Source organism: Periplaneta americana, chromosome 2 (genome assembly GCF_040183065.1).
Source record: "Periplaneta americana isolate PAMFEO1 chromosome 2, P.americana_PAMFEO1_priV1, whole genome shotgun sequence".
Classification (NCBI taxonomy): Eukaryota; Metazoa; Arthropoda; class Insecta; order Blattodea; family Blattidae; genus Periplaneta; species Periplaneta americana.
Genome location: NC_091118.1, coordinates 134411552 through 134684240, shown reverse-complemented (window position 1 = coordinate 134684240; position 272689 = coordinate 134411552). Strand labels below are relative to the sequence as shown.

Sequence of the window (272689 nt, the reverse complement as noted above, 5' to 3'; positions counted from 1 at the left end):
ATTCTATCGTGGGCTGTCATGCCCTTAGTAGATTTGGACAAGGTAGGGTATCCATGGGCCACTGAACGAATATTCCACACTTTTATCACTGCCAATGTGGCGCTATAAACCAGTTTTCAATACTTTTATCACAGCCGCAACACATTTCAATTCTTATTGTACTATATGTATATGTAGAATTATCACTACATTAACATATTTTTAATATATCACAAAACATACACTGAACGAACTAAATGTAACTATTATGAAAGTCGCCATATTTTCTGTCTGGAATTATGATCCACTTCCAGTAGATGCTAATGACACTAGTAGCAAGGTCGGAATACATGTAAGCGAAATGATGTTAAACGTGAAGAATGTTACTACAGTTGTGTAGAATTATATGACAGGTTAGGTTAGGTGTGTATTATGTGACAGGTTAGGTTAGGTTTGATTACGTGTGTAGTATTATGAGAGGGATTGGGTTAGGTTTGATTAGGTGTGTAGTATAATTACTATGTTGCTAACACTGAAACCCACTGTTACATTAACGAAATATGGCCGTATTCATTCACGCACGACGATTTTCGTATATAAGTAAGGTACGTACTTAGGGCAGATTTGGTGGGCATATAGCTCTCCCAGCAATCACATCAATTTCTACTGATCAATACTATAAATCCAAGTTCCTATAGTGGCTGGGACATAAGTAACCTTCACCATAGGTTTTATCGCAAGTCAGTATTTGGACTTTTTTTTATTTATTTTATTTTATTTTATTTTAAACATTTCATTCCAAAGACTGTACAATGCAGCATAGGAAAATGTCATGATTTACAAGTAAGCAATAAGTTCATAAGTTACATACAATGGAATAATTACATTATATAATATCATATGGACAATTCTTCCTAAAAGTTATACAACTATATAGAGTTAAAATATTCACCAATATTATATAATGACAAGTCTGTTAATTTGTTTTTAATTTCTTTCTTAAAAAGCCTCAAGCTTAAATGTCTAATATTGCCGGGTAAAACATGATATAACTTTTTACAAATCTCTACAAAGCTGCTATTAGTAGTAGTGTAGTTACATTGTCCTTTTCTTAAATCATTTTTATGCCTTGTAGAATAGCTATGTACTGAGCTATTTGTAGTAAAATTATTAATATTTGTTTGTACATACATTAAACAACTTAAAATGTACAAAGACGGTACAGTTAAAATTTCAAGTCTGCGAAATAAAGGTTTACAACGTGTACGGTTATCAACATTACAAATTATTCTTACTGCCCTCTTTTGTAGTTTCAATAACTTTATTATTTTTGGATCATTACCCCAAACTATTATTCCATACGTCAGATGGCTATGGATATAAGCATAGTATATGGATTTTAGCACTTCAACACTAACATGTGTTTTTAATTTCCTTAACATAAAAATACCTTTGTTGAGTTTCTTAGATAGTATGTCAATATGACAGTCCCATTTAAGTGTAGATTGTATATGCACTCCTAAAAATTTGACAGATTCTTTACAATTGATTCTATTGTTTAAGGAAAACTCTAAGTTCTGTATCTTCTCTTTGTTTAAGCAAAGAGAATTAGTTGAACACCAATCTTCTATTTTTCGGTTAACATTAGATGAAACCATGAGGGGACTCGAGAGACATGGAATCAGTAGGACACCGGACCTTCACCTAAGATAACATAGCACATCATATGACAACAGACAAGTAGCCTATTCATATCATAGGCGGACTTGAACCCATGACTATAGCCCCTACGCAACATAAAAGCCGCTCATCCACATGCACTACAGTCAGAAACGTATGATCAAGTGGCCAGTCTTGACCCTCAATGGAATGTCATGCTACGAATGTACACAAATGATAATTAGTATAACTGTCTGTATAACTGATACTGGTACCTTCTTTTTGGAACATTACTTGACAAAGTAAATCTGACCATTGATTTTTTTCAAAATCCTTTTAAAGTTTTAGTTCTTAAATATTTTGCAAGAAAATACCTCAAATGTAATATTTGAGGAGAAAAAAATAATTTTGGATAAACTTATTATTGTCTGTAATCATTAAAGAATTCATGCTGGTAGCTGCCTGATGAAGAGATTTGTTTTCAAAGTTGACACCATTACATAAAGCTTCAATTGTTTACCTATATTTAGGACGTTCTAAGTTAATCGTCCTTAAACTGTGGTTCGTGGATACCTTAGGATCCAAGACCTAATAGTCAGGAGTCCATAAGTGAGTTTTTAAACTAAAATTACTTTTGAATAATTTCGCGGGAAAAATTGTTCCGGAGCCGGGTATCGAACCCGGGACCTTTGGTTTAACGTACCAACGCTCTACCACTGTGCTACCCAGGAACTCTAACCGACACCGATCCAATTTTTCCCTCTATATCCACAGACCTCAAAGTGGGCTGACAACAGTCAAGCAACCAACTTCGAGTGCACTTCGATACCCGGCTCCGGAACAATTTTTCCCTCGAAATTATTCAAATCAACTTTAGAGGGAGTTATACCTGAAATCTTGATTTGCATAATACACGTCACTGTTCGTTAACAGAAAACCACAATTTAAGTCACACGCAGTTAGTGTGCACTCGAAGTTGGTTGCTTGACTGTTGTCAGCCCACTTTGAGGTCTGTGGATATAGAGGGAAAAATTGGATCGGTGTCTGTTAGAGTTCCCGGGTAGCTCAGTGGTAGAGCGTTGGTACGTTAAACCAAAGGTCCCGGGTTCGATACCCGGCTCCGGAACAATTTTTCCCTCGAAATTATTCAAATCAACTTTACAGGGAGTTATACCTGAAATCTTGATTTGTGTAAAATTACTTTTTTTTATTTCATTATGAAAAATATAATAACATTACCATTCAACCCCAACAATAAATACATGGTGGAAGTGATATAACTGTATGTATTGAAGGAGGCAATAAATTACATTAAAATAATAAAAAAAACTATTGTGCGTTTTGTAATCAAGTGTATGATTAATTAGAAATATAGGCTGAAAGTCTGCGTAGTTTGGCAACAGTGCATTTCTGGCTCACCTACAAATACACACAAACTCATATCTGAATAGCAGCATTCCGTCCCTTAGTCACTGCAGTAGCAGTAGGGTTGCCAGACTTCCTAATGGCAGGAAATAATGATACATGTTAATCTTTTTATTCAATTTGAAAGAAAACAGTCTATTTTATTCAAAAGTGCAAAGGGATAAATCATTTATCAGTTTCCGTAATGATAAGAATAAAAATCAGAATCATATGGATAGTACCAGTATTTAAGTTTTCCTTATTTATGAGTACGGATAGTTGTGGTGTAAATTTAGTGCTTGCAATGTGGACAGATCCATGCCATCAGAGGACCCGAAGAAAGTTTGCAAAAATTATTTCCTAGTTTTTCTAAGGGGGACTTGATTAGTTCTTTAGAGATATAATTATATTTTGTTACGTCACTGACAGAAAGGGAGCATTATGATATATGCACTCTTAAATTCCTCTCGGTTATAGAAGTCTTCATTAAGTTCACAAAGCAAGAAAGCCTACCCATATAATATTGAATACACAACGTCCTCCCTGTTATACTTTTATTTCTATCATTGTATCTGAGAAACTCAAAGACAATTCATAATCTACATATCCTACTTTCGAAATAAAGTGTTTTCTAAAATTACTTAACTTGTGTGCAGGCTTACTGCCTAGTATACCTAGAATATTCATCACTGCTTAGTAATAATGACTTATATCGTGGAATGTGATTGTAAGATATCTTACCTGTATCAGAAATGGTATTTCTCCTAATATGTTTGTCATTCTTTAAACGTCCATTTGAAAGAAATGAATTTCCATTCTTTTCTGGTAGAGCCGATATTATCTCATTGAATACCATAGGATTGTAGAACTGTTCACAATATCCTGGAAGTGTCAACTAAAGATATTAGTAAATTCTATGTTCTTATGGTACACACTACATACTAAGTTATATATTACAAGACACTTTAAACCAAGAAATAAAAATGACATTGATATTTAGTACAATTTGGTTTGAACTCGCAATGAAAAAAAATTTTAATTAGAATAATTCGTTTAGATTCTTAAGTCTTAAGCTTTAAATTATATGTAACCCAGTAATACTAGCACTTTTATATACTAGTAATTTCCCCTTATCTTCAGGATCTGTATCAGCAGTTAACCTCAGCAAGGTTATTTTTAATAATATATTTCAGCTCCTACTGCAGTAGGTTTTGGAACATATCCCTCACTGTGGATACAGGGGGGATTTCAGTATCAATATCACTTAAATAATGAAGCAAATGCTATTACAACAAATTCTTATTTATTTAAAAGGATTTTTGTTGGCACATAACAAGAAATGAAATAGGGTTGTCTGTAGTCCCCAATTTCGTTAAGAATTTTTATTGACGAGAGTACTAGACAATGCAAACAACCTTAGTTAAGTATTTTAGTATATAGATACAATAAAATATGAAGGGCTATTTTATTCGCAAATGATAAATATAGCTACATTTAGCAACTCTGAAGACGATCTTCAAAAATTGTTAATAGGTACCAGTATTATTACCATTAAGTACGAGAAAAATTCGTACCGGCACCGGGAATCGAACCCAGGACCTCTCAGCTGTGCGCGCTGAGTGCTCTTAACCAACTGAGCCATGCCGGGACACGATCCACGATGCCGGCTGAACTCCTCTCGTAGTATTATGTTACGGCCTTACTACCTGCATTTAAGACGATACATGTCATATATATACAGGATCGCATATTAAATGACTTTATGGCCATATTCAACAACAGTTTCTGAAAACTGTTAACATTATATATGTATCGAATATGAATGAGGTCTCGCCCACCTCATTGCATATTACATGACTAGTGTGAACTAGTCAGTTTGTTTTATTACCATTAAGTACGAGAAAAATTACCGGTGCCGATACGAATTTTTCTCGTACTTAATGGTAATAAAACAAACTGACTAATTCACATTAGTCATGTAATATGCAATGAGGTGGGCGAGACCTCATTCATATTCGATACATATAGGTACCAGTATGTTTGAAAATATAATATCGATTTTAACATGGAAATTATATTGTCTGAAGTTAAAACGATTGCATTTTAAAACATATAAGATATAACATAATTTTATTTGAAACATCACTTTAACAGATCAAGTATTATATTTCAGTGAACACATTTTAATATATTATGCTACTTAAAGGAAGATACAAATATAACAGTAAAAAGAATGTGGTCAAAATCAATTAAGAATACTACTTACCGCTTCCTTGACACATTGGACATTTAGCATATACTTTCATTCTTCGATTACCAGTAATTGAAGGAAATTTGTCATCTGGTGACAGAACCTGGAGAAAAACAACACAAAAAGATAAATTGCAAAAGTCAGGACAAGTTAATTTTTTTTATACATTGCAAGATAAATAATTTTGAATATACTGTCATCATTCATCGTCTAAACTGTCTAAAGCAGTGGTTCTCAAACTTTTCGAAGGCGCAACCCACTTTTGGGTGAGACTTTCGTTGCGACCCCCACAATCGTACTGGTACTTAAGTCCATTCGAAAAATACAAATCAGCGTAAAATCAAAAACAACGATAATTTTACTCAATACCAGTGGACAACATCCAAATAAAGACCAAAATGGAAATACATGATGCAACAATAACATGAAATATTACGTAAACAACACTTCTGGTACTTCCAACTATTAACGTCTTGGAGTAATACAGTTTTTCAGATAAAAGCAGAACTTCGGACAGATACCTGCAAGGCCAGAAATCGGAATATGCAAACCTATTTTTGTCTTTGACTTTTAGACTGACCTTCCTTCCAAATACTTTCCGAACACTTAATTTTTAGCAGTTTGCAAAATCGAGATGTTAACAACAAACAGTAAGGGATAACATCAACGGATTTATAAAGGAACTTGACTTCTGGCTGACGCATGCGTAATCCTAATGGGCGACTGGAACGCTGTTGTAGGAGACAGTCAAGAGGGAAGAACAGTTGAAATTATGGATTGGGAAGAGAAATGACAGAGGAGATTCTTTGGTAAATTTCTGTAAAAGAAATGCAATGATTGTTGGAAATACATTATTCCAACAACATAAACGAAGAAGATACACGTGGACATGCCCAAGGGATGAAAGAAGATAGGCCTACTAGATAGATTATATACTGGTACGGGAAAGATTCCGAAATTGTTTAAAAAATGCGAAGACTTTACCAGGAGCAGATATTAACTCAGATCATCTCCTCCTGATAGGCGAAGTAGATATTCGTCTGAAGAAGATAAGAGGAAGACAAGTCATCAATCAATCAATCTTCTTCATGTATCCAGCTGTTTGCTGGCAACATAAAGTCCACTGTTTATGTAGAATTTTTCGGACAAGTCATCAATCAATCAATCAATCAATCTTCATGTATCCAGCTGTTTGCTGGCAACATAAAGTCCACTGTTTATGTAGAATTTTTCGGACCAGTCATCAATCAATCAATCAATCAATCAATCAATCTTCATGTATCCAGCTGTTTGCTGACAACATAAAGTCCGCTGTTTATGTAGAATTTTTCGGAAGAAATTAAAAACAATTACGACAGTCACAGAATTCGTTTCTAAATATAATGTAGAATGTAGGCTTTCACGGCCGGCATCATAGGGATTGATGTTATCCGGGCTAAAGGGCCATGGTCTGTTGGAGCTGTTGCTACCATATGGGCTACCTTTATCCCAGATAACATAGATTCCTATGATGCCGGCTGTGAAAGCCTACATTTAAGATTAGTCACCTCTATTGGGAGGATATCTACCGACTGATTCAACGACTGAAAGTTCTACGGAAGAAGAAGGCCCAATTACTGAGCTCCCTGACCTTCCTACTACACTGTCAAGACGCGGGAATCATCCCATGATTCCTAAGAATGAAACGCCAGCAGCATATGGCACAATCACATTGCATTTACAACCGCACTGAAATGGCTCTTCTCAGGAAATGGATACACCAAACGTGATGAGCCTTTTGCTATAAACGACAGGAACCTGTACGCACTCCATCTACATCTAAGCAGCAGACTCAGTGATAAAGACTGGACAGATATCGACAAGATTACGTACAATGTCATCCAGTCGAGGCTACTTCAAATTTCCAACCATCAGAAGAAGAAGTTTTCCAACTATGGAGTGAACATGAAACTGCCCCAGACCTTGGACACCAGACGGACAGTCGTGAACCTCTCAGATGACCAACTTTGATCGGACGAAACAGCAGTCTTGGCAAAGGAAGGAAATTTTGTCATTACCCCTGGCCATCTACCAATTGAGGGAATTATTGCCAATGTAGAATCAGGGATAAGGGGACTAGCAGTAGACGTGGCAGAAGAACTCCATTGGGAAAGGGCTAGAATTATTCAACACACCAATTCTCCGAAGAACAATCTAACCAACAAGGAAAGAGAGGCCTTAAAATAACAACGCCAACAAGAACATCATAGTTCTAGCTGCAGATAAAAACATTGCAACAGTAATTCTCAACACCACGGATTATGAGAAGAATGTCAGAGATCTTCTGGACCCAGGCACATACAGGGAACAACAGCAGTTATCCTGTAGAAAACTAACACCCTCATCAAGAATTCGTCTATCCCGACTGACATACTATGCTCAATCAAGAAATCTGAAGCACTGCCACCAAGGTTATGTGGCCTACCGAAAATCCACAAACCGGAAGTTTCACTCTGGCCAATCGTTAGCGCGACTGGTTTCCCGACTTACGAACTGGAAAAATATCTCACCAACCTATTGAAACAATACATAGGTAAGACGAGCTCCTAGATCAAAAACCCTGCCCATTTCATCGAGAAACTCAAGACCTTAGTTATACAACCGCAGGACATGCTAGTCAGTCTCGATGTAGTTTCTCTGTTCACTATACTAAAAGCCAGGTTATGTACCGACTAAACAGGAAGTAGTTGGTTGGGCGAGAGGAAAATGCGGGTTAGAGGGGTAGCCTGTGCAGTGATGACACGTTGAGTGTAGGGGGTGGAGGGGAGAACGAGAACTGAGCTTTTCATTGGACCTCGCGTGAAAATATCGTCTGCTAACGAAAATCTGGCAACGGAATCACGGAGACAGTGTAGCCAGTTCATTTGCAGTACCACGTGCATTATGAGTCGCATTTCGTACCAGCGTCATTAGCTCGTGCTTTCTTAAAAACAGTAATTTTATTTACTAATATTGTGGATAGTGTTATCGAGAACTATATAGGCCTACAGTAGTTATTTTAAACATATCGGTGACAAACGCTGAACACGTTTTGAATCTCGCGCCACTATGTGGCAACAGAGCTCAGAAAGAGAGTAACAACGTTGCTTCCGGTTTAGTCGGTTCATAACTTGGCTTTTAGTATAGAGTGTCAGTCGGCGACACTGTGGAACTACTCAGTAACATCTTTTCTGAAAACATTGTGGCTCTATTCCGCCACGTGTTGACAACCACGTATTTCCAATGGAATCAGGTTTTCTACGAGTAGGCAGACGGAGTGGCTATGGGGATCCCGCTCAGCCCTATAATCGCCAATTTCTTTATGGAATTCTTTGAAGAGGCGACCCTGAAGTCTGCGGTACTTAAACCTGCCTGCTGGTTTAGATACGTGGACGACACGTTTGTGATCTGGAACCATGGAAGACATGTCTTGGAGGACTTCTTAATCCACCTTAACAGCCATCATAAACAGATCCAGTTCACTATGGAAACAGAGAATGATGGTCAGTTGCCTTTCTTGAATGTATTGGTCTGCAGAAAGGAGAATGGTTTCCTCGGTCACAAAGTTTACAGGAAACCCACGCACATAGATCTCTATTTACATAAAGACTATAACCATCACCTCAGACAGAAGCAGGTGATGATGAAAGCAGATTTCCGACCAACAACACCTTGATCAAGAAATCGGCCATCTTATGTCAACACTGGAAGCCAATAGTTATTCTGTGAGAGAGATCAGAAGAGCCTTGAAACCTAGAAGGCAAACACGGGCTAGTCCGAGTCAAGGCTGCACCCTAGATCATATATGTAACAGATAACTCCTCGCTATGTTAAAATCGGCAGCACTTTGAAGAGAACAACCGCCAGGATCGCCACCCGTCCGCCGTAAACGAACACGAGATGGCAGCACAGTCGCTAATGCAATTCAAATGTGTATTATGACGTGACTCCTTATGTAACAACTAGATGGCAGCGTAGTAAACCTGACAAAAGTTGTTAACCTCAAAGCCTATAACCCCGACATATCTGTTACATATATGATCTAGGGCTGCACCAAGAGAGGCACGGTGTTCCTTCCTTACTTTAAACAGGTTACAGATCGCATTGGTAAACTACTAAAACAACACGACGTAGAGACAGTCGTCCTTCCAACGAAACAGACCCACAGTGTTACGTTCGCTCAAGGACAAACGTGACCAATTATCGACTATTGGAGTATACAGGATCCCGTGCTCCTGTGGCTCAGTATACATAGGGACGACTCAACGTAGTTTCAAGACCTGGATTACTGAACATACAAGAAACTACCGCCTAGGCCACATAGATATGTCAGCAGTAGCCGAACACTCGTATCGAGGGGGAGCACAACATCAGGTTCGAGGACACTGACATCCTAAGCGGCACGCTACACTTCTATGCCAGATTACATCGAGAGGCCATTGAAATCTACAAGCACAAGAACAACTTCAATCAAAGGAAAGAAGGCCTTAAAGTCAATCAAGCATGGTACCTGGCCCTGAGAAACACACGCATTAAACCATTCATTCAACAGCCGAACATGACGGTAGCCAATCACAACACGTTGACCACCGGTGCAGACTGCAGCAACAACGGTGAGCCATATTCCATCCTTAAATACCATAAGGCAACCAGTCACAGTTCTAGTCATTCCCAGCATGCTAAGGAGATCTTTGCGCTCCTATGTGCCACAGCAATGATGATGTCTGCCGGCGTAGCAGATGAAACATATGGTAGCAACAGCTCCAACAGACCACCGCCCTTTAGTCCCGATAACATCGATCATTTCAAAACAGTTGTTGAAAATCCAAAAAATTTGAAGTACTCACTGAAATGTGTGTCTATTAGTAGGATGTTTAAACTAGGATTTTTCTGGATCAAAAGACTGCAAGAATATGTCGTGCTTGCAAAAGAAGCTCTTTTATAACATTAACAACGTCATATTCATCCAATATAAGTTTATTGTCTGTGATTGCTATCGAAACAAAAGTGAGAAACATCTTGAACTTGAAAATATCACTGTGTGTATCGAATACAGAGTTCAGATTTGAGAAGCTAGCTACTTTCTGAAAAAACAGGCACATTTATGACATTAATTATTTCTTGCTTTACAATTACTGAAACATTTTTTATTTCTATTTTCAATGTGTTTATGTTTCTAAATACAAAATAAATATATGCTAATAAAGCGTATTTTGTTTTATTTTTTTAAATCATCTCGTGACCCCCCTCAGCTCTTTACACGATCCCCTAAGAAGTTGCGACCCACACTTTGGGAACCCCTGGTCTAAAGAAATAAAGTAGAGAAAGAACTTTTCCCTTTTTCACTCATTCCAAAAATGATCCTCCATACATTCTTAAGTTAGATGCCATGGAATTACTCTGCAACACATATAAGGAACACCTTCAAATTTATACAGATGGATCTGTAAACCCTGATAGTGGGGCATCAGGAGCAGGGTATTATATTCCAAAATATCAACTTCATACCATGTTCATTCTCCTCCAGTCTTGACACTGAATTGCTAGCTATTGATGCTGCTCTTCAGTGTGTTACTCAAATTTAAAAAAAAATCTATTTGCATACTTACTGTCTCCAAGGGGGCTAAGTTTAATATAATCAAATATGTACCGAACCTGTATGCACATACAATTATTTCCATTCAGAAACAACTAAGTAAACTAAAAAAACTCCAAAAGGAAATAACATTCCAATGGATACCTAGTCATTGTGGTATACCTGGAAAGGAGAAAGTTGATAAAATTGCAAAACAGACAACATATTTGCAACCAAGACCTCTTCAAGTGATATCTCTAGCCAATGCCTTTGCTTCAGTAAACTCTCATTTTACAAACCTATGGATCAACAGTTGGCTCTCTTCTGACAAAGGAAAAATTTTACAGTCCATACAAAAGAAACAAAATGACCTGAAAATGTACAAAAACTTGCCCAGACACGTTCAAACATTTTTAGCAAGATCCAGAACAGGTCACGTTGTCACACAATTATACCTACACCGATTTCATCTTTCTGATATCCCTACTTGTCTGTGGTGTAATAATCATGATGAAGATCTGAAACACATTCTTCTATATTGCCCATCCATAAATCACAAAAGAAATGAAATAAAATACACAGCCCTGCAGTATATATTGACTACACCCCAACTCTGGCTACTAGCAACAGGCATCTATAATGAACACCGATCAAAATATCCTTCATTTTTCATGAAAAACAAGAACTGAAAAGACTACATTGGATTATAGTGGACCTTACGTTGTCAGCAAACAGCTGGATACATTAAGAAGATTGATTCATTTTTTTCTTCAGGTTTTGCACAATTTTTTCCCTTCTGTTAATATTTCTACAGTTACCACTGGACCAGGTTTTCAGACCTTATAAAGAGGTTTTCCAGGAAACACTTGAATAATAACCCAAGCCATTCATTCCACTAGCATACCAGGATACTCAAGAGCAAGTGTAATCTCCAAATTCCCATTCAGAGCCAGTGAGCTCGTAGTGTTGGAGAATTTGAGAAGCCAAAACAAAATAAGTGGTTCCTATGCCACCTTTGCTCATTCTTTCGAATCCAGTGAAAGTTTTTTCAATGTAGGCGTGTCTACTTTTATACGTGTAAATTAAAGTTTTGAAAGGTGTTTCAACTATCAACTTTGTTGTCCACTTAATTTCTGTTCTTTTTGCAAATGATTGGGTTTCTAAGATTACAAAACAGTATTAACTGACAGGTATAATCTAATGCCAGAAAATAAATGAAAGTTACTTGTGTTGCTTGTAACCAGTCTTCAGTTCAAGCAATGTAAGAACTTTGTTTTTTATAATTTTCTCTGTTAGTATAAAAAATTGAGTTATTTAGCTCTTGCATTCAGGTAAGGATTTGATGATGCTGACAAACTATTTAATTATGCAAGTATGTGTTTTATTTGGCAGCATATTAAATATAGACAAACTATTAATCTCTAAAGGCTTATTTTATAAATAATAATCTAAAACTGTTCAAAGTGGTTTATAAACGAAGATATTTTACCACTGAATTATTTCATCTTTTCATATTTTGACAAAATTAATGTATTTTTGGCAAAATTTTCTTCATATTGTGCCAGTCTCTAGTAATCAGTACACAACCTATTTGTCTTTCTGTCAGAATTAATTTATGTCCAGCTATTTTATGGCTGTCAACTCTAGATATACCGGTAGCTACAGCTTTAATGTTGCTCTATAACACGGATTATAAATAGCCGCCCCCCCAAACTATATTTATGGGTGCGCCCCTGTATGAATGTGTTAGTTTGATTGTATGCCTAAATATGTCGCATGCATATTTTATTAATTTTATTAGGAAACGTCCTTTGTAAACGTCAGATTTATGAACAAGAATCCTGATTCACCATAACTGCATTTAGAAGAAAAATTGCAAACATTTTAATTATTTTTACTAACACAAATTTGCCAATCCTACTGTTTTCCGTTCCTAGAAAGTGTGATACGCAGAAGAAACTAGTATTTGATACAGAACATTACCAGTACTATATTCAGCGACAAACATCAAGAAATTCATTTAATATAGTCTCAAAATGACTTTCATTATACACAAGATCATCAAATAAACAAATCTATTGTCAGTACCGTGTACGGTACTGGTACCTATTCTATTATAGGAACGAATTCAGAATATCACTTAAGTGCATATATGTCGTTATTGCATTATTGAATTATTTATTTTTGGGGCAAGGGACATCTCTTTTTTATGTACGGTACTTATTTATCTATCTACTCTTGTACCATTAATAAAAACATTTTTTAAATTATTTTTAATTTGCACAGTCTTTGTACATAAGTACTTACGCGATATTCTGAAGTACCATATAACACTATTATAATAAATTCACAAAAATATTTCAGTATTTTTGCGTGTACATGTCCCGACTCCAGCAACAAATTGATTTTTGGCATCAGATAAGTCTTTCAGTCTAGTCAAAATAATTCCATTTAATATCCAGGTGAACATGAAGCAAACACTTCTCAAGTAAGTTATTATCTATTTCAGTACGTACTCACCATGTTGAGATAATGCCTTTATTGAACACATGTGGCAAATGAGCAAAACACACATCTAAAGAAACCATTCTTGATGTGGGGTGATTTATTTTTCATTCAGGAATGAATAATTAACGATCAACAGTACTAGAAACCATAGCAACCAATGTAAACAGAATGGACATTAGAGAGTATCATGCATGTAGTGAGTAGATGTGTCGTGACTTCTAAATTACTATGATCTGCGTGTTTGTGATGCAAGGTTCTTTTTTTTTTATTGAAAGAATAATATAGGGTGTGGATGCAACCAAGGCACCAGCTTTTGTGCACGCTAAAATATCCCATTACTTAAATAGAATGGGATATGTTGTTTCTATCTTTTCAATATAATTATTACATTACCCAAGTAAACAAATTTTTCTTATTCTTCTTCTTCTCCTCCTCCTCCTCTTCTGCAGTTTTGGGTAACATGTCCATTCTGCAACTACACAAATTGGTCCTTCCATCTGCGGTAGGGTCTTAATAAATTCCTACTTCCTTGTGGTTGGTAATGTAATGCCTTTAAAGATAACAGATCCTCTGTCATTTTTAGAATATATTGGGACTTAGATCCATTTACCGCCAGTCTATTTGGTAATATACATACTTATTGTTTGAATAATTTAGAACCAAAGTTTGTTTGTTTACATGTCACCATGGCGGGTATTTAAACACTACAAGGTACAAATCAACAGTATTTTTCACAAGTTGTTTCTTCCATTAATTGTTTAATCCTTCTTTTAAAATAGCTGAATATAGCTTGGAGGCTATTACTAAGAGTAAAATACCTCTGTTTTTTGGAGCATATATTTTGTCTCCTTTTTATGTATGAGTATCATTAATGATGTTCTCCAATACTTGGGTATTGTTCCAAATGTCCAGATATCGTTAAAAAAGTTGCATCAATCTTATGTGAAGTTGCTGTCCACTGTATTTCCATAGTTCCATTGGAATTCTGTCTATACCACTGCTCTCTTATTCATATTTGAGCCCCATCGGCTAAGGGGGCATCTCCTACAGAAAAGCATGCAAGTCCAGAGGCATAGAGGTGACAATCCCACCATTGGACTTACCCATGTATTGGCTGGTAACCAGTAATGGGGATATGTAATTTACTCGAAAGACTATAATTTGGCAAATCAAATGATTACAAATGTTATATCTTCACATAAAATTCTTAAAGACATTGTAATTAACACATTTTCCTACATAAAATATATCTCATTTCAATTACAATCAGTTAAAATTTCTGTTAAAAACTGGATTTCTAGTTACACTAATGAAATATTAAGCCAGTGACAAAGCTAAGGTGTAAATACTGGATAGGCTGAAAAAAACTGCTTAGGCCTACCTTATATCTTTTTATACAGCAGATGTTTCTGGGCTTTTCTATCAACATTTTTTTTTTTTTGTGACACATACCGGTACCCCACAAGAAGATATCACTCATTTTCACCCCCAAACAGAATACTGGTATAACAATATCACTTATTTGTCATCACTTATTTGTCCCAGAGCACCCTGTTAGCCAAGAATATCTCTGATAACCATGAAAAGTGAAAATTTATATTTTGTCTTCTTCCATCAGCTATTTTAATATGTAAATGACGTGGTGTCAACCTCGTATTTTTGTAAGCACATTTTGTTTCATACATCCAACTTTAAAATGCTATCTCTTTTGATTCTACAAATAATTACTTCAATGTTCTCCATTTTACACAAAATTAATATGTAACACACACACACACACGCATGCATTTCTGATTAAACTAACATTCAACAACGAAGCACATTCACAGAACAATATAGCGCGATGTATTATTGTGACAGACAGGCTAGCCAGAGCTGTAGCAAATCAGTACCCAATGCCTGCGAATCAAGGTCGTAGTCATTGTCGCAGAGGCTTCTGCCACAAGTCTCGCACTGAACTATCCATGCTGGAATGTCTGCCAACAGTGAACTTAATACATGGAAGGATTGGAGTGAAACCAAGTGTTACAATACATCGTTATTACTAACTAATAGGTATAACTAAATTTTTTTGGTTAGACTAAGCCTCTTAAGAGCTTTGTCACTGCAGTAAGCAAAAAAAAAATTAAACATTTTGCTGTGTGCATTCATATTAAGTGTTACATGAAATCATCATTGTTTAAATGAAAAAGTTATTAGTTTATGCTTAAAAATTTATTGTAGACTAACAAGAATAAAATTTCAAATTAAAGGTTTCATCTTATTTTGTTAACCAATTACACAGAGATATACAGTATGCGGAACCATACATTTTCTCATGGAATCCTGAGACAGAGGTATTTCCTGGAGGAATTTCCGTATTACTTCTGCTTTCAGGTAATTCAGTACAGTGAAGTTATCAACTGACGTGCTATTTTAAATCTGAAAGTTGGAACTGTAGACGAATAATACAATAAACATTTCGAGAATTTTGCTTACAAAATTATTAAATCTTAATTGCTTAAGATTTTTTATATGTCACAAATTTAGTATGATACAGGTCTTTCAATTTCATTTCTCTCCAAGAGGAAGCCGTAGTATTTTCTCATGTGAAAAGCCATCGCTGTCATCCAGATTTGGATCCATGATACTTCGATCCATAGATGATTTTATTTAAATAAAACAGAAATACACCATATACGGTAATTGGCATAGTTTTAACTGGTTCTCTACAAATATCATGAAATCTTATGGACATAAAAAATAGCTTCAATGCTCACCAACTGTGCCCATGCAACTTACTTAGGTACTTACAAATGGCTTTTAGAGAACCCAAAGGTTTATTATTGCCCTCACATAAGTTCGTTGTCGGTTCCTATCCTGAGCAAGATTAATCCAATCTCTAGCATCATATCCCAACTCCCTCAAAACCATATTTTTAATATTATCCTCTCATTTACGTCTCGGGCTCCCCAAAGGTCTTTTTTCCTCAGGTCTCCCAACATTTAACATGTTTATTTAAAAAGAGAGATGCTACAAAATAGGATGTAAGAGAGAACTTTTATATATATCTGAGACTTAACCAACTTTTAAAAGTAGGCTATGCTGATATTGATAAAGTACGTAATTATTACATATATATTGTTCAATGTTACTGAAGTCCACTAAATCAATTAATGAATTAAGATCACTCCACAATATGCGCATCTCTTGAATATCAAGACACCAGCTATAAAAAATATTAATGTGCAAGAGGATCAATAGCTTCATTACCAGTACCAAATATCGTACATTAAAAGAAACACTTGAATACTAAATGGAAACAGTGGCCTGAAAGTGACAAGCCCTGTATTTTAAATTGTGACCTTCAAAGACGACTGTGATTGATTTATTAAAGGGATCGGGTATATTGTGAGATACCTTTGCTTTCAGAGCTTTAAGCTTGAAAACGATTCATGAATTAATATTATACATACTGTATCTCAATTTTTATGTCACAACAAGAATAATAAACCACAATTGCGTTGATAGTTCTCAACTATATTAATAAAAAATGGTTAAGATGACTTGATCTCAATAGAACGATGATGATGATGATGATGATGATGATGATGATGATGATGATGATGAAAATATAATAATTATTATCTATCTAAAACTGGTTTAACAATGTGTACACATCTTCCAGTGAATAATAATAATAATAATAATAATAATAATAATAATAATAATAATAATAATAATAATGGAAAATATAGATAAAAAACCCAATCCAATCCATGGCGCCAACAGACTATAAAGGCCTAAGGCCGACCAACCAACTGCTGGCCTCAAGTCCACTTGTCTCAGCAGAGGTAAACGATCATCCAACCAGAATGGAGGTATCATTGATCTGCATGTTGATCTCTCCAGCAATTATAACAGGGTTTCAAAATAGGATTCTGCTACCTATACTAGCCCCCTTCCACATGAGGACACGAATCGACACTCATTCCATAACACGAGTACTAAGCAAAGCATGATCCCTCAGACAGTGTGGCTATGGTGCATGGCAAATAAAATGATAAAAAAAGACAGACCTACTTAGAAAAAACTTTTTCAGTCTGCATTCTGTACCGGTAGTTATTCTGTGAAATTCTATTTTAATTGATTTATTATTATTATTATTATTATTACTGTTACTGTTATAACAACTATTGCTGCCACCACCATCGATAATCACTAGTTGTGTAAGTCAAAAGTCAAGAGGGATATTTATACTTTTATTAAGATTACTACTGTTTTAAGAATCAAGATGCAGTCTAACAAGATGTAAAAATGAAATTTTTGAGTTGGCTAAGAAAAAAAAAGGTTACATTAGAAATGATTACTGTATATAAGGGAAATTCCATGTCTAAGGATAAATTCCATTTTTTTTTAACTTCATATCTTTCACATATGCACGAGCATATCATCATAAATATATCTGGCACAACTATGTGCATGTGAGCTATACATACTAGGTTCAAAAAGTTCCCGGAATTTGCTAGTATCATAGAAACAACGTACCTTAAACACTATTCTACAGCATTCCCTTCAAAATAGTTGCCTTCCGCAACAACACGCTTTTGCCAACACGTGTAGAGTTCCTGGAAGCAGGCCTGGAAGCCATTTTGTGAAACCCGTCTTAGTGCTCTCGTCGCGTTTGCGATAACCTCTTCAGCATTGAATCTCCGTCCTTTCAGATGACTTTTCAGACGGGGAAACAGAAAGTAATCAGGTGGTGAGAGATCAGGAGAGTATGGTGGATGATCCAAAGCAGTTATGTTGTGCCTGGCAAGAAAATTCTTTACAATAATTGCGCGATGAGCAGGTGCATTGTCATGCATAAGGAACCAGTTGTTTTCTACCCACTTTTCTGGACGTTTCCTTCTCACTGCATCCCGGAGGCGACGGAGGATTTCTACGTACAATTCTTTCGTTACAGTACGACCTTCTGGAATGAACTCATGGTGGATGAGATCCTGAGAGTCGAACATAACTTTGCCTTTGGAAGTGTCCCTAGGAAATTTTTGCTTCCGAGGAGATGTTTTCGATTTCCACTCAGATGACTGTCGTTTAGGGACTGGGTCGTACAAGTAGCACCAAGTTTCATCACCAGCAATAATTTTGTTTAAGAAATCACCATCTTCATCAGCCATACTGATCATGTCCCCAGCAAGAGTCATTCTTGTTTCTTTCTGTTCTGACGACAACATTTTCGGAACTAACTTCTGAGACACGTAATGCATGTTGAGATGCTTGTGAAAAACATTGTGTACACTTCCGACTGATATTCCGACATCTGCTGCTATCTCTTTTATGGTTTTACGTCGGTCGTCCCTCACAACATTACGCACACGCTGAGTGATTGCTTCATTTGTTGCAGTTGTTGGTCGGCCGCTGCGTACGTATCGCGGCCACCAGAAAAGCGTTTATGCCAGGCATATACTTGAGTTTTTTTCATTGCTGCTTCGCCATATGCTTCTTCCAACAATCTTAATGTCTCTGCAGGAGTTTTGTGTAACAAAACACAGAACGTGATGTTTGTACGTTGCTCTGTGGACATACAAAATGCGACGAACAAACAAAACACTATGATAAACAATTGCCTACAACTCAAAACCAACAATCGCCATTATCAACAAACTTTAGGGAAATGACATCATGAATGTTACCAACAAAACAAATGTATAATATCCCTTGTTATATATTAATACGAAAAATGGTAGTAAAATTCCGGGAACTTTTTGAACCCAGTAGTATATTGGTATATAAATAGACCATCATGATAGTATTAGTTTCAGTATACTGTATGCATAATTTCGCCATAAAAATATGGAAATTCCCTCAGAAGTAATTCGACTTTTCCCCTAGCATGCATGGTTTTACACATACATATTGGTTTATGTAGTATAATTTGAAACTAATTATTCCCGTAATCTTTGTTCAATTGAACTCTGTATCTAACTCATGAAAAGGGTCTGTGAGTATTCTTTTACCGAATAATCTTAACATATTTTCGGAAATGTTCTCTCTTTTCATTTTATCATTCTGTAGGAGAATATACAACAAATTTTGAAGGAAATGTTACAGCTATTTATATATCTTTACAAAACCTCTTCTATAGAACAAATAAATTCCAAAATGCTGGCATATTATCAAATTCAAAGGCAACCATACAAGCTATAATGTCGCAACAGTCTACAAAAGGGGCTAAAATCCAGGATTGTAAGAAAATGATCTATTACCTAACTAAATTACAGAAAAAATTAGTTTACAGTGGATTGCTTCCCACTGTGATATAAAGGGAAATGAAACAGCATTTTCTTTGGCTAAAAAGGGCACTGAAATTTTTCAAACCATCTAATAATGGACTTCCATTTTATTCTGTAAAGCTACTAATTAAAAGTAAATTCACATGTGCTTTGCAACAAATTTCGGATGGAGCAAAGGATAAAACTTCAGAAATTTTATCGACTAATTCCGAGATAATCCTCCAAGGGCCACATAAATCTGGCGTTGTGATGTTCAGGTGATAACAAGTCATGATTGTTTGGCAAGCCACCTGCACAGGACAGGAATTTCCCATATATCCGCCTATGTATTGTGTGATGCAAATGAAGAATAGATGAACATGAATACATAAAAAAATGCATACCATTGCTACAAGATGACATCGTACAAAAATACTGGAGTGCAAGAAGGCGAATGACTTCATCGTCAAGTGCCTAAACCATAAGCATTGGATCAACAACAACACACTTTGGGAAATATTTAAAACAACTGCCTGTGGTATTTATGGCACTTATGCTCCATTTTATAAACTTCAGTATTAGTGCTACATTTATCTTTATTCTAAGAAATTCATACAGATCTTTTTAAGCCTAGGTAGCTCAGTTAGCAGATCACTGGCTTATTATGACTGTGGACCTGGGTTCAAATTCCAGTGAAGGTAGATGCAAATGAAGAACAAGTTAAGGTTTCTTAGGGGTTTTTTTTTGGGAGTCTATCGTTTTCATCCATCATTGCACTGCCATTCTCTAACTCGATATTCATCATTATCATTTCAACAACAAACATCTACGTGCAGCTGGATGTAGTATTGGGACTGATATATAGATGGCATCAGTCTGAGGGGGTGTAATATGCTACTCGGGGAGTGAAAGGGTGCTCTAACACAGAGGTTCTCAACCTTTCAGAGACAGCAACCCGGTAAATTCTTTTTCTATAAGTCGAGGGCCTGATTCCAACAAATTTACTCGTAAATATGGTGTGTGGATAAGCTTCAGGGCTTCTACCGCGTTGTCTTGGTGTTGGTGGCTGACATTTTGACCGCTGTGTTGTGGTCATCTTCAGAGCAGTTGTTGGATAAGGAAATAGTCTGCGAGCTCATATATATATATATATATATAGTAGTCTCGATGGGGGGAGTACTTGCGGTGATAGGTCGTAGGTTCTCCTTCTGGCATCTGATTGGTCCTACGTTGTCCAATCCGGTTGAGGTCTGTATGAAGGGGAGTATTCATATTAAATACTGGCCCTCATAAGGTCCGAAAGAGTGACCTTGATACCGTGCCCGATGTCCAGATGAAGGGGGGTGCCGCGTACATGTGGAGACCTGGTTTCTCGTTCCTAAGTATGATCTTGGAATAGACTTCCCCATGAGTTGCTGAGTTGTAACCCCTCGTCCTTGTTGATGAAGATGACCACAACACAGCGGTCGAAACGTCAGCCACCAACACCAAGACAACGCGGTAGAAGCCCTGAAGCTTATCCACACACCATGTACACCAGGCGCGGAAGCCTATGCAAACACTTACTCGTAAATATTTTTCCAATTTTTTTTAAGTTTATACGTTTAACTAACAGAAGTATTCATAATTAAGTATGGCATAAGCAATCTTTAGACTTAGAGTACGTACCAGTGGTTGAAACTTGGGAAATAATTTTCTTTCCTATTTTAAGTATCTTTTTTTATGCATAAAGAATTCAATGGGTTTGTTGGCTAAATCGGAATGTTTTGTGTTGAGATCTCGAGAAAGTTGCGATGGTTTCATAGCTTCATTTCCCAGAAAAATAGCACAAATGACTCATTGAGGTCATGGCAATTCGTCATGTCAAGGGATTGTATGAAACGTAATTTTAAGTAGTTGTTCACGTACTTACGAGTGAATGCAGACTTTATCTTTTGTGTGCTGGTAGTTTTTCCCTCCTTTTGCTTATCTTGAGATCGGTCAGTGGACTTCAGTTGGATGCATCACTAGTTGTTGCACCACAAACACCTTCAGTACGAAATATCTCAATTAAGCAAAGCCTCTTGTCTTTTATTCATATTAATATTTAAATCTGTATGCCTACTGCTTTTAAAAATCATGACATTAGGGTTTTGAAACAAGCACTTACACGCTGAAATGCGAATTTGCGAAGAGACAGTATTCACTATGACTATCCAGTATCGAGAACCAGATACAGACTGCCTTAATCTTCAATTTAAGTGAACAAATTTTGTTCCCAGCTAATTGGTCACTGACATCTACAACGCAGTTTCGAGAACAGAGGATTTGTCACTTTGTTGTAATCGGCTTGGAGATTTTTGTGACCGATCATAGATGTTGAAAGGTTTCTAAGTCTGAAAAATTCCCGATCATTAAAAAATGTGACTTCGTCACTGGAATTTGCTACACAGATATTTAATTAGATTTTAGAATTTAGAGTTTTGAGACGATCTGGATCTGGGCTTTTCGACACTATCACGAAAATTATTCTCCCAAGAATATTTCCACTATAAAGTATTTATTCGTGACAAATTCCAAGAGAATATCTTGCGGCCCGGTGTAACTGACGCCAGGGCCCAGTACGAGGAGGCTGGGGTCCAGTGGTTGAGAAACACTGCTCTAATAAGACTTTACTGGATGACTAAACTCGACAGCACCACATAGCTGAGTCATGATATATACAGGAAAGCAACTATTCGGACTTCAACAGCCATTCCCACAAAAAGGAGTGGTAAACACAATAAGCCTCAGGCTCCTCATAAAGGTTTAAAAAAAATCCCCAAAGAAATAAGTCAAGTATTTTTTCCATTCAACTCGTAATTTAGTAGTCGTCTTCAGTGGTCTAGTAGTTACCATTTCAACCACTAGACCTGAGGTTCTTGGGTTCAAACCCGGCTGAGGGCAATGGCTTCCTCTGGCACAAAAATAAAGTTGTGAATCCCGTGTCTTAGATTTGCAGCACGTGAAAGAACTCTGCCCCTAACAGAGGAAGTAAAATTGAATCTCAATGCTGAAAAACCTCTGCAGTTGAAAGCATCATTAAGTGAAATATTCCACTACTAGGCCTGCATATAATTTTCTAGTTGAGTACGTCAGACAAAAAAATTAGATACACAGTCTACACTATACTATTTGGCACTATTTTAATACAGATATCACCAAGAAAATCATCTGAGCTATTTAGAGTGAAATCTATTTTGTGTGATTTTCTAAATAAAATGGTACCGTATTATTTTAATAATTATATTTTAAGTTCATAATTCCAGGCTGAATTGATATCATAGATATTGAGTATGTTGAACACACATCATACTAAAAGATACCTTTTCGATATCATCATCATTATTTTTCTTTCCCATTTTTGGCCTCATGGCTTGCGTTTTATGTTGGTAGTGTATGAGCTGTTTTGGATATTCTGCCATTCTTACATTACAGTCATTAAAACAAATGAGTTTTATGATAAATTAAAAATTAAAGTTCGGAAACTTGTTGCAAGTAATTTTTTTCACAAATAAACACATCAAATGCTATTATTTTGTGTTTAGCACACCCAATGTTTTTTAACTTGTGTACTGACTTGGGGAACAAAACTTCATTTGAACACCTTTTACCCGAACACCATCGAAATAGTTTTCGATTCAGTCTTTCCAAAACCAATTGCTGGACCCAGACTCTTCTTCTATTTTTACGTCTATTCTTTCTCCGTATGAGCAAATTTGCTAAAAGTATCTCTCTTTCTATGTCCAAGTCCACTGGAAGACTGGAATATTCTCTAGTGTAAATCAAGGTTTCAAAAATGCATTCGAAGCACCACCAATGCGCATTTTCAGTGCCACTAACGAGCCACTAATGGCGCTGCTAAGTGGCTTCGTCTGAAGGGGCCCTTAATGTACTATTTCCCATAGCCCACCTTGTATTTCGATGTCAGGAATTCTAAAAACTTATATTTCTGCGAAAATTATGAAATTAACCAACCAAATACTTCCCCTGTACGTACTTTGTACAAGAAAGTAAAAGTAAAGTAAAGTATTTTCTGTGAAATTAGGATTTAAATCTTTGTTTCTTCCTACCAATTAGTACATTATAGTACGTGGGCAAGATAAATGTGAATGACATAAAGAAAAATAATGCATGAGTATGTCAATATAGACTTCCGAATAAATGTGTAACTTCATCAGTTTCTTAAAACAAAATTCTATACTACATGAAATGAGTAACAACCAGGTACATATGACGTCTGCTATTTATTGAATTATGTAACAGTAACAATTGAGAAGGCAGTTGGCATATTGTTTTTGTGTAATGAGATGAAGACGAATGAATGATTTCATAGAAAATAACAATTAATAAGAATTATGCTCCCTATTTAGTTTGGAAAATCCATGTCCATAAATCAGTTTGCGAATTGTCCAAGAAACATAACAAATTAACTTGCTTGATATTTAAATTGTTTTTAAGAATATACATTTATCCTTGTTTTGCTGTTCTGATAAAACTAGAACAGTGTTGAATTGCTCATATGTTACTGGTATGTAGCAAACTAGATCTATGGAACTGAATTGCCGTATCATAGGTACTTGCATATTAATCATTCCATATTTTAAGGAAATTCTCAACCTGTACATATTATTCACTTTTATAAAAGATGTCTGTGACAGAAATTGTTAGGAACAAGGAACATATTTCATGAAACTCATATTTTACATTCTTATCAAATGGGTTTTACATTTTCTACTTTTAATGGTGTTAACTCAATGCTTATTGATATCTGACTGAAAAAATTATTTTGCGAGAACGAAATTAAAATTAAATTTGTACTATAATAAATATCTCAATAATTACTTTAAAAACATTATTTTTAAAATACATGTGTTAAAAGTAGATTTAGTTGAAGTTTGGGAAAAGAACATTTTTAAATAAATATTTATATTTATGACAACGTATATATTAATGCAGCTTTTTCTGACAGATTTAGATTATTTTGATTTTTGCCATGTATATTTTTCATAACGCTTCTTTAAGAAGCAAGATACATGTTTAATAAATTTCATAAGAAACAAGGAAAACCTAATTAATAAAACATCTTATTAAAAAGGTAATAAATATTACACAATAGCTTTTTTTCTCTCTCTTTCCAAGGAGTTGAATTTTAAATGAAGATAGCTCACGTTTAGATGCCAAAGTATGCTACGGAAACACACAATGTTCTATCATTTTTAGGAATAAAATTTCACGGTTTTCGACTTACTACAAATAAACATGGTGCGCAATTTTACTGTTTTGTTTTATTTTGTTTTTACCATTTTCACAAATGGTCTTCGTTAATAATCTTACAAATACTATTGGCACTATGCATTTCATCACGTATCTTACTGCCAAATAAATTTTGATGTTCATCTCAGTCCATAATTAAAGTAGACTGTAATTTTTTAGAAAATATCTGTAGGTAATTTAACAAATGCACAATCTCTTAATGATCATAAATTTAGTAAAAGTCTTTCCTGCACACTTTATTTCAGTAATAGCTACACATACGTATCTTTATTATAACACAACATGATCATGACTTGCAGTCAGACGACATTTAGATGCATGAACCGAAATACACGTTAATAGCTAAGAAAAAGTAGGTATCATTAAATGATATACACTTTTTTATTACAAATTAAGCAATAATTAAAGTATCCGCTATTTCAAGTGAAGGTTTCTCAAATTATTAACGTATCCAGATACCTTCATTTTCGAAGTCACGATGTTCCTACTGCCAAAAATGTTTACATGCACCAACCTCTATCACAGAGCTCTACAACACACAAGGACAATGAAGAGAGCCATCGTCTTCATCATTATATTTCCCTCATTCTGGTAACTGATCAAGGAGCTTAAGTTCAATATCAGTAACTTTATCTGCTAAGCTTCATTCATATAGCTGCTATAAAATTTTGTATGTAACAATTAATACTCTAAATCGAATATATTTTGAGGACCTACAGTCAACACTAATGCATTTGGCACTATGATATTATGTAATAATATAATTATAGGAGAAATTCGTTAAACCTATTTTTAATTAAATCACTGTTCGTGCAGTTTTTGTATAACAGCTATAAATAGTTTTATGCTCGACCATGCCGAAATGTAGTAATTATACACCTGGTAGCAGTCCTTTAATGCATGTCATTAAAGTACACCTATTCATTAAAGTTCAGGTTTTCGATTATTCTCGGATATGCAATCGAAAGACAACGAGGGAAACGTCAAGGAGGCTGGAAATCCAATACTGTCGCAGAAGGTTATGTTCTGTTACTATAATAATTAGCGTTAATTGTAAATAATATTCAAATAAATTCAATTTGTCATCTCGTTTTTCAATTCTAAATCAATTTCCAGGTTATATCAAAATTTATTTCATGTTATTCTCTAAATTATATCAAGGTCAATGACATTATTGTTCCTCGGAAAAAATCAATACTTTCGCGTCTGCGCACATCTCACAATTTACGAGCTATGCACAAGGTCACTTCCGATCTTCAGTCAGATGCGAATAAAGTGAATACTTCTGAATAATTTCAAGTTAGAAATATGGTCGAGCATAAAAAGTCGTATGAAACTTGCCTATAATGGTAATTAAGACGCTTGCGCGCGTTTCATAAACAAACATACTCGCGTCTTAATTACTATCATTATAGGCTCGTTGCATAATGTACTATTATGTTACTTCTAAAGTGTGTTCGTGTGTCTAATGTCTATCCACTTCACTTAACATAAAGTAAAAATTATTATATTTCATGTGAATACTTCCATTGACTATGAAAAAACTCCTCAATTGTTCGTGAGAGAAATCTATAGAGCTAGATAGAGAGATGACATACGGTACAAAAATCAATTTTCTTTCGGTTTGAGAGATACGAGTACTAAAAACGTGTATTTGGGCTATACAGAAATGTCAAAAGATTTGTTTGCAGTACCGCAATACTTTTTCTACAGTTCCTATAATGAGGAAGTAAATACATTTGGCACGTTTTCAACAACCATATTTCGGTTACTTTGTTGATGTTCCTTAGTAAATCAGACTTGGTGTGACTTGACTGATGCAATTATCACATAAAATAATATATTATTTAAGAAAAATTTTTTCATAATTAGACTGGGGTACCATTTCAAATTGGTCATGGATTTATTTTATTTTTAATTTAATATTTAATTTTCATACATGTTAAGTTGCAACATTCTCACATTCCAAACCACTTTAACTTTCGATTTCTCATAGGTATTAAAAATAATTACTCTACTTTAGAAAAGAGGTGAAAGTGAAGTTGATACAATTTTTGTTCCTAGTTATTAAACTTTAACAATCTTAATTGTAAAATATAGCGAAGTACTATAGTATTCAAGAATTCTGAAGTGAATGGATCAGGTACTTATTTCACTATAAGAAAAGGAATGTAGTGCAATTTAAATGTGTTTGCTGTAGACATGCTCAAAACTATTTTTTTTTTTTTTTTTGTACATCAGCATTATAAACAGTCTTTATCGTTGGTCAAAATCGTGCACAATATTCCATGTCATTGTTCCAGTGCCATGAAATTAATATTGTCATGTCAGCTAATATGTAATGACTTTATCGTGATGGCATAATTTGTGGCATAATAGTATATTATGAAACAAGTTTATAATATAATAATTGTATAACATTATAAACGTGTTTCATACGCTATTCTTTTGTATGACAGCATTATAAAATAATTAATAAAGAAATATCAAATTTGTAATCTTGGGAAGTTTTGATGCTATTCATAGTAGACATTTTGCTAGCCCGCACTAAGAGCATGCTAAACTAGTCCCGGCTATTGACTGGTTACTTGTACAGGATTCATATCATATAATATCATATCATATCACTAACACTGGTTTATGAATACGAAAAACGTTAGTTTGCTGATCATCCACATCCTGTGCTAAGAATGTCTATGAATACGATTTGACTTCATTGTCTATGAAGAAAGAGATTGCTATGGCAACAATGATATTGTAGCATTGGCAAATCGTTTCATAATGTTAACTTAATGATACAAATATATATTATTATTTTTTTATTATTTTTTATTTATTTTATTATTATTTTATATATATATATATATATATATCTCATTTTAATGTACCGAAGTACATATGAAGTTTCCATGCAGATATTCTGCATCATCGTACGATGAAAGAGTAGTAGAAGAACGGAGAAAAATTCTCTCCAGCACCGGGATTTTAACCCAGGTTTTCAGCTCTACATGCTGATGCTTTATCCAAGCCACACCGGATTCCCATCCCAGTGTCGGATCGAATCGTCTCAGTTTATGTTCCACTTCTTGGGTTCCCTCTAATGATACAAGTTATGCCTTCTATTAGAAGTCATGACATTTTAGTTATGGTAATATATTATGGCACTTATGCGATAATGTGGCATATTATGCACGATTTTCAGTAATGATAAAGACTGTTTATAATGCTGATATACAAAAAATTAATATTATGAAAAGATTTTCCGTGTAATAATATTTTAATACATCACTACTGTCATAGCAACCCATTCTTCATAGATCATGATAATATGAAACTACCCATCATTACAAAATAATTTGATATGTTATTTCTTTATTAATTGTTTTATAATGCTGTTATACAAAAAAAATTGTATATGAAACACATTTATAATGTTATACAGTTATTGCATTCGTCAAAATTACATTGACTCGTACAAAAAGTGTAGCATTATAAACTAGTTTCATAATATACTATTTTTGTTCAACAGCATCATAAACAGTCTTCACCATTAGTGAAAATCGTTTATAATATGCTACATTATTGTACCAAGCCGATTAAAACGCCATAACTTCTATTATGACGACATAACTTGTGCCATAAATTTAATATTATGAAATGATTTGCCATTGCATAATATTTAATACATCAATGATGTCATAGCAACCACTTTCTTCATAGACTATGATTTCAAAATACGCATCATTACAAATTTAATGTTATTTCTTTCTTAATTGTTTTATAATGCTGGTGTAAAAAAAAAGGTATGGAACACGTTTATAATGTTATACCATTATTTCACTTGTCAAAATTAGGAAACTCGCCTCAATCGTTCCCTAAACATTGACTCGTACAATAAAGAATAACATCATAAACATGTTTCGTAATATACAGTATTATTCTTCTATGCAACCTTTTTAAAAATGGCAGGCCTAGTCAATGTAACGAATTTTCTTACAAATGTTAACTATGGCTGAAGGAATCCAATATATTATGTACCGGTATTATTATTATTATTATTATTATTATTATTATTATTATTAAAGAAACATTATAATAAATATACGCGACTTCATTAACTTGACAGGAAAAATTGATATTTTTAATTTTATAGTCAACAGAACTTACCTTTGTTAACTGTAAATTCAACATACCGGTACAGTATCTGATGTAACACTCCATAACATGTGGAAGGAGATAGTTTTTCATTATTTCCAACTAACAAAACGAGCTCTTATATGCAAGAGAGAGTCTTATGAAGGCATGAGAGATGGAGCCTGAAGAGGCCTATGACAAGAAATGCTATTTGGAGGATAGGAACAGAAAGGCAGCATTGAAGCAAAAGAACCTGATAGTTTATATAGAAGAATTAAAATCTGCCCCTCTAGTAACCGATCTGTGGATTATCCTTCGCAAAAAAAAAAAAAAAAAAAAAAAAAAAAAAAAAAGGGGGGGGGGTACAGTAATGACTTACACGCCTCTATTCTATGTTATGAATAGTCTCTGCCACAATTGCTAACTTTCGCAGTTCTCTGTCATGGCTAAATGAACACTTCCACCCCTTTGGACTATCGTAAAAATTCTACTTTGCATCCCTCGTTCAAATATATTTTATTAATTGATAATTTTAGAATGGACATAAAGAAAAAAATTAATTATAAGAAAGAGGGGGGGAAAAAATACTATTTTTTAAAATACTGGAATCTTAAATGACACCAGACAGATTTTAAGTCCATTAAAATTGATAATATGAATTAGCCATTTTTTTAAATTAACCATTTACTATGTTCCATCCATCAAAATGGATAATCGAGATTTTATTCTGTATAAGTGAAACTTTTCTTAAGATATAAATATAATATTTATGCCACCCTACCCTATTATCTCCTGGCTTAGTTGTCTCATGAGTGATGTCTTATTGGTGTCACGAGGTTCCAACCAGTCTTCGGATTGTTGACTAAACACATACATACATCGGAGAGGGGGAACAGAATAGTGTTCTTCCTAATGCAACACATTAAACTTCTCACCTCTGTTTTCTTTTAAGCACTGGTAACACTACATACTTGAATATCACACTTTCAAAAGCATTTCTGTTTTACTAAGGAACTGGAAATAAATCAGACGAAGAAAATTAAATAAATTTACTATTCTGAATAATTTCTCACAGGAAGGACTTTCATGATGACAGTCAAAAGGGGATAATTATTTACAGAAAGTTCTTACCACAGTTGTTGCAGTGGGCACAACCCCAATACAATACGAAATAAAAGAAAATGAAATAAAACAGTTTTTCTTTTTAAATACACAAGCTTCAGCGACGAGTTCAATAGTAACACTATTCAATTCACTATTCATTAGCATTGATGGTGGGTTTAGTATGTTTTCTCTCTTATCACATCTTCCTTCATTCTTTCACTGCCTGGTCTTCCTCTCGGAGAAGGTCCGTCCATTGTCATTGAATGATCGTGCTGTTCACAGTGAATCACACACTGATGATACGACACTGCAGATGCATGTCCAGAGCGACCACTTGTAAGTGGCTGACCTTCTTCCCAGACGTCACGTTCTGGGTCGTACACTTCCACGATGTTTAGGAATGTTTGTCCATCGTAACCCCCTAAAAGTGAAATTAAGAAACGTTGCAAGAAATTAATACAGAGTAACATTACTCTAAAAATTGAGGTAATTCAGCCTATAAATTAGATTTCATATGTTAAGACATAGAAAGTATTTATTTTTATTCTGAAGGCCTGTCCATACTCCAGCTCTACAGAGGGTGACTAGATTCACATCGATAGAAAAGAGGACACAAAGCTTTAAAAAGGAGGACAACTGTTCGAAAAAAGAGGACAGAAAATATGTACTTATATTTAGGCTTAGCCATATATTATACTATAAATTACAACAATATCTATTTTCTTACAAAATATTTACAGTACAGATTTAGGCTTATATCATGCTTAAAAGTATGTTAATATTACAAAAATAATTATGATACAACTTAATAATAATACTTTTACAGTTAGCTACAGAGGGAAAGTCAAGGGAACTAAGAGGACAGAAAATATCTACCCTATTTAGATTTAGGCTCAGGCCTATATTATAATTAAAATTATGTCAATACCTATCTATTTTATTGCAGTACACTTATGATAAAACTTAATAATATAAAATGATTTTACAGTTAACTACATATGAAAGCCAAAGGAATTATAATTATTATCAAAATACATAAAAAGACCGCACAAAATGTGAATTTAATGTTACTTTGTATGCAAAGAGAGTTATGATCGTTGGCAAAGAGTATATTCTGTCGATGCTGCTGCCACCTACAGGAAAATTACTTGAAAAAGACATCAAATCAGATAATTTCAAAATATCAGACATACAAGTTACGAAAAGGGGGACATTTCTTGATTTTTTTAAAAATCCACCTGAACTCTGGACAAAGGCCTAAAAAAGGACGACATGTCTGGATAAAAGGTGACGTCTGGTCACCCTAGTTCTATATACACTGCAATTTATTAACTTATGCATTTACAGCACAGTACGATATTTAAGTCATTCCACTGCAGCGAAAGGAAAAAAAAAAAGTCACATTGTGTATCATGATGGCAGCCTCGTCATTGCTTGTTTGTATTGGGACATCGTGGGACTAGTTGGAATGAAATTATATATAAAAAAAAAAAACAGAAAATAAGAGTAAATCAAATAATTATATATATATATAGCAGGCAAATTTATCCATTAAAGAATAATGCTGAAGGCATAAAAGTCATTTCTTCTGTTTTATTACAAAATATTTTAACAAGTCTCTTTTCTCTCTGGATTGAGTACTTTGTTATCGACAATTTTAGATTGTCAACTCTAACAGGTTGTCGATTTAGGAGCACCCCAAAAGAGATCTCGAAAGCCGAAGTCCTTACCTAATTATTCTCACGCCAAAAATATCTACAAACAATATTTCATTGATCCATGGGATATATGTATATGAATAGTGATTTGTTAAATTTATTATATAAATAGCTTTTTAACTTTCTTGTGTTAACTGACATGCATTTTATTTTAGTTAATGACAAGTGTTGGCTTAATGTCGGCCATCTTCAGATTTATAATCGTCAATAGTTTCTCAATTAACATAAGAAAGTTAAAAAGTTATTTATATAACAATTCATCACTGATACAAGTGTTAAAAGTTGTTGTTGTTGTTTTCTAATGCCAGGCGTTTGACAATAAAGTCATTTTACCTCTTGCACTCCAATATTTTTCAAAGATATTATCATGGTCAGCCAGTGAAGCACAGATTTTGAGGTGTTTCGAATCCATTTCATGGTTTGAGTTGCACAATGGGCAACAAGTGTTAAAAGTACGGTATGTAATCAAGATGTACACTGAAGAGGATATAATTACAAGCCTTGGCATTATCCTGTTAAAAACAACGCAGTATGCAGCACTTTTTTATTTTTGATTTAAGTGTCCAATTAAAGAACACAATATCTCAAAGTAAACATCAGATTTACGAATCACGTTAAATATGGTCTAATAATTCGTGATCGAAGTACAGCACACTACACATATTAGTATCTGTTTTCTCTTCGTGTAGTTTGATTTCTTTCAAAGCATGCATAATTTCAGGTGACCAAATTCGGATAGCCTAATCAATCTCTGAAACCATTCACATTAACGAATATTCCTCTCGTTATCAGCAGGTTTCAATTTATGCACAACCAACACTTTATAAGGACAAAAACTAACAAGCAAACATTCTCATGGGGGCAGATAAAAAAAGTTAAATTTTTTTCTTCCACCATGTTAATAATGTCAAAAGAAGTGCTTATGCAAATTTTGGCCACTCAATCGCAATTACGAGGCCGTCCAGAAAGTGATTTTCCCTGGGGCCGTTTATAGAAAAAAAAAAGCACAATTGCATGGAAATATTTATTGAAACAGATACAGGAACCATTGCGCTACTTGTCAACATATCCCCCACTGGAATTGAGACATTTGTCATACCATGGGATCAATTATGTGTCATAGAAGTCAGCCGCCTCAGATCGGAACCAGCATTTGATTGCATCTGCACCTCTCTCTTTCGATCCAATGATATGAGAAATGCCTCAATTCCAATGGAAAATATGTTTAAAAATAGCTCAACAATTGCAAAAAAGTCAAATTTTTTTTCTTCCACCATGTTAATTATGTCAAAAGAAGTGCTTATACAAATTTTGGTCACTCGACCGCAATTACGAGGGCCGTAAAAAAATAAGTTTGCCAGGGGTGGCCAACAAAAAGAAAACACAATTTCACTGAAAAAATTGATTGGAAAAGACACAGCAGTTGTTGAGATATTTTTCAACATATTCCCCACCGGAATTGAGACTTCTGTCATATCATGTGATCGATGGCTAGATGCAGATGGCTGGTTCCGATTCCAGGCGGCTGACTTCTACGTCACAAGGATACAAAAATTGATCCCATGGTATGACAACTGTCTCAATTTCGTGGGTGATATGTTTGTAAATAGCGCAATAATTGCTATATCTGTTTCAGTAAATCCTTTCCATGCAATTGTGCTTTGTTTTCTATAAACAGCCCTAGGGAAAATTACTTTCTGAACGACCTCGTAATTGCGGTCAAGTGGCCAAAATTTGTATAAGCATTTCTTTTGACATTATTAATATGGTGGAAGAAAAAAATTTAACTTTTTTATCTGCCCCCATCAGAATGTTTGCTTGTTAGTTCTAGAGTGCACCACAGCTGGTGCATCTACTTTACACTTGCAATGAATTGCAGTGAGCATGGAGAATTGTTGAGACGTCAGAGCAGGGGCGGCCCGTACCTATGTGCTACAGTGCTACAGCACAGTGATAATTTTTGCTCAAATAATGTATTTGTAATACCATAGTATCTGATCTGCCATTTAAGAATTTCCCGTAGTTATATTGTTGACGCATTATCGAGTTTTTAGTCTTCACTCTTTGGTGCCTCAGGGGGTTCGTTGTGCTACTCTGAACTTCATATGAGAATGTAGACATTTATGCGCATGTGCGAAGCTGAAATCACTGCTCTGATTGGCTATTTTTACGCGGGAAAGTGCTGTAGTCAGCTTCAGCACAATACAGCTTGGAGATTGCAAAAGTAAAGCGTAACGAAAGAATGCTTGTTTGTGGAAGAACTCGGAACTATTTACAATGTATTTGGTAATTCAAATATCAGACTGCTGCTGCCATCTACCTGTAGGCCTATGAGGTTGCTCCTGAATCAGCTAGCAAGCGACGGAAAATGGAATCCTAGAAAATTGAAGCCAAGGAAGTATGTGACTGTGTAATTCAGGAAACTACTCACCGTTTCCAGTCTTTAAGCTACCTAGACGCAACAAAATTGTTAACAGCAACATTTTTGAGAATTTTTCGTATAATTTTCGTGAATGCGAACTTGAAGTTGCTGTCAACAGCTATACTATACTAAAGAAAAGTGTTAAAGACACAACTTGGAGTTCTACATGGAAAACCCGACTTCCAAAATATAGATGTCTGTTAAATTGTTACAATACATAGTCTCCAACAATTTACAGGATCCATTCCGTGAAGTAACGAAGTTGTTAAATATTTTGGTTACAACACCAATGGCCACTGCTGAGCCAGAAAGATGTTTTTCTTGCTTGAAACGCATAAAAACGGTTTTTAAGGAACACTATGTCCCAGGATCGTCTCACTGCTCTTGCAATACTGTCAATAGAAAAGGGTATGATGTCCAAGATGGAGGGGTTTAACACCAGGGTAATTGACAAATTCTGTAGTAGGAAGGAACGTTGTATGGACTTCATATTTCGTCACTAGGCGAGTCTCAAATTAAGATAAATACATATAAGTGTATATAGTAGGTAGATATAGAGATTGTAGCACACTCATTATTTTGACCACCAGCCGCTACTGCGTCAGAGTACTTTGAGAAAACCTATATTGTCTGGACCACAGGCTTGCCCAACACAAATTAAAGTTCAGAGGCGGACTAAATATAAAGTAGTGTCATAATTCAATTTATTTTATGTAGGTTATCTTAGTTTATTATCTAAAACTTACCCATAGCATAAAGTTTCCTGTCCAACACCGTCACACTTAATGCACTCCTTGCTATTCTTATACTAGCCACTGAGTCCCAGCTATCTCTTTCTGTATCGTATCTTTCTACAGAGTTCAGCTGCCTGCTTCCATCGTAACCTCCAACTACGTAGATGTACTGGTTTAATGCTGCTACTCCTATAAACAACATACAATAAAGGAATAAGTCTTGTTTCAATGTTCTTTGAGATCCTTCTCAAAGTAGAACATTTTGTTAATTTCAGGTTATTAATTTGTAATTTGACAATGTTAGCATAAAGTGGTGTTATTTTGCTTTGAAAGAACATGAATGGTTAAGCCACTTACAAGCAGAAGCTCTAATTCTGTGACGCATGTGCGACAATAGAGTGTTGACAGGATATTATAATCAATTCTCAGAAAATAGTGCAGAGCACCATGACTACGAAGGATAATAATTTACATGTTTAATAGAGTGTTGGAATGAGATACAAGTAGGCTACAAAGATTTGACTCGATCATTTATTTTTCCCATCTATAAAAAAAGAGACCAAGAAACTAACTTGGTATTTATGTACTAGTAATCATAAGTAGAGTATTTGGAAAAATAATTACAATAAGACTGGAAACTGCAATTAGAGACAAACTAGCCAAAGAAAAAGATAATTACAGTGGCATGTGCATTAACAACAGATGGCAGAAAAAAAGAATTACAAAATTAACTTTTGATTAGCTCCCACAAGGAAGAAGAAAATGTGGGTGGCTCCAAGTAACATAACAAAGATGAATAATCTAGGCAATCTGGACAAGACAACTTCATGAAGATCTCTACAGAGACAGAGATAAGTGAAGGAAGGGAATACAAGGCAACTGTTCAAAAGTGAAAAAGACATAGGTATAATTAATTTTGCACAAATTTATGTAAAAAAAAAAAGCTGTATGCAGTGCTTCTCTTCTGGAGAAGAAGATGGTGAAACTCTGTGTAGAATATATTATAGCAGATGGGGAGATGATTACTGACCAATGCACGGAAATTTTGTCGTTTTTAAACTCCTTTTCGTCCAACTTCAAGACTTTCAAGGCCTAAGTGGAATTCATGTTAAAAACAATCATTAACATATTTTTCTGTTCCATGGTGAAATATACAACAAAAAGGTGCCGGACGTTCTGGCTCATTACAGCAGAAAAAAATCACTGGCTGTATGTATTTTACGTCATCTAATAGGTATTATTTGTCTATTTATAAAACTCTGCATTCAAAAATGGTTCGCTCAACAAGGGACCTAGGCCTCTATGTGGTGTGGGGATCCTAACGTACTGTAACAGAATTCGCATGGAAAAGTAGAAATAATTCAGCATTTAATGATAAAATTAATTTCTCAGAAATTTAGGGATCTGCAAACGTACTATTTAGCTCCTTACATTATCTCTTCATCTTACGCAAGAAACAAAATTAAGAATACTCACTAGGATAGCTTTAGAGTTCATTATCAAATTGTGTTTTTATTTTCAAATACAGAACTACTATTAAAATTTATTGTATTTCATGCACATCATTTACAGATAAACTACCTTGTAGATACTGCATATAAACAAAATCTATTTAATTGTTTGAGAGTAATCTCATATACACTACTGGTCAAAAGTTTTTGATCAGCTATGAAAACAACTATTTACTTCGTTTCAAGTACAAACACATCGGAATAACTAAACAAAACAACAAAATAAATATTTTCTCTCCCTAGCATTATGATATGATAGAATATTCAAAACGAAATCCCTGTTTTAACCACAAATCCATAGCTGTGATAGGTGATCGAAAACTTTTGACCGATACCAGTAGTGTAATAAACATATAAACAAAATCCATTTAACAATTCACGAGTAATCACTGTAACAGATGTGCTGATATCATGCCCAAAACCACTTTTGTGGTATCAATAACGCTAAAAAAACGCGTACTATTTTCACAAAAAACTCGAAATTGATTTATGCAGCATCACAATAATTTTTTTTCTTGTGATACCGGTACTGTAAAGTGGGGTGACTTTGAACGCTGAGGTGACTTTGAACAGTAATTTAGCTCCTTTCTAAATTAAATGCTGTACCCAATTGCGAAAAAACTGTTTAAGTTGTCAATAAATTAGTTCAGTTTTTTCGAAATAGGGTACAGCATTTAATTTAGAAGGGCACTAAATTACTGTTCAAAGTCACTTTGGCGTTCAAAGTCACCCCACTTTACGGTACTTCACATAATGAGAACATAAGACAGTCCTATATAAATGAATGGACAAATAGAGAGACCTACTTCCTCTGTGTCAGAGATGCTGAGAAAATAGCAGTGGCTCACTAGTGAAATGAACTGTAGAGTTTATGGACAAAGAAGTATGTTTATCAGTGAGGGAGGTTATGAAAGAATGGTTTACAGAGTATGGTATATGCTTACAGACTAAAGATGAACATATGATTTACAAAGTATGCTTACTGCCTAGGTTTATGACTAATACAATGTTTTACTGTTTATGCTCTGGTTGATGTACGTGATCTCTGCGCAGTCTCAGGCAGGCTAGTGGAAATGGTGTTCACGTGCTGTTCAGTCTTCATGAGCACCATTGGGAACTAATGATCACCTTGTCCCATCTGGTGTTGTACAGTACTGGATTCACTGTTCGAATCGATATAGATGGATGCATGACATGTCTCACTGTTATACAGCCACAGAGTCCATGGAATTCACGTACGCAGCTGCTCTCTCTACCGTCTCGTGTTCTTGGGCTTGTTTGGTTCGTTTGGATGTCTTTTTCTCCTGTTATGCTAGTCTCCACTTTCGCATTCTCCCAACATCTCAGGTTCAAGATATTTTGAAAGTTCACAAATTTTCACGACTTTATATCTCTCTCTCTCTCTATATATATATATATATATATATATATCTCTCTCTATATATATATATATATATATATATATATATATACAGTGCTATTTTTCTGGCGGAACGTGCCAGAACGGTGTTTCGGCACCTTTTCGTTATATTTGTCATCATGAAACCGAGAAATGTGTTAATAAAATACCTATCATATATTAAAATAATTTTTCTTTGAAATCCGCTTAGACCTTGAAAGTCTTGAGATTGGACGAAATGGAGATTACAAGTGACAAATTTTCCGTGCATTGGACAGTAATCATCTCTCCGTATGCTACAAAGAGTTCCACCACCTTTTTCTCAAGAAGAAAAGCACTGTGTGTGTGTGTGTGTGTGTGTGTGTGTGTGTGTGTGTGTGTGTGTGTGTGTGTGTGTGTGTGTGTGTGTATATATATATATATATATCTCACCATCATCATCCTTGCATGTATTGGACCTAGTGGCCCGTTACGGTCTCTTGCCAATGCTTGAACGGTCTGCCCAAGGATCTCTTGCTCACAGGATGGTAATTTAAAATTTGGCGTGGAATTCTAGAACGAGGCATTCTGATGACATGTGATCTCCAGTTTTGTCTGTATTTCTGTAGGTATTTCGTAATCGGTTCAATCTGCAGTTCTTTCATAATGTCAAAATTTTTAATGTGATCCATTCTTGTGTAACCTGCTGTATGACGCAAAAATCTCATTTCTGCCGCCGTTAATCTTTGTGAATCAATATTACGAATCGTCCAAGCTTGACTACCAAAACAGAGTATAGGTCTGGCCAATGTTTTATAATGTTTTATAAATTCTGGTGCACGTGTGTTTTTGTACTAAGGTTGGTTTGAATATCTGATTAATTATCCCCATTGCTCTGTTGAATTTAATAATTTTCTCATTCAGATCCTTTTCTTCTTCATATGAAATTTGGTAACCAAGATAACTAAAATTTTTGACTCGTTTGATGATCTTATTGATGCATATTTTGCTACGGACCGGTTCATATATATATAATATTCGATCGGATCGTTCGACACTTCAAACGTCCGGGTCAGTTCAGACCTCGTGGAGTTACGTACAAAGAATTGCCACTGCAATGTAGTTTCTGAGGCATGTTTTGTTCTACCCATCTCGCTGACCTTCAGGGTCTGACCAGTTTCGTGGAACTCGTTTGTCGTAACTCGTTTGGTATACTTTTCGTTTCACTGTGTTCATTTGTTCAAAAGTTGTGTAAGTAATTCTAATGCAATACTTTTTTGGACAAGCAGTTGGCGACGTTACTGTACTGTTCTACATCAATGGTATTTGTGTGCAAATATCCAAATAGCCTATCTGCAGCATTATAATATTATACGTTATATTCTGTATGAGAAAATAAAAATCTTAAAATGGTGGCAAATCACCACCTTACATGCACTGCAAGTTTGAAATGTTTCAGTCGTAACTTTGAGTTAGATATCTGTTTGGTGAAATCATAAATTAGAAATTGTTAAAAATTACCTGCTCCACTCCTGTGCTTTGTCATGGGTGCTATCATACTCCATTCATTGTTCTCTGGGTGGTAGCATTCACCTGTGTTCAGTCTCTCAGAGCCGTCATAGCCACCTATTGCGTAGAGTAACCTGTTGACAACGGCAACACCTACTCCAAGACGTTTCGTATGCATTGGTTTTATATTCGACCAACGATCTTCTTCTGGATCATACCTTAAATTAATAATACATAACGAAGATTCAGTCTTTGAAATATAACAGTTTTCTCTCGGTTTAATCCTTGATTTTAAGCTTCAACATTTACTTTGTAGGATGTATGAGATGCTGTCGGGTTTTGTATGTTCCTATTACATACCACAGTAATTTACAAACAGATGGGTGTACCTAGTGAAACAGGGAGTAAGAAATGCACAAAGAAACTTTTTAAAAATAGAAATAGCTTCTTTAAATGATTAGTTAATATTTAAATTAAGGTTTCTATGTTACTTTAAATTATTTATAAATATTGAGATTTGTTAGCCAACTGTACGAAAACAGGTTGGAACCTCATAAGTGACGCCAATAAGGAATGACTCATGAGGCAACTAAGCCATGAAATAGTAGGGTACAGTGGCCAGTTCCTTTCCCCCCTCCATATTGAGTTTTATACTATATTTAATTATACATATTATACTCATTCCTATTATATGATCTACTGTATCTTTGTCCCTCTGTATGAATCAATATTAGATATTCACATGTAGAAGGACTCCTAAGTCATGAGGCCAGCTTGAGATAATATAGGACAAACATTAAACAAGAAACTCAATGGTAAAGGGCATAACTTTTCAATGTTCTATCTCGAATCGAATTGAGATAATATATTATGTGTAGAATATTATCAGAAATGTTTTTGCTACAGTAACCTTATCAATAACTGAATAATATACGAGCAAAATAAGTGCTGTTACGAATAGTCCAGTTAGCTAATTTCCATTAATGTGTTCACATCTTATAGACGGAGAAGCCACATGAGTTGAAAATGAATTACTGACAGTACGAAGTTTTGGTATACACAAAATTACAATAATATATTTAAGGGTTCATTCTCTATGAAAAAAAAAATACTTTAAATCACTGAATTATTCTGTAATAATTAAGTAAACATACTGCACCTACTAAAGGAATTAACTAATTAATTAATTAATGCATACAGGCATACAAACAGACAAAAAATAAAAAAAGAAACAAAGGAAGAAATACAGAAAAAAGAAAAGAAATAATGGAAATCTACTAATTAGTATATTTCTAATGTTTACTTAAAACCTCAGAAGAATGAAGTCGGAATTAGTATAAAATTCAGTATTGATAGTTAGCCAACAGCATAACTCAGTTGGTTGAGGCGCTTGCCTGTCAATCCGGAGTTGTGCTCAGGCGTGGGTTCGATTCCCGCTTGGCTGATTACCTGGTTGAATTTTTTCCAAGGTTTCCCCCAATTATAAGGCGAATCTCATGTAATCTATGGAGAATTCTCGGCCACTTTTCCCCCAATACCATCTCGCTATCACCAATCTCAATGATGCTAAGTAATAGAGTAGTTGATACAGGGTCATTAAATAACCGTCTAAAACAATATTGGTAGTTGTGGTGGCAATGTGTGTTTACCTTTCTACACTACTGTGATATTCGCTGCCTGCTGAACCACCAACTGCGTACAAGAGGCCGTCCATTACAGCTACTCCTACTCTGTTACGAGGAACTGACATAGGACTACATGGTCTCCATTGATCCATCACCGGATTATATCGATCAACCCAGTCTGAATCGTAACTGCTGCCTGGAGAATTGTTACGTCCTCCTACAGCATAAAACATGCCCTAAAAAAGAAAAGACGCAATAATATATCACCATTACCACAACAAAATAAACCTGTTTAAAATATATTTGAATTAAGTTCACAAGATATGAAGAAGAAATTCCTGCAACATGCAGAACTTTATCAGATGTCATGCAGAGTTTGATTCCATTGACTACGTATAGTCATAAAAAGCTTTCTGGACTCTGCTTATATTACAGTGCTCAATCTCGGGTAGGAATGGGTATGAGTATAAAGCGGAATTCAATATGAAGAAAATCATTAACAAAGTTCAGTAATGTTAAAATATTATCCTCCTTAAAGATACCAAGTAAGAAATTTCTTGGGCTTAAGTTGAAGACAAATACTGGTGTTCTCTAAATGAATGGGACACCATTCACTGTAAGACAGAACAGACTGAACTAAAGTGTGATACATATTTTTAGGGTCAACATAATAATCAATTAAACGTTTTTAAGCTCCTAAGAGCAAAACAAATTTTGTCAAATTTCGTACATCATATGTTCTAAATATAAAGGCCAATTTAAATTATTGTTCAACACAAGGCCGAAACATTTACAGGGATTAACAGGTTTAACTGATATTTTATTACTACAGTTAAAATTAGATCAGAAGAATTCATATTCTTATTAAAAACAAATAATGAGTTTCATCAAAATTCATTATTAAATTATTTATTAATAGTACACCATTTGATGAAGCTGTAGACAACTTACTTTATCAGAAAAATAAATTATGATAAGAGATTATAATTGAAACTTAATGAAATTACGGGAGAGAAAAATGCAATAACCCCCTGTACTCAAAAGAAACAGACCCAAATATCTTTGTCTACCAAAAATTTCATCTGGGATTAACTGGAACTTGATCCAAAGTGTCTGCCACAACAGTCTGTATCTTATAATATTATAATGTTTTGACTTGATAGTGTTCTATTATACCTATAAAAAGTAAAAACAATATAGAAATCCCTCAAGTGATAGCTGATATTATGAATTTCATGTATAATCACAGTCCTACAATGTCAATGCGAATGTCGTGTAATAAAGTAACAGTAACGTATACCAAAAAGAAAGTAAAAATGTGATTAGGTTGTATCATAGGCAATGGACATACCTTTAAAAATGCTCCACCTAGTCCTGATCTAGGCACTGTTAACTTTGCAAGCTGCGACCACGTACGATCATCTGCATTGTAGCCTTCAAGCAGATCTAGTGAATTCCTGAGGTAACCACCAGCTATGTAAATTATTCTTGGAGTATTGGGTGTACGTTCTTTCACACATGGCTTTTTGTGCAGAGTCAGATCCTGCATATAAAATTGCATTGCCCTTATTCTGTCCTTTACTGGTAACATATGCTACTTATTAATTGAAATTCTGGTTTTACTATTTACGTGTGAGAAGGCACTGCATGCGTAAGAACTATGATACTGTGTGACTATATACTGTATAAGTGATTAAATTAGAGTCCGGATTTGTATGTAATATTAATCTCTAAATATGAACTGTACTGACCAGCTGCCATATGCTAAATTCCCTTTGGAAGACATCGGTTGATTCCATAAGAGCTAAGGTTTACACATTAACGAATTTCTTATAAAAGACTCACTCCGTTTTTCCTTTGTTTTGTTTGTTTATTGCTTTTTCTGTCTGTTTATAGGTCAATAAATATGTAGTACTGGGCAAAATGTGTAAAAATATGTACGGTACCTAACCTAAAATTTGAGTATATGGTTCCTATTTATGTAAATAGTCAACATTTTCGGTTATTATGAAAGTACATATGAACAAAAAAAAAAGTAATTACGTAAGAATCCGGACTCTACTGATTAAAAGTGTTTGGCTAGAACTTTGGGAGCGAATAGAGGAATTCAATTACGCAGAACTACTCAAAAAGCAACCTATGTCCATTAAAGCAAATCTGCAGTATTAGATTAATTAAAATTGGCATTTCTGTTCCAATAACAGCACTAAAATGCTCTCGCTTGTCAGAATGCACATATGCATATAAGTTTCTTAGTGATTGCGTGATCTTGTTATAAATTAATATGAATTACCGGTAACTAAAATTTTAATTAATTGAGCACTGCAGATTGGCACTAACAGAAGTGAATTCCTTTTTTAAAATTTTGTTTTACTAGGAGTCCTCTTCTAGAGGCTTCCAAAACCTTCAGAATCATCCTTAATTGTCCTTCCTATTTCACTGATGCTAGTAAAGTTTTTATAGCTGTATTAAATAAAATTACTCTAGTATTAACAGCTTACTGAGTTTGTGCAAAGTATAATGTGATTGCATTGCCAGCAATAGTCATTCAAATATACCAATTATAACTGTGCATTAGTTCTGGAGAATGTCACGTGCTGCTTGGTAGAATATAAACTATAACGCCCACCACCATCTCCAAAATCAGCAAACATACAATTTTGTTTTATAGCGTTGTGTGTTGGGGAAGGTCAGACATTGTTTTATATGCCTGACATTATACTATTTACCTTATCACCCCATGTCCCTCTCCTCTAGAAGAAAAATCAATACCAAAGCAATTTGAAAACCAGCACTAGGAAGTACAATTCATGTAGTAATGGTTGGTTGCAACACCTACAGACATGGTCGATAAAGACTTTAATAGACTTTGCCAGTCTAGCAGCATGAAGAATTCCATTTCTGAGATGGAGGCACTGGCAAGATAGTATTCATTATCCTCTGATAATGCATTGACAGGCAAGGATAATTATGACTAGCAGTGCTTGATATAGCCTTTGGGTTTTCTCTTCCAAAGGAAGCCATGCTAAACATTTATATCAACCTTAAAAATCCACCACCTCAGTTAAGATACCCTTGAACCTCGAATGTAACAATAACCACACGACAATAGAGGATGATTCAATAGCAATAGTTGGAAATATTTTTGAACTGTAAAAATTATAATGTAAATGTTATACCTTAAATATTTGAGCTAGATATTCTCTGCATGCTGGCAGTTTCTTGAGTACGTCACAATTCTTCATTTGGTCACGAAGAAAGTTTGGTGTGAGATACTGACATCGCACAGCATGCAATATGTGTTCCATTTTAGGATACCTCTTTTCTTCGTCGTATTTAACCCACTTGAGTACAGCATTATACACTTCTCGTTCCTCTTGCACATTTAACTCGTCCTTCTTTATAAGTGCTACCAGTTGAATTGCTTGAAGCTGTAGAAACTCCTCCTCTTGACAGATCTGAAAATTTGAATAGGACTAATTGGTACCTGTACTCATTTACAAGACAATTGGACTGTGCTTTATGTCACCTTAATAAATTACTTATTTTACAAGTACTAAAATGTACCTACAACGTAAATTACAAACTGTTTTATGTCAAATAAAAATTTGTAGTACCTTCAAAATTATAAATGAATTAAAGTATTGATATTGTACCCCAAAAAATTCTGCAAATGCATATATTTTCAGAATGATACCTGATTAGTTAAGATTTGATTCCAAAGTAAGTACTACACGTTTCATTTATCCAACATTTTGTACTTATACAGTCTTGAAAGTCCATAAAAGAATCACATATGTATGCAAAAACAATAACCGGAATATGTATGAAAATAATAGAAAAGTGTATTATTAAAATAAACATCATACATATACAATAATTATAAATAATATATTATAATATGATAGACGTTATGTTACATAGAGTACTTTATTTTGTGCTGTTGATATAATGAGAGGCATTCTGAGAAATTATCCTTGTTGAAATTTTTGTCAGTTTGTGGAATTTCTATGCAGTGAAAATATGCTCCTTACTTCATAGTACGTCACTAGTACCAACACAAAAAAAAAAACAGGAAAATAACTGGTATTTCAAATTTACGTAGCATCAAATATGGTTGGTTGGTCTCAAATGCACTAGAATTGACTTTATGATCGTTTTCCTCGCATCAAATATTAAAATTATCATAATTTCTCCCACAGCAATCATGTAAAAGAAAATATCTCCTCCTTAATAAATCTCAACAAATATCAGAGAAAATATTAACTTTGGTATAAATCAGAAAATATACAAAATATTTCTCATTGAAATGCGCATTTATATGCACATTCATAAGCATGTAAAACAGTTGACCAAGGTATTCCATATATGAGAGAGTGTTACAAGTGACATGTACTTTGTCTATAGATCTGAATTGTAGCTTACAAATTTCATCACTAAATTAAGTTTAACAATATTATGTCTAATGGTTTTATTAGAATCACTAGCAAAAATCAAACTGCCTGCCATTTTGAAACTGGAGTTTAAAGGTACCGGTAACGTCAGTAGGATGAATGACTACCGCAAACTGGAAAAGAGGCAATTCGATCCTAGGGAGAAAAAAGGGTTTATTATTTTCGTCATAACTTCTATATTGGCTTCGTGGCTATTCAGTTTTATATCAAATTAGTACCACAGATTCCTTGCTTGAAGGTAAATGCGGCCAGAGTACACTGGAATATATAAATTTTCCTACACTTTAGTTCAATGAGTGTATTATATAAACTTAAATTTTCGATTTTTATCTTTATATTCTTGTCATATAGAATGCAGTGTTCGTTAAATGTTAATGCTTATGAATTCCTGAAATAAATAACCGACTTGAAACTTGCATTTGGTCAATTTTAAATGTACCAATATGATGAAGGATGGATAGAACAGAGAAAAATTGTCTCCGGTACCGGGACTCAAATCCGGGTTTCCAGCTCTAAGTGCTGATGCTTTATCCACTAAGTCACACCGGATTTCCTGTTCCGATGCCAGATCGAACCCCCTCAGTTTAAGTTCTATCTGTCAGTTTTCCCATGGCCTATCCTCATGTACTGTGTCAGAATATGTGACAGTGGCACAATGTCCAACGCACTATGTACAGAGGTGCACTCATTACGAGTGACTTAAGTAGCCGGGATCTGACGGGATGAGCGCAGTCTTGAATTACTAAGTGATTACTTACGCATATCATATTATTATGATGTACCAAAGTATTACGTTATTTTCGTGCAGGAATTCTGCGTGATCCCGGCCACTTTGTCACTCGTAATGAGTGCACCTCTGTACATAGTGCGTTGGATATTGTGGCACTGTCACATATACACAGTGCATGAGGGTAGATCACTAAAGGGAAAACTGAGAGGTAGAACTTAAACTGAGGGGATTCGATCCGGCATCGGTACTGGAATCCAGTGTGGCTTAGTGGATAAAGTGTCAGCATGCAGAGCTGAAAACCCGGGTTCGAGTCCGGTGCCGAAGAGAATTTTTCTCTGTTCTATCCATCCTTTATCATATGACAACACAGAATTCTTGCACGGAAATATCATATGTACTTTCGTACATCATAATAATACCAATATGAGTTAAACTGTCCTATTCAGACGGATGTTCCAATGACAGTACATGTTTTCATCATGTAAATAGAATGTGAATAATTCTTACTGTTTACAACAGAGTAGTATGAAGTCAGGAGAATATTTTTGAGTTCTGTTCTTACTCTTCTAAAGTATAATACCAGTAATTGTTTTTCTTCTTACCTACCTGAGTAAAATGCTGTTCAATAAACTGAGTGGCTTTGTGATTCAGATCTTTACACCCATGTTGTTCCGCGAAGTTTGCAATGCCAATAGCATTCGTAGGATCCAGCTGACGTTCTAAGAACACACAGCAGGCATCTATGACATTAGCAACCTGAAACAAATTTATCCAGATACTAAGGATCAGATAATGTTTTCAATATAAACAAGTTGTTCACAGTGCTGATCCCATGACTTACGCATCCCAACATAAATTACAAATAGATAATATTAAAAGCACAATTTAGCCAGATCAATAATGCAGGATTTTGTATACCTAGGAAATCATATTTCATTGAACGATTACCAAAGAGATGGTGAAAAACATTTAGTAAAGTATAATATATATTAATGGAATTCTACGACTAAACGTCTAAAAACAAATGAAAAAGAAAATTAAAAGTCACTTCTATAACATATCAGAATCAGCTTTCCTAAATTGTAGTAAATGCTGGACACTGTGCCAGAATGATATAAACAACAAGGTTAAACACCATACGAGGTGCTCAGCGCGCAAATGGCCCAACCCACAAAATTATATTTCCACTTTATCTCTTTGTAACAGTGCACGAAATTATGCAAACACCCAACGGCATAGCTCTGTTGGCTAAGGCGCTTGCCTGTCAATCCAGAGTTGCGTTAGGGTGCACGTTCGATTCCTGCTTGGGCTAATTACCTGGTTGGGTTTTTTCCGAGGTTTTCCCCAACTGTTAGGCAAATGTCTGGTAATCTATGGCGAATCCTCGGCCTCATCTCGCCAAATACCATCTCACTATCACCAATCCCATCAACGCTAAATAACCTCGTAGTTGATACAGCGTCGTTAAATAACCAAGTAAAAAAATTATACAAACAACAAGGGTAACATCAGAGATGCTCAGCGCAAAATGGCCCAACCCACAAAATTATATTTCCACTTTATCTCTTTGTAAAAGTGCATGAAATGCGAAACACAAACAAAACTTGAAGAGAATAATATGAGGAGCTCTTTAAAGCGATAAACTCAATATGCAAATTTTGTGGGTTGGGCTATTTGTGCACTGAGCGCCTCATATTAAAAATAAAGATCTGAGAAATCAATGGAAAATACAGTACGATTTTTTCTTCGTAGCCATTTGCTATGTTTGCATAGCCTACTGGGAAGAGACCATAAGGAAATAATGTTTTAAGGATGCCAGAATACTGTTTGTCATCGTTTACAAACCACATCGACAGATGGATTTAGGAAGACCTCATTGCAGATAGACAGATCAAATTATAACAGTCGCATAAGGGGAAACTGTAGCTTACACGTACACAGAAGAAGAAGAAGAAGGAGAAGAAGAAGAGTACATGAAATTTACAGGATGAAGACTCAAATCTAAATTCCTACAAGTTCAAATGTAATTTTTAGTAAAGAAAGAGTGTGTTAACTTGTTAGTCAGTAGAAAGACATCCTTATGTGATGCATTGAAGACTTTACTGGACCCTGTTAGCCTCACAATGTAAAGAATTGCGTTTCTCGAGCTGGAAGCAGCTGTAGGATGGAATTCGTTATCTCCGATGATTGTATAACAGGTGAGAATGTTGATTAGCAGAGTTGAATTTTGATGTGGGTGAGAAACAGCTGTAAATTTTTCTGGAACCATGTTTGTAGGGTGTGTATACATGCTACAAAGCTACATACGGTGCTTGCTAGTTTTACCTCCCTTTTGAAGGAATCTGTGCTAAAATTGTTTATCGCCCTTAGCAATGCTGCCTGGCTAGGTATGAAGCAGCTAATCTCAGATCTAGTAGCAAGCATGAATAACAGCTTGACCACTGAAGGAGATCAGTCGGTTATTCCTGGTAGTTTAATGGTTACCATGTTCACCTCTGGATCCGAAGTTGGTGGGTTCAAACTCGGTCGAGGTCAATGAAGTTTCAAGGTTGATAAAATTAAAAGTATGCTCCTCTTTAGAAGGGATTTACATGGACATTATATGCATCACAAATTTATGGCATGTGAAAGGGCTTGAGAAAGCATTACCAAACCTTTTCCTCACATAAGTTTCCTTATTTCCATCCGGCTATTCCCTTCAGAGTTTTAAGATATGTTCCTTGGCCGTGTTACAAGGAGCAGGCTACTGGAGGATCGATATCGTCAAGGAACCAGAAGTTTTGGCAGACTTAAAGGAAGATGGAAGGATGATCTTCCTTGAGAGTGGAATGGGCCATAGGGCTTAATCACTGTAAGAAGAAGAAGAAGAAGAAGAAGAAGAAGAAGAAGGAGGGATGCGAAATAAATAAATAATGGAAAAAAGAGAATAGGTATAGGGTAAATTAGGGTCTGTTGGACAGTTGGGCATGTTGGACACTTTGTACTTTAACGTGTTACCTCGCCACTTGTGGGCACCAAATTCTGCTAGAAGTTAATGACAGAAGTAGCCCCACTCGTGGCTACTTCCGTCCTTGACTTATAGCAGAATGTGGTGTCCACAAGTGGCGAGGTAACACGTTAAAGTACAAAGTGTCCAACATGCCCGACTGTCCAACAGACCCTAATTTACCCTATAAACGAAAGCGTAATAAAGAGAAAAGGAAGAAAAAAAAAAAAAAGGGAGAGGGTACAGCAGGTTTGAAACAATCTTATATTTTCATAAAGCCTATTTTTTATCTTTGTATGTCCTGACTTTGTGGCCACCTTGCACCTTTTTTCATTGTATATTTCATCTATACAACTCTAGTTATTTTTAGATCAGACACAGCTCATAGCTAAAAGCTACGAGGTAGAGCACTTCTACAGAAATTTGAGGTAGTATATTTTTTGATAATGGAATTTAGAATTTAAAATAACAGGAAACGATTTGAAATTTTACTCTGTTCATTCGATAACTGTTGATATTGGTAGATGTTTTCAGATATAGAACATTGCAGGCTCATCTACGAGTACCAAACTGCAACACTCTGTCAAACAGAACTGGAAGACGTGGTTTGAATGGGGATTTATTCTTTCTTGTTTACATGAAGGCTCTTATTTCTATGCCTGAGCACAGCTTACCAATCCCTACACAATTTCACATCTAGTAGCTTATATTAAAATAAAAAGTTCAAAACGGAAACAGAGTGGCTGAACCTCAAGCATGAAGCTCTTTCTGTTTTTTTCATTCACTATGCATTAGGTCATTAACTGGCATTTTAGCACAACACCGTGACAAGATTAAGGAGCAGGTAAAGTAAAGGTACTCCCTTATATGCCATGAGTACTCAGTCTAATAGGAGGCTGAGAGAGACCTTAGGGCCATTCTGGAAGATTGGTCACGAGAAAATCCCATCACCACCCGGAATCGAATCCCGGATCTTCCAGTCCATAGCCAGCTGCTTTACCAATTGAGCCATCCAGCTAAGGAGTAGTTATTTGTTAATATAAATGTTAACCATCAGGTAAATTTATAACATTTCCGTCACATAGTACTATAAGATATGGCAGTTAATGGCAACGAAGGAAACTTTTGTTCATAATGAACTCGTGATTTTTTTTCCCTCCCAATGATCATAATATATAATAAGAACTAATTTCACTGTTCTATCTACTTACAAAAATAAATTGAACATTTTTAAAAATAATTTATTGATTTAGAGCTATACAGACCACTTATAAATTAAACAAATACAAGAAGAATAAATAAATGAATATATAAATGATGAGATGCGTAACAATTCACAGTGGTATGTACTCATATACAGCCTTCTCCAATTTTAATATCACGACTGTTATAGATATAATGTGCGATATAGTTTTGGAATTCCAAGATTTAATGTACTGTATTTCTAAATAAATTCAGGCTTAATCAAAACAACTAATAATGTAATTCAGTGTTAGAAAAAGATAAAACGAAGTGAAAACTTATAATTTAGAATTTAGTCTTAAGAATGTTATTGAATTATGATAAGATATTAGCTGGCTTATCATACAAACGATATTTTACGTTTGCATATGATGCCAACTTGTTGACTTGTCTCATTACTTTTAACAGTGTGCTTTGCTTTGGTGTTACAGTAGAGGAACTTGCCTTCAGTATTCGTTGTCTTATCAGCCCACACATAACTTGCTAGTCATTGTCAACCAACTAGCATGAAATAAAACCGCGGTTCTTCCTCCTCTCCTCTCCTCTCTCCCTAGCTACTCATTACGAAAATAAATTTTAGATAGTGCAAGAGCTGGAGTCAGCAATACCAAATACATACAATACCTACCTCCTTCATTAAATCTGTGTCAAATTAAATTATTAAATAATACAATGAGATTTAAACAGTAATAGTATAGTATAGTATAGTGTATATAGAGTATAGAGTATAGAGTATAGAGTATAGAGTATAGAGTATAGAGTATAGAGTATAGAGTATAGAGTATAGAGTATAGAGTATAGAGTATAGAGTATAGAGTATAGAGTATAGAGTATAGAGTATAGAGTATAGAGTATAGAGTATAGAGTATAGAGTATAGAGTATAGAGTATAGAGTATAGAGTATAGAGTATAGAGTATAGAGTATAGAGTATAGAGTATAGAGTAATATAGTATAGTATAGTGTATAGTATAATATAGTATAATATAGTATAGTGTGTAGTATAATATAGTATAGTGTGTAGTATAATATAGTATAGTGTATAGTATAATATAGTATAGTGTATAGTATAATATAGTATAGTGTATAGTATAATATAGTATAGTGTATAGTATAGTGTATAGTATAGTGTATAGTATAGTGTATAGTATAGTGTATAGTATAATATAGTATAGTGTATAGTATAGTGTATTGTATAATATAGTATAGTGTATAGTATAGTATAGTATTAGTTTAGTATTTATTAGCTGTCGTTATAGCAAAAGCTAATGACATTGTCAAATTACACATGTGAAATTATCGTGCAAAAATGAAAATTATTCTATTACAACACTAAACATAAAACAAAATGATCACAAATACTCCTTAGAGTTTACAATTGAGAGTCAAGATTATCAAAAATAGGCTAATATCTAGATGAAAATTGTAACATACTGATTACAAATATTATTTGATTTGCTCCGTTTATATACAATAAAACAAGAATTAACTTAACAATTTATGTGAATTTCCTAATATTTATTTTTTATTGGGTTATTTTACGACGCTGTATCAACATCTAGATTATTTAGCATCTGAATGAAATGAAGGTGATAATGCCAGTGAAATGAGTCCGGGGTCCAGCACCGAAAGTTACCCAGCATTTGCTCATATTGGGTTGAGGGAAAACCCCGGAAAAAACTAAATCAGGTAACTTGCCCCAACTGGGATTCGAACCCAGGCCACCTGGTTTCACGGCCAGACGCGCTGACCGTTACTGCACAGGTGTGGGCGAATTTCCTAATATATGTAACATAGTTCCATTCAGAAATAATTTCTTTAGTATATATGAATAATTTCTTCATTGTTCTATACATTTTTATAATCACTAATTAACTTTACAACTTCTTTACTCCGTTAACTTTTTAAGAAATTACCTGGTTTACTAGTTTCGAAGTGTTATCTTTCAAAGTCTAGGCTTTGGACAATGACACTTGGACACTTCGAAACTAGTCAGCCAGATAATTTCCTGAAAAGTCAACACAAATCAGTGAATAATTTCTTCTTCTTTCTTTATTTTTACATGCACTGTCTTCGGAAGAGGAAGGAGAAGGATAACACACTTCATATTGATAACATGACATATTATCCTTCTTTTTTTTTTAAAGAAAGTAAGACAATTCTTACATTACATACCTGGAACATGGTAGCTGCTGGAAGAAGTTGGCACACTGTAACTTCAGTTACTCTTATCTGGCCTGTATACATAAAGTGCAATATCCTTGCCATAGCAGTTGGACAAACACCTTGTAACTTCACACGTGACATTTCACATTCTTTGAGGCCGCCTGTGAACATTGCCTGAAATAATAAAAATAGCTATTAACCATGACAGTTTCAAAATGTCATTAAAACTCTAACCTATGAAAAGAAAAAGTTGTGAATGGAAAGCCTTGAGCGATAATAGGGAAACTAACTTTTTTTTTAACATGAGGGCTCTATTGTGTTTTTATGTAGTAGGCCTACTCGTTTCTCGTAAAAATTAACGAAGTAATTAGGCGACATTTTCATTACCTAAAATATGACTAATTTAAAATAAAGACATACTGAATTATTTGCGACACATTTTCCAGATTCTTTAAGTTTTAGAGTACCGGTAATAACATCTCATAGATAAAGTTCTCTCTTTTTTTTTTTCATGGTATCCAAACAATGGCCTTTTCTTAAAAACTGTTATACGAACTTGGTTCATATTCAGTACCGGTACCGTACTTGTGAATAAATTTTTCCAGAAACCATGTACATAAATGATAATAATTTATACTAAAAACAAAGTTTTTTTTTTTTTTCAGTGCACAAAGAATAACGAGAAAGTTTGTGATAAAAAAAACTATTTACATATTTTCGCTGATTTTGTGTATTTACTTTTGTATTATTATATTATTATTATTATTATTATTATTATTATTATTATTATTGTTGTTGTTGTTGTTGTTGTTGTTGTTAAACAGATATGGTTCTAGGATGAGATTTTACCAGAAGTTGTAACAAATAAAATTATTTTCCGAAATTCGGCATAACATATTATCTCGAATACAAAGCGGTCTGGGTTCCGTTGTGAGTCAACTTATCTTTATTGGTATTCACTCACAGAAAAAGAACGACTCATTTATTTAATTCAACTTGCCGCACTACAGCAAAGAATCTCCTTCTTTGGTGAACTGTTATCCGTCCTTAGTCAGCATGAGTTTTAAAAATTGTACTCTCTAAACACCGTGGGAATTCCCTATCTGTCTAAATAAATACATAAAAGGATTTGTCACTCATGAAGCTGTTACTAACAGATGTTAATTCGCATAAGAGGTCAAATGTATTAGGATGGTTACACCTACAGATTCTCAAAAGTTATGAATAATTCAAATTTTCTTGTAATTTCATCATAACAATATTATACAAGCCACAGTTTTTCTGGTGGTTCATCATACTTGTCATTAAATCTGAGATTCGCTGATTCATACCTGTGTCAGGGTAATTGATTTTAAGGCATTTGGAAAGAAAGTAAAACTGAGAAACACGCATAATAGATTTGTAGCTTGTAAAAGAAACCTGTTCCTGTGTGAAAGGGCTCCACTTTCCCTCCCCTTAAAAAATGAAATTCTCCACAATAATAGACTAGTAAAATACAAAAAAGGGTCGGCAACCAACCAAACAATCAATAGTTCTATGTAAATCCCAAGAACAATCAATGTTATTACAGCTTTGTATATCGCACAAAGACCTTACATTATATAGGCTACTCGTGTGTATATTATATATACACATGGCAAATACATAAGTGGAGAAGTTATGTCAAGTCATGACCTGACACTGATATCATTCGGAACTGGCAGAAACAGGATTTTTTTTTTGAAAGGAGAGAAAAAAAACTTTAGAATACAGAGTACAATGACTTTTTTTTTTTTAGACCATTCCATATGAAGCAGTATTGTAATAGGAAATAAAATTTCAGGCAAAGTAAATGTGTTGAATTATTTGGCATCCTGTTTATCTTATGAAAGATTTTCAGGGTTTTGCTCTGAATTCAATTTCAGCATTTAATAAGACTGTTGTTCTTGGCATGTTGTCAGTTTGTATACTGTCGTCTGTCTGTCTAGCTAGCTGGCCGTTCATCAGTCTGCATACAGCCTTTTCCCGTAAAATACAATGGATTTTATTCATGATCAATATCCAGTAATATTCGTCTGGAAAGTGTTGTACGAAAAGTAAAACTCCAGAAATAACATGAGGTTAGTGAAGCTCTTGAGGGAAAATTGTCCAAAATGAAGATTTATTTAATGAGCTTTCACGAATTCCTTTCTGATATAAAAACGAAATGGTGTCAAATGAAACAGTATAGAGAGATCTATGTAAACAAAATGTTTGGTTCTGAGTAACCAAAATTACATTTTGCTTCGGAATTGCCGAAAGGTTTCCTTCAAAGTATCGAAACATCTACATGAAGATTAGATGACAAGATTTTTCAACTTTCTAGAATTCTACACCTTCCGACGTATGATATTATGGGAGGAGACTTGATGTAGTTCACACCATTTGCGCGATATTGATACTTTTCGTTGTTTTTGTGTGTTGTAAGTTTCAGAGCGGAAAGAAAGTTCCAGCAGTGAGAAATTTTCAACTTCACGAAGGGATTATTAATGGCACAAACCTAACAGATAGGTAATTTCAATTGCTGTATAATACATACAATGAAAAAGCTTGTGTTTTTGATGATACAATTTATTCAGATTCAATAATAATAATAATAATAATAATAATAATAATAATAATAATAATAATAATAATAATAATTTATTTACTATTATTTATTGTACTGTACAACAGCCAGAGGCCATTAACAGTTCAACACAAAGCATAATTACAAAATGACAAAATTATAGGTATAAGTCAACTGTCCGAAGACAGGTTTGAACCTTATAAGTAACACCAATAAGACATCATTCATGAGGCAACTAGGCCAGGAGATAATGGGATAGGGTGGCCAGTTCCTTTCCCCCTCCTCTGACACATATCAAGTGAGATGTACTGCCTGATAATAGATATACATATCAGCTAGAACCTCAATCAGAGGTTATAGATATATAAACTTATAAATTTTATTATTAGACTATTCATCGCTGGGCAGTGTTACTTTGTTATGAGAATTGCTGAGTTAAATTTACACACAAGTCTGTGACGTGCATTAAGGAAATTAATGAAGGTATTTCGCACAACGACATTATTAAGCACGTCTTGATTGCTAAAAAGAGGGATATGATTGTAATGGGGCATTGTGGCCTCAGAAAGCACATAAAGGATATTATTATGGGAACTCCAAGTATACGTTTTGTGGTTTAGAAGAATAAACCTCTTGGCATGTAAACATTAAAATCAGCGGTCATCAGCACAGTGCACCCTCGGGCTAGCTTCTCTTACCCGCGGATATCTGGTGCACTGGCGTGCATCCATGGCTGCTGGTGGATATGCTTTCTCCCTCTCCCTTCTGCACGACGGTGCATATTCCGATACACTCCTTACCCTTTACCCATTTCAGCGAGTGCTGACGGCCGCTGATCAATGGAGCAATGAATACGTAGGCTTGTTACTTAATACATTCCTGAACTCTGCTAGTCTGACGATGCGAAGAATTCTATTTCTTCACCGAAGGCGTTTGCACATTGGCATTCATGCCTATCGATTGCAATACAGTAGGCGTGGATAGTTAAATTGACAATTTACATCGGAAAACGGCTGATAAATGTTGTATGAAGCCCTGCCGTAAATCTTCGACAAGCCTTCCAGTTTTGGTAACCATTCCACAACCGAGGAGGATGTATCATCAAAATAGATTATGAGAAAGCTTCAGACATCGAATTAAATTTTAGTTATTTCATTAAAGTGATATGCACAACAAGCCTACTAACCCTGAAATGACCAGAGTTAGCCCACTTTGTCTCGTAGTCTACTCTAATTATAATTCTGAAATTTCGGAAACTTCCAACTTTCGAGATAATAAATATTGTATTATTCGAGTAAAATAATGTCACGAATGAAAGATAAGGCAGAAACACAAATGAAAATTTTTTGCATTCATTAATATAGGATACGGAACACATGAGTTCATTACTCTGAGGGTAGGAGGATTGATACAAATTGATAAAGATTAAAATTAATGAGGAAGTGTTGGTTCGTGCATGACTCATGGGCCATCATGGAATTGAACCACGACAAACTCCTTCCTGAATTTTCTACCGTGTGAGAAATGAACTTCGTGTATAAACCTGGGATTCTATCCACCAGCCGGGTTTTTTTTTTATCTATGTATCTCATGAGTTTCTTCTTCAGAATATGCGAAACTCAATACAAGTTAAGAAACAGTGCTAATATAATTCAATTATTATTTTTCAAATAGCACTAAACATTATTCAGGAGAAATGTGGGGAATTATTTGAAATTAATATATTTCTCAACTGACGCTAAATAACATAGCAGTTGGTAGTGTCGTTAAATAATCAGTTTTAAAAAAGTTTTTTTTTTAACTAGGATTTATGTTGTTTCATTTGGTACTACTTCTATGAAATATCAAGAAGAAAATTAACTTATCTTGGCTGATTTCTTGAAAATTGTAATTTTCGTGGATATTTTTCTAAATGTAATGTTCTATTTTAGTGAAATGAGAATGTGTAATGTGCATATATCCCGGATAAATTGACAAAGAAATGCTGAATATGAACGGAATTCGTCCAGTTATGGAGGAAATTACAGAACGTTGAGAGAGAAGGTGAAAGGCTAGGTGAGAGCGAAAGAGAGGGTGAACAAACTGCATTTCATAAAGAAATTCTCTAATGCGAAAAACCTACATTTCAATGAAAATTTCGAAACTGAATTTTACTTATTACAATAATCTTTCTGCGTTTCGAATAAAATAAAACGGTAATTAATTAATTAATACGGACATAAAATGAATAAAACAAAATACGCGAACTAAATTAATTCAGATTAAGTCTTTTAAAAGATATTGCTTTCATAAATAAATATATGTGAATTAAAAAAAATTCATACAAGCGTCGTGAATTTTGTATGTGTAGACTTCGCACATGAAGAGTAAGAAATTTTAATTAGTAAATTGAAAGAGACAACAAACTGACGAATAATATTAAGAAAGAGACAATACCAGAATTAATTCGATAAGTTTTCTGTAATTGGTACGAGTTTAATGATACAAATTATGTAGACCTAGTGCACAACTTCTCTCTTCTCATCAGCCATAGTTTGCGGTCGTAATTCCACAAATTCCAATATATTTGCTAACTAGTCATAGAATCACATTACATCTAGTAACGTTTATTGTTAGTAAAGAAGAAGCTCGAAAGCGAACGTGAGGCTGCAGGAGTTTCTCAAATATCGCAATACATGCATGACAATTTTTTTTTCTAATAGAACTTCTGGGGGAAAAATGAAAATTATTACGATGAAGCTGTGTTAGAAAGAGTGAATGATGAAAGGATAATGCTGAAACTGATCAGGAAAAGAAAAAAAGAAAGAATTGGTTGGGTCACTGGCTAAGAAGAAACTGCCTACTGAAGGATGCACTGGAAGGAATGGTGAACGGAAGAAAAGTTCGGGGCAGAAGATGATGTCAGACGACAGACATCATCAAGATAATATGGATCGTATGTGGAGTCTAAATAAAAGAGGAAAGGCTAGAGAATGCTGGGTTTGCAGTGAAAGATCTGTCCTAGGGCAGAAAACTATGAATGAAATGAATTATTAGAACATACATTTTTAAATCCATACTTAAGTGAACAGTTCCATTGATACAAACTTTATCATAAATATTAGTCAGCATATAACTAAAGCTTTCATGGTTATGTTCAGAATTTGACTTCTGGGTATACATGTATGTAGTTCTGAAGCATTCTAATGTTAAGTTCCAGAAACGGTGGTATATCCAAAAGTCTACTTTTGAACTAATATTTCAGTTAAGGTTGTCAAATACATGATCATATTCTTTCAAATAACCTAACTTCCAAAGTCACAACATTTCTACAGCTCGAACTCTGCCTACTCTAGTGCCTACTCCAACAGGATAAAACACTTCAACACACGATAATGATGACTACAACACTCTACAATGTCACGCTGCCTTCTGTGGTACAAGCTTGCTGATCGAGAAATGTACTGAGTTGCGTAACCATGTCTATTAACCGGCATATAGCTGCTATGTATTAAATTCATAGACACTGATTAATGATTACTGTGAACCAAACATTTTTGGAAAAAATGTGGCCTACAGTGCTACATTTTGCATACTCTACTTTGTCGAAGAAGAAGAAGAAGAAGAAGAAGAAGAAGAAGAAGAAGAAGAATTTCGTGAGTTTTTAGTATCAGGAAATAAAAATTTAATATCTTTGAAGCAAATATTATACTAGATGTGTGTATTTCCCAGATGTATTCTACGTATATTAGAATGAATATGAACAAATTCCGTTCATTAGCTACTTTTTTGTATACGTGAAGAAACGGTGGTGCAACTGACCACGCATCGCGACCTAAGGTCTGTTGTGCAACCCTTATCTTAGTATTTTATCAAGCCAGTGACTAAGATAAAAGCAATTGCCAATTATGCTCCTCAGTGACATTTGAGAGATCTTTCTCGATTTCAGGAAGTGATAACTGGGATGTTGGAATCTGAGACAAGAGAAATCTTTAGTCACGTCAATTATGTAGGATGGTGTTTCCTTTGCATACTTACAGCCCGTGCGAATGAGGTTGTCAACAAGTCCTAAAACGTGAAGATGTCATTTCAAAAGGCAATGTCCTTATGAGAAACTGTCATTTTTGATAAGTTTTCTGGAGATCTCTGAAAGTTCCTTGTTACTACTGAGGATAGATTCTTGACAGATCTTTTTGGTTTGTCTTTCACCCTTTGCATTCTTCCACAAACACCTTTTTCTTAAGCATTTCTTTTGTTCATTTTATTACCATGCATGAAGAAACTGTTTCAGGACCAATTCATTACCAAAGACGGAAAGTGTAAGATGCGTATTTTTGTAAAAAAAAAAAAAAAATCGAATTAGAATTTTTGTAGCATCTCCATACACTCGATATACTTCATACAATGAAACAAGCAAGCAAACATTGAATTTTAGCAAGTAGGCCTATGTATCATTTTCAGTTACACAATTTATTACTTACTTTTCCATTATACGAAGTGCAGAAAAAAAATATCGTTGCGCTATAAAAGAATCTATTTCTAGATTTTCATGTGGAAACAAATATTTTCAGCATCAAAAGATTATTTCTGCTATGCAGTCTGCCTGTCCGTTTGTGTACGAATTTACCCTATAAATTATTAATTGAATTTCATTCACGTTTAATACAGTATTTAAGAGTCAATTCATTACATGACATAAACTGTAACTTTAAACAAAACATAATACGGCAGTACAAAATTTAAAAGAGTAACATGAAATGAAGGTTCACTAATAGACTATTGGATTGAACATCTGTCAAGGTGCATAGAAAGAGGAGGTAATAGAGGTTCAACAACATCAAAACGAAAGTTATAACATAATTTTTAACTATTGAACTAAACTCTAATGTTATGTTATATGAATCTATTGAATTAGAAGTCATTTCTATAGTCTGAATAGCAAACACAAGACGTAGGTGTTACTGAGGAAAAATCTTGATATGAACAATATTATTCTGCTTACAAACATGTAGAAGTGACCCAGTCACACTTACATTTAACAACTGAACCTCAAACTGTAGTGTAGATGTAATGCAACAATTACCTTGAAATATGGACTAGCTGAAGCTAAAACTACTTTATGCGCATGGAAGAGCTCCCCTCCAACCTCCAGAATCACATCAGTCAACATATGGTGACTTCGCATCATTAGCATCATCTGTAATCAGACACAATTACACAGTTAATTAATAATTCTCTTATCTTAAATGAACAATATTTAATTATAGTAACTAGCACAGTTCTTTAAATTTCAGGTGTGGTTGATTACTGTATTTCTGCTAATCACGTGTGATCTTCTATGAGTCTATGTAATGTCTCACATCTCCTACAGTTGAGATTCGTTCTTAAATATCACGGATTCAGACCCGACACAGGAAGAGGAAGATGGATTTCTCGCACTACATTCATAGTACAACCACAGCCTACTATATACAGTCACGAAGCTTAAGTTGTTGAGGGTACTAGGAACAACAGACTGTGCCGATACTATTTCGAATTGTCTGTAATGAGGCGATAGTAGCGATCCTAGTGGTTAGCAACTACCTATGGATGCATATTCCTACGTATTGAGTTTCGTGACTATATATTAGACAGTGGTACAACTTCCTCCCAAAGTGAAGTGAAGCTAAGGCTATTACAGTGAAACTTGTTCAAATCGGAACCTGAATAATCCGGAATCCTGTCTATTTCGGAACAATTTATTGGTCTCCGCGAAATTCGTATGCATTGCGTGTATTTTTTTTCGCAATGAAACGAAAACTGTCTGCTGCTGTTCAAGATGGAAATAATATTTTGAACACACTACTTTAATGTAAACTATATTTTGAAACAATAGAAGGCAAGTGTAACTTATTAGTGATTTCGTGATAAAGAAAGAAGTTGCGTAAAATGTTGCACTATTATTAAAGTGATGAAATAAAAGTTACCGAGGAAAATGAGAAATGAAGCGTACGGAAAATAATGTTGAAATTTAGGACTGGAAAACTCAGATGTAACACTTTGAAAAATAAATGCCGTATCATGAGTGAGTCAATGATGGCTTTTAGTCCAATTAAATGTACGGTGATATACAGTACAATAGTATAGTATATTATAGTATAGTGTATTAAATTTAGTGTATTTAATAAACTTTATAGTGTTTATACAATTTATACAGGAAATGAGATTTTCATCAAGATCATTCACCAATTAAATAAGCGATAGGAAGCTGATTTAATGTCAGTAGTGTTAAACGGAATATTTTCTACTTCCTACAATTTGCGGCATGCCATTTTGTTTTTCATTTATACAAATTATAAAATATTCCATTTTAACTTCATACCTGAATAACACGGAAACCTGTTCACAACGGAAAAAAAATAGGACCATGTCACTTCCGTCTTGAACAGGTTTCACTGTATGTTAAATTAAGTTTGTGGCATAGGCTAAAGAAAAGCCTTACAACATTAGACTAATTAATTATAAATAATTATATAGTCATTCCCATCACTTTTTATGGTTAGACATGGAGTCCTGTTCTGTTCCTAAACAGCAATAAATTAAGCTTCCAGTGGTCGCACGCGGACTGTCGCTTTACTGAGAACTATTAATATGGTTTTCCCGCGTACCTGTCATCCCTATTTCTTCCAAATTTTCATGGTTTTCACTCATTTTATAGACACAAATTCTAAGCTCTCAACTCACATTTGTTTGTCAGTTATTAACGGTTGAGGAGCAAGAGTCCTCAGAGATCTGTATATAACGTTAGCCGAAACTGCTTCAGTTACTATTGTTATTATTAGTCCTTGCTAATCAGTATAGGTCAGTTTACAGTAATAAGTTATATATTTATGTTATTCATCCGGCGTGTTGCTGCGATAAAGGCGAGCCTTGAGATGCGTGTTCAAAATTGTTTTGGCTACATGGCTTCGAGCAATAACATAAGGAGCTTGTTGTCTCTTATCGTGGTTTATTTAAACATAATGTTCTTTTAAACACAATTTCTTTCAACACAGTGTTGCTTTTAAAGGATTTTGGTTATACACCAGTGTGTAACATAATAATTGTTATTGTAAAATATATAACAATTTTCTGAGTGTAACCAAATTGCAGTAATAAAATTACAATACATTTTGGAAATGTTCACAATATAAGCACATTGGTTAATAATAAAATAAGATTTCACACATAATTTTTTTAACATTCATATTTTCTGACAAAAAATGTTTTCCCATAATGTCTTGATGATTATAAATAAATTTAAGCCCTTTTATTTGCTTGTGGAGTGTCAGTCCGCAGCTACTACTCGGTGACTAATTTTCAGCGACTACTGTAGGATATAACGTTCCATAAAGATACATCTAAGCTCAATCCTTGAAGTAGATGATGATGATGATGATGATGATGATTATTATTATTATTATTATTATTATTATTATTATTATTGTTATGAGGACGACGACGAAAGATATATCTCTGAATTTCGTGCCATAGGTTAATAACGGGAGGATTTGCGCTGTGGAACAGAGCGCGTATGAAATGCAAGGGGCTGATAAGTAGGTGACGGATGTTGATGAAAGTCATTTTCTTATTTTTCATATTAGGACGATGCCTATTAATATAGAAATCCTTTCTATGTTAATATCAACGTAAAAAATAATTTCTTATATTGCATTTTTTTACGTTTTTGAACTAATAGGTCATTTTACATTTTTTTTTCGGCATTTTTTGGTCATTTTTAATACTTTGAAGAACTTTTAGATCATTTGGAATGCATTTTACTTACTTCTTTACCGATAGGTCTGTTAAATCTTTTTCTAAGCAAATAGATCAGTAGTAATTACCTACTGAATAAGTTAATGACAATGAAGTTTGAGTTTTATAGTTTGAAACAAACTCTGAAGTCCATTCCTCATTCCACTGAAGGCTTCACTTCACACAACGGAAGTAATATAAAATGCTTGACAACAGCTTAGTTTAAGTAAGGGCTTTGACCGCTACTGTTCTTTTGTCGGTACGAGAGTGTCTTTAGAATTTGTTTGGAAAGGGGGGGGGAACTTTCACTGTGTCCTGGACAGGACGTTGTGTTCCCAACATGGTTCGGAAGGGATGTCTACTAAAATAGACAGTATTTTTAACACAAAGATTGCAAGAGTACACGCTGCGCTCACAATTTGTTTTGTCATTCACACACCCTCATCTGGAAGATCTAGTAACAAAAGCGAAGAGCGGAAGGAGGAGGAGACGAAGAATGAAGGCACTGACATGGACCACCTCTGATTGAAACAGATTGTAAACCCTCATTAAAATCTACAGTTTTCCCTTAAAACTTGTATTTTGTTGCATGCTATTTTCCTTCATCTTACAAGGAGAGGACACGCACTGTATATCACCGAATGAAATAAGATTGTGTGAGATGAAAGTACAAGACGTACTTTTAAAGTCATACTTGGTATGGGTGGCCAGTGACCCCTCGTTTTGGAAATATTGACTATTGTGTGTGACATACTTCTGTTAGGAGCCTAATAAGGAAGCAATAGACTGTGTAACAGCGTAGGTCATATGGTTGGGTGCTGAGTTGTTATCCAGGCAACCTGAATTCGAATCTTAACTGGTCCTATATTGTTTCTTTTAATAATGATTAATAGTGTAATCACAATTATCTATTTACATATATCATATTTCTCAATGTATTGAACGCTTCATCATGTTTTAAACAAATTACTAATTAACTAACATTGTATTGTAAAGAATAAACGATGAAATATTGCTCACGTAGGCAGGTAAGTTGTGTCACTAGTGTCTGTTGTTTCTATTCCACTTCATTTTGTACATGATACGTTATGATAAATGCCATAAAACCACACAAAACATACATATTTCCTGCACCATGCACAGCAAATGAAAGAAGGTTGTAAACAGTCACACACATTTTTCCGCACTTCTGCTGCGAAACAGACATCCTTCACATTCACAAACACTTCTCGTTCGTTTATTAATTTTGATGCATACCACGCATATTTTAACATGGTTTTGAATATAGGAGCTGACAACTGAAAGTGAATAATAATAATAATGATAATAATATTAATAATAATAATAATAATAATAATAATAATAATAATAATAATAATAATAATATCAAGCTTTAAAAAATGAGAAAGCATTAGGGTTCGAACTTAGGTTGCCTGGACGATAACTCAGCATCCAACCATATGAGCTACGCCGTTCCACAGTCTAACGCTTCCCTATTAGTTATCTAACGGAAGTATGTCACAAACAATAGCTTATATTTCCAAAACGAGGGGTCATTGGCCAGCCATACCAGGTATGACTTTAAACAGTACGTCCTATACTTTCATCTCACAAAATCTCATTTAATTCGGTGATATACAAAGCGTGTCCTCTCCTTGTTAGTCAAATTCCAGGACGTTGCCTCCTCTCCGAGATTTTCAGGTCAGTCATTGAAAGAAGGTGACTAATTTTTAAGAAGTTGTTGTGCGAGCACGGTAAATAATATTTAAATGTTATTTTCTTTTAATTCCATGTCATTTTTCCATTAGTTTAAGGGCATTTTAATTATCATTTTAAGTAGATTTTTAGGTCATCAACATCCGCCCCCTAATGATAAGCTACCGCTCGAGCCGCGGAGTGGAGTCCGCAGTACAATAATCTCCCTGTATCTGCACAAGCGTACAAAAAAGAACAAGGAAAGGCGCAGCATTATGTTGACATTATTGTTTATTGTTCTATTTAATTTTATTTTTACTTGTACAGGCTATTCTCCATGATCTTTAGTCTTTCCACTGCCCTTCTGAACCTCTTCCTACATCGCTTTGATGACGCTGCCACACCACAAATTACACGCTTCTTTCTGCCAGGAGGGGACCAACAACTAAGAAAATGTTTTGACCATATTTCTACCGACATACGTTATACATGTTTATGTCATCGAGTTCGTGCTTCTACTCTCTCAATAATCATTTTTTGTGCATCCATTTCTGATCGAATGTACGTAAGTTCTTATTCATTCCTTTATATGTTGCAATCTTGATATTCTCATAATTATTTTAAGATCATCCATTTCTATCGCAAACACTCTTCTACGTAATTGTTAATTTCATTGTCCAACCTTCACGTGCATATGTAAGAATTCGTTCCACTAATTTCAAAACATTTTGTTTTGTTTCTCTTAATTCTCTACTCCAGAGAATACCGCTCAATGATCTAATCGCCCTTCTTGTAAAATTGATTCTATTCTAAAAATCCTTTTCACACAAACTATACAGAGTGGAAGTGAAATAACCCTGCAGATTTTCTGAGCGAATAGCTCATGTTGTATGTAACAAAAAAGTGTAATGCCATATTGGTAGAAAGTTCACAGTTTTCTCAGAGAAAAAAAAATGTTCCCCCCGCCCCAATGTTTAACCAACCTCTCATTCTGTAACTATTGCGAGTAGGATCGTGACTTTTGTCCATATCGATTGAAAATCTAATAAAGAATCATTTATTCCCCTGGTGTAATTCAATAGCGTGGACAGTTTTCGTGTAAATTTAATTTAAAAGCCACTAATTTCAACCCACTGAATGATGTGAACAGATTGCAACGTCGTAGCGTAGCGAGAGAGGGAGACTCACGTAGGCTACAGAGACAGACTTGAGTTCGTTGACCTCTTACAGCTTTATTGCTAGAAGAAAGATTACTGTGTTAGAGGCGATGTTGCCGGACTGTTGAAACTTCCAACTTAATTTTCTAATTAACCGTGCATTTAATTACAAAACGTAATAAGGTTTTCTATCGCCCCTGCAGGATTATTTCACTTCCACCCTCTATTAATCAACAATTTGATCTAAGATAATATTTAAAGTGATAAACACTTCGAACTACTAACTGTTCCATTTATTTTCAAAGCTTCACAATTTCCTTCCACAATCATATATTAAATCTTGCTTAAATAAATCTTAAATCCTCCTAATGTAAATGAAATCTAACTAATAGTGGATTGTCATTTCTGTGAAGTGAGAAATACTTATAAAATAATGGTTAATATACTCCATTCATAAAACACGCACCTCAATAATTTTATTGTTTATATGGAGTTTAATGTATAAAATAGATCCCGGTGTGCTTCGCGCTAACCTTCCAACTAGATGGACCAGGTTCGACCCTTGGCCTGGTTGTGATGAAATTTGTAGTAGACAAAACAGTGTACGTAGGAATTTTCTCGGGTACTTTCGTTTCCCTCTTTTATTCTACCAACACATTCCACCTCCCTCTCATGTCATAACATCTGCAATAGTTAAAATAGGCTGGGATGAAGTCTTGAGGATGGGCTAATCTCCGATGCTGATATCAATAAGATTTATTTAAAGGTGTGGGACTCCGGCTCCTGGGGTTTATCAGGATTGAAGCAGGATGGCTTACCTGTCAACATCGGATTCACGAATGCCACCCAAACCACCTGTCGGACTTGAAACAATAATGGCATAAGTATAAAGGGCGCGCAATGGATTAATGAGTGCCAAGGTTGCATAGATTCGGCCCTCGAAAAGCCAAACCAGAGTATAAAATATTTTACATCTATATTTATTTTTTAATACGGTAACATTTTTTAGTAGGTTATTTTAGGACGCTTTATCAACAGCTTAGGTTATTTAGCGTCTGAATAAGATGAAGGTGATAATGCCGGTGAAATGAGTCCGGGGTCCAACATCGAAAGTTACCCAGCATTTACTAATATTGAGTTGAGGGAAAACCCCGGAAAAAACCTCAACCAGGTAACTTGACCCGACCGGGAATCGAACCCGGGCCACCTGGTTTCGCGGCTAGACGTGCTAACCGTTACTCCACAGGCGTGGACAGGTAATAACATTTTTTCTCCATACATAAAAAATATATATATATATATATATACATACACATATACATACAGTGTGTGTGTGTGTGTGTGTGTGTGTGTCTACTATATATAATCACATTTCCTCGAAATAAATATTTTTAGTGTATTTGATAGTAGAAAGTTTCTGACTAGCCTTTTGTTTGTTCCCTTGCTTAGTCTTTTTTCGTAAACTATTTTAAAATTTTGTTCATATTTACTATCTCTGAATCAATTTAGACGGAATGGAGTTACTCGAAAAAATATAGAATATTTCTAAAAGTATAGAAGGGTTGTGGTATGTCCAAAACTGTATCTAACGATTTTAGATACAGAAATATTAGTGGAAAAAGAGTAAGGACAATAATATGTCTATAGAATCTCTTATAACAGAACAGGCCTAATCTAAAATTTCGGGTAATCCGAACCGAAATTTCGAAATGCATAAGTTCTCAAAATTTTAAACGTAAGAGAAATAAAGAAGAAAAATATAATATTTGGCAACGAAAAATGGTTTCATTGTTTTTTTAAGAGATCAAAATTCAATAATGTCTTTTGGAAGAGGACATACACCTTTTAAGTATACTGAAAAATTGGTGAAATTCAATTTTTTTCATCAATGAATAGGCTTAAATCTAAAACCTTGAAATTTTGTATGCTCAATATACGCTGTTTCTGCAATTGTAGGCTATACTATTTTCAGATATTTTAATATAACTATTACAGTACATCAGTTATTCATAGATTTCAAAAAGGCGTATGACTCGGTTAAGAGAGAAGTTTTATATAATATTCTTATTGAATTTGGTATTCCCAAGAAACTAGTTCAATTAATTAAAATGTGCCTTAGTGAAACTTACAGCAGAGTCCGTATAGGCCAGCTTCTGTCTGATGCTTTTCCAATTCACTGCGGGCTAAAGCAGGGAGATGCACTATCACCTTTACTTTTTAACTTCGCTCTAGAATATGCCATTAGGAAAGTTCAGGATAATAGACAGGGTTTGGAGTTGAATGGGTTACATCAGCTTCTTGTCTATGCGGATGACTTGAATATGCTAGGAGAAAATCCACAAACGATTAGGGAAAACGCGGAAATTCTAGTTGAAGCAAGTAAAGCGATAGGGTTGGAAGTAAATCCCGAAAAGACTAAGTATATGATTATGTCTCGTGACCAGAATATTGTACGAAATGGAACTATAAAAATTGGAGATTTATCTTTCGAAGAGGTGGAAAAATTCAAATATCTTGGAGCAACAGTAACAAATATAAATGACACTCGGGAGGAAATTAAACGCAGAATAAATATGGGAAATACGTGTTATTATTCGGTTGAGAAGCTTTTGTCATCCAGTCTTCTTTTAAAAAATCTGAAAGTTAGAATTTATAAAACAGTTATATTACCGGTTGTTCTGTATGGTTGTGAAACTTGGACTCTCACTTTGAGAGAGGAACAGAGATTAAGGGTGTTTGAGAATAAGGTTCTTAGGAAAATATTTGGGGCTAAGAGGGATGAAGTTACAGGAGAATGGAGAAAGTTACACAACGCAGAGCTGCACGCATTGTATTCTTCACCTGACATAATTAGGAACATAGAATCCAGGCGTTTGAGATGGGCAGGACATGTAGCACGTATGGGCGAATCCAGAAATGCATATAGAGTGTTAGTTGGGAGACCGAAGGGAAAAAGACCTTTGGGGAGGCCGAGACGTAGGTGGGAAGATAATATGAAAATGGATTTGAGGGAGGTGGGATATGATGGTAGAGACTGGATTAATCTTGCTCAGGATAGAGACCAATGGCGGGCTTATGTGAGGGCGGCAATGAACCTCCGGGTTCCTTAAAAGCCAGTAAGTAAGTAAGTAATTATTACCGTTACGTGTAATTAACAATTCAAAATGGCAGCTGCATTTGTACACTGAAATGCAGTTTCCCTTATAATTTCCACAAATATCAGTATTTCTAAGTGATTCTTTTTCTTTTTCTGTTTACTTATGAATGTCATATAAACAACATGACAGAATCTTTGAAATATCTTCATTTATTCTACTATAGTTTCAAGTTGTGACAAAATCTGTCCCTGCTATTATTTTATAGTGCTAGGTCAAATCAAATGATTATTTTACAAATCGCACTTGTCGCATGTACTGAATACACATTAATATACGTAGGCCTACTTTCTATAAAAAGTTGGACATTAACTTTTTAATATCTGGGAAACGGTCTTTACGTTGCAAAGAGAAAGGACTGAATATAAAAATGGTCGTGACATTTGTAGTTCTCTATTAACGCACGTGAATGGATAAGTAAGGTCATTTCTTAAGAATGACTGATAAGTTAAATATTAGTTTATTAGTTTGAAAGTTTCACTTTGTAATTTATTATTCTCCAATGTCCAAAAAAGTCCAGTTATCTTAGCGAGTCACCTCTTTTTATGAATCCAGTGCCGTTACTTCGCCGCAGACAGAATTTAACACGAGGTAAGGGACTTAATTACCGCATAAAATTTACAATGAGAAAATGTGTCGTTTACATAGAAATGTTTACTTGACATGGGAGATAAATGAAGACTACACTTAGGCTATATGAAACATTTTGAAATCGAATTTAACACAACTATATTTCTCCTGTTTGAGAAAATGAAATTAATTAAATGTTTCGTCACTCAGCAATTTGTTATTCGCTGTCTACCGTTTATAATTTTAAATTGTCGTAGGCTGTCACAAACTAATAGATTTTAATTGTACGTCACTGAGCCTAGCTCTCGACTTACAAAGGGGTGTCACAACCTGAAAACACACAGACATTTTTGGCGTAGGCTTTCAATCATTAGAAAATACTATTTAAAAACGGTGTCGTCATTAACTTTCATTAGAAAGAGTAGTTCTGTCATATACTGTGTGTAAGAGGTCTTAGATTCTACTGTCCAACATTGGTGACAACACACAAAGTCGAAGTAGATGAACAGTCAGATAATCGTGGCTTGTTAGCCGAAACATTGTCACGCTGTTTTGGATCGTGTGGCACTGTAGATTTCTCATCGAACAGAGAACTCAGTTTTCTTCACTTAAATCCTAGTTTTGTTACAATTTTTCTTTAAAATAAAATCAACCATTGGTGTGGTCTAGGGGTAGCAAGCGGTACTCGTGCTGGGATCCTGCGCTCAAGCGTGAGTTCGAATCTATTTTGGGTTGATCACATGGCTGAATTATTTCCGAAATTTCCCCCAACTGTAACACGAATTTCAGGTAATCCCATGGTGAATTTTCGGATTTATAGTTAAAATACCATTTCGCTATTCCACCAATGCTATGTGACTGCTCACTTGGTACAGCATAATAACCTATTTAAAAAGATGAAAATGAAAATACGTTGCCCCTAACTTCAGATGTTGAAGTGTAGTATATAAAAACGTGTTTCCCATTAGGTACAGACCTAAAAACATAATTTGGGCCACCTAAAGTTTCAGAGTTCCAGTTATATGCGCAGTATGTTATAACTGGAATTTGAAAAATTCAGGTGGCCCAAATTTTGTTTCTGAGTCTGTACAAAATAAGACGTTTCCGAAACATAATTATGACTATGAAACGTTTCACTAAATTGGTTCGTTGATGTGTAGCAGAAGGTAATTTGTTATAAACAGTTAATGAATAGGGCCTGGATTGTTTCATATTACATTTAGTATGTAGGCCTATGTTACAAACTGTTAACTTGCAAATCTCGATTGCATTTGGTTGCAAAAATACGGTCATTTTTCATGTTATTTTTTTACTATTAGGTAGTTCTCTCAATTTTGACAGATGCCATTTTCTTCAGTTATTCACAACTATCTTTTTTATTTTTAATACGTTCCGGTTATATTATTGGAACTCAGAAATAATGCAAAAACTGAAGATAGAAAATGTAATAGAATGCACAGGAACACACACGAGGATGAACGAAAAAAGTGTTCCAAACAACTCCTGGCAAGGCAAGGTACAAATAAATGCCAGATCAACTGGTTGACTGAACGATGGATCAAGACCGTACTAGCACAGTCTAGTATAATCAGTCACGAAGCTCAATACGTAGTAAATATGCATTCATAGATAGTTGCTAACCACTAGGATCGCTACTATCGTCTCATTACAGATAATGCGAAATAGTACCTTCACAGTTTATTAATCCTAGTACCCTCACAAACTCGAGTTTTGTGACTGTATATGCTATACTGTGGTAATAGGTCATACGCCTATAATAGCAGTCTGCATGATGACGATGACGATGACGACGACGACAGTTATAGATTTAGTTCTCCCAAGTGATGTAGGCCTATCTAACTTGCAGTAAAGTAAGCATAATGTTATGCAATAGAGTAGTAAACAGTACATTCACCCACACTTCCCGCAAGCCCTAGAATTATGTGATCTGCATGTAATTCATGGCTATAGAATTGTGATGTAAACGGTACACATTATTCCAATTTTTCTTTTAAAATTCATGTCAGCGTTACGCTACAATACGAAGACACTTTGATACAAATGCATACAGGCACTACACTAAAAGAACAGTCTAGTATATACAGTCACGAAGCTTTAGTTGTTGAGGGTACTAGAAACAATAGACTGTGCAGGTACTATTTCGCATTGTCTGTGCTGAGGCGATAGTAGCGATCCTAGTGGTTAGCAACTATCTATGAATGCATATTTACTACCTATTGAGCTTCGTGACTATATATACTAGACTGTGCTAGTAGCTTATATTTCGAAAGACCAAATACCGGTACCCATCTGGTTCGATTTAGAGTTTAATATTATGCCAAATTAGAACCGGTAATAATACTAATGCGCGATGTTTCGATTTGCTTTCTACAGTCTAAAGATAGTGCTGAAAGAGTCAAGTGATCGAAGAATATGAGAATAAAGCCCAAGTGTTTAATTACTGAATATTAAAATTTAGAATATGACCACAGACACAAAAGAGATGTCGACTGATATGAAAATAAACTCATATTATGTGCCTTTTTCTGGAATGGCTAAATATTAAGTTAAGCTATAGGTAGCTTTTACAACTAGAAGATCATTTTGTTCGTATTTACGTTTTTACCCCAACAAAATCTGAACCGTGGTTATGAAATTATCGTTCTACCAGAATATTTTTTAAAGGTATTCGTAATATATTTGGCCATCTTCAAACCATGTTGGCAGGCCTGGGAACACGTAGTAAACAATACGTAATTGTAACATGTGCACGAGAACCACGCTGTACTTTAAATGTTACGCATTCCATTCTCTAAACTGTGTTTAATATAACTAGCCAGGATTGTTTAAATTGCAGCTCAATTGTCATACTTTCTGAAGGAGTGAATATTTACAAATCAACCAACTATTCTTAACTCAAAACCTAAACAAACTTGACATTGAAAGAACTAATTATAGTCACACTTATAATATTGAATGAATGTTTGAATTGAAAGTGTGGAACGGTATCGAGTAGCGATATGATTCAATGTAGCATTATGAAGCAAGTTAATGCCCATGAACTCCTGCAAATTATAGGGATTGTTTTAAAACTCTAGTGGTACCTCAGATGCGACCCGGCTTCGTGTGAATGTACGGGAATTAAAACTCGTATCTATATTTTGTGTAAGAATGAAACTCGTAAGAACAAAATGGTCAAAACTATATTCGGGGAAAGAAATAATTATAAAAAAATAACATATTTTAAAGTTTTTAGAATTAACTCAGGTATAGATCACTCGTTATCTCTTGAAATGAAATGCTATTATAGTAAGAACCTTATGGTGGGGATAAGTGAGCTCGCTAGCTCTAATATGGACACATCTCAATATTACTTAGAAAGTTCTATTCAATCATTTATTCGCAAAATGAAGTTTTATAAAAATGAAAATTCATGTTAAATTTGTCTTATTTCTAGGCTAGAACTCTTTTTTTTATATATAGGCCTATTCTAATTTTTAATTTCACAAGTAATATAGGCCTACCTGATATATAGATTTTGTAAAGTAATGTAGATTTATAAAATTATTAGGATTTATATTTACTGGGCAATTCATAATATGCCTAAGTAACATGAGACACAGTCACATCTGTAACATAGGCCTACTGACTGAAATTGATAAATATTTCGTATAAATGCCTGTATTACACGAATTGTTTGTTAAATGGTCATTTTTTGTGACAGGATTCAGTTGTTACCTTAACACAAACTGTCACAGTTATAGTATAAAATACCATGGCAAACATTTTTATTTTAAGAAACTAATGAAAACGTCAATGAAAATGAAACACGATTTGGTTTACAAAGACATTACAGCTAAAATGCCGTTACAAGAACACAGAAAGTAAGAAAAAAAATTAAAAGGAAACTGCCATGAACGACAAATTAGTCTAGCCTATAGCTTTTTAATAATAGTACGTAAAATTTAATTTCTTGGGTCAACTGAACAGAATCTAATATACTTCTTAGGCCTATCTGTACTGTTCTTTCTCATCACAATTTTTGTATACGTAGGCCCTGACTTTCTATTGTTACTCGTCAAAAATCCGTAGCTTATGTTTCTTTTTGTTATGATTTTTCATATTGGAATACATATGTTGAAAAATATTACAAAAATCTTAGTTATTCAAACTCCTACAGTTTTGTTTTATAAGTGATGAAAACTACACTCAGTTGTCTGTCACTCCTGAAAACATGTAAATAAAACGTAAATTATGCACTACGAACACGATGGAAGCTGCACTACGAATAGACCCTAACGTTACGGAATTCGAAATTATGAAAATGTACGTAGAGAGGGTAGAAAACTTATCATTCGCATATTTGGATTTTTGTAAGTTTATAATAATAATAATAATAATAATAATAATAATAATAATAAATTATTATTATTATTATTATTATTATTATTATTATTATTATTATTATTATTATTATTATTATTATGTTTAGCTTCCTGCTTTAAATCAAATGCTGTGTAGAAAAAGGTACATACAGTAGATATGGACCAACACTTGACAAGCAGCAATGCGAAGGGCCACAGCTGAGACAACACAGGACAACGGACAACACCCAGTCTCATGGATGAAAGATAAATTTCTTCCAATGCCCACGCCAGGAATCTAATCATGGAGTGAGTGCTTAGTTGAAAACGAACACGCTTTCTACATAGCCACAATGGCGGGCTAAATTGTTACTATTACTATTGTTACTGTATTACCGGTATTGATTTTTAACGCGTCTTTCAATTACGAGAAACCGTGATGTGATTTTGAGCGCAAAATTGTAGCCTTACATTACAACAGCAATGACAACAGACTAACAATATTTCTTTTAAAAAATCTACAAAAATGTTTTAATATTTTATTTATTAAATTTGTAGGATTATCACTATTTTAAAAAAGGATACCTGGGATGTTGGTATTACACATGGAATCCAGAATAAGCTAGCTTTAGCAATTTAGGGAAACAAGTGTCGCACTGTATTCAGATCAATACGGTAATAATAATACTACTATTACTACTACTACTACTACTACTACTACTACTACTACTACTACTACTAATAATAATAATAATTATTATTATTATTATTATTATTATTATTATTATTATTATTCATTGAGGGAAATTTTCTTTCCTTGGTTGGCAATGAACACAGGAATGCAAAACTTAGGATAAAAGAATCCAGAAGGGGGGGATTTTCTAGCTTTCACCCTTCAATTCAAATAATGCGCAATCAAAATTATTTTTTATAAGCTCGAAACGCGCAAGAAGTTAAACTAATGCAACAGGAATGTCTGCTTTAATGTTTGATAACGCGCCATATAAGTTGAAAATTGTTTGGAAATTTTTATTAAACACAGATGTATTTTGTTACATAAAATCGTATAGGTTATACGCAAACGCCATCTCATTTGATTTGGAAAGTTCTATCCTTCGAATCTGGCACTCGCTGTCATCTATTAGTTCAATAAATTTTCGTGACATTATATAGTAAAATCCGTATTTCCCGCGAAAGTGCACAACTAACATAAGAATTATTTAAAATGACTTACACGTCGCCTGCCCGCACGACATCGTTATTGGAACATTTCCCTTCTCTCGTTTCCTTGCCTCTTGTAATTATTTGACGCAGAATGACTAGCACATTTCTAATGGAATTTTTCAGTAGTAAACCGATGTACAATAAAAATAGACTTTCCTTTCACATTTATTAGACTTACCTGCATTGCCTCTTTGACATAATTGGCCATACAGAATGTCATGTCTCCTAAATCTCCGGCTTTATCCATTGGTCCAGAACTAGAGGCGGTTTGCGGCAAAGGAGTAAAACACCGACCCTTCGACCCGCCCGTTGTGTCCATTGTTGGAGTACCGAGATAATCCTCTTCTGCATCCATATTTATAAAAAATTAAAGTCAACACAAAATTTACATAAATCTCTTCACAGTTTGAACTTCACTAACTCGTCTCCTGGTTTAGTTTACCGTATAGTTCACTCCACTATATTTGTTTCACTGGAAGTAAGTAAATGTAAGCCATACTTTATCACAATATTTTGAGCCTCCTTCATTTAAATTAAAGCACTGTCGAATAAATATACTTATGTTTGTTATTTCAAAAAAATATTAAACGAAGTCACTTATCTCTGGGTTTGTATTTCACTTAAAACTTTCGCTGCATACTGAATTATTGTAATATCAAATAAAACACTATGTGAAAGAAAATCTCGAACAACACTTAAAATCACTTTTTGTCACATTATGATACACTAAGAACACGACATTGCGTACATTGCACTTTTAACACACCCGATCTTCTTTACTAATTCTTCCGTTGCCATCTTTCGCTCTAGAAGTAGGGGAAATCAGCAGTTGTAGAGGGGAGGGGGAAGATCAGCAGGCACTGTAGACGAGAAATAGGAGCTTGTCTCCTACGATCTTGAAAGAATGTGGTCTCCGTCGGTAACGTATGCTTTTGTTAAGAGTCATTGGAATGGAATACGTGAAGATGACGGTGTGCTTCGATAACTCCCCACTTACGTTGGCATGAGAGCTGTACATTTGAAAACAAAACAGCTGAGTCACTCTTCACCTGTGGACAACAAACAAAAGACAGAGATGAACATACCGCCGACTGTAGCACCGTGCAACCTAACCTACTGAACTGCGGCTGGCACATGAATGAACTGCAAGCGTACCGCACTACACAATATTCTAGCATCCGAAAACCTTGTTGGCCTTTGGAAATTAATGAGACTGTACAATGTGATCATGGTACATGCTAACGAATACTGCAAAGTCATCCCGCTTGCTGTTTGTGGGCTGTCTACTTTACCACAAAAGCCTTGTGCTGTGACGTCACGATAACGTTTATCTCTCTTAATGGTCTGAACTAACCATACAAACTTACACTACACTCTGGAACTACAGTTTATAGAAGCAGAGGAAGACCTCCAGTTTATTCGAAGTCCATTATTCTATCAAAGTATAATACTCTTTCGTAATTTATGTATATAGTTGTGACGCAGCGTTCTATTACGCTGGAACTAACATGTCGGTACAGCCTTCACATATAATTTACTCTATTCATTTGTTAATAGCATCTTTTCTCGACACTGTCGCTTACATAATGACATTAGTGTGTACGATTTGTACAGACGTGTGAACGTTTGCATCTTTCTGTGATGAGAGATCAGATTTGTAACTAAAACTAATGTTGCCTTGAATATTCTGTAACAAAAGCGATTTTTTTTATTTAATGTTCTTCGATATTCGCACCTTAGTTGACGATAAAAAAAGCGTTTGATTGCATGCATATTTCCGCATAACTATAAGGAAATGTAGGCCTACACTTTGTATACTTTTCTTATTTATACTAAATAGGCTACCACATTTTAATTAAGACATCGGAGTTATGTTTTACGGCAATGACTACAAAGGAAAATCGTGAACATACTCATTTACGTTTAAGTGTAACGTCTTGTGACACGGAATAATATTTTCACTGTAAAAATACTTAGTCAAGAGAGGTGGAAGTTTCACATTTGAAAATTTAGAATCCGTTAGGATCATTTTCTTTGTGCACTAAAGTAAGAGAGAAGGTAAATTTTGTTGCTGTTAGTCCAACCTCTTATAATAACATCAACTGTACTTATACTGTAGTACGTGGTTTGATATGACGTGTGTGTATGCAGAAGTAAGACATTTACATCCAGGGCTCGGATTTTGGTGACATATATTATCATCTTTTGAATGATGCATAACAGACATTGCTAACTTGTACATAAATCCTTATCATGGGCCCGATATTATAGAAATGCCTATTTATTATGTCATTTTTCTTTTAAATTTTAGGCTATTTTTAATTTTTAGGTCTCTATTTTTTCAATTTTACACCACGTCGTTGTTTTGTCATTTTCATGCGTTTATACCGAATATATTAACATATTTGAATATTGTCGGAATTATGAATAAGCATAAATAGCCTATTAAAACATCAGAAAATTCACTCAGTTATCAAATTGAGAAATAAGAGTAACCCCTTTATCTGTATTCTTGAAAAACCCGCATTCCTATAAGAGCTAATTTGGGAAGTGTTGCTTCGTGTGGAACGGGTAGCTATTTCACTGAGCAGGTTTTTTGGTACATGTAAGGGCACGTACAATGAATGGTATAGTTAAAATTCATATTCCAGTCTGGTTGTAAGTTCTTCTGAGGGAATGTAAGTTGTTGTGTGTATGTATAACATTCTCTTAGTTTAGTGTGTGTTTAGAACGCCAAAGACAGTCACCTAAAAGTACTCATTTGAGACGAATTATTTCTGAATTCGGCGAGGATATTTTTTCTACAGATGGTCACATTCTTTTCTGCAAAATAGCTTATGTGAATAGGAAGTGCAGTAGAGAAAAAAATACCGTTCAATAACATGTCGGTCGCGAAAAACATTTATGTAGTATCCAAAATGTCATTCAAAGGGAAACTTCCCAACTAGTATTCTCAAAAACGCATCCACGTCTAAAAAAATTTTACAAAGACTTGTGTGAAGTTATGCTTCCTGCTAACCTTCCTCTTTGGAAATTAGGTTTAAATTAAGATATTTCCTGGAACGACATACCGGCTATTTTATTCCTGACGAATCCACACCCATTTTCAGAAAGAACTACATACAGTAGTTAAATTCTTATTCTTTTCAGATATTTTCGAGTTACGGATTGCATAACCTTCTAATAACGATGGCATGCAGATATTCATTTTTGTTTGTTTGTATGTATTGCAAATGTAAATTATTTTCACATCATTTTATATTACAGATTACATGGATTATTTGACTCAATATATCTAAGATTTTTTTTTTTAAGTTTCAGGACATTTTATTGCGTTTTTCCTGTCATTTTAAAAACATTTTTAGATCATCAAAGTCCGGGCCTTGTTTACATCGATGTTGAATGTTAAATTAAATTAAATAATAGTACTACTATAACTGCTGTATTACTATGGCTACTACTACCATTTCAACTACAACTATTCCAACAAAAGTGAACCGCTTCCAATAAATATATAGGCTAAGCACATACAAATTAAAAAAAACTGTAATGTTAAAATTAACCGATATAGAGATCTTTTTTTTTTTTTTTTTCAGCAGATCCAAGATACAAGCGAAACAAAATATTCACTAGGCCCATATTGTGATACTGTGCAAGTATGAAATTACTGTATTAACCTCATAAAGTCTTGTCGAAATACATCGTTTTTTGGTGCATTAAACACTAATCTTTTAACACTGCCTCTGTTCGTCTTCCCAGCAATCGTTCTGAAGATCTTGTCCCGGTAAAAGAGACGCATGTAAATGTAATTCCTACTACCCATATTCTTACGTCACATGTGTACAACTTGCATACATTTACACTGAATCCTTTCACTTCACGAAGTTACGAATGTATTATATGCGTATTAGCAAAGGGGTTTCTGTGGTCTACGCTTTGTTTTTCTCCACTTCTTGCAACACTTACATATATTTTTACGTCCGTGGCGTGGCGAATAAATGTCTACATTATTCTACACGTTTATAGGTAATATTGATATAGTCTACATATTTAACAATAATTATTATGAGTACCTAATATTGATACAGTCTACATATTTAACAGTAATTATTACGAGTAATATTGATACAGTCTACATATTTAACAGTAATTATTATGAGTAATATTGATACAGTCTACATATTTAACAGTAATTATTATGAGTAATATTGATACAGTCTACATATTTAACAGTAATTATTATGAGTAATATTGATACAGTCTACATATTTAACAGTAATTATTATGAGTAATATTGATATAGTCTACATATTTAACAGTAATTATTATGAGTAATATTGATATAGTCCAAATATTTAACAATAATTCTTCAGTCACTTATGATTATTATCTGAAATTACTGTTCAATTAAATTCGATACGATCTTGTTAAGTTCATGAATGCAAAACTAACCTGAAGAGCGATAGACCGCCTCTCGTGAGGCTATATTTCAATTGTGGAACAAATTACTTTTAAACTTATCTTTAAGGAGTAGATAATCTCCACTCATTGGGTTCATGCTGAATTCCTATATAGTTCAGTCATCAGACTATTAACATTAATACAAAGCATATATGATCTTTGAGTTTGAAAACTTTTGAAAAGACTCATGGCGTTTCTTGTAGACATAGGCGGAGATAAGAGCAGTATGAGGGGGCAAGCGAAGACTAGTCACTTTATACTGCAGTACTTACTAGGTATGAAGAAAACATAATTTTATTCTGAGGAGTTGTAATAGATTTATTTTCAATGAATATGCAAAGAAACGTTTACGTAAACGTTATGTTTCTAAATATAGGCATTCATTAGGCGATTTTTTTATAGTATGGGTAAGAAAGAATTGGGACAAAGCCTGGAACATTCCTAGATAGAGTCCACTTACGTGAAAATGAGTTCGCGAGATTTCCTTTTTTGAAAGTATAGAACAAAAATGGAAGTAAGCGTATTAGCAATAATTAAGAACCTGCTAACACCAAGGATAATAGTATAAGTGTTTATACATCTGCTATTATTGCGGGTGATGATATTCAACTTGTAACAAGTGACCATACAAGTAATAACAAATGGAGAAGTGGACAAATATGAAGCTTCCTACAGAATCAGTAATGGCACAGTTATCTAATTCACACAAGGATTTTAGGATCTTGTTAACAAAATTCGACAATATTCATTTGATATACTGTAATTGACATTTTGCTGTACTTAGCTAAGCAAGGTACAGGTTTCATAATGCATGTTTATTTTTACATTGCGTGTGTATATGTATGTGTCTTCTTTATACGTGTGGAAGCATTTGTATGCTCATGATAAGAGCATGTATTTGTGAAATAGCTTATTTTATCATCCAATTGTGCCCCTCCCCCAAGGAAATCATTCTATCTCAGCCTATGCTTTTGTACATTAATTTTACTCTGGCATTTTCAGCATGTTCCATGTAGACAAATTTATGGTACGAAAAAAAGAACGTAGGTCGTAGACAACATAAATTCGGGCACAATCAGCAAGTAAAATGGAGTGTTTCAAGGGTTGACTTTGAATCAAGAAACATTAAGCAAATATTATAAAGCTGTAACTGTATAATACTCGTAATATATGAAGAATTATGCGCCGAGAATTTGTGCAGAATTATTTACATATATCTATTTAAACCGCGTAATTTATAATTAAAGAGCCTTGAGCTATTACAAATTGTTTTTTATGTAATACAGAAAATAAAGCTTTCTCTTTTTTGAGGGGAAAGTAAATGATTTCTTTTTCGTGTGTCTTGCAATTAACAATAATATAATTTGTAGCATAACGAACAGCATAATTTTGAACACTAACACGTATAATGACAAAATACATTCTTGGAATAGGAATTGCAGAACTGTGACTATGGAAATGTGAACTTCCAAATGAAAGCATGTGGAAGAATAAACAACAAATCTATTGCGCGATAGGCCATGATGGACCAAGGCTTACCAGCCAACTGATGGTCTCACATCCACATGCCTCAGTAGAGATGAACGATTATCCAACTAGTACAGGGATGAGACGAAGCGGGATAATGCTGTGAATGAATGTTGATGTCATAAGGTCACACACGTGGGTACTCGTATCTGTATTGGCTAGCTCTCACAGCACAAACAATAACATTGATACACACGCATATTGATACTACCCTAGTTACAAAATTAGATCACTGTTAATCTCCTGGTCTTTTAATCTCTCCATACAGGAAATAACATATGCAGGAGAGCGCATGGTTTTTAAACTGACGTTATAACGGTAATATTATCTATCTACTTCGTTCCAATAGATGACGCAATAGTAAGCACATTCCTTTCACGGTTGATCTCCTGGTTGGAGAACAGTAGTTTGTCGCCCTCGGTAGCGTAGTTGGTATAGCGCTGGCCTTCTATGCTCGAGGTTGTGAGTTCGATCCCGGCCAAGGTCGATGGCATTTAAGTGTGTTTAAATGCGACATGCTCATGTCAGTAGATTTACTGGCATGTAAAAGAACTCCTGCGGGACAAAATTCCGGCACACCGGCGACGCTGATATAACCTTTGCAGTTGCGAGCGTCGTTAAATAAACCATAATTATATTATATTATAATGTGTGGTTAGAACAGTGATTCCTCCCAGCCGTTACTGCTGGCTTGTGAAACCGGATTTCACTACTTACTGTCACTCTAAAAATTCATCACGATGCTGGGTGGATACCGGTCCAATACACTGACCGAAATTTCCAGAAGACCGGCAGCGCTCATTCAATAGCGCCACTTATAGACATGGCGCCTTAGGGTCTTAGACCATGCAGCTACGGCGCTGGACTTACGGAAGAATGCTATTGTGTATAAATTGATAAATCTTTACTTACGTTGGTAGTTAACTGAATTGTTCCCTTACATACATAAGAACATAGCCTATGTATCATTTAATGATACCCAATTTAAGATAACATACATCGTTCTTCAAAATTTTTATTCGTCAGTTTCACCGCATAGGTCACAGAACTTAACTGTGATGTTGCCAAAAACTGTAGGCTATCTTACGAACGAACTCTTGGCTCCTGAACTAAGATTACGGCCATAATCGTCACTGAACTATACTACTCTGAATTCCAATAATAGCGCGCGCGTTCATTACAAAACCTATTTTCACCTATGCTGCTTCAGATTGCCATGTCTTAAAATAAACTCGTTGGACTCTTCCGGTTTAAGAGCAATGAACACCTAACTATATTTGTTAGATATGAAAGTATTTTTTAAAATACATGTAGCCTACTGGTCATGCGATGAATTAAAACTTTACCTTTAGTCTACATAATCTTAGACACAAGACAAAATAATATGAAATAAACAAGCTTAATATAAAGTTATGTATAATAATAATAATAATAATAATAATAATAATAATAATAATAATAATAAAGCAGCTTACGGGGATTGGGCCATTAGCAGCGATATGATTTCACTCTATATTTAATGCATTCTCAAATCATTGTTCGATTCTCTGCAAGTCTTCGATCCTGTAGAATGATAGGATATACTTTAGGCCTATGTACCTATAGCTGACGAAGCTGTTAATGAGGCACGTTTTCCTTGAGTACTTCGGCATCTCCAGCAATTCTCGTTCCACCATTGCTTCGCTATTTCAGGTTACTGACTGTGAATAATTGATATTGTTTAATTAAAAGGACATCGATTAAAGAACAGGTTTGTCGTCATCACTACCACCACCGACAATACGTCGTAGTCGTCGTCGTCGTCGTCGTCGTCATCATCACCATATATTTTCCAATATTGGTTCAAAAGTCGTTTTTATCATGTAGGCCTATAAATTATTGGGTTTACTGATTAATGTTGAAGTCGTTTCGACATTTTTTTTTTAGACGTCTGATATCTCTGCGCCCAACATGTTTGTTCTGTACAACTTACCGACGTGTTTCTACAAGGATTCATTCCTAATTAATGTACCGGTACATGTTACTTGCTTTTGTGCTTAGAAATTTTAATTCATATCACGAACATTTCTAGATATGCTATCATATCAGAATTGCTTATTTCTTATCTCGAAATACATATACTTCAACGTTTAGGCTCTTCCGCCCAATCCGTCTTCACTTTTGTGAAGATTCTGAACTAATGCTCAACATTTACAGATAGCGATATTCCTTGATCGTGTGGCTACTTCGAAGCAAATAATGGTTTAGGACATTAGTACATGAAAAAATACAGTAACATCTCTAATATTGATCGGTAGTAGTTTTGCATTTCTTGGACGGGAAGTTCTATTAGCTATGCCTGGTAGTCATGTATTCAATAACTGATGATGAAGATCTCACGCAAATGAAAGTATGAGAATTTTCGTGCAAATCTAGCTTTCAGGTAAAGCTCCCCGTGAAGCAGAATTCAATTATATCAAGGAAAAAATTATTCCGGGATCGATACCCGACCTCGGAACAATTTTTCTCTTGAAGTTATTCGAGAATTTTCACGTTCATATATTTCTTGTCAGGATAGAAGAAGAAATGCCAGAAGGAAGTAAAATACGGAGAGTAGTACGACAAGGAAGTCCTTTATCACCTACCTTCTTTAATATCTACTTGAAGGATTTAGTGAAAAACTATTTTCAGAACATGGATGAGATGGTAGCAGGAAAAAGAATATAGTGCATAAGATTTGCTGATTATATGGCTTTATTAGCAGAAGAGATGATACTAAGGGATATGCTACTGGAGCTGAATGAAAGCTGTGAGCAGTATGGGATGAAGATAAATGCAAACAAGACGAATACCATGGTTATCGGAAGAAAAATAAAGGTAAACGTGTCAATTCCAAATGAGCAGTAGAACAAGGGGACAGCTTCAAATACTTGGGATGCACTACAAGCAGTAATATGAGCTGGTGCCAGGAAGTCAAAAGGAGGATAGCAATGGCAAAGAAAGCTTATGAACAGGAAAAGGAGTATTTTATACAAACCTTTGGAAAAATAACTAAGGAAGAGACCAGTGAAGTGTTTTGTGTGGAGTGTGGCATTTATGGCGCAGAAACATGGACATTACGATGATGTAGAGAGAAACGACTGGAAGTACTTGAAATATGGGTATGGAGAAGAATGGAGTATGTGAAAAGGACGGACAAAATAGGAAATGAAGCTGTGCTAGAAAAAATGGGTGAAGAAAGAATGATGCTGAAACTGATCAGAAAAAAAAAAACAGAAATTGGTTGGGACACGGCTAAAAAGAAACTGCCTACTGAAGGATGTACTGGAAGGGATGGTGAACAGAAGAAAGTTTTCGGGCAGAAGAAGATATCAGATGATAGACGACATTAAGATATATGGATCGTATGCGGAGACTAAGAGGAAGGCAGAAAAAAGTGAAGATTGGAGAATGCTGAGTTTGCAGTGAAAGACCTGCCATTGAGCAGAAAACTATGAATGTATTTCAGTCGGCTAAGGCGCTTGCCTGCCGATCCACAGTTGCGCTCGGGCGCGGGTTCGATTCCCGCTTGGGCTGATTATCTGATTGGTTTTTTCCGAGGTTTTCCCCAATCATAAGACGAATTTCAAGTAATCTATGGCGAATCCTCGGTCTCATCTCGCTATCACAAATTCCATCGGCGCTAAATAACCGAATAGTTGATACAACGTCGTTAAATAGCCAATTAAAAATAATAAGCACTAACCTAACTTACGTAAAACTAAGTTAAACTTACAATCCAGTATACTACTTTATACGACAGCATGTAATAAAAATCATGATCAAAATATGCGAACTAATTATGTAATAAGTCTAAGAATTACTAATTATTAAAAACTAGTCTAAGTACAATAAAAAGAAAATATACATAATCAAGTTCTCATGAAAGAACATAAATTTTCTTTGTGTTCCATTATGTATTTTTATAAATACACACACACATATACAGCACACCGAAGTTGGCCGATCATGATGGCCATAATTTCTAACTCGTGGAATTTCAGCCCTGGGATTTGAGTTTTTCTCGATAATGTATATGTGTGGTTACATAACATACCGTTTTAAATTAACACAGAGGCCCTAAGACGGGTTGACAGTTCATTTAGTTACGCCTTATCGCATGTCTACAAGGTCTACAGGCAAGGCAAAGAGGCTCACCCGAATATTTATAGTCATATATTGGTTTATCACATTTGCATCTGCCTGCCCCTGCAGATTTTAATTTGTGTCATCAGAAATGCAGAATCTTAAAACTTCTAAGGAAAGTATTCATTCAAATTCCATTCTTTAGGTCTTGAACAGTTCTATCTTATCTCAGCGCTATCTAAAATATTCTGCATTTTGTCAATGCTGTCAAATGAAGTAACAAATGTCATGCCAAATTGTGACTTCCTTGCGCACACAACCATGACGAAGGACAAAACATAGTTAACTGCTTTTGGATTTCAATGACAAGGTAAAATACTCAACCTTGTTGTGAGAGTACTGATAACCTATTATTATTGTAATTCACGTGTTGATAGGAATGTGCAATTAATCAAGCTAGAGTGTAGCGATAAATATTTCGCACGTTGAAAAGAAAAAAAAAATACAGTACAAAAACGCATTTAAGTTAAATATTATTTTCTTAGGAGTAGAAACGTTTAAACTCTGTAAAGAGAGAGAGAGATTGCGATATAAGTGCTTTAAATAATAAAATGCTGTTACTGGACTCGGTTAATTCATATGCATACTTACAACTAAATGAACTGGCTTGTAGAGATTGTGTATGAATAAAATGTGTTCAGTAGTTCAAGAAAAAATCTGTGTATGGACAGACAATATCATAATGCTTCTTCTATAATCTATAAAGAAAAACAAAAATTTTTAGAAAAAAAAAAACAATTTGAGAACTGTTGAGATGATATACAGAATATATATGAAGAACTAACCTCGCATAATTACAGCAGTTTATAATTGAATGAAGAACATTTATGAATCTACCATCCCTTATTTCCAAAACTCTTACAAAATTCATAATATTCGTACTAAAAACAACACACACACACACACACACACACACACACACACACACACACACACACACACACACTATTCCATCGATTTAGGAAAAGTCTATGTTCACCTACTTAGATATAACACATGGAACAAGTCCCTTGCAATCGGCAAGCATCATGTTTGAGTAGAGCATGAAAGTCGACGAATATTATGGACAAGAAAACATCGATCATACGGGAATGGGTATTTAAGAGTTGTTAATTAACTATAAAAAGTGAATCTAATATAACGTTAATACAAATTAATTTTATTTCTTAAAATATATCAATCTATAAAATAAATAAATAAATGACTGAATAAATAAATAAATGACTGAATAAATAAATAAATGACTGAATAAATAAATAAATGACTGAATGAATAAATAAATAAATGACTGAATGAATAAATAAATAAATAAAATAAATAAATGACTGAATGGATAAATAAATAAATAAAATAAATAAATGACTGAATGAATAAATAAATAAATAAATGACTGAATAAATAAATAAATAAATAAAATAAATAAATAAATAAATGACTGAATGAATGAATAAATAAATAAATGACTGAATAAATAAATAAATGACTCAATAAATAAATAAATGACTCAATAAATAAATAAATGACTCAATAAATAAATAAATAAATAAATAAATGACTGAATGAATAAATAAATAAATGACTGAATAAATAAATAAATAAATGACTGAATAAATAAATAAATAAATGACTGAATAAATAAATAAATAAATGACTGAATGAATAAATACTTGAATAAATAAATAAATATTACCTTAAATTCTCCAGCAATATTGTTAATATTTGCACCGTTTTCTAGGCGTTGATTAATATTCACTTTGTCAAAAATACTGAGACGTGAAAGTTTTGTGACATGATCCCTTTTCGGTATGCGAGGGCTTGGATTCTCGACACAACATACCACGCTGTACTGTTTTCTGCTTTCTTTTGACTCAAACGCATTCTACTAAATCGACGGAGCAGGGTACACTACACAGTATACCGAAATGACAGGCTCTTTTTTGGGAGCGAGAGGCACCATTTCTAAGTTCTTTCAGCTGTGGAGAGAAAAGTATAAGCTTCATAAAAAGATCCAAGATGATATAATTGCAACTAAAATTAATTACTGTCATGATACTTCGGCTAACTTATTTATACGGTAACAAGAGAATATAAAACAAGTTATGTTCTGTTTATATCAAACATATTGTGTTTCTTTAATGTTACTTGTAAAATTAATTATAAACTATTGTGTCAATTGGCAACCCCCGTATATGAGGTCAAGCTTGGAAAACAAACTGTTTTTTTATTAATTACGAGCAAAAGACTGGCTCCCTCCACATTATATGATAGTAGAAAGCATCTACCCATATTTTATTATTACAGGAGAATGGACTCCAACGTTCTAAACATATTTCAGGTGTCTAAAACAGGCCCTTCAAAGGGGCTAATTAGACTCTATAAACACAAAATATGCCCTAAGAATTAAAAACTGAAACAATGAAATAAAAAAACACAGATTTAACACTAATAAACAAACATAAGCATCTTCAGAGTATGCAGTAAACAGTAGCAGTAACACAATGTAGGCTATTGACTCCTACGGTGGCTGAGTGGTCAGATCTTCAGGCTATCATGCAGGCGGTTCGGATTCGAGTCCGGCCCTGTCAGACCTGGAATTTTTCATGAAAAATAAACAGTGACACTTGTGGAGGACAAGGTAGCAATAGTGAGTTTTCTCGGGGTTCTCCCGTTTTCCCATATTTGAAATGTACAGTCTTAGAAAAAAGTTCTGTCGCACAGATACTTTAAAAATCCCAGAAAGGAGGCATTGCGCATGATCAGACATACAACGAAACAAAACTAATTTTATTATCTCAACCAGTGTGAACCAGGTCGCTCGCCCTGTGGTCATGCGCACTGTCTCCTTTCTGGGACTTACAAAGTATCTATGCAATAAAAACGTTTTTCTAAGACTGTACATCATTCCGTCACCATCTCACCATTTTTATCATCATTCCATAGCATTCCCCGAATGCCGGCTGGCGACGCACGGAGGAGGTTGGCCTAGGGACGAGTAGGGATTGTCTGCTCGAAACCTGGGTACGCAGCGAACCCTAGTGCAGTCAGCCGGTATGGGTTTGGGAAAGCGCAATAGGTCGTAAAAGGTTGCAGTGCTGGGTCATAGTGCCCTCCTCCCGAAAATTTCATTCCATTCAAACACAATGTATTATGCGTCCAAGGGACAAGTCGCATCGCAAGCAGGTCACAGCCGTCGGCTTGTTATAATCAGTTTGTGGCTATATTACACGCCTGCCAACTTCCCTGCATAATTCACCAGTCGCTCGCAAAGTAGCTCACGACTTTCGCCCTCCTACAATGACACAATGATCTGAATTTAAAGGTGATCGATTGTATAACTTTCATTTTTAATATTGGTATTCATTCCATTACTATTATTAAACTTATTGTTATTTATATATTTATTTATTTAACTCCTTGTTTAGTATAAAACAAACAACTTCGTCATTGCTGACCTCACAGTAAATTATTGACTTTTTTTTTTTAATTCTGAATAGAGCGTTCTATTCACTAAAATCAACTCTCGCTGTTCCAGGTGAATGCAATGAGTTAAGTCTTTTTCTTCGGTCGATGTATTATTATTTATTATTATTATTATCACTATTATTATTATTATTATTATTATTATTATTATGGAAACAAAAACTTCAAGTAATACAAATTATGGACCGATAGCAGGTTTATGTGAGGGCGGTAATGAACCTCCGGGTTCCTTAAAAGTCATAAGTAATATAACTTATACATATAAATACCGACCAGTAGGAAAGACGATTTAGGTAAATTACAAGAGAAATGCAGATACCGTAAAAAGTTTTTAACCTGAACTTGAAGAAGAATTCGATGATTTCATAATTATTATTACAACAGATTTACGAATTTATGGAACGCCCTCGGTCACCGACAGATCAGCTAGAACATAATAGGCCTACGATATCATCTTTTCATTTCTTTTAATTCTGGATATTGGAGGAAGGAAGAAGAAAAATTGTGTTGCAATATAATTCCGTGGACTTATTAGAGAATTTCTGCAGTGTCTTAGGAAACACAGAGGCCATGATGCGACACATTTATAATCCTTTTCCGCCTTCTTTTCCTTCTGCTAAAAACAAAGGCTGGCCGTAGATAACATCCGTTCAATCGTTGTACTTTGGCACATGACGCATTATGTACCTTATGACTAAAAAGCTTTTGGTCAAAATTTCAAAAGCATGTACTGTGCTCCAAGTACAACTATAGTACCCTAGATCATATATGTACATATGATCTAGGATAGTACTTCGGAATACAAACCAGTGTCCGCTGGGTTCAACCTGCCGTGGCACTGCAACACCTGACTCTCAACCTCTTCGTACATCTCTGACAGCACTGCTCCCTGTCTTCTTTAACTTTTACCCATTTCCGTATTGTTTTGATGGGTACAGCGTCATGCTGACTTCGTTTCATCAGTTTATTGTTAGGTAGAAAAAAGTCCAAATATGGTCTACGGTAAATATCACGAGAAAACACACCATATTGTATTGCAATTGTATTTGGGAGGGGAACACCACGAACAAGCCCTGCGCCTTATAAGATAATATTACGTTTACCCTCGCGTATTCTCAACCCAATCCGGCTGACTACACTAAGATTCGCTGCGTATCTAGGTTTTCAGTAGGCAGCTTCCTCCGTTCGGAGAATACTATGAAATGATAACGGAATGGGAATGTCACTATGGATTTTTAAAATGTAAAATATCAAGCCTCGCCGGGGTTCGAATCCAGACCGCCTGCGTCACAGGCTGAAGGTCTAACCATTCAGCATTTCAGGAGAAGAAAATACACCTGACTTACTTTGCGTGCTACCGTAAAAATTAACAACGAAAAGTAATAATAATAATAATAATAATAATAATAATAATAATAATAATAATAATGGTTCGTATTGTCTTCATTATACATCTTGATTACACAACTTTTAATACTATATCCAACATCTACACATCCAACCAAAAAGCCAGAAACTAAACACACTAGAACAAAACGAAATATACAGACACACAAAAACACATCCAAATGAAATTCTCAACACACAATTCAATTTCAGAACACACACACTCTTTGACTACACATTACACTACACAAACACCCCCCCACAGGAAACAAAACAAAAGGCGCCAAGACCAGAAACAACCAGTTCTGACGATGGCCAATAGCAGACCGAAACATGTTAACAAGGTACCGGTAACATAAAATTTAAAACGTGAAAGACACTAATACGTTTACTGAAATAGTAAAGGATTGGGCTGCCTTATCCCAGTTTCATACTTCTACGAGGATTTTAAGTAACCGGACTCCGGTCATATGAACCGGTGCAAGAACACAGTTTGTGAAAAATAAACAAATACAAGACAAGGAACAAACACGTAGTCACTATGAGAAGAGAGGGAGTGTCCAATTTCCTGCCGGGAATGATTCTTAAATGTGAACGCTACCGCTTGTGTTTAAAACATAATTAATAAAAGAAATCATTTAATGAAGCAACGAGGATATAAGAAGACGTGAGTGAATGAGTGAGTGAGTGAGTGAATGAGTGAACGAGTAAATAAATAAATAAATAAATAAATAAATAAATAAATAAATAAATAAATAGATAAAGAAATAGCGTTACTCCTGACAAATAATATTCCACAGCATTAACAGTGACTCTCGACAAAATGTGAACATAAGACTAGGTAAAAGTCAGTTATAAACTCTGAGGATGTAATCCATGAACCGCAAGACGAATTTCTGTCGTGATGAAGCACACAGGACATGATCAGACACAATTTTAATCCTTTTCCGCCTTGCCTCCTTTTCCTTCTATTTCTGGATGCTGAAAACAAAGGCTAATGGCCAGCCGCAAACAGCGTGCGGTCAATCGCCGCACACTAGCACACAGCACGTCATAATCCGGATGATTCAAAAGCTTAGCAGTTCAGCCAAACACCACAAGTGCTCAGAGCTGAAAGTAGACCACCTTTTAAATAAGAAGCTATTTCTGGATCAATCAATCTGCAGCGCTACGGGACTCGAAGCACTACTTCACCTAAAGCACTTTGATGTAATGTTTACGCATAGCTTTCTTTATGGTTGAAAGCGACAGCGTAGTGGTTAAGGCGCTGTGCTTCAAAACCGAAAGTCGTGGGTTCGCTTTTCGGTATATTTTTCCAGTTGATCTAATCTTTCCAGTTGCACTATGACCCTGGGATTGTCTCAGCTTGTAACAGAAATACAGTAAGTACGAGGGAGTTTCCCTTGGGAGTAGACGACAAGCACGTAGGACTGACATCCACACTGCTGCTAATGCCGATTTTCTGCAAAGAAGGGAACCTTAACCCCCCCCTCCGACACCTTGCAGACCTGCATGCCCTATAATAGGAATAGCTTTTAGCTTTGCTTAGGTTTATTATTATTATTATTATTATTATTATTATTATTATTATTATTATTATTATTATGCATTCGAATAGTGTACTGAGTGAAGGCCAGTGTCATGAGGACAAAACGTAGCTCGAGTCCGACTGTGTCGGGTTAAAATAGCGCAAATATAGGCTAGTGGAAACCCCATGTAAGGTGTATAAAACCGTCGTTATATAAATTATTTAAGCAAATCTACATTTATTTACATCAGAATCATAATAGCTGCTCAAAATGATGATTTTTAAAATTCGATCATTAATTTAATACTCGTAAAAACGTTGCATCAACTACAGTCGAACTTCCTTAAGTTGAACTTCTGCAATTCGATTTTTCGATAGTACTCGTACCTCGAAGTAATTTTAATTTCCCGGCGGAATCACAATATAATTTACATGTAATACTTTTTTCTATATCGCTAAGCTCTAATAATCGATTTTTTCGATATCCCGATGAATATTTCTCTTCCCAGTAGGAAATACATATATTTTAAAACTTATTTTAAAGTGAAAATTAAAGTTACGTACACAATGTGAAAGTAAAATTGAATGAACGTGATGAAATACCAATACTTTAACAAGCATTGCACATTGGTATTTTCCTTTTTTTGAAAGCCTCCTCCTGGAATCAACCCATTAGCACCAATCCTATCCCTATTAATGACTGCAGGTATAGGTAACGTACGGGTATAGCACAATGAACACCACTGTGAGGATACAATGACATGACGTTAACATTATTCTTCTTCTCAAACTTTGTTATGAATTGCTAAAATCGTCGTCCTGAGAAGCAAAGAAAGGGCCTATGGACAACCTCGACTTCTCTTTGTTGAAAGTTGAGGTTCTCTAAGTGCATGTGCTGTAACTAAAATGTTCAGAATCTTAATAAGGTAGAATCAGCAATTCAGTCTTATTTTCTATATCTCGAATTTTCGATGACTCGGAACATTACCAGTTTCCGGAAGCACTTCGAGATACTGAAGTTCGACTGTACTATACTAACTTCCATGTCTTAAAGCGACGAAACAGGAAGTAATTCTATAGGCGAAGGGTGAGTGGGGGCTAGAGGAGTAACTTGTACAGCAGCCGTGGCGAAAATGTGACTCGCGAGCACACTGTGGCTCACAATGATAGCTATGCATTTCTCTTGCTTCCTACTTCCACCAACCCCCACCCTCTCACTCACTGGAGTCAAACTCCGTTCCATTTGTATTTGTCTCTGACTTGCGAGTGGTGTATCGTCACAATATCTCTCTCGAAACCATGTACCCCTACAAAAACGAAAGTTTCAAGTAGGATGGGAGGACGCATTTTTTTGTTGCCAATATGATGAGAATATTAAATGTATAATTTTTCACAAGTATTACGAGGAAAACGGTTGTATAACATAAAACTGCATTATACTACATGTAGCTCATGAAACATTAAAAGGTTAAGTGTTGTTGTTATTATTATTATTATTATTATTATTATTATTATTATTATTATTATCATCTCTGTACGTCGATCCTTTTTCAGCAGATGTACGAATAATGCGGTTAGATCTTCAGTTTAAACTCACAGATTTACAATGTGATGTTAAATGAAAGCTAGATGTAAGGACTTGACTAATGTTTAACTTTTCAAATCTTTGCCAAAAAATAAATATCCGAAGCTTCGTTCTTTCGCTTGCTTTGTTGAAGCCATGTTCGCTACAACTTACGTTTGTGAAAAATTATTTTCAACAATGAAAATAATAAAAACCAAATTTAGATCACGACTGACAAACAAATACCTTCGTGATCAACTACGACTGGCAGAAAGTGACATAATTCCTGATTTTGAAACTCTGTCGCAAAGACATTCTGAAGATAGTTAATTTTAGGTTGTGCTAATGTGTCCTATGTTTTCTCATTCATTTCTTTCTTTGTTACACGTACTAAACATTAGTTTGTAACCTTATACTGTATAAAATTATATTTTAGTGCTTGACGTAAGGAAAATGGAAATCCGTTAATAAGTGAGACAGTTGCTTTACTTCCCCTTCGGGTGTCCGCCTCCCTCCTTAGGTGCTATGCACGTTGCAGGTTACACAGTGGCTCGGCGCACGATCACATTTTCGCCACGGCTGTTGTACAGGGTTGTGACATTGATTGAGAACGTAACTTTTCATTTGAGTTTATAATGCAAAAATTCGTCTGCTATAGTGGCAAACTGGCAATACAATGGCAACCGAGCGCTATATATTGTTCTGTTGTTCGGCGGGACAATGTTGTTAAACTTAAGGCGCCAGACCACGTGCGTTATATGTAGTTGCTTTCGTGTGTAGTACCGTCAAGTGGGGCTACTTTGATAGATTTAACTTACATTTTTTATGGTTACAGTTTAATTTTTTAGTATTTTAACATATAAAAAATATGTAGATATCAGATTGTCTTTACCTTGTTATCCTATTTCTAAGAAAATAAATGTGTTGATTTGTACCCGTGAAAAAAATAAAGACCACACTATCAAAGCTAAACTGTGATGAGGGCTACTTTGATATACCATTATTTAAAGCCAGCTTTCCGTAGTAACCCGAAGATGACATAATAGAGTCCAACTAAAGTTGTGAGATTTGTTATTATAGAGGTAAATCAGGGCAAATTAAGCAAATGAAATTATATTTAAAGGACATTTCAAATACCACATTAGTATTTCATTTGCAAGAAGAGTACAAAGGCTCATTGTACATTATAATAGACATAGAAAATTATATAAATTGTTGAAATCAAATTTGTTCTATCAAAACATTACCAATCTCATAAATAATTAATCTAGACTACAAACTAAATCAACTTTTCATAAAAATAATGGAAGCAAAAGTAGAATTTACTTGAATTCAAGAACAATAGGGAAGACATAAATCATGGAATTGTCAGTTAGTTCTGCGACTGAAGAAGGTAAAATCATGATGATGTGTTGCATTGAAATAGTAGAAATGTCCTGTCAATTGGCTTAAATTTTGTTTCACTCTCATAAGCTCTCTTGAGACCACGAATCATTAAACCATTTGATGCCATGTCCACAATTTCAAAGACATGTGTGAAGATTTTCTTATCTTTACTATAAAGAAATTTAGCAAGGATGAAATTTCCTGTTTTTGGGTTTTCTGATTCTATTTCATATGTTAGCATCTTATGGAATTTTGGGGCCTGAAACTTTGATCTGCCTATTTACACAAATCACCTGAGGCTCTTCGTCATCATTGCTGCCTTTGTTGTTTGAAGTAGACGCAGTAACTATACTCTTCCCTGATTCAACATTGAGTCGTCTCTTTTTTCTCATCATAGAGCCAGCTGTACTAGAATTCCCAAATCAGTGTTCTTGAAGAAATGCCATGAGGCAACTCTCAACCTGTTGTTCAACAACTTCTACAGGCTCCGGAATTTTTTTAGGACTTCTTTCTTATTGCAAGGACAAATGCCCGTAGAAAAGGAACTGTTTTATCAAAATGTGTTTTATTTCAGACTGTTCTGTATCTCCGGGAAATGACTGTTTATTAGTATTTGTCTGTAACTTTGTCTTATCCATGTGGATCAATGCTTTCTTCAACAAGCTTGGAAAATTAGTCTTCGGTACAGTTGAAAATCGAGATTTTCTCTTTCCACTCCATCAAAATATGTCTCCAGGCTCCTCTGAAAAATCTGAAAAATGGTTGTACTGACGAGAACCTGGTTCCTTTTTATAATCTCGCACCATAGTAGCTCTGGACGGACAGCGATAACGTCTAAAACAATATAAATGTAATTTTCAATGTTTGACTAGATTATCAATTTAGCCCCATCCTCTCTATCAAAGTTACCCCGTGACTCATCAACGTAACTGGTGTGCAAATTGCAACATTCAAGTGAACGACAAGCAATACTTTAAATGCCAAAGAACTACTTTATTTGAAGATAGAATTGAATATTCATTTACAAGTATGCTTACCTGTGTAGCTTCAAAGTTTTGCAGGTATCAGACATCCTCATTCACTCTATAAACCACACAATATTTAATTTCTCCTCTACAACATGTAGTATTTATGTAGCACCGTCGCATCCCTTCCGAACCATGTTGAGGACACAACGTACTGTCCAGGACATGGTGAAAGTTTTCCCCCCTTCCAAAGATAAATTCTAAAGACGCCCTCCTACCGACAAAAGAACAGTAGCGGTCAAAGTCCTCACTTAAACTAAGCTGTTGTCAAGCATTTTATATTACTTCCGTTGTGTGAGGTGAAGTCTTCAGTGGAATGAGGGCTGGTCTTCACAGTTTGTTCCAAACTATAAAACTCAAACTTCACTGTTATTCACTTATTCAGTAGGTAATTACTACTGACCTATTTGGCTATAAAATGATTTAACAGACCAATCGGTAAAGAAGAAAGTAAAACGCATTCAAAATGATCTAAAAGTTCTTCGAAGTATTAAGAATGACCAAAATATGCAATATAAGAAATTACTTTTTTACGTTGATATTAACATAGAAAGGATTTCTATATTAATAGGCATCGTCCTAATGTGAAAAATAAGAAGATGACTTTTCATCAACATCTGCTCCCTACTTATTACGTATCTGGAAACATTTCACAAAATTTCTTCAAATAGAAACAATAATAAATCTTAAACAACGCTTTCAATTACAAAGGACAAATTTGAACGTATACATTACACTCTGTTTAGAAACATTTCTGAATTGCTTCGAACAAAATAAAAGACAATAATAAACATGTATTTTCTTTTTGATAGTCGAGTGGAAAACAATGTCAAGTCAAAAATGTTAAAGTAACAACTTTATATCTATAATTGAATTAAAAAGTGACTCCTAAATAAGTATAAGAACAGCATTGAGCTTGAAAGAGTTTGCCATTCCTTTCATTAGATTTTAATTAGTTTAAATTAATTATTACGACACCCTATGAAGGGTCTAGGGCAGTGGTCGTCAGCACTCGCTGAAATGGGTTACGACAGCGATCATCAGCACAGAGCACCCTGTGGCTAGCGTCTCTTACCCGCGGAGAAGATACTGCACTATGATACATTCGTAGCTGCTGGCGAGTATGCTCTCTACCTCTTCCTGCTGCACGACGGGGCACAACACATGGCTACGCTTACCCTTTACCAATTTCAGCTAGTGCTGACGACCACTGGGTTACGGGTAAGCAGTGCATAGCAATATGCACACTCGTGCGGGAGGAAGCATACCTGTCAGCAGCCACCGGGTTCACGCTGGTGCTGTAAGAGACGCTAGTCCGAGAGTGCAGTGTTCTGATGACCGCTGGTCTAGGGCGATCAGCCGACTACTGCGTCACGTCCATATGCTTCAGTAAAGGTATCCAGTACGAGGGTAACGTGTGGGCACCAGCTGTTATAGCTGGCTTGCGAAACCGGATTTCGCTACTCACTGTTGATCCCAATTCATCACTGCTGGGCGGGCAACGGTTCCATACACTAGCCAAAATTTCATGCGAAAATTCCTTCCCTCATGAAGACTCGAACCAGCGCTCATTCCGTAACGCTAGTCCAAGGTATAAGGCCCTAGACCACACAGTTATGGAAAGGGACAAGATCGTCTACAGTTAAAAAAAAAAATAAGTAAACGAGATTACAAAATAATTGATTTAATTTTTTGGAAAATATTTTCTCTCTCTTGTTGCAATAAAGAAATGTTTGCAATACACCAGCATCATTTATTTTTAATAAAAAATATGGGACTGTAATGGGGAATACTTATATACAAAATAAATTCAATAAACAGTCGCCTTTCAACTTATTTCACCTGATTCAGCTAACCACTCCCGGATATATAACTTCGGAACATGAACCGTGAGATCGGTTGTCGCTGTTAGATGATAAAATGTATTTTTCTATCTTGGTCACAAACTGATTTATAACGAAAAGGATCTCTAGTTCACTTACATCAGCACTTCATGACGGAATCGCACTTAAATATTTCTGAAACCAGCGAGCCGCGGTGAGATCATAGTACGGACTTCTTGACAACTGGCCAACCTTCATACCCGCTTGTTTTTGCAAGAGAATGTGTGCAGAGTGATTCAACAGAATAGGTCAGAACTATACTAGCATACAGAGATCTATCTCCAAATGAAACGAATTTGTAATAGAGATCCATGCACGATAGATTCAACTTGCGGCTATATCAGGCCCGAAGCACTTCCACGCTTAAACCATTGTGCAGACCGGATAATGGTCGTGCTTACTTGAATTATTTATTACCGGTAATAAGTGAACATACAATTTACAGCATTCCTAGCTATAAAGTCAGCAGAACTGAGTCAGATTTCTTATAGGAAGTGGAGATTTAACTTCCTTCCTTGAAGACTACATGTGTGTCCATTGCGCTGTGCTAACACTTGTAATTTTTTTAAGTTGGTTATTTAATGACGCTGTATCAACTAGGAGGTTATTTAGCGTCGATGAGCTTGGTGATACCGAGATGGTATTTGGCGAGTTGAGGCCGAGAATTCGCCATAGATTACCTAACATTCACATTACGGTTGGGAAAAACCTCGGAAAAAACCCAACCAGATAATCTGATCAAGAGGGGATCGAAGCCGCGCCCGAGCTCAACTTCAGACCGGCAGGCAAGCGCCTTAACCGACTGAGCTACGCCGGTGGCTAACACTTGTGAATGTAAATGTTAATTCATAATTGTTTACAAGAATATGAACGAAATGTGCCAAAGGCTACAGCTTTTTATTATTATTATTATTATTATTATTATTATTATTATTATTATTATTATTGTGTGAATGCATATGGCTGGCAAGTGAATTATTGTTATGACAAGCAGATACGGACAACATAAGACACACTGATTAGGATCATAGCTCAGTTGTTGCTAAGCTAACCATACTAGTGGATCAATCACATGTCGAGATGTTTTTTTTTATAAATGTATTTGCTAAGCCTTTCTAATGTTTCTACCCCTCTCCCCGTAATATTCGTATAGTGCAGTTAGGGTGACCAGATTCACATCGATAGAAAAGAAAACACAAAGCTTCAAAAAGGAGGACACTGTTCGAAAAGAGAGGGCAGAAAATATGCACATTGTTCGAAAAAAGAGGACAGAAAATATGTGCTTAGATTTAGGCTTAGGTCTATATTATACTATAAATTACGTCAATATCTATTTTCTTACAAAATATTTACAGTACAGATTTAGGGTTACATCATACTTAAAAGTATGTTAATATTACAAAAATAATTATGATAAAAATTAATAATAATGCTTTTACAGTTAGCTACAGAGGGAAAGTCAAGGGAACTAAGAGGACAGAAAATATCTACCCTATTTAGATTTAGGCTTAGGCCTATATTATACTTAAAATTATGTCAATACCTATCTATTTTATTGCAGTACACTTATGATAAAACTTAATAATATAAAATGATTTTACAGTTCATGAAAGCCAAGGGAACTATAATTATTATCAAAATATATAAAAGACCGCACAAAATGTGAATTTAATATTACTTTGTATACAAAGAGAGTTATGATCGTTGGCAAAGAGTATATTCTGTCAAAGCTGCTGCCACCTACAGGAAAATTACTTGAAAAAGACGTCAAATCAGATAATTTCAAAATATTAGACTTACAAGTTACGAAAAGGAGGAAATTTCTACGCTGCGCCCACAATTTGATTTGTAATTCACTCCCCCTCATTTGGAAGATCTAGTAACAAAAGTGAAGCGCGGAAGGAGGAAACGGAGAATGAAGGCACTGACATGGACCACCCCTGATTGAAACACATTGTAAACCCTCATTAAAATCTATAGTTTTCCCTTAAAACCTTCTTTTTGTTGCATGTTCTTTTCCTTTATCTTAGCTAAATTCCAGAAAGTTGCCTCCTCTCTCCGAGATTTGTAGGGTAGTCATTGAAACAAGGTGACTAATTTTTAAGAAGCTGTGGTGCGAGTATGGTGAATAATATTTAAATGCCATTTTCTTTAATTTAATGTCATTTTTCCATTAGTTTAAGGGCATTTTAATGATCATTTTAAGTAGATTTTTAGGTCATCAACTTCCGCTCTCTAGTAATAAGGCTTCCTTAAAAGTCTCGTCTCTGCAGTTCAACTCTGTGTGTAAGTTAAGTCCTATATTACACAACCGTTTAAGAAACAGTAACAGCAACTTCAAATTATGTAATTTCTACGTATGTATACATCTTGCGTTTTATCACTAATTTATCATAGGCAACAGCTACCTGTATGAGCGTGTTATCTCGAAATATAGCATGTTCATTTTTAATCAGTTATCAACACATTTATCTAGCGTCAATGGAATTTATCATGTGAGGGAAGTCCGAAGATTAGTCAAGGGCGTCATGACATTACCTGACGTTCGCCTTACACCCAGCAGGTAATAAGCGAAACCGAGTGTAATCTCGAAGGGCGAATTCTATTCGCTGTCTTAGACCATGCTTGCATGAATTGATACAACTACTGTACATAATAAAGAATTAAACCAATCATCGTGATTTATTATGAAACAAATGCTTCTTCTCTTCTAATCTCTAGAAACATTCTGGTTCCACTAGCCTGGTGATGTAAATGATTTCATTTTTTAAGAGAAAAATTTTATCGGTGGTATAGTGTTTACCACAATTGATTCGTAGTTCGCGGGTTGAATTTCGCTTACGGGCAATGTTTTCAGGACCAATAAAAAAATATCATCATAGTTTTCTTAAGAATTAAAATAAAATCGGTGTTTCCAAGTTGTACATGCAGCCAACATGTAAAAGAATACTGTCCGTGAACGGGAAGGATCCACACAAATAACCGGGTATTTCACCACTCGCATTTCCTTCTTCGCGGACAGATTTCTCTGCAGATCGTGCTAGACAATTTTCTTCAGTCTCTAGTCAGGAAAACAATCGATAGGTGTATACCTTCCCTATGCTGCATATCTTCACGTAGAATTACGTGTTCTCCTTGTATTACCTTCTTCTCCATGTCTGTATTCTCCTTGTTCAAGTAGTTCCATCCCTATCTTCCCCTTATTCTCCTTGCCTTTTCGTTGTGCTTGTATTCCCCTCATACTCTCATATTTCCGTTGTTCACAATCCGCCACTTGTAAATATCTAATGTTCATTTATAATTCTTAGAGGTGTAAAAACAGATTAGGCTCAGGACTTAATTCTTGAAGATAAATATTATGTTAGAAGAAAATTCACAAACGATTAGGGAAAAGACGGGAATTTTACTTGAAGCAAGTAAGGAGATAAGTTTGGAAGTAAACTCAGAAAAAACAAAGTATTTGATTATGTCTCGTGACCAGAACATAATACGAAATGGAAATATAAAAATTGGAAATTTATCCTTTGAAAAGGTGGAAATTCAAATATCTTGTAGCATTAGTAAACAAATATATAAATGACACTCGAGAGGAAATTAAACGCAGAATAAATATGGGAAATGTCTGTTAATATTCGGTTGAGAAGCTTTTATCAACTAGTTTGCTCTCGAAAAAGCTGAAAGAATTTATAAAACAGTTATATTACCGGTTGTTCTGTATGGTTGTAAAACTTAGACTCTCACTTTGAGAGAAGAACAGAGATTAAAGGTGTTCGAGAATAAGGTGCTTAGGAAAATATTTGGATGAAGTTGTAGGAGAATGGAGAAAGTTACACAACGTAACTCTGCACGCATTGTATTCTTCATCTAACATAATTTAATTAGGAACATTAAATCCACACGTTTGAGATGAGCACGGTATGTAGTACATATGCGTGAATCTAGGAACGCATATAGAATGTTAGTTGGAAGATCTGAGGGGAAAAGATCTTTAGGGAGGCCAAGACGTAAATGGGAGGATAATATTAAAATAGATTTGAGGGAGGTGGGATATGATGGTAGGAAATGGATTAATCTTGCTCAGGATAGGGACCAATGGCGAGTTTATATGAGGGCGGCAATGAAACTCCGGGTTCCTTAAAAGCCATTTGTAAGTAAATAAGGAGAAGTAAAATAATGATGTGGTGATAACGTACTTACGTTAATTTCGCAAAGCATTATTAGTACACAAATCTCGTCTTACCTACATATAATGATGATATCACTGACACAAGTGGCAACATAGGGCAACATCGAATGTTCCAAATGTACTTGGAATGTGAACTGTGTGTTGAGCAATTGTCAGCTGCGTGACCATTAAAATCGATAATCGAGTTCAATTAATATGGTCACACCAACAGAAAGAAAGGCGAAAAGACTATGCCCATTATTAATTGTAATTGATCACTAACGTTCTGGTAGAGATAAGATGAATCAGAAATATCTTCATAACTGTCTCAAAAGGAAAGGAAATCAATGTTATAAAACATTAACAACGGCAGTGTTAGCGTAAAAAATGGAAAAAATTAACAACTAGATCGTTAAATGTGTACACAGTACTGTAAATTGATGATGTATCCCATAAGTACGTCTATTTGTACGGAATCTTACATAAATAATTTCAACGAATAAACACATAAACGGGATAAGATTTGCGAAACAAAGGGCACAGTATAAATTACAAATCGAGGGCCGGAAGAACGTTGCATATTACCACATAAAACGGACAGACAGTTTTAAATTTTCCTGAAGTTGAAACGGATACAGTTTCGATTCCCGACATGGAGTGGAAATTAATATCCTCCTTCCATATTGATCGGACATTATTACTGTATATTCTTTGTTCTGTATTTATCATGTGTTGTCCTAAACGCTAGTCTTGTGCCATGCCGCCAATTATTATCAGAGAGTCTCGCTACTTGTAGATGTCTAATGTTGCCTACTAATCGTAACAGCTGTCCACTGTGGTCTAGTGGTTACTGTGCTAGACGCTGGATCCGACGATCGCGAGTTGAAACGCGACTGAGGATGATGGAATTAAAAAGTGCAATAATATTTTTAGCATGACTTTTTTCAAAGGGGGGGTAAAGCTATGGATCCCGTGCAGAAAATTTACAGCCACGCATGAGAACCTTCTCGCAAATTAAGGGCTCCAGGTAAATGTGTTGACCATTTCTTACCTCTCTTGCATTTCGATGCTGCATGATCTCTGTATTGAAAGTTTTGTTAAATACTAATTATTACATTATTATTATTATTATTATTATTATTATTATTATTATTATTATTATTATTAGACTATTTATCTAATGACGGCAATTGACTTAGGCCTACGTCATTCGCCCAAGTGTTCCCACTATTATCTGTGCATTTCGAACTGGCGGATCAGGGTCACGTACAAACGTACAAACAATGCACGAGTCCACGAGTCACTGAACTGAAAATTGTGAACTGAGACACTGGTAATTTCGACTGTTCCAGCTGACTTTAGTTGAGGAGAATGGTCCAGGATTGGGGTAAGCACACGTGATAAATGCAGTCCATTGCTTGACCTTGAGCCCTCAGTTCGAAATGCACAGATAATAGTGGGCGGCGCGCCGAAGTTATAGTCCTTTTAAAAGCCATTAGGCATTACCCGTGGTGTACCGTGGGAGACGAACTACATAGTATCTATCATATGATTATTGAAGTAATGGTGGAATTCCGGTGGAAAAGGGAGTACTTCGCGAAAATCTCCCACCAAGCACCGGTACTGTCCACCAAAAATTCCAGTTGTAGTACTTGCCGAGATTCGAATCTGGGTAGCCAGCGTATGAATCCTACGTTCTAGCCGTTTATCATCATCATCATCATCATCATCATCATCATCATCATCATCATTTTAGGAGAAAATAGAAGATTTTAATATCCAAAACTCTCTGGCCTCCATTGAGTAGCTTAGTACTCTGCAAGGGGATGCAGTCTTGATGAGTATAATTTTGTTTTATATAGAATAAACATTAAAACAACAAAACTTGTGCTTAAATATTACGTAATGTCGGGCAGCTCAGTTGGTAGTGCAACTGGCTACAAAGTGAAAGATTCCGGGTTCAATCCCGGAGGTAACGGGATTTTCTCGTTGTCAAAAACTTCCAGAACGGCCCAGGGGTCCACTCAACTTCCTGCCAAATTGAGTATCGGTTCTATTCTAGGAGTAAAAGATGATCGGAACGTTGTGTCGATCACACCACCTTATTCTAATACCAAGGTTATAAAAGCATGGAACTCTCTCTCTATGAGGATATCTTTTAAATATTGCATAATGTAGCGTTCCCGATTAAAATAGTGTTGAACAGCTGGAAAGCTGAAATGTCTCTTCCTTCCTATGTAGGCCTACTGTGTGTGCGATCTTTGTTGCATTTATCTCAGTTTCAAGTAGAGATCTAACGTCATACTAATCTCAAGGTCAGGGATGTCCGCTATTTATGAATGTCTAATATTGGTGTAGTAGAAAATCTGTATGAGACAGAAAGGTACTGATCAAAGAAGATAATTTTAGAATGTATATGGTGATAATGGGTGGCGGTGGAAAAAAAAAAAACAGTTACTTCATTAACTTTGGCTGCTAGTATTACTTGTAGATTTTTCTTCTGAAGAACATTATTTCAAGCTACGTTCATCTCTTTGCTGATACCAGAATTTATGCATCATTCAGTGTTGCTAATGTGTTTGTTAAAGCCAATACTTCGTTAACTACAATTAACAACAATTTATGTCATTGACAATTATTATCTGCTGCAGCTTGCATTCTATTCTACTCCACGCAAGGCCTCTGTGCGAGCTTTATAAATACTTGCTACGGAAGACACGTTTCCTTGGATCTACAGATCTTTATTACATGAGTACACGCCGGAAAGCGCTAACAAGAATAGCTGGACCTTGGGAATGACTCCGAAAGCAAGCCGCCATCCCTGTCTGCATTCACGTATCAGTGCTCGCTCATAGCAGATGGCATGACATTTGTAATTCCACGAAAGAGGCGAGTGATTACTAGAATCGGAACATGCCCCTCCCTATGTGTCATTCACTGCAGACGCATGCGGGTTAGCAATCTGTGAGTGTGCTTCTTCCTATTTGTAACTGCCACGGGTCATTATCATCAGTTCATCACCACTGTGATATGAATCATTAACGACTGGAATCTTTCGACCATCCTGTTTTCATTTTGGTGTGGTCTTTGAGTACAACTCATACCCACAAATGGTGGGGCTCCCTCGTTATGTGATCAGAATGCGCTAAGCCACCGCTTGAAAAAACGATATTCGGAAAAGTCGTCACAGGTAGCCTATAATTCGCCACATACCGTACTCGTCACATAAATTAAATTCGTCATAAATAACATTACAAACTGCAAATGAACACGTGAGTTACAAGTCACTTATTTTTCAACAGTGTTATGGTTTCTATGGTTTAAGAATTTCACTTTTTTTCAACAGTTTTAAAAATTTCAGATGGAAAGTTTCCTAAGTCTCACCTAAAAATTTACCGTGGAATATTTTAAATAGGCCTATGGACGAAGAAATAAGGTTCACTAAGAGGGGGAGGGGAACATTTATTTACAGAGAGTAGGTTTTCTTTAAGTAAATGTGTGTGTCAAATTTATTTACATTGCGTAAATACAAATTTACATTTTGTAAATATTTACAAATAATATACATGAATACAAAATACAGATAGATAACAATACAAGTAAAAAAATCCATGGAGCTACAGTCCTTTGCAGGGCCAAGATCGACCAGCCGGCTGCTGGCCTCACATCCACATGCCGAACCAGAGGTGGACGATCATCCAACCAGAATGGAAGTATCGTGTGGTTAGCAGCACAATGATCCCCCCCAGCCGTCATAGCTGGTTTGCGAAATCGGATTTTCGCTACCTATCATAGCTCCCCATGTGCATCACGATGCTGGGTGGGCACCGGTCCCATACACTGGCCGAAATTTCATGAGAAAATTTCTTCCCCCATGAGGACCAGCGCGCATTCCGTAATGCGAGTCCTAGACGGGATGCCTTAGACTGCGACGCCACGGCGCGGGACACAATATAAATAGGGTAAAATAATAATACGTAAGTAGGGCCTACTAAAAAAACTGATGATAAAGTAATGTTCAATAATTTTGGGATGTGTTAGATGTTGCCAAAATACAAAAGTGCAGTAGAACCTCCTCTCAATTAACCGATCATCGGATTATCCGATGATCTTCCCGCCATTCTCATATACTTAATCACGAAAACCCAGTTAAAATTAGATCTGCTCAGGGTTTAGCAAGGCCACTACGTAACGTTAAGCCGTATCCGAGACTTCAAAATCTAAACATACAGTATTTTATGTATTGTATGTATATTTCAGCTGTTGTGTCACATTACAAGATTACACGCTTTAACATGGATACTTTTAAGACAAATATGAACATATTATACATATTTTAACACACTTCCTTTCAGTAACATCCAGTTTGTGACATCATAAAAACATAGAATGGATATTGCGTCAAACTCTGCCATATATTGTCTGGATAAGATTAGAAACCAGCTATCAGCATGGGTGTAGGCCTTCACGGTGCCACTAATTTCAGTTGCAAAGTGCCAGCTCGGAAATACTGCCTGTATTAATTTGAATTTATATTACATAAGCTACATATTTTATTAGTTTTAAAGGTATTGCCTATGTATAATAAACACAGAATAAAAAAATTATCCTTGAACACATTTCCGGGCCGCTCCCATTTGCACGGCATATGCCTCGACATTGTGAATTTTTCCTCACTCAACTTCACTCGCGAACTGTTCCAATTTGACTTGTCTACTGCTGATTGTCGCTCAATTGAGATCGTAGCCTGGCTCATTATGAATCGTTTGACACCACTGCGAGCGTTCTATCGTATCACATTCTCGAGTTACACTGCCTCGCCTGCCGCGCGACCCGCCAATTCGTATCTCAGTTTCTCCCCTCTCGCGTATCATTAGACGACGTCGCCCGCTCCAACTCAAAGGTCACGTTGAATACACTGATCCTTCGTCTTCTTTCGAACGTTGTGTAGTTCAGAAATTATAGGCGTGATAAAACTCGCCTGGAAATGTGTCGGTCGATTTTCTGGTATGGCAGACACCCTAGTACAGCACCGAACTTACGAATGTATTCATGTCAGAAGACGGTCTGGCGTTGTGAGCTAGCTCAGAGTGTAATTCTACTATCATTATTTATCGTGGTGAAAGTTTAGTTATCAAAGAACCTTCAACTCATTTCAAACCATTCTATCGACTAGAGCAAAGATCAGGCAAAAGAGTGTATGGATGCCATGAAAGAGAGGGCTCGGACATGTAGAGAATTCATCGCTTCCATAATACAAAATTCATTGCATGCTATGACCGAAAAAAAAACAACATTAATGCCCGTGTGCACCATTCTCGATTAAAATTTGACCATGGTTAAGTCGGCACTTGACCATCTTCAACGCCAATTTGCGGAGTATCAATCTCGATCAAAGTTAAGCGAGCGAGTTGATTATGATCAAATTTGATCACGGGTGTGAGACCGATTATCTTGAATTGAACATGGCCAAGTCAAGAAAACCAAAATGGCGACGTACTTGATGGAATTGAAGATGAAATGATGTATCTTGAACACGCAAATCACTGCGGAAATAACAGAATTGGTGTTATTGTAGAAAGAGTAAGTTTGTAGATGAATAATAAAAATGTTCTTTTTTCTCAAAATAGACTAATGTTTTATATATGTTTCTGCTTTGGAAGATCGGGACTTTACTTGAGGACAAAATATTATTTAGGCCTAATTGTCCGATTTTGTTAACATAATAATAAGGTAGTTATTCTATGCTGGTAATAATATAGCAAAACTAAATGACCATTTTGTAGAATGCGAGATTATCACTTATTAGCTATAGATTTGCCGTTTGAAACTATTAGGACCTATATGACGTTTTGGACAATTAAGCTATTTACGCTTGAATTAAGAGAAATTACACGGATACCTTCCTTTCCCTCTTACTCCAAAATCTCAACCTTGTGAACACAAAATAAATGGATAAATTTCAGAACAAGGATACTTTCCTTTCCCTCTTACTCCAAAATTCCAACCTTGTGCACAAAAAATAAATTGGCACTAAAAACTTCCTTTTCGCATGCATGATGATGCGTATTAGACATACATGGACGAATTGCTTTTTTTTTTTTTATTTCAAGATAATTGTCAATGAGGTATCCGTATACTGAAATGTTCCCAAATAAATTATTGGCACTGAAATGTGTCTTTTCGTAAGCAAGATGATGAGCATTCGACAAACACATACCAATCTGCTCTTTTTAGTAGCCTATTTAAAGATAATTGTCAGTGAGGTATAAGTATATTGAAATTTTCCCAAATAAATTATTGGCACTGAAATGTGTCTTTTTGTAAGCAAGATGATGAACATTCGATAAACACATAAAAATCTGCTCTTTGTAGTAGCCTATTTCAAGATAATTGTCAATGAGGTATCCGTATACTGAAAATTTCCCAATTATTATCAATAATATGAAATAACCACTATATAAATTACGTTACAAATTATGTGGAATTATGTAAACACGTATAACCCATGTGAATTGTGAGGTTAAATCCAACCAGGTAGCCTGCTTTTCTCTTAGAGAACTTCCGTCAGTATTTTTATTCTGTAATATGGATGCATAATTGCTGACGAGTTTTAAAGGAATTCCCACTTTGAACTGTGAGAAGTTCGGTGCTCTTTTCCTTTTTCTTCCATGATTATTGAAACTTGTTATTTGAAAACTGTGAGGATGTTTGAAAGCAGTCCGACAAACAAAAACGAAGCGATAATTGATAGAGTGCGTTCGTTCGCTGTTTTATATGCGGTAACCTAGCGCTCAGATGATTCTTCTCAAGCGAGCGTACCGTCAGCTGATGGTAGTGAGTTGATCGAGGGAAAATGTCGGTGCACCGCATCTGTAACTTGATCACTGTCAAGAATTAACCATGTTTCCGTGATTGCTAATAAACGGGCTAGATGATCGAGAATGGTGCACACAGCCATAAGAGTTTTGCGGCTTACCAAGAAAACACACCACCGGACCCAAAAAATACTTAGTAACAAATCAACAAGTGTGACGAATAAACTACATATGACTAACACTTCATGACGAATTAAGCATGACAAATAGTAACTGGCCAACAGAACGTTGGTCAGTTTTCCTAGAATCGAAGGAACACAGGATAAGGAAAGAATACTTGGTCCTTATAGAAGACAGAAACCTCCATTTCCAGGCCGGCAATCTCCCCGAGCCCACTGGACTTCTAGCTTTAATAAAATATTGTTAACTAAGATATAACGTAGAGAATTTTAACGTTAAAATATTATTCAAAGTACTAAATGAAATAATCATATACCGAAAATATGTAAATTAGTAAATAAAATGGTAGGGGAATCTGAAGTTTTACAACAAAAATTTAAATACAGTTACATACCAGTATAGTAAGATTATTTAGTCCTGACAGTCGCCGGCAATGTGCGCCTTGGTCAGGTGAATCCATTAAGTTACGCCAAGGGATGTTCAGGTTAGTCTGTTGCCTGCAGTCAGAGCGATCGGACGTCACGCATGCGGTATAATGTTGTGTTTCCAGTACAGTTAAGCTGTACTGCATTCCTTTACCGACCGCTCGCCCTTTATCTCTACTCCGGAACTTTCCCCACTACTCCTATTACTTCCCCTCTTTAGCGTCGCTGAGCTGTCAGGACTAAATAATCGGTCTGTACGTCACAAGATTTGCCCCTAGTATCAAATTCTGGATCCTGTCTGTAGGGTGAGCAAACGCTGGATGCTTTATTTTTATCAAAAAAATTCTCAGGATAATGAACGTAAAGTGTAATCATGTCTAATATGTTGCAGTAATTATCACGAAGAGAGCATAGTTTATATGTGAAATTCATTTAGTTTGCATTAGATATTCTGGAATGTATAGAAAAGTATTAGTTCTTGAAAAACACGCCTTGGTTCACGACTTTAAAAGTGTTAGCATATTATATAAATACATATTTCGATGGTAAAATATTATGCTGAAAATGAACGCTTTTAATTCATTATATTCTCACTTTTTACAGTCCACATTAAGAAAAAATCAGAATTTTGTTTTAATGTAATGCTTAGGCCTACTGGAAGAATCGCAATAATTTTATTCTCTTATGCTTAGGTAAATTTGACATCATATTCTCTCCTCTTTCTATTTATATACAGTAGAGTCTCGTTAATCCGAACTAATTGGGACCAAGACCTTTTCGGATTACAAGATTTTCGGATTAACCGAAATATTTCCTGTAATGCAATGCATGCTATTCACTGCTGAGAGACGGTTGTGGAAGTACCCTGTTGCTATTTTTAGAACCACAACCAACAGGTTCACTTCATTACGACAACAGAATATTACTGATTTTATGAGCATGACAGATGTGTAAATTATTACAGAAAACACTAATTGTTCTAAGTACCCTTGAATGTGCTATTTTCATAATTTTTTGAAGTAAAAGAAATTGGGTGAATTTATACATTTTTTATTTTCGCTACTTCGTACTATTACCATAAATTTGGTTTTTTCTTAAAATAATTTTGTTCGAATTAACCAGATTTTCGGATTAGCGTATTTCAGATTAACGAATTAACGAGACTCTACTGTAATATATTATCAACATGTCTGTCCTATCGTCATTCATCAATGGAGTGTAAGAAAGAATCCGTTGAATTTAAATCAATCAGAGTCATCTATCATTGCTATATTGCCAATTTCCTATTGCTACTTTCGTCTTTTCGCTGATGATTCGCAATTGTATCCCGAGGAACACTGTAACATAATATTCAAGAAAATCAGAAATAATCTATCAACATCAATTTCCTCAGCATCAAGTACACCCAATAAATGTCCCTTCCATAATATTGTGCAATAAATTAAATTTCCATATTTTTACATTTCATTGTTATAATAAAAATGCAGTCACGTGTAGTTCATAGGAGTAACGACTAAATAGCTATATCTAGTTATATCTGTAAATAGATATTTTCATTATTTTCTTTTACGAATGCGAGTGAAATATGACACGATATAAGTAAACAGTAGGCTATTCGTTATATTTATTTTATGGATTATTTATTTATTTATCTATTCGCGAAATAAGCTTGCTAAAATATCGCTGAAGTTTTCATTATTACGTGCTATATAAATTCATACTTTAATAATTTGTGTACTTATTTGCTTATTTGTCGTCAAAAGAATGTGTGACATGTGCTAATAATTAAAACAAAAAATTGTTTTAACAGATTATATAGGCCTAACAATATAGCAGATCATACTGTATTCCTTGATCTGTCATGAAAATTTCAGGAACTTTTTACGTAAGAGCTCTGGTAATAGTAATATGCGTTACAAGAGCGGTATGTTGATGTTTTCATGTTCGGGGAAAAGATTGAAAAATCGAAACGTAGTTGAGCTTTTTTAATTTCCGAGAACATGAAAACAAACATACCGCTCGTGTATCGTACATTATTTTGTGCGAAGATCGTTTATTACATACCTGAAAGAGGAATTTCTAATTAGTTGCAATGAAATCTCCATCTTGGTTTCTGTTCAATGACGGCAACTTTATAAAAACAAAAATATCTATCTTCAAATTGTTGCTATAAAACGTTTGCTGTGTTTACTATATTTCAGCAGGCCGTGATATACGTCTGTCTTTCCCCCCCCCCCCCAGTCTATAAATGCGAACTTAAAACAAACGGTAAGGTTATGTAATGATTTATTTTTCATTTTAATATTTTAACAATATTATTTATATAACATATTGCAGTAATAACATCGGCATCTGGAATCTTGTTGATTTTTTCACGGCTTCCTTAATGTTACTTGCATTACAAATGCAGTAACTTTTGTGGTGTTGCAGAGTTTACTTAATTTTTGCAACTATTTAAAAATTATAATTAACAGTGCAATTTAGGTGAAATTGCAGTGGTAAGTTTCCAATTTATAATTATTACTATGTTAAACGTCTCTAAAAATAATATGTTAAAAGCCTAAAGCAGTAAAATGAATATGGCGCTTAAGCGGTAAGAAGAGGGGAAATTGTTATGTGTGTTACGTTGGGAATACTGAATGTGGTATTTCACACTTACCACGTATTTGTTTTGTGCGGAAAGCAAGCAAATACGCACGATCTCGCACAAAAATATATCCGAATTATTTTACCCTAGCTAAATGAGAAAGTGTAGGGAATGAAATACTTGCTTACAGTCTGCTTGAAGTATTCAATCGCTGGAAAGCAGATATTATTCATAGTAGTCTTAATGCTCGTCCTTTAGAAGATCGGGGGAAAAAAATGTTTTATTTAACGACGCTCATAACTGCCGTGGTTGTATCAGCGTCGCTGGTGTGCCGGGATTTTGTCCATCAGGAGTTCTTTTACATGCCAGTAAATCTACAGACATCAGCCTGTCACATTTAAGCACACTTAAATGCCATTGACCTGGGCCAGAATCGAACCCACAACCTCGGGCACAGAAGGCCAGCACTATACCGACTACGCCACCTAGGCTAACAGAAGATCGGATAAAGTTGAACGACATTTTATAAGATTCAGTCAGAAAACTAACTAAAAGCAATTCTATCATTTACGACACGACAAAGGAACTAAGGTGTTCGGAAACGTATGAGGAAATATGTAAATCTCCGGTTCACTTATTTTTTTAATTACCCATCATAACGGTAATTATGTTTGTTGACAAAATTAAGAAGTAAGTTTTTTGCTTATTAAATTTTACGAGTACTATTTATAGTTCTGTTATCGGGAGTTCGTATGGGTCTTATTCGTGATCTAGAAATTGTGTAGCTTGAACTCTTTCCACTCTAGTAATGAATTTAAGAATCTTACAACTTTTAGAAAGTTGGCTCTACTTTTATCCTGCTCGTTGGGATCATTACAAATGACAAAATCCACGTGCCAACGATGATGAAACCAGTCTTCAAACATTACAAGATTCTTACATTAATCAGCAGTAATGGAAAAAGTCTAACGTAAGCTATGCGCCTCCTGAATAATCCTGCATTCCTTTCTCCTTCATTTAGAACGATACTTATACATAACATTGAAAAACGTCACCTTTATGCTTGATGATGCATTTTCTCATTTCTATACATAAGTATAACAACTGTAGATTAACATGTTTGTGTTTTCCCGATTCCTCGAAAGTCCATTAACTTTAAAGCTGTTGTCTACGGCAGTGAAGTCGAAGCAAGCGCACTTTTCTGACCTTGACGTCGTGCGCGGGCATTAAGCGCTAGGTATGGAAGGAGGAAGGATTATGTATATGAATAAGTAGCCTGTTGGATTAAGAAAACAGTGGTGCACAAACTTCAAACGGAACGTGAAATTTCATGTCGTTATTTTTATATGGCTTCTTTCTGTCTTATATTTTCTATAAAACAGAAGTACTAATACCAATTTCTTAATATTGCAGTTGTGTTTTAAATGTTAATAACATAATAAAGAGTTAAGAAGAAATATTCACAAATAATTTCATAGTAATACTACTATACTGTACTTAGTGCTGGTTATCCCTGTATATAGCTCGAGCTATAGCATATACTAGCAGCATATACTAATACCTCTTTGGTCACTCTCTTTCCTTTTCGCTGTAAAGCTCTCAGGTTCTCCTGAGCTCTAAAAAATTACTACCACCGTACGGAACAAAGACTTCCTTGTTGGAGATAACATAGCGAATATATATAAAACATTTGAATTGAATAATGTTTTATTGCTTTACAAATACAGACTTTCTGCCGAGCGAGTTGGTTCAGACGGTAACGTCTGAGACTCTCATTCGAGAGGTCCCGGGTTCAGACTCCGTGGCCGGCCAATCTGACTGGGGTTTTTCATAGTTTCCTTCAGTCACAAAGGCAAATGCCGGATTGGAAACTTATATACCATAATTCATCACCGCTTCAATATCATAAATATTAATCAAAGTCTAACCTCAGTTACACGAGCACAAGCCATCTACACACATGACAATAAAAACAGGCAGCCACCGGTGTAGCTCAGTCGGCTAAGGCGCTTGCCTGCCGATCCAGAGTTACACTCGGGCGCGAGTTCGATTCCTGTTTGGGCTGATTACCTGGTTGGGTTTTTTCCGAGGTTTTCCCTAACGTAAGGCAAATGTCAGGTAATCTATGGCGAATCCTCGGCCTCGCCTCATCTCGCCAAATACCATCTCGCTACCACCAATTTCATCGACGCTAAATAACCTCGCAGTTCATACAGCGTGATTAAATAACCAAGTAAAAAAAAAGTAAATAAAAAAATAAAAACAGGAACTCAACAATAGTAAAAACGGCTTAGTAATATACCCAAAGATTCTACATACGCGATATGACCACAGATGTTAAAGCGTGTATAAAAAATTAAGTTAACAAATAAAAAACAGATTTTTTTTGTTCTTTATACACATTAATTTTAAAATCGTTTTATTATAAAATATAGTTTCCTTTTGAATAACCTTATCCCCTGAATATTCTGAAACTATACAAATATCCAATGAAGTAGCTGATTATCGGTGTTCATCGAAAAAAAAAAATAGATTTCAAAATGCCTCAACAGTGAAAAGGCCGTTGGAATAAATGTGTAATGTCACAATAATCCTGTTTTGAAAAGGATTAAGCCCTAAAACCGTAAATCATTTAGATCCCTTTTTGCGAATCTTCGGATATTTTATCAGAACTCCTATAACACCATGTCGAACTAAACTGTTAAAAAAACACCTTAGCAATAACAGATTCTGTTTAGAGCATTACGTATAGTGAGTAAGCACTTTTTTTTGTCGCATTTAACAAGTAAAAGATAAAGACATGAAAGCAATGCTTGGTGGCGTGAACTGCTCACACGTGATGTCTGAATTAACAAGTTCAGCATGAAGTTTCATGTAAGATAGGTAAGAATTCAAGGTCTTCCGTACACGAAATGATGCTTAATTCATAATACGTGACTAGACAAGTTTCATGAACGTTACAAGCATGTTCTATTTAACTGAAAAGAATTTCTAAAAATAAATTATCTGAATTATCGGACTTCAAATAAGTGCACAGATAGGCCTAGATAAAACTAAGACTTTACTGCTTAACAAGCGTATCTGCACACATAATAAAATAGGTACTTGTTTATAAATAAACATAAACTAGGCCTACGTTATTAAATGGCTGACCTTACCATTATTTTATTCTACAATAGAGGTAATTGCAATTTCTCTAATATCATTACTAAATACATACTTTCATAATCCTTTCTTCTTACCAGATCATAGGCTATATTCTTTAAATAATTCATTTTTTTAGTTGGTTATTTAACGATGCTGTATCAAGTACTCGGGTCGGCCTGCTTGGCGCAGTTAGTATAGCGCTGGCCTTCTATGCCCGTTGTTGCGAGTTCGATCCCGGGCCAGGTCGATGGCATTTAAGCGTGTTTAAATGCGACAGGCTCATGTCACTAGATTTACTTGGTTATTTGACGACGTTGTATCAACTACTAGGTTATTTAGCGTCTATGGGATTGGTGATAGTGAGATAGTATATGGAGAGGTGAAGCCGAGGATTCGACATAGATAACCTGACATTTGCTTTACAATAGGATAAAACCTCGGAAAAACCCAACCAGGTAATCAGCCCAAGGTGGAATCGAACCCACGCCCGAACGAAGTCCAGATCGGCAGACAAGCGCCTGTGGCTATTTTTTACATTATTACCTATATTTTAATGTACATTGTATTAGTATAGTATAGTATAGGCTGAATGGTTATTGTAGGAAACAGTTGAAATTGGTCCTTATTTCCATTCTATATGGCTCAGAGCGTCACTGAATTTTCGTTAAGTGCTAGAGATCGCCGGCAAACACGGTATAAAAGTGTCAGAAGAATATTTTCTTAAAATATGTACATTAAATCGCGGTCGGAATTATATACACTATTATACATTTCTATCAACTTCGACTCCTCCCAGAGTTGCTTCCGATCTATCCAAAGTTGTTTCCAACTTCAACCAGAATTGCTTGTGATTTCAACCCTACAACTCTGGGTGGTGGTAACTATATTGAGGAATCCATTACCCTGAAGATATGGTGTCCGGTTAGGATGATGAATAGTAAAGATGAATTTGATTGGGCGAAAAATAGTCAACAAATGTTGCCTGCCTAGACCATCTCCATCAGAGATAGGGTTTTTATGCATGTCTTCCAGCTTTACTTTCTTCCCGAAGGAATGTTCGTTTATAACTCTTTATATCTCTAAAAAAATTAATTGTCTTCTGCTAGCTCTGCCTCCACGGACCTCTATAACAAAATCATAATTCTCTCTACTGATGTTGCACACATGACTGGCAGCATGAAGAAGTGAAAAACTCGACTTCAATCAGTAATGAAAAGGTTAGATGTAGTTAATACACATGGAAACAGGTAGGAATAGGCTCTGTATAATCTTTTCATACCAGGTATTCGTGACTCTTCATATTTAATAGCAGTCAATGACAGCTTGCGTGGCATCGTCACTGGAAAGTTTTATTTCGAAGTAGTGGTTACGCTCTTTCCTTCTGACTTAACGGATATACATATTTAATAAATAACATCATCAAGACCTACATTTAGATTACTTCAAAGCGTGTTCTGACCTAACTGCAAAACTTTATTCTACTGTAAAAAAAAAAATAGCATAAGCATTTACAATGTGACGAAATTACAATTGTACGAAATTTCATTATGTAAAATCCAATATCCTTTACCAACACGCTAATAATATGAACTAAGAAAGTTCACCTCCTACATGTTACCTCACAGATTTCACTGATATTATCAAGTCAGACAATTTCATTTCAGAAGGTCATGTTGAAATACGTAATTTATAATCATTACATTGAGTAAAGGTTTGTCAAATTAACAACGATCATATTCTCGTGCATTTATTTCTTTCCTTTGCGAAATCGTAGTATTCCTATTGTCGGAATTCTCAGTCTTCTCTAACCACATCACAGGGATTTACAATAAACAATAATAACAAAAAGGGTCCGCCGAGTTAGCTCTGTGGTAGCGTGTCTGCCTCCAGACTAGCCGGCCCGGGTTCAATTCCCGGCGGGGTCAGAAATTTCCATGTAAAATTTCTACCTCGGGACTAGGAGAGATGGCGGTGCGCAACTTCTATCACTGGATTGTGCACCAATATGCCTGGGTTAAATCCCAAACCTCTCCGCAGTGCATATGAAGAGGAAGCATATGTCACTGTTGATAGTAATTCGTCCGTCGGGCGGGGACGTTAAGCCCGGCGGCCCCCTTGGTGCTATTCGACAGGAGTAGGCTACGTGCCGGCACCGGGTTTCCCCTTCTCCCTTCATCATCATAATCCATTCCAGACACTACACTTACACATACACTCACCCTAGTAGACGACATAACTCTCCACAGATACACATCATGTACAATGTGGCTCGCCTAAGTGGTGTACAACTAGAAAAAATGGGCCATAGTCCTGCCATCTATCCGCAATATGCGGAACCCTAATCATGTAAAGTGGGTAAGCATTGGATAGATACATACATACATACATACATACATACATACATACATACATACCGAAAAGAGTTGAACTTTTCATGCCTACCTTGAACGCCCTAATCCTTCCTATATACTACCTAATGCGGAAATCTGGTAATAATAATAATAATAATAATAATAATAATAATAATAATAATAATAATAATGATAATAATATAATAGCTTGTTTATTATCCTGTATAAGGTGTTGCGAATAACTCAATATGTAATTATCCTTAATCAGATAGTTTCAGGGACAAAGATCTACGTTTATTAGCTAATTTCATTTGGTGGCCTACTATTTATTGTGAAACAAAATAAAATCAAGAAGGAAATAGTTAAATCCAAATTTAGTAAATTTTAGAATAATAAGGCAATATTTCTGCGGTAATAGCTATTTCATAATATTGCATATGCATACTTTCCGCATTAATTGATTTGATACTGACTGAGTAGGCCTATTATCAAAATCTATCCAATATTTATGATAAAACTGTGCACAAAGATAAATGTGTACACACATAAACCTGTGTACACAGATAGGCGGACAGATGGACTAAGGACTACTTTTATGGTATCAGTAAAGATGAAAATGCGTAATTCTGTGAAAATATCTAAATCTACTTATTTCTTCATAGGACCTACTTAAAAAGAAGTCAAAAGTCGTAAGTCTACTCGTTTCACTACGAAAGAAAAATTCCGCAGGCAGTCAAAGACGTCAGTATTTTTTCACGTCACAATAGCCGACACAACCACCGATGACCGTCATAATCATTATCATCATTAACGGCACAACAGTCCACTAAAACTCCTGCCTTCCGAAAAAGCTTGTTCCAGTCGCCTTATTTTATGAGTCACTCTATCCAACTACGAGTTATAACATAACGCTTTGATATCATTATTTGTATCACCCTTACGACTGTCTATAATGTTGATATCTCCTGAGTTATTAATGACAAAACTTCAGTCTATTATTTTCTTTCAAGTTTTATAACTGACCAATGTCTGGCTTTTCAAACAAATCATAACTGTAACTTGGTAGTCATTGGTTAATTACTCTAATATGAGGACATAGGGTAAGGGTTGGTAATATTATGATACTAATAATATTACGATAGTTCTTTTAGAGAATTTTTTTAAATTTTACTGAGCGAAAGGAAGGTCGGTTTTTTGCGTTAACGTATTAAAGGAATGTTCGTGGACAAGTTTCTGCACAAAACCGGTCCTTCGGTCGCTCAGTGAAATTGCAAAAAATTCTCAAAAAGTACTGTCACATTATTATTATTATTATTATTATTATTATTATTATTATTATTATTATTTTTATCATCGTCATTACCTTTACCCTATGGTGTCTTCTTGAGACTTTGCATTAAAACAAAACAACTTTTCTTTTATCTCTCTTATCCATGCTGATGTGGATATTGAGGTAGTTCTAATGAAAGTTTTATATAGCCCAATTTTACTCCGCCATGTCAAAAATCTACACTTAATTTGCTCTAGAATTCCAAAAACTAACTATTTGCTATAATAATATTTTTCTTAATTTTACAGCATACATCAATACTATCTTGATGAGAGTCTAAGCATGTATGTTTTTAAAATGTTCGAATTTATACTTTCCTATTAATAAATAATTTAACAGACAATATATCTCGACTAAGGCAGGAGACTGTAGGATTTAGCCTTATGATTAATCTGAGCCTGGACGGGTGACTACGCGGTCCGGAAGTCCCGCCTCAAGCATAGATGGATGTCTCTCGTTGATGTTCTGTCCTGTGTGTGTCTCAGTGGAGGCCCCTACTCTGTCGCCATAGGGTAGAGCAGGCCCACAAATGTGTCGATGTCTAGTGTGTGTCCGTCCATAGAATCGTCCCATTCCCCTATAGATATTGGTATGTAAGTCTTATAACAGGGAAGATTTAAACGACCAAAGAAAAAAAGAGATGATTAATCTGTAGATTCAACTTCTACCTGCATTTTTCAGCGTATTAAGGACCGTTCTTACTACTTTTGTTGTTTCTCTCTTGTCTACTACATTGTCTATACCAATAATTGGACTAATTTACGGTAAATCGTGCCAGCTGTCTGAACTTCTGATTTGCAATAACCTACTCCAGGCGAATTTTGAAGAGAAGACACGCCAGTACATCCTTCGGCTGAACCCATTTATAGTTTTAATTGCTGTTGATGTGCTTGTCTATGCTATTACACAGCAATTATTGCTCTGTATAGTCATTTGAACCAATATGTAAGCAGTTTTGAAGGAATGTTCATCCGTGACATTGCCAAAGGGAGCTGTTTTCCACCTAATTATCTACATGTACATTTAAAATTCGTAACGAATTGTAAGTTAGAATGTGACACTCTTGCGTATTTTGTCAAATTTCCTTCTGCCGAAATCAACCGCGTCTCGTGGTATTAAAATTTGGGAAGGTCATTTCATACCAAATTGGGGACATAAAATGAGCTCTTAACGGTCATTTGAATGTTACTTATGTAGTCGTAAAAACGAAGCAACTCATTGTTTGAAAATAGGAATACTTTACACGAGTTAGGTTTTCCTTAGTGCACTTTTTTGTACCAAATAAATTCAATCTTTCTTTCGTTCTGGACTCATTGTTTGAAAATGGGAATACTTTACACGAGTTAGGTTCTCTTCACTTCTTCGTAATGCCCATGTTTCTGCTCCATAAAATGCCACACTCCACACAAAGCACTTCATTAGTCTCTTCCTTAGTTATTTTTCCAGAGGTCCGCAGAAGATACTCCATTTTCTATTAAAAGCTTTCCTTGTCATTGTTATCCTTCTTTTGACTTCCTGGCAGTAGCTCATGTTACTGCTTATAGCACATTCCAAGTATTTTTAGCTGTCCAATTGCTCTACGCTATATCATCAACAAATGTAATGCACTTTATTCTTATTCCTACTGTCATCCCTCCCATATTCTGAAAACAATTCTTCACTAAATCCTTCAAGTAGATGTTGAACAGGATAGGTGATAAAGGACATCCTTATCGTACTCCTATCGCTATTTCATTCCTTCAGACATTTCATCTCCTATCCTGATTTTGACTCATTTCATATGAAGATCACTGAAAACCGCCTCTCTTTCCAATCCACACCTATTTTCTTTAGAATTTCCATCATGGCAAGGCTCGAATATTTTTTTACACTTCATAAAAACATCTCCACATTCTGAACTCTTATCAACGATTCCAAACACATTTATCGCCATTTCCCATTGCATAGATTGAGAATTCATGAAATTTCAGGATCCGTGATAATAATACAAGAATTTTCCAAATATTTTCAGAATCAGTTCCGCCTCGGAGACTTCCTTTATGACCCACTGTTGATAGAAATCCACAGTGAAGGCTTTCAAGTCGCTTTTCTGAGGGTCTATTATACGAGATATTGCAGAGAACGTACTAAAATATCTAAAAGGCTAAGACCCTTTTAGTTCACCGCTGTCGAGTAACAGTTAGCACGTCTGACTGGAACGAGTGGGTCCGGGTTCAAGTCCTGGTTTTCTCCGGGGTTTTCCCTCAACCAAGCGAAGCAGAATTGCTAAGTAACTTTCGGCTTTGGACCTCGGACTCATTTCATCATAATTAATTCACATATCAGCATCATCATCATCCATATCATAGCCTGAGTTAAGAGCACGATGCGGCGTGCAGTATTTGTACAGTAGCGCGGACATTCGGCTATCCAATCATTCACAGAATAGAGTGGTAAGCACAATAAGCCTCAGGCTGCAGTGTAAGCCTTCGGGACCCTCCTCCGTACGAGAGAGAGAGAGAGAGAGAGAGAGAGAAGCCCCTTTTAGCTCAAAATTCTCTAGAGTTCCCCTTCTTTGCAGTGGGCACATGATGCTTGTAGTCCAGTCTTTCGGAAGATTTTCGTTCATTCGGATATGGTCAGTTAATTCATTTATTTAAGACATCCATTTCTTCCATTCTTAAAAAATTATTCTGTTGTATATTTTCAGACCAAGGAGACCGTTATATATATTTGTTTTTAATTTTCTACTTGTACCTTATGTGGGAAATGCACTGGTTCAATGTGATTTTCATTATCTCCTAGACGCAAAGATGTCTAATTTATTATTCGTTTAACCCTTTCCAGCCCAAATTAAATTGAAAATTAAAAAAAATATTTTGACATGAAGGAGAAACGCTGCCCGATAGTGTTTTGTTTCGGGATTTCAGGGGTGCCAGCTATCTTAAAAATAACTAAGAATATGGCTATGATAACATATGGAGTCATTTGGGATTTTACATGCATTCTCAGAGCAGGTAAAGTGTATGATGCCATATGGAATCATTGGGCTGGAAAGGGTTAACAGTCGATTAGAATGTTATTACCCGTGGCAGAAATTGGAACACATCTGTGTACTTTACATATTCGTCCGTCCCCCCGACAATGCTTCCTACCAATGAAAGATGATGTAGTGTATACAGACAGGGGTAAAATGGATCCGGGTGATTTGCCACAAAACCCGAACAGGTAAAGATAGTTATAAGATCGAAATATGTTAATTATCACAAAACCGCTGCGGTAAATTTCGTGGTTGGTACCTGTGTCGATCAAGTTGCTTATGTTTCGTATCAGTGTCTGTTCTACCCTGCTTAGTGATGGCAGTGCATTTGACTTACAGTTAAAAAAGTAAACAACTTTTAGTGATCAACAATTTTAAATTTTATGTTAATTATATGTCTAAAAGTAACAAACATACATGGCGGTGTGCCCAAAGAAGCTGCAGAGCGAAGGTTTACACAACAGGGATAACTGAAGAAATATGTGACATGGATAAGTGTGACTTTACTCATAATCATACGAGCACAGCCTAGGTAAAATTAAATCGACAAGAAATAAGCAATACTTGCAAAAGAAAAGCAATAGAGAACTTATCCGAAAACCTTAACAAATCATTCGTGTTGAATTGGCAAATCATGACAATGAACATGAGTTGACAACAGCGGATCTTGAACTTATTAGGCGAAATATTCATTTTCCCAGATCAGCTGTACATCCCGCATTGCCTAAAACAAGACGAGAGGTCCAAGAAGTGCTGGAAACAATGACCGTAAAGACAAATAGAGGCGAAGATTTTATTCTTGAAAACGACTTAGAAAGTGAGTTTCTGTACAGTACAAACTGGTAGGAAAAATGTACCGGAAAGTTGTATGCCTCTGTGGTATCACATATGCCTTTGTGACAATCCACATATCTCACACTGACCCAACCGCAACTTTGTGGCAATTCACTGTTCCCGGGGGTAATAACATTCTGGTCGGTTATATGTAGCTATGTACTCGTTCGTATGTTTAGTCAACAGTCCGAAGACTGTAACGTTCCAAAATACTTCCTCCACATCTTCCATACATACTTTATTTTTCTTGTCACGGATTACCCCTGCATTTCTTTCTTGAATAATTTCAGGGTAATAACAGCCATAATTATCCAGAAATATTACATTGTGCGGTAGTTTTTCACGACAGCAAATAGAGATTAATTTTTTCCTCGGTTGTCGCTAACAAGCAAATACTTCAAAAGGTACAATGTTATTATTGCATGGAGAGACGAAATACAATGTAATAATAATACTGATAATGATGATGATGATAATAATAATAATAATAATATAATAATAATAATAATAATAATAATAATAATAATAATAATCACACTGATATTTTACGTTGAAGGAAAAAGTCCGAGAAGGTTTTGAAACACAAGGATCAAATAAAAGTGATAAACTGCGACTGTAACAAGAATCATATCAAGGAGGAGAAGTGGGCTATTTTACGACGCTCTATCAACATCTTAGGTTATTTAGCGTCTGAATGAGATGAAGGTGATAATGCCGGTGAAATGAGTCCGAGGGCCAGCACCGAAAGTTACCAAGCATTTGGGGTGAGGGAAAACACCGGAAGAAACCTCAACCAGGTAATTTGTCCCGACTGGGATTCGAACCCGGGCCACCTGGTTTCGCGGCCAGACGCGCTAACCGTTACTCCACAGGTGTGGACCGAATCATATCAATACCAGTACTTACTTTAAAAATAAAAATGCGATAATCACTTCAAAACTTCCAAAAAGAGGTCGCCAGGGGACACAGCATCACAACAGCACAAAAAATCCTAAACACCGCATATATTAAAACATTACTCGTATTATTTACGTAGTATTATTTGTAAAAGTTTATTTTTAACAACTATTCAACAGAAAGATGCACATCCAGGCATTTCAAATACGCTCATGTTCTAGATCTATGGACATAATACTCCTCTTGACATGAGTGAGATCAGCGGAGTTGCTCAGGTGGCAGCCGCGTTTGCTTGCTGATCCGGAGCTGCGCTCGGGTGTGGGTTCGATTCCCGCTTGGACTGATTACTTGGCTGATTTTTTGCGAGGTTTTCCTCAACCGTAAGGCCATGTCAGGTAATGTATGGCGAATCCTCAGCCTCATCTCGCTATAACAAATTCCACCTACACTAAATAGCTTAGTAATTGACACAGCGTCGTTAGATAACGATCTAAAAGTATGAGTGAAATAATAAAAATACAAAATAATATATACTTAGATAAGTTCTTATGGATGTCAAAAGTTCTGTTATGCTGGCTGATAATTCTCATTACTTCCTCGTCATGTAACGATATTAGTTGTAACTTGTGATGTTGAGATGATTTGACGAAGATGAAAACGATGACTGTGGGTGTTGTTGGTGGTAATGAATTTAATGTTAGTTTGGTGGTATGTTTAACATGTTGTTCCGTTGCTCTCAGGTATGTCATTTGTTTCCGTTGTTTCAACACTTTGACATATCACACACTCGACCTGCCTGTAAGCTATACTTACCGCAAAAGTAGATAAGAATTTCTACTGACAAGCATTATCACGCATTTTCCGTGTATGACTAAGCACATTATTTTCTGCAGTTTTAAGTAGTTTAAGTTCTCAAGCGTGAAGAGTCTGATAAATAAATTCTAGAGTATTGATTTGCAAATTATGGTGTGAGTCAGTATCTATGAAGGCTATTGACACACTATTACGTGGTTGGTTTTAACCTAGATCTGAATACATGTTAACCCCGAGATATACGTACAACTTCCAATTGTATACAGTATTACAATGCAGAACATTTTACAGTTAGAGATTTTTAAAGAAATGCTCATTTTCAGCATCCCTTGATACCATAAAGGAGATGAACATTCCCGAAAACTTAGCTTATGTATGAAGTTTGGGTAATTTCATAGAAGACGGGCACTTGGTTGAATATAGTAAGTATTACCAACTTCTTTATTTCAGAGTTAAATGTTAGTGATCTTTTAGTGACTTTTACATGTTAGTTCTAGGTTTTTTGTACTAGGTGTCATCGTGATTTTCTTTTAATTTTATTGGTTATAGTTGTCATTTGTTCTAGAATTTTCGTTAATTTTGAATGGATAATGACGTTATCAGTTGTTCTTGGTTGTTTGGCGTGAGTGGTGTTATGTTGTGTCTGATGGCTAAAGCTATTGAAAGTTTCTCATTTTATGATTTTTGTGATTTTCTTTCGATTTGATTGGTTGTAGTTGTCATTTATTCTAGAATTTTCATTAATTTTGAATGGATAACGACGTTGTCCTGTTGTTCTTGGTTGTTTGACGTGAGTGGTGTTACATTGTAGATTTGTCTGCATTTGTCGAATGCGCATCATCATGCTTACGAAAAGGCACTTTTCAGTGCCAATAATTTATTTTGTGTGCACAAGAGGGAAAGGAAGGAAACCGTGTTCTGAAATTTATCTATTAAATTTTGTGTCGATTTTCGTTTAGTTCTTTCGCTGGTGAAGAAGGATTGTGTTGAATATTGAGAAGAAAACTGTTTTTCTGTGGTTTAAAGGAATTATTTACTGAATTTTCTGTAGAAGTTAAGGTGTAATAAGTGTTCGAAGAGAATTTCATTTAGTGTAAACACGTGGTTTATTTATGCAAAGTTGACTGTACGACAAAGTGTTGGTTTAGGTCTTTGTTGCCTGCATGGTTTAAGGTTAGTTTGCCTTAAAGCCTGTGTCATTTATACTGGAAGTGAAAAGGTTGTCGTTGAAGACGTCGATGAGAATTGAATTTTATTTGATAAGATGATAAATTATTATGTTTTGTTTTGTGTTTTAGTGATTTTTGGGGGTAAAGTGCGGACGAAAACTACCAGAAAAGTACTACCAACTATGAAGTTCGAATGCCACGAAACGCCAAAAAAAATCAAAGGCGAAAATATTATATTTTCATTTTTTGGAGGGCTTGTTCTTTAAAAATATGAATATATATTTCATTTTTCATCTTTGATTTTGCGATGTTTGGTGACATTTGAAAGTCATAGTTGGCAGAACGTTTTTGGTAGTTTTCGTCAGCCATGTTGGATTTTGCCCGTCTTCTAGGAAATTACCGAAGTTTGTATATTATTTATGTGTATATAAATATTTCACGGTAATACTCGGCGTTATTTCGCTAGCCATTAATTCCGTCGTTGTGGTCATCAACAGCACCGTGTCTACGAATATAACAGAGCGTTTCGGTTCCTGAAAACATCTATTTCGAGCCTCGGTCATAACAAAGATTACAACACCTTATAAAGATAAAAAAGATCACGAAAATTCTGCATGAAATTCTACATCTAATGTGTGGCTAAAGCATACAGAAGGTACGAAATTTTACTTGCCTTCCATTATGATGGTTATAGTTTTACTAAGTATCTCATAGACAAGGGACGCAAGATTATGATTTTTCTGCAATTAACGAAGTTATCATGCTACACCGCGACAAGAGGGATAACATGCAACAAGGGTTAAAATTCCGAGTAACAACTGTAACCACAATTCTTTCTTTAAATTTAGGGGACAACAAATAGTAGAGAACCAGAAATTAGCAAAACTACTTCCTGTACTACACATCAAAAACAGTAGCTTCTGCAAAAATTACATTACAGATAACAAAAAGCAGGAGAAATTCAAGACCCAGAACCCTGATCATTAGCACAATAACACACAATGGACTAATCAATCAACTAATCTGTTGGAAACACGTACGAAAAAAAGACGTAAACATTTAATGACGCTTTTTTCTTGGTAAGGTAATCAGTATCGATGAGATAAGATTATCTGCTAGTGAAATTATGTTAGCATCACCAAATTAAGAAAGTAATATTAAAAAAAAATCTGTGATAGCACGTCTGCCTTCAGACTAGCCGTCCCGGGTTCGATTCCCGGCGGGGTCAGATATTTTCATGTAAAATTTCTATCTCGGGACAAGGAGAGATGGCGGTGCACAACTTCTAACCACCAATATGATTTACCCAAATCTTTCCGCAGTGCATATGAAGAGAAGGTATATGTCACTGTTGACAGTGATTCGTTCGTCGGATGGGGACGTTAAGCCTGGCGACCTTTTTGGTGCTATTCGACAGGAGTAGGCTACGTGCGGGCACTGGGTTTTCCCTTCTCCCTTGTTCATCATCACCATCATCATCCCCACCCATTCCTACACTACACTTACACGAACACTTACACATACACTCACACTAGTACACGACATAACTCTTCACAGATACACATCATGTACAGCGTGGCCCGCCGAAGTGGTGTACAAATCGAAAATGGGTCATAGTCCTGCCACCTATCCGCAATTTGTGGACCCCGAATCACACAAGTGAAGTGAGCAGGCATTGGAGACACACACACACACACACATTTAAAAAAAACAAATAAACACAAACTGAATCAAATTTGGTAGAGTAATGTAATCTTTGAAGTTTCACACTTCTCAGAAAGTCTACACACCATATTGTCACTTATATGACATTGAAAAAACTAGTTTTATCTTGCAAATTCATCGGACTCTACAACCTGTGATGGTCTAGTCATATCACTCTGTGCCAGGAAAGGACAAGAGGCGAATCCAGAAGTGCATTATAGAGTGTTAGTTGAAAGGCCGGGGGAAAAAGACCTTTGGGGAGGCCGAGACGTAGATGGGAGGATAATATTAAAATGGATTTGGGGAGGTAGGATATGATGGTAGAGACTGGATTAACCGATGGAGGACTTGCATGAGGACGGCAATAAACCTTCGGGTTCCTTAAAAGCCATTTGTAAGTATAATCTTTGAAACGATGCATCGCGTTGATAGGAACAGACTTCTCTTCTTTATTGCTTTGATTAGACACTATCGTGGTTGTGGGCGGAGAAATGACCTCCAATTCAGGAACAGAGTTTCTTCATGAATATAAATCTGTGACCCGAGACTTGCGGATTCAATTTCTTCAGAAAGGGGTTTCACTAAGGATTGATAATGTTAAACAACAGTCGCCTTCGGCCTGTTAGAACTCATCAATTTCGGAACCAATGACAAATAAGGTAAGCCACTAAGTCAGGGAAGACGATTTTGTACCAAAACTTCGAAGTATAAAATATGGGCACAGTTTATTAAAATGTTAGAAGCGTTAACTTTTATTTCAACTTATTTTTTATTTCGAATACCTGCAAGCAACAAAGATTCACATAGTGTGTATGTGTCAATTCTCGTCTTATCTGCGAGTTATATCTCTGTCTCTTTTTCAGGTAATTCAGTCACTTGAAACGCTCTTACTTGAAAACTCCAGAATATGTTATATCAAAAAAGTCCTGAATAATCTCCTATCTTATTATTTTCAATTATAATTCCGATTTCAGTTAATTGACAATGGGGGATACTTCATATATGATTATATTATTATCAGTCGGATTGTTTTCTTTCTTTGATAAGCACACAAATTCATCATGTTTATTCCTTCCGAAAGCCTTACCAATCAATATACAGCAAGCATGGACGCTTTTCAACCGGTGAAAAATGTTGCGCAGTAATTTAACACACAAACGGCAGATTTACTCATACTAGTCATGGATATTCTATACTTTCATTTGGTCTCTCATTTTATCCTGAGTACTACACCGAATGAATGTATTTTATTGTTTCCAATCTCAGAAGTTTGAAATGGGCAGGGCATGTAGCACGTATGGGGGAATCCAGAAATACATATAGTGTGTTAGTTGGGAGGCCGGAGGCAAAAAGACCTTTGGGGGGGCCGAGACGTATATGGGAGGATAATATTAAAATGGATTTGAGGGAGGTGAGATATGATGATAGAGACTGGATTAATCTTGCACAGGATAGGGACCGATGGCGGGCTTATGTGAGGGCGGCAGTGAACCTGCGGGTTCCTTAAAAGCCATTTGTAAGTAAGTTAGTTTCCAATCTATCGAACAATCAAAATATTCGACACTTCTATGCGCGAAAAGTGTATATAGTATTACCATAGCTTTATTAGAGAACGATCAACTGATTCGTGAAAGTTCAGATTAGGAAGTAGGTATGAGAAACAATGAGCAATTAACATTATTGTACTTCTCTTCTTGTAAATTTTGTTATTGGTGAAACATGTTATTTCTGAAACGCTGTCATGAACGCTAAATAAAATATATATACTCTACATTGCACATACGTTAAAAAAACTAAGTATGTACCGGTACTAAAATTTATTATTATTATTATTATTATTATTATTATTATTATTATTATTATCCCAAAGTTTGAGATAGGCAGGGTATATAGTACGTATGGGTGAATTCAGAAAAGCGTATAGAGTGTTATTTGGAAGACCTTTGGGGAGGCCGAGAGGCAGATGGAAGGATAGGCCTAATATTAAAATGAATTTGAGGTAAGTGGAATATAATGATAGGAACTGAATTAATTTTGCTCAGGATAGGGACCGATGGCGTGCTTGAGGATGGCAATGAACCTTAGAGTTCCTTAAAAGTAAGTATTATTATTATTATTATTATTATTATTAACTTATTATTATTATTATTATTATTATTATTATTATTATTATTATTAAAATTAGGCGGATTTCACCCAATACTCGTGTTTTTTTTACTTCTAACACCCCCCAACCCTCAGCAAAGTAATCTGCCTTCACTTTCTTCTTCTCTCTTCAGACTTCTCTTTCGTGGTTAAAAGTTTGACCTGACCAGTGGTGGTTCCTTTTAATACTCTCTTCACCCAGCTGACACAAACTCTCCAAGCATCACTTCTCGATTGAATAATATTTTCAAATTAAAGCCTCATAAGTGGTGCCTTGCTGGTAGGCCTACCACTTGCGAGGTTCAGACCTATCTTCGGACAGTTGGCTAAACAACCATCACTCTTTCATTCTTTCAAATACTTCGTAACGTTGTAAATAATTGCCCTAACATTGCTATCGCAGTTCAATGATCTGCCAGCAACACTAGACTTCATTCTCACCCTTAATTGAGATTTAATTAAAAATAAATTAATTAGGGATAAAACATTTTCAGAACTTAGATTTCAAAGGCAGTTGAAAGGAAATTTTAAAGAAATGAAAAGAAATTAGTTTACAAAAATAATTATTTAAAATCAAGATTTCGAAAATAAATAGGCAATTGAAAATACTAAACATATACGAAGATGGATAAGAGCTAGTTTGACAGGAAATGAAAAACTCAGCTTCAACCTGTAATTTATAATTATTCAGAATCACAAAATACAGTACTGTGTAAAACCCTAGATCATATATGTAACAGATATGTCGGGGTTATAGGCTTTGAGGTTAACAACTTTTGTCAGGTTTACTACGCTGCTTACATAAGGAGTCACGTCATAATACCCATTTGAATTGCATTAGCGACTGTGCTGCCATCTCGTGTTCGTTTACAGCGGACGGGTGGCGATCCTGGCGGTTGTTCTCTTCAAAGTGCTGCCGATTTTAACGTAGCGAGGAGTTATCTGTTACATATATGATCTAGGGTAAAACGTACTTGATGCAAGACGATCTGGAACACAACTGATCCCCACCACCATATCCTGCGCAATACCTATAAGTGGTCTGTGGCGCAGGTTCTTTTTTATCTTGTATACCTATGTATAACACCAATTAATATTTTTGTATCACGGATTCTGAAAATGTATAGTTGCATAAAGATTTCGAAGTAAATATTTTGCAAGATCATAACTTCATAACATTTCATCTACAAGGCCTACTTCATATAATGAGAAAGAAAGAAGAAAAGTACTAAATCATTACTCGGAATATGTACTCGTACAATAGAGATCTTGTTATCAGCTCTTGAGATTCACATAGCCGAGTTTCACGGACACCTGGATCTGATGCATGATCTGCCGTGGCATTCCATGCGCCATACATGCAGCGTGTGAAAGGCAATGGAGAAGCGCATGATCCTGTCACCATTATGTGATGATAGAGACTGTCACGTGCCGATACAGGCGGAAAAAAAAACAGCAGCGGAACGCTATACTTGCTCTAGTCCTGGCCTTGCTTTACATGAATGTGGGGCTGCTTGTGCAGCTGAAATTTTTATTCAAAGGCGATGACTTAGCACCATTAGGCAGCTCCATCATTATTATTGGAATTTCTATACAATTCACAACATTCTCGGAATTGTTGCAACATCCTAGAAAATATGCAATTCTGCATACTTGAAGAATACTGTATCAATTAAAATTTCTTGCCGTGAAAGAAAGAAGGAACACACTAAAGGAAAGAAAGAAACGCTAAATTAAAAATCCTTGGCTTGAAGTTGACACATTCTTTCTCATACGTTTAAGCATTTCGCAAAAATAATAAATTCTTTTACTATTGCCGATTATATTGTTTGTTTATAGTGTAACTGATCTATAGTTCAAAAGACAGACATAAATTGAATAATCTACTGTTCTATACAGAGTGATTCAAAAGGTAAGATCGACCGGTGAGGAGATGATTCAGGGCGACATTTAGAGAGGGAAAGTCCTTTGTCAGTTTTATTTATTTGTATTCAGTGTTACAACAGGTCAAACAGTTAATTCACATCTTATGCTACAGTAAATACTAATTTAACGTCATTTGTTTTGATCTAGGTTTGTTTACAAAGCATGATTTCCAACATTTATGAAATGACAATGGAGCATGCGCATTAATGAAGCTGCAACAGACATCAGACTACGAAACGGACAGCGCAGTAAGAGAACGCGCCCAGGCATGTTTGCGTGCAAACGGAGGAAATTTTGAACAGCTTCTACAAAAAAAAGTATTAAAAATTAGTAATTATTGTAAGTCACCTTAATTGTGAGTAAATGGTTGATCTGTTGTAACTCTGAAACAGTTGCAAATAAATATGTTATGTTTTATTTAACGACGCTCGCAACTGCAGAGGTTATATCAGCGTCGCCGAATGTGCCGGAATTTTGTCCCGCAGGAGTTCTTTTACATGCCAGTAAATCTACTGACATGAGCCTGTCGCATTTAAGCACACTTCAATGCCATCGACCTGGCCCGGGATCGAACCCGCAACCTTGGGCATAAAAGGCCAGCGCTATACCAACTCGCCAACCAGTGCAAATAAATAAATAAAACTGACAAAGGGCTTTCCTGCTCTATATGTCGTCCTGAATAATCTCCTCACTGGTTGACCTTACTTTTTGAATCACTCGTATAAGATGATAATTTTTTTTTCTCCATTCCATACATGCATAATCCAAAACAGATAACTGACTTAATTCACAAAGATTTTCTGTTTAATTTAAGTAGATACATGTAAACGTGATCAAGGATGAGAATGGTGACTTGCTTGCAGACGCCCATTCAATCCTGAACAGATGGAAAAAATATTTTAGGTAACTACTGAATATACATAGGCCAAATAGAAATGATTGGGACGAAATTTAAATACAAACTGCTGAGCCATTTATACCCGAAACCACACTTTCTGAAGTCGAAATTGCGATAGAAAATCTGAAAAATTATTACAAGTCTCCAGGTATCGATCAAATTCCAGCAGAATTAATACAAGAGGGTGGAAGCGCATTATCTAACGAAATTTATAAGCTTGTACTTGCTATTTGGGAAAAGGAAATTGTACCAGAACAATGGAAGGAGTCCATAATCGTACCTATCTTTAAGAAGGGGGACAAGACTAACTGTAGTAACTTTCGAGGAATATCACTTTTGTTGACGTCGTACAAAATTTTCTCCAATATTCTTTTGAGAAGATGAAATTATTGGGGATCATCAGTGTGGTTTTAGGCGTAATAGATCAACTTCTGACCAGATATTTTGTATTCGACAGATAATGGAGAAAAAATGGGAGTATAAGAGTACAGTTATTCATAGATTTCAAAAAGGCATATGACTCGGTTAAGAGAGAAGTTTTATATGATATTCTTATTGAATTTGGTATTCCCAAGAAACTAGTTCGATTAATTAAAATGTGTCTCAGTGAAACGTACAGCATAGTTCGTATAGGTCAGTTTGTCAGATGCCTTTCCAATTCACTGTGGGCTAAAGCAAGGAGATGCACTATCACCTTTACTTTTTAACTTTGCTCTAGAGTATGCCATTAGGAAAGTCCAGGATAACAGAGAGGGTTTGGAATTGAACGGATTACATCAGCTGCTTGTCTATGAGGATGACGTGAATATGTTAGGAGGAAATCCACAAACGATTAGGGAAAACAAGGGAATTTTACTGGAAGCAAGTAAAGAGATAGGTTTAGAAGTAAATCCCGAAAAGACAAAGTATATGATTATGTCTCGTGACGAGAATATTGTACGAAATGGAAATATAAAAATTGGAAATTTATCTTTTGAAGAGGTGGAGATGTTCAAATATCTTGGAGCAACAGTAACAAATATAAATGATACTCGGAAGGAAATTAAACACAGAATAAATATGTGAAATGCCTGTTATTATTCAGTTGAGAATCTTTTAACATCCAGTCTGCTGTCAAAAAATCTGAAAGTTAGAATTTATAAAACAGTTATATTACCGGTTGTTCTTTATGGTTGTGAAACTTGGACTCTCATTTTGAGAGAGGAACAGACATTACGGGTGTTTCAGAATAAGGTTCTTAGAAAAGGGGCTAAGAGCGATGGAATTAGAGGAGAATGGAGGAAGTTACATAACGCAGAACTGCACGCATTGCATTCTTCACCTGACATAATTAGGAACATTAAATCCAGACGTTTGAGATGGACAGGGCATGTAGCACGTATGGACGAATTCAGATAGTCTATGCATATAGAGTGTTAGTTGGGAGGCCAGAGGAAATAAGACCTTTGGGGAGGCCGAGACGTAGATGGGAAGATAATATTAAAATGGATTTGAGGGCGGTGGGATATGATAGAGAATGGATTAATCTTGCTCAGGATAGAGACCAATGGCGGGTTTATGTGAGGGCGGCAATGAACCTTCGGGTTCCTTAAAAACCAGTAAGTTAGTTGGTTAGATACATGTAATTATTTTGCACAGATTTGTATTAAGATATTTATTGTTATCACTTTTAATATTATTTTCCTACTTCAAATTTGGATCTAGAAGTGACAAGTGTATATAGCTAGCCTACTAGTGATAAGTTATAATCATTACTTGGCAGCACGTGACAAGGAGTCATGTAAAGATGGCTAATCCTTTCAGGAGAAACTATTCCGAATGTTTCTGCCGTCTTACCTCATATACTTGAAACGTGCAGATTACATATCCAAAATCGGTGTGTGCAAATTACATGTGTGTAAATTACCTTCTTTTAGGTCAGTTTACCCCCCCCCCCCGGCGTTGGAAGTACTTGATAGGTTCATCTGCTTTAAACCTTCCCTTGTGTCTTGCTAAACTCAGACAATAGGCGCCGACTGCCTGTTTGTAGACAAACTGCTTCTGCGCACTCAAACACGGTAAAGCTCGACGATAAAGAAAATTATACATCGCACGGCTTATCGTAAGTAGCGTGCTGGCTTAGTACTGAAATGTGGGCTTCGATACGCAAAACCGACTACTTGGATTAAATTCCCCAAATAAATGACGGCACGATAATTTTGAATGGCATATTTCAGCTTCCTTCTAACGTTCTTGTCAACAAATTCATAATAATCGTGTAATCATCGACGCTGAATAATTTCTGCTGTTAAAAAGTGTCGTTAAATATAGAAAGTAAATATATTTAATATGAATTGAGAATTACATTCAGTTTATCCATTATGGTTAGCTTTCGCTTTCAGTACAAATCCACTGGCTCCTAAATATCAGACCATCCCAATATACGATACACCTACTTCCACGCCATCAAACCATTAAGCTAACAAAAGAGAAAAATGACGTAGTTTGTCTTACTTGCATGCAACCAAATGTGAATGCACAAATGTTGCGACACGTGTACTATGTGCCATGTTTACAAAACACCAACCTTTCTCGTGAGAACGATCGTTACTGAAAGTTAAAATTTAGTTTGCTGTCCTCCGATATCTATTGGTTACCATGCATTGACATTCGATCCGATGCTTACACGTTCATGCCCGGCCCCCAAGGCAATGATTTTTTTAAGAATAATTCTTAGCATCTATCTTCAGAAAGTAAGTGAAGCCATTGGATGTCGTGCCCCTAAATGAAAGAGTTTGACAAAATTATCGTCCATTTCCCTAACAAACTTTTCAATTTTCTAGACATACTCTATACAAATCCTGTAAGAATGTAATGGTCTCGGAGCAGGATAAAAAAAAAGTTTTTAGCAACGTTGCGAAAATTCGAGGGCGAAAATGGGTTAAAAACGTTAGGTACTCGACGCTATAAAAAAGATAGAATAGGTCCATCGCAACTGAAGAGTTTAGGTCTAACCTAAACTACGTCTGTCTAGAATCTAGGTCTAATTTACCAATCTAAACCATGGTTATACACCGTAATATATCAATAATTAACATTCTGTATGAGAAGTAGTCTACTTAAACTAGTTCATCATATGATGACGCAGAATATCTGCACGGAAATATCATATGTACTTCGGTACATCATAATAATATATAGTTAGATGAGACCTCACCGAATATTTCGGTCACTGGCCGCTACTGATTTGTGGTGGATGAAGCCCAGGCAGTGAGCGTTTTTCTCGGAGTTATCCCACTTCTCCATCTTCTTTCCTCCAATACACGCCACAATTTCCCTTTCATTGAAAAAATAGGGCATCTCCTGTGTTTCCGTGACGCCGAATCGATCGTTCGAATCCTCGCGGTTTGTCCAAAGATTAGTAGTGGCAATGCTGGTGGATTCTAGACTACTTCCAGATTTGCTTTAGAGGCACTAGATCCGCCAGGATCTTATTCCTGACGAAGATATAACTCGTATAGATGTATGAGATACGACAGACCATCATCAGCGGTATGCGAATTTGATGGCTAAGGAGAAATACATTGTATAACGTACAGTATAGTGGAACCGGCTTAACCGAGTAGCATAGCCTACTTGGGCTGAAGTGTTTGATCACAATATTACTACTGAGAAGACAATCGCTTGAGTAAAGTTCGAGTAATTGTCACTTTTCGTTACTTTTATAGTAAAAATCGTTACATTTTAAATGCATGCTTTCCAGATAAATTGGCTGTTACGTTGAATGGAAACACATTCCTTAAACAGTTGAGCAGAAAAGACTTAAAATAAAATGTCAGATAGTCATGAAGTCGAACACATTACAGACAGAATGCAAGTCGAAAAATACTCTTTCGATATCATACATGCTGAAAACATGTATGAAAACTCGAAATTTGTACTTTTGTAACATCGCAATACTCTTCAGAAAGTAACGAAGAGCATATACATTTATAAATCTCTTACAGTAATAAAGATATACATCAAGTACAAAGAAAAAATAACTAGTTTAAACCAGTGAGAGCTGTTCTTTATCAAATCTATTGTCAACATCATTAGCTGATCTAAATAAAGCTGACGTTGTTCGGTAGATACACCTTTGAGTACATGCTACGTTATCTAACGTCATTAGAAATAACAAACAAGTCTTAAAATCCTGTACCTAATTCAGTGTTTGTTAAAGATCTAAAGCGGCAAAAAAAAGTAAGTGAATCAATTTGAACAATGCTGTTAATAAAGGCAGATTTCACTCGTATCCTTCGTGAATTACGATGAAGATATGTGGAAGTACAGTTCATAAAATTGACGAAGAAAGTGTTTATTCGAAAGTCCTGGTAGGAGTCACGAGCATATTAATATAAAATACTTAGTAATTTTCTTCAATCGTGCCAAAAGTCACGAGCATATTAACAGAAAACAAAAATTCTCTACAGCCTTGCTAAATTTATAATTGCATAGTAAGAGAAAATATAAATTCTTGAGAATAGTGCCAAAATTCATGAGCATATTAATATAAAATGGATGAGTACATTTCTGAGAGTCTTAACAAAAGTCATAAGTATATTAACAGAAAATCGTAATTTTAGAGAGTGGTGCCAAAAGTCATTAAAAAAACAGGAATTCAAAAGAGTCGTGCCAAAAAGTCATGAGCATGTTATTAAAAAACAGAACTTCTGGAGATTCGTGGCAAAAGTCATGAGCATATTAACAGAAAAAAAAATTCTTGAGAGTCGTCTCAAAAAATCAGAAACATATTGACAGAAAATACAAATTCTCGAGAGTCGCGCCAAAAGTCGTGACCATGAGCGTATAAATAAATAGAAATTCTCGAGAGTCGTGCCACAGTAATGAACTCATGAACATAATTAACAGAAAAAAGAAATTTTGAGATTCGTGCCAAAAGTAATAAATATATTGGTAGAAAACAAAAATTCTCGAGTCGTGCCAAAAATCATAAACATATTAGGTTAAAAAACAAAAATGTTCAAGAGTCGTACCAAAATTCATAAGCATGTTAACAGAAAACAGAAATTCTCAAGAATCGTGTCAAAAGTCATGAGCACATTCAACATAAAACACAAATTCCCGAGAGTCGTCATAAAAAAAACATGAGTAGCTATATTATTAATAGGAAGTAGTAATGCCTACCAAAATTACAACCACATTAATAGAATATAGAAATTGTGCAGAGTAGTGCCAGAAGTCACGAACATACTGATATAAAATAGAATTCTCGACCGTCGCACCAAAAGTTATGAGCACATTAATAGAAAACAGATATTTTTGAAAGAGTGTAAAAATCATGAAAATACTAATCGAGTCATGTGCATATTAATAGGAAACTTAATTTTCGAATCCTGTCAAAAGTCATGAATGTAACAATAGAAAACAGGAATTCTGGAGAGTTGCCTGTGATGAATGAGCATATTAACAAAGAAAGATAAGAATTTGCTAGAGTCACGCCTAGTCATGAACGTAGGCCTATTATTAACACAGGGAACATGTGCTATACAACAAGAGAATAATGTTATCTTCCTCGTCTTATCCGTGAAATTATCATTCTGATCGACATTTTTTATTCACCTTATCAAAATTCATAAAATGCTCTTGCGGTAAAAACACATTCAGACATCAACACTCCCCAGTGGACGTACCTACTGATCTCGATAGTGACCTCACTTCTGATCATTAGGACCCGGAAGATTACGCCCTAAAATCCAACTAAACTTCTAAGATATCTTAAAAATATGCCAATAAATATGAACTTTCTTTTCAACAAAATTAAGTTCCCTCTAAAATTACAAATGCTATGTCAGTATAAACTTAATAATAATCCTTGAAGTTGAAGCAAAAATGCTCTCAAAACCTAAAATTATGGATGGTTTTGTAGGTCAACGAACACTCGTCTGAGCCTTTAAAGTTAAGGAACTGCGTTTGTTAACTCTCAAAATGGTTTTGTAGGCTATATTGAAAAATGTCATTCCATGTTACACTATGTTGTTGGGATGTATGTATGTTCCACAAAGATCAGTCTTTCGGTATAATACACAATTTATCTTCTAGAATGTCTCAAATTTATCTCTCCTTCCGCAAAGGACCCGTTGGGTGTATGTTGCCCTGTGAAGTCCCAAGTGGTGGCTATACCACATTTAGAGCACTGTTAGATTTATCGCTGCAACACAGACGTAAAATAAAAAGAAAACTTGACTACTTTTAATATCCATCATAAAGCACACTTACAAATATTTCTAACAATAATATATATTAACAAGTGGATTATCAGGGTGGGGTGTTAAAGCATGTTGGACAGCGATAAAAACACTTAGCATATTTGATTATAAAAGGAAAGTAAATGTGTACTTTTGTATAATATTTGTTAATATAAAAGAATACTAGCAATAAAAACATAATTATAAATTATGAAAATTTAGAGTTATATTGAAATTATAATTTTACTGTGACTTTCAGCTAGTCACTCACCATTTATCAGTTCCATACAATCTTCCAAGCTTCACTGGGAACAATAATAAACTACCAATTCATAGCGGATACATTTTAAAATCGTAAGTCTGTTTTCAATAAGATAAACAAATATTTGATATTTGCTATGATGAAATCCAATATCGTTAAAACTGTCTCATAGGAGTAACCTAAATAAAATTTCCTTCAAATATTGCTGCATTGTAGATTATCCTACCTGGTTGAGGGAATAAACTAGCATACCATTTGAAGTTGTTAATAACATAATGAGTAAGCACACTTAACTTGACATCCATGAAATTACGTGAACTAGAACACTCATCGTTACATGCGAAAATTGTGTAACGATAACAGTGTAAGAATTATTTCTTTAGCTGTCGTTACGTGTGAAAAGTGAGTGACGATAACAGTGCAAGAATTATTTATTTAGATTTCCATTAAAAGAACCTTAATGTTATTGTTGTGAGTCTAGGATACCCTAACTCACAAACAAAACAAACAGTGTCATTCTCATTATATTTTCCTCATTGGTATAGTATATACTCTACGTTAACAGTTCTTTTATATAAAATGCCGAATTGTCAAGATTGTATTCTTCATTGTTTTTCTTCTCTCCATTTCACAAGTCATTCTCTCTGATTCCCCTTGTCGCCCATAGTTTGAAACAGAAATCAGTCTTATCATTTATTGCTACCATCGATTCTGTGTACAGTCCTGTAGATAATGGTTTTGAAGAGTCCTCATTCGACTGGTATTTCCGCGTTTTAGAACGAACGTAATAATGAAATGGAAAAAAATTACAACTTGTGATACTTGAGCCACTTTTTGTTGTCCCTCCTAAACAGTAACTCGGTATTTATGGACTTCTTACGCTGTTTCTTAATCGGCTACGTTTACATTAATTGACTTTTGCAAGTATTCGTGTATACGAATAAGGGATTTGAATCGCAATTCTGAAGATGCCAGTTGTTACCTTGAATTAAATACATTTCCGGTCATAAGCATAAAATTGTTTCATTTTGAAGTAGGCCTACATATTACGAGGATTATTTCATAAATAATGCACACAATTTTTTTTTACTCACACGTTTTTTACAGTATCTCTTTACAATCCTTCTATATATTGTCCCTGCTTCTCAGTGACTTAATCACAACGTCTGGGGTCCACACCTGTGGAGTAACGGTTAGCACGTCTGGCCGCGAAACCAGGTGGCCCGTATTCGATTCCCGATCGGAGCAAGTTACCTGGTTGAGGTTTTTCCGGGGTTTTCCCTCAACCCAATATGAGCAAGTGCTGGGTAACTTTCGGTGCTGTACCCCGGAGTCATCTCACCGGCATTATCACCTTCATCTCATTCAGACGTTAAATAACCTGACATGTTGATAAAGCGTCGTAAAATAACCTAATAAAATAAAAAATAAACAACGTCTGGGAAACCTTAATGTTCCATCTAAGGCACCACTTCCGTCCATCTGCCGAATGGTGCGGGTAACGGTGGCAGAAAACTCTTCCAGAGAAGCAAAACGACGTCCATGCATAGGTTCTTTCAACTTTGGGATGGACTCATGTCCGGACTGTAGGGAGCATGAGGTAACACTTCCCATCCGTATTTGCGCAGATTTTGGGTTACAACATTCCCGATGTGCGGGCGAGCATTGCCATGAAGAATCAGTGGCCCAGCCTCGAGCAACTGAGGTCAGTTTTTGTGCATTCTTCTGTGGAGATTTTGCATGAAGTTACGATAATACACTGCTGTGACACTTGTTACACATGGGACTCTAGCTGTCATGATGATTCCTTGATGATCATAAACAAAGATTATCATTTGCTTCACCTTTGATTGAGGTCGTCGAAATTTTTTTGGTCTTGGGGAAACTGAACCTCTCCACTCGTTGGACTGTGATTTCAACTCCGGCTCAAAGTCTCTAGCACAAGTTTCATCAATAGCGACAATTCGACGCAAGAATGCTTGACCTTCAACGTCGAATCTTTGTTTCAGCAAGGTTGCAATGCCCAGGCGTTTCTGCTTTTGCTTAGCAGTCAAGCGGTGAGGCACCATCGCGCAGAAATGTTTCTCTTCTTTAAATCGTTTATCAGAATACGGAATACTGACGTTGGTGGAATCCCCGTGGCTTCAGAAAGTTCCCCACATGTCGCACGACGATATTCTTCGAGAGCATCTGCCACAAGTTTCACACTTCGTTCATCTGTTGATGTTTTAGGCCTTCCTGATCTCGGATCATAGTCTATGCTCATACGACCACCACGAAAACGATGAGCCCAAAAAGAAACTGTGTTACGGTCCACTGGTTTAACTCACCACAAACTTCACTTAAAGCACTGTGGATTTCTGTGGGGTTTTTGCCACGTAAAGTTTCGACCTTAATGTGCGACCTTTGATCTTCAACAGTAACAATGCCCGAGACACGTGCAGGCTCCATTTCTAGCTCTCGTTATTGAAACACAGAGTACGTTATGGATGAAACAAAACACGTGCTTCTTCATCAAGCTTTCAACTGCAACTGACGTAATTTTCACTGTTTTTGCATCACTTAATCTGCAGTACTGTCAACCTCTGCATTATTTATGAAATGACCCTGGTATGTACCTAATGAAAATCAAGAGCCGATTTTGTACATATCTAGAACATGGATCTCAATAATCTCGTAGTTAATGTCAGATAATCTATGGCGAATCCTCGGCCTCGTCTCGCCAAATACCATCTCGCTACCATCAATAGACGCTAAATAACCTCTTAGTTGATACAGCGTCGTTAAGCAATCAAGTAAAAAATAATAATCATAATAATATCGTGGTCTCTTTAGTGTAAATATAATTATATTTCAGTTTTTTGGTGTTAGGACTACAAAATTACAAAGTGTTAAGATATAACACTATACGAAGATAATGAACAGTATAACAATTCATGTAATTATTGATTCCATATTTAATATCATAACACATCCTTTTAAATTAGAACGTTTTTGAAATCTGGCAGACACAGGATCCTTAGCATGCGAAATGGTGAGGGTTGTAGGGGTAGGGGGAGGAAAGATGAAGCATGATTAGTAAGGTAGGAATGTGGGATGTTAAGAAACAATACCAAAAGAAGATAATAGTACAATTCATGTAATAAGTTATGGGTACGACATTTAATATTATAACACTGAAAAGCCTTTATGCACGTAAATATACTTGGCTTAAAATAAAAACTTTTTCGCATCAGACAGTTAAGGATTATGATTCGTAATATTATGCGACGTTAAAGAACTTCTCTATTTTGAAAGTAAAAACCTTGACATGAAACGTTAAGATAAAAATTCTAATTCAAGCTATTCTTGATAACCTAAATCTTAGGTGTATGCTGGCTAATGCTATTTTATAACTTATTAAATGTACTTCATAAATCAAACATACGATTATAATGAATTAACACTTAAGAGTTAATATTGCGGTACCATAAAGACATTTAAAAGAAAGTTTGTCACTGTAATCTCTAGGGCTAGGATTTTGATGACCTATAAAATATGAAAAAAATGTCCTAAAACAATGCATTTATGATCTAAAAATCTTTCAAAAATGCCCTTAAAAATGCCCTAAAATTGATCTTACATAATTGGCTTAGTAGGAAAAGAGGTTTTGTACTACTTAATATTTAGACTAGTAATTAAATTAAACTTTACATAATTTTTTCTAAGCAGTACACTTTAATTATTTTACCTGATATAGTTTTCATGTACGATCGTTCACCTTTGCGTCGGTATGTGGACGTGAGGTCAGCAGTCGGCTGGTCTGTCTTGGCCCTTCATGGGCTGTAGCGCCATGGATTTACTTTACTTTAGTTTCCAGTAGTCTATCACAAGGCCACTCTTATCCGGAATTAGCTGGTATAGAGGAGTCTATATTGAGGGGATGCTTGGACTGATCCATTACATGGGGTGTACTACGTTAAAGTGGCAATATTTGTGTAGAGAAACGATTAAAATATCATACAAAATAATGGGTATTAATGGACGAAATATGTAAAGAAAATATCAAAGGAAATAAACATTATTTTACATTAATAATGGGGATTTATGGCCAAAATTAAATGAAAATGCCTAAAAATGACCGAATAAACCAAAAGATGCTCTTATGAGTTGAAACAGACAAAAAATGCAAAAAAAATGCCCTAACAAATATGCCTTAAAACACTCAGTTTATCACATAACATATAAATACTAAAGCAGCAATGTTTTTGGCTTGCTAGTAAAAGATGCAATTTCATCAAAAACCTAGCCCTAGTAATCTCTTATTAAGAAAGATGTTACTGTTTCGATAACATAAAGGCATTTAAAAAAGTTTATCGTCATAAAAAATTCAAACAAGAAAGAAAAAAATATTCCTTCCATTTCAACGTTTCTTCAATTAAGTATAGCCTACAAAATTTTTTACGACAATGTAATTAATTCACGGTAAAAGCGAAATCAAAAATTGTTATCGCAAATTATTTCCTAAATAGGCTAAATGAAAAATTCTGTGGTCTCAAGCTATCATCTCGTCTGAACACACAAACTTCGGAATCAATGAAAATCTGATAACTATTCGAATACCGGAGACGACTAAAACTGAAATGTAGAAAACAGAATATATATTCAGAGGGATACACTGAATCCTTAAAAAAGTGGGAGTCAAAATGGTGGCAGTGCGCTCAGTTCATATGTCTACAATAAATAAGTCTTACTGTCTGCAAGGGAATAACGAAATTTACTTTATGTCTTAGTCGATATATTTACGAGCGGTTCGATGTTCACGTGCCAGTCATTGAATGGGCAATTACCATGATATAGGGTTAAGTGGCCAGGTCAAAACCATCAAATTCAGAGCAATGAAGATCTCACTACCATATCACATACCTATAAAACAAATTTCCTCGCGATGGAATTATAAAATGTGCTGAGCAAGAAATGTGATGATGTAACTATTCTTTCACGTATTAATATACAATCTTTAATTATACATGTGTTCATCTAACCCGTACATAACAAAATTATAAAACCGATGTAGAGAAAAAGTGTAACATGAAATTCACTTCCTCTAAGATTTATTCAGTGAATACTACATAATTCTGAAGCTGATTCAGTGATTCTGACAACTGAGGATGAGTTGTTAATTGCAATGCATCAACTAACCAACTAAACAACTTACTTCTAACTGAGTATCTGGCTGATATGTAAAGTCTTAGATAAAAAAAATGATCGGTTGCCATAAGTTAAGTCCCCTTCGGAAGACTTCGGTTGATTCCGTGACAGCATAGGTTTATACGTGAAGGAATTTCTTATACACGACTCCGCTCTGTTTTTCCTTTGTTTTGTTTGTTTGTTGCTTTTTCTGTCTGTGTTATGAATAATCTATAAGGAAGATATATTCAAGGAGTAAATTACATGCAAAGTAAACATCCTTTACCTAGTCGTGTGAACTAGGCGCTGCCCGAAGTGGACTCTGACAAATTCACGCTACAGGAGAACGGTCATTTTTGTGTCTAAGGCCGTACATCTATTATCAGACAGTACATCTCACTTGACGATATGTATCAGAGGGGAAACAACTGCATACCTCTTAAGTCTGATTAGTGAAATATATTATTAGTCAGCGGTGTATCAAATGGAGGGGGAAAGGAACTGACTATCCTACCAATTATCTCCCGGCTTAGTTGCCTCGTGAGGGATGCCTTATTGATGTTTCAAATGTCTTCGTACAGTTGACTGAACTACGGTCCAGCCAGTAGCTCTAAAACTCTTGACAGCTGGGGAAGGGAGGAGTGGGTTCTCAATCCAGTCAGCTGGGGTATGGGTGAGTGTAGTATTCGTGCGAAAAAACACTTACATGTATTTAATTTTTCTCTGTTTTATTCTTGTGTTTATTGTGACTGTGACTGATTATATAAAAAGCTTGTTATATGGAAAGAGTGTTATGTTAAAATGCGACCAAAAATAAGAATAAAGTGATCCTCAAAAATACCAGTTCCGGGATGAAGTTAAGCTAAAAATAATGCTCTTTCATTTCCGATGAATTATACAACAAGAAGGACAACATTATATTGCAATACATCGTAAGTTACAATCAAAATTAATATAGGCTATATAAAGAGAATAAATTACCAGAAGCAAATTTTCCTAATGAACTCGACGATTCCTGGAAAGAAACACGAAACTAGACCACGTCATACGACAATGCAAGTAGATGACTTCGATCAAAGCGTCACGACATCTACTTACAAGAGAAGAAGGATGCCGAAACGGTTGCCCATTATTCGACAGAAAATACACTTTCCGTGGGTTAGGTCATCTCTCCAAACTCTGACGAATAGGATGGGATTTAAATGGAAAAAGTGTCGAAGTCAACGGAAAGCGTTACTACAGAGTGTTAATATTTTGAGCTGGCGATCCAAATAGACTATTTAGTACAAATTCGGCACTGTAGCTAATTCTGTCATGAGCTGGTTTACTTGACGAAAGTAGTAATTTGACTTTTAGAAAATGTCGGCAAGGAGATAGTGATATCGGCATTCATATGGACGTAAATGTTAAAAACAGATTAATAATCGTTCATACAAAATGTCGAGTTGATCCATTAGACAGGTACAATATAACTGGTGACTATCGTAGTCAAATGAACTATGTTAATGTCGAGAAATAGGTTAAGGAAAAACTAATACCAAATCTCCCTTCCCAAGCTGCAGTGAACATGGATAATGCCCTATATCACAGTATGTAAACTGACACAATTCCATCACGGACATCATAATATAGCTGCAGAAAAAGAAATGTACACTGCGACTTATCCTTGCATAAGGAAAATCTTTACAAACCAGTTCTTGCAAATAATTCAGCGCAGAAGTTTTATAAAATAGATATCATGCTTGCTTCACATGGACACTGTATTGTCCGCTTGATTGATTTGTTGATTGATCGATTGGTTGATTTATTTATTTCATGAGGGATGGATACTTGCACTTGAGCAGTTTAGAACCACTGTACGCTCTATATGCTATAACATTCTGATGGGGGCAGATAAAAAAGTTAAATTTTTGTTTCAACCATCTTAAAAATGTCAAAAGAAGTGCTTATACAAATTTTGGCCACTCGACCGCAATTACGAGGCCGTCGATTTTTCCCTGGGGTCGTTTACAGAAAAAAAGCACAACTGCATGGAAAGATTTATCGAAACAGACACAGCAATTGTTGCGCTATTTGTCAACATATCCTCCACTGCAACTGAGACATTTGTCATACCATGGGATCAATTTCTTTTTATCCTTGTGCCATAGAAGTCAGCCGTCTGAAATCGGAACCAGCGTTTGACAGCCGTCTGCACCTCTCTGTCGATCCCATGTTATGACAAATGTTTCAATTCCGGTGGGGAATATGTTGAAAAATAGCTCAATAACTGCTGTGTCTGTTCCAATAATTTTTTTCGCAATCAAATTGTGTTTTTTTCTGTTAACGGCCCCTGGCGAATTTATTTTTTACCGTCCTCACAATTGCGGTCGAGTGGCCAGAATTTGTATAAGCACTTCTTTTGGCATTATTGACATAATGGAACAAAAAAAATTAACATTTTTTTATCTGCCCTCATCAGAATGTTTGCTTGTAAGCCCGACGGATAGCCTGGGTGGCATTCGTGAATCCGACGCTGAGAGGCGGGCCATACTTCCTGAGCTCTGCAGGTAAGGACCCATCATTTACTGACGAGCCCAAACCCAGCACCTGGAGCCCCAAGCCCTTACAATCTAAATCAGCGTCGGAAATCCGTACTACCACAGCGTATTTTTACTATTATAGATAAAAAATAAAATGAGGGGGAAGTGGAGAGTGTTGATGGAATGATAGAGGGAAATGTAAGTACCTGAGAAAAACCATCTGCAACATCTGTTTTGACCCAGACCTGACCGAGAATTGAATCCGAGAACCAGCACGCTAGAATTGTAGCTACAGACGCGGCCTATCTACCCCCTTGCATGTGTGAACTGAGTGTAATTAAACAGATTTTGACTCAATTAAAGCACCCTTTAACATACTACTTTAAATTAGGAGTGACAGAGACGTTCGCGCACACGAGCGACCTCGCGAAGCGTGCTACCTATAAGGACTGTTTACGTACCACGTACCGAGGTCGATGGAGGAACGAGTATACTGAGCAAGGGTTGAAGAATTGTAGTGGTGCGCCATACGTGTTGAAATAAATTAATATACAATATGTTTATAAGAACAAATTCCTTGTACACGTCCTACAGACTGGTTATTTCTGCTACTACGATACAGTACGATTATTTAGTCCTGACAGTCGCCGGAGATGTGCGCCTGGGTCAGGCGAGTCCATTTAGCTACGCCAAGGGTGTTTGGGTTAGTCACTCGCTTGCCTTCGGAGCGATCGGATGTCACGCATGCGGTAGAGCGGTGTGTTTCCAGTACTGTTAAGCTGTACTGCATTCCTTTACCGACCACTCGCCCTTATCTCTACTCCGGAGCTCACCCCACTACTCCTATTACTTCCCCTCTTTCGCGTCGCTGAGCTGTCAGGACTAAATAATCTGTCTGTACTTCAATCAATCAATCAATCAAGCGGACAATACAGTGTCCATGTGAAGCAGGCATGGTATCTATTTCCAAAAATATAATATAGTACTTAAGGAAAATTAATTGAATCTTTCTGGCAAACGAAATTATGAATCTACAAAAGCTTATAGTTTTTTACCAACAGGATATAAAAAGACCGGTAATTCTTATTCTTGATAAACGAAAGGCTGTGTGTATAGTGAAAATCACATTATAAGCCCTGTATATATGTGTGTGTACGTACTGTATATACGTGGCATAATAAAATCCAATGAATTGAACGGCAGGAATTGAAAACAAACTTGAAATTCTAATGCTATAGTAACAACAACAATCAAATTTATAGTACCGGAAGGAAATGTATTAAAATAGATCGTTACAATATTGAAAAAATAAGAAATGGATGAAAGATTACGTAGTATGCAATAATGAAAGAAAGAAATGGCAACGACACTGCAGTCCAATAGAAAAATCTACTCTAAAGCAGTTAGGTACATTTTTCAAGAGATAAACATCTTATCATTGAGGATCGGGTAATAAACATAACACTGTCAAACTATTTGTTTACTAATGATGAGTAGAAAGTTTGGAGTGAGATAACATTTTGTAGCATATTTTCTGAACAACGCCAAGAAAATATCGTGATTAACACAATTTAACAAAACAGTAGTTTTCTGCTGAATAATATTTTCAGAATATAAGTACGAGTATGTAAAAAATTTCATATTGTATCTAATAGGAGGTCTCAAACTTTCGTTATAGCAGATATTCTAAGCTTAGGGAATATTTATTTTTCTGTGTGACTAATAATTTAATAAATCATTGTCGTTTTGGGGAATTAAAATTGTGCTCTTGGAATTAAGAAAATTTAAAGATAAAGTTTTGTTTCTAGCTGAGCAATGATCCATTCAGTAGGCTTATTATTCACAATTAAAATTTTTTAGTGAAATGTACCTAATTTAAATTTTAAAGCCAATTTTGAATTTAAATCAAACGGATATGGATTGCAGTTCCTGTAGAAAAATCGGCGATTTATCTTCCTTCCATAGGTAATACGTATTTGTCAACTTGTCACGTGTTTGTCCTATATTGTCTTTAGTGAACTACACGACCAGGGTGTCTCGTTATTCAAAATCGAATTACCAGATTTTAGAAAGAGATGAATGTTAGATGAGTATTGTAACGGTATGTTCGACTGGTTTGTCTTTGTAATCATATGTATGAGTGGTCTTTCTTTATGATTTTGAAGTTTGTGTCTTCAAAAAAAAAAAAAAAAAAAAACTTTCGATGTGGTATGCGCATGCGCCGATGTTCCTTGGTCGCCAGCTCGATGGTGCGCGCTTGGTCAGTCTGTGTGTTTAACTAGAGATATCAACTGGGGAAAAAAACAGGGGGGTTTGATGTTCGGGTTCGGTGATGATATAATTTCAATCTATGATTGGAAGATTGGTTGCGGTACCTTGGTTTTCGCTAGGCTGAAACGAATGACCATTGTAGGTCTATATGCTGTAATGGTTAGTAGATATTAAGATTGGTTCTGATAGAGTATCAAGATTATGGGCTAATTGAATTGAATTGAATTGAAAAATCTTTTAAAGGGAATGAGTTCTAATTCTATTGTTATTGTTAAATTAAATATTTGTCATTTTAATGTTGTTTAAACAGACGTAATTTTGTATATCTGGGCTGTCTTTTTTTAAATAAAAAATACTATCAGGTTGGTTTAATCAAAGGTTTGAAGTCTAAGGAGCAATGTTGGTTTTCAAGGATGTGTTTGCTTAGCTAAAGGGAAATAAGAAAAATTGAAATTTGATCAAAATTCCCCTCTAACACAATGGCATAACTGTTTCAATATCAAGCTTTCATTCTAGAGAGTCTCAATCTCCAATATAGCATGATTGTAGTCTATTTTTGTTATTTTCAAATTCGGCAGAAGGGATTAACATCATACACCTACAATATTATTGTTCCCTCTACTAACCATATTACGTCATCAGCCCAGTACTTCTTATGACAAATGCCTATTGGAATAGGAAACATAGAAAGAGCATGCTAATAGATAATTCATTCAGTTTAAACTGTCACTTAACCCGCAGTATTTGTTTGCTTGAGTCTTCAGAAATAAAAAGAATTCGAGTCTTGCACTATTTCAGAACAACATTCAACTTGCCTCAGGGGAGGTATCACGTAATGGAGATGTTTATTCAATTGTGATATTGAAAGACACTATGGTAATACGTAATAGTCAAGGACGTCACGTTTTCTCCCTAGATGAATCGCGCAACCGGTTCACACATTTTAAAAGTGAAAATAACAATACATGTCTGAAACTGAATATCCCTGCTGAGCTAAATGTGAATCTTGAATCAAATTTCTTTATATTATAAGTACGAGTATAAACAAACAGTCCTGGCTTCGATTCGGTCACTAGTTTTCAAACTAGGAAACACTGAGGTGGTGGTGGTGGTGGTGGTGGTGGTGGTAGCAACAGAAGTAGTTCTCCTTTACATGTGTGATCTATTATATAGAAAGCGCTTCCCATTTGCTAATAATTTTTTTCGGTTTGAGATGATGTGCGAGTTGTAATGAAGTGAAACCCGCTCGAGCCTATATTACAAATCTATTTACTTGTAAGGTAGTCTACATAAGAAGTACCATATAATATAGGAGGATCAATGTTCAAGGATACATGCATGTCTCCATAGGCATTCATACAGATGTCCCATTGTCAAATTCGATGACATTTCGCCGCACAGGTACAGCTGTCAAAAGAAAAAGTGACCGCTCTCTAGAAGCTAAGTTCCCTTCTGATTTCTTCGCTACAATTCGAAGACAGGGGATGTCACATGTAGGACCACGTGACCTGATATCTAATTATAGTTATAACTCAAGTGTTCTGCATGTTACTGTTGTAGCGTAGTGGTAGCGTTCCGGGCTCGTATTCATGATGATGTGCATTCGAACACAACCTAGTGCTTTTTATGTTTTTTTTTTTCGTTTTTGTTTTTAAGAGAGAGAAGATGCAATTTCTCCTGCCTCTTTTATGAATGTTTTAGTAATTGACATCAGGTTCATGAATGTATTATACCATGACTGTATCATTATTTACAGTATTATGACATTATGGCTGCAAATGGAAAGAAAGATTTAATTAAAAAAAATCTTTTGTGACATAAACAAAACAAACTTACTGGCGTCTGCCTTTGAAAGTTCAAACAATTAAAAGTTCATAAAAACAAAACAAAAAGCCACGATTCAATATTTAGTCCATCTTCCATCTCGATCACATCTTGCAGTCGAGTGGGCATGAAATTGACTAGTCTTTTCAAATAGCGACTGTTCTTAGCCACGGCATCCCAGGAATCCTGTACGAGCTCCCACAAATCATCAGGACGTCTTGGAGGGGGATTGGGCCGATTTTAAGTGTTGACACTTTGGGAACCACTGCCCTAGGACATTTAAAATGAAAAGGATTTATGTACGATGAATTTTCTGTGTATTTATTTATAACATAAAAATATTACATGTCAGCTGATGCTGTAGGGTGGTAGTTGAGACGATGATCCCAGCGAAAATTCGACTAATATGTCGGCAGCATATCTTCAATGTGATACAAAAAACAGACGGTAGTGGAAAATGCAATCTCTTTCTCAAAATACTCCTATAGGTTCCGTCGGTCATTTCTGAAAATTGTTCGGTGTTATCCTGATTCATTGTGTACTCCGTGAAGGACAGGAATACGACATTGATTTCCCTCTGTTCAGAGAAGCAACAGTATTATCAGAGAGCGATTACTTTCGAGTTCACTTTGACATAAAATTTAAAATGTGTGTGCTATAATTTTCATAATTTAGTAATGACTATTTACGAGAAGTCAGTCAGAGTTAGATGACTTCAATAATACTATATTAAAGGACGCTATGTTATTTCGTGAAATACTTCTTCGTAAACTCTCTTTAATTTTTGAAGATGGTAGCTAAAATATAACTGCTTCCTTACAAGTTATAATGTTGGGAAGTTCAGTGACAGTTACTACTCAAATACTCGACTCAACATAGAGAAACAATTCACGAGGAACGAAGATCATCTCATTGAAACTCGACCCCGAAACCTCTTCATTACATCTCACATCACTCATTGTACAAGTACGCTTTCGCGCCAATCTCACGAAGAGTGGAAGAAGGTATTATTAGGGACAGTAGATTTTAGCAACTTGAAATAAAAAAAATTCAGCACATTAAAAATAAAATTTATAATTTTGTAGTACAGTAGGTACTTTTAATGTTAGAATTTATCATTTTATAGCATATTACGATGCAAAGTTGTTTCATGGAAATTTTTCTGATACAAATTCAATGTCGTCAATGTGTTAACAGATGCATTGTCTAGTTTTTCTAGTAGACATTCTTGAAGATAATAAACAAGTAAAGAAACATATAAAATGACAGTGAAATGCGAACATTACGAAAAATGCCAAAAGATACGTACCTGCTAACACAGAGGGAACGATATGCATTTAAAATAAGTCTTCAAAGCAACAAATCGTTTTACTACATTTAAAGATACACCTTCAAGTTTCAACATTTAAAGAATTTCAACATTAAGTCTACTCTTCTTTAGCCTGATTAGCCTTTCTGTGACAAACTGAACTTACTGAAAAATCGTTCTGTAAAGCTCTATTGGTAGGTGACCAGATGGACTGAATAGTTGCAAGGAGAGAGTGAAAATTTAATTTGCATTGCTAATAAAATATTCAGGCGTCAATCTCTGAATTGTCTCCAATATTGGTTATTAAGTGGTTTAAGAAAAAACATAACCACATAAAGAACTGAGTTTACATTATTAAAATTTTAAATTCTTGCCGTAGCAGCTAACACTTTCTTAGGATTTATGGTACTGATGTGACCGACCAAACTATTTTTAAAAAATGTAAGAACGTGAATATGGCGGGACATTAAGATATATACTGATTTTTTAATAAAAAACACGAAAGTGTCTCATGAAATGTAATTTCACAGAAACACATTTCGCATTTTATCGAGGATTTAAAAAGTGCAATAACACATTTAACATACTTCCAAACAAAAAATTATTTATTTTGATAGAATTTACCATGATTGCGAAAATCTACCACCTCTAGGTATGCCTATTATATGTGTGTATGTGTGTATCCAATCCCTATCCACTTCACATACGTGATTCGAGTTCCCCATATTGCGGATAAATGGCAGGACTGTGATCCATTTTAAAATTGCACACCACTTCGGCGGGCCACGTTGTGCATGATGTGTAACTGTAGAGAGTTATGTCGTGTACTAGGGTGAATGCAATGTAGAGAATGGGTTGAGGATGATGATAAGGAAAGGAGAAGAAAAACCCGGTGCCGGCACGTAGCCTACTCCTGTCGAATAGCACAAAGGGCCTCCAGGCTTAACGTCCCCGTCCGACGGACGAATCACTATCAACAGTGACATATGCCTTCTCTTCATATGCGGTGCGGAGAGATTTGGAATTTAATACAGGCATATTCGTGCACAATCTAGTGATTAGAAGTTGTGCACCGCAACTTCTCCTAGTCCCGAGGTAGAAATTTTAGACGAAAATCTGACTAGCCGGCCAGAGGCAAACGCGCTACCACAGAGAGAACTGGGCGGACTAGGCCTATTATGTATAAAACTTAGTTCGTTGCTGGTAAATCGAAAACATTTGAGAATTGTCAATTGTATAATGTGGTTTTGCTACACTCGCACTTCGTTTTACACAATTTACATCAATCCAAAACAGAGTCATCAAAGTTGGTTATCTTCAAAGAGTACCGGTATCCTTTCCTGCGGTAAATTCATTGTAACGTGTAAAGCAAAAACATAAAAATTTACTAATAGAAAATACAATAATTATTACACGAAATTGCACTCGCGATATACAAATCGGGTGGATTTGCTTTCTGAACTACCTAGCTTTTAATCAGTCTTTATACAAAAAGCAATTAAACTAACTCCACTGAACAACTTCCCCTCCTTCCTCTACAGTCTACAACTCTACACTACAACTCTACATAACAATGGACCACATAAGCAAATATGAAAACAGACTTCATGTTACTGGTCGAGTACTAAGTTCTGGATTTTGCTCTGAAGTCTATGGATTAACCTTGAACTTTGTCTAGATTAGGATAAAAAGTCCATTGTCCTCACGTAGGTACAATTATCAGTAGATACTTGAACATCATCTTGCAAATACGTCATGGTCTAAAGTACGGGAGGGTTTTATGGTGCAAAACTAGGTCAATAAATTGAATTCCAGTCAAGGTTGCAAATCTAAGCTTAAATAATATATTGTACGATGTATAACGAAGTTCCAATAACCCAGGAAGTTTTATCGACTGACCAACTAGCGCATATCTAACACAACTGAACTGATCTACAGGGAACAAGGTGTTTCCATGGCATCAATACTACAGAGCTTTAAATAACGTCAAGATATAAAAAATAACTCGTTCTACTTTCACATTACACGAAGTATTGTACATACTCGTAGGAATACCGCAGAGTAAGTTTCTCGCTACAAAAATGGATTTTATAAGCCGTACAGCTCGAAAATGCAAACTAGAAAAAAATACCTAATGAGAATGTAAGGGACATTATGCAAATGAACTAGGAAACTGTTTTATACATAATACAGAACAAAAACTCATGGTATAGCCATGGCCATGTCAGAAGAATGACACAAGAAATTTTCGAAAATGTGTGTTTGTCTATGAAGTGTTGATGTGGGTATCACAAGAATGAAAGAATTGTGGAAGACCCAAAGAAGTTCGTTCTGTCAAATATATGTACTTAATGGAATAGAGAGACCTGAAAAAAGAAGTTTGAACGACAGGGCTTATTGAGATTGGGAACGGAAAGATGTTAAGATACTCCGAAAAACCATTATTAATGATGATGACGATGATGAAAATATGATTTTGATATTTTCACAGAAACGGAAGGTTCTAGCATCTCAGGTACCAAATAGAACAATTTTCAGCATACAATTTGTTCCTCCGTCCATTCGTTTATATAGGCTACGCTCTTTTCCTCTAAACTATTACTTAAATTTTATTCATACTCAATATCTACTCGTTAATTCATTCAGGAATTGTGCACAAGAAAAATAATATTTGTTTGCTTCAAAATAAATATGAAATTATAGAACCCTTTGTGAGAAAATGGCATACAATTCTTTCTTGCATTTTCTCCTCTAGCTTTTTTTATTACACAAGAAATGATGTCAAATGAAACAGCGTACACTATAAATTATGTCCTTGTCAAAAACATTTATTGATTGATTCAATCGAAGCGCCTACACCTGGTTAATACAAATGATTTGCTGGTTTCCGCAGTTAATAAGCTTATGGATGAGGGTTAAGACTCGAGAAATACGTCGGCTGCTGAGGAAGCACTGTTTGTTGAGTGTTGTAGATTTCTGACATAGATATTAGAGCACATATAAAATTTCGGCAGTGGAAATTAGTGATTTTGTAAGTGAAATAATTTAAAAAAAAATAGGAACGTGAGTGTTTTGCAGACACTTATTGTCTAGCGAGATTGTCTAGCGTCGGTGGAACTGATGAATAACCACAACTTATACAACTTGTTCAACTTTCTAGTCATTTTCATCTTGTTCTGGAGGCCTGGCTCGCAGAGCGAAAGGTGATTGTGGAGTGTTGGTGGAATGACGATCTTATATTGAAGAGTAACAGAACCCCAACTTGGTACATTTTAATAACTTGATGTTACATCCTTTTTCCGGGTAGATCTTCAACTATGGAAAACCTCTTACCACGAGGCCATCTTGCACCACCGAGCTACGTCGGTAACCAAACGTTTACTTAAGATTGTGAAATTTAAATTGCAATCTATTTGTATAGCGATAAAGCACATATTTTCTCATGTATTTGTCTGTTTTTTTTTCTCATTTTTCATTTGTATTTACACTTGTATTTTGCATTTGTATCTGTTTTTATCTCTTTTTTCATGTTGTCTCCAATTGTATGTGCTAAGCAAAGATTTGTACTGTCTATTGTAATTGGGGCTTTGCGCTGTTACAAATAAATAAATAAACATTTAAACAAGTAAATATTTAAATGAATAAATAAAATTATTTATTGATAATTATTTTTCATTTCACGATAGTAAGTTGTTGATCTTTGGAACAAAATGTGTAACTCAGCTAGGTCATGGAAGAGTCGGAAAATTTGTATTTTTATGTAAAAGTTTTTAGCAGATTCGTATAGTACAATTAATGATTCGACGATGCCCTATTGTTTATTACGTCGATTCATTTAAAGTAACTTATATTTAGTATTTATTTAACCTGGTAAGGATAACTCGATAATGCCTTTTCTTCCCATCTACCATGGGATTACATCTACAATTAAAGACCTCCACGGAAGAAGGATCTAACATCAAATTAATGAAATGTGTGACTTAAGTGAAAAAAATAATTTTGAAGCATTCATTTACAACAATAAATTATTGCATCCAATAACTGAACAAACTTGTATCTTCAATTAGTCAAAAAGTTCTAGTAGTAAATCTAGGTTTAACGAAATATGCCCCTGAAATTATTTTCCTTTCTCCTGAAAAAGTATTGAAGATTAGTTGGTTACACCCTTATTCCGGGGAAGTCTTCAATTATGAATAGGATTACAATTAAAATGAAAATTGTAATTAATTTTAAACTTATGATTACAATTAGAATGGAATCTAAGTAGATTCGTGGAACATAAATATTATCTAATTAATACAGACTGTTACTGAAGTAAAGTAAAATGAAAGACAAATTAAGGGTATCGAACACTGTTAACCTAGTTCAGTTTCAATGAATCTAAAGACCTTAAGTCTTCAGAACCGTTTACTTTCTATAGATATTGCAAAAATGCATATCAAATTGTTCTCGGAAATACATATTTCTAGTATTCCCGTTGCCGAAAAAGTGAGTTAGACATGTCATGTGTCTGCTTTCCGTGTACGATTCTCCTAAATTACTGAACAAATTTTGTCCATATTCAGTATTATCTAGGTTCAATTTGTCCGTGAATTATGCACATTACACGCAGCAATTTTAGTAAAAAAAATAGGCCTAATAATAACTCTTTATTTGCAATGAAAAACACACAAATGACGCTCAATTTCAAGAACGTCAGACGATTTTCTTTGCAATTTACGTAGGATACTCGTAAATTTGACACATATGATGGATCATCACTTGGTAATGAGCCAGAAAAAAGTTTGGCTATGGAAAATTAATTACTTTATGCAGAATTATTTCTTCTTGGCCTTGCGAATTCAGCCCAAGTTTTCAAAGCCTGAGACCACAACTCTGCCTATATTTTAACATAAGTTATTTAAATTCCATTTTTGCAAACAGAAACATAATGCTAAAAATATTACAATATGCATAGGCCTATAACTATTTATATCATCTTATAGAAAATTAGTTACGTGCCTACATTACATAAACCATGCAATTTATAAATGAAAAAAAAAATTATTTTGGGATTATATAAACTATCTCTCCATGTATTGTGGGTTCCTATCACCACGGCATGGCGCGTTCTCAGGTTGCGGATAGAGAAGACGGCTCCAGATAGGCTATAAAATGTAGCTGCGAATATAGGCCTACTGAATAAGCAGTCGCGGACAGCGATGAGGTGTGGTTCTCCACGTTGGGGGTTGGACGAAGTGCTTACAACCCATCACCGTAAAAAAATACCTTGTTATGAAATCCCAAAAATAAGCCTCGGATTGAGACTGATTCTCTGGCATGACCATTTATTTAGGGCTAAGAGGGATGAAGTTACAGGAGAATGGAGTTACACAACCTAGCAGAACTGCACGCATTGTATTCTTCACCTGACATATTTAGGAATATTAAATCCAGACGTTTGAAATGGGCAGGGCATGTAGCACGTATGGGCGAATCTAGAAATGCATATAGAGTGTTAGTTAGGAGGCCGGAGGAAAAAAAGCTCTTTGGGGATGCCGAGACGTAGATGAGAGGATAATATTAAAATAGATTTGAGGAAGGTTGGGATATGATAGTAGAGACTGGATTAATCTTGCTCAGGATAAGGACCGATGGCGAGCTTATGTCAGGCCGGCAATGAACCTCCGGGTTCCTTTAAAGCCATAAGTAAGTAAGTATAGAATATCTCTCGTGTGTAATGGGAAAAGCGAAAGCTCACCTTTTTATTTAGATACATATTAAATTATTTCATTTAGGTGTGTACTTTTAATGAAAGTTCAGAAAATTTATTACAAATATTTAGTATCGATTGTAAATAGTTGAAGGAATTGAATTGTTGCGAAACGCGTAAAGTTACTGAGAAAATAGGCCTGTGTGTCACTTTCATGACACTATTTTCTAATGTTATATTTTACTCATTTTAGTATCACCGATGCAATCTGTCCGTGAATTGGAGATTTGGACGAGGAAACGGTTGGTGACTTTGTTCAGAGTCGCTTCACCCTTGTACAATACAGTACCGCAGTCTAGTATATACAGTCACGAAGCTTGAGTTGTGAGGGTGCTAGGAACAACAGACTGTGCCGGTACTATTTCGCATTGTCTGTAATAAGGCGATATTAACGATCCTAGTGGTTAGCAAATATCTATGGATGCATATTTACTACGTATTGAGCTTCGTGACTGTGACAGTACCTTCAGAAAGACTTTTGTCCACTGCTTTCTGTCGGGCTTGAATTCGCGAAACCCAAATCTAATAACAAGCCACGTGCCCATTATATCTCAGCAGATATCTAACAGAGTAAGTATATTTATTTTCCAACATGTAACATAATGAAAAACTGGTGTAGGAGGTAACTTTTGCGTGCTAAATGTTCAGAGTATTAGATAAGAGTTTAACGCTCTGCAGGGTTTGTTTTCAAGGATATTGAGAGGAAATTTGTTATATAATCTTGCAGTGGTCATGATCTACTTTAGAACGTAAATTATTTACTAAATCAGCAATAAGTGGCTTGGACGCCGCAAGGTTTTAAATTTAAATGATTCCTTTCCTAGGCCACTGCAACGCACTTAGTTAAAATGTCGATAACATTTTCAGATTATCGACAGATTACAAATGGCTTTTTAGAAAACCCGGAGGTTAATTGCCGCCCGCACATAAGCCCGCCATCCTGAGCAAGATTAATCCAGTCCCTATCATACCCGCCTTCCTCAAATCCATTTTAATATCCTCCCATCTACGTCTCTGCCTCCGCAAAGGTATTTTTCCCTCAAGTATCCCAACTAACACTGCATTTCTGAATTCACCTATACCTGCTACATGCCTTGTCCATCTCAAACGTGTGAATTTAATGTTAATTGTGTTAGGTGAAGAATACAATGTGTGCAGTTCTGCGTTGTGTAACTTTCTCCATTCTCCTATAACTTCATCCCTCTTAGCTCCAAATATTTTCCTAAGCACCTTATTCTCGAACACTCTTAACCTCTGTTCCTTTCTCAAAGTGAGAATCCAAGTTTCACAACCATACAGAACAATCGGTCATATAACTGTTTCATAAATTCTTATTTTGAGATTTTTCGAGAGCAGATTGGATGATAAAAGCTTCTCAACCGAATAATAGCAGGCATTTCCCATATTTATACTGAGTTTAATTTCCTCTCGAGGTCGATAGACAAGAGTAAGAAGTAAACTCAGATTAAGTTATACTTAGTGAGTGTATGTCCTTCCCTCATATGGCAGTAAAACTTCGGCAATTAGAAAAAAAAGAAATACTCTCTACATGTAGTAAAAATGGAATCATAGTATCCGTGAGAGGCTGCACTGTGAACGATATCACTGTGAGGATACAACACACTAGCTAAAAGTTATAGAGATAGGTCAGAGGCCTGTTTCATAAAAGCTAATAGTAGTCGTGTAAATACTAATGTCTGACTTGTTATCTTGACTAGTTTTACAAGATTGTGTTTTAGGTCACGAATCTGTTCGGTCATACAACATTTCGGCCAATAAGACATTTCGGTCAATACGGCATTACGGTACAACGATACTCGGGTAATGCGACGTTTCGGTATCACGGACATAGTGGTCATCCACAGTGTTGGCTGCATCGTAGCAGTAACCATCATTCGATTGCATTTCTGTATTCTAGCAATGTTCATCATTCGTGTTCTGTTTAAGAGGTTAGGTACAGCTTACAGCAGTAAATTTTTTGGAAATATTCAATATTTTTTTCCTCCATTACTGTATCTTGTACAATAATGAAGATTGGTATGTGTAAAAACACTATCCTTCTGCTATATGAAAAAAAAAATATTTTTACGATTTAAAAAAAATATTTATAGGCCATATATTTTTTTTTCAAAATTCAAAGTTCACTGTGCAGTGATGAGGCGTTTCCCTCATAACTCATAAGCTTGTTAACTTTTTCACGTTCTCTCTCTTTTATTTTATTGCTGAAACTCGTTTACAATATCAAGTTCTTTCAACTACATTCCTTAATAAACAATATATATATTTTTTTATTTTGTGTTAGATATTTGACCATTTTTTTAAAAGAACTTATTTTTTATCACACAATCTATCAAAGGTAGAGAAGTGATTTTGCATCATAGTGTATATATAACATGCATAAATACATACAAAAAAAATCTCATCAGAGTATGCTGGATGCTTTTTGAGTTATGAGGGAAACGCTTCATCACTGCACAGTGAACTTTGAATTTTGGGGGGGGGGGGGAAATATAAATAATTTTTTTAATCGTAAAAATATGTTTATCATATAGCAGAAGGACATTGTTTCACACATACTAATTTTCATTATTGTACAAGATAGAGTAATGCATGAAAAAAATGTCGAATATTTCCAAAATTTTACTCCTTTAAGCTGTACCTAACCCCTTAATTCTCATTCCGTCACAACTTCTACAGAATCCTGAGTTATAACAAAATTACTATAGCGAAAATGACACAAATAATTCAGTCCACGAAGAACAAACGAATGCTTACATTAAATGAATTCTGTTAACAATTTCACACGTGCAACAAACAGAAAACCCGTCGTTACTGGCATTGTGAGGGCAGGGAAACATTTACAAGAAGATATGCTAATGGTATGAGTATTCATAGCATTGAAATAAATATTCGTCATCCTTCACTCTTCAAATTTATAGATAAGCTCGAAGCAGAACAGCATGAAATGAACAAGATATTACAAAGCCCCTTGGAAGACAGGGGAATGTGACACCAGTCCTGAACAAAAAGTATATTAACAACCAGGAGCACTACTAGCTGTAGTGCAAAGATCTGAAGAGATATGATCTAATCGATTAATCGATCAATTTCTGTTGTAAGATTAATCGATCAAAAATATTTAATCGAATAATCGAGTCGATTAAAATTAATCGATTGTAGTTTATATTAATTATTATTTTGTTAATACAAACTCATACTAAAATTTTGACAATATTCCTCTCTCGAAAACTGCTTACTTAAAAGCACAATAGTACTGTTAATTTCTAACTGCAAAACAGGTAGCGTAGGGAAAATCTTTGCACAAATGCTTCAGAAAGAGATGGAGATATGAGGACAGTGACCTAGTCTACCTATATTGAAAGTTTAAACATAATGCGAAACCCTTACTAAGTTTTATGGTTTTCCAAGAAAACTGCCACCTTATTGTCAGCTCATCTTCCTAGAATATGAAATATATACTTTTCTGGGATTCGTTTCCCATATCCCTTATAAAATAGCCATGTCTACACTGTGTGCAAGCGAGAGCGTAACTATCCTCTTCGCTTTCTGAAATCTGGTAATTCGATTACAATAGGGATCAGTCTTCTGTTTCGACCGATGTACTTGTGAAGTTGCAGTTTCTGTACTGAGTTTGTATATGAAGGTTATCTGTTTAGTTTGATAAAGAAAAAAATTCAGTTTTCTGTGGCCTGTGAAAAGTGTAAACTCCATTATGTCATATGAAAATTTGAGAGGTAAACTCGGTGAAACGTTTGGATTTAAATTGAACGATTGTGGAGAAATGTTTGACAGAAAAAAAAGTTTTTTCGTGTTTAGTGATGCAGGAAACATTGTTACTGAACGTAGAGCGGCACTGAATTCGAAGCATGAGAATGCACTCATATATTTAAAAGCATGGATGACGCAGTATTAAATATGTGAGTCTACATCCTTTTTGTTATTTATGTTTGTCTCAAAAATTCCCGGAGAAATTGACACAATAAATTATTAGCTTCATAATAAATATGTTAGTATATAATTAAAATAGTTGTTTTGTAATATAACGATATAATATATACAGATATACAACATTTAATACTTATGCTTATCACCGAACACAAGTTAAATTTAACAATAATCGTGTAGGTATATTACAGTATATTAATCCATTTTTTCAAATTGATCAAAATTCGATAAATTGATTAAATTCAAATAGTTAATCGATTAAATATTTTGATCGATCAACAGCACTAACATTTACCTAAGAACTGCAGCATAAAAAGTAAAGGTAAAGGTATCCCCGTAACATGCCATGAAGGCACTTGGGGGCATGGAGATAGAGCCCCATGCTTTCCATGACCTCGGCACTAGAATGAGGAACTGCAGCGTACACATTGAAATTCAATCCTTGAATAAACTGATAGTGAAGACGATCACAATTAACTTGTGTTTGTGCCAAAAAAAAAAAATCAATGTATTCATTCCATAAAAATAAAATGCAGCAAAAAAAAGCTATCTTCTTTCATTCTGACCGAAGAAATGAGTTACCAATTTCAGTGACCCAAATGACTGACCGAAAAATTGTGATCAAAACGTGTTGAGTCACCTAAAACTTCTGACCAATATCCAGCGACCGAAATACAACTTTGAGCGGAAAAATGGGACCCAAATGTCCAAGACCAATGTATCTGTGACCCATACATACATTGACCAAAGTCGCTGCAAATCCTAAAATACGAGTACATAATCATATCCACTTATTCTGAATGAAATCCGCTCAACAGTTTCGACTTGAAGCACTGTCATAGAAAATGGAAACACTTTTATTTTCACTCTTGGATGCCGGAACATACACTGTAGTATACTTAAGTTTCTAACTGGATATGGAATTGTATTTCCTTACATTATCGCATTCATTTATCGTTCCACGGTGTCAAAACAGTATATCAGCGGACATTGTATTTCTATTCAAAACACTTACTTAAGCCTCTACGTCATTTTAGATTATTTTGTTGGTGTCCACTGAATTGCCGTGCATTCATCGCCTACTGTTACTAATTTAGTCTTCATGACACGATCCTTTACGTCAGTGCAGTCACGTAATTAAACATCTACCGGAAACAAAAAAAACGGAGTATGATTCAACTAGAATTACAAATAACGAACTTAGAATTGAGGTTATACAATAAACATAACGTCAGTACCGCTTTCGCATTGTATGTTTATTTATAATACAAGATCTTTCTATCCGCATGCATGAATCTGCGACTGGAACGAGTTCATTCAAACATCGTCACAGAATGCAAATTGCATATTCACTTCTACAGTTTAACTTAACGGACTTAACGTTGCGGAAAGCCATAGTCGCAAATCCCAGTCCCTCATAGGACACTGCTCTTTGTCTACTCTATTGTTATTCTTACATCCGGTTTTATCTTAGGTAGAGGCTAGAGTTTCCTTTTTTTATAGTCCAGTGAAACGGAAATGGCAATGAGAGCTGAGGAAGGGGAAAACAATTAAGGGCGAGCCCATGTCCTTGCAAGGGATTTGGGGCTGCGGGTAAGAAATTGTATGAGCTCAAGCCTGTAGGCCACTTTCTCACTCCGTATGTTGCTGCTACACTGAAGGAACCTAGAAAATTTTGAAGGGAAAAGCCAAAATGTCTTGTGTCGTGCTGATCTCACATGAGATATCTCTAATGGGGATCATAAGACATGACATATGAAAATAAAAATTCGATTCTGAGCTAACCCTTTGCAGCACAAATTATTTTTTTATGTTTTTCATTTCATGGGCCATAACAAAGCTTCGATCATTTTTTTTTCAACATTTTAACTCTGCACACAATTTCAAAACATAGATGGCACCTCTATATATACTCAAGAGCTGGTTCCTTGCCATACAATTTAGAAAGAAAGAAAACGGTGGTTTTTCTGAACAACCACTATGCTGCAAAGGGTTAAGGCCCATTCACAATGAAAATTAAACATAACGTAAGCGTTAACTTAAGAATGTAAACGTTACTGTAAAATCACATCATTCATGATGGGGACATAAACATAACCACAAAGATACTTGGTAACCATGGAAACATAACAACGACGCCATTTCTTCATATTCTGTCGTATCCTTCAGTGCTCCAAGATTGTGTACTGTTTACAAATCACGTAAGCATAAGCATGAAAGTTTGGAGTTTGCAAACTTCCATGTTAACGTCTAACGGCAATGTTAATGTCAGTGTTTATGTGAATCATTGTGAATGATCCCATTTGATACCCCAGCCGCAAACTTCTGTTTTTGTTAGGTTAAGTTTAATTTTCATTGTGAATGAGCCTTTGCTCATTCCTAGCTCAATTTCGACGTCATTACTCAAAGAGCGAAGAATGATGTTGATTGGCTAAGGGAGTTTTCTGAAAATTTTCCCCTTCATTCTGGTCTGCCTTGTCAGTCTCCTGCCAATTCTTTACGTTGCATAATTTTATCAATCTCCTCCATCCATGCAGTCCGTGGATTTTCCCTTTTCCCCCTGCCTTCAGGAATCCATTCCCACATCAGTTTGGCAGTCTATGCTCCTCCATCCTCCGAACATGGCCTTATCAGGTTAGCTGTTTCCTATAGATATAGTCCTCCAAAAAATTTTTATATTCTATTTTTCTCCTCATTTCTTAATTCCTATATTATCCAATTTTGAACATCGAGCAGACCTGAGGAAATCCACTTCCGTGGATTCTAATTAAGATTTAAAATTTGAATTTAATACCCACACTTCTGCTATTCACCCAATGAAGTTGCGACCACTGTAAGAACCCGTAATATAATGACTGTCTGGAACAACTTCTCTTTCTCGGTAGCATAGCCTATCTTTACTGTCATTTCCATTTTTCTGCATAATTCACACCAAACTTGCGAAGTGATTCGATCCATATCGCAGTTCGTAATGTAGGCCTACAATAATCACAATAAAAGAAAATGTACATTATACTGTTCTCTCCAACTAGACGTCTATTTCTGCCTATTACGTTTTAATAATGTGTCAGAGGAAGAACAATTGTTTATATGCATATGAAGTCTGACTAGTGTAATGAGTAGCTAGTCGGCGATGTATGCAATGGATGAGGAAAGGAACTGGCTACCCTACCCCATTATCTCCTGGCCTATTGCCCCATGAGTGGTGCCATCTTGGTATCGCTTTTGAAGTTCAAACCTGTCTTTGGACAGTTGACTAAACAACCACACAGTTTCAATCGTAGAGCCCGGAATTTTAGGTGCTAAAAGTTAATATTGTTCCTCGGTATAAAATAAAGCCATGCCCCCCCCCCCCATTCTTTGAAACGTCTGTCTTGTCATTCAGTATTTTTCTTTTGGTGCCGTTAAAAGTCCCTAATTCTCTTAAATACCCTTACAAATTAGCGCACGGTTTACAAGATTCATTACCCAGTCCTTGTGACTCTTGTCTATTATTACATATCGGACTCCTGTGAATTAGGCTTAAAACCCTCCTTACGGGCACCACTTCTATTCATCTACACTCAGTGTCATTCTTAACTTTTAGCACCTAAAATTCCAGGCTCTAAATCAGCAATGTTATTTCGCTTGCACAACGAACGAACCTTGTGGGGAATATTTCCTCCCTTGAAGTAGAAGAAAGGTTGCCATTTCATTCAGCGCAATAAAAAAGGTGTTTCATTTGCCATCATGATCTTTCTTACACCTTCCCCTGGAAAGATACGAGTAAATAGACATGTCTATCCCAGCCATAAAACTAGAGTGTATTTATAGAAGCTTTTCACTATAAATGTTTACTATAAGAGTTGTGAACTCATCATGACAAGGCATTCGGTATTTTATCCTGATGTATGTAGTAAATGTACATGTAAACATTTCTAACCGATAACGCAATCACCAAATTCTCATCGTCTTTGTAACTTTACCGAAGATAACAATAATCTGAAAATGTGACCGACAGTGTATGAATTTATGAACAAATTTACCTCCTACAAAGTACAGTCTTAGAAGAAAGTTTTGTCGCACGGATACTTTATAAGTCCCAGAAAGGAGGCAGTGCGCATGATCAGACGTACAACAAAACAAAATTAATTTTATTACCTCAATTAGTCCTCTTGTGACCCACGTCTCACGTCCTCTGATCATGCGCACTAAGTATCTTGCGACAATTTTTTTTCTAAGACTGTAATGTACGAACTAATAAACATACTGTATTATGATATAGTTAAATAATGCCGGGTACGTCATTCACCCATATGAAGCCAGGTGGACCAATTTACCGACAGTCGTTTCCCAGGGTGCGTCATAGGAGGCTGGTCTACGCTACACCCGAATGAGATAAGATGATTAAGGAGATTTGTTGGGATCCCACAGGGGAACCGGAGAAAATCCCTGCGTTACCTGAAGCACGGGTTTGCCTAACACAGTTAGTGGGGTTTAAAAAGGGCTACAATGGCTATTTGCGCCCTGTGCTCCACACAAGTTATAAATCGGGGGTATACTGAGGATCGAACCCGGGTCCACAGGATTATAAGTCCAGCGCTCTAGCCACTAGACCACCGTGGCGGCTGATTAATATTAAAGATAGATCACGGCGATCTTGGAACGAAGGAATGCAACAGGCGATGGAGAGTAGGGCCTAGCATGAAAAATGGGAATGACGAGGCAAGATTCAGTTCTATGAAGCATAGACAGAGTCCCAAGACCGCCTAAAATTCTTTTCATTTTTCACATGAAATAAAAAAAAATCGCTGCATAGAGGAAGGCATTCCATTCCAAGAACACTGTTATCATCACCGTCTTCGTTATAGTTGTCATCATAATTATAATCATTTCAAATACTAGGTCATAAGGCCTGTTACAGTCTTGTGTTTCCTATCAATCTTTGTGGGGGAGGCAGAGCGATGTTTTCCCATTAGAACGACATTTCAAGATAGCTGTTGGATATCGTATTTTCTAGTAGATATTTTAGTAACATGATTCTCAAATAATTTTGTCAGTTTGTGATGTCCAGTAATATTCAGTGTTAAGTTCTTAAAAAGTTTTCTCATTTGTCTTGTGATCAAATTTGATTTATCCCGCTGTTCGTCTTATAAAACGCAAACTAAAGTTTTATAAACTTCATTTTAGAAAATAGCTGCTCGCACTGGTAGGTCGATGAATACCGATACATACTCAATTTTTGCGACAAAATGCCTAAGCAGTGGATATGTAGGCCTACTACTGGGCATATTTTAAATTTTTTTACGCACGAGCTATTTCCCATGTAACTATACAACTTGCAAGTAGTAATTTCTTTTTTCGGTTTGTTAATTTCATTCTTCTGAACTTTCAATGACCTCTGCCTTTAATTTTTGCAGCTGGGTTGCACGTTCCACACCTTTATAGAAAGCAGAAATTTCTATACTAGTAATTCGAATATAGTAGATTCTATTATCAGGCAGTACATCTCACTTGAAGATATGTGTCGGAGGAAGAACAATTGTTAGTGGAATATGTAGCTAATCGGCGATGTATGCATTGGAGGGGAAGAGGAACTGACCACCCTACCCCATTATTTCCTGGCCTAGTTGCCTCATGAGTGATGCCTTTTTGGTGTTACTTATGAGGTTCAAACCTGTCTTCGCACAGTTGACTAAACAACAACAACAATATAGTATATGTTTGAAATGAGCAACTATATGAAACATTCATTCAAATTTATTTTAATATCATGTTGGAAACTGAATTGTCATTACCGCTAATAAAAAATAATTATAACAGACTTTCGGTTTTCTTGTGACCAGAGTGTTGTTTTGGATAATGTCTTTTCATATTTGTAATTTCAAACCTATAGAGAACTTTAGAATCCAACAGACACTTTGCATTACCTTCGAAAGAAACAACAAAATATTTATGTTCCAATTCTTCTTGGAAATGTCACTTGTAAGTTCCTAAAGTAGATATTTGTGAAGAACACATCGTACCGCTAGTGAAGATCCGAAGTAAATAATATGTATCGGTAGTATTTAATATTCTAGTCTTGCCTGCTGGAGGGAAGCGTTAGCAATAGCAACATGTGCTAGGCATACATTACTTAACTTTCATTATTCACTTTCATGTTGTTTTATGATCTAGATATTAATGTAATCACTTTTGTATGCCTATTGTATTCAATCAGAATTAGTCTGGCCCTTAGCTCTGCCAGATTAAATAAATTATTATTATTATTATTATTATTATTATTATTATTATTAAATTGCTTTCACACAACATTATTGTTCTATTCCTCAGAAGCGTAGCTTATGAAAGACAAGAAAGAAATTTTCTCTAATGCTCCTCGCATATCGTTTGCTATTATGTTCCCATTAATAAAATAAAGTTTAAGACTATGGTATGGATTACAAGAGAGGATGGGACAAGCTCACACGCACGTAATACAATGAACTCATATCAATGATAGGTCTATCTATATCTTCATATTTTGGTATGAATTCTTTCACATGCTGTAAAGGTAACTATAAGACACTCCAACTTTGCTTCCCTCCCAAAGAAAATAATGCTAAGGATTTTTATTGCCCTTAAATTCCATCGCCCTCCGCCGGGTTTGAATCCGCGACTCTTGGATCCATTGGCAAGCACAGTAGCAATTAAAATCACCGAGAACAACAATAGGCTCTAGTAATGTTATTTTCAAGTACTCACACAGTTTACTCTCTACAAGCGAGTTGTCGAAGTCATAATAAAATATACATGAAAATTAATGCTATAAATATTTTCATGCACGAATGAAGCGTCATCGGAGAAAACATCAGAGGAACAATTCTGAAGATTTTACAGTTGCATACGATTGTTGGAAATTCTTAGTGGAAATTCATACTGTAGGGATGAAACATGGCGTAGACGTAGAGTATGTGACGTACATTTGTTTTTAAAATTAAAAAAAAAAATGTTTTATTTAACGACGCTCGCAATTGCCGAGGTTATATCAGCGTCGCCGGTGTGCCGGAATTTTGTCCCGCAGGAGTTCTTTTACATGCCACTAAATCTATTGACAAGAGCCTGCCGCATTTAAGCACACTAAAATGCCATAGACCTGGGCCGGGATCAAACCCTCAACCTCGTGCACAGAAGGCCAGCACCATACCAACTGCGCCACCCAGGGCGACTTTGTTTTAAAACTGTCTGATGTTAAGTTGCAAAGTGCTCGCAATTAATGGCTACAGAATGCGGGGGAGGGGGGAGGAAAAAAAAGTAAATTCGGCACCTTTATCTCTGAGAGTTTCATGAAGATTTCGTGTCCTTGAATAAAAATACTCTTATTTCACGTAGCGTCAAACCACTCGAAACCAGACGATAAATTATCTGTTGAAAGGTGCAATCTTGTTAAGATATATTATCCTATACACATGCTCTTCCAAGACATTATTTTCTCGACAATTTCCACGGATGAGGAGTATTTCCATTTCTTCTTCGTCAGTGTGTATCTTAGAACACGACTAACGGACGAAATTGTTAACCTTGCATTCTGATAACTGATTGAGTTGTTACATTTATTTATCTATATAATGTCTTCAGTGTTTACAAATGCCCTGCTTTGTTGACTTCTCTTTCTTTGATTATTATGATTATTAATGATTATTAGAGGAGAATCTTTATTAATCTTTACGTACATTCTCTTTCTTTATTGGTTGGCGTATTTTTTATTTGTCTCCTAGGATGTATTATATAAAATTCCTTTGTTAGTGAATAATTATTATGCTAAATTTATTTCATTCGTGTATTTATTATAACATTTTAAAAAACCAATAGCCTACCTCTAGTTCATTTATGATTACCAACTACGATCGTACAGAAAATAGTACTTCATCTTAAACTAAGTTTTCATTTTCTGTTGTGCTTTTTTAATTTCCGGTTAACAGAACTGTACCTTATGACACATTTGAACATGTTTTGAATAGCTTAAAATTAATGTTTAAAAAATTACGCAGTACCACTTCAGAAAATGATTGCGTCACTGCTGTCTTAACAATTGGGACTGTGCTCAAGAGATACAATGTACCTCTTATAAATAATGTTCATTTGTAACAGTTTTCATTTCAAGTAGAATAAAATGTTACTGTGCGTGATCAAGATGAATGAGACACATTGTATATCTATATTTAATTCTGCATATAATACCGAACTCCATCTATAGTAAACCAATACTACGATTAGGATCTTTCTATCGATATATAACACAAATCAGTTCATATTAGATCAGTTATGCCAGCATCAACTCGCCATGAGTGCGTCGTCTGCCGTGTAAACGGTCCAGCTTGCGTGCACCTATACTATTCCCCTCCTTCGCCGCAAGAGGGGTGGAAATGAATCTCAACAAAACTAGGTGAACACCACGTTTGACAGATTCTCACGTAGAGTTAGGCTGACCAGATTTTTATGGTGTCCAGCAGGGGACATCGGCAATTTCAAGAAAAACCACAAACACTTACCTAGTCACTCTTAAATGTTGCAGAAAATACATGCAACAGTAGATAAAATGATAGAACTTTGCATAGAACTAAATTGATAGAGTACGGTATCTTAACTTTCTGAATGAAATGCATAAACACACGTAACTCCTATACATAATTATAGCCACGAAGAACTCAATTTCAGTACTGACGCATGCATGCAAGTCTTTCACAGAATATTGTACACACTGAACACATACATTTTACAAATACTTGTTTGAAGAATGTATCTTTTTAAGGATCTGTTCATTCCCATACAGCTTCACACTAAGTTTTCCACATGAGAAATGAAAGTTTGTTTTCACTTTTAACAAAGCTTTAACTGTTTCAACTTTCATTCTTGCCTTTTCATCAGTCCAGATTGAGTTTATTGTGGAGAAAAGTCTTTCAAATGACGAATTACTGACTGGAAGGCACATGATTAATGACACTATTTTGAGAAGATTTTCAAATGGAATGGATTTTTTTATGTTGAAAAATATACAGTTTTTTTCACCTGCTGATTTGTCACAAAATTTCTCATTTTTTGAACTACTTAACAATGGACGCTGCGGAAGTTCTAACGCTTCCGCGCAACGCGAATGCTAAGATGACCAAAATCAAAGATGCTATGTTCTTCTCAAAGAGTGCAGAATATCTCATATGGTGCTCACTGGTTCTTTTGTCTGATACTGAGAACCGTTCAGAAATGTGAATGAATCGCAGCAGTTCCAGTAAAATGTTATTAAAACAAAATCAAAGCTTCTGGGGACAAAAACTGGGACATTTGCTCTCCGAGGAAGCAACTCAAAACCGGGGATTATCCACGGAAATCGGGGACGTCTGGTTAGCCTACATAGAGTCCATTATGAAGATAGTTCCCAGCAAGACTGACAATGGAAGAATTATGTTTAGAGAACATCACAAAAATGTAAAAGATTGAAACTTTCACGAATAAGGACAAATCCGGATGCTTGTAATGTGTGTGAAAATAAAAGATTTGAATTATTTTAGTTTTATTTTAAAAATTGGTCAATATACTTATACAAAAATTTTGAAAAAGTTCAAGATATAGCCTACTGAGCATTTATTCATGAACATTAACAATATAGTAATATTTCAAATTGTTTGTTATAATTTGAAATAATTTTCATTATGAATTATTGTTAACTATACCTCCATAGAAATATTATTTAACATGATTGTCGAAACATAATTTCCCAAATAAATTATCCTAATACTAGGTTATGTATAGCCTAGTATTAACTCTACATTACTGTAGTAACTTATTCCCTGTACAACGTACATCCCTTACTGACGATTTCTCTTACACTCACTCAAACCAGAACACACGCAAAGTGCACTCTGATAGGTAGCAGTTCGTAACCTTGTCAGTGTCCTTGACATACCTGCATTAGATAATGTACAGTGCACTATCACCTGAGATTATGGTTCAAGAAAAACTTTTGCGTCCTAGTGGAACCGGAATATGTGTGTAAAATAAAGTATCGAAATATGCACGCAAATGTGAATAAAATACTAAAATATACAGAATAGATATGTAAATTGTAATTACAAATTATATAACAGCAATAGCAAGTACTTATTCAGGGTGATTCACGAGGATTTACCGTCCTTTACGGAGCTTATTTTCGAAGGCATTCTGAGCAAAAAATGTCATATGAACATGGGTCCTATTCTCGATATTTACAGAATTACGTTTCGTTATTGGAACGCATTGCTGTGAACGCGTGATCTTGGTCAGCGTGCAGTCAGCAGCCAGCGCGAGTGCTATGGAAATCAAAGATAGCCGTATCCAGTTACGTAGAGCGACGAGTGCCGTTCACAAGCGTGCGACCAAGTGTACTCAAGCGGACGGCGACATTTTTTAAAATGTGTTGTAAACTCTCCAAGATGCAAAATTGAATTACAAATAAAAGTCGGTAGAAGTGGTGTCATTTGTAATAATTGTTGTGATAAGTGCGTAAGAATAATGCAATTTTCTAGTTAAAAATAAAAAAAAAGATGTCTGTACGAAGCAACTAAGGAGTTCACAGCACATTTTTAGCTTCATAATACTTGCCAATTAAAGAAATGGTACTTCTGAATGGTTCATTCTCCATTTGTATTATTCTTTTACCTTCAAACTAAAGAATGGACGTATTTTACAAACAACTTTAAATTAGTGTAACTCTGAAAATATTGATAATAGGAACTATGTTTATATGACATTTTTTGCTCAAAATATCTTCAGAAATGAGTTCCGTAAAGGACGGTAAAGCCTCGTGTATTACCCTGTATATAAACCCATAGATAGTAGAGACAGTAGGCAGACAGAGAAAGCGTTGGATTGAACAGTTTCTTTTTTTCATGAAAGCGAAACAAGTCTTACAGATTTAACACACGATTGCTGTTGATGATAATAATTGGATAAATTAGGAGATAATCATCGCGCCTATGAATTTACGTAATTCTTGCTGCTGATGCAGTTGCATGCAAAGAAAGTTATTTTTAGATTTCCACCGTGAAAGGTCTACGTGTCTTGCTAAAGAATGTTTTATAACAGTGAAAATATACATCCTACTTCACATGCATTTATCGGTATTAACCCATTACAGAAACGGAAAAGAGTAGGTTGCCAAATTTGCATAACAATCAAGTACTAACTACCGGACAAACTGGTTGGAACATTTAGGAAAAATGGGCGATCGTTTTATCCCCAATGGCTACTTGAATATATTAGAGCCGAAGGAACGCTGGAGCCATAAATTCTAAAGAGAAGGGCATGACATCGGAAGAAATCACGATTGATTTCATTATTGCATTTGACACCGCTAACGATACTGATGACTGCGACGACGACGACGACGATGATGATGATGATGTCTGAAAATACAAGTTTTAATTTAAAATTACAAATACTACAGAGTGTGCATTTTAGTGAAAATAAGAAAATATGCATAAAAAATTTGTCCATATGTACCCAGTGGTGGCGTTCTAATTTTTTTTAACAACCGGTTCTCTCCTCTAATGAACATTAATTTTAACATTTTTTATATCAAATATATTAAATAAGCTGATAATAACTGGAATGCTCCATGCTGTTGCAGAATTACGTGTACATGAATTTTAAAAACTCGCGAATGCTGACTCGCGTCACGAATAAGGGGAGTACAAAATATTCACAACACTAACTAGCTTTGAATATCTGATCACACTAGAAAACTGTTTGAAATATCGGAAGATGCATCTGCACATGCACTTATACCCTCTGTCACATCAAGTTTATTTAGGGTTATCACATGAGAAACATGGAAAGCAGGCCATCCTATCTGCAAAAGCAGGACATAACGTATCTGAAAAGCAGGATTTTCTACAAAAAGCAGGACATGATAACGTGACACGTGACGTGACGTTACGTTTATCTTCAATGTTATATACAATAAGGTAAACTGTTAGTGTTAGTGTACAATAAAATTAATACAAAACTGTTAACAATCATTAATTAAATAATGATTATACCGATTATAAATAACTTATACCTTGTACAGGTTATAAATAACTTATACCTTGTTTAGTTCAAGATTGTTGGTACTTCTCTGATGACCGAATTTATTTGACCAAGGAATGTCATTTGTCACCCAGTAAATACTTCTTGAAATCCATACGAGATATGTTAAATTAAATTTTACAAACATATTTCCTCTAATGGACTCTAGACATAGATGGTTTCTCTCTTTCGCCCATTGAGAACTGACGAAAGAGAAAAGCTGCACAATTAATTTCTGATTTTATACAATGCCTGGCCTGACGCAGTTAACACACCTAAAAACCAGGACATTTCCGACGAAATCCGGAAGTCTGGTAATCCTAAGTTTATTTAACTTTTCACTTTCCGAAACATTATCCATTGAATCATCTATTTTACTTTTCTTATAGACGTACCGCTACCACTACTAATGAAAAAACTTGATCGAATGCTTAGCGAGCTGTATTACCGTTTACTTTTAAATTACATTTATTGTGGTATTAAAAAGCTGAAAAATTTCGTGTTGAATTAATGTTCTTCCTTTCTGTAAAAAGCTAATTTCTTAACTTTAAAACTACGAACTGCGACAAATTCAACAAGAGGTTCAGGCGAACCGGCTGAATGACACCACTGTATGTACCGTACTATCAAATTTCATATAAAATTGTCAACCAAGGCATATGTGGCCAATGTTATTGAATGTAATATGCATTTTGCACATAAATCCAGTTCCTAATTATTCATTTAAACAAATTTTGTATTTATAGCTTTTTTTTTTTACTAAACCCCTGCATATGATTCATATAAAGATACGATCATTTAGTCAAGTTATGATGCGTCAACTTTTTAGTATTTGTGTAACACTTGACCCGTAACAGAGGGCTTCCGAAGTAGCCTATAAACTACTGACGTAGAGACTCAGAGTCTTTAATTAAAAATGTGAGTTATTGATTATTTTCACATTATTTATATTTATGTAGATAACAGTGACAACTATGGAATGTTCCGTGTGGCAGTCTTACAGAATTTAGTTCGTGATAGTTTTTAAATAAGATATTTCCACTATCTACCAGTGATGCAACTTAGCCATTTTATAGCTAGATCTAGCTTTTAAAGTTGCAGCTAGCCACTAGTTCGCGAAAAAAAAAAAAAAAAGCTGCTAGTGACATTCCTGGCTATTATTTTTTGTCATTTTCAGTTTTCACGTCCAAATTTTAAATTAAAAGCACAACATTCAATTAAACCAGTTGTATTTTCATAATTATGAAGTATATTACTTTAATTGTTGGTATTTGTATTGGATTTATAGTTTGGGTTTAAAGTTATTTAACATTTTTTAATCTGTAATTTATTCACTCTCAATTTTGAGTCTTACTCATTCAGGCTGGTTTATATTGTATTATATTAACTTCTATTCATTTGTAATTTACTAGCATTAAATAAATAAATAAATAAATAAATAAATAAATAAATTGCGGTTTTGAACTCCCGACCACGAACGTTTGCTCATAAGGGCGTAAATTTTTTAATTAATATTTCTGTTTTGTTTAAATATTTGAAATATTCATTCTTGTTTTTATGTATATAATAGTTTTGTAATATATTTTTGTTTCTGTTAAATTCAATATGTATCTTTGTAACTTCAATTACAACCAGTCTCACAGTTTATAAACAAGTACCAGCTGCAGTGGAAAAATCATGTCCAACGAATGAATCGGAATAGACTTCCAGAAGCCATGCTTCAATACCGTCCCCAAGGGAAGAGATCTTTAGGCTGTGCAAAAAAAACAAGGTGGACCGAGAATGATTGACTGAGACCGTAACGGGTCTTGGACCTTATACTTGTTTGGATGATGATGTATTTTTGTAGTTTCCTGATTATAATAATTGTAATAAATGTGTATTTAAATTTGATTATAAATAAATAAAATAAAAATATTCCTCTTCCTCAATGATCCAGTAAGTTACCACATAATATGAATCAAATACTGTCACTTCAAAGGTCAAACCTCAGCTAGCCTCTGCATGTGACGCCATATGGCAGAGTGAGGATATCGGGGAATTACTGCTTTTCTGCCGAATCACTCATTTCATCATTACTTGAATTCGAGCTGCAACTTGCAGACAGTGATCATTCATCACTCCGCAAAATGCCATTGATCTAAATACATCCATTCTGGAGTAATTAATTTTCCAGTAAGTTTTCACAACAGAAAAATTGTTATATAATCCGCAGTTTGAAAGATAGAGAGATTGGGTTAGCAGTAAAAGAAACTTTATTTTTCACAGGCATTTGGTCCTTTTATAAACATCAGGGATTTCACATAAGTATAAAGACAGGAGTGCAAAATCTCTTTCGAAGGGGTGTCCTTAAATTTCTGGTAGAACCTGTACTACCTCACTAAGGATGGTCATCTTCCCATGTTTGATCCTATGTAATCTCATAAACAGTGCCATTATCACAGAAGTAGAAGTGTACAGATTCTCAATTCAAACACAAGATGGAAGGGAGATACCAAATACAAATACACATTATCACCAGGAAAACGTTCCCACCTGAGCAATGGAATTCTTCAAATAACCAGTTTATCCGAAGCCAGGGAAGTACGTTATCATGTCCTGAGACATGAAAAAGAAACAAATAGGAGTGTTCATTTATTTAAATAGCAAAAGAGAAACTGTATCAAGAGATATATTTCCACGTTTCGTAGCTATATGCATTCTTTCATACAGAGGAATACTTTTTATGAGAAAATTTGAATATTTTTAATATGCGTAACAGATCGAAAGAACAAAAGTAATGACTAATGAGCATGTTAAAAGATAAGCTCGTTAAAAAAAAAACTAGACATAGTCTACCAGAACTTCTGCCGTTTTAGAAGGGAGAAGAAAGCCAGAACAGCCAAAGCGAAGTTAACAGGATCATTACATTTTTTGTAATCGGAGTATAAACCAAGAACAATCCGCATTGGTGTTAGGGATGGCTGTGAATTACGAAGAAATATTGTAGATCGTTGGCGAAATCTTGGTAGAACACTACTAACCTTGCCCACCACGAATTCCATTTCTTGTATGTTATATTTCCTTTTCTATAAGTGAATCATCTTTGGGCAAGGTACGAGTCGAAAGCTGTGAACAAAAATTCTGAAATTCTGTGATGGACGTTTTAATAGGACTTTGCATGTTGTTGCAACGAGATTGTGTACATTGCTACATTATCGTTGATGTTTGCTGATTTTCACTTCGCTACAATATTGCAAGTCCTCCACTATTTTTTCCTAGCATGATTTTTTTGACAGAATAATTTAGTTCCTGGTTCGTTCTTGTGCTCTTATGTTTTGAACTCTTTGAAAAAAATTGTTGCTAGTTTGATTGCAGTGTCAACAGTATGTATGTATGTAATGTAATGTAATGTATTGAATTATATTGCATTGCGTTGCGTTATATGTACGCAACATAAAACTCCATACACCGCGACTGGCGAAAGTATCAGTCCTAAAATCTTTAAACTGCTTATGATGATGATTATTATTATTATTATTATTACTCTATTATTATTATTATTATTATTATGTACATTATCAAGATTTCAGATGATATGTAGTACTATCCGTAAGACAATAAGCAATAAAACAAGAAAAGATACGAGCAGTGGCGACTCGTGATATTTTTTATTTGTAGAATATGAGATTGACGACTGATGACCAAGATAGAAACTAATAATAATAATAATAATAATAATAATAATAATAATAATGCATGCGCAATTAATTTGCTACAGTTAAATTCTTCTAAATGATCAAATACAACTTCAGATATTCTTTCGGCAGTCCTGTCATCTGAAAGTCCTGTTAATTTTTGTGTTTTATTATAGCTTATTTTATTTATTTTTATGTAATTTTGGTTTTATTCATTTTATTTTTTGTTCTATCATGTTAAATTATAATTTAATTTATAGACGTTTGAAATGGGCAGGGCATGTAGCACGTATGGGCGAATCCAGAAATTCATATAGAGTGTTAGTTGGAGGGAAAAAGACCTTTAGGGAGGCCGAGACGTAGATGGGAAGATAATATTAAACTGGATTTGAGGGATGTGGGATATGATAGAGAATGGATTAATCTTGCTCAGGATAGGGACCAATGGCGGGCTTATGTGAGGGCGGCAATGAACCTCCGGGTTCCTTAAAAGCCAGTAAGTAAGTATTATTTAATTCATTGTATTCTTTTAAAATGACCAAGAAGACTACAAGGGTACTTGAAAATTCGTATTGTGGTCTTTGACAGGGTTTCCACACCACAACCCAGAAAGAAGGATCGTTGTATTAGGATATAGGTCATATCCTCAAACGCGGTTAAAGTCAAGCCATACCCCAATCACTCTCCGCCCCCACCCCTGTCCATAACTTCACTGCTAGAAAAAACCGTTTGCTGTAAGATATTTGGATGGTTCGTCGCAAAGTATTCCTAAGGTTTGAGATGTGCAGTGGCGACAACTCACGACAGAAAGTGGAAGTTTGAAGAAAATAATTACATCGGGACGCATTAAAATTCAAAATCTGCAATTAAAATGTTTTCTGTCCTCGGAGGCACGAAATTAAACTGTAGGATCATCCTCATATCCTTCATGGAGGAATCGCCACTCGATACGAGAATGAAATTGTATAATGACAGTCCCTACGTTGTTTTATGGAATTGAGGTATGGTTAACATCAAATAAAAATAAGAAAAAAAAAATCAGTACATAAATTCGTTTTCTAAGGAAAACTAAAGGTTGCCCACGTAGACTTATGATTATTTATGGACAGAAACGGAATAAAACAGAATTGCAAATATTTAGATACTTGCCATTAATGAAGAAATAGAAAAGTATTGTAAAAATTGGTTAAACCACATAAATAGGATGAACAATTAATTCAAGACTTCCAAACTATTAACCATATTATGAAGAGAAATGTACAGTAGTGGCAAAAAAAAACCGGACCGACCCTTGTAGCTGATTTCAGAGCCTTGTTCACTCCAGAGCACGATAGACTGGTGGTTCGAATCCTGCCTGGGAAGGAAACTTTTTTTGTTCCTTATTCAAATTTATTCCCAATACTTTTCGATTGCAGCGATATTTTACTACTTAATTAACTTATTATTCCCAGAACATGAATTTTACCAGCAATCGAAAAGTATTGGGAATAAATTTGAATACGGAACAAAAAAAAATTTCCTTCCCAGGCAGGATTCGAACCACGAAAGCCTTAGTTACCAGTCTATCGTGCTCTGGAGTGAACAAGGCTCTGAAATCAGCTATAAGGGTCGGTCCGGTTTTTTTTTTTTTAACATAGGACACGGGAAAAAAGAGATGGAATAATATACTGAGGCAGTTTGCCTAATACCGTGAAGTATAGATTATTATTATTATTATTATTATTATTATTATTATTATTATTATTATTATTATTATCATCATCATCATCATCATCATCATCATAATCATCATCTAGCGCACAAGTATAACATTAAGCCAGTTCATAAGAAGAAACTGTTTAGTTTACTGTAACTATTCAAGAAAGACAAATTTAAAATCGTGCGGTTTCAGCAACGAATGCGCAGAGCAAGAGTTGCGAAGACTGAAAGGAATAGCTTGTCCCTCCCCTCTCTTCTTGTGCAGGCTTGGAACGTAACGAGAGAAAGAGACCTGCTGCCGAGCCAAGGTCCTACGACCTTCGCTCGTTCACACAAAATACGTAACTGCAGCTTCATGATTCAGCAACATTTCGTGACGGACGTCGAAACCTTGATCTAAAAATCTTCATTATATTTACAATTCCTGAAGCCGATAGTCAGAGAACTAAAGGTTGTGTGTTAAAGCACCCTTTTACATTAAATAATGGGCATAGTGGCTATCTCGAGATTTTGAGAATAACAAACAACGTGGTGTCTCTGTTAGTCTAGCAGTGCATGGCGTTGGCTAATAACGTCTGGGTCGTACTATAATGAAGAGAGAAGGAAAACATGAATATGCTGTTTTTTTATCGGCTAAAAGCCTCTGCGTGACATTGGAATAACTACGATCTTATCTAGTGTAATAATACTATGGTTAGAATTCATTAGTCTTAAGAAGATTTGATACGTCGCACAAGAAAGTACAAGTGAGTTTTTCTATGGAGTGTAGATAGTGCCAGTTATAAGCAAAACACATTTCGATATGCATAATATAATACAATAATAATATATTACAAGGATTCTTTGACCGAATGGATTTACTACGTTATGCAATTCAGTACCATTGGACCACCGGCGTAGCTGAGGCGGTAGATGCGTTTGCCTTCTAATTCGAATCTGCATTCGGGCGTGAGTTCGATTCGCGCTTGGACTGATTAAATGGTTGACTTTTTCAGTGTTTTCCTAATGGTGAGGCGAATGTCAGGTATTCACTTGGCGAATCCTCGGCCTTATCTAATCAAATACCATCTCTCTATTACCAATTCTATCCACGTTAAATAACCTAGTTGTTAATACAGCACCGTTAAATAACCATGTTAAAAAATTGATGGTGTGGGGTAACTTCGTGTTTTCGCAAGTAATTTAATCTTAGTTGTATACACAACTTACGTATTAGCAAGTAGTTGAATTCGATCCCGTGCTTTTAACGAGAGGAATGAGAACATCACGATGATAATTTCAGTATCTGTTAATCACAGATTACAGTGAACGTGAGCATCACCTGATTTGTTTTGTCAATAAGCATTTCCTTTTACTAAGTTGTTTGTGTGACTTACCTACGTTTTCTAAGAAACAGAGATGTTATGATGGGCACAAAAAAAGTCTGTAATTTTCGTGGGAGCGTCTTTCATTAGTATTTACAATTTTTCCTGCAACTCACTCTCTTTGAAATAGGTTCAAAGTACGGTTTGATACATGAACATAATTACTTACTTATTTACTTATTATTTACTTACTTACTTACGGCTTTTAAGGAAACCGCAGGTTCATTGCCGCCCTCACATAAGTCCGCCATCGGTCCCTATCCTGAGTAAGATTAATCCCATTTCCCTCAAATCCATTTTGATATTATACTTCTATCTACGTCTCGGCCTCCCCAAAGGTCTTTTTCGCTCCGGCCTCCCAACTAACAATCTATATGAATTTCTGGATTCGCCCATACGAGCTACATGCCCTGCCCATCTCAAACGTCCGGAAAAGTTCCTTATTATGTCAGGTGAAGAATACAATGCTTGCAGTTCTGCGTTGTGTAATTTTCTCCATTCTCCTGTAATTCCATCCCTCTTAGCCCCAAATATTCTCAAACGCCATTAACATCTGTTCCTCTCTCAAAGTGAGAGCCCAAGTTTCACAACTATACAAAAAGCTGGTAATATAACTTTTTTATAAATTCTAACTTTTAGCTTTTTTGAGAGCATGCTGGATGACAAAAGCTTCTCAACCGAATAATAACAGGCATTTCCCATATTTATTCTGCGTTTAATTTCCTCCCGAGTGTCCTTTATATTTGTTACTGTTACTTCAAGATATTTGAATTTTTCCACCTCTTTATAGGATAAATTTTCATTTTTATATTTCGTACTATGTTCTGATCACGAGACATAATCATATACTTCGTCTTTTCGGGATTTACTTCCAAACCTATTCTTTACTTGCTTCAAGTAAAATTCCCGTGTTTTCCCTAATCGTTTGTGAATTTTCTCCTAACATATTCATGTCATCAGTATAGACAAGCAGGTGATGTAACCCGTTGAGTTCCGAAACTTCTCTGTTATGCTGGACTTTCCTAATGGCATATTCTAGATTATAGAGCTACGTTAAAAAGTAAATATGATAGTGCATCTCCTTGCTTTAGTCCGCACTGAATTGGAAAAGCTTCCGACAGAAACTGGCCTATACGGACTCTGCTGTACGTTTCACTGAGACATTTTAATTAGAGCCTACATCAACATAATAATAATAATAATAATAATAATAATAATAATAATAAATTATCAGGCAGTACATCTGACTTGACGATATGTGTCAGAGGAGAACAATTGTTTGTATGCATCTGAAGTCTGAATAGTGGAATATGTAGTTAATAGGCGATGTATGCATCGGAGGGAGAAAGGAATTGGCCACCCATTATCTTCTGGCCTAGTTGCCTCATGAGTCATACTTTATTGGTGTTACTTATGAGGTTCAAATCTGTTTTCGGACAGTTGACTAAATAATAATAATAATAATAATAATAATAATAATAATAATGATAAATCATGCTATCTTAAGAGGTGGCTTTGTGTCGTGATGATCACAAGGCTAGGTCATCCAGATAATTGTTAATATGTAGTTTTTGTTTAAATAATAATAATAATAATATAATAATAATAAAATTAATATAGAAGACACTAACAAGCCCAATACTTTAAGTAGAAGTAGGGTGGTGTGATTCTGATTTAGATTAGAATATGCATTTTCAGTGTTAAAGTCGTTTTTAGATGAAAATTTTCATAAGTAATAGGGCTGTCACAAGAGATTTTCTTCTTGTCGATAATTTATCCAAAGGAAATGGAATATTCGCTTGATATTTTCTTTCTTACTTACTCTGCTTAACCTCCCCTTTTATCCGACTTAAATTCCATTGCTGGTAGGGCAGGGTGATTCACTGGATCGCACATTAGACATCTCACAAATGCGGGCCTACTTGATCATGGGAGCGGAATGACGCAGGGCCATCGCTGTGACATTACAGGGCAATCACAAGACAATGAACGAACGCCCAGTCCCGAGGACGCAAGATAATTTCTTCCATTCATTTCCTAAGCCTGGATTCGAACCACGGGCCGTTTGACACAGCCACAACGGCGGTTCGCATATTTAATAATACTATTTCAGAACAGAATATTAAATAAATTATTAATAAATGAAGATAATACCTGACATAATTAGGAACATTAAATCCAGACGTATGAGATGGGCAGGGCATGAAGCAAGCATGTAGCATGTATGGGCGAATCCAAAAATGCATATAGAGTGTTAGTTGGTAGGCCGGAGGGAAAAAGACCTTTGGGGAGGCGAGACGTAGATGGGAAGATAATATTAAAATGGATTTGAGGAAGGTGGGATATGATGGTAGAGACTGGATTAATCTTGCTCAGGATAGGGACCAATGACGGGCTTATGTGAAGGCGGCAATGAACCTCCGGGTTCCTTAAAAGCCAGTAAGTAAGTAATAACGCATACTTTTTACTTACAGCGTATCGCATTTTATTCACATGACAATGAAGTCTTCACAAATACGATAAGAGCCATTTAGTGTTAAGCACTCTTAACTAATGAATAATAGCAATATTAATTTGTATATAAACACAATGAAATTAAAATATATATATATATATATACTGTATATAAATTTAATTAAATATACAACTTAAGACGTAACATTCTAAATGTGCTAAGTGCCAATTATTCAAATTTCATTTTATTCAATCTAAGGAACGAACATCCATATGAGAATATCATACTAAATTGACTTTGTCGTAGCTCAACTAACTGTGACTCATACGTGCGCCAAAAGATGGTGTTGTATGTATCTCAACATGCATTTCGCAGTGTGTTTTTCATAAATATCTCGGAAAATTGTTTTTGGCACTTAGCACATTTAAAATGTTAGGCCCTCAATTATGGAAGCGATATTCCATAAAAGTAAATTTATGGAATGTACTTGATGCCGACGAAATTGATGTTCATTGTTTTTTTTTTCGAGTTTTATTCATAAATTAGATTATGACTTTTCTCATTGGTTTGTGGAAACAACTGCTAATCATCAGCGACAGGACAAAGTGACAATATAAAATCGACAATATATTAGTGATCGATGGCTCTGAGTGATTGAAATTCAACCGACTCTTCATACGCCATTAGTGTATTGGTGATACATGAGCGAAATAATCCCAGGAAAGTTTATCTCTCTCTATCACACACATAAATGACACCCGCCTAAATAGCAACAAAATTATACCGGATTTTATACTAACGCAATTTTTGTCGGGTCATGGAAAATTTAGCTCTTTAGAACGATTTAAACTACATACGGAAAATGGCTACTTATGTATCTGTGAAGAACAGCAAACTGTGGACCACCTTTTGTTTCATTGTCCAGTAGTCGAAAACAGAAGATTTCTTTTGGTCGGACATTTACACTTTTGTACTGTAATATATGACAAATCATTATTCAATATGTTCAGGAAAACGTATGCTATAAACAGTTTTGTAATTTTATATGTAATAATATATTTAAGAACTTGTAATTAATTCAAATGTAGTAGATGTAAGTGTTAATTGAAGGGTTCAGAGCCATAGTGGGCCAAGCGCCATTTATTAAAAACGGAGAAAGCAAGGGTTAAAGTTAAGTGAATACCAAAGTTTAATGAAGATTGACATATCATTTAGTTTTAATGTGCATACCTTATATTACTTGCTCTATATTTCATTGAATTATGACAGTCACTTAATTTTAATCCTTGTTTTCTGCTTTATAATATATGGCGCTTGGCCCACTATGGCTCTGAACCCTTCAATTTTAAGTAGCAAGACTGGGTTACCCAAGTCAAATGTATTCTTATTATACTAATATAAACTATCAGTCTATAACTATAACCCTCATGTACTTTCGGGTAAAATAGGGTTCAAGAAATTGTATATTCAAATAAATAAAACGTAGGGATATTGCCTATTCGCGCTTTCAAGATACTATACTGCAATGAATGGGTCCAATGTTCTTCCACACCAGGAAGTCCTCAGGGGAGTTGCATTTTAATATTAAACAACGAGATGACCTTAGTGATACGTCCATCCAAGTCTAGTTGGAATGTTTGATGAAGTTAGATTATCCTTGTTAGATACAAACGCTCAAGTAAATTAGGAAATCACCATATCACTTCCATGTGCGTCAATACCAAAGTAAATAAATTTGTTCACTTAGTACAATACTAATGTTCATTTTGTTAACAATGTTTACGAACATCGTTTACTTAACTCTAACTTTCTGTCAACACCAAAGTGTTTTTTATTGATTTTATTTTAGTCTTATTTAACGATATTGTATAAAATACTAGACTACTTAGAGACGATGGAAGAGGTGATAGCGAGATGGTATTTGGCGAGCTGAAGCCGAGGATTCGCCACGTGATTACCAGACATTCGCCTTATGACTGCGGAAAATCTCACGAAAAAACCCAAGCGAGATCGCGTAGTTTCGGATCAGCAGAAAAACGCGCCTAATACCTGAGCTACGTCGGTGACTGATTAAGTGTTAAGAGAAGTTTGAAAGCGATTATACAAAAAGTAAATAAGTAGTGCATTATTTTCTGCGATATGATAAATAAAAAAACAGCTTACTGAAAAGTGCAGCTTAGAAAGATTTTACGAAGGTTTACAGAACAATGATTGGAAAAGGTTTTTCATGGCTGAGCTAACATGTTTTCGTAATTTATTTTACGAATTTCACAGTTAATTTTGAATTCTTAATAAATACAATTATTGAAGAAGTACTGGCCTATAATCGTAAAAAGATTCATTTAGATATTCGTTGTTTCGAAAATCAGATACTCACGAAATAACCGTTTTTTAGCTGATAAAATAAATAATTTTATGCTTCAAGCCCTTCCAGGTAAAAATATCTTAAGTTTAAATTCGAGAAATAAAGCAAAATGTTGCATATACGTGAAATTTTAGTTTTTACCATGAATTTATTGAAAAATAGCGTTTTCCAAGATACATATATATTTTCTTCCAAGATATATATATATATATATATATATATATATATATATATATATATATATTACGAAATTGTAATTTAAAGTGCCCAAAGATTGATATTTAACTACAAAATTTTGAATCTGATATTCAAACACTTCGAATGACTTTATGTTTAAATATAAAGTAAAAACAGCCTAAATGTTTTATGGTGTCTGTTAGTTTGTATTATCCACACATAGGATGGGAAACTTACACAAACTTCTCTACCCAGCAGTTAAGAGCCGATGGAAACTTTGAAATATTGTTAAAATATACAATGTACCTTAAGATTCCCTTGATAATACAGGTCTCTAGTCTTTGTAGGAATATAAAGTAATGTAGGCTTTTGATGATACCTTGCTTGTTGTAGAGTTCTAGAGTGTGGACTATTCTAAAAAAAAAGCACTATTTGGGATTTCATTGAAGAAATTTTCAAACTGAAAACTTTCAAAATATTGACCATCTAATTGACAGAATCATCACTATTATTATGTTATTCTTTAAATGAATGATCAACTAGTTTATATTTGTATGCAAAACTACATAAGTTTATGTATTGTTAATTAAATATGTTTGTCATAGTTTTGTAGTTTTTATAGCAAAGGAGATCCACTATCAAAACATGTTTTCCATGAATACAGGATGCGTAGGCCGTGTTTCGAATCACTTTCACGTAAACATGAAGTAATACGCTAACAGCTTATACCCCGAGGTTAACTCTGACCTTTTCCTATATCCTATCACTGAAATTAATACGTCGATTTTATCTTAACGTGTGAGGAACTTGTTTTTGTTATATAGGGAAGGGACTATTGAGATTGAATTCCTCGTATTTTTTTCTCTAGTTGCAGAAAGATCAAATACAATGAGATAAGATGATATAATATGATCGCAGTAGTATCACGATTATTCCTGTGTTTTTCAGGTTAAGGACATGCAGTTTTGAATACTATGTAGGATGATTTTGAAAATTTGAAGTAAAAACATGATTTTAATAATTAGTCTACAGCACATTAAAAACGTTATTCACGAAATGGATTTCACTATGGATCGTCCTGGATAATAAACATTCCAGTTAATCGAGAGCTTACTGCAGGCGTAAAATGCTGGCGTAAACTTCGGAGACTTCTAGAAATACTTACATATTCTAAGCTAACATGTTTTGCTGTCCAGGTTGCCTATGTTTTTATTAATTTTCCTTTTCCCTCTTCCAAAATGAAACTGTAGCCAGCAATTCCTTACTTGAAGAAGTTATTTTGTTTAATAGCTGGCACTTTCGAGGTGCAATTTAATTGGCTAAAATTTTTAAGGTTTAAAGCATATGGTCTGAATATTTCGGAACCTGAATGAAGACAAAAGGCTTTCCCTGGTTTTTACATAGGCCTATAGGAAAACAACAAAAATTTGGCATTTTGAGTTGTTTTAAGAGTATTTAATGTACTAATACATTACGTAAATCCTCAATGTTTATAGCCTATACCGGAAAATAAATGCACACGCAAAGCTCATCCCTCAAAGTACACGCGCGCTATCTATTGGTGCTAGTTCAGGATATCCCTATTGGAAATGAAGTCCTCCAGTACCTCATTGCCAGAATAAAACTTATTTCACTAACTTGGGTTCGTTTCCCGACGATGACTAAAGTGATAATACTTGTGATAGATCGGAGGCGGTTAGCACGTCTGGCCGCGAAACCAGGTGGCCCGGGTTCGATTCCCGGTCGGGGCAAGTTACCTGGTTGAGGTTTTTTCCGGGGTTTTCCCTCAACCCAATATGAGCAAATGCTGGGTAACTTTCGGTGCTGGACCCCGGACTCATTTCACCGACATTATCACCTTCATCTCATTCAGACGCTAAATAACCTAAGCTGTTGATAAAGCGTCGTAAAATAACCTACTGAAATAAATAAAAATAAATAGATCGGAGGAAGAGAGGTTTCCTGAGTCCCCCGTCTTTACAAATAGCATATCATTCCGCCAATACTCTCCATTTTATCCTCTCTTTTATCTCATTCATCTCATAAACAATAAAGCACAAGATGGCACAGGAGCCTCGGTTATATCAGATTGAGATGGCTACAAAGATACTTTCTCTCTGTAAGACTCATGAGTTCATGACCATGGAACGATAAACGATACCGGAGACGCCTAACGCAAACAAGATTCTTTAACCGACGTTAATATTTCAGTATGTTAGTAGAGAAATCTCCGGGAGAGTGATGCAAATTTTTCTTAAGGATGTCAGCAGGCACAGTAAGATCACAGTGGAGGAGCCAGTCAGTCCCCTCCGTGCGAACGAAAATTACAAACGCAACAAATTTGCAGGCCTACACGCAAATTTTATGACTATGATGACGATAACTATTAAAATGTTGTTGTTGTTATTATTATTATTATTATTATTATTATTATTATTATTATTATTATTTTGTTCATGTGGAAGAAGATTTTAATGCATTGCGTAACCTGTACAAAGTCTGTAAATATATTAATAAACTCTGATTTAATCCTTTATTCTTTATAATGTAAGCTGACAAAAGAACTTAACGGTAATTTTAATTAACTTACTAATCTTTTAAATTTTATTATAGAGCTATTCAGCTACGACGTCATTACATGATAATAAGGGTGCTTTGATGGATTAAGAATGACAGGGAAAACTAAAACAATCGGCGAAACATGATACATCTTAAAGCAGTAATGGCCAAATTCCTGTACTGCGTGCATGCACTATGCAAGAATGAAACGGTGTATAATACCTTTTCATGAACGAGAAACCGGTGCTCAGCTGAAGAGGTACAGTAACACATGAGGATGGTGCAAACAAATCACGTACAGTAAATAAGAAATAGTTTAAAAAGTGAAATTATTTGTACGTACTGTAGGCATTTTATTTAATTTTAAATATCTCAACTGGGCCTAAAATACCAGCACACTTAAAAATAACATAAAGTTAAGAAGTGCTTCTTTGAAAAATAAGTTAAAATAAAAACCACTTTTTCCCTAGAAAAAAAGATACCGGTACTTAATAATGCATAATTTATACATGCTATAAAGTAGGATTAAATAAACTTACTCGCACCCCAAGTTTCTCATTACAAAGATCATTCGGAAGGGATTCAAGATCCACTCCTACGATATCTCCATACTAACGAATATGGTAGCATAATATTTTTTAAAGTGGCGCTCTAAATGGATTTTTCTAAAAATTGAATTTTCCTACAACTGAACATTGTGCCCCATTTTATACCTCCCAAAATAAATAATCACTCTTTCTCACACAGGGTTCAGTTGAGACCCTGTGCGTCGTTTAATATCAGTCGTGCTAGCCATGCTGTAACTGACCAACGAACATTCTATTTACATATACAATATTGATTGATTACATATTCTAGTTCGCTTTTTCAGTGCTACAATCGATGCTTGTCGACCACTGACTTTAGCGAAACAAAATTAAGAGCGCCTAGAGCAAGGATACAGAACTGGCGAGAGAGGGATGGAAAGCATGGGGAAAGTGTTGGTTCCCCGTCCACAGTCCACTGGCGTTGAATGACGTCACTGTGACCCGTACGAAATCACAGAGCACAAATCCCCTCCCCTACCAAGTCAATGACGGAAGGAAAGGATGAGTGACGTATTCCGATGAGTGACGCAACGCGACAATTGGCGCCCAGTTCTGCAAGCCTAACCTAGAGAATGCCTAATCTTCAGAACAATGCACACGAGTGAAATCAAGCAGTGCAAAATAATGCACAACTTGTCTTTCTCTGTCTTAAATTATCTGCCAAGAATGGAACTCTAAATGTTCTTAATGATAAGCTAACAGCTGACACTACCGAAAAAAATAACAATAACAATGTAACAATACTGTCTGGATCGGATGATATTTAATCTGAATTTTGAACAACTTTATGTTAAAGCTTTTCACTCAATTAAATAACAGAAAAATGACTTATTGTACAATAAACCTAAGTGCTCCGAGGAAACCATATCGAAAACGTACTATCCGCAGAAAATGTTACAAAATCGCCAGGGCAACGAAATACAGCGGTTCGCTAGGAGGTCATCAGCGTCAACGGCCCAGTCGAATAATTACTGAAATTGTCACTATACTCGATGTGGCGTAGAAAAATAAAAAATATGAAACATCATATATTTAACAGAAAAAAAGCACGCATCAGATAGGAAGCATTAATAGTTATCTCTTCCAATTGGATTTTCCGCTGGGTATTTTCCTTGCGACATGATGCCAAGGTCGTCTGTAACTCCCCGATAACGCCTCGAGAATAAATTGATTTTCTGAAGTTATTCGTTTTAACATTTGAAAGCACATACATACATACATACATACATACATACATACATACATACATACATACATACATACATACATACATACATGCATGCCTTACACACAAACATTATAATGGTATTTTTATGAAGTTCAACCAATTCCTCCACTTACGAATTTAATGTGAGCGACGACATGATGATGATGATGATGATGATGATGATGATGATGATGATGATGATGATGATGATGATGATGATGATGATGTGTGTGCTAGGTGAGGTAAAGCAAGTTTTGGCTGGGTCAGGTTACGTCACTTTGGATTAGGGGTTCGTTGATGTTTAGTTAGGTATACCCTAGATCAGAGGCACTCAACCTTATGAATACTGCGGGCAATATTTTAAGAAATGTTCTTTTGGAGGACCGCAGACATCCTCCAGTAAATAAATAGAATTTACATAAATGTGTTACTAAGTATTGATTGCTGTAATTTATAGTAATTAATATAAATTTGTTCAAATTTTTTTTTTTTTAATTTTAAGTTTGAAACTTTATTATCGGGTCGCACCAAACATAATGGTGGTGGGCCGCAGGTTGTCCACCGCTGCCCTAGATCATAGTATATCTAGGGTTATACTAAGTTTGGTTAAGTGAATAATTAATTAAAGCTTAAAAAAACTGTAGCTTCATCCCGACTAGACATTCCGTCGGATATCTTACATAAGAAACATGGCTGTTCGTGACAAATATTAAGCAATAAACAAACAAAAAAAAATTGGAGATCAAAGTTGAATACGTCTCAAACAAACAAGTGATAATAGTAAATACAACAATGTTATGGTGTCGTAGGTGCATAGCACTGTGCATAACAACTATGACTTAATATAATTTATTTTAGTCAGATCAGTTTTACTGAGTGTGTTGGAAACCTGCAGAAGAACTATTCCTATAAAAAAAAATCTCCGATCAACTGCTGAGAGGCCCCGGTGTGCAATGTGATGGTGTGGGGATGTATTGTTTGGCAGCATCAGCTTTGGAACAAGTTCATTTTAAACGGGAGTATAACGAACGTACAACCGATAATGATGGTTATCACCCTGCCTTGTATACTGGAGGTCTAGTTTTCGATCTCAGGATTCTGCTATACTGACTTGGGCTTTTCGAGGTTTCCCAAATTCCTCTAGGAGGCGACGACCCGCCTGCTTTCCAATCCCAATTAAGTTTTTTCACAATAACGTCTCATACTATCACTATCACTACCGCGAATTGCCTTGCCTGCCATCTATCTGCCAACGTATCATTCCCGGCGAAACGCGTTCTCTGTGAGCATGACGGAGAAACAAGTCACTGTGGAGAAAACCGAAACATTTTTTAAAAATAAAATATAGTATAATAATAATTATTATTATTATTTATTTATTTATTTATTTATTTATTTACTTATATTTAATGTGCTGTACAACAGCAATGATATAAATTACAATATACAAGATGACAAGAATATTATTGTACAACGACAATAATGACATTGAATGGACGGAATAAAATTGATGACTAAACTATATAAAATAATGATAATTAAAAGTAATTGTAATTGAAAATGAAAGCATGGAATCATGTAAATGAATAAATAACAAAATGATATAAAAGGTAGCGAGAATAATATTAAAATACATATTTAAACAAAAGTCATAAATGAAACTGAAACTGAAAATGAAACTGATATAAAACTCCAACGTATATACTACACATTAAATGGATCCAAGTTAGATCCATGCAAATTAGCATATTTTATACATCTGTATACCGGAGAGAGAGATTTAGAATTTCTATTGTAAAACATTTTATGATATCTTAAACCCTTAGCAGGAATACGAAGATTGTGAATCTTTCCTAAGCAATATCAATCAACATCACCCTTAAGAACTTTACAAAAAAATAAATAATCAAGATCTTGACGTCTGGCAAATAAACTACAGCAATTAAAATATTTGCAGTTAATCTCATATTTATAATTATCAGAATTAGGTAAAAATCTATAAGAACACAGGGAAATAAATTTTCTTTGAATATTCTCTAGCTTAGCCGAGTCAGTGGAAGTAATGGAGTTCCATACTACAGATGCATATTGAAGCTTGGATCTGACCAATAGTATAAAATTAATAAACACATAGGAGTAGAAAAAGAATAAGTTATAGATCTGATTAGACCAAGCATTCTTCATGAATGGATATAAATATATTGCACATGATCATGGAAATATAATTTAGAATCAAGTAAGACACCAATAATAATAATAATAATAATAATAATAATAATAATAATAATAATAATAATAATAATAATGATTAACAAAAATTATTTAAGTCAGAGCTGAAAACTTAAGATCACAGACAATTTCATATTTTAGCTAGAAGTAATGAAAATCCAAACTCAACCACCAGACTTAAAAAAATACATCAAAACTTTCTGGGTTAAACTGGAAAAATAAATTCGAAAAAGCTCTATTTAAAATAGCGAGGGCTTAAGAAAGGCTGTAAAAGAAGAATGAGAAAAATTGTCCTCTTTATATGTATAAGAAACAGGTGAAAATTCATATTGCTTTTGATTTTTTTTTAAATTTCATTCATTTTAGAAATAATATATTACAAGACTACCTCTTCTCCCATCATACCACGAGTCACAAGATCGTGAAAGACTTGGACGACCAAGGAAACATCAAAATGAGGCTGAAACAGATCTAGTTATTTTAGGCCTAATTCAGGAAGTAGTTCATTATTAAAACAAAGAACTGAATGATTTTGCATTTTTCTAACTATTCTCACTAGCTACCGTTTTACTTATTAAGCACCGTAAGTTGCAACATTTCGACTATGAGCTGATGTACTGTACATACGTTACAATAGCATGTATCCTTTTCACAGGCAATTCTGCCGTTTATTCATGAAAAAAGGTTCAAAATGGTTACAATTATTTTGTGAAGTAAGTTTGTATTCGTAATTCTGCTAGACCATGTTTTGGTATTGGTGGTGGTAACGATGAAGATGGGGTGAGGTGGGAGGGGAGAGAAAAGATACTTGTTGAATCTCTTCCTCGAAGAATGGTGGCTATTTTTGTCCTACAAGTTCCAGAATATGAAAAATTGTCTTATAAAATAATTAGTCAGTAGACTTACAAGGAAACTAAAAAAATGGCTCAGTAATAAGATCACTTTCACTCGCGGATAAAATCTAATTTTACTCTCTTACTTACTTTCAAATGGCTTTTAAGGAACCCGGAGGTTCATTGCCGCCCTCACATAAGCCTGCCATCGGTCCCCATCCTGTGCAAGATTAATCCAGTTTCCATCATCATATCCCATCTCCTCAAATCCATTTCAATATTATCCTCCCATCTACGTCTCGGCCTCCCCAAAGGTCTTTTTCCCTCTGGCCTCCCAACTAATACTCTATATGCATTTCTGGATTTGTCCATAAACGTGCTACATGCCCTGCCCATCTCAAACATCTGGATTTAATCTTCCTAATTATGTCAGGTGAAGAATACAATGCGTAAAGTTCTGCGTTGTGTAACTTTCTCCATTCTCCTGTAACTTCATCCCTATTAGCCCCAAATATTTTCCTAAGAACCTTATTCTCAAACGCCCTTAACCTCTATTCCTCTCTCAAAGTGAGATTCCAAGTTTCACAACCGGTAATATAACTGTTTTATAAATTCTAACTTTCAGATTTTTTGACAGTAGACTAGAAGACAAAAGCTTCTCAACCGAATAATAACACGCATTTCCCATGTTTATTCTGCGTTTAATTTTCTCCCGAGTGTCATTTATATTTGTTACTGTTGCTCCAAGATATTTGAATTTTTCCACATCTTCGAAGGATAAATCTCCAATTTTTGTATTTCCATTTCGTACAATATTCTGGTCACGAGACATAATCATATACTTTGTCTTTTCGGGGTTTACTTCCGAACCTATCGTTTTACTTACTTCAAGTAAAATTTCCATGTTTTCCCTAATCGTTTTAGGATTTTCTTATGCTATAAATTACTATTGTGCTGTTTTGATTAGATATGACAACTTTAAAATCGATGTCAAAATTTTTGGATCGGAAACACGTACTACAATAAACAAGGTTGTTGCTCTTTGTCATCTCTTCCTTTCATTATGTACGTCAATACAGAACCACGTCGGAGATTACATAGGGATTATCATGCTTCACAACAGCAACACACTTGATAGTCTTTCATACGTAGATACTCAGCATTTCTTGCCGATAATGAAGTACGTACAGTATTAAGTAGACAGCAGGGAATTCGCAGAATCTCTGTAATGGCGTGGAACGTTTAAGTGGTTGGTGTTTGTGTGATCTCAAATAACCTTAGTTCACCGCTTGATGAGATCATTTTAGCACAATAATAAAACACACAACTTGAACTTTTTAATAAATACCGTGTCACTATTAATATATTGAATGTAATATATATACGATGATATTCAAACTTTATTTTTCCATAATTATGTGTTCCGGGTTGCCCGTTGCCGCTAAGCAGCCATGATAAATGTTCTGGGATGCATCGCCGCGGACCAGCTAAGGAGCAAGATGCTCGTAGAGTAGGCGTTCTCAACCTGGTGTTCTTTTAATGACGTTTGGTGCTCTCGTCATGCGAGTAAAAGAGTGCTCGGGAGCACGAACGCTCCTGAGGTCCTTTTTCAATTCAAACTTTGTTGTATGAGCCGAAACAAATAGTGTTCTCATTCATTCATTCATTCATTATAATATCTTAGAGACCTGACAGGCCTTCCCGTGTTTCAATTCACTGTGGACAATCAGAAAAATCGATATTATTCAAGAGAATAATATGGCTCCTTATGCGGAACGTTAATGGATAGATCTCCAGTCCTCCTTAGCTCCGAAATATTTAAGAGGAGAAATTCATAGGTTTTGGGGGCAGAAGATACAAAAAGACTCTAAATACTGCGTGGAACATCACTAAAATGTTGAGTAACATTCGAGTTCAAGGACATCATTATCCTGGTAAAGTGTTAAAAATTTTATTCACGTGTTTGTTTATTTTATTTATGTATTATATAGGCCTATTAAGCCTACCGGTTTACGATTTCATGGTGCTCGCAATTTTCTGTTTCTGGGCATATAAATATAATGAAACTACTTTATAAATACATAATGCAAATATTCTGGTGTAAATTACTATAACCTGAATATTTTGAACCAAACTGCAAAACGACCAAGTGTACTTCTTACTTCTCCCTATCCACTCCCTAACCCCACTTTTATATTCAGTTTCCATTTTTTTTTTTCCGCTTTTATTAATTCTTGAATAGCTCCACTCCCTAACCCCACTTTTATTTTCCGTTTCCAATTTTCTTTCCGCTTTTATTAATTCTTGAATAGCTCTGTCCATGGCTTCAACCATTCCCACTTCGGACATTTTCTTGTGATAGTACGGTCTCATTTCGAGTCTCGTGTAAACACTTACTATCATGAGAGTGAACTATCGCATCTCTCGTGATAGCTACTCTCATGAAAGAACTATCGCCGTGTATCATAAAACACACTCTAAAACAGGACTGGGCACCAAGAGCGGATTCTACTCTCTTACGGGAAGCCGTTTGACTTCTCTTCAACCCCCTTTCTTCCCCGCCGAACACCGCGCAGCGTTGATTCCGTCACGGATGAATATTAAGCGTCCCAGTTTAGAGTTTGGAATCGCTCCTGGTGCCCCGCTCTCCTCTAATGGAAAACCTGATGAAAGGTTTACTAGGAGGAGGCTGGTAGTCTGGACATTTACACAAATCATGAGTTAGACTAAACTTCTTATTGTAGAACCAAAACCTGACTCAACTAAACAACTCCTGGCTTTGGAAAGAAAAATTTTAAGATGGGTAACCGAACTTTTGACCGGACACTGCCATGTGAATAAGCACCTATATATTGTGGGCCTTAGTGATAACCCAAATTGTAGGAAATGTGGGATGGAGATAGAGTCATCACCTTACATTTTGCTGGATTGTCCAAGTCTAAGTCAAGTCAGACATCGTTATCTCGGAAAACACATATTGTCTCCTGAGGAATTTCAAGAAATTAAACCAAGTAGCATCACGAAGTTGGCATAGGCTATATCACATTGCGGTCTTCTGCATTGATTTCTAGTTTATGGAGAGCACAATGGGTCATTTGTGCCTAAGTGTTACAGTAGTAATCTACAGCCTTAATTTTAAAAGAAGACAGGATGGCCCACCCTTCTGCGTTGGATTCACAAATACCACCCAGATCAACTGTCTGATTTGAACAATCATGCATAGGCTATGTAGGGCGCACAATGGGCCAATTTAAGCCCAAATGCAGGATCTGTCTAGGGTCCGGCCCTCGAAAAGCCAAACCCAGTTCTTCTAGTAATCAACGTTGCAATATACACCTACAGTATTTTGTGTTACCCATTCTCCCACTTTAAAATGAAATTCAATTCTTCCAGAGAAGTGGACAAGATGATCTTTGTTGACTGTGTCTAGAGACATTTAAAACTAACCAAACAATATAATTTTTTATATTTGTGAATATAGTACCGGTATGAGAATAAAATTGTAAGATTTACTTGATTAACATAAGCCGTGCTGTAAAACGTTAATTATACGGAACAAGATTAGAAATTGAGGTGCAGTAGGTATACGAGCGAGGATAGGATGTGCTATATGAAAAACATTATAGTCACCCATACCTTGAGGGCCTTGTGCTTGAACCGTGTGATGTTTACTATTAAATCATCACACTGCCACATAGTCCGACTTCTCAAGACAATGTTGAACTACCTAATGACTAAAGTACTCAAGTTGCATTTGCGTAAGCTATTCCATAACATGTTGTTCAAAGTTCATATCCGTAGATTGACGTTATGTTAGATTGACATCACAACTTAGATAAATAATTGGATCGACTTTTAATGCGAGGATAACCATTCGTAAGTCCTGTTTATCTACAATTTTCATTTCCCCAGCAATGTTTATCGTGAAGTTCTCCATTCAACACATGAGGTAAAATTTCCATGTCTTATGGTCAACACGACTCTGGGTCTTCATCTAGTACAGCACAGAATGCCAGTCTGATAACTAGGGCCGTGACATCGGTATATTTGTATTAGTCTCAGGTGAACATACGACGCCCCGGACAGAATGTAGTCGACGTGTTTCAAGTACAGGCAGCGGAAGCGAATTTTACACACCTAAGCAAGCACGTTCCGTGTTTTGTGTACGATTATTGCGTATTATAAAATCAAGACAATACAATTATTGTATAGTAAGGGCTAATATCGGAAAGGTCTAAAATGCTGGTGAGGTTGAGAAATCATACTTAAATTGTCACAAATGTGGAAAAACATAAGTCTGAAAAGATGTTTTTTTTTAATATTTAGAGTTTTGCATTACAGTTTTAGAAAGCCGAAAACGTAAATGGCGTACAATTTTGATTTCTCTATATTTAACTGTTACAATAATTTATTTATCACATCAATTTCGTACCTTACTTTTCTTGCATGCTGTTCGCCTAGTTTCGGTTCCTGCTGTAATAAACAACAACATTCATTTTCAAAGTTTCAAATGAAAATGACCGCCGAGTGTCGGATAGTATAACCTTGTATGCGGAAAAACTGCGTTCAACATGGGCGCATATATAAAATATTTCACATTATCAATTTCATTTCTATATCATACAGGAATACAAAAAAACCGCGGTTTCAATTCATTAAATTATTACTACATAAACTCCAACTTATCTGAAATTATAACCTCAATATGATTTTCAAATAATTTTCATGTTTTCGGCATGACACTACATCAATATTGTAAACACTAATTAAATGAACTAGCATGAACACGGATATACAGTAATTCGGCGGTCTGAGTTCTAACCCCGAAACCAATAGTAGTCATGGGCTCCGTGTATACTCAAGGACGCCTTACGTCATGCAACCCTCTCCACTCATTTTAACGTCGCCTCCTTTAAACGATACGGGACTAAAAATTGAGTCTTTAGTTCATTATATGACATTTCTCTTTCTTTCTTCATTTTCTTTTCTTAACTTGAATTGATATGAGACCAAACACGTGTCATATGTTCATATGTTGGTTTGACTCTTATCTAGCAAATGATATCAAAAATGTCCCGTCATCTTTTGAAACAAAAAGAATACTATTACGACTGATGTAGGAGCGGCTATGTAAAAATTACTTTATATATTTGTGAACGTCTGCCAAACGGTGTTACGATGTTTATGGTTAATATTACTTCGAGTAAAATGCTAAAATTAGTGACCTAGTAATGTTGATCAACACATTTGAAATTCAGTCTTAAAAAAATGCATAAGTTATGATAAAACTATTTTCGTACGTGTCGTTCGAGACCTTGGGCACATTATCTGTGCTGGCTATTAGCCAATAGGGTTAGAAGACTATATCTCAACAAGATTAATCGTGTAAGTTACGATGGAACCGTCAAATTACTATGAGTTAGAAATGTATGGCTATAGTCCTGTATGTAAAATTCAGAGTACCTGAGTTTCGTTGATATGTTCCATATATTCCAGGAAACAGGTTTTTTTATGTTTTCACTTCTCGTGTATGAAGTAATAATAATCCGTGGCGCTACAGTCCGTGAAGGACCTAGACCGACCAGCCGGCTGCTGGCCTCACGCCCACATGCCGAAGCAGAGATGGACGATCATCCAACCAGAATGGAGGTATAGTGTGGTTAGCACGATGATCCCCCCAGCTGGTATTCGGAACCGGATTTCGCTACCTATCGTAGCTCCCCAAGTGCATCACGATGCTGGGTGGGCACCGGTCCCATACACTGGCCAAAATTTCATGAGAAAATTTCTTCCCCCATGAGGCGTGTATGAAGTACGAGGTATTATAACGATGCTAAAATTGTATTTAGAGATTTAAAAAATGGTCCCTATAATGACGTCTTTGTTTTCTCCTAAACTAGTGACAGAATTTTGCTCACAATTAATATACAGAAAGGGTAAAAAATATGAAACATTGAGCTTATAAATTTTTAATTTATAGTTTTGCTTAAACCTGTCGTGTATAGAGTTGTTTCAAATAAATGAACATCTTTTGGACATGTTCGTAAAACAACAGTTAATTTATACAGTATTTCCAATGACACTATATACCTGTAGCCTACTTATTTTTCAAAATGTTTTTATTTTGATCTTATGTATGAAATCATTGACATTTTTAAAAACTACCTCATTCACTGCCAAACAACGCATGTTTCTATCTTGGAAATTGTCTAACGCCTTTGTTTTTCTGAACCGACGGATGCGAGGTGCGAGGCCCGCCTCGCACAAATCCGGACTACAAGAAGAGATAGTGAGTGGTTTCTATAAATGTGAGGCGCGCAGACCTCGCATCTCGCATCTCGCAGTTATAGAAACCACTTACTATCTCTTCTGTAGTCCGGATTTGTGCGAGGCGGGTCTCGCATCTCGCATGCGTAGATTCAGAGAAACCAAAGCTTTATACTTTCAGCAAAGTAAGTCCACTGATCTGTTGCATCTCATAGCTGATTTTTCGTTTTTGCTCTTATAGGTTATCTGACAGTTTCGATATACTCTCCATTTCAAATAACTTCACAAGAAAAAATAGAATGGGGTCAAGTCAGGGGATCTTGGAGCCATTCTCTGCCAATTCATCTTCCTGGAAACTCTTGATGCAAGTAATCATCATTCCCCCTTTCCAAATGTGAGGGAATATCATCTTACTGGCACCAGGTAACTTCCACAGAAAGCGTATCAAGAGTTTTTTCTGTATTACTGTAACTTGTTTTGGTCTTGCACACTTCAGCTGTATTTAACACTTTCAGTATATTGAACTTTTTTACAATTTTAGATACTGAAAATTGACTAATTTCTTTCTGGATGCCCTTCATTAAACAAAGTAAGTAATTCTCTATTTTCCTTTGAGATTTCTGTTCTTCAAATCTAAAAAGATTTGAGAATGAAACCACTGTTTCCAATTGGATTCAGTCTATATCACTGCTTATGAGATTCAGGGTCACCTTTATTCTCAATAGTGATAAGCTATTATTTATATGCACTTCTCCTTTTTTAATTATTCTTTGAACCCATACAATAACAACAAGCAAATAAATAAGTGTTGTGATTTCATATTCGTATATTTTAAGATCCGGAGAATACACAAATGAATGAATAAATAAAAACAGAGTAAAATGATATAACTGTGCAAATTTTAAGTTGAAAAAAAATCCCCTAAATGTGAACACTGTTTTACTTGATAAGTACTATCCCTACGATTTTGATTTTCAATCGTATCATTAGAGAAACTGATAAAGAATGACACCTCTTTGAAGTTTTCAATAAAATGGACAGCTTTCTTGCAAATTAAAAAATAAAGATTAACACGTATTGTTAATTCCTGTCATTAGGAAGTCTAGCAACCCTGCTGCCGTGACTAAAGGGCGAAATGCTACTATTCAAACCTGAGTTTGTGTGTGTGTGTGTTTTCGTTAGTGAGCCGGCGATGCGCTGTTGCCAAACTACATAGACTTTCAGCCCAATTTTCTAAATAATCATGCACTTGCTTACAAAACGCATAACAGGTCTTTTTTATTCATTTTAATGAATTCTGTTATCTCTTTCAATCTGCACAATTATATCACTTCCATCATATATAGGGCGTCATTAAAAATACTTTTTGTACATCCTGTACAAAATGAAAAAGTACTGTTTTACAAATATCTGCAAAAGTATTCATTTAGTACCTTAAACAAGCCTTTGGAGTAGCTCTGGCGATAGCGCGTTTGCCTACTGATCCGGAGCCGGGCTCGTATGTAGGTTCGATTTCCGTTTAACTGACTACCTGGTTGGGTTTGTTCCGAGGTTTTCCCAACTGTATGGCGAATCTCACATAATCCGTGGAGAATCACTGGCTTCATTTCTCCAAATACCACCCCGCTGCCACAAATTCCATCGACACTAAACAACCTAGTAGCTGGTACAGCGTCGCCCAATAACCGACTAAAACAATACTTCAAACAATTCTTATAGGCATGCAGCATTTTTCAATGAAACTAAATGAAAAGTTATTATCAGGCTTCGCATTTTTGTGACGCTGAATTTATCGAGGAATATACTGGGTGTTCAGTTCAAAATGTGTCATGGCTCGCTGTATGCCGTCATGTGGCTAGCCGATGAGCCTAGAGAATTCAATCTTCCTACACTTCCGCAGAGGTGTATAACCTGTGAGGCAGAGAAGTTGCCTAGCAAGTACGGCGTTCATTCTGAAGAGTACGTACCGATACGTACGGTAACGCCGGTAGTGGCAGGAATGTGAACTGTTTGGAAATACGTACTGTCGGGATATGGGGAAAGGGTTAAGACGATTACTTACATATTTGTTGACATTAACTTCGACGGTCAACATGGACACGGAGCATTTGATTTGTGTTGTGGAATGTTACCGTACGCAACCGATGATAACAAATATCCTGAGTACGACTTGCCGGCGCAAAACACAGTTCGAAAGAGGTTATGGTAGCACACAGACCTTACAGACCGCCATCTGTTGCTACGACGTTCAAGTTATACCGTACACGTTGTCAAGTTCAGATTGAAGAACGCCTTAAATAATAGGCAACTTCTCTGACATATAAGCTGAAACTCGCTTCAAATCGGTGACCCTACAACAGTGACGTCATGACACACTTTGAAATGAACACCCAGTAGCCTTGTATGGAGGGAGTTCAAATGTCTGGCGCTCACTGCATAAGTGGCGGTACAGTAGGCCTACGGCGAATGTAAATAATGGAGCATATCATGACAACACTGCAACTTAATTTTAATGGTTTGCGCAATCAAAACTTTTTGAACAAATATGTTTGCCATGCCAATGATTACAATTTAATTTCAAAATTAATAATCTGATAATAAATATACCGCAGAAGTTTTATACATGTATACAAACAATAATTTACACTTATTTATTGAAATAACTACTATTACAATGACAAAAAATATACATTCTAAGAATATGTTACTATTCCTTACACAAAAATAATCATTTCCAAATTCCGAAATAAACAATGGCAGTATAGATATTGATGGCGAAATTTGTCTCCTGGTGCACCTTCTCTATGACAAGGGGATCACAATGAACTCATTGACATACAAACATATGTAACCAACGTGCACTTGTACATAACACACGTCAGAACTCTTGTAACTTGCTTGCGCCTTTGACTGACATCATTAACGTACCAGGAGAAACTATTCCATCCAATATAGCTCTTGTGACAAATATGCGAAGCCTGGTTATTATCAACGTTCTATACTTTTTTTTTACTCAATCTGTAGGCCTATACGAGTCAGTTCGTCCGGGAAGATGCATATTATATAAAAAATATAATTATATACTTCTGTTACTACAATCTATATATATTTAGACTATTTATATATATATATATATATATATATATATATATATATATATATTAAACTCTTGCACCAAATTGCGTAAAACAATGATTTAGTCAAAGTCAGATTACTTATTTTCTTTTTTATTTCTGTCTTATTTCAAGAAGAATATGAATATAGAGAAATGAAACAATGTAGTACTTCTTATGCCTGTAAGAAGATGAAAAAAATCAAGTCTCTAGGTTGTAACACAATAGAGCTTATGGATGAGAGACGGAGATTGGAAGCTTGTCCGCTATTTCAGTTGTATGATCAAGAAGAGAAAAGGAATTGATTGGGTCACTGGCTAAGAAGAAACTACCTACTGAAGGATGCACTGGAAAGAGTGGTGAACGGGAGAAGAATTCGGGGCAGAAGAAGACATCAGATGATAGACGACATTAAGATATATGGATCATATGCGGAGACTAAGAGGAAGGCAGAAAATATGAAAGATTTGAGAATGCTGGGTTTGCAGTGAAAGACCTATCCGGAGGCAGAACACTTCTGTATGTATGTATGTATGTATGTATGTATGTATGTATGTATGTTAAGAAAGCATGCATGATTTAGTAACAGTGAATGCATATTTTTATACAATACATTCGTTAAATTTTTGTAGAGTGTGAATGACAATGTGACAATGGATGACATTACAGCTTCATCAAGTCAACAAGTAAAAACTCATCTGCTGCACTGTCAGCTATTTGATAAGCTGCACGCTGTACCACTAAGAGGCATGACACTGCACGATCTCTTCGAGATACCCGTTAATTGATACGCATTCATTTATCTCCCAAAGAAGATACGAATATTTATTGGATTAAATATACACTCTAAGTCTAAGTGACATTATTCGAGTATGCTAAAAGAACATCTAAAACGTTGTTAGACTTACTGAAAGTTGCAGAAACAGAGTAACTTGCAGCTCAATTAGTTTGTCTTTCAGCCATCTGCACAAAATTTTCGTCAGATTCCGCTTAACCGACTCCAAATTAACTATTGTAAAATTCATAACGTAGTAAAATTACAACGGTTTCAAACACAAGAATTCATTCAGATTAAGGGGGAAAGTAAAAGGTGAATTATGCAGAAGGCATATAAGTTGGACTTTTTACATTGCTGCTGATGAATGTAGCAATTCATGGCGTTTCGTAGGTTGACTATACCTATGTCTTCAAGTGGACAAGAAGAGAATGAAAATGTTTTCCTACTCGTTGAGGTCGATCAAAACGGCTGAAACCTTCTCACTATCCCTTTTTATTCTCATTACGAATGCTGATTAATGTAGCAATTCATGGCGTTTCGAAGGTTGGCTAGACCTATGTCTTCAAGTGGACAAGAAGAGAATGAAAATGTTTTCCTACTCGTTGGGGTCGATCAAAACGGCTAACACCTTCTCACTATCCCTTTTTATTCTCCTTACGAATGCTGATTTAATGTAGCAATTCATGGCGTTTCGAAGGTTAGCTATACCTATGTCTTCAAGTGGACAAGAAGAGAATGAAAATGTTTTCCTACTCGTTGAGGTCGATCAAAACGGCTAAAACCTTCTCACTATCCCTTTTTATTCTCCTTACGAATGCTGATTAATGTAGCAATTCATGGCGTTTCGAAGGTTAGCTATACCTATGTCTTCAAGTGGACAAGAAGAGAATGAAAATATTTTCCTACTCGTTGGGGTCGATCAAAACGGCTAAAACCTTCTCACTATCCCTTTTTATTCTACTGACGAATGTAGACCCAACTTTCAAAGCGTTGTGAATTCATATAGCTGCTTATCACCAACAAATGAAAAATATATATCTTCTGAACATAAAACACGGTGATTCTTCGTTCAATAAAACCATAACATCTTCTACAGAAGCAAAATGTCTTGACTAATCAGTCATACTATGCAACTTCTATGTTTGGTACATATTCGTCGGACAGAAGTCCTCGAATTTTGGTAAAAAGTCAACTATGAAAACAGAATGGCATAAAAAATGCCAAAAAATAACTAATGTAAAAAATGGACAGTGATTTGATGTCCATCGTAAAAGCAATAATAAATACCGGGTGGTCCTATAGAACTTCCCTGGTTTAAACCGCTTCTCAACAGAAAAAGGAAAATGCAGGTTCTCTGTAGCTTATCTGCTGTTGCTACCGCTTTCACAATGCGATCACGTAAGTTGTTGAGGACAGTCACGGTGTAATGACAATTCCCTTAACATAACCTCAAAGAAAAATCTAACGGAGTAATGTCGGGAGAACAAGGAGGCCATGTTATTGTACCGCAGCGTCCAATTCAACTGTTCGGGAAAGTGTTGTCCATTGTACGCACAATGATGCTCCAGTGAGACGGTGCTCCATCTTGTTGGAAGATTATGCGGGGCTGTTCGTGTCCAATCTGTGAAAATGCGTTTCTTCTAGCAAATTTAGCATGTCTAGGTACTGAGGTGCTGTGACAGTAGGTTCAATGAAAAAGAAAGGCCCAATTATCATATCCTGCATAAGACTATATGTTAAGAGCTGCCTCGAATATGCTCCATGACTATACGGGGGTTCTGAGAGCCCCATATTCGGAAACAGTGCCCTTTAACTTTCCCAGACAAATAGAAAACTGCCTCGTCAGAAAATATAGCATGACTGAGAACATCTTAGTTTCGTTAATGTTCTCCAAGATCTCAATTGCAAATTCTTGTCGCGGTTGGCTTGATTCCTTATAATTCTTTTGTAATCGTCAGAAAGCTATCACCAGTGCCATCCACATCAATGACGAAAATATTTCAGTTGAACTTACCAATAAAAACGATAAAAATTTCCTGAGCCATGGGTCTTCCCTGCATTGACAATAAAAATCAGGAATGTGCGGAATTAAGATAAGTGAAACTTTTTTTTTTCGCAGAAAGTCTGCACTAAAATCGTTGTGCCCGCTGAAAATATAAAGCAGCGTATCCACGAAGCGAGGCTTCCCAGCGCAGCCGCCTCTCGCGGCAGCCTCGCTTGCTGTTTGCCTTGCGGTTTTGTCCTTTTGGTAACCAGGAAAGAACGCAAAGTATCGTAAGCCATCAGTTAGTGCGCAGGAACTGAGGCAGTTAACATTGTGTTGCGTGATGGCATCTTTACCAACGAACAGTCTACGCGGAGCACCTTTGATCGCATTCAAAAACCGACTGAAATTGGCTTAAGGGTTAGGCACCAAGCGTCATGAGGCAGCCTCGCTTCGTGGATACGCACCTTTATATTTTCAGCGGGCACAACGATTTTAGTGCAGACTTTCTGCGGAAAAAAAAAAGTTTCACTTATCTTAATTCCGCAGTATTATCGCTAGGCTATCATAATCCCATGACGCCGAATGACATCTATAGTGTTAATACGTCACAAAATAAATAAGCAACAAAGTGTAAAGAACACACGCTTCCTCATTAAGCATTTGGTTTTTAATTAAAATAAAAACAAAGTCATCATAAAGTTCTGACAATTCAATTGTCCCCAGACACGTTTATGTCCAACTTTATTTCTGAATATAATAATTATGCAACAGATATTAAAATTTGACGCCATTTAGGGTTCAAAAGCGAAGTTCCTTATTGTGCCCAAAAATAGTTTACCATGTTGTTTAATTACATAGATATTTCATTCAGCAAGATCAAACATCGCAAATTCGTTCACATTAATAAAGTTTTAATAATAATTACATACGCAAATGCAAATGGCATTTAATAAAACTCTGTATTTTTCTATTTCTGAATATAATAATTATGCAATAGATATTAAAATTTGACGCCATTTAGGGTTCAAAAGTGAAGTTTCTTATTGTACCCAAAAAAAAAAAAACAGTTTACCATGCCGCTTAATTATATAAATATTTCATTCAGCAAGATCAAACATCGCAAATTCCTTCACATTAATAAAGTTTTAATAATAATTACTTACGCAACTGCAAATTGCATTTAACAAAACTCTGTACTGTATTTCCAGTATTTCTCATTCCTGGAAATTTATCTTTCTGAGGAAGTGTATTGAATCACTGGCCTACATAGTCCAACAGCTTATCGCATTTAAATTCCGCTACTTTATTTCGTACAGTAACTTTACACTACATACACTAAACATGACGGGGAGATAACACTGGAATTACGACACACAACGTAATAAAATGCGGTGCATTTTCATGGCGAAAGCTAGCGAAGAACTGAAGTACCTACAATTTACTGAGCAATAATTAATCAACGCAACATGACAGGGCAAAATATTTGTCTCTTTATGTTGATAAATGCTTGGGTAATAAATCCTGAAGTTTATATACTTGTACAGCGGAACATTTCAAAATGTGTACAATATACTGCAGAAATCATGTTCATAGTGTGAGACTTAATGCTTCAGCATTTGAATTTGAAACTTATCAAACACTATTAAATAGCAATTCTTGTGTATTTTACATTTTATCTTGAAAACGGGCCTGAAGACTTAGAGAATGAGATGAATCTAGCTATTGTTTGCGGGTGTGAGAAAGGGCCTCAACTTAGGAAAACTCATCAAGGTGGTTAGGCCTAAATAACCAGATTGATTTCTACTAACTGCTAATAATAAAACAAGTCTAAGGGGCACATTTATAACCCGAAAAAAAAAACTATTTACAAAACAGTAATACATGAATTAACTTACGTTTAATCTCTTGACCGTGCCCCTCGCGCCCCGAATTTTGAATTTCCTGTGGAAGTCGACGGATTTTGATGAAAGTGGGTTAAGCTTACAGCAGTAAAATTTTTGGAAATATTCAACATTTTTTCCTCCATTACTGTATCTTGTACAATAATGAAAATTGATATGTGTAAAATACTGTCCTTCTACTGTATGAAAAAAAAAAAATTACGATTAAAAAAATTATTTATATTATTTTAAAAATTCAAAATGGTGGCAGTTCACTGTGCAATGATGAAGAAGCGTTTCCCTCATAACTCAGACATTTTTTAACTTTTTCATGTTCTCTTTCTTTTATTTTATTGCTGAAACTCATGTTTACAATGTCATGTTCTTTCAACTACATTCATTAATAAATAATATATTTTTTGTATTTTGTGTTAGAAGAAAATACTGATATTTGACCATTTTATAAAATGAATTTATTTTTTATCAGACAGTCTATAAAAAAATAGAGAAGTGATTTTGCATCATATTGTAGATTTGACATGCATAAATACATACGAGTTCAAAAAATTTCATCACAGAATGTTAGATAGTTTTTTTTTTTTTAGTTATGAGGGAAACGCTTCATTACTGGACAGTGAACTGCCACCATTTTGAATTTTGAAAAAAAAAAATACACACACACACACACACACACACAGGAGGACAGTGTTTTACATATACTAAAATTTTCATTATTGTACAAGATACAGTAATGGAGGAAAAAAAGTTAAATATTTCCAAAATTTTACTGCTGTAAGCTATACCTAACTCCTTAATCTACCGTTTTCAGGTGCGAGAAAGCGATTTGGCTAGGACTCGATTTGGGAAAACTCAGTTGGGGGTTCAATAACCAGACTGATTTCTGTGAGCTAATAATCAATTAAAGCGATGGTCGGTCTTATAGGTATGTATTGTATAATTTATCATTATGTATTGTGCTTTAATACGAAATTAATTAATGATACATACATACATACATACATACATACATACATACATACATACATACATACATACATACATACATACATACATACATACATACATACATACATACATACATACATACATACATACATACATTATTGAGCATCTTTCTTTCGGTGTTGATTCTTTAATTAATTTGTGCCTGATTCGTCTTAATGAATTTTAATAATTTTCACTTAATATTGCCATATTTAGAAATAACATAGCAAAATATAAAATGTTTATGACCTCGGCCCCCCTTTGCCGACCGATGAGATGGTCGGTCTCCTAGGTACATACTTATTCCCCTAATACGGCCGCTCAGTTGGTAGAGTGATAACGAGATTTTTCGCATCAGCAAAACTTTCAGAAGATCTCCGAGATCCACTCAGCCCCCCTGTAAAATTGGATGCCGAGTCTTCCCCGGGGTACAGCTGGTCAGAGTGTGGTACCGACTAGCGTCATGCATTACAGGCGCTATGTTCGGTTCAAGTTTGTCGAGTATGGCGAAGTTCGATATTCGTCGATGTTCGCTCTGCAGGAGGAGGCCTGTCGTGTTTGTTCCACCTTGTTATAAAAATATTTGTTGTCCTTCACTCGTGTTCTAATCGCTTAAGAATTTTAGCACATATCTTGCGATTAGTTTTCATTTCTGTTCACATGAAATAAGACGAAGTTTTTAATGTCTTGGTTGCCTGTCTCATGTTCGAACATTGCAGGACACCAAACCATCTCACTCTAGTGCCGAGGTAATGAAAACAATGGAACTCTACATACATGCCTCCCATGCGCCTTCATGGTGTGTAGAGGAGAAAACTGTGTAAAGAGAATAACTTCATCCTTGACTTGAGGTGCTACTACAAAAATGTCAGAAATCTATTAAAAAAAAAAAAGAATGGGGACACTCTAAACATAGCTGATGTCAATAGCCCAGAATTTATAGGCAAAATATGGAAGACTATCATTTTTACATAGTAAATAAATAAATACATAAGTAAATATATTTCTTAAAAAAATATTTGATTTCATATAAGCAAGTGAATTGGGTAGGTATTGGATACACACACATACACATATTTGTGAAGTAAATTATATTTACGATACAGTAATTAGCGATACTAATGTCTTTAGAAGGTTTCTCAACGTTGTACCACTCGGGTATCCGATTGTGGAACAATTTTACCTCTAGAATCTTTACCAATGGGACTTTTATTTTGCTTAGTACTAAGATCATTTGGCTTTTAGAGGACCGAACTCAGGACGGATCCATATACTCAGGTTTACAGTGGTTCATTGTGGGCCTCATATATGCGATGATTGTTCGAAGTACGACGGATGTCCTCGGTGGCATTCGTGAATCCGATGCTGACAAGTGGACCATTCTGCCTTAGTTCTGACAGGCCCAGATTCTACCCCCAGACGAGAGTCCCAACCTCCTTCTATACCAGCATCGGAAACACGTAGGCCCAATTGTATAAAACTCCCTGACTAAAGATCAACTTTGATCGAAGATCGAAAAGTAAACCGAGTTCAGACACTTCTTCTACTGTATAAAACTTTTCTGCGATCAAATTACCTTGGTTCAAATGCAATCTAAGCTCACGTGAAAAGGATTTGGCATCATCGCCTAAACAGGTGAAATACGTGATGCGCGGACCATGTTATACTGGTTTGTTCAGTGTTGCCAATCTAGCGATTTTAACTCTTTTTCAACAACAATTTCTTTTAACTTTTATATTGCTTAAATATGGATTTAGTGACCTTTTTAGCACCCCATAGTGACAAAATTTAATCTTTCTTTGTTGATAATGAGAAATCTAGCGACTTTACAACTACTTTTTCGCGACTTTCCGTATTACACTCTGTTGGAGACACTGTTTTTTTTTTTGCAATGTAAATAATGGCGGACAATAAGAAGAAGATTGACTGTTCTCCAAGTTGTTATCATGTTATGGTGTTTGATACTGCTAAACATAATAAAGCTTTATAAAACGACAATTTTCGTTTAGTAATACAGTTAACTGAACATTTATGAATGTACCTATCATATCCATTAATAATTAATGTTTGTTATAAACATAATATAATTATAGGTTATGTTATTTGATACTGCTGAACACGATAGAGCCTTATAAAATATACGAATGTTTGTGTATTAAGGCAAGAAATTGAAAGAAATATATATATAAATGTACCTGACATATCTATTAATATTAATAATAATGGATATTTTATTTGCACAATCTTTCACTCGTATATTTCAAACAGAAAAGAAATAACTGAATTTGGATCATCTAACTTAATCGGAGAAATTTCTTCAGTCAAAGTTGACTTTAGTTTGAGACAAATTAATCTCAGATTAGACTTTATACAACACAAAATTCCAAGTTCAGCTGAAACAAGGATCAATTTAACCTCTGATCTAAGATTATACAATCGGGCCGTAGACTATTACCGCCAACACTTCACCCCAGCCTATTTTTTTAGCTATTGCAGATGACAGATGAATTGAGGGGGAAGTGGAATGCTTGTGGGAGAAAGCCCCTTTGCAAAGTGTGCTTTGTTCATCACAAATATCATGACGACCAGGCCGGGATCGAATCTGAACCACCTGTATGGAATATCAGCGCGTAAAGGCGTGCTATAAACGTGTGCAAAATTAATTAATGTGACTATTTAAGACAAATATCTCATTTTTTGGATAATTGTTATCCTTTAAGTGACAGTAAATTACAATATAAAGTATTATATGAATAGCAATATAATTCACATATTGAAGGAACTGAATTGTTACGAAACGTCAAAACATGTTAAACGTATGAGAAAGTAGGTCTCACCTTCTTCTTTCTTAACACTGTTAACTCAGTCCACCGTTTCTGAAAGTATTTCAGAACCGCAACAACGTAGGACAATAACACTACCCCCCCCCCAAAAAAGCCATACCTCCGCCATAAAAATAGGTGATTCTTAACGAAAAAGTTGCGCTGATTTTGAAAGTCGCCATAGAAATCTAATATCACGCCAGGTTAAAAAGATACAAACACATTTAGATTCTCACATACGCGGTTTCAGATAAAATATTATGTTAGATTAATTCTTATGATAGTTATATGATATAATTCTGTATTCATGCTAGGTTAAGATTAATTCACAAAAATGTAGTTTTATATGCATGCAGTAATATTTGGGCCATATTTTAAGGGAACATATCTGCAAGTTTGCTTAAAAGTGTTTGGTAGTATGTGATTTTCTCTTTACTCTGCCCGCTCTCCCTCACAAGAAACAAATAGTAATCTCCCATCATTACTGAATCCTTACGACCTTGGTACTTCTTCTGTATGATGGAAATATCTTGATGAAACCGTTCAAGTTCATCACTAACATCACCCAGATTTTCCGGAAAAAAGTTCAGTTGTGAATGAAGGAAATGCATTTTCAAAGACATTCGATAACCCATATTTTTGTAGCATTTCAACAAATTTGACACCAAAGCTTTATATGTAGTTTTCTTCTTTTGTGTTTCCGAGAAAATCACGCACAACCCTTTTAAATGATTGCCAAGCTGCCAATTCAACCGTCTGTAAATTTTTCTCAAACATTTCGTCCTCCATGAGTTTTCTGATTTGAGGTCCAATAAAAAACACCTTCTTTCAATTTTCCGCATGTTAACTGTGGAAACTTGGCTTGTAAATATACTGCATGAATCCACTACTGTCCTTGTTGAGTGCTTTAACGAAATTCTTCATCAGCTCAAGTTTTATGTGTAAGGGAGGAAAAAGAATCTTATTAGGCTGAACCAATGGTGTTTCTTTTACATTACGTCCTTCCGGAACATATTCCTGTCCACACCTGTGGAGTAACGGTCAGCCGCGTCTGGCCGCGAAACCAGGTGGCCTGGGTTCGAATCCCGGTCGGGGCAAGTTACCTGGTTGAGATTTTTTCCGGGGTTTTCCCTCAACCCAATACGAGCAAATGCTGAGTAACTTTCGGTGCTGGATTCCGGACTCATTTCACCGGCATTATCACCTTCATTTCATTCAGACGCTAAATGACATAGATGTTGATACAGCGTCGTAAAATAACCCAATAAAATAAAAAAAACCCATATTCCTGTCGCTTGTCCCACTGTTGTACCACATAATGTTTTTCTGTAGCACGGCTGTCCCACAAACATAAAAAACAATATTTTGTGAAACCAAGCAGCAAGGTCATCACATATCTTTCAACAATGAGCCTCATATTTTAAAATGCGCACAATTTTAGTATAATTTCATAACTTTCTACAGAATGGAAAACCGGAACAGATGGAAATTCAATACAATTCAATACAATTATGAAGTAACACTGCTCTTAAGCTAAATTTAGATGAATCTATAAACAATCGCCAGTCATCTGGATTATGTTCAACCTCTAGTTCACTCATTAAACCATTAAATCTACATACGAGTAGAAACACGTCATATTCTCACATAAGTTACATTTGACGTTTTATGCAGAAATGTAATATTACTTTACAACCCCAATAGAAGTGTCAGACCGATCGCTACCTGGGTTTATCTTTTTGCAGTGTCTACTTCTAGAAGAAAATATAGATTTATTATCGGTATCCTGATAACTGACAAAGACTTGGTTAGATGGTGCAACAAATAACACATGTTCATCTTTACATTTTGTAAGTAAGTAATCATGTAGAACAGGGGTAGCCAAAATATGACATACGTGTTACCAGGTGGCACGCGAACTCGTTTTCGATGTAGGGTATCTAAAATATATAAAAATTGTGACGTGATGTGATATTTTAAGCACTATTTTCAGAATCTACGTGTGAAAATGGATTAAAAACATCTATTTTCTTCACGGAGGTAAATTTCGTGTTGGGTAGTGAATAGTCGGCATTTCTTGACTCCCGAGTTAACCTCTTAATAGATAAGCAGGGCGGAGGGGTAAGACATTATCTCCCTCCCCTTAGCCATCACTTGTTCATTCAATGTTAAGCAGTTTGAGTATCCTCCTCCTCCTCCTATCTACTCCTTTATTGTGAATAGCGGTTTGCTCTTTATACAACGTAATCTTTCCCGACAACTGATGCAGGGAGATGGTTTCTATTTTCATAATTCGAGCACCACACTCCACAGACGACTCCAATCTCACACAACTGCAAACACATATGGTTACGAGAAGTAGGAAAGTATGTAGATAATTTTTCTGAGAGTTCTCTTTATTCGGAAACAGGGTTATACAGCGTCCATTAACTCTTTGGGAGGGTCTCTCAGCTTTTCTTTTCTAACGAAGGAAGCCATTCCAAGAATTTTTATAGCCCTCGACAAGTTTTGAACCCGCAAACATAGGAGGAAGTAAAATTATTACTACATCGTTAAGGACGACCAGACTATTAGTCAAATCATGTTAATCTGTTGAGAAAGTAGATGCACACTTCCCATAAATATTTTCAACTGAGATCTCGGAATAGATTTTCCAATGACTTCATCTCTCTTGTTACGTGTATTACTCATTACAGGGTTTAAATACTTAAAACTACATAACATATCACAAGTTTATGATCAGTATCACATTATTCTATATAGCGACGAAGTCGAAAGTTCTCGTCTTCCACATGGAAACTTGTCACACGCACACTCGAAGTTTTGCTCTCACTCCTCTCACTTCACCGACAGATTCCGATGATAAAGTAAAATTGTAACATTATAATTCGACTATTATTTCACATTCTCCAGCTAAAAGTTTCTGATTACCTGCTTATGGTCGGAGGGGATACAGAGCTTCTGGAAAATTCGCAATTTAAAGAAAAAATAAATCTATATATACACTGTAATACGAGCCAGACAATTTAATACGTAATACAACAAATCACGATGAAAATAATCTACTAAGCCTTGAAGTGAATTGCCATTGTGTGTTTTATATGGATCCTGAAACCGTGCATTGCCACGAAAACACGACATCGATAATTTGTACTCGTAACATCACAATAGCCTACTTGTTCCTTACTTACGGCTTTTAAGGAACCACATACCGGTAAGCCCGCCATCGGTCCCTATCCTGTGCAAGATTAATCTATCATCATATCCCACCGCCCTCAAATCCAGTTTAATATTATATTTTCATCTATGTCTTGGCTTCCCCAAAGGCCTTATTCCCTCCAGCCTTCCAACTAACACTCTATATGCATTTCTTGATTCGCCCATACGTGCTACATGCCCCGCCCATTTCAAACGTCTGGATTTAATGTTTCTAATTATGTCAGGTGAAGAATAAAATGCATACAGTTCTGCGTTTTCTAACTTTCTCCATTCTCCTGTAACTTCATCTCACTTAGCCCCAAATATTTTCCTAAGCATCTTATTCTCAAACATACTTAACCTCTGTTCCTCTCTCAAAGTGAGTGTCCAAGTTTCACAGCCATACAGAAGAACCGGTAGCCTAATATAATTGTTTTATAAATTCTAACTTTCATTTTTTTTAGAGCAGACTGGATGATAAAAGCTTTTCAACCGAATAATAACACTCATTTTCCATATTTATTCTGCGTTTAATTTCCTCCCGAGTATATTTGTTACTGTTGCTCTAAGATATTTGAATTTTTCCACCTCTTCAAAGGATAAATTTTCAATTCTTTTATATTTCCATTTCGTACAATATTCTGCTCACGAGACATAATAATATATTTTATCTTTTCGGGATTTACTTCCAAACGTATCTCTTTACTTGCTTCAAGTGTTTTATATAATAGTTTGTGGATTTTCTCCTAACATATTCACGTCATCCTCATAGACAAGCTGATATAACCCGTTTAATTCCAAACTCTCTCTGTTATCCTGGGGTTTCCTAATGGCATATTCTAGAGCGAAGTTAAAAAGTAAAGGTGATGGTGCATCTCCTTGCTTTAGCCCGCAGTAAATTGGAAAAACATCTGACAGAAACTGGCCTATACGGACTCTGCTGTACGTTTCACTGACACTTTTTATAATGAACATATAAAAATGTTAGCGCAAAATTAGCAGAAGTATGAAGAAGGTAACAAACACTTTAATGAAATTTTTTTTACGCTTATATAATCACTGATTAACTTTAGAACTTCTTTACTGTGTTAATATCAGGAAAATTACCTGACTGACTGGTTTCAACGTCGTATTCGTCATTGTCCGAAGCCTAGGCGTTACGAATACCAGGTTGAAACTAGTCAACCAGGTAATTTTTCTAATATTAACACAGTAAAGAAGTTATAAAGTTAATCAGTGAGAATTTTCTTTAATAAAATTACGAATGTTTGCTCCTCTCCTGAATACGTTCATGACAGTTTTTTTAAGTTATGCACGAGTGCATGGTACTATTTCTCCAATGGCCAAAGGAAAACATATAGGGTTGCATTTTTTCGAGCGAAATCAGGACATGAGAAGCTAACTTAAGAAATTTTCTAGTAAATATTGCTGCACATTCCCTAATCAGTTGAAGTTTTCAGTGTAAGTATGTTGGTAAAATTATTTCTTATACAGTGTTCTTTTTTATTACGGTACTTGACGTTATGGCGTATTAAATATGCTAGGCGTATAGTTTCGGGACGCACGTTAACTCTACTTTTTTGTATTAAATAATGCTGAATTTTCAAAAATAAAATCTCTAGTTGACTTACCAAATCATTTTTGCGATAAACGTGAATATTTTTATTACTGATTTTAATGTTGAATATTATATTTGTGTTTGGCAATAAACTCTGTGGCTCCAAGGCAAAAATGTGATTATATGTCATTTATTGTAGTTTTTCAGAAGCGAGTATTTAAAGCTGTATAAAATTGTAGTAATCATGTTTCATAACAACGGGTTAGAGAGAAAAATAATTGAGATATGCATATCATCTTTTACCACAATAAAGATACTAACAGTTTGCACAACATATCGTAAAATCTCTTTTTCTCCTAAACTTGACTAATCATATTTTGTCTAGAATCACAGAATTGCCTATTGCACTATTACGTGCTCAAAGACTGTACTGTATTCTAAATACAAATACAAACACGTTCTCAGCCAATAACGAGCAAATTTTACACTCAAGTACACAATAAAATTAATGTTGTATCTTACTCTAAACGGGGACGCTTAATATTCATCCGTCACTGAATCAACGCTGCGCGGTGTTCGGCGGGGAAGAAAGGGGATGAAGAGAAATCATATGGCTCCCCATGAGAGAGTAGAATCTGCTCTTGCTGCCCAGCCCTGGCTTAATAGACAAATATAGTATAGTTATAGTTAGTGGGGTTTAAAAAAGACGCGTCAGCTACTCTATTTGCACCCTTTGTACGTATATGCAATAAAGGCCTATTTTATTTTCATTGAAATGTGCATTCAGTATATTGCACGACCAAATACAATTATTAAAATATCAACCAAGACATAATTGTCGAAGAATGTCATTGTTATAGATACTTCAGAATGTTGTGTAATTGCCTGCATACACTAAAAAAAAACACACACACACACAGACACACACACACATGAATTTCTGATCTCCAGTAAAATACGAAATTTAGAAGAAAAGTAAGCACAATAATTTATTATTTTGTAGCCAATATGATATTGTATCTTCTTCATTTTATAAATTAACGTCGTATTAATATAAATATAATTTTGATAACCTGCAAGAACTTCAGAAGTAAGAAACCAGAAGCCACATTTGATACAGAAATGGAACCAATAAGTACCTAATTACTAAAAATACAGGAAAAGCTAAATACAGTACAACTCGAAATGAATGGAAATGACATATGAACATGCAATTAGCAACAAGAATAACATATATGAAATTATATAGGCTATTATTACCAATAAAATGTCAGTCAGTTGAAATTCCGGTAGCAACTTTAATTAAGTTTATTGATGATAACTAACGTTAATAAAAAAAAATAGAATCTTTAAGATACTCAATCAACATTTTCAAAATAATTATAATAGCCCTCTAATTTGTGCCTTCCGTTGAAAATAGGTAAATCCAGGTTTAATAACGATAATAATTTATAGCCATAATCAAAGACATCATCAATATTTGGTTTTTACTACTATCAGGCTGTTATACGAAGTGATGAATTCAGATAAGTTCGGAAGGCAATTTTCCTTCGGAAAGAAAATTATTTTTTTTCTCTGGGATTCCAGAACTGTATAACGAAACATGACGATAGAATTGTTATTCGTTTCCCCTGAAGCTTCATCCATTCCCTTATTCCGATAGAGAAATGAACGTCTGAATTCAAGACCGATCGAATAAAAATGAAAAGTCAACTACGTCTATACAAATGTGAATGAAATTTAAGAAAAAAAGTTTTTCATCAATATTGTTACAAAAATTAAATCGAAACTATTTTGAACATGCAACAAACAAATGAATTTAATAAATAATTATAAATTCACGAAGTAGGCCTATTGACCACAGATTTTGCTTCCAGTAAATTGCAATTAAATAGCCTATCACAGTAACTATGAGCATGTAATTTAATCTAAAATATGGTTTTCCTTTGTTAGAACGACATACAGTAACATGCCCTTATTACTTGTGCCTTAACAAAAAAGAACGAGGTACAGTAACATGCCCTTATTACTTGTACTTTAACAAAAAATTGTCAACATCATACATAGGCCTACCATACTTGTCAAGGAAAAGTCTACAAATATTGTAACTCATACCCTTAACATTAAACATTTATACCTAGAAACTTTCGATTTGATTAAATTAAGGCAATTACATTAAATTTGGTAGTAAATTTAATGCAAACAAAATATTTTATTTCTACAGACATGTGTATTTTTATAGTTTCTTTAAAAATGTGTCATTTAAATCTATTAGCTACCTAAAATTATTTTAAAACCAATTCAATTAGGCCTACAGTTTTGTAAAATTTTAAATTGTGTTCAAATAAAAATTAATACTAGACAACGAATAGCTACTTTAAAGTACCCTAACTAAATATATAGTGTAAAGACTAAACTGTCGCTCATTCTGTCTAGAAAATTTGACACTCAAGGACTTCAGGCACCGCTGGAATAAAATTGTTAATGTAGACTTCTAATGTTAATGATATCCTACAAACGCGGGAATATTCTCTGTTCTCATTGGGCAACATTTCTAACAGTGTTGATTGTATTAATTTTGTTTATTGCTAATGAAACACGAGGGAGTCGTTTCCATGCCAATTTCGATAAGAAACTTGTACATTGGTAAGAAACTACAGTATATGTATACATGAGATTAAGGCGTGTAACCTAAAAGTGCAATGTAATTCTCTTATGTCGAAGAGGGGAGAGGCTCTTTAAGAGTAGCGTAGAGAATTACACTACTCACTATGTGGGAATATAGACTTCAAATTATACTATTAAATTCCTACATTCGCAAGAGTAAAATAGACAACGTATATTATCAAGTAATTTACAATACGATAACATTTGAAATATGTCATAAGAGTGTCTCGTGTCATACGTATATAAATATTACGTTGCCGAAGGAAATAGTCAAATGAATTCACTTGAGCAGTTTTTCAATCAAATGGAACATACAACAGTCTACTATAGACAAAATATATAAGTACCTGTCTGATTTTATCCAATTACTAGATGACTGGTTGTCCCACATTTCTTTAAATAACTTTTTTAATCACAAACATTATACTTGCTTCCAACAGCTGACAAATGACTACACAGATTGCCACATTCTATTTGAAAGCACAGTACTTCCGCATGTCATTTCAAAAACATTAAATCCTCATGGAAGCATCACGAGTAAGAAATGTTTCCATTATTGAATTAAAGTGTAATCAAGTTTCAAACAACAGACACTTTTTCAGTATTTGTATTATGTAAATGTGGCGGTTAATATAATATTAAGCCAAAGGCTGAGTGTTAGTTAAAATTGTTTTGGACTAGATAATAATGGTAGTCACAGTAGTTTCTGTATAGTCAATATCGCAACATTGCAAAGGGTTGTTCAAGCACCATCTATCGGAAGAAAGTTGTGACCAATATCGATATCGTGTTTCCGAGGTAGTTTTAGTAATTAAATATCGCCATAAGGAGCGCTGCTTGTATCTTTGTGCCACGGACTCTGCTTTGTGCAACTTGTGCAGACGTCATAGGGAAACATACGCCGTACAGAAGTAAATCATACAATGGCGAAGCATGACTTCGTCCAATATGTAAGCGATCGAAACAGACCATCAGTGCCTATTTAGCGCTCTCATAATGAATGTTAATTCATTATTATTACCTGTTGTCATTAACATCTCACCCCCTTCATGCCCACATCTTACACGTAGTATTGAGAATGGTTAAAAGATATCTCACCTACGATTTTATGATCGTGTAAACGAACTTTCCAACCATGGAATAAGTCAGAACCAAAGAAAAAAAAAAAAATTGACAGACTTTGAAAGAGTTCCGCTAGTTCTCAATAGGTGGCACTATTATTGGGGCGGTTAAATACGTGTCAGGAAAAATGAGTATGTAGATTAAGCATAAATTAGTCTCATAATTGACCATATCATCGGTTTCCAGCTAAACCCAGTGTTATTTTACAATCGGTAGAGTGAGATGAAAAATTGAATTCTATAATGCGGATATATTTATGTATTATTGTCAACACTGACTATTATCTTCGCCATCTATTCATAGAAGTAATAACTAAAGAAGCCACACTTACACCAACAAATTATAATAAAGAAGAAATGCGCACAATTGTGCATAGGTTGTTAGATATTCTTCCGTGCTAAGTTCGGTCACAGTTTTCGAGCACTCGGTACACTGCAGGACGTGGTACTTAACACACCTTGCACCACAGAATTTACAGATACACTTCTCGGGCTCTGTATGGAATTGAGTTGTGCTGCACACTTTGAAGTGAAATCCATGTACTGCTAGCCTTATTACTAAATTCAAGACAGTCTCCAATATTCAGACCATAATACAGAAACAAAGATGCCCACCGCTTCGGTCCAACCATTTCCATATATCATATAGATGGTTTCGCCATATACTTATTACAAAATAGTTATATTTTTCGTATTTATTAAGTTGAATTACTAAATTGTGTCTTGAATAAACATCTAGCGTTAATTTATCAGCAATGTTAGGTTCAATTTCAAAGGCGAAACAACAAGATAAGTGAGGTACGAGCAAGTCCTCACCATTGAGCTCTATACCAAAATGGAGTAAACACCGTATATTAAAATATTGTGCCACCGTGGAGGGACGTTAGCGCTGCATAACTAGATGTAGTTTGTGTTCAAGAAAATGTTGGTAGTACGCTGCATTGACATTTTGATCTTGAGGTACGGCATGGCTAATGATAACATCTTCACTGTCGTATGCCACTATCAAAATGACTTCCATGCACTTTTTGGATGTGTTGATCCTTTGTGATGCCATTCATTAGACTGACGCTTTAGTTCAGGCTCGTATGCTCGTGCCCACGTCTCATCAATGGTGCTGCAATTTTTCTCATGTGGAAGTTTTTCTTCAAGATGTGCCACACAGTTTGATAACTGAGTCCAACTTCTCGTACAGTCCAGCGATAGTCACAGCAAGGAGAATTCGCACTAACTCCACTTGTTCGTCACAAATGGACTGGCGACCTGTGTGAGCCACATGTGCCGTCTCATTCTGACCCATATGAAATGCAGAGACTCATCTTGCAACCGTCTGTTACGGTAGTGCATCGTTGCCACAAGCTTTAAGTAACCCTTGCTGACATTGGCGTGCATGTTCTACTATGTGCTAACGTTCACATTTCTTGAGAGGCAATCCACCTTTCATCTTGCGTGATAATGCTCGTTGTCATGTCGCAGAAGTAGTGGCTGAATTGCTACAGAGATGGGATTGGGAAGTATTGGAACATCTTCCGTATTACCCTGACATGAGTCCTTGTGACTACGACTTGTTTCCACGGTTAAAATAACCACTTAGAGTCAAGAGGTTTCCAGATATTGCATAATATTAAATATTAATTCAATACTTTGGCCTACTTGATTAGCGAAATTGTGGTTGAACGCTCCATAGACACTCGTAATTGTGATAATCTTCAATAAAGTTAATCATACTTGCCGCCATTTTCAGCTTGAAAGTCCAGCATCACCAAACAAAAGAATTTTCAGTTTATTCACGTCGCTGCTCGCTACATGCTACTGTTAAACGAAATACGCACAAGATACCCACGGGCGGTGGGTATCTTTTAATTGCCGCATGCGCTTTAATGTTAAATGGAGAAATGCGTTTCATTCACTCTGATATGCATTTCTTGAATGATTAAGTTGAAAGAAAAGTTGAATGTATAGATGCACCTAAAGGGATTCGTTGCCACAGTGTGGACGGATTCCTTGCCGTTTTTCTCAAGAAGCGGCTAGATCTCAAGCATGGAGTGATCTGAAGTAGAAATGTTGGACCTCATAGAAGCATATAAATTATGTTCAGTTTTGTGGAATCTTGGAGATATAAATCATAATAATATATTGTAATAAAAACAACGAAACGTGTTAGCGAACACGCAAGATGAGGCAGGGCTCCAAAACGAGCGAAAAATCAAGATGATAGTACAAAATTATTGGTAATCGCCGCTGGAATTTTACAAGCCACTGCTGGGAGATTAAACACCAATGTGGAACAATATGAAGTCAAATCATTTTGTGCTTTCCTTTCAATGAAAATGATGGCATATCGTGCGACTACTAGGAAAGGGGTTCAGCACGCTGTTTATGACATTCTGATGAAAGCAGAACGAGGCTCCTTTGAAAAGCCAACTTACTATGGATAAGAACGTTTTCTTTCATCTGCACCATTATTTGATATGTCTTTCTCCAAGATGGGTTATCCTAGACAATTTACTCAACTCAGGAGCATAACTGACGAGCTCTCAGGACCCGCGATGCTGGGAGCTCCATGGGCTCAAGGGGGCCAGAAAACCGTTCAATAGGTCCATTATACCTGAAGACATCATTTCAATTTTGAATAACATTCATATTGCATCATTCATGCATTCCAAATGCATACTCTTTACAGCATTCTTACAATAGTTGTGTTTCTTTCAACAATCACTTCTCAAGTTGCAATAATATTTTTCTTTCCGATGACGCAACGTTAATCCTCATTCCTCTTCTCCAACACGTGTTCAACTTTCTCTGTCCTCATTTCGCACTAACTAATAACTTCATTATCATGAGCTTCATGGAGTTCTGTTTTAAAGGAAGCAAAGAGGAAATCTCAAATTCCTGGGAAGTAGACCCTGTTTTCAAAACAACACGGCAATGACATGTTAAGAAGTTCTTTGATGAATTGGCAGTTGACGAACGATTACAGAACGCAGAAGATAGATGCCGAGTACGGTATTTGATTTTAATGGCTGCTGGGATATCATAATTATTCAGCAGCTTAAAGTAGTCCTACATTTTGGAAGCATGAACGACATCTCAGCTAAATTCTCGCTGAAACTCAGCATCTTAACTGAGAAGTAAATGATCGAAAAAGCCAACATAGATTTACTTTGCGAATATTATGCTACAGATTTATCCCCTACTTTTCCTCAACAACTGATTTTAGTTTTCGATCCATAATAATGAAAGAGATTCGTAAACTTTCAACAATAAAGGAACTGGCCGAATTATTAATTGTAAAACAATTCTGCTACTGCCAGCAGTGTTCCTGATCTGTGTACAGTTCTGCAGTTTACTATATAGGCACTACAGCAACGGTCGAGCGCTCATTCAGTAAGCTAAAAGTTAGTAAAGAGTTCAGCTACATAGTACAATGTAGATTGTAGCAGATGAGACTGACAATGAGTTCATTATCTATACTCGTCATTGAAAGTGAAGGAAGCAGGAATATTGACGCCAAGAAAGTCGTCAGTGAGTTCCTGTCGACGAAGCAACGGCGCTTTGGAAAATTATTATTATTATTATTATTATTATTATTATTATTATTATTATTATTATTATTTGGTAAGTTCAAGTTCACCATTGAAATAATATGGCTTGTATAGTTGCGAAAGATACATTGTTAACACAGCAATATAACTTTGGGCGTGGGCTGTTATGAGCCAGTACGTTGAAAAGCTTTTGTTTTATTATTATTTTTTAATTAAATGAATTGCAATTTTTATGGTATTTATTTATGTATTTTTCGTTCGTATGTCTAATTTTAAAATAGTCTTCTTTGGCGTTTGACTATTATTAGATTTTAAATATTCTTTGGCAATTAAATTTTTATTACTGGAAAAAATAGGTTACTCCATTAGAGCACTTGAGCACGTGAACCCCCAGTAAAAATGTAGTAAAATAGTATTAAATATATAATTATACATATAATAAATAATTATATATTGTTATGTAAAATAATTATTTCTGGGAAATCTAAGCGCAAAGGAACAAAATGATGGGGGACATATTTTCCATTCATACTATGCTCAAGATTTGTCCCTTAAAAGGACCGTCATTTAACACTTTCAACCCTGTTTACGCAGTCGCCTCCGTAGGTATCTTTTCCACATATATTTCGATTGTTGATAACTAAACGTAATTTTCATAGATATCTTTTGAACATCTTTTACAATTCTACATCTTTCTACGTATATTTTCTAGTGTCTGAGGAAACTACCATTTAGTTCATAAACCTGAGAATCAAGTTTCATGAACTGTTTACTGGAAAACTGTTTATAAACACAGAATTAGAATTTAAAAAAATAACAACTGATAACTCGTAATTAAGCTGCATTAGGACACTGTCTTCTTAATTTAGTGCTAAACCGTAATTTCATGGTTTTCAGAAAAATAGTCTATGAAGAAGGCCACGATTTCAGCATACATTTTCAAAGCTCTCTAGTGTGTAGTTTATAAGTCAGCTAGTTGCTAGTTATTAGTATGTAGTATAGACTTGAGCTATGAGACGGCTTTAAATGGCTTTAATGTAAGCTTGCAGTTTTGTTGATACGCCCGTCTGGCACGATGCCCTCGATATCATTAGGCCCTACTTATATTTATATTTACAAAATACATTTTTATAAGCATTTGTCAATAAATATAAAATACATTTAATATGCCTCCCAACTTTGATTTTCAGAAAGCACAATAAAATCTCTTTATATTATCCCTTAACACAGCGGTCATCAGCATACTGCACTCTCGGGCTAGCGTCTCTTACCCGCAGGTCTCTACAGCACCAGCGTGCACCCGTGGCTGCTGACGGGTATGCTGTCTCCCAACGAGTTAGAGTTTAGCTAGTTGCTGTCTCCCTGCACGACGGAGCATATTTTGTTGCATTCCTTGCACTCTACCCATTTCAGCGAGTGCTTACGATCATTGCGGCTTAACATATTTCTTCAGTACCGAGTCGGCAACCGTAGCGGATTTCGTGTGACTGGAGTTGGGCATACTGGTTGCACCAGCGTTGCCAACTATACGGTAAAGTATCACATCCAAATGCCATATTTTAAACGCTGATGCACTCAATGACGCTATAGTTACTTGATGCACTCAGTGAGCTCACTGGATGCGATGCGCGTAGATGACGCTTATGAATGCGATAATTTTCGTTAATCATGTAATTCTTCTAAATTCATTCCATTTTGCTTTCCATAGGAAGAAATTATCACGTTAATGGAACATTTTTGAGTTTATTCTTTATTCTGTTCTTTGATCAGAACCTCACCGGGAACTTGCTTTTAAGTTCACAATATAAGATCGTAACAGACTACCCTGGTCTAATACATCTTTTTGATGATAATGATTCTATTCTTTTAGTGGTTTGGATAACGTTATAAATCTGTACCCTTTCCTTCAATATTCTCAGGGGAAATTCTTCCCCAGCAAGAGGGCTATGACCTCTTATTCCCCAGTCAGCACTCAGCAGTAAGCTTGCATCTCTAGATCATAAATATACGATGATCTAGGTTAATATACTATGATCTAGGTTGTATCATAGTTTGCTAAGCCGTGCTTCTTCTATGCGAGAAACGACTGAAAATTTATTTAGTATTGTGTAAATTTTTATAGTACATTATTATTATTATTATTATTATTATTATTTATTATTATTATTATTATTATTATTATTATTATTATTATTATTATTATTATTGTGTGTATGCGATAATTTTGTGGAAAATTCGATAATTTTTAGATTACAATTCCACAATTTTGTGTTTGAACGTTGGCATCGCTGGTTCTAACCTATATGTTATAACTCTAGGAGGAGCCGAAAAGGAATGGTATATGATTGTAGGCCTGGTGTTTATTCAATGTGTCTTGCTTAATGAATTGGAGCAGGCTGTGTACAACTCGTTAGTGACAACATTATAGTGTCAGTTGTTTCTGTAATGGCTGGTACTGTAGTAAGAAAAGTGTTTTCTACATTTCTTCATACAAAATCAAGCACTCAACCCATATATGCCATCAGTTCACAGACAGGACTTAGGTTTAAAAGCAAGTATAAGGCAGCTGTTATTCATGAATTGAAACAACCCCTAGTAATAGAAGAACAGAAGCAAAAAAAGCTACAGAAAGACGAAGTAAGCTTCTTTGAAGTTATAATTTAGATTGTATTGTCCATGTCACTCTCTCGCCAGTTAGGCTATACAGTTCATAATAGGCCTATTAATATTTGATCATGTTGAAAAGTTGGACTTTACATTCCGTAATATGATAGATTGACTTTTCGTGTACTGACAAATTACACGGATTCCTTTCTTTTCCTTATACTTCAAAATTCCAACCTTGTGTACACAAAATAAATTATTGGCACTGAAAAGTGCCTTTTCGTAAGCATGATGATGCGCATTCGACAAACGCAGACAAACATGCTTTTTTAGTATTTTAAGATATAATTGTCAGTGAGGAATCCGTATAGGCTACTGAAATTTTCTCATAATCAGCATTTAAGTTTAATCTTTGATGAATCCCAATTCTAAGGTCCTTGGACAACGATGCTACATAAAGAAAACCTCGATATTTTATCTTGAGAAAATTAATTTTATTTTGGCTAGATTTCGATTTTGTCATTGCAACATTGAGAGTTAAGAATTTAGTTAATAGACCTAGCTATGAGTGACAGGTCAGCATGTGTGTTAGGGGGAAAAAACAAGGAACAATTGTGCAACCCTGTCTCTCTGTCATTCAAAATCAAACACATATTGACATTTTTTTCTCATAGCGATCGATATTGTTTCTTCCCAAAATGTGTACTTTTCTCCAAAATCTATATACACGCAAATACCCTGTTTCATTTCTTTGTTTCAGGTTCGTATTAAAGTAAAATGTTGTAGTGTCAATGCTTCCGATATTATGATATGTCAAGGTTTATATGAAGTTACTCCGAAACTGCCTTTCATACCTGGTTATGAAGTGAGTGGGGAAATCCTGGAGCTCGACTCAAAAAGTGAAGGAGGCCTTAAGGTTGGCGATAGAGTAATTGGTCTAAACAAGGAACACTTTTCTGGATTTGCAGAGGAATGTATTCTTCCTTCATCGGTATGCTATAGCCTATTATAATTATGATTTGGTATGAGTCTGAGTATGTGTATGTGTGCTCAATTTTCGAAAGTAAGAGTGTAGAATAGATGAATGGAGGTTATTCATAGATGCTTCTAAATTAAGTTTAAAAGCAGTGTTCGATCATAACTAACTAATTTTCCTCAGATCCTTTGTTGATTCAGTTTGACTTCAAGAAAATCATGTTAAGTACATGTTTTAAGATTGTATCTATATGCAGTAAAAATCTCAGGATGACGAATAATCCATAGTAATGGAGAAAGTTACACAGTGCAGAACTGCACGCATTGTATTCTTCACCTAACATAAGTAGGAACATTAAATTAGACGTTTGAGATGGACAAGGCATGTAGCATGTATGGGTGAATCCAGAAATGCATATAGAGTGTTAATTGGGAAATCTGAGGGGAAAAGACCTTCGGGGAGGCCAAGACATAGATGAGAGGATATTATTAAAATGGATTTGAGGGAGGTGGAATATGATGATATTGACTGAATTAATCTTGCTCATGATAGGGACTGATGGCAGGCTTATGTGAGGGCGGCAGTGAACCTCCGCGTTCTGTAAAATCCATTTGTAAGTAAGTAAGAATTTTAATGGACTTAAATCTATTTGGTACCATTTGATGAACCTCTGGGTTCTGTAAAACCCGAAGCCATTTGTAAATAAGTAAGAACTTTAATGGACTTAAATCTATTTAACTTAGTGCCATTTAATGAACCTCTGGGTTCTGTAAAAGCCATTTGTAAGTAAGTAATAATTTTAATGGACTTAAATCTATCTGGTGCCATTTAAGATGTCTCAAAAGGTGGTTAATCTTACTTGTTTCTGCACTTCCTTAAAACTAATTTTCTCCTTTATGTCATTCTAAGCAGACACATATCTAGGAATTTTTTTTGGACAGGGTGGGGTGTTCAAAATTAAATACAGGTTTCTTCCAAATAATTACAGTAAAATCTCGTTAATAAGTTCCTGCTTATAGTGCAATCCCGTTCATTATGCTCTTTTTATGTGGTCCCTGGATATATATATATATATATATATATATATATATATATATATATAAAATCCTGCATAATTTTACCCTCTTTTAATGCTTCCAAATGCTGCTTGTAGCACTTCTTTCGGATCGGAAACAAGTAAAAAATTCTGTATAAATTGCAAAACTTATAATGTTTTTGAAGCATAGTGAAGAAATGTGTTGCTGTGACAGTACTGAGGGTCATTGCACCTCGAGTGCAAGAAAGAAATTTCACCCTGTAACTGAAAAAAAAAAAAAAAAAAACCTCCAGTGGAAGTTGCACTTGCCAATACTTTCCTTTAACTTATATGAAAAGGATTTTAACACTCAAAAGTCTACCTGTCAATACATTCCTATCCTTTCTGTAAATTTAGTCATCTTTTGAATTCTGTTAAGTGTGTAGTAAGCTTAGGCCTAAGTTTGATAGTGCAAAATGGCAAATTGGAAATTTCTGTCTGTAAGTGAAAAATTACATTAGTGTTGCTCCTAGTGGTATATCAAGTGAAGTTATCTGTAGTTATTTGAACCGCAAAGAAAATGTTATCATTTATAATAGCAGTTAAAAAACATATGGTAAACAACAATCGAAGATTTTTTTCGTATGAAATGAGCTCTAGTTGCATTTTGCTCAGTATCTAATGAATCATAAAATATGTTTCTTATGAAGTGGTGTCTAAATTGTTTTCACCATTTCATAAATTATTTCTTGTCCCGCTTATAATGCTTTAAGACCACAGTCCCTTGACAAGTGTATTAATGGAGTTATAAGCTGTATAATATTTAAGTGTCTTACTTAAATATAATAGATACAAAAAAATTATGAGTAGTGATTGTGTTACAATGCTATGTTATGAGAGAAAAGACAGAATTAACAAAATGTTTTCATACTTACCTATACCTTTTACTCATCTGATGAATTTTTTTATGCTTGTAAATTGAACTAATCTGCTTACTATGAATTTTATATTTTTGTATAATTTTTTACTTGTCCCACATCTCAAAGCTACATTGATAATGTAATATGGAATACAATAAATTAAAATGAATATTTTTAAATTTCATATTTGCCTTATCTACAAGTCACAGCAACAATTTTCGTTGGTCTTGGGGGATGTCCGAAAACCCTTGACACTTTGTTTGGATACGTGCCTGATTCTAAGTATAATAATTGAATACCTCCCTGGAATAAGGGTCTAAGTACATAGGGAAACAATGTACTATATGCCCTTATTCCAGGGGGGGGTATTCAATTATTACTAAGAAATATTCGAGCAAAAGAGTGGTAAGTGAAATTTTTATAACAGTCCATATGGGATGAACATATTTATTTAATCTTGACAGAGAACTGAATGAAAGTTACGTGTTTATGATAGGCATAATTCAGAAAGTAGGTGCACATTGTGGAACATATTCTTCAATGATCCAGATTACAAGTAACAAAAGTAGAGTGCTAATAAGATTATAAAATGTGTTAATTGTAATTGCATTGTTTGACAGGATGTATGGCAGCTTCCGTCTGCAATAGATTTCAATACAGCTGCTGCACTAGCAGACTCATATTCAACAGCACTCATTGGTCTTGTCCGTCGTGGGAAGTTAAAGCAAAATGACAAAGTTTTGATCACAGCAGCAGCAGGTGGCTTGGGCCTTGCAGCTGTTGATATTGCAGCTAATGTGTATAGAGCAAAAGTGAGTAGTTAACCTTTGGATTGGAGTTTAATATTCATAGTTATCAATTGTGTTAAAGAAGTGTTTGAATTGTAAGAAGTTCATAGAACATAGTTGCCATGTTTCAGTACTATATCTTGTGTGCTCTCATGAGATAGGGATTCTAAGTGTTATATATTGTTCTTAAAGTCTTTTCCCCATCTTCTTAGTTCTCCTACATCTCTATATCCAATAGATCTGTGCACCATAGCTTGTTGGGGTTCTTCCTTAATAAATGTTTGTCTTTCTTGGTTTCGGGCTGATCAGTCCCATGTATCTTGTGTTGATTGTGAATTCTTCTCTGAAGATGTTGCTTTTTCATGACTCAAAATGTATCTGTCTGGTTCAATTAAAAACTCGTTTCAACTGTCAGTTTTTTCTTATATAGGCTAATATCTATCTATTTTTGTAAGATAAAGATTTAACACGTTTTGTTACACAGTATAATACAATAGACAAGTCTGCTACTTTCGATGTTAGGTAGTTTCCAGCTATAAATTAAGTTTTTAGCTATAAATGAAGAACATTAAGTTGCTGTTGCTTCAGTAGGGTGCTGTTTGTTTGTAACAATGATGTAATTGTTGAATTTGAAAAGTAGACATAGGTGCAAATGGCTACACGTCAATATGCGCAGCGTTAGATAAAAATACTTTTAGCAAGTCTCATTATGGATGTGAGATGATTGTCAGTCGAATGGGATGTCTGTTTAGTTTTATTGAGAGTCATTGTGGAAAAAAAAAAACTGTTCACAAGTGTATGTACGTACTTCTAAATATTGAAATGACCTCTGCAGCAAAGTTACATAACTGAGGGAAGGGGGAGCGATTAAGTGATTGGTGAAAGGTAACAGTCCTGTTCTACTGGTATTGTTATTCCAGTTTTCTGTCACACACGAGATGAATGAGTTCTAATTGGAAGTTTGGCGGGACTTTGGTTTAAACATTGAAAGGCATGTATACTCACCCATACTATACAAACTTTTGCTGTCCTCCTTACATTCGTGGGAGGGGAAGATGCCTGTGTACCTATGAACAACAAGGACTGGCTAGAGCGAGCAAATTCCTACAGCAAGTACTCATTGACATGGCTGATATAGAGCAGTGTGGATTCACAGTGATGGAAAGCTGAAGTCTCTGGGAAATCCTGCTTTACAGCCTCTTTGTGTACCACAGAATCATCCCTGCAATGAACTCTTGTTACTTTGGTTTGAATCCATCAGTTGACATATTTCTGATGACTAAAATCTGTTTATTTGATTCAAGCAATGATAAATGGCTTTTATTGTAGTGTAAGGTATCTGTTTTGTTGTAACTTAGGTAATTGCAGTATGTGATACTGAAGATAAAGCAGCATTATTACGTGATAGAGGAGCATGGGCAGCTTTAACATATAGTCCAAAAGATATAATAAAGAAATGTGCTGAAGTAACAAATGGTCAAGGAGTTAAAATTGTGTTTGAATCTGTGGGAAAAGATGTATTCAACAGCATCTTGAAGTGGTGAGTGTCTTTCAATTTGTCAAACATATATTCAACGACCCTTTAAGCTAAAAATGATTCTCAGAGAGATAATAAAAATATATTAGAATGAAAACAAACAGAGGGGAAACAACTACAAATTTTACAAGATACATTAATATAGAATGACTACAGTCATTTTTTCGCAAATTTTATAAGTTACATTGATAATGGATAACTGCAGTAACTTTTTATAGTTTAAATTTGTCATCTTCTTGCAGCTTTACTTTGTTATTGTAGAGGGACTGACACACCTGTCATCTCTCATTACTACAATCTGACAAAGAGATTGCCAGCTCTTACAGATAACATTCTTGCCATTTCACAACACTACAGTCTGGCAAGTGATCATTCACGTAACTAGTGAATTATTTATTTAAGGAAATGGAGAGAATCATATTTGAATTTTAGTGCAGTTGCTCAAAAGTCCTCCAAAACATTTTATATATGAGGTTGAAAAAATCCAACACACTACTTATCACACAGCGATCTCGCAGCTCGGTTGGAATGCTAGTAACTTAGGTTTGCTTTACGCCCTGACTGAGGACACAATGTGTTGGTTTTCTTTATCAGTTGTTACACTACACTTGTGATACAATTCTGCTGGCATTACACATTACAGTATTGAACTCATTGTATGACCTGAATTGAGAAATATATATTTTGAACCATGGTTAATATACAATACAGTAGCATATTTTACTCATTGAAGCCTGTCTACTGAATAAGTAAGTCATACGAGTTGTGTTTACATAAGTTTCGGTGGTATTTTCTCGAGACTATACAACCATCGAAACACAGTATTATTAAATTACAGTAGAAGCTCGATATAACATGGTTGTTGGGAGGCATACTTCACTCTTGCATTAGAGCTAAATCACGGTATATCAGAAGGTGACTTGTAAAGTGACAATACTTACGGATTTATATGCAAAATCCGTATGTATGCAAACTATTTAACATATGGAAACGTGGTTGTCTTAGATTATCATAACAATAGTAATTACTTAATATATATTTGTTGGTGCATATGATTGCATAGTTTAAGATTTATTTACATTGCATGCAAATTTTCCTATTTCAGTATAAAATTTGCGTATTCTGAACATATTCTGATATATATGCAATGAAAGAAATGGCAGATTCAGCAATTCTGCGAAGCTTAATGAATAAGAAATGGTTCTCGCCCTCTGTAAATGTGGCAGCTCATTTGTTTTAGTACCATATGAGTCAGTCTATCTGAAACAGTGACAAAAATGAAAGCACAATGTTCTCCACTGCAAGAGTCCTTGTCCTGATGCTTTGACACCTGAAACACACGGAATTGCAAAATATCGTTTCTGAAACATTTCAGTTAGTGTTTGCAAAAAATTCTGTATATCATTCTGTTTGTAATATAGCAAAATTTTTACATGGTGAAGTAGCAGAATTGGGCTATGTGTACACAGGCGACCAATTCTTGAATGACATTTTTGCCGTTACAGTGTGTTCAATAAGTTTGAATGAGCATGTGTACAGAGACAACAGCACAACAGAACTGTGTCTCAGCAGTTGAAGTAGTTGTGGAGGGTCCACAACAGTGCATAGATTTGTGCATCTTCGACTAGGATGCGCATAGAATAATCAGATGGGACCATGTTCACCGACAACAGTTCTGTCAACTGACCCACGATCTCTAGTTTCTTTGTTTAATTTTTTTTTTTTTGTGAAAGGGGATGGGGAATTTTATCAATGCCTAAGGGCGTCACTACTCATAAATCCCTTAGCATAATACAACATTTTATCCAACAATTCAATTATAAAAGAAAATGTGCATAATGTTTCTATCAAAATGTTCAATATTGAATGCTGAGTGAAATTTTCCAAATAAGTCTACAAGCTGTAAGTTTTACGAAATTTGCTTTATTTTTCGCGAATGAATACATTCGGTTTCGCAAACATTCCTAAGCTGGATATTTGTGTAAAATTTCGAAGGCCATCAAAAGTTGCATTGGTTATAGCGTATTTAAACGTGAACAAATTAAAGTAGGTCTACAATATATTAAAACAGTAATTTTTGGACAGTTTAAAGAATTTCCTGAACTGACATGCTTTGCTAAATTTAATTCTTATTCTTCACAGGAACTCGCTTAATTCTTTAAAAAAAATCTCTACATACAATGTATCAAATTGTTCAATACTGAATGCATAGTGCAATTTTCTTAATGAAATACATAGGAAAACTGTATAAGCTGTAAATTTCATTAAAGGAACCTAATTTTTCGCCATTGAATGTATTTGTTTTTTGCAATTATGGCGAACTGTTTTAATAGAGAATGAATAATAATTACTCTTAACAATTTGGCTTAAATAGTTCAAATTTGAGTTTTTGTGAATTGTTTCATTTTGAGTACCAGTATTTCTAGACCACTGCAGTCTGGAACAAGGCAATGACGACCTGAAAGATGGCCAACAGCTGACATATTTGAGATAAATGGCATGAGGTCAGAAAATGGAAACATAGTGTGAATGGTAAGGGCCAACATCAGGAGAGGAAGGGGTAACATCACGTATCACAGGAGGAGCAAAGGGAGAAACCATTCTTATTTACTGAAATAGATTTCATGCCAAATGATCCCCATATGTCTTAAATTTAAAACATCATAAATTTCTGGTCCGTCCTGCCTTTGCTATGAGCATTTCAAAACCACAAGGACAAACTTTAAAGACAGTTGGGTTTTATCTGTATTTAACTATGCCATACCTTATGTCGACTTAAGCAGGGTGAAGTCAATACATAGTGTTAAAGTCCAAGTCATAAATGGACCGAAACAAGGCAAAATTGAGCAACACTAACTTTGAACATTATATACAAAGAACTTCTTGGAGATATCGGACAATTGCACATTCCAATTTCCCTTTCATTGAAAGATACAACTCTCCTTTAAAGATTACTTCATAGTAACCAGTTCCATTAAAAAAGTCAATAATAATAATAATAATAATAATAATAATAATAATAATAATAATAATAATAATAATAATAATGTTGTCTAAAAATTAGTTTTTAATACAAATCTTGCATGGTATTAAAATCTGGACATACAGTAACTACGATGTTTTGAAATTGAATGCATTTTTGACACATGTTGTCACGTGCTACTGGTGGTGGTGGTGGTGGTGGTGGTGGTGGTGATTAGAGTCGGGCAGACTGCCTCATATTATCGCCCGTTCTCGGTTGCGTAATCACCTCAGTCTCGCCCAGTGCACGAGTACCTAACGTAGTCAAATTACTCATTGATAGAGAACACGAGATTCTCTTGGTCCCGAGATTACCGATAGTAGGTCATTCCCGACAGTCTCGGACGTCTAGGTGGGACTGTAGTAATGATAAGAAAGCAATATCGCTCGGCCCGTGCTTCTATAGGAAGCATTGGCTTATACACTTCCTGATTCTTTAAATATATATCATGTCGTAGCTCCTATAATACTTAATCAATCACGCTGTAATTTTTTGGATTGATAGCTCAATGTCTAAGGAAAGCATAGAAAAACAAATCGAACTGAAAATCTTTTTTTGAAAGTGAAAAAAATATATATTAACTTCGATGGAGATTGATCTGTTCAGACTTCACCTCTGGTAAGCGGCAAACTTTTTTGTTTTTCACGTTAGATGGGGGGTCAAAGCGAGAGAAATGTTGAGAAAGGATGGAAATACTTTTAAAAGTGATGGCCACTCAAAATTTTTACTGGTTCTCGAATAACGGCGAGTTAACCTGTTAGTGCAGGACTCATGACTCAAACGTTTGTTCCGTAAAATTTGTACGGAACCCTTCAATGCATGAAAACTCGTTATTGTACGGATAGTATTAAATGGTATTTTAATACAGGTAGTTGAAAATGAGGCTATATAGTCCAAGATGGTTTACACTTTACAGTAATTAGGCTATCTTTTATAGCAACTAAATAAAAAAGTAGTTTGTAACACAATGATATGAAACATGAAAATATTAAAAGCTGGTTCACAGTAAACCGAGAACGGAAACGGCAACGAGAACTAGAACGGAAATATTGTTAAAATAAATGTATTTAAAGGTAAGCATTCACAATTAACTATTCTGAATGCTCACATTTAAATACTGTACATTTATTTTAACATTATTTCCGTTCTCGTTTCCGTTCCGTTCTCGGTTTATTGTGAACCATCCTATACTATAGAAAACTACACTTTCTATTGGTGTGCACGTTATAAATTATTGTTACAGAACAATCATTATTGTATTCTAGCCATGTTACAATATAAAATTATATAGACCTATATGGTTTATAATAATTATCCTATATGTTATAGGAACGAGAATAACAAATTAAGAATTAATCAGATTTCTAATACTTGTACCGGTACCTAATGATAACTTACAAGACAGTAATAAATAATAACCATCATAATAATCCTGATAATCATAATCTTAATCATCCTAATGATTACGATAATGATGATGATGATGATGATAACAGTAATACTAATAATAATGATATAATGATGATGATGATAATAATAATAATAATGATAATGATTGCTGTAGAGTAACGGTTAGCACACCTGACTGTGAAACGATCGGCTTCCGGTTCGAATCTTGGTTGGGACAAATTAAGACTGGTTCACAATAAACCGAGAACGCAAACGACAACGATAACGGAAATATTGTTAAAATAAATACATTTAAATGTGAGCATTCACAATTAACTTTCACGTTCCCGTTTCCGGGCTCCGGCAATCTTCTCGTTAATTGTGAATGTTCACATTTAAATACATTTATTTTAACATTATTTCTCGTTGTCGTTTCCGTTCCCGGTTTATTATGAACCAGCCTTTATCTGGCTGAGGTTTCTCGTCTCAACCCATTGAGAGCAAATGCTGGGTAACTTTTGGCGCTGGACCCTAGACTCATTTCGCTGGCATTGTCATCTCATTCAGACGCTAGATAGCTATAGCAGCTGATAAAGCGTCGTAAAGTAACTAATTTAATAATAATAATAATAATAATAATAATAACCCTCTTTTATTCTCTGTTGTTATGATAAAGCAAATATAAATGACACTCAGGAGGAAACGCAGAATAAATATGGGGGGGGGGGAAATGCCTGTTATTATTCGGTTGAGAAGCTTTTGTCATCCAGCCTGCTCTCAAAAAACTTGAAAGTTAGAATTTATAAAACAGTTATATTACCAATTGTTCTGTATGGTTGTGAAATTTGGACTCTCACGTTGAGGAACAGAGGTTAAGGGTGTTCGAGAATAAGATTCTTAGGAAGATATTTGGGGATAAGAGGGATGGAGAATGGAGGAAGTTGCACAACGTAGAACTGCAGGCATTGTACTCTTCATCTGACATAATTAGGAATATTAAATTCAGAGGTTTGAAATGGGCAGAACATCTAGCATGTATGAGTGAATCCAGAAATGGATATAGAGTGTTAGTTGGATGGCCGGAGGGAAAGGACGTTTGGAGAGGCAGAGACGTAGATGGAAAGCTAATATAAAAATGGATATGATGGTAGAGACTGAATTAATCTTGCTCAGGATAGAGACCGATGGCGGGCTTATGTGAGAGCGGCAATGAACCTCCGGGTTCCTTAAAACGCGTTTGTAAGTAATTATGATCAATTTGTGAAAGGATATACTCTACTCTATTTCGTAATTCTGTCCTTCCCTTGCAAAAGTGTTTCCATTTCACATTCAGCATTTTATCAGTTGGGAAACAAAAATATCTTTTGTCAGAGTCTTTGGTTCTTTATAATAATATAAATAAGTATTATTTTATTTCTCCCTTACACAGCGCAATAATGACCCATGCTGATGAAGATGCCCTTGCATAACAACGAAACATCCAGATGTGAACGCGCAATATAATAATAATAATAATAATAATAATAATAATAATAATAATAATAATAATAATACAGTCGTGTGATATCCATTACTATAGCGTATACAAAACACTATCGAATGATTAAATATGGAATGTCAACAAAATGCTGATAGCGAGAAAGTATATCATAGCTCCAACCATAACTTGTTATTGTTTTAGACTAGCTTAGGATTAGGTAACGGCTGAAAGTGCTGCATTATTTTGCTTCTCCGGAAAGGCAATAAATAGTTCATTAAAATAGTGTGACTTCTGTAAGAATGTCGACAATCACAATGTGCTGTATTATTGCATACCACACTGCTGTGCCTTCTTAAATTACTTTATGAACATTAATATTTCAGAAAGAGTCACGAATTGCAGTGATGAGCGGCAATTAAGCCGGCAGTCAGTGTATGCATTTCGTAACGATAAGTCGGCCGTGCGATAACAGGCCGGGACCCGGTATTCCTCGTTCCCGAGAGTGCCAGTCTCGAGAATACAATTCTCGGAACTGGCGTTATCGGCCAGCTAGTCTCGTCTACGAGAACGAGCGGGAGTAAGAGGCAGTTTGCCGATGGTGGCGGCAGTGATTTGGTACTAAATAATATACAGTAAATATCATATAAGAATATTCTGTAAAGTAAGTTGGTTGCTAGGAGCAATGAGCCTGACTTGCTGGTTTTAGTAACACTAACTTGAATAAAAGACTTTGTAATAAATTATGGTATGTGTCACTGTACCAAAAGATAATTTTGTTAAGCGGTGTTGAATAAAGAAATGTATTACTGATGTTATAATACTTTCCCTTGTGTCTAGAGATTTTTTATACTTTGAAATTTCTGAAAAATGTCGTACAAACCTTTCAGCTTGTGCTAAGTATAAAACCAATGCATGTAAAATGCCACTTACGAAAAAAAAAAAAAAAACTTCCACTTTAGTCCTATGCATGCCCACAATAATTTTCAGTTTTCGCCAGTAGATTAACTTTTACACTTTCCATACTGCCAAGAAACGCTACTCAGAGGAGAAATCAAGTATTCTGCAAAGTGATTCCCCACATTCAATGTTAAGAAAGTTCCTCGCACATTGCATGGGTTGATGGGCTGAAGAGGAACTTTGTATCATTAAAATTTATTCCACCTTTTCTGTGTACGTAATTATACAACAAGGAGTAAACCTTAGCTGCAGCCAGGAAGTCAAAAGGAGGATAACAGTGGCAAAGGAAGCTTTTAATAGAAAAAGGATCATCTTCTGCGGATCTCTGGAAAAAGAACTAAGGAAAAGACTAGTGAAGTGCTTTGTGTGGAGTGTGACATTGTATGAGGCAGAAACATGGACATTACGACGAAATGAAGAGAAATGACTAGAAGCATTATGAAATGTGGATATGGAGAAGAATGGAGCGTGTGACGTGGACAGACAGAATAAGAAATGAAATTGTGTTGGAAAGAATGGGTGAAGAAAGAATGATGGTGAAACTGATCAGAAAGAGAAAAAGGAATTAGTTGGGTCACTAGCTGAGAAGAAACTGCCTACTGAAGGATGCACTGGAAGGAATGGTGAATGGAAGAAGAGTTCGGCGCAGAAGAAGATATCAGATGATAGACGACTTTAAGATAGTGGATCATATGTGGAGACAAAGAGGAAGGCAGAAAATAGGAAAGATTGGAGAATGCTGGGTTTGCAGTGAAATATCAGCCCATGGGCAGAACAATTATGTATGTGTAAGTAGGCCTTACAATCGACTCATAAAGAGGTATGCTGGTGTTAGTGGCTTCCATGCTAAAATTTTAAAGGTGGCTTTAACCATATGACGAGCTGTGACACATTTCTTCTCCAGTTGCTCTCCTGCCAAGCAATTGAGGGTCCAACTAGGGCCAAAAGTTCATCAAAACTGGAAATTCTCGTTCTATAACTTAGTAGTACAAACCTTATCAGGATAATTCCTATAACGTTGAAAACTTCTATAAAATTTTCCAAGTGATATTTCATTGTAAATAGGATGTTCCCAAAATTGACATTCACAGTGTTGTTTTCAATTCCAGTCTACAAGATCCAAAATAAATAACAGTTACTTCTACTACATTCATGATGACACTGACAACAAAACTGTGTCTGGTGGACACACATGCCAACAACGTGACAATTTTGTCCTTTCACTGTTAAGTGCAGTCGCCATCCAGAAAGGTTGACGATAAAAATGTCATTCAACAATTTGTTGCCTGTGTACACTTAGCTTTAGAAGAGGAGTTGACATAAGACAAAATATGAAGTTATCACATGCACCTTCAACTTCTCGTGATGTGGAGAGGTCATTCTCAAAGTAGGCTATAAGAATCTGTTTCCTGATAGAATTAAGAGTTTCACCATGAAAAACGTGAAGATGACATTCATAGTTACCTGAAATTCTCAGCTTTAATGTGGGTAAAATATACAAATTATACATGTAAGTAATATAGTGAAACTCAAGTTAGTTGTTTAACTGTGTTTTATTGTGGTGTATAAGATTTTTCGTAAATTTCAACAAATTGCTCATGCATTAAGGTTTAAAAAACTGCTATCATTACTTCATTTAAAAGTAAAAACATTTACTAGGTGTTATTTAATTTTGTAGAGCATATTTGCATGCATGTAAATCCAGGTTCTGCTTATAAGTTTATGTTAATTCATCTACCTTTTAATTTCTCCTTCTGAGATGAACTTGTCTTTTGACTACCATTCTTCACACAATCAATTTTTTGAGTTTATCACTCGCTAAGTATGTTTTTTTTTTTTTCTGAGACATCAAGACATATGGTCTGAACTCAGAATCCAGTACTACACAAATGTGCTATATGATTGTTCAGTTGTGTGCTAGTGATATGAGACGTGAACCTAAAAATAAAATGGTATGTCAAGAAGGCTTTCTGAGAAAACAGTCGAAATTGGCTGCTGCAGAGTCAACTTTTTATTTTGTACTTAACTGGTTATAAAACTGTTATGTATTCAATGTTGTTTACAAAACTGTTCAGAATCAAAATATTCAGTCATGCTGAATTACAGTAATGAGGGAGCTAGAAATGGACTCCCTCTCAACTTGAGATAGGGTTAATGATAAATTGTAAAGCAGACTAATTTACTGAATCTATACAATTAAGAATTTCACTAATAATGTTTTTTCTCGGGGAACATACTGTTCACCAAATTATATTCGAATCCATAGTGTATCAAATTGCACTATATTAGGCTTCTACTGTATGTAATAAGCATTTATAAGGATGAAATAATGGGCTAATATACAATATTAGTGAGGATAATCTTTGTGAATGTCTCAGAACCTCATGCAGCAGCATGTGCATAGAAGGTAATGCAGGACATTTTGAGCAACTGCTCTGAAATGCAGGTAAGATTCTCTCCATTTCCTCAAATAAAGAATTTACTAGGTATATAAAAAGTTACTTGCCAGACTGTAGTGCTATAAAATGCAAGAATGTTATTCATGAGAGCTGACAATATGCTTGCCACAGTGTAGTATTGAAATTCGGCAGGACTGACCCATTTAGTTTGATTTGTATGATAAAAATTATAGAGAAAATATCGTGATGCTGCAAAAAATATAAATTGTGAATTACACTTTTGAATATCCCAGGTACAGAAAAAAAAGTTTTTTACATGTTATCTGTCAATCTGTCTGCCTCTGTTTACAGCCTTTTCTTCTAAATTATTGAATTCGATTTGTGGAGAAGGCTTTTTGTCCTTCAGTTTCTGATAAAAAAAATCTGTTTGAAGTCACTTAAGTGGTGGAGGAAGGTCTGATGATGTTGAAATTAGTTACGGCTTGTTGAACTAGTTATTAGAGTCGGTAGAGACAAGTTTAGCAGTGAAAATGTTACACTGTGCAAGTAAAAGTACGTGAAAGAAAGCTTTTGTAGATAGTTTAACAAAACTTCAATTAAAATATTGTTTAATTTAATTGATGCTTGATATGTACCAGTAGTAATAAAAATGTGCTATTTAAGATAATTTATTTACGAATATCTGTTGGGCAGTAATTTCTACATTGCATGTGTCTTGAAAGAAGTCTGATTTAGATTAAGAGATAAAATGGAGTAATATAAACAGTTTAATGGCATATACATGTTTATTTCTTTGAATTATTTTAGTGTTGCGCCTGAAGGTGTGGTTATAGTTGCTGGTACAGCATCCAGGCTTGTTCCTGCAATCAATACTAGTGAACTTCTTCCATCATCATTTAGCCTTATAGGTGTATCTCTTCGGAACTACAGAAGATCCAATCATGATGTTTACAGGTAACTGTCCATTTTAATATACGATTTTCGTACAAAAGTATAGTAATTGTAGTAACATTCACAATTCGGTTTTGTCTAAGATTTTTATGGAGAGGATACCAGTAAGTAAAGAGTTTGAAAGTATGAGTAAGGTTCTGGTATCCACTGATTTATTTTATTGTTTATATTGTTTTGAGTTGAAGCCTGTTGTTTCAGAGGTTATATCTTTCACTCTCATCCCCTCTTTGTGTTAGTTTGTTGTTTCCTTTCTGCGTTTTTATTTTCTGTTATGGTATATTTTATTTTTCATTTTGTCATCTGAATATGGAAATAAATTTGAGAATGCTGAAGTTGAAAGTAAAGAAAGGAAGCGAACATATGCCATATTTACTTGTGTAATTTCCCTCCTCGTGTAATTCCATTCTTCAAAGTATGTATGTAGAGGCGAGTTTTTTTTAATACAGATCTTCATATGTTAGCCCTCTGGATGTCACCACATCATTGACATCTCTTTTTCCATGAATGTCTATATCTTCCTTGTTTTCTTTTCTTGAGTGGTGTCCACATACCTTTTTGATCATCTCTCCATACTTCATCCTTCGCAGATCACCAAACCAATTTAAACCTTTTAACCTAGATTGTTTGAATTTTATCTATTCCAATTTCCATCTCGTTCTGAATGTCCACATTTATAGTCTTATCATGCTGTGTATGTCAGTAGCAGCATCTCCAGTAGTCTACCTCCATAGGAATAATCCTAGATTTATTTCTTTTGCTCACCTCTTACAGTATGCCCCATATAATGCAATACTGTACAATTGTCTTATATATTATATTCTAATTTTATTGTTCTTTTTTATTTTGTTGCTCCATAATATACTGTTCAATTGTCTGGTAACTTCTATGGCTTGACCTAAGCGAGCACTAATTTCTTCATTACTTCTACCAGTTGATGTTATTTTAATTCCCAGGTATTTTAAACTTTTTGTTACTTTTATTTTTCCTGTTTTTATTTGGAAATCCTCAGCATCTTACTACTAGATATTCGGTTTTTAATAGGTTTATGTCCAAACCCCATTTGTTGCACTCCTCATCTAATTTCTGCAACATATAGTCTATGTCAGTTTTATCTTGTGCAAAAATCACTTTGTCGTCTGCAAAATGCAATGTGTAGAGAGTCTCATTCCCCATTTTAATACCGAATATTACAATACTTTGTTTCCTTCAAGGTTGGAAGATATATTTTCTTTGAATTTTCTTTTCTTTTGTGTAATTCCCCTGCTTACATTAAAAATAATTAGACATCCATTTTTCTTTTAAGAAAATCTTCTGTGAAGATTTGAAATTTTGTAAAAATTCGTACTCGTATATAAAACCTGAGATCATTATCCATCCCTTCTAGAGTGAAAAGTGCTCATGACTCCTTCAATGACACAGATGATGACCTGGAATTGTTGTCTGATGTCAGTAGTGGATGTAAAATACATGCATGTTCATTACTTTTCTTTACATAATAAATAAGTTGATTTTGATACAGTACCAATAGCTATCTTATGCGCAAAGATCAACAACATAATCAAGTTAAGTCAAGATCTTGCTACACATAGTACAACAGTACAAAAAAAAAGCTACAAAACTGCCCATAATTACTTGAATTTTGTATGTATTTGCAGTTATTCGATGTTGAACATTAATTTGATTAGTAGATATAAATGATGTTATTTATGATCCTTTTATTCCTTACATAAATATTTTGTTTTTTTCGCATCATTTCACCGACATCAAATTTTGTCTCCAAATTTTGTTTAAAAAAATTGAGGAAATTATGTGAGTAAATATGGTACGTAGAAACTAAATTTATTCTCTTTCTCATGTGCTAGAAAGGAAAGTAGGATTATCCAATCAGAGAGCAGAGTAGTAAGGAAATTAGCTCTTTGTTGTATAAATCAGAAAAGTGTACGTTTAAAATGTAAAATGAGCTGTAGCATTTAAGCTCATTTGGAGCAGCTGCCACTGAATCCAAGATAAATTATATATATATCCAATTCTTATAGAAGGAATGTATAAAAATTCCAAATTCTCTTCCAGTTTGCTAAAATATTAAGTATAAATACTGAAATATTGTTCAGTACTAGAATTTACAGCAAACATTAAGCCAGTTATAATAGAGCACCGAAGGAAAGTGCATACAATTTCGTCCATTCTTTTGGCTATTATAGATGTACTAATGATGTAAGAATTGCAATCATGTGTGCTTAAACATTTTTTTTTCGCTAGTACCTACTGAACACTATTACACACGGCATAGACATTATTATTTGAACATATTTGCAGTTACATAACTGATGGAGAGAATTCTCTTAATTTTGTAATTATTGTTTCTTTCTAGACAGATTATTCAAGATGCCATTGACATGGCAGATCAGAAACTGATAAACCCGGTAGTTGCAAAAGAGTTTTCCTTGGAAAAAGTAAACGAAGCTATGCAGTATGTCTTGGACAAGAAGTCTACTGGGAAAGTTATTATAAAGATGAAGCAAGATGATTAATCCAGTATGAAGAAGACCGAGCATAGAATTTTTATATTGACTGTATCTGATTGAATATCTGTGATAGGTAAAGACATGTGTACTGAGTTCGAATTAAACTTTTGTGGAGAGTGAGGGTATTTTGTTGCTTTGTGATTGTAGATATTATTTTGTCCATCATGGATTGCACTTCTGACTCAAATATTAGCTTCCACCACACACCAGCTTTTATTTTACCTCATTAATTCGAACTCTGTATATATAATATATTGTTAGTACATTTTGATAAAGAAGTATATGATGTTAGTATTAAAGTAGATCAATTTTTGTGAATTCGTTCTGATTTTGTATTTCTAGTGTATATAAATTCATGGTGAAATGATTATGCAATTGTGTAGAAACTACTCTAGTTATTAGTTACTTGATTTATTTTTACAGAATAACATTTTGTTACAAATATATTGCATAACTGAATTTTAAATACGTGTTGAAAGTTTTTTCTAACCCTTTTCCTGCCACCAATTGTCTGGTTTATACGAATTTCGTTACTGTTTGAAGAATGGGGGGAAAAAATAAATGTTAGCATAGGTTCTGTATTCATCTTTAGTTCATTATCACCTCATGTAAGAAAGTTTATTATTATTATTATTATTATTATTATCATTATTATCATTATCATTATCATTATCATCATCATTATCACCACCACTATCACAATCGCTATTGCCCACCGCCACCACCATTTCAGTAGTATCTACGAAAATGGTACACAGTTTGATGTAGTGTTGTGACTGGCGTAGAAATGGTATCAGTCTGAGATGGCATAGTTACATATTTGGAGGGCGAAAGGTCCTTCAACGGAACTTCATCAGACCTTGAGCGAACATGGCTGAATCAATGGATGGCATCATATAGCTGAGCCACAATATCTATAAGAAAGTGACCATTCGAAGTCTACAACCATTCATTCCCACATAAAAGTAGTGGTTAAGCACAATAAGTCTTGGGATCTCTCTCCCACAAAAAAGGTGGGAAAAATGGCTCCACTCTCCTGCATTACGATAATTTTTGGTAAAATGTAAAATTACATATAATTATGGTGGTCGGCAACCATTTGGCATATTTCCCTTCGATTAATCCAGTAATACAATGTCAAAATGGTTTGCCAGCTACTGTAATTATGTGTACTAATGGCGAAGATTACCTAATTGTTTACTTGATATCTGATTTGAATAGAAGTTCCCTTGTGAATAAACTGTAACATGACTCTTTGACTCTTGTAGTAAGAGGAACAATTTGTATTTGTTCTTAATTTTCTTTATGAATTGTAAATGTAACAGTAGCAATTAATTAAAATTGTTATAAACTTTTGGATAGCTTTTTATTTATTTTCATTACAATTACTCGTATTATTTATTTTAACGCTGAAATAAAAAAGAGCATCTTGTTTGGCAAATCTTTTTTTTTTTTTTTTTTTTTTTTTTTTTTTTTTTTTTTTTTTGGGTTATTTTACGAAACTGTATCAACATTTCAGGTTATTTAGCGTCTGAATGAAATAAAGGTGATAATGCCGGTGAAATGAGTCTTGTGTCCTGCACCGAAAGTTACCCAGCATTTTGCTCATATTGGGTTGAGGGAAAACCCTGGAAAAACCTCAACCAAGTAATTTGCTCTGACCAGGATTTGAACCTGGGCCACCTGGTTTTGCGGTCACTTGCGCTAACCGTTACTGTGCTCGAGGCTTATAATAATAATAATAATAATAATAATAATAATATAGATAAAAAAAAACTTTTTGCGGTTCGCCCTGGTAATATTTTATTTACGACTACACCCCCTGTGTATACAATAAATAAATTCTTCATTGCTAGGGAAACGTGGACAGCAGATGAGGGATAATTTCAGTACTGTTTGTTTTGGTGCATACCGTACATGTACTTTATGTATGGTATACTAGTTTACATTTTGAAAGTATTGTTTTCTCAACATTAATATTTCTACTGAAATCAGAAGTAAACACTGAAATACTGAAACAATTGTCTTTAGAGACAATTAATATTAGGTACCCTCCACAAAACTGGCTTCATTTATACACCGACGGATCCTTGATCTCCAGAGAACAAGGTGCTGGTGCAGGTGTTACGTGCTGTCTCTTCTCACTTTATAGATCTCTTGGATATGGAACAACAAGTTTTGATGGTGAAATCATTGCAATAAGGGAAAGTCTCAGGAATCTTCTATGCCACATCAATAAATTTAGGAATGCAGTTATATGTTGTCAGACTCCAAAGCAGCTATTCTATCAATAGTCTCTTAACACACACCTTCATCTCAAACAGCAGAAATAACTAAAATGCTCTCTCAATATCACCCAATAAAAGAATTTTATTCCAATGGATACCATCCCATTGTGGAATCCTGGGAAATGAGAATGCAGATGCTTTAGCAAAGAAGGGCAGCACTGCTACTTACAGACCTGTTACTAAATCTACGTATTACTTTGTGAAAAGATTTATTAAATCTACATACTTAGACTTCAACAAACAAAATTTAATAACACAATCCCAAGAGAAAAAAATGGAACTCTCTGCATCAAAATCCACAGTTAATTCCCGATTTACCACGAAAATCGTCTGTAGCTGCATTTAGATTGGCAACAGGCCATGATTGTTTGGCCAAACACCTGCATAGAATTGGAATGTGTCAGTCCCCTAATTGTCCATTGTGCAACTCAAACCAAGAAATGGATTCGGAACATCTCAAAATCTGTGCTTCAGTGGCTGGTCATGATAATATCTTTGAAAAATATTGGAGTGCAAGAGGTCAAATGACTTCATTGTCAAATGCCTGGCATTAGAAAACAACAACAGCATTAATATTTCTATTCACACGTTGGATCCTTCCACTTCTCTATTAATATAATACATATTTTTCTTCTGTTTTATTGTTCGCGACTATGCTATCTATTATGCATTTTTGTTACTGTTTACTTTGCAATATTACCCGTGTGCATTTTGAAATGTCTCATTCTCTTACGATCATATACTTTCTATCACCTTGTCATTGGCTTTGGGTCTCCCTCTAACTGTGACAATCAGCACTTTATATGGTAGTGGTTAGATTAGTTTTAGTTTTTTTTTTTTTTTGGAATATTTTTCATATTTTTGTCTCTATGGCTGAGAGTAATCATTGTGCTTACCACACGTTACCTCCATTCTGGATGGATGATCGTTTACCTCTGCTGAGACATGTGGACATGAGGCCAGCAGTTGGGTGGTAGGTCTCGGACCTCTATGAGCTGTTGCACACAGGATTATTATCAATTTATAAATTGAATTTTATGCCTCTATTGAGGGCATCAGTAGGTTAATCTTACTTCTTGGTAGACTGCTGGTGTAAGTGGAGACAGTGCTGGGCACAGCTGTGACACTACTTAATTGTGGTGAAACCTTCTCTTTTTCCTGTGTTTGCTGACCCTGTGTGGTATGGGCAGCAAGAGTGATACGGATTGTGACACCATTGGCAATGGTTGGGAGATTATGGGCTAATACCCGACCAGTGGGTGTGAGATTTTTACTGCGATGGTATGGAGGGAGTATGGCTGCTCCATGCAGTTAGCCTCTGCAGTCTAGATGCCTCCAATTAGATATTACATTCCTTATGGGTCTCTCATCTTCTTTGTCTTCTGTCTTGGATGCTTTGTCAGGGGATGAGGGCATGAAGAACAAATAGGCATCCCTTCTATAGTATAAACGAGTTTATTTTTTATACTTCGAGTTTAGTCCTTCCTAATTATTAGAAGGAAGAAATCAGATGATTGCATTTGGGAGGAGAGAAACACCGAGGGCACGGGAAACCTGGAATGTAGAATAAAGAACAGGGTGACGGAGTTGTGTCTGCATGATATGTGGAAGAAGGTTAGGTGGCTAAGTGAGATTCTTTCTTGAGAGAGTTCTGAAAGCCATTTCTGTAGAGTTACGCCTTTCAGTCGTAGCTCCAATGGCCCACCAGGTGATTTCCAAGAGGAAGGGGGTTGGGGGGAAGATATTCTGCACGACAAACTAAGAAAAGAATAAGATAAGGCTGTATGGTGAAAGGCAGGACAGAGCAGGAGTTGTTGCTGAAGAATATGGACCTGATGAGGAGAGGGGAAAATAAAAATAAAGTGAGTTAGAGTTAATTTCAGTAGTGGGAAATGTGGATAATATCATGAAGGGAGAATGTGAATCTATAAGAATTAGGTTTCCAGGAGCAGATGGTATGATTGTATCTGTCCTGGGTGTGCAAACGATTTCTGAGGTTGGCATTGCCCACATATACAGTTCTATTTCCTGATAGTTGAAATAAGGGGATAAGCAATGTTTAAATTGAAGGGGTAGAATTTTTTTTGTTTATGCTATTGCTAATAGCCTTTCTGTACAATAGTAAGCTGTACTATTTACTAGGTCTATTAGTATTTATTTTTTAACCTGGTAGAGGTAAGGCCATTAAGCTTTCTATTTCCCTCTATCAGGAAATTACGAGTAAAACTACAATTTATTATGAATATATAGGCCTAATTAAAATTAAAATTGCAGTTAATATCACATTTACAGTTATAATTACAATAGAATATAAGTACTAAAATATTACCTTATTAATAACCAATAGGCTCGACAGTAATACTGAAGTTAAAAACAAAGAATTAGTTTACTGAAGTGGTAGAGATTGAAATATTTTATGTAGGAATAGGATAACTGTTTACAAGAAGCCATGTCTGAACGAGTTTCAATTACTGCGCAAGTGTCTAGTAAGTTTGTTTTCGATATTTCTGCAGTTCCTGAGATATATGTATATATATATATTTTTTCTTTTTCTTTTTTATCTGGCTGTCATCTCTGTATGAAACACATGAAAAGCAGACGCTTATTGAATGGCTGCCGTATTTCGTTGGGCACCCAGAGCGCTCCACAAGCCAAGCTGGCCACTTTGTAGACTCTTTCTAGCTCGTTGTGTACGTCGTTTAAAGAACATGTGCTTATCTTGTAAGAGTACAACTCACACTGACGCCTGACACGACATTCAGCGCGGTGGAGGTGGGAGACTTAGCAGCTGATTCCGCCAACTAGCCGTAAGCCGTGAAAGAGCAGGCATGCAAAGTATTGTTCACCCAATCCATGCGCGAATACACTATGATGATAAGATTCAAAACATACCTGCATATACAAATAAATTGCATAACGTTATTCATCAGTAACTTGGGAACAGAGGTTGCCATGTTTTTTTAAGTATTTACACTTTGTTATATTATTATTATTATTATTATTATTATTATTATTATTATTATTATTATTATTATTATTATTATTATTATTATTATTATTATTATGTTGTTTGTTGAAGTAATGTATCCATGTAATGATATAAAACGGGAGTGTGGCTATGTACAATCCATTTCATTAATGCCGTCACGTTTTAAAGTTGTGTTTACAGTCGGTACTTCAAACCCCTTTCACTCCAGAGATAGTCATTCCTATGAGCAATGGCATACTGCTGCACCTCTGAAATGATATACTGTACATCGCAAACGAGTTCTGATTTGTGATAACGACGCAGCTGTTACTCTAGCACGAACGCCACTGAAAATCGAAATACACAATACAGGCGAGTCAAACCGCACGGTCGAGGTGGGAGGCGTAGTTTCGTTGTGAGTACGATTAAAGAACGAGACGGAATTAATGGACTCCAGTGTATCTATGTACAATGATACAGTATGTTTAAGCCAGTGTATTATTATTATTATTTAGTAAATTGTACAATGTTTTCATATCTTTGTACGTTCACTTCGGTATCAGTAATTTATTTTCAGTCTTAAGCTGTTTCTTTCCTCCGAGTCACTCTCTGTCAATCTTTTTACTCTTCAGTCCGTTAATCCCTAGTTTCCAAGTATGTTTAGGCCTGCCCCGTTTCCTTCGTCCCTGTTAGGACAAAATAATATCTGGGTGAATCCTAAAATATATTGTCCACGAGCTTTCTAACCTCCCCATATATTTCAAATTTCCAAATTCTGACGTTCACTTAATCTTAGGCTGGCAATTGAAACTTTGTTTTGACGGCAAGTCTATCTTCTCCTTATTGACTGTAAGTTGTTGCTGAGCTGCCACTGTGTGTGCACTTGCGGATGACTGTACTTGACTGGTCTTTCCCAACCTTTAACGATGTTTAATGTTACGGTCATTTCTCGATTTTCCCAAGCTAAATTTCCTTAAGTCCCTCAAGTGGGACTGTGTGATAGAAGCGAGACTGGTGACTCTTTAGGATAGGAGCTCACATAAATGTTAAGTAAGTCCCAAGAATCCCTGCAAGGACGCGCACTCGTGTATCTTTTAGTTTTTCTACTCTCCTTTTCTCCGTCATAGATTCATTATTCGATATGATAAAGAAACTGAATTGTTGCGAAATGCCTAATGGTAATGAGAAAGCCGGTAGTTCTAATTTTCTTAGGATTATGAGAGATAGAACTTGCTGTGTTATGTAACGTAATCGTTATGACACTTCTACTTTGGACTAAGAATGGAACTTGTTTCAGTGCTGTAGCCTTGGCCAGCCCTGATCTTGATCCCATATTGACTGAATAGTAATGAGATGCCAGAGGCAAAGGAGTGGCCAAGTGTCCACTCCGCATGATGTGGTAGAAAGTCGGAGAGCTGGACACTGCGAGCCTATAAATCAACACAACCACCTTCACTCTCGCAGCACGTCTGTCATATAACACTCGCTTCTGAAATTACCAACCCCCTGTAGATAAATAACCCACGTTTCGTAATTTTAGCCTTATTACGAAAACATTGCAATAGGTCGGTCACGCCGTCTGATGGTCACCTCGACACTGTTACGGCGCGGCGGTCACATGGACTTTGTAGGGATTTTATTTCTTCTCAGATCCCAGGAGTGTTTTCAGGTGAGAGAGAAAACAAGGCAAGTAGAATGCAATTCTTTATGCTTGATTGGTTAGGCCTAATTGCTAGACATAATCGACGAAGATCTTTCTGTTGTCTATTAGTGCAGAAGTATAAAGAATTCCATCTATGATATGGGGGAAACTGTAAGGCGACATTTATCCCCTTGCCTTGCTTAGAAACTAGTCCAGATAACACTGTAATCCAAGCGGGCATGAACCGAGGATTGAAAATTTGAAAATTCTGAGTTGACGTGTCTTTTCCCGGACTGTATGCGTGTCTAATATTAGTCTACTACTACTACTACTACTACTACTACTACTACTACTACTACTACTACTACTACTACTCCACATCTGTGGAGTAACGGCTAGCGCGTCTGGACGCGAAACCAGGTGGCCTGGGTTCGATTCCCGGTTGGGGCAAGTTACCTGGTTGAGGTTTTCTCCGGGGTTTTCCCTCAACCCAATATGAGCAAATGCTGGGTAACTTTCGGTACTGGACCCCGGACTCATTTCACCGGCATTATTACCTTCGTCTCATTCAGACGCTAAATAACTTAATATGTTGATAAAGCGTCGTAAAATAACCTAATACTACTACTACTACTACTACTACTACTACTACTACTACTACTACTACTACTACTACTACTACTACTACTACTACTTATTTGCTTACGGCTTTTAGAGAACCCGAAGGTTCATTGCCGCTCTCACATACTGTAAGCCCGCCATCGGTTCCTATCCTGAGCAAGATTAATCCAGTCTCTACTATCGTAACCCACCTCCCTAAATCCATTTTAATATTCTCCTTCCTTCTACGTATCGACCTCCCCGAAGGTCTTTTTCTCTCCGGCCTCCCAATTAACACACATTTAATATTTAAGGGTAGATGGTGCGATATCGTAGTTATAAATGCTCACGCCCTTATGGAAGAGAAAGACGACCATATTATAAAGGATAACTTTTATGAGGAATTGGAATACATTTTTGATCAGTTATCTAGGTATCATATGAAAATTTTATTGGGGGATTTCAATGCTAAAGTAGGACGGGAGATATTTTTAAACCGACTACTGGAAAAGAGAGCCTACACGTAACTAGTAATGATAATGGAGTTAGGTTCTTCAAGATCACATCTTGATAGATGAACGAAGATATACTAGGCAACCATATTATAAAGGATAACTTTTATGAGGAATTGGAACAGATTTTTGATCAGTTATCTAGATATCACATGAAAATTTTATTGGGGGATTTCAATGCTAGAGTAGGACGGGAAGACATTTTTAAACCGACTAGGCCTACTAGAAAAGAGAGCCTACACGTAACTAGTAATGATAATGGAGTTAGGTTAGTCAAGATCACATCTTAATAGATAAAAAAAAAGATATACTAGTATAGTAGACGTTCGAACCGACTATAATTCTGACCATTATTTGGTAATATTGGAGAATTAAGTAAAGATTGTCAGTAAGCCAAGCGAGTAAAGCAACAAGTTAATATTAGGAGATTCAGTATTCCGAAATTAAAAGACGAGGAAACTAAGCAATGTTATCATTATCAACTCTTCATGGATTAAGAGATTTCTCCTGTTCCGGCCTCATGTGTCTCTCTCCATCTCTTCATCGGTATTCCAACGTCTCTTCTCCCATGTGATTGATAATCATATGTCATTTTAGAGTAACGAGATTTATCCATCCTCTGCAAATGATTTCTTCATCTATCTCTATATTGTTTTTTTATCATTTATTGGACAAATGTCTAATTTTCTCCTATTTCTTCATTTTTTATTTTATACATTATTGTACATCCTTTAATAACTCTTCGGTATCTCATTTCTGCCGCATTTATCTTACTCCACTCTTTTTTTTTAACGCCCGTATGTAGACATTGCAATCGCCACTGTTTTATAAAATTTTAAACTTGATTCCTTTCCTGTTTTTTCTGTTTAATGTTCTTGCTAATATTCCACAATTGTTCTGGAATTAACTTACTTTATTATTTAGATCTTGATTATATTGATACCTTATATTACATACTAAGTAGTTAAATGTCTGTACTTGTTCCAGTATTATATCGTTTATTATTATTTTTGATCTTTAAGGGTAATTTCCTTGAAATGCCATTATTTTCGTTTTATTAGTTGAAGTTTTAAGTCCATATTTATCTAACACATTTTCCAATTCAAAAACATTTTTCTGCAAATCATTTCTCTTTCTTGTATTATTATGTCATCAACGTAGAGTAGCATATTCATTGTATCATTCCTACTTATTCTAATTTCTGAAGGTAATTTCCCATTTATTTCTCTCAAAATTTCACCCATATATATATATATATATATATATATATATATATATATATATATATATATATATATAATAAACATTGCGAAGACAAACTGCATCCTTGTCTTAGGCCACTGTTAACTTTCATTTCTTCTGAAAATCGTAAATTTCCTAATCTTATTCTTATTTTACTTGTTTCATACATAATTTTGTAATACTTTTATTAAATGTCTTCTTTTCTAATATTTCCCAAAATAGATTTCTCTTTACTCTATCTCTATCGTATGCTTTTTCTAAATCTATAAAGGCTATGTGTGTCTGCAGATTATATTCTCTTCTCTTTTCTATTATTTTATTCACTGAAAATATATTATCAATACAGCTACACCTTTTCCTGAAACCACTTTGATTTTCAAATAATCTGAGCATGATTATCAGGTCGAAATTTCAAATAGGTTTACCGCTTTAGGAAATTCCGACGAAGTTGAAGAGATGTTAATAGCGTGGGGGAAAATATCAGAACTACTACTATTACTACTGCTGCTGCTGCTGCTGCTACTATTACTACTACTACCAACACCACCACCACCACCACCACCACCACCAATAATAATAATAATAATAATAATAATAATAATAATAATTGATACAGTACCTTTGATTGAGGTTCTGGCTGATATGTAGGGTCTATATCTATTATCTGGCAGTACATCTCACTTGACGATATGAACCTCACAAGTGATACTAAGAAGGCAACACTTAAGATGCAACTAGGCCAGGAGATAATGGGGTAAGTGGCCAGTTTCTCGGCTAAACGTGAATCGAAGGTACAGTATATCTCACTGTAGTTGCGTTCTTGGGATAGGTTAGGACATGTAAGATCCTAACTGCTTTCATTAGCTGTTATGTGGACGGTAGTGAATTATAAAGAAATGGAAAAGTGATGCCGCAGAAGCAACAGTACCTTCGTGGGCGCCCAGCTTAAGATGATCTATGTCAATACCTTCTTTGTTCGCAATAAATTCCATTTTGCCCCACTGAATTTGAACATGTGTCTCCGGCGTAAAATTAAGCTAAAATATGCCTACAATATTCTTGTGATTTAATAATACAGAGATCCGGGTTTGATTTGGTGCACGAGCCGGTAACCTTGACCGGCTGTTATCTACAGCAACCAGTGGCCTCTGTGTTCGATCCGAGGACCTCAGCTTTCACAGAGAGGCTCACCTTGAGCCGCGATGCTTGTATTATGAAGCATTATTGTCAAGGAAAAACTTAATTACCAATTTATTGCATAAACATAATCTGTAGCTAATTCTGGGTACCAGAACCAATAAAATACTAATGTATTAAGGGGCGTCTGTACTTCCATATCTTACAATGTTCAATCCCTCAATTTTGGGTGCACTTTTCTCAGAAGTTACAAAAGATACAAATGTAGAAAAAATAGGGCAAATATAACATACCTTTATGTATACAACCGGTTAAATAAATTTAAAATTTCGCTGAGCGGTTGGCAAAAAAAAATCATTGATAACGTTTTTTTGCATTAAGGTTTACTACAAATTATTTTTTATTTTTGCTGAAGATAGAAATAATTTTAATTTTTTTAACCTACTGTGTAAAATTCCATTGCATTGATATTGTATTATATATTAATTTCAGCCTTCTGGGTACTATACTTTCTGAGAAAAGTGCACCAATGTCACAAAAATAAAGTGCAGAAAAATGGTGTCAAAGTTTCCACATCATGCAATGTTAAATTCTTCAATTTTGGGAGCACTTCTCTCATAAGTGATAAAAGATACAATTATAGGAAAAATGGGGCGTATATAACATTCTTTTTATGTACAGAATAAATTTAAAATTCCACTGAACGGTTTGCAAAAAAAAAAAATCATTGATAACATTTTTTGCCTTAAGAATTACTACAATAGTTTTGCTGAAGATAGGGCTAAAAGCTGACAATTAGAAGAAATAAAATCATATTATCATTTTACACACATTAAACTACGGTACCGAAAAACGATAAAAACCAAAATTTCATTTTTTGTCAAAATTCGGTGTAGCCTACAGACTCCCCTTCCCTTGAGTACTCTATAGTTCGTTATTATTATTATTATTATTATTATTATTATTATTATTATTATTTATTCGTCGTCGTATCCACACCTGTGGAGTAACGGTTAGCGCGTCTGGTCGCGAAACCAGGTGGCCCGGGTTCGATTCCTTGTCGGAACAAGTTATCTGGTTGAGGTTTTTTGCGGGGTTTTCCCTCAACCCAATATGAGCAAATGCTGGGTAACTTTCGGTGCTGGACCCCGGACTCATTTCACCGGCATTATCACCTTCATCTCATTCAGACTCTAAATAACCTAAGATGTTGATAAAGCGTCGTAAAATAACCTACTAAAATAAAATTCATCGTCGTCATTCTCCACGCATTAGATATTCACTTTTTAATTCAACATTTCTCTGGCCATCTTATGTTTCTTGCTTGTGCAATTGGCTTAGAGGTGCGGTATCCTAAAGAAACTTTTTGTGCATCCGTGATGAAATAAGTTGCGTGCAGACTGTGTCCACCCACATCCGCCACACTACGTGTTCCTCTCCAGCCTTCAAATACGTAAGGTACCATACCTCTGATAGTGATATGCCGTTTCTCATAGATAATAGGCTACTCGTATATGAGTGAGTCGTCATATCCCCTCCAGACAGTGAAGAAACTGGGGGCTTCGATGCCTCTTATACAGAATTATGAGTCGTCTAGAACTCACTACCACTGTCATCTACCAATCTTTTACAAACAGTCAGGAACATTTACTGTGGCGGACGGCAGCTCTGACGTCACACGAACATAGGAGATAGCATATTTTTCAAAACTGAAATGATAATGAAAGGGTAATTGTGGAGAGTATTTGTGAAATGACAACTGAAACGTGACAATTCCGAGATAATCCTGCACGATCTTGGCTTTTCCTTCACAAATACAAGTCCGCCATCGCCGAGATTTGAACTCAAGTCTGTGGTCGTCGTAAGCCAGCTGAGCTACAAGGCAGCTATTCCACACTATGAAGCTCAACGCGGCAAACAGCGTTGCTTTTGACGCTTGTAACCTGGATTAGAATCCCGCTGGGTCTAAGTGAAATTTGTATTGGACAAAGATTGCGCTTGGTACTAGGTTTTCTCGAGGTACTTCCATTTTCCCAGCTCCGATTTGTAGAGAAATCCGGTTTCATAAATCAGCTATAACGGCAGAGGAGATCATCATGATAGCCATACGCTACCACATATTGGTTGGATGATCGTTCTACTCTGCTGAGGCAGATGAACGTGAGGCTATCTGTCTGCTGGTCAGCCTTGTTCCTTCATGGGCTGTCGCGCCACGGATTACATTTATTTCAGTTTCCCCAACAGGCATTCCACTATTGTTTATCATGTGGTTCGCCTTCCATGGTACACCGAGTGCAACGCCTAAGGCGGCAAAAGAATTACAGCTTCGGCGCATCGCTCATACATAGATGGTGAAGTTGGATGAAATACACAGAGTCCGTGGCTGTCTAGACTAGCGCATTCAACTAGTCGGCCGGCATTGTTATTCCATTTCAACACTCTTGGGATAGAAACATTTAAAATAAAACTCAATTTAGGCCAGTGTCCGTGACCCTTAAAATTAAAAATATTCGACTCTGGTTTAGGCAATAGCGCGCGCTGAAATAATGACTGATTTGTCGGCATTTGCCGGCGCAAAGGATTGCGGTACTCTGGATATCCACGGACTCTGGAATAACGTAAGGTTAAGAAGTTTGCTCTATTGGTTTGAAAACATGCAGCTCAACGCAACGCTGGCTCCTAAGTCTCAGGCAACCGGCGAGACAGGAGGTAGAAGAATTAAAAATACAGTACACATTTATATCGAGAGAGGAGTCGGAAAGTACATTTTTACCCACACATAGCCTACTTCATCGAGAACTATTTAAGACTCGGAATGTTGTCATACAAAATTGAAGAAGCTTCTTGTTTTGGCATATTTGTTAAGCGTCTCTGATCCCACAGTCTAGATATTGTAAACTTATTAAGATTCATTCATAGTTTTCTGTCCAAGGACAGGTCTTTCACTGCAAATTTAGCACTCTCCAATCTTCCCTCTTTTTCACCTTCCTCTTTTTTTTCAGTAGGTTATTTTACGACGCTTTATCAACATCTTTGGTTATTTAGCGTCTAAATGATATGAAGGTGATAATGCCGGTGAAATGAGTCCGGGGTCCAGCACCGAAAGTTACCCAGCATTTGCTCATATTGGGTTGAGGGAAAACCCCGGAAAAAACCTCAACCAGGTAACTTGCCCCGACCGGGAATCGAACCCGGGCCACCTGGTTTCGCGGCAGACGCGCTGATCGTTACTCCACAGGTGTGGACTACTTTTCTCTTAGTCTTCGCATCTTGTCCATAGCTATAATCTTAATGCTGTCTGTCATCTGAATCATTTGATACCTTCTTCTACCCCGAACATTTCTCCCATTCAACATCATTCCTTTCAGTGCATCCTTCAATAGGGAGTTTCTTCTTAGCCAGTGACCCAAACAATTTCTTGTTCTCTTCCTGAACAATTTAAAAACCATGTTGAATCCGATAAGCAGTTATATTAAATTGGGGCAAGTCGCAATATAGCGAACGTAGAAGCTCCGCCCACGACCCCTTCCACTTTTCCCCTACTAGCTCACCAGACACTCTACGTGATAGGCGAGTGTTGTGTCGAATGCACATTTCATGTGGGTGGGGATAACTTCCCCTACTGGCGTTCGCTATATTGCGATTTATCCTTAAATTGGGTTAAACAAGGTCCGTCTATGGTTATCTTTGAAACGAACTAAAAGTTATTTGTACACATTATTTAATAAGTTTAAACGTTTTCGACTCTACAGAGTCATCATCAGAAGTTATATCATGAAATACATAGGAGTTTGAATGTGCATTTATGTGATCTACTGTGGTATATAACACTATTAAGACTAAATAAGTTGCAAACATTAGTTATAAAATACCATTATAAAATCTTATGTGTTTAAAATTAAAAAATCAATAAAATGCTTGTGTAAACTGTTACATCAGTATAATGTTAAAATGAGGATGGACTACAGCTTGTTGAATAGTCTGTGATAAGGGGATCACATAATTCCAGTGAAGTGTCCTGTGTGTATAATAAAGACAAAAATTAGGGATCACGGTGAAAGTTCCAATGTCTTTGGAGGGTACTTCCAATATTTTAAAATTCTCTCTTAACCTAAACGTTTTCATTATGAAGTTCCTTCTTCATTTGAAATTTAATGAGAGAGACGCGCTTATTTACGATGGCACCACAGAGCTTTGAAGTCTGAAACCAAAGAAGTTAAAGGAAAACTCAGATCACTTTCAGCACCAAGTCTACTTCTGGATTTATTTTTTTAGATAGGTATATTAAGATATATGGATCATATGAGGAAACAAAGAGGAAGGCAGAAAATAGGAAAGATTGGAAAAAGCTGGGTTTGCAGTGAAAGGCCTGCCCTTGGGCAGAACACTAAATGAATGAATGAAGAATAAGACCTCTCGCACAAATATGTGGATGAAAAAGGTAATAAGGCTGTTATGGCTTTATTAGCTAACACTGGGAACTCATAATTAATTAATGACAGGATTTATAACTTTTCTGAATTAAAAATCAGTGAACATGACGTTTAAGTATAGAAGTTTTCAGACTATTGTTAGGAAAAATGTCACCACAAACAGCACACTGCGTCTTGGGCAGCCCTTGTCACCTGTATAGGAAAATTCAAATCTAATGTACTGTAATATCATCGTACTTTGTTGTCTTTACATGCGGTTTGGATTTTGTAAATTAATACAGAAACACGTATTTTAAAATGGAACTCAAAGTACAATTCAGCACGTTTTATGACCGCTCTAAGTGTTACCCAAAAGGCAGCAGAATTTTAGACATGATGTCTGCAAACCTTTTAACAGGTCGGAAAGATATCAAAAGAATTCACATAATTGCACATGTACTGTAAGTACACAAAGATCGTTCACGAACTAAGAATGCATGTGTTCTACAAAGAATACCTCACGAATCGCCTCTTAGCTCGGGTCATAAATAAGTCTGCTATTTCTGACAGACTGCGGATTCTATATACCCCCTATCACTATTCAATCGCATAAAGCCATCGCGGGGCGCTTTTCTTTGTACCTGCCCGTATGTTCCTCCCTTCCGTCGTCTGGCACACATCTCCTGATCTCCGTGTCCGCAATCAAAGTCTTCTCCTTATACTGTAGTTATAATCAGGCTTCGGTCCTGGGCACAGAAACGCATGAAGTTCAGAACACACGGACAATAGAATTGTGTTGGTTGAGTGGAGTGAGAGATGGAGCGCGCCGTTACTTCGTGTCTCTACATGTAAACAGTCCGTCACAGTATGGCACAAATAATATTTCACCCTGTACAGATGCAGTATATACAGTACATTCCTAGTGTAGGCAATAAATGTCTACCATTATAGTATTAACGTGAGTTGTAACCTCAATCAGGTGTCCCTACGCCGAAGCCTGTTACACGTACCGCAGCCAAGCAGCAATAGGCCTACACACAACGGTAATGCACATTACGGACCCATCTGTGCTGTTGCAGTCACCCTTCCACACGGGTCATGATGTCATTTATACTCCGTGTATTCTAAACCTCATACTGGTTACTCTGTGTCCCTAGGCCGAAGCCTGGTTATAATACAGTGATATCAAAAACTTTTTCCTTGAATTTTTGGATTTTTAACTATGTCGTTATTGTACCTATGTAGTGTCACTCCTTAGCATAGCGAATACTGTCCACCTGCATGCACTACACACGTTTCGTGGAAGCTACTATACAGATAGAGCATGCGGAAATGCGTCTGATGAAAGTATAGCATGAGAAAAAGGTATGTCGCTGATATTGGAATAAAAATTCAGTGATACAGTGAGTCATTAAGAATTCAACAAAAGACATTTCATTTTATGTTAGCAAAATCCATAAACACTTAAGTCTGGAGAAACTGAAAAAGCTATGTGCCTCAAATCGACATGTGGATATGAAATAAAAGTTTAACATAATTACATAAACAAACAAAATGAATATCTCGAGATTAGTATAAATTTAAGAATTAAGAATTAATTTAAGAAATCCATAAGAAATGCCCGTTTCTTCAGTCAATCTGTTTAAGACTTACGAGACCTCCTCTGGCTTTTTTCTTTTACATTTGCAACTAAATCTTCTGGTAGTTTTATAGCCTTTCCAACATACCTTTTCCGTTCTGCACATCTGGTTTCTCTAAATTTACTAACCAAATTATTAAGATTTCTGCGGAAGTTTTCAGTGATTGCATAATCAGGAAAACGAGAAACAAACTGTTCTTCACAGTCTTCAATATTATACTTCCAGTTTTCCTCTTTATCCTTGAAGTATGCTTCAATAAGGAAAGCTCTCTGTTTCACAGAAAAAGAACCATGTTTTCGAAACACACTATGACTATACCACTCTGTGTTACGTCCTTTGTAAACAAATTCATATCAAGTTAGCCGCTTAGAAAACAGAGGAACAAATGGACAGGAGCAACAAGTTCAGTTATGTCGGGATGTACTCGCAATACCTACTCCCGCCATACCTAGTAGGACTACATATTAATTTGACAATTTTGTTACTATTTCTTTGTTTAAATGTCATCCATTAACACTAATTTCTTTATCACTAGGCTACGTCTATAGGTTAACAAACAATAATCTCTCATTGGATAAAATCTTCAACTCTGCAGATTCAACAGTTGTTTTCTTTGTCAGAGCCATGAATATGTTTTACCTTGCAAGCAGTATTTACTATAATTACTAAATCTGAATAAAACAAAATATCTGTCTGACATTTCTCACTAATAGATGTACATGAACTGGGAGATTGGTGAAAGTGTTTAAGTAGGATGAAGATGGCGAGAGAGTGCAATAGGTTAGGAGAATTTGTACGTCACATAGATATGTTATGTAAGATACATAATATACTTGCAAATCCTGTATTGTCATTTTCTCCCAAGATGAAAACTTATCCGTAGAGAGTCGGCGAAAGATGTTCCGGTCTCTTGAACTTTCCGCCCACGCAGTTTGTAACCTTCATAATGTTCAATTCCTCTTTATAGACAGAAACTGCTTGACGTTTCCTTATAATTTAAAACGATAAGCTTATATTGAAATACTTGAAATCCTCTGTGTTCGAGTGATATCATATGTATTTGTTTGTCCTAGGGTCGAGGGTTCAAATATGGCGATAAAATATATTCCTTGATGAGAGGAGTAAAGCTGAGAGGTACTTGTAAGAGATTTACGGCACGTAAAAGAACTTTACCCCTAACTAAGAGGGCTGTAGACAAAATTTACCAGTCGTTCGCTCACATAAAACTGAAATCTGCTATTCACAGTATTTAACCCAACATAACCGAAAGTGAAAATTATTCTCTGCAATATCTGCACCTCGGAAGTATAAATGTTTGCAATATCAGACTGTTTTATATTAACAATTAATACAGCGCTCTACACCGATAAAACATTTACTATTCTTGCATTTGCTTACATTTGACTGGCCAAGTTGATTCCACATGATCATTTGCTAGCAGGTTTGCTTTTGAGGGTCGGATCGATGCACTTTTGCACTTAGGCTTATTGTGCGCCCTATATGAGATGGTTGTTCCAGTCCGAAATGCAATATTCGATGGTTTTATGTAAGAATGTCAACAAAAAAAAATGAATTTTCCATATCACTCTGACATAATTAATATAGGTATACAGTAATATGAAGATTGATTAATAGTTACAGTCATTTTAAACTGACTAGATTACATTTTTTCAGATCATTCACACATTCAAAATTTAAATTATGAAGGATTTATTTAAGAAGTATAAATATCTACATCTATTTATTATTCTGAAGATAACGTTAGGTACTTTGAAAGGATTAATATTGCTTTACTAAAGCATCACCTATATGCGTAATAAAACTAAGTTTATTAACTCTTATTTTTTCGTAATACTTATCTCGCACTACACTTGTATATTTATACTAACCTAAAAATGTATTTGCAGCTCTGTATTTGTAGCAGATTCATTTTGACAAACAAAATTAATGATTCAATGAACTTGTAATTATATTTCTGTGCTAAAAGTACTCTTTGTACTTTGTGACAGCTCACAAATGGTGAAGAGATTTCTTGAAATATATGCATGTCAAAGTTGCTGTACAACTTTTTTTTTTCGGGCTTGTAACTTATATTTTGAGGTAGTAGATATATTTTGAAAAAGTAAAAATTTATTTAAAAAAGTAATCATTAAAAAACTATTACACTTAGGCTATACTCATGAAATTTGGGGGCATTAATGCCAATAACAAGAGGTTGCTCTAATACAAAAAATTAAGTCGGCAGCTTAAAAACATGGAAAATAGAAATTTCACCCATTTAATCCCCTAATTATTTGTGTAGGGAGACAGGAAAGTGCATATTGATCAACTTTGGGTGAGCACTAGACCAGGAAAACCCCCTTGCTGGCGCCTCCTCTGGTGCAGTATCTTCTACATGATTCCAAACTGACAGTAAGTTGTACAGTATCAACGGCCGAAATAACTACGTATTATTTCTCGGATAACTGTTAATTAAAATCGCTATAGAATTGAAAATGTCCTACCACCAAGTGTTCTTGAAATTTCATAATAGCCTACATAAAACACAAAAAGCTAGGTTCCAGAAAGACGGTGTAGTTGCACATACTGCAAGAATTTAGCATCACTATTATACTTTTACTACGTCGTACTACTTTTGACCAATAAATCAGTACGGAACGACGTGTTTCAACCAATCATGGCTGCTTATCTTACAATTTTTATCATTTCCCTAGCATTTGTTTTTATCACCTCCCTAGCATTTGTTTCTTTGTTTGCCAACAGTATCTTTTAAAATGATTCTTGTTTATTTCATCATCCTTAATTAAAACTTTTCTATAATTTATCTTGTATATGTTATTTAGATTATGTTATAGCTTGTGCTGTATGAGATTATGGATAGTCACGTAATACAGTGGAATGCTATATAATTGAAAATGTCCTACTACCAATTGTTCTTGAAATTTCATAACACATAAAACACAAAAAGCTACGGTTCCAGAAAGATGGTGCAGTTGCACATACTGCAATAATTTATCATCACTATTACACTTTTACTACGTCATACTACTTTTGACCAATAAAACAGTACGGAACGACGTGTTTCAACCAATCATGGCTGCTTATCTTACAATTTTTATCATTTCCCTAGCATTTGTTTTATCATCTCCCTAGCATTTGTTTGCCAACATCGTACTTTCAACCGAATTCCAACCACAAGAAGTAGATCTGGAAAAGAAAAGACATTATGAACCCTGCTTTCCTTATCTGGAAGAGAAATACCGCATACCCGTTTGTCGCTGGGAAGTAATTGGCTTGCTCTTTGGTGCAAGGGGCACTATATCAAGATTTTGTATCAATTTCTTTCATCGTTTCCATATCGATCTTTTGGAACTTCAAGATATAGCCATTAATATTTTAAGACATTCCTTGTTAATTGTAAATAACCATCTGTACAGCTCTATATATGAAAAATAAATTATTCATGTCGAGGATAGCTGCCCCCCAAAAATAAATTAAATTAAAATAAAATAAAAATAAAATTTACTGTAAATTTAAAATAGAATATTGTTGATCTACAATTAATTTAGGTGCTGTTACCGCTCGGTACCCCTTTTTCAAGGGCAGCTATCCTTTTTGGATTCTTCTCTCTACCTTTTAAAACGATTCTTGTTTATTTCATCATCGTTCATTAAAACGTTTCTATCATTTATCTTGTATATGTTATTTAGGTTATGTTATAGCTTCTGCTGTATGAGATTATGGATAGTCACGTAATGCAATGGACTGCAACTGTTTTAATAAAAATGAAACTGAATCAACAAAGCCTTCTTGGCTAGTAATCGTCCATAGAGTTCAATGAAGATTATATAGTTGGCACAACTAGTAACAAGAGAACCTCATCATAACACACTACTGCTATCTAGCGGAATATTTGTAATGATGAGTTGGTACAATAATACATTCGAAGAGAGTTTAGTATTTTCGTAAGCCAATTAATATTTTATTCTATTAGAGTACTTTATTTCTTCTAATCTTTATATACTTACTGGCTTTTAAGGAACCCGGAGGTTCATTGCCGCCCTCACATAAGCCCGCCATTGGTCCCTATCCTGAGCAAAATTAATCCATTCTCTATCATCATATCCCACCTCCCTAAAATCCATTTTAATATTATCTTCCCATCTACGTCTCGGTCTCCCTAAAGGTCTTTTTCCCTCTGGCCTCCCAACTAACACTCCATATGCATTTCTGGATTCGCCCATACGTGCTACATGCCCTGCCCATCTCAAACGTCTGGATTTAATGTTCCTAATTATGTCAGGTGAAGAATACAATGTGTGCAGTTCTGTGTTGTGTAACTTTCTCCATTCTCCTGTAACTTCATCCCTCTTAGCCCCAAATATTTTCCTAAGAATCTTATTCTCAAACACCCGTAGTATCTGTTCTACTCTCAAAGTGAGAGTCCAAGTTTCACAACCATACAGAACAACCGGTAATATAACTGTTTAATAAATTCTAACTTTTAGATTTTTCGACAGCAGACTGGATGATAAAAGTTTCTCAACCGAATAATAACAGGCATTTCCCATATTTATTCTGTGTTCAATTTCCTCCCGAGTATCATTTATATATGTTACTGTTGCTCCCAGATATTTGAACTTCTCCACCTCTTCAAAAGATAAATTTCCAATTTTTATATTTCCATTTCATACAATATTCTGGTCACGAGACATAATCATATACTTTGTCTTTTCGGGATTTACTTCCAAACCTATCTCTTTACTTGCTTCCAGTAAAATTCCCGTGTTTTCCCTAATCGTTTGTGGATTTTCTCCTAACATATTCACGTCATCCGAATAGACAAGCAGCTGATGTAACCCGTTCAATTCCAAACCCTCTCTGTTATCCTGGACTTTCCTAATGGCATACTCTAGAGCAAAGTTACAAAGTAAAGGTGATAGTGCATCTTCTTGCTTTAGCCCACAGTGAATTGGAAACGCATCTGACAGAAAATGACCTATACGAACTCTGCTGTACGTTTCACTGAGACACAATTTAATTAATCGAACTAGTTTCTTGGGAATACCAAATTCAATAAGAATATCATATAAAACTTCTCTCTTAACCGAGTCATATGCCTTTTTGAAATCTATGAATAACTGATGCACTGTACCCTTATACTCTCATTTTTTCTTCATTATCTGTCGAATACAAAATATCTGGTCAATAGTTGATCTATTACGCCTAAAACCACATTGATGATCCCCAATAATTTCATCTACATATGGAGTTAATCTTCTCAAAAGAATATTGGACAAAATTTTGTACGACGTCAACAAAAGTGATATTCCTCGAAAGTTACTACAGTTAGTCTTGTCCCCCTTCTTAAAAATAGGTACGATAATGGACTCCTTCCATTGTTCTGTTACAATTTACTTTTCCCAAATGGCGAGTACAAGCTTATAAATTCCCTTAGATAATGCGCTTCCACCCTCTTGTATTAATTCTGCTGGAATTTGATCGATACCTGGAGACTTATAATTTTTCAGATTTTCTATCGCAATTTCGACTTCAGAAAGTGTGGGTTCGGGTATAAATGGCTCAACAGTTTGTATTTCAATTTCGTCCTGATCATTTCTATTTGGCCTATGTATATTTAGTAGTTGTCCAAAATAGTTTTTCCATCTGTTCAGGATTGAATGAGCGTCTGCAAGCAAGTCACCATTCTCATCCTTGATCACGTTTACCCTTGCCTGATATCCATTCTTGAATTCCTTTATGCCCTTACATAAATCTCTAATGTTTTTATTCTTTATATACTTTTTTCTAATCGTGTAATAGTTAATTAAAATCCCACTCGAGTTTTGATTTTCTCTAGATGAATCAAAACCTCTTGTGAGATTATTGTAGATAAACTGTCAAAACTTGTTTACGGGACATTTCGTTCCTTGTTTCAGTTTGTGCCATAGACAAAATGTTTTTCAGACACATCAGTCCCCGATGTTTTTGTTTGAGTATATCTCAAGATGAATGTATGGCAGTAAACCAGCAAATGCGGAACAAGTGAAAAAACGGATCGAAGAAGAAATGAACGAGATTAATTAAGAAATACTGCCGAAATAAGCGATAAAAATTTCTAACTTACTGTCTAGAGTGCGTTGAACGCAATTATGGTTTTCTGAAAGACACAATTTTCAAAGTTTGATAGTGAAGAGTGATAGTTGACGAACTGTATCACCTGTAGATTGGGGATGCCTCTAAATTACAAACTAGCATTGGAACTTTATTTCGTCTTAGAAAGTGAAGAAATGGAAATGAGCTGTAACGGCGGACAATACGTTTTGCACTTTCCTCAAAGTCTGAAAATAGGCAAGGGAAGTATAAGTGAATAACCCCAAGTAAGTACATGAACATAAGACTGGCGCCCGTCTGCCAAGCTTGGAAGAGGTTAAAGCTAAAAACAATTATGGTGCAGTGTTTTTGTTATTTTTGGTAGTAAATGCCATAATTTACGACTTCTTAAATATAGGAAAAGAACGGGAAGTAATTGATGTTCTGCTCCGGAGAGACATTGTGCAAAAGTTCCTAGACATGTTTCAGGAAACAGTAATGGGCAGCAATAAAGTTTTATTTCTTTGATTCCTTTATACAGTTTCGTCGTTGGAGCCAAGAATTTACCATTTTCCGTTATATTGTATTTTCGCATTTACAAAAATCACTCACAGGAAACAGCAATAATAGTATGGATTTCTCTTTTCTACAGAGTGGAGCTCCACTGTGATTGACATGTCCGGGAAAATGCCTTGAGTGAGATTCGAAACGGCACTCAGCCTTTTCTTACACGTAGTGTTGTACAATGAGAGGCATCGGGTTATTTTAAATGTACTTTCTTTTGTTACGAAGCGTTGATGAAATATTACGGTGCTACAAAAAGTTCATAATAACCGGTAACGAATTTCTATGTACACACTCTTCTTTTAAGTTAGTGCACAAATTTAGTTCATATCTAATATTTACAAGCAAATTCATTCAGTAACTATGCACATGAAGTATAATAATTTATACAGAAGAAGATTATTTAGAAACTCTATGTTAAAATTGCGCAAAACGGTAATATTGTTATTTAATTTTTCTACATGAAAAAGTGTCAAATGAATTATTATGGATTCTATGTTTTATAAAATATTTGGTTTAGAGTAATAATTTATACGCATATACAAAATTATGTCTGAAATTCTGAACTCCAGACAACACTGGCTTCTGTGTGATTGTCAATTTATATTAAATGTGTTTTTCTTTTTTTTCTCTCTCTTTCTTCTTTTTTTATTTCTTTTTGCTCTTGTGTGTTATTTATTGGCTTGAATTAAGTTGCGTACTGTATTTGGTAAACTGTCTTTGTAAATTTTATGTTATATTATTGGCTAAGACTACACCGTACACGAGCCTGGCTCTTACGGTAGTGGCTAGAAATATTTTTCTTTCATAATTTTAATTTTTACTCACTAGCTAGCTAGCTAGTTAAATAGTTAAATTAAATAAAATTTTTGAGTTCCAACAGCTATAAACAAAATACGAGTAAGCTTATATAACCTACTTTTTGCAGATGATCAGATGGTGATAGCCATTTCTGAAGACAACTTCCAGAAAGCTAAACATAAGATATGGAACACAGCTATAGAGTACAACGGTTCAACTTAGGAATTGCAACAAATAAAACAAAGGCAATGGCATTAATAGGAAACAAATATAAAAGGTTGGTTCTCAAATAATTAAACAGATAAGTAGTTATAACTACTTACTAGGTTGTAAAATTACATATGCGAAATATAGAAATGGCCGAAAAACTAACCAAATTTCAACAATCAATCCTTAGCTTGAAAACGAGACGAGAAAGGAAACTAAAATGAAGTTGTATAAGGCCATGGCACTCACTGTCTTGTCATATACTTCCGAAACATGGACCCTAACAACAACAGACAAGAAGAAATTGTTTTTCTTATGCATATCTTTTTGTTCGTGCTGCAAATTGAAACCATCGTAATGATTAAGGTAGATAAACACTGACCTAAATTATAGCATGAACTAAATCTCTATTCTACTTCACATGATGAGCACTATACCTACCGTAAGAAATGAGCTCCAACCCATCCGGAAAACCTAACCTAACCTAACCTAACCTAACCTGGCTTGATCTAACCTAATATATCCGTCGTTTTTGTTGATATTTTGATTATGCTAAACTCTGGATGCGAGGTTCTTAGTTTCAATTTCTGTCGAGGGCAACGGATATTACACGGTGTTGAAATTCTTAACGTGTCTTTATTCGGGAAGGATGTAGCCTATTTGAATTTCGGACACGTAAAGTAACTCTGTTTCTCACAGACACCAGAAAAAAATTTGACTGGTATTTTTTGTTCACGCTGAATAGCCTTTGCAGATGAAAGAGTTGTTAAATAAAATACTGCCGCTGCTGCTACTGCTGCCACCGCCACCACCACACCACCACCACCACCACCACCACCACTACCACCACCACCATCACCACCACCACCACCACCACCACCACCACCACCACCACCACCACCACCGCCTATTGTTTCTTATCCGTGATTCGTACTTATCACAACATGTTTATTATCTCTGCTTAAGGACTGTATTTGACAGACATCATTCATGAATCCAACGCTGACTGATGGGACATCCTGCCTCAGCCCCTAATAGAGCTAGGTCCCATTTCGAGCACGAGTATCCTAGTAAGCCCCAGGGACCGGAACCCCAAGCCCTTCCTAAATCGATATCGAAACTCGTACTACCCCCAAATCTTTATCCCCGTCTATTTTTACTATTGCCGATGACAGTTGAAATGAAGGGGAGATGGAGATTGTTGGTGGAATGATAGAGCAAAACGTGAGTACTCCAAGAACAACCCTCTGCAACGTCTGCTTTATCCACCACAAATTTCATCACGACCTGGCCGGGAATCCAACCCGGGCTGCCTGAATGGAAGACCAGCGCGCTAGCATTTGAACCACAGACTTGGCAACAGAAATACTGTACATTCTCGAATTTGGCCTCACTTGTTACCAGATCTTGTAGAGGAGCTCCAGTAGCAATACAGGGTAATTTGAGTTACGAGAAAGTATAAATCTGTTACTTTACAACTTGGATATAAAGCTGAATGACCGACAAAAAATACCAAGATGCGTGTTTACGAAGGTAATCGCTTGCCTCAGTCAGTCATGATTACTAAAAAAAGTAAACGTTTTGAAAAAAAACTGTTAGACAACTCATCATGGGGCCTACGCACCGAACCTACAAATAAAATATTTAAGAACACAACTTAACACACCTAAGGAACTACTTCATATATTGATCTTCCTTTCTTCTTCACGTAAGGATTAGATAAAAATATATTCCACATTTATATTATTTTTCAACTTCATCTTTTCTTCGGACGTTTAACATCTCTCCGCTCTTTTGGTGCGTGAATAATTAATTCTCTACTCATTATTTACGTGTCATCTCCAAGATTCTAGTAAGTTTATTTTATTGTCACTTAAACACTAATGTGTATATCGGCCTATATCAAGCATTCCCGTATGTATTTTAATTACTTATACTGGGTCATCCAATTATCTTCTGACCAGAGCTGCGGCGGGAACTGTCTCAGTCAATAAAATAACGCCTACGGCCGGACGGAGAAATGGACGGGCGGGGTTAACTGCTTTAGACCTGACTCTCACACGACACAGTTGTTTGAACAGTCCAAGCAGCTACACGTATACAGTCTGCTAAGAATAAATATCAAATAATAGGCTTAATTATTCTATGCCACATCGGTATTTATTTACGATTCGTATGTCTGTACAGAATCCTCTCTTGCTGTTAGGAGATTATTTCAAGAGAAATTCCCAGGTGGTAGAGTTCCAAGCCGTGATACGATTTATAAATTAGTTAATACATTTCGGGAAAAGGGAAATGTTCTAGATAAGAAGCGAAGAAGGTGACCTAAAGTGCCCACATAAGAAACTCTTGATGACATTGGACAACGCCTCGAAAATTCGCTTAAGAAATTTCTTAGTCATCTTTCTCAGTGAACGGAAATTTCTTATGGTTCTGTACAAGGGGCTACGAAGTTACTTAAGTTAAAATCCTATAAATGTAGTGTGGTGCAAGAACTTAAGCCGGGTGATCCTGCATTTCGGATTATATTTTATGAATGGATTTTGATTAAAGTGCATGACGGAGAAATTCATTCTAATCTCATTTTGTTTTCAAACGAAACATGGTTTCACTTACGTGGATATATTAATTTGCAAACTGCCGATATTTAAGTTCCGGAAAACCTAATCTGCTCCTTGAGAAACCCCTTTATGACCAGAAATTAGGAATGTGGTGCGTTGTTTCCGGTGAGAGAATAATAGGCCCAATTTTTTAAAGAAAGAATTAGGTGTAGCCTAATAGTTTCTTCAGCAGATGTCAGAAATGTATGGAAAATGGAGGCAGACAGTTCCAGCATCTCCTTGCATGACATTGGTGAGTACATAACTTTCAAAATGCATTAGAATTTATGAGGCAGTCACTCTAGCATAACAAATAACCGCTGAACCACGGACTCATGTATTGCCCGGCCGCCTCGGCGGGAAAGGATAGCTTATCGGCCAGCACAATCCCTGGCGCGGCTGTGGTCAGACGATAATTGGATGATCGAGTATGACCTGGCATTAAACAGCATCTTTAACTTTCCTATTCTTCAATCCGAGATTCGCGGTTTAAAATCCAATCGAGGGTGATGGATTTTAAAGGCTCGTAAAAATCTTAGAGAGGCTTCTTCGCAAAAGCTACGGTTTCCGGCACGTCAAAAACCCTGTCCTTTATAGAGAGCTCCAGGTGAAGTTGCCTGTCGATTTCTCGCCCATGATGAATTGCTACGCTGAATAACATATTCAGTTGAAAGATTGGTAAATGAAATACTACTGCTACTACTAATATTTTGCTGTAGAATTTCAGGACTAACTAGAGTTGAGGTAGTTCTGGTGATTTTGGAAGTGAAAATGTTTGAATTTGTAAGGGATTTTTTTTTTTTGTAGAGATGGATTTGAAAAGTTAAGGATCACAATCCCCGGGAAATATTTGAAGAAAAGGAAATTGTTCGGAAATGTAGTAAATTACGTGTGAAATGAGAGGTGCATGGTAATGGAAGTGCAAACGTTGTGGTTTCTAGTGAAGGAAAGGAACATAGAGATATAAAACACACGATAGGATGTAATGTGAAGAACACAAAACTTGTATTAATTCCATAAACACTGAAAAAAGTGAAGCACAACAAATAATGAAATAAACACACAGGTTCCGTAATGAACCTTCGTTTTCGCGTCCGCCATTACGCTACAAACAAAGATCACCAGACTTTGAAAATCCTGCACAGATTCATATATGCAAAAGTCTATTCTAACCCAACCCAACCTGTCGCATTCATAAATATAAGGCATAACAAAAACCTAAATTAACCCACCTAACCTGTCACAGATTCGTCTATGCAAGACATAGCGTGAGTGTACACTAGCTTGAAACTTCTATAATATTACCAGAGTTATGTTGGCATGACAGGTAAGACAGTTGGAGTGCATAAACGGATTAGGAAGGGAACTACCTCAGCATTAGTTTAACCGAATTTCATTTTTGCAGCCTGTATTTTTCTCTTTTCTTTATTTTTACTTATTTGTGCATAAGTTGGTATCCCCAAATCAAACCGCCACTTCGAGACATGTACGTATATGCGCATGCGCAAGAGGGAGATCCTTCCCATCACTAGAGTCTGTGTAGCTTGCTGTACGTAGTGATGTGTTTTTCGTTATGTGTAAAATGATCGATGCCATAGAATTAAAGCAATATGGTGAGTGGATATTTTTGTTGTTACATATTATAATGTAATGTTTATAACAATGAAGAAATTAACTTAGGCTTAAAAAGTTGTATTGCGGATAAACGTGAAAGATACAGTACTTAAAATGAGGTTTATCTTGTTACATTGAATGTAACAGACTTTCAAATTGTTATCCTGTATTTACATTAGATATCGTTTTGTTGTTTCCATTAAAACTTTATTCCTGCAGTAATATTGATAGTTGTGAACTCCGTGTTGTATTTCCGTATTAATGTTGCTTGGAAAATATTAATAAAAATCACCATATTTGCCTGTTATATGTGCCCAATTTGTCGGGTTTTGAGTTCAGCATCTGCTGCGATATGAATGAACGATCACCATCATTTGAAGAATGAGCAGAAACTATAATGGTACGAAGAATAAAATTATTGTGCTGAAGTTTAGTTAATTCATGGGAAGTTAGTGTTTATTTTTTATTATTTATTTAATTGTTCCATTAGTACCTAAATAACATTTTATTTCATATTTTTTCGTCGTTGCATGTTGCCGCGATGCATTTTAAGCTTGAAAATATAGCATAATGTTCTTAGCAGTGTTTAGAATAATACATACTGTAGATAAATTTCAAAACTTTCATTCATGATTTTAAAACACAAGATTTTGCAGAATTATAACAGTACTAACACTATTATGACTTAGGGCATTTTCATGCCGTTGAGATCATTAATCGCTTTTCAGATTATAATAATCTACACATCAAACTTTACAAATTGATAGAATTGATGATTCTTACTTTTAATCTTGCGTTGAGATGTTCACATGCTGCAAAATTTGCGGTACTTCGATAAAATATAGAACTAAAATGACCATAAATATAAAATGCTTGGCGAACGATGTTTATAGGTCTATTCGTATCTTATATGCAACCTTCCAACCTATTATTTTCTAACATTTGGTCCGAAATACCGAGTGGACTGAAGCTGGATGCATTTCTTATCACTCGCAACTCCTATGAAAGTCTCAGGAATATTCTGATTGGCCTGTTCAAGGTCATTTCCGACAAGATACACATACTGTTTTATCCGTTGCTTACGAGATTATACAAGCTGGCGCATAGAGCTTGAAAAACGAGTCTGAAGTGGTTCCCTCGTAATGCCAATTCCGCCGCTCGGAGCGCTGTTCTGCCCTATATATTCATAGCAGAACACTTAAAAGACATTGACATTTGGGACATTTAAAGGACTCACCATTGCTTATTAAATGCTTCGTACAATATTTTATGGACAATAGACGTAATTTGCAAACTTCTACTCCTCAATTATATTACAATAAAAGGCTGTCATTCTTGATATTAAAACATATTACATATAAACTGAGGGACTGTCTGCTCTG

General features: G+C 35.4%; 3 protein-coding genes across 5 annotated transcripts in view; 1 reads left to right on the top strand and 2 right to left on the bottom strand.

Moving 5' to 3' along the window:
• Positions 1-13557, bottom strand: part of LOC138694589 (TOG array regulator of axonemal microtubules protein 2-like) — a 53806-nt gene extending 40249 nt beyond the window's left edge. Inside the window, exons 1-3 of the mRNA XM_069818464.1 lie at positions 13407-13557; positions 5309-5396; positions 3784-3924 (exon numbers count right to left, since the gene is read on the bottom strand). Coding sequence (XP_069674565.1) covers positions 3784-3924; positions 5309-5396; positions 13407-13409 — 232 coding nt within the window. The 5' untranslated portion in view covers positions 13410-13557. The remainder of the gene's footprint in view (positions 1-3783; positions 3925-5308; positions 5397-13406) is intronic.
• A 16554-nt stretch (positions 13558-30111) lies between these two features.
• Keap1 (kelch like ECH associated protein 1) lies at positions 30112-218291 on the bottom strand. 3 transcript variants are annotated; one of them, XM_069818454.1, is made up of 11 exons: positions 218106-218291; positions 75337-76207; positions 60304-60417; positions 52664-52828; positions 46869-47018; positions 44258-44536; positions 42430-42621; positions 41103-41314; positions 39466-39671; positions 35068-35244; positions 30112-30602 (listed from the first exon to the last, which is right to left on the bottom strand). In XM_069818454.1, the coding sequence occupies exons 2-11, from the start codon at positions 75511-75513 to the stop codon at positions 30358-30360; spliced, it is 1917 nt and encodes a 638-aa protein (XP_069674555.1). In that variant the 5' UTR covers positions 75514-76207; positions 218106-218291; the 3' UTR covers positions 30112-30357. The 3 variants fall into 3 exon arrangements, with proteins under 3 accessions (XP_069674555.1, XP_069674556.1, XP_069674557.1); XM_069818455.1 differs by lacking the exon at positions 218106-218291 and adding an exon at positions 76314-76435; XM_069818456.1 differs by lacking the exon at positions 75337-76207 and having other exon boundaries at positions 218106-218290.
• A 6380-nt stretch (positions 218292-224671) lies between these two features.
• Positions 224672-243453, top strand: LOC138694584 (quinone oxidoreductase-like protein 2 homolog). The gene is made up of 6 exons (XM_069818453.1): positions 224672-225061; positions 225789-226019; positions 228560-228751; positions 230086-230267; positions 240319-240465; positions 242834-243453. Exons 1-6 carry the CDS (start codon positions 224870-224872, stop codon positions 242991-242993), a joined length of 1104 nt encoding a protein of 367 aa, XP_069674554.1. The 5' UTR covers positions 224672-224869; the 3' UTR covers positions 242994-243453.
• Positions 243454-272689: the final 29236 nt, after the last annotated feature.

Excerpts from the sequence above, each read along its gene's own strand:
- Keap1 (XM_069818454.1), bottom strand. The coding sequence starts at position 75,513 with ATGGATGCAGAAGAGGATTATCTCGGTACTCCAACAATGGACACAACG. Across the intron at positions 52,829-60,303 it reads CAGCTAGTCCATATTTCAAG|GCAATGTTCACAGGCGGCCT; the intron begins GTAATTGTTGCA and ends TTATTATTTCAG. Across the intron at positions 47,019-52,663 it reads CAGCAGCTACCATGTTCCAG|GTTGCTAATGTCATAGATGC; the intron begins GTATGTAATGTA and ends AATTTGTTTCAG.
- LOC138694584 (XM_069818453.1), top strand. The coding sequence starts at position 224,870 with ATGGCTGGTACTGTAGTAAGAAAAGTGTTTTCTACATTTCTTCATACA. Across the intron at positions 226,020-228,559 it reads AATGTATTCTTCCTTCATCG|GATGTATGGCAGCTTCCGTC; the intron begins GTATGCTATAGC and ends ATTGTTTGACAG. Across the intron at positions 230,268-240,318 it reads TTCAACAGCATCTTGAAGTG|TGTTGCGCCTGAAGGTGTGG; the intron begins GTGAGTGTCTTT and ends GAATTATTTTAG.